Genomic DNA, 244,271 nt, shown 5'->3' on the forward strand with positions numbered 1-244,271 from the left:
GGAGATAGCGCCATCTATTGGAATTCCCAACCAACTGGATGACATTGAGGGGACCGGTGGAAGCGCGCCACTGACGTATAGGCATATGCTCCATGGTGTCATCATTACAAAGAAAATATGATCTGCATTTATATTTCAGGGGAAGGAATAGTCTATGAGAGACGTTTCGGGTAACTAAATTACGCATCACTGTGCTCATGAATGCATCTTACTTTAATTGTAAGCCTATTCAAGTGTTTTAAGAGAATTGGTTTGGAAAGTTCTTGAACCAGCAGCATATGAAGTGGCCCCCATGGGTGCCATTGCTCTCCGGTGACAAGTGGACTGTTTTTACACCTTCCTTCTAAATAAGGAAGCAGCCTGTCAGACATATGACCACCGACCCAATTTGGGAGCTGCCAAAGTGTCCATCATGTTCCGCAGTTGCTTAACGCCACCCAATGCGATCTCTCCCTTCCTCGGTTTCACGGGCGCTGTGGCAGTGTTCGGTTGAACTCTCCACAGACTTGGCACTGCAATTCAGCGCCTCTTTTCTTGCTTGCTTGCAACTTCACTCTCCCCATCCTCCGCCCTTGTATTATTCGAAGGGGCAGCAGTGAACTCAGCATGATGTAATCTAGAGATGAGATAGCCTGGCAAGGTGAAACAGGGTTTGGGTGAGTGTTCTCCACGGCCTGCGTTGCCCACAGAGAGAGGGAGGCGCGGGGCTGCAAAACATGGTAATCATCACCGCCACCATCTCAAGCACTGCCACGCGCACTCCCATTTCTACTCCTCTGCATTGGGGCTGTCGTCTCATGCCCAGACCCCTGATCAGCTTTCCAAAAATAATCCTCTGCCAGCATGCCGAAGGAAGAAAAACAAGAAGAGTGGTATTTTTAGGGCCATTCATTTTGACCACGTGCCCCGAAGGTAAACCGGATGGCCATTGCGCAAAGGTTCCTCATCAGTATGTCCTACGAGGCCAGCACGCACTGGACGTTGACTGCGATTGTTCTCTTGGGGTTCATAGTAGGGATTGTGTCATCATATCCTATTCCGAGCAGGACAAATGCAACGTTATTGGAGAAAAGATGGGAGACCCTCTTCTCCCGCTCCATTCTGGGCATCTCGGGGGAGAAATCGGACCTGAACTGGGAGAGTGACTATTTGCTAGGTATCAAAAGAGTCAGGAGGCTCTACTGCAACGCGGGTATCGGGTTTCACCTCCAGGTCCTCCCAGACGGGAGGATAAATGGTGTACATAATGAAAACCAGTACAGTGAGTTGCTTCCACAGATGTAACGCAATATACATCACATAAAGGGGCCGTCGTCGATAATTATGGATCTAACAGCATCTATAGCCCATTTTGCATGATATGTCATCAGCCGCAAAGGGAGCATTGAATGTCTTCTAGAGCAAAGACAAATCTATTAAAAACAGTATCCATCAGTGCTAACTGTCTCCTTAATCTCAAACATGACATGAATGTATGGACGTATTTAGACAACAACCTATTTTTACACTGGCTCCTACAGCGGCCCAGAAACTAACAGTCACCGTGTACGTTCAAAAGGGCAATTATTAAGTCCACATGATAGCCTAAACCTATACATTTCTGAGCATATGTCGAAAATTGAACGTGGGAATTTATATAGAACAAAGACTCAGCATCCTGCGTAGCAATCTGCAAGGTTACACCCACAGACGCACAGCATATGCTATAACCACTATGAACCATATGTTGTACCTATCTGATCGGATGTATTTTTCCAATATCTAATATCTGGTATTTTGTTCAATTAGGTCTAATAGAGATCTCAACGGTAGAGCGAGGAGTGGTTAGCTTGTATGGGGTAAGGAGTGAGCTGTTTGTCGCAATGAATAGCCGAGGAAGGTTATACGGAACGGTAGGTATGCACAGTTGGCTATTCCATTTATTTTCCTGCAATATTTGTTAATGGCTCCGAGAATAGTGGTCTTTGCTATTACGCTATGACTGGTCGGGTTTTATTTGCATGTCATATTAACTATTGGGTGTGCCTATCTTAACGTGTGCTGTGAATTATGTGAGAATAAATATGATAATGGAATGGTAGGCTATTTGGTATTGTTAACGATACGTCCCCCCAATCTTATTATGCATTATATTGAAATTATAAGCAGTAAATGAGCTAAGGGCCTGTTAATGGTCGAGTTGCCTTCGGCTATAATGATGAGGTTAACAGACGCATAATTGTGTCACGCGCTGTAATACGGCCCTGCGTGCGAGGGAAAGCCCCCCGATACTCCAGAACCTGTCATCGGGACCTGGGACTGTATGCAATATTAGGCCTATTTACATGTTAGGTTACACTCATAGGCTATGGCTATCACTGATCGAAGTGCATCCTTTGATTGTGGACATTGAACCAGGAGTCAGGAATGATGATTTCAAAAGTGATTCCATTAGGGTATCTCTGACGGACGTCATCAGGCAGTCTTGTTGGAAGTCCCAGCACATCCCGTCTTTTCACAACGTATTATTGCAGAACATTTTCAAAAATGTCTATCCAACAAATACTCTGAAAAATATTGTTAGACAATTGTTTAGACAATTAAACAAACACGATTAGCAATGAACAAAGTGCAAGGTGCGCACAAGAAGGCCCACAGCTCTCCAATTGCGCATGAATGAACAGTCCCCCCCAAAATACATTTACAAAGTGTATGCAATTAAAAACCTTTTGACATCGATAATTTCACAAATAACACATTGGTTAATATGCTAATTAATTACCCATATGGGTGAGAAATAAGTGTCACAGCAGTGCTACCTGTGCGTAATACCCCAGTTATTGATGTTTAAAGGGATGGTTCACATTGGCGTCATCTTATTAATACACAAAAATAAGTCAATAGACCCAGGGAGTAAGCAAACCAACATTTGTTTTTGTTCAGTAAGCTGCAGTTTAGCATTGTCTTTATCAAGCACAAAGTATGGGAGTGGTAGGGCCTCTGTTAGCATGCTCCCAATAGCACAAATTACTCCAAAACAGCAACATTCACATTGTAATTTCCTTTGAAATTGAATGAATATGATATGTCAAGATGATCTCAGTTGATTTAAAGTTTTGAGTTCCAGTTTTCAAAAAATATGTGGTAAATGTAATTTTCGTTAGATATCACCTCAAGGACATACGTTTACGGTTTTATAAACACTTTTATTTCTTATGAATTTTAGATTGAGCAAGAGATGTACTAGTCTTCAGAGACAAAGGTTTGCAGGTTCATGGCCTGCTATCAGCCCCAAATGTGCTCCAATATATTAGTGCATGGCTCCCCTACTTTACATGTGAACCAATCCTGGATGAGGATGAAATGATTGCATGGCAAGTATTTTTCTGTGCATCCTGTACAACCATATCAAACTGCTAGCTGTGAAACTAGACTTGGCCACGCATTTTCTTAGGCTTTTTCTCCTTTGCTATTTTCAGACAGTCTTCCATGATGAGTGCAAGTTCAGAGAGAGCATGCTGCCAAACAACTACAACGCCTATGAGTCTTCCGTTTACAGAGGCTCCTACATTGCTCTCAACAAGCATGGCCGTCTGAAGAGAGGCAAAAAGGCCACCACTGCCATGACTGTCACACACTTCCTCCCCAGAATATGAGCAAAACTGGCAATAACTCACTTATTTGCACATGTGGATTGTTTTCCAGGTAACATTATACTGTATACACGCATACACCAATACAAATGGACTGCAAAAGAAAGAAATACCACTATATATGATGGTATTTATTCAGTCTTTTATATGTACATTTCGGTAGCTTACTTTGTTTTACAACTTATGGATGTGCCATTATTTGCTGCTTGTGATTTTAATGAGTATTATATTAGGGGTGGAGAAGCTTCGTCTGTCCCCTCCGCTTGATATGGGTGCTTGCCATATCTGGTGGAGACCTTGCCCTGTCAGTGGATGACAGCTCAGCCTCTAGAAGTGAAATGGATACTTTTCATTACCTCAAAGCGCCACGTCACCGAATGGAAAAAAATGTGTGCATGAAATTTCTACTGAGAAGAATGCCTGTTTACTTTGAACTTTTGTCGTTATCAATCAAGGACTAGACATTTTCCATCCTCTGTGTCAACATTATGCCATTGTATAGTAAGGGTAACTAGAGCACTTGTTTGTTTCCTTGCTTTGTGATGAGATGGTGTGTGCCTTTGATTCCCACTTGAGAGCCCCTTCCCTTGCATGCGAGAAATGCGCCCCTCAGTCAGAAATAGGGATGACACGCAGGTCATCACTAACCTCATACACTCCAGGGGGCTTTAGCCCGATTCCTAAAGGCCCACATGTATCTTCAGTTTCTTTTCTTTTCAGAATAACGTCAATCAAGTAATTGAGACTCTAATTGAGACTGTGTCCGAGCTCATAGCCATTGATGTGGCAAGCTAGAGCTGGAGACCCACCATCCTAGGGGGCTTGATAATCCTGGCTTTTATGAGACTAGATGGTTTTATGAGGCTAAGTGTATGATGGCTAGATGGTCAGACCAGATTTAAATGTGTGTATGTGCCTGGTCTTGGACTAAAGGGAGCCTGCTGTACAAATCAAACAGTTTGATTCCGTTTGAAACTGATGAGGGTTGAAACCTTAACTTGTGCGCTGGTTCGATGTCTGTTGTTGCACTTACAGTATCTCCATTTCTGCAGTAAATGTTGAGCTGCAGAAATGGTGCTTGTTTTCACATTCACTCTGGAAATGAGGGTCAGCTACATTCATTTGAAGTAATGTCAATATTACATTGACATTTTTTTGAGAGATGTTGCTTATTTCACGCAACTGAGATTTGCTAACAATATTTCAGGTAGCTAGTGCAATCTGTATTTTACATATACTATCTGATAGTTAGATCATAAGGATTGTACTCATAGGTACCTGTTTCTCTCTTTCATTGCTTATAGCAGTTATTAAGTTGTAAGGTCTTGTGTGAAAGAAAAACAGAAGCAATGTCTCAAAGCATTTCCCCAAAGGCTTACAGTAGTGATGTTTGGGCTTTGTGCATTGAAGTCAATGCTTTCTTGCTCTCCTCCTCGAATACTGTACGTTTCCATAGTGGAGCGATAAACCCATACAGTGCTGTACTGACATGAAGAAGAGTACTTATATGGGACTGTGCATGTGGTACCCATTGTTCTTTTAACCTGCTAAGGATGCAGATCATTTTGGACAAGCTACTCCCCAAATACCCAAGCAGACCCCCCTTGTCCAGTTGACGCTGTAAAAGCCTTTGTTCAACAATGGCCATGAGATTCCAGAAGTATCCTTCCTCTCCCATCCGGAGCCATGTTAGTCCAAGGTCAGAGTCATAGACTTATTTCACTGTGTCTAGGCACGTGATGTTCAGGTTGACCCGGGGTTGACCCGGATCTCTTTTCCCCTTTGACCTACATTCACTCTGTTATTCCTTTATTTATTCATGGTTGATATGTAGCTCGAAGAAAACCTTGCATGAATGACATACAGGGATTTTTAGGTGTAAGTGGTTTGATGATTCTGTACCTCTCTTTGACTGGTGGGCAATGAGCATGGACTTATTGGGAATGGAGTGGCATAATCTGATTTAAAGACGGTTTATCTTTGGTTATTACAGTGCAATAGGTATGTTTGGTGCGTCAGAGTAAAATCCATAAGATGTTGTCATCGTTTACCTCTTTTACATTTACACCTGTTCAATTCTTATTCCAACACAGCATTCATCGGTAGCCAACTGTCAAATGGATTTGAGCTGGTACTTACCTCCCCCCCCCCCCAAGTACTTGTAGTAGGAAGAGACAGGCTGCAGGCTTGATGCAGTGTCTAGTTGAGATGGAACACAGAAAGCATCCATGTGTACACCCATCATACTCTGTATCTGCCACAGCAAAAGAGAAAGCAGAGGTGTTATCAGATCAATTTACCTTGAGTCAGGAATAAGATGGAATTGTCCTGCTGTGCAGTGCTAGCAAAGCACTACTTCCAAGGAAGATGGTATACAAGGAGGATGGCAAACAAAGAGGATGGCAGACAATGAAAATATGTAACAGAAAGGCTGTTTTGGATGTGGGCCGTTATGAAGTTTTGTTCAGTCTTCCAAGTAGAGTTATCGCTACAGATAGCACCAGATCAAGCCTACCTATATTGTCACAATGTAACGGAAAAATGTCTTGAGAATGATCTATTCAGGATTGTGGAATGAATGAAAACTAGTTTTTCTACCGTTTTGCATGTGTCTTTCTGGGATGACGTAGCAGGATTCATGGTTTCATTTAATCTGGGTGGTGCAACAACATCCTATTGTATTTATCATTCATATTTTTTGGTCCGGTCCATATGGACAACCTTGAGATTTTGTATGAAAAGCGCTATATAAAATAAATCTATTATTATTATTATTATTAACAAGCAAATACATGAACTGAAATAGAGATATTTGGAAGTGTGAGAAATGTGCCTCAGTCAAAATGGTTTCTTATGTCATAAAGAGCACCTAGTTTAGTGTACACCTGTTAGACCTTCACACAAGTCTTTGTACTAAATGCATTGAAGCTGCTCAAAGAGTGTTAGATACGCAAATGGTGTTCAAGCCTACAGTAGCTTACAATGCAATCCATTGTGGGCTCTCCAACGTGTGCAAAGGTGGCGGTAGCGAGTCTGTGTGTGCCCTGTGTGTCTGCAGCCTTAGTTTGTGTTCTCACTCAGTTTTATATTCCTGTACTGAGGGGAGTGTGCATCCTCTAAATCCCCCTCGTCTTTTTTAACATATACCTTACCTTCTGCCTTAGTTCCGATGTATTGCAATGATTGTAAATTAGTTTGAAAAACAGACTTCTCCAATCATTTGTTTCTGGGGGGAAAAAATACGTTGACGAGTAAGAATACTAATATATAAAAAATGGTTTTCCTTTTATTTTTGTACGTATGTGCTGTGCACAACAGTCAACTGTGTTCCTGCAATAATAATAAAACATGTTTTATATGGGTTGTTGTTATGCCTATGGTTCATGTCAATTGTGAACTGGATTTATATGATAGAACCTCCTATGTATTGATTTTGTCAAGGCCACCCTGAGTATTTTAGATTCAGAAGTGTATTATACACTATTCAAAATAAAATAAGCCAGCGAGTGTTTCTTTGTGGCAATTGATAAGTAAACTGAACTATTTGAAGGATTATACTGCACTTTTTAAGCACACTCATATTACTATGATGTGTGTGTGCAGCTGGGGCTCCCCCCTCTGGCAAAAATAAATATAGCCACGTTTTGGGAAGAATATGGTTCCATTTGGTCCCCTACACTCCAGATGTGTTCAGGGATAAACCAAGGAACAAAAACTGGACAGAAGTAAGTGTGTGTGTGTGTGTGTGTGTGTGTGTGTGTGTGTGTGTGTGTGTGTGTGTGTGTGTGTGTGTGTGTGTGAGCAAGCACGAGAGAGATTTAACATGTCCAGTATTTATAAAGAAGAGAAGAGGCTAGGGGGAATAAACAAGAGAGCCCAGACCCTCAGGTAGGCAACCTCTACATGCAGGTAAAATGCAAATAAACTGTACCAACCAATAGAAATGTAGACCCCTGTAAAGGCGATTGCTCAAGCAGAGAGCAGGAATGGCACATGGGCCAATTACCTTTGAGGTGAGGGTGGTGAAGTTCCCTACTAATGTAGGATTTAAACGATTCCATACATAATTTCCCGCACATATAAACTACATCATTCTTTTGACTTTGGGAGTTTTTAACACGTTTTTTTTTAGGTAGAAGCGAGCATAGTGTACTGTTAGCCGTGTTATATAATGAGTTTTTGAAACTCAAAGTAACCTCCGGTCAGACAAAAAACCATCGACTGGATTGGGCCAGTCATAGAGCTGTCAATCTTCAAATATAACTTTTGGCCTCTTTTCCCGTCAATTGTTGTCAACACTGCAGCTAGAGCACCTTGCGGATTAGCGTGTGAACCCGCACATTTCCCCAACATGCACCCGGCTTTCTTCGCGATTTGGCTGGCTGCTCTACACCAATCAATGCCGGTAAATTGTTTCCCTGTGCACATAGACCCATCGCAGCCGTGCAAAACAATTAAAGGAACGAGCAAGCGCTCAGAGTCTGTCGATTTAGGAGATGATTTATTGAAGGTGAATTTGAATGGACATGTAAATAAAGCCATCGCCATAAACTCTCTGGGTAAGTTTAGTTTTCTGTAATAAACTATTTTCACACTATGCTTTATTTTAAAGTTATCTAGTTATGAAATGTAAGTTTTCACTCGTTTTTATTTTTCACATACAAACTAAAAGCGAGTGTTCAATTTACACTGCCAACTTATAAACGAGGACATGTTCTTTTTCTGGAGTTGAACAGCTGTGTAGGCATTGCTTAGGACATCTGAGCTGAAGTTTTGTGGTCAAGGATTTACAGAACCTGTCCCAGTGCAGATTTGTAAATATGTCCATCATTTTTCTTGTTTTTTTGTACTTGTCTATTGAATGTATTTTACAGGTGTTTCCGTTTCTCAGTAGTTTGTCATTCTGTTTGCAGCGTTTGTATCAGGAGTTATCAAAATTGCTGTTGACGATCCACAGCGTTATGCAGGCTTGTCTGTTCTACTCAGCGGTTCATCAAGACCATGAATAGCAGAATCAGGTGTAATATGGAGTTTTCCCACCTTTGCTGCTATAACAGCCTCCATTCTTCTGGGAAGGCTTTCCACTAGATGTTGGAACATTGCTGCTGGGACTTACTTCCATTCAGCCGCAAGCACTGATGTTCGGCTATTAGGCCTGGCTCGCAGTCAGTGTTCCAATTCATCCCAAAGATGCTCGAGGGGGTTGAGATCAGGGCTTTATGCAGGCCAGTCAAGTTCATCCACACTGATCTCAACAAACCATATCTGTATTTGTTTACCTTTATTTAACTAGGCAAGTCAGTTAAGAACAAATTCTTGTTTTCAATGATGGCCTAGGAACAGTGGGTTAACTGCCTGTTCAGGGGCAGAATGACAGATTTGTACCCTGTCAGCTCGGGGATTTGACCACTAGTCCAACACTCGAATCACTAACCACCTGCCGCATATGGACCTCACTTTGTGTACGGGGTCATTGTCCAAACTGTTGCCACAAAGTTGGAAGCACAGAATCGTCTAGAATGTCATTGTATGCTGTAGCGTTAAGATGTCTCTACACTGGAACTAAGGGGCCTAGCCCGAACAATGAAAAACAGCCCCAGACCATTATTCCTCCTCCACCAAATTGTACAGTTGGCACTATGCATTGGAGGCAGGTAGCGTTCTCCTGGCATCCACAAAACCCAGATCCGTCTGTCGGACTGCCAGATGGTGAAACGGGATTTATCACTCCAGAGAACGCGTTTCCACTGCTCCCGTGTCCAATGGCGGCGAGCTTTACACCACTCCAGCCAATGCTTGGCATTATGCATGGAGATCTTAGGCTTGTGTGCGTGCGGCTGCTCTGCCGTGGAAACCCATTTCATGAAGCTCCCAACAAACATTTTTTGGGGGGTATTTTATTAGGATCTCCATTAGCTGTTACAAAAGCAGCAGCTACTCTTCCTGGGGTCCACACAAAACATGAAACATAATACAGAATGGCATAATACAGAACATCAATAGACAAGAACAGCTCAAGTACAGAACTACATACATTTAAAAAAAGTACACATAGCCTACATATCAATGTATACACAAACTATCTAGGTCAAATAGGGGAGAGGCGTTGTGCCGCGAGGTGTTGCTTTATCTGTTTTTTTAAACCAGGTTTGCTGTTTATTTGATCAATATGAGATGGAAGGAAGTTCCATGCAATAAGGGCTCTATATAATACTGCACGCTTTCTTGAATTTGTTCTGAATTTGGGGACTGTGAAAAGACGCCTGGTGGAATGTCTGGTGGGTTAAGTGTGTGTGTAAGTTGACTATGCAAACAACTTGGGATTTTCAACACATTAATGTTTCTTATAAAAATAAGTGATGTGCTGATTTTGCTTCCAGAGGCAGTTTGGAACTCGGTAGTGAGTGTTGCAACCTTCAGCAATTGGCAGTCCCTTTCTGTGAGCTTGTGTGGTCTACCACTTCGTGGCTGAGACGTTGTTGCTCCTAGACGTTTCCACTTCACAATAACAACACTTACAGTTGGACCGGGGCAAATGTGAACTATTGTTGCATCACCATCTTTATCGCAAAAAAAGAAAAACAAGTACAAACCTAACTTTAAGCTACACATTATTTTAACAGAAATAATGAACTGTATATTGATCAGCACAGCGATTGATAAAACAGGACCATGTTTGAAACACAAGTGGTTCTGAGCTTAATTCAATGTTACACGGGTGAGCTAATAGTTACAGAAATCAGGAATGCAGGCAGGCTATATCTATCTGAGCTACTGTGTCTAACACACAAAAAAAATGTTAAATGACATGTATTGCTAAAATAAAGGTTTAAGGAAATACAGGCATGACCCACATTACTACAAGACAAAACCGCTTAAACAAGCCTGATGTTCTTGTACATATAAAAGCAAAGTTAGCTTTCATTTAGCTTGAAAAAGTAGCATAATGGGATAATGTCTTACTGTGGTGTGTGAATAATCCAATGCTTTATCTTCTATGCGGTACAAATCACATTATTGTGGAAGCACCTCCTCTAAGAGCCTGAATTAGGCTGTTTGAGAAGGTTTGAATCCTAAGCAGCCTGCCTACACATAGTTTGAAGTACAATAACAACATAGCTACTGTAGTAGGTCAAAGCTGTGTGCTGGAAAACCTTGGTAGAGCATGGGTGAAATAGGCATTGTGGTGCTCATGTGAATTTCCTTTGTTTTTTGGCTTCAGACCAATGCCTAGTCTCACTTAGTTTTTAATAGATGATTTTGACATGCATTGATTGCCCCAAACATACTCACTTGAAATGTTACTACTTAACTAATTAAAAATGTTCTCTCTGACCAAGTGGATTATTTATCTTTAGGCTCCCCTACTGGTTTATATATGTAAAAAAGTGTATACATCTAATTTCATTACATTATTTATATATACAGTGCATTCGGAAAGTATTCAGACCCCTTGACTTTTCCCACATTTTGTTACGTTACAGCCTTATTCTAAAACTGATGAGGAAAAAAATGTATTTAATCAATCTACACACAATACCCACTAATGATGAAGTGAAAACAGGTTTTTAGACATTTTTGCAAATGTATTTAAAAAAACAACAGAAATACCTTATTTACATAGGTATTCAGCTATGACACTCAATTGAGCTCAGGTGCATCCTGTTTCCATCATCCTTGACATGTTTCTACAACTTGATTGGAGTCCACCTGTGGTAAATTTAAATTGATTGGACATGATTTGAAAGGCCTGTCTATGTAGGGTCTCACAGTTGACAGTGCGTGTCAGAGCAAAAACCAAGCCATGAGGTCGAAGGAATTGTCCGTAGAGCCCCGAGACAGGATTGTGTCGAGGCACAGATCTGGGGAGGGTACCAAAACATGTCTGCAGCATTGATGGTCCCCAAGAACACAGTGGCCTCCATCATTCTTAAATGGAAGAAGTTTGGAACCACCAATACTCTTCCTAGAGAGTCCGACCGGCTAAACTGAGCAATCGGGGGAGAAGGGCCTTGGTCAGGGAGGTGACCAAGAACCCGATGGTCACTCTGACAGAGCTCCAGAGTGCCTCTGTGGAGATGGGAGAACCTTCCAGAAGGACAGCCATCTCTGCAGCACTTTATGGTAGAGTGGCCAGATGGAAGCCACTCCTCAGTAAAAGACGCATGACCGCACGCTTGGAGTTTGCCAAAAGGCCCCTAAAGGTCTCTCGGACTATGAGAAACAAGATTCTCTGGTCTGATGAAACCAAGATTGAACTCTTTGGCCTGAATGCCAAGCGTCATGTCTGGAGGAAATCTGGCACCATCCCCACGGTGAAGCATGGTGGTAGCAGCATCATGCTGTGGGGATGTTTTTCAGGGACTGGGAGACTAGTCGGGATCGAGGGAAAGATGAACAGAACAAAGTACAGCGAGATCCTTGACGAAACGCTGCTCCAGAGAGCTCAGGACCTCTGACTCGGGCGGCGGTTCACCTTCCAACAGGACAATGACCCTAAGCACACAACCAAGACAATGCTGGAGTGGCTTCAGGACAAGTCTCTGAATGTCCTTGACTGGCCCAGCCAGAAACAAATAGTGTTTTAAGTTTCTAAATAGGGCATTCACCAGCACAAAATGCACAGTCTTCCATGGGCACTGTGAGGCTGGATGGGCTGCGCTTCAGCTCTCAAAATCCATTCCAATATCAACTGCGCTATCGTTAACTAGCTTAACCTCCCATTAGCGCTGCATGAAATGGTCAGTTTTGCACTTGTTTTTAAGGACACGCCTCAACTATTACCACCCCTTCCACTCAGCACAAGCAAGCTGTTGTTAGACAGGTTGGCGTTAATGCCAGTGCGACAGTTTTTTTACATGAAGAAATTGCAAAAACAAATGCATTTGACACTTAATGCCAGCTGTAAATAGAGCCCAAGTGTCCTGACCATGTCCAAATTAACTAATTCAACAAAGTGCCTTATTTTGTAGGATTGTTAAATCATTTGCTTAAAGGAATAAATTGTCTGTCTCCATACTTAGTGTGAATGTTTTTTTTGTTTTTTTTTCCCGTAGTTGTCCTCCCAATAAGAACAGAAACAAGTGACTGTGTGCCAATATTGGACTTTAAAAGTAAACACTTATGTGTGGACATCGAGGGAAAGTTGTTCAGTTCTGTAAGTATTGCATGGCAAGGTCACCCATGGATGGCCACTCTGGGAACAGTCAAATCTGCTCTCCCAAATCACTATTCACATTCATTGTAACATATGACTTTGTAGATTTAATATGACCTATTAATGTCAAATTCAAGTTGTGTTTCTGTTGTCACTCCCCACCAGATGGACAGCAGGAAAGAGTGCCTATTCCAGCAGCTGCAGATGGAGAACCATGTTGACCTGTTCTATTCATCTAGCAACGGACTGTTGCTCCACCTGGAAGGGGCTAAGATCCATGTTAAAAGGCATAACTTGCTAAAGAGACACCTGGTTTACAGAAAGAAGAGGAGCCAACAGGTCAACGCAGAGAACCCAGAAGCAGAGCCCATCATGTCTGATCAGGATATGCAACAGGACCAAGAACGAGCTGGTGCTGTTTCCAAGGAGACCATCACTTCTTGTGACGACCCTTTGCGGGTGTTGCATTCCAATAGCCCAGGCAGTCCTATCAAAACGGCTGTGGAAAAGACAGCGAAAGAGTGAAGTACTGACCAAGAACTTGACTAGGCAGGCCAGAGAAATGGGCTTTGAGTTTGAAGCAACCTTTTGCGAGATAACATTAAGGGAGATATCTCCATGCACCAGTGCCTCAGTCCTAGTGAGTTTGTGATTTGGAATTGTCTGGATGGAGTGGTCACAAGACAATTTGAGTAAGAGCATGTTAGATTGAAACAAGGAGGTGAATTAGAAAGATGATCTGTGCCCATCACTAGAAAGAGTCTTACAGTATATGTCGAGGTAGTTCTTGCTAAAGTCAGGAATGAGTTGATGAGGATAGGTGGATGAGACCGTGTGTATAGCACAGTGAGATACCAACATTTTGCTTATGCAAGGGCATGATGCACTTTTAAATATTTACATTGCATAAGGCAGGGCACGGTGGGAGTACGTTGAACGTTTCAAACAGTTGGGTTTTCTATTGAGTCAGGGATGAAAGTCCGATTTTAAATCATGATGATTCAGGCCGATCCTGAAAATGTGCAGGCTCTTCTTGTTTTTGTTACGGCCTATAAACAATTCAGGCAGGTCACCCATCATTTCCTTATCTACATTCCAAAGTATCTTATTTTAATTAATACATTAATACAGAAATACATGTTTGAGTAGCAGTTCATGAGGAGCCGGCCAGTTTGGCAACATTCAAGGTAATTCTTCTCTCTAATGGTATGACAGGGTTGAAAGAGTGTCGATGTCCTTTCACAAAGTTAAATTTTAAACTGGTTTGGCATTGAGCCTGATGATGTTGCAATATTTTAGTTGCATGAGATTTTCCTATGTAGGCCTATGTCAAAATTGACCAAAATTGCTGTCTTAATTATTATTTTATACAAGATTGCATTGTAACTTCTATTAATTGCAGGCTGTTTTTCAATACATATGTTATGGAATTACTATATTTTGTCAATATAAAGGTTGTGGATGTTAACTATGTTTAAATATACTGTACATGTATCGAGGTTGTTTCACTGTTATTATACAGTACAGACATGTTACTTCAACACCCAGAACAAATTGTAGCTGGTGCTGGACACCATTAGGAAAAAGCAATGAGCCATAACAATATAATGTTTATTTATTCAAATGTATTCACATATTGTTATTTATAATGTTTGTTTTGTATGGATGCTTATTGTCTTAAAATATATTGAAACATTAATAAAATATAAGATTCTGACCGTAATCATTACTGTACATATCATTTGAAATAATGTTCATTTTATTAGGTTAATACCCTTGAATGTTTGTTAAATATATCAATAAAGTTCATTTTCTTCAGCATTTTAGAATAAAAACATGATGTCCTTTTCACACTCTAGGCCCAGGAATACACCTTGTTCACACTGTTTTCAATGCAGCTCTCCGTAACACTACATTAGTAGCCTGCTTTTAGATAGGTAGCCCAATTCTGTTATGTTTTTCACTAATTGGCTCTGAAAAAGATCTGATGTGATTAGTCAAAAGATCAATTAGTGGGGAAAAAAATATTTTTTTAATTTAGCCTTTATTTAACTAGGCAAGTCAGTTAACACCAAATTATTATTTACAATGATGGCCTACAATATCAGAATTGGGCTGCCTGTGTGAACGCAGCTGTAGAAATGCTGTAATTCAAATAAAATTTGATTTGTCACATGTTTCGTAAACAAGTGTAGACGTCTTCCTCCCAGACAAACTAAACAGCTCCTTTGCCCGCTTTGAGGATAATACAGTGTATACATCTGGCCCTTCTTTGGACACTGTTAACTAACCCCCAAACAAGCTTCAATACCATACAACACTCCTTCCGTGGCCTCCAACTGCTCTTAAACACTAGCAAAACCAAATGCATGCTTTTCAACCGTTCGCTGCCCGCCCCCGCCCGCCCGACTAGCATCACTACTCTGGACGGTTCTGACCTAGAATACGTGGACAACTACAAATACCTAGGTGTCTGGCTAGACTGTAAACTCTCCTTCCAGACTCATATCAAACATCTCCAATCCAAAATCAAATCTAGAATCGGCTTTCTATTTTGAAATGAACATTCTCGAGGCCATCAAACTACTACGCTCTGAGATAGTTGAAATTAAAACGGAGGTAGTTGCTATGATTGAGGCCTGAATACAGGATGTTTCTGATACTTTAAAAGCAGATCTAACCATCCTGTGGAACGAGACAGTGCCGGCAATCACATCATTAAAAACAACAGAGTTGCACACTACGACGATTGCAGGACTGGAGACCTCCGCTACCAGTGTCTCTGACCTAACTACCTCCCCCTGGAGGCTGACGTGAAACACCTGGCTGTGTATCTGAAAAAGGTACAGGAGAGTTGTGTGAGTTTAGAGGGATTCTCTTGCCGCAATAACCTGAGACTGGTATCGGTCCCAGAGTCAGCAGAAATGCCTCGCGTCACGGTTTTTGTTTCTGGGTTGCTGAAGGATGTTCTTACCATGGATGAGAAGCCCATGATTGATCGTGTCCACCGGCCACTGCGTCCAAAGCTGGTGGAAGGCCCCGTGACATCATTCTTCGAGTGCACCTTTTCCATGAGAAGATGGAGATTCACCGACGAGCCCGCAATACGCTGAGCTTTCAAGGACAGAGCTTCTCCATCTACCAGGACTACTCCCCCACTGTGTCCAGGCAGTCACAGCTTTGGGGCAGGCCAAATGACTACTACGGGACCATCCAGGTGTGAAGTATGGACTGCGATGTCCGGCCTATCTATGGCTTACTCTTGATGGTAAAGACGACACCTTTGATTCACCGGAGGAGGCTATCAGCAACTGCTCTGTTCTGATCTGTGGATAGTAAGTAACTAGCCCACATATGGTACATCTATGTTTAGTTATAACATACTATTATTGCATAGTTGGGGAGTTGGCGAACTCACTCAGGCTTATTTGATGTGATCTAATGTTGTGATCATTTAGTGTGCTTGCCTTACAAGCATTCAGTCATTTTAATTTAATTGTATTAAGTTTGTTTACACAGTGTCTCACTGACTCAAAATATTTTTGGTTATTTGTTTACTGCATCCGTTTGTACTGACCCAGTAAACTGTAAATGTTCAGAGTCTACACATTTCATTTGATCCATTTTACTCTCAGATAAGGAGTTTGTCAATTTCATTTCTTCTGAAATCACCTTATTCCTAGAAATGAATTCAACGCCAGGTATGTCCTGCTCTACCATATGGGAGTCTCTCAAAGCATACATACATGGCTAAATGATTTCTTATACCAGCCAACAAAAACAAAGCTCGCTCTCAGCGGCTTCGAGACCTGAGCAAAGCCATAGCCACATTGGATGAGAAGTATGCTACAGATCCTTCCTCTGATCTACATAAATAACATCAACTACTCCAATCTGAATTTAATGAGCTTTTCTACCAGACAAGCTGAACAATTACTCTTACGCGCTTGATACAGAGTGTACGAACAAGGCGACAAGGCCAGTAAACTCCTTGCACATCAGATCTGTAAATCTGCGGCCTCATGCCTTAATACATCAAAGCTACCGCCTAGCCTTTTATCAGGCCTCAATTTCATTACTATTAAAGAAAAACAAAGACCCCTGGAATGTGGATCCTATCGCCCAATCTCGCTTTTTAACTGTGATTACAAAATCCTAGCCAAGTTCTTAGCCATCCGTATGGAAGGCTCACTACACCAAGTAATACACTCTGACTAGACTGGCTTCATGAGAAATAGGCATTCGTTTTTCAATATTAGACGCCTTATGAATATACTGTACTCCCCAGCGCCGGGGGACCCGGAGGTGGTGGTCTCGCTCGATGCGGAAAAAGCTTTTGACCAGTGAGTGGGACTACCTAACAGCTGCCCTTTATAGATTTGGCTTTGGACCCAAATTCATTCCGTGAATAAAGATTCTTTATTTTTCTCCCATGGCTTCGGTACAGACTAACAACTTGTCCTCTGACTATTTTCCCTTGCACAGCGGATCCAAACAGGGTTGTCCACTCTCCCCCTTGTTGTTTGCTTTGGCAATCAAGCCCCTCGTCGTCGCACTGCACTCTAATGATGCCGTTCAAGGTATAATCAGGGCGAACTTAGAGCAGAAAGTCTCGCTATATGCTGACAACCTCCTTTTGTTTATCTCCAACCCTGATACCTCATATGTTCTATCTATAATATACATGATCTATTCTTAAAAAGTTTTGATCAATCTCGGGGGAAAAGGTGAATCTAGGCAAGAGTGAGCTTTTTCCTGTAAATAAGGCTGCTTTAAAGTGCTCTTTTACAAGCTTTCAGTTTAGGATTGTCCGGGATCAATTCACCTACTTGGGAGTTAAAGTGACAAGTAAATATTCAAATTTGTTTTAGGAAAACATTGTTGCTCTAGCAGACAGTTTGAAACAATCTTTTACTTTTTGGAAGTCTCTACCTCTTTCTCTTATTGGAAGGATTCATGTCATTAAAATGAATGTGTTGCCCAAATGTTTATATTTATTTCAATGTTTACCCATTTCTATCCCAAAATCTTTTTTTAATTCACTGGATCAAACATTCATGTATTTTGTTTGAGATGGCAAAGTACCACGGATTGGTAGAAAACATTTACAGAAGCCTAAGGCATTGGGTGGTTTAGCTCTACCAAATTTTCAGATATACTACTGAGCTGCAAATTTCAGAGCCCTTTTGTACTGGCTGCAGACTGATCCTACTGGCCCAAGACCACTCTGGGTCCAGATGGAGTCTGAATCATGTAAACCTGCTGCGCTTTCTTCTGTGTTGTGCTCGTCTCTCCCAGTGTCCCTAGGCAAAAGGTGTGTCAACCCAATTGTCTCTTAACATTTGGAATCAGTTCCGTTTAGCCTTTGAGGCTTTAAATGATGAGGCTTTTGGCATCTGGCACTCACTGGGCCCCTCCTCACTAACCCAATTATTCTTTGATTATACATGAAAAGTTCAACCTCCCCCAATCCCACTTCTTCCGCTATCTCCAGACTAGGAACTTTGTCAGAGCGAAAACACCTGAATTTCCCCATAGGCCTGCGAATACAGCTATAGAGAGCATCTTTGTGCCAAACTAGCTTCCTAGGGGTACAATTTCAGATGTATATGCCAAACTTGGAAGAATATTCTCTGAATTTGATCCTACCTGTGTCCGATGTAAAATGGAACCAGCCACACTGTATCATATGTTTTGGGGCTGTCACACACTGTCAGGTTTCTGGGAATTAACATGGAAATGTTTATCTGATATATATGACACTGATATAGATCCGTCTCCCCTTGCAGCCCTTTTTGGAGTACTGCCCATATGTACCCCCCAGTCATGAATCCAGTCGGACACTGTTGCTTTATACAGCTCTTTTAGCTAGACAGCTAATACTCCAGAACTGGAAGATAGCAGTTCCCCCATATTATAAATATTGAGTGGGAGATGTGTTCTGCTCTCTTAAATTAGAAAAAAATGTAATTAAATACACGTGGGAATCCCAAACTGTTTTATGAGGCTTGGGCTCCATTCCGGTCTTACTTTAAACAGTCCATCCTCTGATGGCATTCATATTAAAACTAAAATAAGTCTGTATTTGACTCCCCTGTGACTTAAGGGTTGGATGAGCATTTCTTTGTGGGTTTTTTGGGGGGACATTAAGGTTGATGATGTGCCTATTGATTCCTATTGAATGTGACTTGCAGATGCCTTGTTCATCTTGCCCTGTCAGAGGCTAAAATGTGAGCTTGTTTTGCCTTGTTTTTTATTTTGTTCACACTTACATCAAAAAAATAATTTTAAAAAAGCATTGTAAACTTTATCTTTGGATGGTTGGTCTGTGGCCATGACTTTCTGTGAGTGTGAGTGGTTGCATTTCTCCACCCGTCACTTGTCTGTTTACAGGAACAATGGTGAGGTGTATATACACTGTATTCTATACTATCTATTGCATCTTAGCCTATGCTGCTCTGTCATTGCACATCCATATATTTATATATTCTTATTCCTTTACTTTAGATTTGTGTGTATTACGTATCTGTTGCGGAATTGTTAGATATTACTTGTTAGATATTGCTGCACTGTTGGAAGTAGAAGCACAAGCATTTCATTACACTCGCAATAACATCTGCTAATCACGTGTATGTGACCAATACAATTTGATTTGATTTAGACTAACAGTGAAATGCTTACTTAAGGGTCCTTTTCCAACAATGCAGGGCTAAAGAAAAAGAATAGGAGTACCAGTACAGAGTAATGTAATGTAATTGAGATAGCTACGTACATATAGGTAGGGGTAAAGTAGGGGGTAAAGAGACTAGGCAGCAGGATAAATAATAGATAGTAGCAGCAGCGTGTGTGAAAATGTGAGTGTGTGTGTGGTGTCAGTATGCATGTGTGCACGTGTTGTGTGTGTGTGTGTGTGGGCGTATGTAGTGTGTGTGTGTGTGTGTGTTGGGGTGTCAGTGTAAGTATGTGTGAGTAGAGTCCAGTGTGTGTCCATAGAGGCAGTGCAAGAGAGTTAGTGCAAAAAAGGGTCAACGCAGGTAGTCTGGGTAACTAGCTATTTTGACTAGCTATTTAGCAAGTTTGTTTAGCAGTCTTATGGCTTGGGGGTAGAAGCTGTGCAGGGTCCTATTGTTTCCATACTTGGAGCACTGGTACCACTTGCCATGCGGTAGCAGAGAAAACAGTCTATGGCTTGGGTGGCTGGAGTATTTGACCATTTTTGGGGCCTTCTGCCGACACCGCCTAGCATATAGGTCCTGGATGGCAGGGAGATCAACCCCAGTGATGTACTGAGCCCTACTCACCACCCTCTGTAGCGCCTTGCGGTCGGATGCCTTGCATTGCCATACCAAGCTGTGATGCAGCCAGTCAAGATGTTCTAAATGGTGCAGCTGTAGAGCGAGATCAAACCAGCGTCCGGGAACAGCCGGGAACAGCTGGTGCTCTCATACATGGTCAAGTGTTGCTCTAAAAGTGATTTAGAGTTGCACAGGTGACATGCCAGTAAAAATGTGGTAAAACTGATTTCAGTTTCCCTGCATTAACATCACAGGCCATTGGAAACGCTGCCTCTGTATGTGCATTTTATTGTTTGTTTATGGCTCTATACAACTCGTTAAGTGCAGTCTTAGTGCCAGCATCAGTTTGTGGTGGTAAATACCCACTGGAGACAGATGTCAATTCAACGTCTATTCCACATTGGTTCAACTTAATTGTATGGAAATGACATGGAAACAACGTTGCTTCAACCAGTGTGTGCCCAGTTGTTAGACAGCTACAAAAAATATAGATAAACTCTCTTGGTAAATGGTATAGTCTGCAGCTTATCATGAGGTATTCTAACTCAGGCGAGCAACAATTCTAGACTTCCTTAACATTAGACATGGTGCACCAGATGTTAACAAAGAGATGTATATTATCCAAGTCATTCAGCCACGACACTGGGAAACAGCTTTTCAGGTCCCGTTGATAGGATAGTCTCGAACGGAGCTCATCCAGTTTGTTCTCCAGTGACTGCACGTTTGCCAATAGAACAGAGGGCAATGGCAGTCTATTTGCTCAATGACGTAGTCTCGTCAGGATGCCACCTTGCCTGCCTCTCTTTCGCTGTCACTTCCTCTCTCGAGTCCCAGGGATTAGGGCCTGGTCCGGAGTAAGCAGAACATCCAGAACTGCCAACTCGTTGAAGTAGAAATGTGCATCCAAATCGAGGTTAATGATCACTGTTCTGATGTCCAGAAGCTGTTTAGTGTGGCGGACATGATGATGGCGGAGACATTATGCGGAGACATTATGCACACAAAAAGTTAAGACCAGCGTAACACAAACAATAGCAGAATTAGTCAGGAACCCATAAGGCGGCTACTATCCACTGCAGCGCTATCTTGTTAAAGTTGTTACATAAGTATTTTCTAATAGCATAGAAATGGGGTTGAGTGGTTGAAGTTATTATGCTAGTGGAATAAGGAACAGTCCCTATTCCTCTTTTGTAAAGGCAAAAACTCCATTAATATGCAATTAAAATGCAATTAGCTACAGTGGTTCTTCCTTACAAGTTGCGGCGTATTGCAGCACAGCTTGCGGAGTGCCACAGAATTCTATGGCACATTATTTAAATATCTGCCATTGTTGCCAGTATGATGCAATTTACCACAATCTGCTACCATCTACTACAAACGGTTGCGTCATAAACTCAAAACCTTTAAAGGAAGAACCACTGTACAGTACTGAGTACTATGTATTACCGGCAGTAGCTATTTTAGCATGTAAATCTTGGTGGGGCAAATGCTTTTTTATTATTTTGTATTATGCATGCCAGCAAAACCACTACACAACACAACCCTAAACAATACATTAATTGCACTATAACGGTGACAAACGGTGCCCACAAACTGTTAGGGCCTACATAAAGCTGTCCCAACAGCAGAGTCCCAACACCTTACCACTGCTACACCTGGCTATCAGCGGAGCCTTGTCTGGCAGGGAAACAGTTCATTCAGCCTCATTTACTGCCTTTAAAAAAAACATAGCTGATATGGCTGACTTGCTTCAATAAATGTGGTTTTTACTGACAATTGAGATGTACAAACTATGACACAAGGGAATGACGAACGGATGAGAGGAAATCCGAGTTAGGACAGTTAGGACAGTCTAACTAACAGCCTTCTACACAACATACACTTAATATTACTTTCTTGGCTAGAGTATACATATCTCCCTGGCATACTACATAATTTATGCAGCAGCATACAAGACATTTTTGGACTCATCTTGTTCTGTTGTGGTCACTTGAACAAGTGGCGCGCCGGTCCTTCTTGTGAGCTCTAGAAAGAGGTCCGAGTCCCCGATTTGTAATTCCGAGTTGGATGAGCGTTCAAAATACATTTCTGTATTTTCCCAGTCGGAGCTAGTTTTTTTTTCCGATTTCCCAGTTGTCTTGAACTCACTGAAGTCTGAGATTTCCCAGTTCCAAGTTTCCAGTTGTTTTGAATGTGGCAGAAGTCATGGTGGATTGACAGCATGGCCAATGTATTCAAACTTTACTAATTGGATATCTTGAAATTTGGGAGAAAATTAAAAAATTTAAACATTCACGTGCAACGCCATGGGCCAGAATTTACGATCTTGTCTCATCGCTGCAACTCCCCTACAGACTCGGTGAAAGCCAAGAGCCAAGCCGCATTGCTTCTTGACACACTGCTAGCTTAACCCGGAATCCAGCCTCACCAATGTGTCGGAGGAAACAACCAAAGTAATTGACAACCAAAGTAAACTTGCAGATGCCCAGTCTGCCACAAGGAGTCGCTAAAGAACGATGAGACAAGGAAATCCTGGCCGGCCAAACCCTCCCCTAACCTGGACGACGCTGGGCCAATTGTGCGCCATCTCCCGGTCACGGCCAGCTGTGACACAGCCTGGGATGGAACCTGAGTTTGCTATCACGCCTCAGCACTTAGTGTTGAATTTGCGATTTCCAACTTGTTGTGTAATGTTCCAATGGCCGACAAGCACCGATACTTTTTATCTATAATTTCTCTTCATATGACAAGGTTTGAAAAAGGATTTGCCAGTAGATTGTCAACTTGATTCATGATGATGACTGCTTGTCTAGATTGCTAGTTAAGATTTTGAAAGTATGATGTTGACATGATCAGTCCAATCAAAGCTATGGTAGATATAACGTGATTTGACGTTATTTTATCTGTGGCCAATGACCTTGAGCCTTCTTGGATGGGCACTTCTAATGTAAGTCTATAGCAGCACCCAAGGGGCTTGAATTTTCGAGCTCTAACCATAGATTTTGCAGTGACGTAGTGTCCCCATGAGTGACAGAACACTAAGCCAATCACGGCGCAACTAGAGAACATTACAAACTCCTACTCTCCGTATTTTCCGCTGACTGCCCCACCACAGAAAGCACTGAGTTAGGCTGAAACACATGCATTTTGGAGTTGCCTTACTCAAGAAAGCAAAAAAGAGACCATGTTTGTATGTGGCTTTATTAACTCAATTACAATTTTTGTTCAAATTGTTTGCAAACTGATGTGACACATATTAATGCCAAAATAACATGCACAATTATTATTGTTATATTATATATGATATTATATATAATTATATTTTTTGCTCTGAATGACACGTCGCAACTGATTATAGGTGTAATTAATGTTACCCATGGTTCATTCATTGACTATGGAACAATAGGAGGTAAATTGACTCTGATAAACTAGTGGTAGTGGTCAATAAACTTGGATTCCAAGAGGTAAATCTGTGGTCAATCACGCATTACCTTTCAAAAGCATGAAGTTCTATTTTTCAGTCTGGTGACGAAAACATATAGAACGTGATGTGAGTAGTTTCAAAAAGGAGATGTGCTGTACAGTCTGATTAGATATATAAATAAACAAATTAACCCAGTCAAAAGTTGATGTAATACAAATAGACATTGTGCCTGGATAAACAAGTCTGGAACCTCCGTTCTTTCCTAAAGTGTGTTCTTTACTTAACAGCGATTTATTTGAACGTTTGTGCAATAAGCCACATTTCTACATTTCATTCACCAAATAAACAACCAGTAAAATAGCTATAGAAAATTACACCATTAATTGTCACAATCGGAAATTGGAGATAACCTGAAAGGTAAGAAAAAGGTACACTCAAATACTTATCAAGTATGAGCATACCGTTGCCTATTTAAGTGTCTCTTGTCTACACTAGTGGTAATTCACAACAATAAAACAATTACAAAATGTCCAGTCAACAACAGTAGTTTCACTTAGTGTCCCTCCACAGTTTTAACCATAACACAGGAGGATATATACTGAACAAAAAATATAAACGCAACATGCAACAATTTCTAGGATTTTACTGAGTTACAGTTCATATGAGGAAATGTGTCAATTTAAATAAATGCATTAGGCCTTAATTTATGGATTTCACATGTCTGGGAATACAGAATCTGGGAATCTGTTGGTCACAGATACCTTAAAACAATGGGCCTCACAATCGGCCTCAGGATCTCGTCACAGTATTCCTGTGCATTCAAATTGCCATCGATAAAATGATATTGTGTTTGTTGTCCGTAGCTTATGCCTGCTCATACCATAACCCCACTGCCACAATGGGGCACTCTGCTCACAACGTTGACTTCAGCAAATCGCTTGCCCACACAACGATCTGCGGTTGTGATGCCAGTTAGACCTCCGGACAAATTTTGTAAAACTACGTTGGAGGCAGCTAATGGTAGAGAAATTAACATTAAATTCTCTGGCAACAGCTCTGGTGAACATTCCTGCAGTCAGTATGCCAATTGCATGCTCCCTCAAAACTTGAGACATCTGTGGCAATGTGTTGTGTGACAAAACTGCACATTTTAGAGTGGTCTTTTATTGTCCCCAGCACAAGGTGCACCTGTGTAATGATCATGCTGTTTAATCAGCTTCTTTATATGCCACACCTGTCAGGTGGATGGATTATCTTGGCAAAGGAGAAATGCTAACTAACTGGGATGTAAACAAATGTGTGAATTTGAGAGAATGCATATGCGTATGGAACATTTCTGGTATCTTTAATTTCAGCTCATGAAACATGGGACCAAAACTATACATTTTGCATTTATATTTTTGTTCAGTGTACAATGAGTGTACAAAGCATTAGAAGCACCTTAATATTGCGTTGCGCTCCCGTTTTCCCTCAGAATAGCCTCAATTCGTCGGCCATGGACTCTACAAGGTGTCGAAAGCGTTCCACAGGGATCCTGGCCAATGTTGACTCCAATGCGTCCCACATTTGTGTCAAGTTGGCTGGATGTCCTTTGGGAGGTAGACCATTCTTGATACACACGGGAAACTGTTGAGCGTGAAATACCCAACAGCGTTGCAGTCTTTGACACACTCAAACAGGCCCGCCTGGCACCTACTACCATCCGCCGTTCAAAGGCACATAAATATTCACCCTCTGAATGCCACACATACACAATCCATGTCTACATTTTCTCAAGGCTTAAAAATCCTTCTTTAACCTGTCTCCTTCCCTTCATCTACACTGATTAAAGTGGATTTAACAAGTGACATCAATAAGGGATCACAGCTTTCACCTGGATTCACCTGGTCAGTCTAAGTCATGGAAAGCCCATGTTAATGTTTTGTACACTCCGTGTATATAGAAGCAGAGAGTGATAAGAGCAAAGAGCCGCACCGGTTAACAGTGAGTCAATATTTATCAGCAGCCTGAGAGGAACGCAGTGATGTCAGTACATTGCAACACAGAAATGGGAACTGAGGTTAAAATAAGGCATTCAACTCAAGTTATGAACGGCTGAATTTAGATGGTGTCAAAGAATCTGAAACTAGAATTTTAAGGACAGGTTTTTAACAAGTCAACTGGTTGAGTGTGATGAGATGGGAACGCTTCAAAATATGACTGTTTATTTCCTCAACCTTGATTGTTTTAAATAATGTACATTGACAAAGTACGAGACAAAACAAATACATATATGACTTTAAACGTTTTAAATAACTTCTCTCTTCTGTCTCTGTGTATATCTTAGTTAGCACTTAATAGCCTGATCCACACTATAGGGCCAAGCCGAGTGAAGCCAAGCTCCACTGGGCTGGCTTGGTTACGCATCCACCATAGTTGCTGAAGCCATGCTGGAAAGGACAATGTGAAAAGAACATTTCCTAAAGAGCACAATACGGTTTGTCTGCCCTAGTGTGAACAAACCAGGAGATGTGTTCCTCGCTTCAACCCCTTCCACTCTACCCCATTTACAGTTGAAGTCGGAAGTTTACATACACTTAGGTTGGAGTAATTTAAACTCGTTTTTCAACCACCCCACAAATGTCTTGTTAAAACTATAGTTTTGGCAAGTTGGTTAGGACATCTACTTTGTGCATGACACAAGTCATTTTTCCAACAATTGTTTAAAAACAGATTATTTCACTTAGAATTCACCTTTAAACTGCTTGGAAAATTCCATAAAATGATGTCATGGCTTTAGAAGCTTCTGATATTGTAATTGACATCAGTTGAGTCAATCGGATGTATTTCAAGGCCTACCTTCAAACTCAGTGCCTCTTTGCTTGACATCATGGGGAAATCAAAAGAAATCAGCCAAGACCTCAGAAAAAAAATTGTAGACCTCCACAAGTCTGGTTCATCCTAAGGAGCAATTTCCAAATGCCTGAAGGTACCATGGTTCATCTGTACAAACAATAGTACACAAGTATAAACACCATGGGACCACGCAGCCGTCATACAGCTCAGGAAAGAGACGTGTTCTGTCTCCTAGAGATGAACGTACTTTGGTGCGAAAAGTGCAAATCAATCCCAGAACAACAGCAAAGGACCTTGTGAAGATGCTGGAGGACACATGTACAAAAGTATCTATATCCAGAGTAAAACGAGTCCTATATGGACATAACCTGAAAGGCCGCTCAGCAAGGAAAAAGCCACTGCTCCAAAACTGCCATAAAAAAAGCCAGACTACGGTTTGAAACTGCACATGGGGACAAAGATCGTACTTTTTTGGAGAAATGTCCTCTGGTCTGATGAAACAAAAATTGAACTGTTTGGCCATAATGACCATCATTATGTTTGGGGGAAAAAGGGGGAGGCTTGCAAGCTGAAGAACACCATCATGTTGTGGGAGTGCTTTGCTGCAGGAGGGACTGGTGCACTTCACAAAATAGATGGCATCATGAGAGAGGGAAATTATGTGGATATATTGAAGCAACATCTCAAGACATCAGTCAGGAAGTTAAAGCTTGGTCGCAAATGGGTCTTCCAAATAGACAATGACCCCAAGCATACTTCCAAAGTTGTGGCAAAATGGCTTAAGGACAACAAAGTCGAGTGGCCCTCACAAAGCCCTGACCTCAAATCCTATAGAAAATTGGTGGGCAGAACTTAAAAAGCGTGTGCGAGCAAGGAGGCCTACAAACCTGACTCAGTTACACCAGCTTTGTCAGGAAGAATGGGACAAAATTCACCCAAATTATTGTGGGAAGCTTGTGGAAGGCTACCTGAAACATTTCACCAAATACTAATTAAGTGAATGTAAACATCTGACCCAATGGGAATGTGATGAAAGAAATAAAAGCTGAAATAAATAATTCTCTGTTCTATTATTCTGACATTTCCCATTCTTAAAATAAAGTGGTGATCCTAACTGACCTAAAACAGAGCGTTTTTACTCTGATTAAATGTCAGGAATTGTGAAACAACTGAGTTTAAATGTATTTGGCTAAGGTGTATGTAAACTTCCAACTTCAACTGTATGAGGGCCCCATGGCTGACCACCAGCGCATGGCAGGGATGTCTCTCGCAGGCTTGTCTGAGGAATCCCTGTCTCCTTCTGTCCTGGTCCGCAGTGGTCAGCCACCATGCGCTGGAACAGGTGCTCCAGAAACTCTTCGATCCGTGACTTTATCTAACACAGAACAAAGCACTCTTATTCACAACACAGACTCGTCCTTCCCGTTCTTCTCCTACACCCACACAACAGACTGGTTGACACCGGTTCCATCCTGATTGAGGGGCCTACAACATGTCCTGGGTGGTTAGAGAGATACTGAGGTCACATACCGTAGCAGATCTGCATCATCATCTGGACAACATGTCTCGTAAACTAGCTGTTGGATCACACTGACACTGGACGTATGACCTGCAAGCTAAGTCCTAATTGGTAAGTCTTAGCTAAATGTAAGTTATTGGTCTCATTAGAACACCCCCCCCCCCCCCCCCCCACACCCCCCCCCCCCCTCCACACTGTACATTTGTTTTCTCCGACTGAAGTACTGACTTTCTCATCGAGACAATAAGAGGTGTGCCACCAAATACCTATGTACTTTGATCCCTACTTCAAAAGCATCAAGGAGACAAACCTCAAGCAAATGTATTTGATGAAGGCACCTGTTATGGAAAACATTTATTTGGCATATTCATAGTCAAGAATGGATTACCCTGTAATGCATGCCAACGGTGCCATCTAGTGTTGATAAAATGTATTGCCTCTGGTCTCCAATCAGGAGAAGTATATAGAGAGGGAGAAAGAGGCAGACAGACACGCTCCCTTAGGATCCCCCAGAATGACTTACATGTTCTATAGTCTCTCTCCCTGGAGGACGGAAGTTCAGCCACAATAGACCAGCTGCTGTATCCATGTACTTCATGTCCACCACCAGCCCCCCCACACACTCTGATATATAGTTAATAAGAACAGCAGGAAATGAGATATTGACAACCTAGAGTCCAGAGAAAGGGTACTCACCCTCTCTTTAAGTGATGCGTCAAAATTTCTAGGCCAGAGCAACAACTGTTGTGCTTCAAAATCGCTTTGCAAGTCTGTAACAAAATGGATAAAACAACCATTCACATACATCTTTCTAAGGAGAGATTGTTTCATAATGGACCATCCCAACACATAGTACTGGTGTCAAAAGTGTATTATAAAAGATTACATGATCTCTGTGGCATCGTCGCCACTCACCTGGCGGGCACGGGCCATAATACTGGCAAACATGTTGGTGAACTCAACTTCTTTGAGGTACTTTCCTGTAGCGTCTGCCTGCTGCATCCCTAGTCTGAAAGACACGTCTATCACCTGGCGGGGGTGACTCCAGGATTGGAGTGACACTGCAAACCTCACAGTGTTAGTGATATGCCACTGAAACATGACATCTAGGAAATCTATTGGGATTATCTGTTCCTAAACTTCTACCTTGTGCTGTTTGACACATTTCATCCAAGGCTCTCTAATGTATCCAAAACGGTATGAAAACAGTAGCACCAGATGTACTTTTATAGTAAATTACACCTTGTAGAAGGTATTTTCTATTCCATTCTGTTTCACCACTGAGGAAAAACAAAAAGATATATAAGCATGAAATAAGACAATATACCATAGAATACAATACAATACAGAAGACGCCATCTAGTGAGAAACACATCAAAACGCATGGCTTAGTTTAGTAGGGTATTTCTCCAGGCATATTGTATAACTATTGAAGCAATGATCTTAGTTTACTCTATCCATAGTTTAGTTCTCTCTGTTTGTGCACGGCAAGCGGTACCAGTGCATCAAGTCTGACATCAACAGGCTCCCGAACAGCTTCTATCCCCAAGCCATAAGACTTGCTAAATAGCGAACTAAATCGATGACAAAATGGCTACAGACTATCTGATTTGACCCGTGTCTTTATTTTTTACACTGTCTCTATGCACTCACTGGAGAAATGCGACACCAGCTCAGTACAGAGCGTTTGTTGCGGTGGCGTGCACTGATTGTAGCATTTAAACCGTTCAAATTCTAAAATGTACAGCATTATGATAACCATTCACCCATTTTTGTCGACTTGACGTGTACCTTGCCAATACCCGAGGGCTACTTGCCATTCACTGTAGTCAAAAGTAGCAGCCTATGCAAACCTCAACTGACACTGAATAGTAATGAAGTGACCGAAGTATCTTCTGAATAATTCACATTTACTGTTGGACTATCGTTATGGCAAAGGTAAACTAAGCATTAAGGTAGTTGATGCACTTGAAATTACAGTTATTCAAGTGTAGTTAGCTCTCTTCCAAAACCACCCGCAAAACACAGCATACACGTGGTTAGTGTTATCTGGGATCCTTGGGACGACCCCACCCTTAACCTTAATCTACCCTAACCCCTTTAAAAATCAATTTCTATGGGACAGGGACGTCCCAATGATTCCGTATAGTAAGGACCCCACCCTCAGCGGGTTCGGGATTAGAAAAAAATGGTTTTCAGGGGAAATGGAAAGAGAGCCTGTGACGGGTCTTCCGCTTTTGGACATTAACAAGGTGACAGCGGAGAGTAAGAGGCGAAGAGAGAGGGTATACTCCGCCCAAAATCTGTCCACGAAAATAATATCACAAAGACAGGACTTTTTTGTATGGTCAATGATTGTCAAATTTGATCAACAACATTTTTTATTGCTAATTTGCTATGTGAGGCTTATTTGATCGAATTTAAGTTTTGTAATGATTTGGTTGTTACAAATGCACTGATATAAGCAGGGGTGAAAGTAGGTTTTATTTCTTCCAGGTATAGGACCTCAAGCACGTGCGCCACATTTTTTTATATGGACCTGATAATAGAATGACATACAGTACCAGTCAAAAGTTTGGACACGCCAACTCATTCAAGGGTTTTTCTTTATCTTTACTATTTACTACATCGTAGAATATTAGTGAAGAAAAAAAACGATGAAATAACAAATATGGAATTTGTTATTTGTTATTTTATTTAACTAGGCAAGTCAGTTAAGAACAAATTCTTATTTACAATGACCTACACCTGCCAAACCCTAACCAGGACGAAGTTGGGCCAATTGTGCTTCACCTATGGCACTCCTGATCAAGGCTGGATCATGTAGTAACCAAAAAAGTGTTGAACAAATCAAAATAGGTTTTATATTTGAGATTCTTCAAATAGCCACCCTTTGCCTCGATGACAGCTTTGCACACTCTTGGCATTCTCTCAACCAGCTTCATGGGGTAGTCACCTGGAATGTATTTCAATTAACAGGTGTGCCTTGGTAAAAAGTTCACTTGTGGAATTGCTGTCCTTCTTAATGCATTTGAGCCAATCAGTTATGTTGTGACAAGGTAGGAGGGGTATACAGAAGATAGCACTATCTGGTAAAAGACCAAGTCCATATTATGGCATGAACAGCTCAAATAAGCAATGAGAAATGACAGCCCATCATCACTTTAAGACATGAAGGTCAGTAAATCCAGAAAATGTCAAGAACTTTGAAAGTTTCTTCAAGTTGCAAAGACCATCAAGCGCTATGATAAAACTGGCTCTCATGATGACCGCCACAAGAAAGGATGACCCAGAGTTACCTCTGCTGCAGAGGATAAATTCATTAGATTTAACTGTACCATAGATTGCAGGTCAAAGAAATGCTTCACAGAATTCAAGTAACAGACACATCTCAACATCAACTGTTCAGAGGAGTCTGCATGAATTCCCAGTCATGTGAAATCCATAGATTAGGGCCTAATGAATTTATTTAAATTGACTGATTTTCTTTTATGAACTGTAACTCAGTAAAATCATAGAATTTTGTTGCATGTAGCGTTTATATCTTTTTTTCCAATGTAAAATCCCTATTAATTCAATAGCTACTGTGAGCCTAATCCTAAAGATTCGCCATTTACATTTTTAAATAAATGAGCTTTTATTGTGGCATTAACACAACCAATCATGATGTTGTCAAAAAATCACTTCAAAGGGCTCCTTTACTAGGCTTTCTGCTCAAGTTCATCCACTAGCAACATATTTCTAGCCTCCAAGCAGTGATGAATCGAAAGTGACATCTGTTACACAAAACACCTGTAAAGAGTAACGGCATTTGGCGATTGTCAGTTGGTCAAAATGTATGCGTCCACTGCTGTCCACGTGTGTCTCTGTGTCGGCCACTCATCTCTGCCATTGGCAAAAATGTTTTCCTCGAAACACATGGCATTTTGGAGTATAGGCTATACCATGCGTTCTCAAGTCCATTCCCTAATGTTTCATGCCTTGGACATACATAATGATAAATAATAGTGTAAAAGCCTACATTGTTCTTGACATTTATTTGTATTATTGTGATAGGCTCATGTATTTGTATTTATTTTTTAAATCCTTTTTATTTGTTGTTCTATTTGTTGTTGTTGTGTACTTTTAACACCTTTTCTCCCAATTTTTCATGATATCGAATTGGTAGTTACAGTCTTGTCACATCTAATTATTTTGTCCGGCTCTGTACCTAAGAGTACCGCTTTACTTTCACTGCTGGATATAAGTGGACACACGTGGCATTTCGTATCTTCCCTTTCATTGGCTAGAAGGGTCCCACCTGATCTCGCCTCCTCCCGCCTGCCTTCCATCTTTGAGGATATGCATTTCAATTGTTAGAGCGGACACTCGACTCTCTTGTCAATATAATAAAACATCTTTGTTAACATTCCATTTGAACTCCTCCTCCACATTTACTGGATTGGTTTAACAGCGTAGAAGAGAACCTCCTGAAAAGTTTTTTTTCTAGTCAGGACCAGAAAGAAAGGAACACAGCTCAGGCGTTTCTTTCACGCCTGCTACTTTAGGGTATTGTCTACGGGGAATGCACTCTGCAGTCGAGGAAATATATAAAAAGTGTGAGATAGCATTGTATAAATTGTATTTAATTTCAAATGAAGTCAAACTAATTTGTCTGTACATAATGTATATTATTTTTTTTAAATCCATGAGTAATGTAGCCTACATCATTTATTATTTTCTTTCTAACAGTTTGTAATATAAAGGTCCTCAGAGACTTTATGAGTGAGAGAAGATTTTCTAAGTGAAAGAGTAAAGCAATTTGTCATAACCATAAAAAGAGCAGAGACAATATATTGAATTCATGGTGAGTTTATTGATTGTACAGCATGCCTTGACCCTTAACACTTTAAGGGATCCTTTCAGACAGACCAATAAAGAGCTGATTAATCATAAACAGAAGTTATCAATACTGAATTCAACGCTAACTTCGAAACCAACTTATTCACTTACTAGGCCTACATGATCCAGTCCCCCTAAAAAACAGCCCAACAAGAAGCTGCATAAGAGTGCCTTAGGGCCCCAGAGTCAGAGGACAAACTCAGACAGACACCAATATCCCACTTGCTTGAAACCTGACTGATTAGTGTGTTAACACTTCAGAGGACGTCATACAGGGGAAGCAACAGAAATAAACACATTCTTAATAGCAAGTTTTGGTTGGTATTCAAGCAGGGGGTCCGTCTTCTTAACTTTTGTTTTAATTCGTTGTTGTTTTTTTGCCCTTAACCAGACTGCAGTATCCTCAGTTGCCCCACAATCTCAGCTCCACTCCACTCCACTTAACAGCTCTCCAGTCCTCTTGGTTTCATGACTACAGCAACCTCTAGTGTTCACCTCACTTTATGTACACAATCACATCCTACAATCTGCTCCACTAACCATAATAACATACAAAAAGAAAACAGAAATTAGAATAACATTGGACTGGTATGGTGTCAGACTCTTTAAAGCAGAAGTTTATTGAACAGAGGTTGTGCAACAGACATTTCTGAGGTACATTATGTAACTTCTAGTGGAAGGGGGACAACTTAAGGGAAATCCCCACTGTTGAAACACACTTCCTCATGTCAGATGCAGTATGTGGTGAGCTTTTTGATTGATTGGTTTAGCCATTTTGTATTGGTTTTCCAGACAATAGGACCACCTGGAACACACAGGTCAACTAAACTCATCAAATCAAGCTTAGGAACCAAAATCCATCGACATTAATTGGAACAAACCATGTAATTAATCATCAATGATATTTGAGACATTTTCACATTTGTCTTTGCAATGACTGTCACACGAGTCTCACAATTAGCACCACCATCAACTTAAACTGACCAAGGAAGTGTTGACTTGTTGTTGTGCACCCTCCACTAGGGTTTAAGTCCAGGCGGGAGCCTTGCATGCTTGCCACTCAACAAGGTCAGTACATTTCACAACAGACAAAACCACTGTGCTTTCTACTGTACTGTTACCCTTCCCAGGCTCCCTAAAAAACTGTAGAGTTGTGAGGTATTCAGATATTCTTTTTATGTCCAGTAAACCTGAGGTATAGAGATACCGCAATGTGACTGAGAAAGTAGAGCAAAATAGATCAAAAGGAAAAGAAACATGCTATCTAAGCAAACTGTACAAAGAACATTTCCAGTCGAATACTCATGTCATGTTCTTCTATTACCATCTACTTCAGTATTCTGAATGTATCTCTTAAGCAGTAAAATAATTATATTATAATACAAATGTTTATAAAATAGCAGCACACTCAAGTGACACATCACAACTAAGTAATGTCATTTTTTTTTTTTTGTATATAAGAATGAAACAAAATCATAGCTTTTAGCAGCGCGAAAAGACAATAATAATAATAATAACTCAATAAAAATATTGACACTTTGATGTCTTGACACCTCTATCTCTCTTCACTTTGGAATACAGTATCTAACCCCTTACAAACGCTCTACAAACTGTTTTGAGGGTCTGGACACCCCATAAAATAAAACAAAACACAAATTGAAGGTGGTCTAAATACAAATTCAAACCTAACACAGTCAACTACTTTGTAAAAACAAACAAATCATCATCTATGCTCAGAATAGAGCTTGCAGAGAAAAAAAAAAGGGCAGACATCCTTGACAATGATGAACAGGGGCTAGTTTTGGTGAGGTTGAAGATGGCCTTTGTTTATAAGATTGGTTTCTAGAAAACGTTTTCCTGAAAAACATTTATTTTGAGTAGCCTGCTAAAACACTGAATCCTCATTTTCCCCTCATACCTACCACACATGCAAACACAAACAAACGTACACACACACACACACACACGAAAAAAAACACACCAAAACCTCGATCCACCTTTAAATGTAGCAATGAGAATATTGCCTGATCAAGGCTGTCTTGTGCTGGCGATGTACCCTGTGTCAGTCTTGGAAGTGAATTAGTCTAAATCTGACGTCTGGGTGACTGATCAAACCCCATGCCAATGAAGTGACTGAAGCAGCAAATCTCACTGGACGAGAGGGGTACACGCAGAGATAGAACTTTCATAGAGTTTTATCACTACGGGTTCACAGACATCAGTCAGGCCTGCACAGCCTCGGGGACAGCACAGCCACACAGGGGCATCACCTGAAGACAACAGGCCAGGCTCTACTAGCAAAACCATCAATAAGGTAGAGTTGAACATAGAACAGCTCCATCTTTTTGAAAGAAAACCTCATTTGCCCTCAGAACACCAGATGTTCTATGATAACGTTTTCTGTATTGTTCCCACCCACTTTATGTTGTTGTGAAGCAGGTCAAATAGAAAATTCAAGTAGAACAAATATTTTATAATGTGATAACTTCTCAAATAAAAACTAAATCATTAACCTCGTCTGTAGCCTTTTCTTTTTTTTTTTTAAATTGGCATTAGTTATTTGTTAAAACACACGAAAAATGGTCAGACGCTCCTTTCACCTTGCACTTTTCTTTATTTCGGAATGTTTTCAGATCGGAATGTCCTCATGTCATAAGGTGTTAGGCATTATTTTGACACCTGCTTGCCAAGTGGGTACATCTGAATGTGGGAAACCAGCCCTACAAAGTAAAAGCTAAGGAGAAAACAGAAAGCATCCATAGATCCCCACACCGTAACCATTTCATTTGTCCATTGGGGAGTGTGTTTTCAAAGTGCTTTGCTGTTGAAATCACAGGCGCGTTGAAACAACTCTATGAGGGACTACAGATGCATTGATCACAAATCTTCCCCTGCTCCAATACATTTTCCTCTCTTCTAATGAACCCAGAAAGTTCATTCTCAAATAATGAGTCTGGTTTTGATCCTAATTTGCCACCCGTGGCCTCAGTCTGCCCAAAACGCAGAAATCAGATAGATGTCATATGAGGCCATTAGGCTCCTCTCCTGTATCTTTCAGCAACTCCACTACATCTCCTTCCTCTACACAGCAACATGCTTCTGCACTGCAACAAACCCTTTGTTTCTATCTATACCTGTCCACCCCCCAGACCCCATACAACCACCACAGACCACAGGCCTCCCCTCTCCTCTGAGATACTAATGTACCATCAAGAGGGGCACACACTCCTCCCTGCTGACGCTAAGCAGCCTGAAGCTCCTTCCGTAACAAAATAACAAAAAAACTCAACAACAACATAAAAATACAAACACTATTTGATTGGTATGTTGGCAGTGAAAAACACAAACACCTCGAATGAAACTTCTGAAAGCAGATGGTCCATTGCCAAACTCCTCTAGACAAAAATGAGGGAACACAGCCGCCCCTCTCTCTCTCTCTCACCCACTAAGTGGACTCAGACCCCCAGCTTTTTGTCGGCCGACAACGCATATTAACTTAAGGCAGTGATATAACATAGATGCCCTGCAGAGAATGAGTCTTCTGCCTGTTCCATAGTCTACCACTAGTCTAGTCTTTCCACTCAAGCGCCAAGCCATAACACTTCCATACACACACACACACACACACACACACACACACACACACACACACACACACACACACACACACACACACACACACACACACACACACACACACACACACACACACACACACACACACACACACACACACACACACACACACACACACACACACACACACACACACACACAGTTGAGCTGATACAAAACTCACATCATGGCAGTTACACCCACCCACCCACACACACACACCCACACACGAACAATCAGCCTGACAAAAAGAGCTTATTGACATCTATTACTCTGTATTCACAAATACGTTTCTTAATAATAATAATCATAATAATGTAATTCACTATTATATACTTGGCTGTTCCATGGACCCTACTTGTCTCTTTCTTAGCACAACACTCTGCAATTCCTGCAAAGTGCTCCCCTCGTCACCAACACACAGCCAAACTATGCCACGTTGAGACCTGCCATTCACGGTCAGCGGAGCCCTTACTGGGCTCCTATCTCTGGCAGACCAACATTAACCAAAAGAATGAACTAAACAACACAGAAAAACCTTGCCCCGATTGTGACCCCATATATGCAAGCCTGGAATGGTCTCCCCAAACATGTTTCAACTCCTCGTTAAGCTATTGTTGTCTTATTCGATATAACTTTATTATGGCTCTACGATCAAAAACAGAACGCAACATATAACTGGCTTGCCTTCTGTATATCTGAGGCACCATAGAGCGTCCATATATCAATTCATAGCTTTTAAAGTATATCTATTTTATATCTAAAAATAGCTTTCCTTTCATACAATACATGGGCGCATGTTTTTATATAACAAAATAAAAAAATCTCTAAAAAAAATTAGCAAGCATTTTTTTTCAAGGGGTAGTTTGTTTTTGTTGTTTTTGTTTTTTGTCGTTTTTTTATGTTGATTTGATGCGTATTCCGGATGCGCTGCTTCTCTTTTTGCAGGCTCACAAGTTGATGTCGCGAACATCCGTTGGGGTGCTGGACTGATCCAGCTCGTCCATGGTCTTACTGCTGGGGCCACGCTGGACCTGCTGCTGCTGCTGTTGCTGCTGCCGACCCTCTCGCAGGCTGCTCACCAAGACCCTCTCAATCTGCTCCTGACACTCCTTCAGACAGTCCTGCAACACACAACCAAACAGACATGTCCGTCAATATAGGAACCGTGCACAGTACACATGGATATGCAAATACCATACCAGATGAACATTATATATATATACGCATGCACGCACACACGCACACACACACACACACAAAAACCTCCCAAATTATAGCCAAAGCAAACATTGGAATATTTTGTAGATTACTTGATTAATATATAGGGTCACAGCCACTTATCTGCCTGTTATTTTACAAGGTAACTTATCCTTTCCATAATACATAGCCCCAGCCCTGACAGAACAGAAGTGACACAGACCTTCAGTCTCCTGACTGTAAGGAGCCCCTGGGAACCGGGTCCAAGCAGGGTTTGGATGACCGCTACCCTGCCTGCCGCCCCCACAGACAGCTAAGGCTGAGCGGAGAAGAGGACCAGGCCAAGCATTACCTCAGCCCACTATGGCCCAGCACTGAACGCCTCCCCCATCTCCCTATTCATCCCACGCACAACACACCAGTAGCCTTGACAACAGTGAAAACACAGGTATAGGCCCCAGTGCTGAAGCTCAGCTATGTTAATTACATCCACTATCCTGTGGGAACACAAAGGTGGTGCTTTTTTAACGAGAGCCAGTCTCTGCCTGCAGGGGGCCACCTGAGAGCCAGGCAGATTGTGTTTCAGCATCAAAGAGAGCCGACGGAACCTGAGAATCCTCCAGAGAAAGCACCCTCTCAACACTCCTGAGCCCCCCGTCAGCCTGCTGTGGCCTCAAGGTTCAGCTCTCAGGTTGGAAGTATTAAATAGGAAGACTTCTGATCTGACTATTAACATAAGATTGCCCTGTAATAACTATGCTTATGGCTTGCAGTGTATGACACTGCTGCCCTCTGGTGGTTTAAAATAGCAATGCACACAAAGCCTTCCCTCCCCCTGTCCTCTGTTGGTCTTAAAGGCCCAATATCAAATCATCGCTGGGTAATTAAGTACCTTACTATATTCGTTTTCCATTAAAATTATCAAAAGGAAAAAGTTGCTTTTTAGCAAAAAACTATTTCTCAAACTAACATTTTGCTAGGACTGTCTGGCAGAGAGATTTAGAACTCTCTTGGTTATTGGTTCATTAACTAATATAGCGCTTGGAGATGTCCCCAGGCAAACCAAAACCCCACCCACGTGAAACCTGCTGATTAAAAAGGTAATGTGTCGATTGTATTTTCAAACAGGAACTATCAGAAAAAACACACTGACCAAATGTTCTCACACTTTTACAGCGTTTAGTTTTATCAGCTGTTGTTCCGATATGATAGAAAACACAGGCAAAACTACATTTTGACTGCACTGGGCCTTTAAGCACATAGGGGTGGTTGTGGGAAATATGACTGAGAGAGCCCCATGGCCAGAAGCTTATGGAGAGGGGAACATTCCTTTGACATTTACAGGTAATTTAAACCTGATGGGCCACTGTTTGAACCTGGTTTATATGGCTTCTGGGCCTGGGCAAGTGTTGCCTGCTGCTTTGGTGAAATGAGAACAGAGGCCTATCACATGGGAATTGCTCCTCAGGAGTTGAACGCGGCTGAGTGACGAAAGGTCACCGTGTCAAAGGTCACAATGCCAAAATCTCCAGGAAAAGCCTTGAGCTAACGAACGCCACATCTATAATGCACTACTTAGGCTAGATTAACTGAGCATATTATTATGATTCTGTATTTGCGCCCAATTGAGGACAAGGCAAATGAATCAGATCAATGGCTCAATTCATACATAAATAACAGTTAAGACATTTCTTTGATTTTCTACCTGTAGTGACCCTGGATGGGGACAGATGTGAGAAGGCTGTGTGAGGGCTAGGGTTAGTGGGCCTAGGAGTGGGGCTGTAACATGTTGAGGGGGCCTCAGGCGTCTGGCCTGGAGGAAACCCGACCGTCACCCAGCTTCCCCATAATCTGCTCCAGGGGTCCCCAACTTCCCACCAACATGTGCTCCATTAGTTGTAAAAAAAGAAAAAAAAGCACAAAACATGTTTTGTGTTTTACCGCAAGAATGCAGGCGTTTACTTCTTAAAAGACATTCCCCTCTCTGCTGCTCTTTATAGCTGCAGATTGGACCTAATGCCAAGGCCCACAGGCTTCATTTGAGAACCTTTAATGGCTTCAATGTGTGACTACTGGAAACACCAATATTGTTTTCAGATAGGTTTTTAGGTATCTAGATACTAAGGAAGGCAGCGCTGGAAATACACTGGAAACAAAGTAGGAATTCTGTACCCAATCCTGAGTCCCCATTCCCCCACTGCCACCCTTTAATTCAAGTCCGACACCAACAGGCTCCTGAACAGCTTCTTCCCCAAGCCATAAGACTGTTAAATCACTAACAAAATGGCTAGTTGACCCTTGTATTTTATTTTTGCACTGTCTCTATGCCCACTCACATGGCCCTACACACACTGACGCACGCACGCACGCACGCACACACACACACCATACTGACGCTACACACACGCCCATCCACTCGCAATCATCATATACGCTGCTGCTACTCTGTTTATCTTATACCTGATGCCTAGTCACCTTACCCTTATACAGTACAGTATCTACCCCTACCACTCCAGTATCCATGCACATGGGGTAGCAGGTAGCCTAGTGGATAGAGCGTTGGACTAGTAACCGAAAGGTTGCAAGATCAAATCCCTGAGCTGACAAGGTAAAAATCTGTCGTTCTGCCCCTGAACAAGGCAGTTACCCACTGTTCCTAGGATGTCATTGAAAATAAGAATGTGTTCTTAACTGACTTGCCTAGTTAAATAAAGGTCAAATATATGTTTTTTAATTGTAAATATGGTCCTGGAACTGACTGACCCTGTATATAGCATTCTTACTTCTCATGTTCTTATTATTTTTATTCCTTGTGTGTTTTTGTTCTACCTTATGTTATTTTTAGTCCTACACTGATATTGTTTACGTTATTGTTGGGTTCAGAGCTAAAAAGGCATTTCACTGTACTTGTGCACGTTAAAACTTGAAACTGAAACGGAACTCCACCCAAAGACAGCCACATCTATAAAGATGATTTTGACAGTCTAATCAAACAGCCATGTGAGGAGGAACCACGCTGCTCGGATTATCCACGAGCATCCACCGTGACGTCACAGCGCCCAAAGGAGGAAGTCGAGCAGACCGGCAAAACCAGAGGGAAAAATGTGTGAAACCGTGGAATTTTTGAACTACTGTACCACACTAGGCAGTGCTACTCTGTGCTGAGACCGAGGCTGAGACAGCATGCTGTGTGTTTAGGAGGTGTGTCATGCCCTACCCTGGAGGGTATGCCCAACCCATGACCCGATGTAGAACCCATGACCCATGACCCCATGTTGAGCAATGTCATGTTTGAGCATCACAAGGTGCTATCCCATTCCCTTTGGCTATAGTTCTAAGAGTGACACCCACATTAATAGATACATCATTGTTCAATATACACAAATTCCAGATGGAATTAGAAATAACTGGCTAAGAGAAGATCGCAATGTGAGTCAGGAGGGCTGGATGATGAGCGGAGGGGCGCAGGAAGGGAAGAAAAGGGAGAGAGGGGGTCAGGGATAGAATGAAGGGGCTGTGGAGGACAGGGGTGTGTGTGTGTGTGTGTGTGTGTGCGTTTCCTGTGTCCTGGTGAGCTACTCTGAGAGAAAAGATGAATGGGAGAGAGGGAGAGGGGCAGCTTGCCAAGAAAAGCAGACAAAAACGAGGAAACAGTATTCTAGCCCCTCCGTCTCCCCCTTCCTCTCTTCCTGTCTCAGCCTGCTGTGTGCTAGAACAGAGAAGGACCTTCTGCGCATTGAGCTTCAATGGATGTTTCAGATTAATGGAGCTACAGTATGTCTTCTGTCAAACCACTTTCTATCGTCCTACCTTTCACTGGCAATGCTTCCGGCTTCTTGGATGTTGAGAATCAAAACAGACGCACCAAATGGCAGACGGTAGCACCGTAGATGTCAGCAAAGCAAAAAACCCAGCGACAGAGAATCCCTCAGGTCTTACAGGAAATCCCAACAAATCGAAACCTCCTAAAAACACAGTTTTCATTCTTCCCCCGTGCCAGCCTCTTGCCCATCATGACTTGGCGTGAAGCCTCACTAACTGGCTGCTGTGCCCGACTGGCTGCTCTCTGTGCCACACCAGGTGTATCTAAGGCTATACACAAATTCCTCTGGGCGGCGGCAGGCGGCGGGAGATGGTGACTTGGCCCCCTCGCATGTCCTCTCTGAAAACCTCCGGCTCTGGACACCACAGATGACAGTGGGGTGCCAAGGGGCGGTGGAGGCATCGGCAGCCAGACTTTACTTCATATTTTGCCTGGCCATCTCCGTCCCAGCTCCGTGCCATCTCCCCAGCCGGCGCGCCAAACCAAATGTGTGTGCACTTTCCTACTCCGTTTCGTACCACACTGATGACTGTGTTCAAATCGATCATTGAGGTGGCGGTAGCCATTAGGATCGGAGCATTAAGTCACGGAGCTTGGAAAAGGTGGGGTATGTGTGAAATGACACAGCCAGAAATCACCAACTCCTGTTTTTCTGTTATAGCGAGTCATTGTCAAGCATCTTCTTTCCAAAAATGCTGTTCTGGCTACTGTAGCAGCGTTGTACTAAAGCTCCTCGGACTCGTGGCATACGTTGCATCACAAGGGGCGTCCCTGCTCTGGTGTTTTCTGAATCCATGGCCTGTCTGCATCCAGGAATGTGAGGAACTGATCATGGAGCCAGCAGTCAACTCCCTTGCCTCAGACCTAACACCCCTGGGTCCCAACACACACACAGAGGGCCTGTGCTGCTTAGGCCAGCTACTTGTTTTTCCTCGGCTACGGAACAAGACTTCAGCAGAGATGCATTATTGGGCATGAGAGAGAGGGGGTAATCATCGCAAGTGAGGCGGGACACTGGCCATGCTTCCCTGGTGTCCCTTTTCACACTTCAACAGCTTTCTCCCCTCCTATCCTCCTCTCCCCACAGCGGGAAAGGCCTTGTGAGGCTCAGAGTCCGTCTCTTGCTCTGTCTGGCGTTAAGTTTAGCCAGAGAGGGCCAACCAGAACAGAGGCCCATGCAGCCTTGGCCTCCCACCCTCATGCCCCTAGGTCTCCTCTTCCCCAAGCCACAGCAGGGTGGACTGGCATTACAGGCCCCCATTCAGGACAGAGCAGGCAGCCCTCAGGTCACTCAGTCCGGCCTCCCAGGAGGAATGGCCACAACACACGATCCAGGAATGTTAGGATGCTACCGACAGACGAGGTTAGCGCCTGACATCAGGGAGTCTGTTTTAAATGACAGCACTGTTAACCACCCCCCGCACCCCCAGCCCGCCCTCCCTCACCAACCCCCATCCTGCAGACCCTTCCCCCACCCCCGCAGATAACCCAGCTAGCTCCGCCCGCTCCCCTTCTGACGAAAGCCAGGCACAGGAGCCAGCTGAGGCCCAGCCTGGATGTCTGTGTTTGGACTGAGCTGAGCGCCCCTCCACCACCACCCCGCCGCAGTGCTGCTCTCCCCCCAGAACCACACATAGGGCGGCCTGGCTCTGCTTCCCCAGTTTGCGTGGATTAACAGCTCTTTTATATCAGGCGTGGGCTGCTGCCTGGGCTGTCAGAAACTAACCTGGATTGAAGGGGGAAACCACAGGAGGTAATTTCACAACCTTTGCATAGCAACTCCATGCAGATGTGGCATGTGACCTTTTAGGATGAATTAGGTGAAACATGAGCTACGTTTCGATTGACAGACCCTGTCAAAGGCTGTCTATCAATCGTAAATCAGTGGTTGAGGTATTTCTGTATGGGCTGGCGCAGCGGTCTAAGGCACTGCATCTCAGTGCAAGAGGCGTCATAACAGTCCCTGGTTCAAAGCCAGGCTGTATCACATCCGGCCATGATTGGGAGCCCCATAGGGCGGCGCACAATTGGCCCAATAAAAAAAAAAATCATAATTTGCAGGAAATGCTGATTGGCTGAATGGATCAAAGACTTAGTTGTGGTTCAACTTTGACTCACATATTTCAAATGAACTTTACTGTAAGTGCAGGTACTCAGATATACCCAACTGAATAATGCTTCTGAGAAAGAGTCCGTGAATAGATGTCAACCTCTGCTCTTACTCTACTGATCAGGCTGAGAAAATATCCACAATTTTTTTTTTTTATCATTTGAAAGAGCATTCTCCTAAATCAGATTTGGATAGAAAGACAGGTCACTCACCACTTCAGTGTTGGTGATTTTGGCCAGTAGGTCTGTGAGACTGTCCCCCCACTGTGACTGGTCACCCGAGTCCAACTGGAGGCCACAGATAGCCGCTCCCACACTGCCTGTGGCGATCATGGACGGGGGGTACATTGCGAAGTTGAAGTCTGTTGGAGGACAAAAAAAACACGCTGATGAGTCATATGCAAATACACGCATGAAAAAGTTGTACTTTAAGGCTAAATGGCTGTAATGGAGGGAGCATTTGTCCATCTGCTCAAAAACAGTTCTATAGAGGTAAAACCGATTTCAAAAAGGTACCCAGCAGTAAAGCTTTAAAACATGTCCATTTTAGAGGAACATATCCCCAGTTCAAACACTTTTACACTGATTCACACTTCCAGAGATACACACCACACACACACACCACAGGTGAGCCATCAAATGCCACTACATTTAATGAGTGAGACGTGAATAGTTTTCTTCAAGGGACACAATAGGGGTACAGACAGTACGCTCCCCCTAGAGACAATCTGATTGGCTAATCTGGCGGTCATAAATAATCCACTTTAGCTCTGGCTCCCACTAATGACCAGGGCCCTGTGTAATGAGGGTTGTAAAAAGAGCTGAAAGGCAAAACCCCAAACCCCCCTGCTCCTCCACCCTTCTGCCCCAATCACCTTCCCTGGTCTGGCACCTTTTCTTCCAGCTCCTGAGTAAACCGTGCGCTGGCTGAAAAAAAGCCCCATAGCGCTTAGAAAGGGTGGGATAAAGATCCACAGTCCCTCTGCCAATGCTCACTGCTGTAGGTCCTTTTTCCACGTGTGGTCACAGGCGTGCGTCTCAAAGACCAATAACCTTGTTAGCTCCCCTCACTGTCATTCATAATGCAAATAAGACTTTGTGAACGGGCCAGGAGACCAGGAAGGGAGAGAAAAAAAATCCTTCTACTCCTTTAAGCCTGTCACCCCCCCCCCCCCCCCCCCCCCAATTTCTTCCCTCCATCACTCCACTGTCTATCTCTCTTCTCCTGTATTTTTGTCCCTTCTTTCCAGAAACAAGCTGGTTGAGGTGACATACATGCCCAGCTCCTTGTTACTACAACAGCCAGTGACCTGTGTTATCGGAGCTCCTATTTATTTGCATATTGATTGAGTGCAGCCAGCGGCAGGCCTGAGAGAGGAAAGGCAGAAGAGTGTGTGGCTCCATTGTTTGAAATCATCACCTCATCTCACCCAATTGAGAGACCAGGCAACAGACCCTCTCCACTGATACCAATTCTATCCGACGGCTGTACAAAGAGTAGTGGGGGACGGGGGGGACAACGCTCTGCTGCACATTGCTCTCTAGTCCGTGTCCGGACCCTTTTTGAGTTTTTGATAGAAGAAAAATGTCGCCCTCCCACCTCCCCCCACAGCTATTGCACTGTAGCCGGACCACCTATGGGCTTGAGGAGTGGACAGGGCCATAGAGAAACAGCCGGCACATTTACATACTGCCATACTCCACAGCAGAAGCAAACTGTGTGTGTGGCTCTGAAGGGGAGTGCTTCCTTTTCTCTTTATTCTCTCTCCAAATCAAAGAGGTAGGTCCTTTGATAGCAGCCTTTTAAACATGCGGAGCCAGGCGCTTTCTCATGTTGTGGCTCAGTGTTGACAAATAAATGAACTTATTGTACACCCCTGGGTTAGCTCCTGGGCCACTGCCACGGGCCGATTTATCAAAGACAACCTCCAGCCAACAGGAACGAGGGCAGAGAACCCAGAGCTTTACATCACGACTTTAACAGCAGAGCATTCTATAGTGAAAAAAAGGGACAAAGGCATACATGGACCTATTGTAAAGCCTATATGTGCGCACGCTCACGAACACACAAAATAAGCAAGGGGCCTAAGTGGAGCAGTGGGCAGCAAGCAGGACAAGACAGGTCTGTTGCAGAACAAGGGGCATACGCGTGCAGCTGACGGAGCCTGTCACTCTGGGGCTGGTGGGTCAGTGGTGACTGCTGCGTGTAGCGGGGGAAGAATGGCCGTATTTTAGGCTAGCCTCATTGATATTCATGCAGAAGATAAACAGTGTATGTAGCCTGAGTGGGGACGCCTGCGACGGAAAGCTCCCTGCGAGCAGCGGCTGGCTGACCCGGCCTTCAGATCTCTCACCCCCTCCACAGCATCCATCCCTAGGCCTCCTCTCCGTTCCACTCTGCTCACCCAGCCTGCCTGCCATGCTCACCAGGGCCAACTCCTGGGTGGGTGAGATGCACTGTTTACACATTTAAACTTGAGTAACAGCCAAAAAGTTTAAAAAAAAGAATGTCTAGCGCAACAAATCAAAAGCCTGTGTTCTATACAGATGTGTATTATTAAAGTGTATTATTATTTTCCTTACTAGGTACATTTTGAGGACCTGGGCTCTATTGATTCATTAAGGTCATAGACAAACATCATTTTGGGGCCTGGCATTATGCTGTTTCTCACCACTAATGGAGAGGGCCAGGTAGCCAACACAACGTTCACAGACGTTTAGTTAGACTGTAAACTAGCATGGGTTAGAGAGATGAGGCACTACAGGCTTCACAACTGTGAACTTTGACTTGTATTGCAGTATGCTTACTGTAGCATAGAAAGAGAAAGTTCCTTTCCTATGAAATATTCATCTGCCACTCTTATCTTCGCAGGTTTCATAACGTTGCCTATTCCATAATAGCAGATCGACTCCAACTGAAAAAAAGAAACCCTGAAAGACGAAAGGAGTTTTGGGTCACCACAGCACAGCCCCAAAGGCACAGTGATTTGCCAGAAACAAAAACAGGAATCCTCCTTAACGGTTGGATCCTGTAACAACTTGCTTCAGTGTTGCACCACCGCGACCCAGAGACTTGAGCAACAGCACTCTGGCTTAGCGTGGGAGGACGCAGACCCCTCCGAACTTGAAGAATATGAATTGGCAGCTTTTGTTTGGAGCCCAGTTAGAATCCCTCATCCCTGGCTTTCTGTTCTTGTGTTTTGTTTCTAGACAGGATTCAACCGATAAGATTGGATAAACAGCTGACCCGAGGCATCTTTACCCAGAAACCCCAGCTGTGCTCAGGGAGATTTCTCATGTCATGAGAACAACATTCAGGTCAAACTCAAAACCCACCAGCCACTAACATTTACTTTACTTCCAAACCTCAGATGTTATTCCTCGTGGATAATGTCCGCCCCCTTAGAAAAAAACTCCTAACATACACCTTAGCCAAGTACATCTAAACTCAGTTTTCACAATTCCGGACATTTAATCCTAGTACAAATCCCCCTCTTAGGTCAGTTAGGATCACCACTTTATTTTAAGAATGTGAAATGTCAGAAAAATAGCAGAGAGAATTATTTAATTCAGCTTTTATTTCTTTCATCACATTCCCAGTGGATCAGACGTTTACATACACTCAATTAGTATTTGGTAGCATTACTTTTAAATGGTTTAACTTGGGTCAAACGTTTTGGGTAGCCTTCCACAAGCTTCGCACAATAGGTTGGGTGAATTTTGGCCCATTCCTCCTGACAGAGCTGGTGTAACTGAGTCAGGTTTATAGGCCTCCTCGCTCGCACACGCTTTTTCAGTTCTGCCCACAAATTTTCTATAGGGTTGAGGTCAGGGCTTTGTGATGGCCACTCCAATACCTTGACTTTGTTGTCCTTAAGCCATTTTGCCACAACTTTGGAAGTATGCTTGGGGTCATTGTACATTTGACCCATTTGGAACCAAGCTTTAACTTCCTGGCTGATGTCTTGAGATGTTGCTTCAACATATCCACATACTTTTACGTCCTCATGATGCCATCTATTTTGTGAAGTGCACCAGTCCCTCCTGCAGCAAAGCACCCCCACAACATGATGCTGCCACCCCCGTGCTTCACGGTTGGGATGGTGTTCTTCGGCTTGCAAGCATCCCCCTTATTCCTCCAAACAAAACGATGGTCATTATGGCCAAACAGTTCAATTTTTGTTTCATCAGACCAGAGGACATTTCTCCAAAAAGTACAGTGCAGTTTCAAATTGTAGTCTGGCTTTTTTATGGCTGTTTTGGAGCAGTGCCTTCTTCCTTGCTGAGCGGCCTTTCAGGTTGTGTCGATATAGAACTGGTTTTACTGTGGATATAGATACGTTTGTCCCTGTTTCCTCCAGCATCTTCACAAAGTCCTTTGCTGTTGTTCTGGGATTGATTTGCACTTTTCACACCAAAGTACGTTCATCTCTAGGAGACAGAACGTGTCTCCTTCCTGAGCGGTATGCGTGGTCCCATGGTGTTTATACTTGCGTACTATTGTTTGTACAGATGATCGCGGTACCTTCAGGTGTTTGGAAATTGCTCCCAAGGATGAAACAGACTTCTGAATGTCTACAGTTTTTTCCTGATGTCCTGGCTGATTTCTTTTGATTTTCCCATGATGTCAAGCAGACACATTGAGTTTGAAGGTAGGCCAATTGACTCAAATTATGTCAATTAGCCTATCAGAAGCTTCTAAAGCCATGGCATCATTTTCTGGAATTTTCCAAGCTGTTTAAAGGCACAGTAAAATTAGTGGATGTAAACTTCTGACCCACTGGAATTGTGATACAGTGAATTATAAGTGAAATAATATGTCTGTAAACAATTATTTGAAAATTACTTCTGTTATGCACAAAGTAGATGTCCAAATCGACTTGCCAAAACTATAGAGACATTTTTGGAGTGGTTGTAAAAAAATTTTAAGGACTCCAACCTAAGTGTATGTAAACTGCTGACTTCAACTGTACAAGTACAACTTCCGACTACACCCGACACAGCCAGAAGAGGACTGGCCACCGCTCATAGCCTGGTTCCTCTCTAGGTTTCTTCCTAGGTTTTGGCCTTTCTAGGGAGTTTTTCCTAGCCACCGTGCTTCTACACCTGCATTGCTTGCTGTTTGGGGTTTTAGGCCGGGTTTCTGTACAGCACTTTGAGATATCAGCTGATGTACGAAGGGCCATATAAATTAATTTGAAGTGGGTAGAGGCTCAAATCAGAGACTTGCTAGGACAAGTGCAACGTCTACAAATGAATTCCTTGGCCTTATGGTGGATGTATGGGCGAACTGCTCCCAGTCTTTCAGATGAGGTGCTGATTACCACAGTAAAGTGAGGCTAGCTCAGGACATTCAATTCTATGACACACGGTGTATCACATTCCTGTGTGCATACTGTGAGAAAGCTTCCTCCGTTCCTCCATTGATGCTCAATGGAGTTGGAGCGGACGGAGACTGAGAGAGGATCGTTGGATGGAGGAGAAGGAGGAGGGCAAAATTATTGGATGATCTGACTAATCAAATCGGAAGCTTTTTCAGTTAACACACACTGGTAATAAAGATCAAGGACCTCTGCCATGCAGTCCAGTAGAGTCTGAATCGTATCTCACTAGAGAAGCTATGGGACTCTCCAACTCTCCATCCAACAGGCATTCAGGAAGAAAATGAGAGGGCATATTTGAGATACCTAACAACTGACTCTCCCTAAATACAGCAGGAAACCTATTTACACGGTATTCTACACTCTAATCAAGTGCTCGGGGAGCCCAAGAGTGTCCAAACAGGCTAACTGACAACCTGATGGGGTCTAACAGATCCATTGTGTTACTCCATCTTGCCTATTAACCCGGGTGGACTTCAGGGGTTCGTGACACACTAGTTTAGGTCACGGTCACACTAACTGCTGTCGAAGCCACATCTCCTTGCATGTTGCAGCAGGTCTCTTCGACCATGTTTGACCACACGGCGTGGTATCGCTCAGGATGACTCCAGTAGAGTAGGATAGATCTGATTATCATCAGACATGTTCAGGCCTATCTGTTTCGTTCCCCAACCCCGTCTTTAAGTCTATTGAAAGAGAATGGGACAAGAGACCAGGGGGAGGGGAGGGGCGACAAGCAGTGCTTGGTGTCTCTGTGGAAGAAGGAGGCCATAATCTCCCTTAATGAGCTTGTTTCTCCACCATTATCCTGTAGGCTGCCCTGGGGAGAAGCTGGTGTTTCCTATGGAGTGCCCCCGCTGTGCTGACCCTTACATGCTTCTGCATATGAAATGTAGGGCCGGATCTTTGTCTCCTTTCTCCTGGGCTCTAGCAGAGCCCTAGACTATTTGCATAGTGCTGAATGGACCCTCCCGCGTTATTAATTAATACTGAAACGGCCTGCGCCGCCTGGCCCGCCGTCGCCATCTGACCAGATCCCCACCGAGTGCCTCGAACTGAACTTTTCCATCAAAAGAGAGGAACCATTAAAAGGAGAGGCGTTTTTGTCTCTCCACCTCTCCTCTCTCTTTCTCTCACTCCCTTGAAAACAGAAGGCTTGGTTTATGCAAGTTTCCCAAGAAGAGGGGGTGGAGGTGGGGGATCTCTTCTATGCATGAAATACTGAAGCTCCAGGTGATCCTTTGTCAACTCTCTTGCAAATAGCAAAGCCTTAGAAACCTCCTCTTCCAGCGTCACCTTCTCAGCATGTTTGGAGGGGGATTCTCTGGAAGGATTCTCACCAGATAGTTGAGTTGATTTATGGCTGGGAACGTTGCACAAAATGGGTTTTGAATTCCCAGAGATCTTCGGATGCAACAAATTGTTCAACTCACTCTTTGCCTGGATACAGATCTGAGTTCTGAGGAGAGTATTCAGACAAAATGGCTTGCTGCTAATCCCAGTTATCTGCAGCAAGGCTCCCTTCTGCAAGACGTCGGGAAGACATCTTCCTCCACGAGACTCGTATGTGTATATCCACTGCCTCATTGAAGCAATTAAGGACAAAGTGCACTGGGAGCCTTGCACAATGTTGCTTTGGGAATAGGTCCGATCACTGACACAGTCGTTCCTCACAGTAATCTCTCCATTGGCACAGAAGAGAAAGAAGGAGAAAATGAGAAAGAGAGAGAGGTAGGAAGAGAGAGAGAGAGAGAGGGAGAGAAAGAGAGCGAGAGAAAGTGAGAGAGAGAAATGGAGAACAAGAGAGAGGCAGGAAAAGAGAGTGAAAGAGAGAGTGAGAGAGTAGAGTGAGAGAGAGTAGAGTGAGAGATGGAAAATTCCATGTCTTCAATGGGACTCTGGCCAGTTCCCATGGAGACCATCAATGTGCTCTCCGTCTTTCACAACATACACTATCAATTGCACAGTCAGAAAAGGGATTCCACATCAAAAGTGGCAATGTTTAGAGACCTGTCACCCTAGCTCCCTTCCATCCATCCATACACACACTCCTCTACAACCACATGGATCTCACCCATAAAGGAGTGTAGGGAGCATTCCTGTGGGGACAGAGGTGGAACACTGGGGTGGAGTCCGGGGGGGCCTGGGAGGGAGAGGGAAGCCTTGCTGCAGCTCTGGATCCCATTACCCCCCATAATGCTGGGGTGTGTGCTGGGAGAACCTGCCCCACAAACACTCCCTGAACATGGGAAAGTCATCATGCCCCCAAGCAGTAGGGAGGCGTGAGAAGATGGGGAGACGAAGAGAGCGATGACGACATGACGTGCCTCACTATCCGGCACTGCAGGAACAATATACTCCTCTTTCTCTTTTTTTTTGCTCTCGCCCTCCTCCTCCTCCTCTCCAGTTCTTCAGATCATATCTCCTGTCACTCCCACGGCTCGATGTTTGATCTTAAAGGAACAATCCAACCCGGAGAGCAGAGGAGACAATGTCCAGGCCCCACCCCCATCAGGTCGTCCCATGGTCGCGGAGCACACGGGAACACGCAAATGTCCCTTAATAAACCAGGCCCCTGCCCTTTGAAGTGTCACTCCATGCTCTATTAGCCACTGATATGCCTCGAGAACATGACCGTACCAGACGCCACAGCCGGGAGAGAGAAACATGACGGACGCGGACATGAGACCCTCACAGGTACACGTCCTCCACGACACTGCATGACGGGGCCCACAAAGCAACCTGAATGGGGCTCCTCCAGTCATTGTTGATCAGAATGGGATTTTGATTTTGCGTCGAGAGAAGGGGAGACGAGGATATTTTGCAACAGCTGCAACTATGTTGACGCAAGACATCAGCACCTAATTGACTTGGCAGCACATCCATTATCACTCTGACTTGCAAAACGTGGCTCGGGAGCCCAAAAAATAAACGCAAGACAAAAGTGATATCAGGTGGCAACCCACATCCCCATTGGCTCATCTGTTGAGAACGTAAATGTTTCGAATCAAATGCTATCATTGTCCCCCAGAGAGACTTTAGTAACAATACAGAATGCAACATTGTTTCCTGTCGTACCTGTAGCACAGAGGGCAATGAAGGTCTGCACGTGTTTGCGTATCAGCACTAACTTCTCCTCGGGCAATGGCAGCTTCCTCACAATGTGCTCTATGAAGTCATTTGGAGTGACAGCCGCCAGGTTCCACTTCAACTTCCCCAGCACCACCAGCTCCCACTCCTAAAACAGAAAGTGAGAGAGAGGAGAGACTGTGTTAGGATGAGAGAGGCTATTAGGCTAAACATTCTGTATATACACGGCACCACCCTGGCTGACACCGAGCCAGGCCCGAGGAGGCTGTACTGTGTGTGGCAGGCTGTCTCTTTGCCTGTGTGAGCCCCTAGCCTTGCCCTAGCCTTGCCCTACCCTGGCCTACCCAGCATAGAAGGTGGAGTGGTTGAGAAGAGAAAGATCATTATTATATTACTCTCCCTGGCTAGGAAAAAGAGCAAAGCAGGCGGGCTGAGGCAACAGCAGCTCTGACACCCGAACGCAGGTGACCTCACAACATTCGTCTAGTAGTTTGGCATCTGGGACTTTCCTCCGGAGAGACCTGTGAGGTCTGGGGATTGGATGGGGGTGGAGGGGGACTCTGAGACTAGCTCTTACTAACATGCTCAAGCCAACAGAGGCAATGAATGGGTTCCGAGCTATATGGCTGACCTTTTGGTCAACTGTCTATGCAGAATGAATGACACAGTATCAATTTGACATGTACAAATGCATGACAAAATGCACAGCAAATAGGTTAGCACAGGATAGCATGGTTTTACCTTCGTCATTAGCTGCTGGGAGCCATTCCATTTTCCACAGTTATGGCCTGCTTTGCTACTTTGGGCACCTAACAATTCATTCCACCCCATCTATATGAACATTGATACTGGCTCTGTATTCGATAATGTTAAACAAACGCCAAACAGAGCTAATTTACAACGATTTATAGCTCACCAGGAACACAGACAAAACAACTCTATACCTAATGTTGGACATTTAACAGCATAAAAGTAGATGCTTCAGATAAAACAAATGCAGCACTATAAGTGACAGATTCAGCAGACCTAATTAACTTTAACTTTCAACTGTGAGCTGTAGCCTCAACTGCCCTTTCCCAATGTCTAACAGTAATAGCCAATGACATTAAGGCCGAGCTTAATTTACATGGGGGGGGGGGGGGGGGGGGGGGGGGGGTTATGTTTGAGTTGTACGGTTGCCCTTGCTTTCTTAGAGAAGAAAGGGTGAGTAACGGAAGGAGCTGGTGACTAATTTTGGGGGAATTGTGTGGTTCGGACTGTCCTTGTGACTAGTAGCTAGTGATTTTCCCCTTCAGAGAGCCACATGGTTCTTAGTCATGAGATGACGCCGGTCCAATGTGGCAGCCATTAACTGCTCTCAGAGCTCCATGACACGGTAACTCTGGACCGATGACTAAATTCGATTCCCAATCTCAGGTGAACTGTATCTCTCCTCTCTTCTGAAAGGGGACCACACACTGGATGGCGCAAGCGGCACTTAACATCCAGACGATACTTCCCTATGATATCCCCACTTCAGTTTCACAGGGTGTTGTATTTCCCTATCAACTTACATAGAACGGTTGCAAACTGCTAAGGTTCAGTGTGTCACTTCTTAACAATACCACAGATACCGCTGTGAAAGAGGCCATTGACAAATTTGATTCTGCGGTTAGAATTCAAGGACTCAATTAGGAATTGTATGGATAGATGGCCCTGACTACGACCTAACTCTTGTCCGCACTCCGCAGTGCGGAGTGTCTCCCTCTCTCTCTCCCAGACAGAGACAGACAGAGAGACAGAGACAGACAGAGAGACAGAGAGAGAGAGAGACAGAGAGAGAGAGAGAGAGAGAGAGAGAGACAAACAGAGAGGAGACAGAGAGAGAGAGACAAACAGAGAGGGAGACAGAGAGACAGAGACAAACAGAGAGGGAGAGAGAGAGAGAGAGAGATAGAGAGAGAGAGAGAGAGAAGGAGAGAGAGAGAGAGAGAGAGAGAGAGAGAAGGAGAGAGAGAGAGAGAGAGAAGGAGAGAGAGAGAGAGAAGGAGAGAGAGAGAGAGAGAGAGAGAGAGAGAGAGAGAGAGAGAGAGAGAGAGCTTTGCAACACACCCTCCATGCAGTGCTTCCGGGTCACACCTTCTGGGTGACATTGTGGTTTCTTTTACAAGAAATTGTTACCAAAGATGGGGCCAAAAAACTATCACATGGGCTGAGCAGCTGATCTCCAGTTTCCTGTGCCTATTTGTGAGCCAAAAGACTGCCTTATAGAGAAGCTGGCTGTGAACACACCCAGGCAGCCCACATGAAACCATCTCAAGGACAGGGTTCACCACTTCTCCTCTCACCCAGGCCTAAACAACAGTACGGGTGGATACAACCCAGCCCAGCCCGGTTCCCAGCTAAAGGGAGTTCTTCACCTGATGTTAATCTTGCTTCTGTCAGCATGTAATATAATGACAAACAATGATAGATAGTTGCTGAGGTTGTCTCGCCTAGCCAATAAACTGGTCCAGGGCCTGTCATCACAGGGAATGGCTGGCATCTCCAGCCCATACCTACTTAGTAACAAAGAGTTGGGATCAGCAGCACCCCATCTTAATTAACACTGCCGCTGGCTGCAGGAATCAACTGAGGAGCCAGGCCAGGCCCAGGCAGGCCCTGAGCTCTCAGCCTCCACGGCTGAATCATATGTGACTTATTTCACATCACGAGTGGGATTCACTGTTGTTTATTAAATGATGTTTATAAAACGTTGCAGAGGAAATACTTTTCCGATGTGAAAAACAGACTATTTAAATGTTCACCTCCACCGCTTGGGGGTGAACTATCTAACAACTGGTACGTCTGGTCCACCATGACCCTATGACCTTGCCAAGGGCTCTAACTTTGGGGTACCAAGGACTGCAGAAATAACCATAACCAAGACAAGCAGGATGTGATCACACCAGGTCAAGTGAAACCTTGCCGTGAGCACCCACAGCCAAGTCATCCAACTAACAAATCTCATGCCGAATTGTAATGTCAAAAGTATTGTATGCATGTAATAAACATCTTTATTCTGCCACATTGGAAAAGGTGCTTTTTGAAGCAGGATCTACAAAAAACAGTAACAGTGTCCATTCTGTGAGGACAAACCTTGAGTGAAGCAAACTTTTGAGGTTAACGACAAAACTGTGTTTGCCAGGACCATCAAAATGTGAGACTTCCTCTCTGTAGACTACAGCCTCTGAAGATCACTCGCTCGATCCAAAACTTGGCTTCAATTCAACACTGACCTCGACCTACTGCAAATACTTGCCACTAGATGGCGATGGAGACCATTGTACAAAAACCTACTGTACAGTCCAATATTACAGAGCTCTTGGGGGACAAACACTCTGGATCCTACAGTGATGGGGCCAAAAATGGTCATATAAACAATTGATTTACATGGAATCTAGGTTTGCTGATAAATCTAGGATTGCTGATGATCTCAATGAATCTCCATGCATGTAAATAGGGCCAACATAGTTTTTTACAAGAAAATAATATGAATAAATATAAAAAAAAATATAGGTGGCTTTTGAGATATGGCTCATAGCATAAGCATTGATTACATTAACAATTAGCTATGAGTTTCATAGAAATGTTAACAAATGTCATAATAACAATCTGAAATGGAATCATTTTGTTGGCAGAAACCAACTGCTTACCAGCAACTCCTGTGGTCTGATGGAGTTATCTGTGTAGATGCAGAGTTTCTCTGCAGTTAATGGACGAGTTTCTTTCAGTTTGGATGCAAGGAACATGCAAACTGCTCCAAGAAGTTGCAGATTACACTTTCTGGTTGGAACCACGGCTAAAAATCTGTCCAAGTAGTTCATTGCCAAGGGAAAAACCTCTTCCTCACACTTCTGTTCTTCACAAACCTAGAGAGAGAGGCGACAATGTGACAATGTGCAGCATTTGGCGTCATCAAATTCCAGTTATTTCAATTAAAATTTAAATTGTTCAATTCATGTGAAACATAAAAATCATAACGAAATGATGGAAATAATGTAATAGCCAGATATGCATATCCATTCTTTGAAACGCTTTGGGACTTGGCCAAGAACTGAGCCCAGCCCAGAGTTGTTTGTTGCGACATCATCAATACATTCTAAATGGATTATTTTCTATGTTTGAAAAAGGTCTCCGGCACAGGCTGTCAATGCACTCGACTTCCTTCAGTTCATTCAGTAAGAAATGAATACAAGTCACAATCACCCCAGCCAAAAAACACCCAGGCACCAGTAGCCTATACGGAAACTCTTTTTTTTCCTTCGTCATATTTTCATAAAATATTTAAAAATATTAATAAATTGTCTACATCTATCGTTTTCACATCATAATGAACACCAATGTCTTTCACATCAGACCCGACAATTGATAAACATGACATTTGAAGTTCAATGCGAAATAATTGTCAAATTGAAAACGAAGTAGCATGCCGTTGCTCTCGAGTGCGTCACCGCCAGTTCGAAATATTTTTTCCTAAATTAATATAAAATCTTTAATGAATCCTAGTTAAATAACTCTTACATGAAAATAAAGCTCCGACGGTCGGGTTTCTTTTCAGACCATTCTCAACGGATTATGTCAAACAAAGTGTAAAAAATCTAACTTAATTCCTGGGTGACGGACTTCAATGCGTAGACCAGAGGAACAAATAGGCCCGCGCCCCTTCCGCGATCCGATATTTAAAAAATAAATAGAAAATGTTTGCTACATATTTCTGCATATTTTCAATTATGACTATGTAGTTTAGACACTGCTCTTTCACTCTGGACACGTTTCAACTGCTGTTATGGCGTTTATGACACTGTAAAATCGTCAGAAAAACTGCAACAGTTCCAATAGAAACCAATATGGCGTTAGAATATAGGCTAGAATAGGGCAAGGATTAACTGCATACGTGTGCATGGAAATATTTTGGCAATCTAAAACATAACAAAATAATCCAGGGCACATTTCATAGATCAGACATATGCAAAGAACAACTGTATCTGGTGATATACACCACTGTAACCACATGTCTATATATCTCTATCAAAATCGTCAGTGACTTGGTTGAAATATGCTACAGATAATAAAATCATATAAATACGAGTAGTTGATTATATGCTATCACGATTGTCTATTTGGCAATGTGATATGCAACCCTCTTTCTCACACCATGCAAACCTGACAAAATGACAGTGAAAAGTCCGATGTTAGTGTTTTGAGATGAGTCGAAGGCACGGAAATAGCCTAGAGTTGAAGTGTTTCGGTACAAACCTCCAGCATCCAAGTCGCAACCATCCTCCTCATAAATGGCTGAATATCTTTCTGAACGCACTTGAAATAAGAACATTGTGGAAGAAAACGTTCTTCAATGGTCAACAGGCTTTGTAATACCCTGTCATCACACAGAAGATTCGGATCAAGACTAGCTCTGACGATGGTGTCCACTTCGAGGCAAAGCAGCTCCATGGTCGTTTCAGTTTTGAAAAAGTTGGGTTATTCTTGTGAAAATACTATAGCAATATTACTAGATGCAAATAAACTGGAAAGAAAGTATTTTGGAGGCATAAAGTGAGACTGCAGGGCTCCCAAGAGTTGTCCTGCCTCTCCTTGCGAACTTTTTCCTCTCCCCCACAGTTCACTTCTACTTTCTTCTGGCTGGATACGTTTGAAGCCTGCCTTTACTGACCATGACGCAAGCCGCAAATCTCATTATGTAGAGCAGTTGCCCAGACGCAACATGCTCTCATCAAACATTTGTTACTCTTTTCTCTAGGCTACACTTTTACTTTACAACTATATACTTTATATTTATTTATTTTATCATGATAAAAATCTATATGACCACAAACAAAACCCCACCCCCACCCATGTGTCAAATGTACAAATAGAGACAATTCACTTGGATAAAAGTCTATATTTATATAAATTGATTAATTATACGATTTTCATGTATGCATAAATAAATCCAGCAAGTGCTTTGAGTTAAAACTCGTCGGGGGAACAGTTTCTCTGCATTCATAGGGGATGTTGCATGTAGGCTATGCATGTAGGAATAGTAATAGTTCCAATTGTACAACTTTATAAACATGCATTAGGATAATCTTATTTCTCTATTTCAGTTTATTAAAAGCAAAACTACTCCTTGTTCATTTGCTTTCTCTTTTATCTGATGAACTTAATGAATTTATAGTCGCCCCCTCCCTCGCAGACGTACACACGCCCGCGCAGACTCGCCGACAAACACACGCCCGCGCAGACTCGCCGACAAACACACGCCCGCGCGCGCACACACACACACACACACACATACACACAGGTGTACCATATACAGTATCTTTTATATAGCAGCAGAAGCCGTACGCATGTGGTTGAATGAGATAGCGTTCTAGGAAATGTATTGCAGCATAGAAAAGTTGTTGCGACAAACTTATTTTATAGATAACACCACGATGACAGCCTATGCTCTGTATTGGACAACAGTATGTATTAATATATACATATAATACCTATTTTTGAAGTTGTGATCATAACACTCATATGCAGAAAGTGATACATATAGGACCCATGTCAGAATTAATTATAGGCAACCATAATCTTGCTGTGATAGAGATCAGTTAAATAGGTCTATGTAATCTTGGAGGAGCACTAAACAGATCTGATATAGTTGGTCAAAAAAAAAGCTTAGGCTTGTCTCTAATAATAAACTACCCCCAAAGATGATTCAACTAGACTATCCTGCATTGATTGTGTTTCAAATGCAGAGGGGGCAGTCTCCCGGTGCGATCAAAGTTGTTAAATTCCATTCGAGTGGGTCTCTCTATCGGTCTGAATGGCAACACTTTTGTTCTTCTACTTGTAAGAGAACTAGGAAATGATTCTTTAGAGCATTTTTTGTCTCGAGATTGTTTCCTCCCCTTGTCACAATTTGCATATAGCCAATAGGTATTCTGCGTGCGACCGAGGCTTGCCGATTGTTACTGGGCAGACTTTTATTGCATTGGCTACCTTCGGAATACCAGGGCTGTCCAACTCCTGCAATGACCATTTATCAATTCACACGATTAGCGGATGTTATTGTACCCCTAGGATAGAGTGACATCGTCAAATTATATCCAACTATCAAGCAACAAAAACATTGGAAAGCAACACATTCCATATGGATGAAACCTCCACCTCACACACGTTTTAAAGTTTAAACTAAAAAACTATTTGACTTGGAAAAGTATAAAGCAGTTCTATAAGCTACTACAATATTGATCAAAATTGCTATAACATGTTTACTACGCAAAAATGAGAGAAATATAGCATCGGCTGCAAGTAGGCAACTGTTTCTTAATTAGTTCCATGATAAAATGTTACGTCACAGCAAAGGAGATCTGCGCTTATTGGATAAAGAAATGGATAAAGGATTAAAAGCTATACCAAACCACACACACGGAGAGAGGATAGGAGGGATATCTCGAGAGCTAGCTCCTGCAGAATATACACACCAGTAAAATGACATTCTTCATGCAACGATGGCCTGCCGCAAATTCTTTAAACGTGCTCTTATCTCATTAAGTCCCCAAAACAAGGGCAAGAGCAAAATAAGAAAGGTTCATTGTCATCTCCCGACGTCTTGTGGGCGAGGGGTGATGAGTCTGAAGGGGCAAGGTGAATACCATATACCCTCCATGTTAGGGAGATGAATCGATGCTGCAGACAGACGCACCTGCTTCAAACTTGTTCATGCTACGTGGGGATGGTTACAAGTTACAACCGGTTACAAAGTTGCATTAGTCTGGACCTACAATATTTGCAGTTGCCACAAAAAGCTTGGGAACAGACATGATCAAGATAAGGACAAAACGCAACGAACAACACAATATTATTGGTTGTCATGCAACAAATCTTCAAAACACCCAACTGTTTCTTAATTGGTTCCATGATAACCTTTTATGCTATTGTGACCATCAACAACAAGAACAACTAGCCTACATGAATGAGGCACTGAGTGATTAAAATCTTCCCTTTCTTTTGGAATGTTTTGGACTACAAAAATGACAACGTTTGAGTAGGCATCAAAGACAATACGGGACGTTTTTCAATTAAGAATAGTTTATGCGTTTAGCCTACCAGCCAACACATCCAGCAAGTTGCTCGTTGTGTGGAAGCAGTGTATAGGGGGTTCCCCCTGCTCCTCCAGTCCCTGACGCATCTCAACGAGTCACTCTGGTAAATTAATCTCCCCTAGGAGAAACAGAATAAGCAATCAAAATTCTACATCGTGCAAACCCATCCGCGCCATAATAACTGATCGTGAATGTTCACATAGGATGCATAAAACTATGCAGAAGCAGAGTAAAATTGAGCCAACAGGTCCACAATCATGTCCGATGGAAGTTTCCACCTCACCAGACCGGACAGATACTCTTTGATGGCCACGCGTCTCAACCAAATCCTCCGATGGCAAAGTACATTTGATTTGTTATAATGCCCAATAAAATGCAAATTTCAACTTATTTCTCATATTTCCGCCTTTCATAACGTAATGTTCTGAATGCCTGCATCTCATGACTTGCTCATGCACCTGTCACTGCCATCAGAAATTACTTTTTAATATCAATTACTTGGACAGCAGATGTCTAACAAAAGGTACAAATACAGACAGCAAAATGAGCCCATTTCCTATATTCCAACAAAGACAAAAGTTTTGCCGCAGCTTTATCGAGTTTGGAAGAAGTATGAAAGAACCATGCTGTATTTTCGCGGAGTAATGACGTCATCACAGGCGCTGAGCGTCAAACGAAGAATTGGGCCGAGGCGCATGTTATTTCCCGGATGCATGCAATTAACATTATATCCAAATGGGGGACACACGCACACACAAGGCAATGCAACGTTTGTTTTGAACTTTATTCGGAGTTAAAAAGGTTTAAAAAATATCTCACCTCATAGTGTGACTGCAATGGTTTGTCTCACTCAACGTTCACTCACTCAAAGGGGCATGATACAGCCCTACATAAGGTTTTGAAATAATGGGAAGATAATGCTAGCATTTGGGCTAGGCTAGGCTGCATACCAAAAGCACAAGTAGGTTGCTGACCAAAACAAGAATTAAGATGCTTTTAAACTCTGTCAAACAAACAGACAGGGGCATTTTTATCAGGAAGGAACTTCATGAGTTTAAGGTTTCAATGCTCCATAAATGACAGCAGTAGCCTAAACTATAGGTTGTGAGTCTCTGCCTCCTTTCAAACAAATTAGACTGAAAAAAGAGGATATTGAAATCAGAAGAAAAATAAACATTTTTAAGTTCACAATTCAGAAAATGAACATATTTGAAGTGAAAACCATGTAGAAGTTCTATACCATATGTTATCTTTTCAAATTCATAAAAAGCATATAATTTTACAACAACAGTTTATAACATTTCTGACATTGTTTATCTTCCCTGTGAGCATGTTTACAGATACATTATGCAGCAATGAAACAATCATAATGTGTTGATTGGGCTTTTACATGGAACTACATTTGAAACTACTACAAAATAATTATCAAAACAGGTTAAAAAATAGGTTCTAAAAAAAAGGCATTTCCACAATCTTACTAAACTAGGCTGTGTGAAAGTTGGCTGATTTATAGAGAATGTCAATTATGGCATGTGATAGAAGCATGTTTTGAAAAACATGTGAAATGTGGGATACCTAGAGATCATTCTAACACACCTGCAGCTATGTGCAACAGCGGCAAGCTGGAATTAGTGCAGTTCTGCCATGAAAATAACATCTTTCTAACCAGATAATTAACACGAATGAAAAAACTCATTTAGTTTTTCACTTTTAATTAAACAATCAAATAAATGATAAAACTCGTAACTAGATTTGTCTCCCATACCATATTAGAGGGCAAAAAGGCAGAAAGAGGCAAATCCACTCTGTAGGTTCTTGGTTTGAATGCCTTTATATCATTTCAGACTGTATGTACAAATCATATATATTATGTTTGTCCTTTTATTATGCTTTATCTTTGAAACTATTTTTAAAAGACTGTGGAAATGTTATTGATAACCTTGTTATAATAGTATTTAAATAATCGGTTGGTTGAATATAAAACAAATGAAACCATTTAATTATTTATAACATAATATATGAATAAAGTTCACTAATTCATTTCCTAAATTAAGATATATACTAATGTTATTTATAGAAGTAGATTTTGTTCTCTTATTCCACACTTTTGGCCTGGTGTGAACATGTTTACTGTTTATGTTATAAAAACAGCACAAATGATTTGTGTTACATGTGACAACTGAAAAGCGGAGAAAATATCCCCCAAAAAATGGCCTAATAAATCTAACACATTGTTGATGTAAAAAAGAGGACCCTAAATCAACCATGACAGGGTCAGAAATTCTGAATGACAAAAACCACCTGCATACACTGTTAATTCCAATTAATAGGAGGTTCAACCACTCTGCCCCACTCCATGTTTACATTTGTTCACTATTCAGTAACTGCCACACTGGCTGACTTGAAAAACAGTTAACAGCAAAATAATAGACCAGTGAAACAAACACACCATTTAAATAGTTCATTACAACGTTTTAACACTAGGAACACCCCTGACATTGTCATCTCAAAAATATCATCTGTGCACTATAAAGCAGAACCTTATCAGGCAAGTTATTTTTGTTTACACTTCCAAAGTAATGCAAACCATTTCCTGCACTAACCTGAGCTTGAACATCTGTTATAACTCCCAAGTCTCCTTAGCTTGTCGCATACAAGTAACAAAATAGACTAAATGACTACCACCATGTAGTAACAACCATGTAGTAACACTGCGTGTTAGGTGGTCATGAGACATTCACTTGCTACAAAATATGCATATTATTTATATTCGCTACATGTTTTTATTTCAAAACACCTTATGCATGCTTATCATTTTCTTACAACGCATCGGTCAGAGCTCACAACTGAGCTCGTCCTCTGGTTATTTTGTTGTGGTTGAACAACTGCAGATGTCTGAGTAAAGCAATAACAAAGGATCTATCCATACCATAATACCCGGCTGTATGCAATGCTCCAACGATCATTCATGTTATTGCTGATATCCACAAAGAAGTGCCAATACAACTGGGTGATAACAATGTCCTGTATCTCGTCTAAGCGTAGAATACAGACAGAGTACAGTTGTTAGGCTACCTGGACAATAACATACAGAATCAGAAAGCCAGGTAGGTTCAGCTCGCATGACCACCCAACACTGCACATTTCGCAAAAAAAAAATACACATATTCTACTTTTAACCTCACACACTAGATTAGGAACACATGCATCCATGTTTGATTCAATCAAACAGATTCGTTTGACTTGATTCTATTTTCGACTGCATTTCCCTAAGATGGAATGGCATAACGTCACAGCAAAGGAGACCTGCGTTTATATGTGAGAGCAATGAGGAGAGGATGGCAAGTTATTTCAAGCCATACAGATGGAGAGAGGACAGGAGGGATATCTAGAGAGCCAGCTCCTGCAGAATAAACACACCAGCCATAGGACTATTTAGTGGGAATAAGTACGTGCAATAATGGGATTGATAAGCAAACGCTACAGACTATATTCTCAACCCCTTTCCATACTCTGGACGTCTTTCAGAAACCAAGCTACTCAGTTCGTGAGGGTTGTCCCTGGAAGCTCAAGCACCTGTGGGATGGTCTCAGAATCGTGTTTTATTCTCACCATTCTATTACTGACGTTACACTGCAACGTTGGCACCAATGACCAGGGCTGTAGACTCCCTCAGACATTCTTTATGCAAAGATGTCCTCCCGAAAATGATTTCTTATCTCATTATGTCCAAAAACAAGGGCAAGAGCAAAAGAACAACGTTTATTTGTCATCTCTCCACGCCTTGGGGGCAAGGTGAATACCCTCCCTGTTAAAGAGATACATCGATGCTGAAGACAGAGGTACACGCTGCAGACCTTCTCATATGCTATGTGGGGGTGGTTACAACCGGTTCTAAAGTTGCATTAGTCTGGACCTTGTGTCAGAGTTGTGTGTATAGGTGGCAGGGAAGTCAGGCGCAGGAGAGTCAAACGGAGTATAAAATGGAGTCTTTTAATGAATGTCCACGTAACATGCTCCATAACACTAATAAGAACAGAATATAAACAAACATGGGTACGAGGACCCGTCGCGCACCTATACAACAAACACAACACTGACAATAAACAATCTCTGACAAAGACATGAGGGGAAACAGAGGGTTAAATACACAACAGGTAATGAATGGGATTGAAAACAGGTGTGTGGGAAGACAAAACCAATGGAAAATGAATCAATGATGGCTAGAAGACCGGTGACATCGACCGCTGAGCACCGCCCGAACAAAGAGAGGCAACAACTTCGGCAGAAGTCGTGACACCTTGTAACATATGACTGATATTACAATATTAGCAGGTGCCCCAAAAAGCTTTGGAAAAGACACAATCAAGATACGAACAAACAAAGAGAAAAAAACAAACGTGTAACTGTAGGCCTATTCTCGGTTGTCATACAACAAATCTTCAACATTTTCTTGCTTTAAAAACGTAAGGGAAGAAATGAGGCTGTCGTTTCTTCCCTTCCGTTTTCAAAGCAAGAAAATCAGTCAAAGAAACAGCTCTTGAAAAGTTTAGAAAACACAAGTTAAAACATCATTAATAACTCAAAGCAACCTTTTTACATTCAGCCAGAATCTATCAAAGGGGTAGATGACAGCGCGTTGAGGGACATATGGGTGTCTACACAGAGAGAACATAGTTGGTGTTGATCTACCTGCATGGGACAGACAATAAGGATGTCTGTACAGCACCAGCCAGCCAAACCCTCCCTCCGACAACAGAGAAGAGCCAGTCTGCTATTCATTTACCTTTCTTTACCCCCCCCCCCCTTCTACCCTCCTCTCTCACATGCTTGACCCTACCTTTTGAACTCCACCAACAACCTTTCAATGACTCATCAAAACTGGGGAGAGGAGAAGAGAGGAAGATCTGGGGTACAGTTTGACAAGGACAGTAAACATTCCCTTGGCCGTCCAGAGGATACTTAGTATAGATTTTCCTTTCTTTCTCACACTTGTAGAAGAACACAACAGCACATTTCTGAGTGGAGAGGCTCATCTGCTGCTTTGTCTTCACCCCCTGCTTCCCTAGGATTTTCCCATGTTCATATCGGTAGCCCTTGAGTTTGTCACTCATGCAACAGCTGCTTACTGATACTATACCAGAGCCCAAGCTTTTCCCTCCCTTCCTTTGCAACCCACACATAAGAACGAAGGCATTGTTGCTCCGAGGGGCCTTGAAACAGAATGCAAGGACTCTCTGAGGGCAGGTTGTGTCCCTCACGGTGTAGTTCTGCACAAGGCGGCCCTCCTGATTCCTGGCAATTTGGAATGTTGGTCCAGAGGGAGTAAAAACATCCTGAAGACGTTCAGCTCCATGTACAAACCAAATGTGCATCATCCCAAACATTTATTGTAATGCAGTACTGTCCAATGGGTAGTGTTCATTAGACACCAAATGGAAGAAAACAGACTCAAAAAGGGAGCGACTACCTGGACCTGTCCAATAAGAAACACACATTTTCCTTGTCTGTTGCAAAACTTTTAAAACATTTTCTGTTCTGTGCCCTAATGAACTGATTGTCCTGATGGCTACTTCACAAGGAATACTTACCCTTTATTGTCTGAGTGAAAACTTTGTATGGCCTTCAAACTTCATACTTCGATTGTGTCCTCAATATGTTCCCTCAGACAGATGTCTGTTTGAGACAGACAGAATGAGAGATTGAGAGACAGATGGAATGACTGGCAGCCAATCCCCTGGGAGGTAATGCCATTTTGTGTCTCTAAAGACCAATACGTATATTGAACTATGTGAATTGAAGTCAATGATTCATAAACACGTCAACTGTAATTATGATCATACAGCATACAGTAGAGAGAGATATTTGCATTCAAGTTGAGAGACACCCAGTTTTGACACTTGCTGCAAATTGCCCAGAAAGAAAGAGAACTGTTGTCTCTGAGTGAGGCATTCATGCGAATCATGTTTAATGTATGATTCATGCACCCCTCCCTGTTGGGAACAAAGAAAAACGCTGCCTATTGACATTATATTTGTCAAACGGACAAAAAGCATTGCAAACATGAAAAGTTTAACTATGTGTTCTCCACAAGTTGAGAAGGTGGGAATAAGGTAGCAGTCCTGTCTCACAGAAACCTTTCTGACTGCAGCTGTGTTTAAGAGGCTCTCCTATTGACTTTGAAACAGATAGTCTTGGGGTTTCAAGGGTTGATGGGCTCATTGTCATCAACTCATTGTTGATTCCCAATGCCAACACCTGCACACACACACACACACACACACACACACACACACACACACACACACACACACACACACACACACACACACACACACACACACACACACACACACACACACACACACACACACACACACACACACACACACGCACGCACACACACACATACACAGTGGGTAAGGGCACCATCTTCATGCAGTGTGTGTGGTTAGGTTAGGGCCCCGGAGGTCTCCAGCAGAAACAGATGGTACATGAGAGCAGGACCTGGGTATAGTAGAGAATAACTAGATTACTTAAACAATTATACCCCTCTCATTTTCCACCCATACCCATCAGGTGTTGACTCATCTGGTATATCTAATAATAACACGGAACAGTCTGGGAAGATTACAAAAGAACCATAACACACGTGCTGCTGGTTGAATACAGACACTGGCACAGATGTAGACATAAATGATGAGGCACACCCACGTTCACGCAAACGTTCACACACGCACACACTTTAATATACATAAAAAAACGATTCATAAGAACAATAAGAACACACCTTCTTATCTTCATTGTATCTGATAAAGACAAACAACAGCCCCGCCTGCCCGGCCTCCCTCCCAAAACTCTGGACCTCTGCAATGACAAATCCAACCCCTTTCATCATTATTACAGTACCACCCATGAATGCACTACACCGTACCACACTTGGACAGGCTGCAATAATCTGATCCTTTTGGGAAACTGGAGTGTCAGAAGATCAATTTATAGTCCATGTCTTTCAAGTCGTTCCTTTGCCCCGCTGGTGGCGTCAGCCCTGGGTGCTGCAGGGATGCTGTGTGTGTTTAATGGCAACATGTGTCACTCCTTATCTCGTTCTTCAAGTGGCACAAAGGTAAAGGGAAGCTTAACAGCCTGGGAAAATGTTGAACAGTGTGAAATTACCTTGATCCAAAGATTCCTGCCACATACCAGCCCAATGAACCCATAACAGCACAGGCACTAACTCAGTCAGCGTGGCCCTGCAAGGAACAGCTGAGAGGAGGGGGAGATAATTAAAGTAAAGAGGTCCCTCCAGTAATAGCCAGCAACAGATCAGAATTCCATTATCTAGTGTACAACCAATAATATAAACCTACATCCCAAAATATAGACTTACATCCCAAGCTATACAGTGCATTCAGAGAGCATTCAAACCACTTGACTTTTTCCACATTTTGTTACATTACAGCCTTATTCTAAAATTGATTAAATACATTTTTCTTCCTCATCAATCAACACACAATACCACATAATGACAAAGCGAAAACAGGTTTTTAGACATTTTAGCAGAAGTACCTTATTTACATAAGTACTTAGACCCTTTGCTATGAGACTCGAAATTGAGCTCAGGTGCATCCTGTTTCCATTGATCATCCTTGAGATGATTCTACAACATGATTGGAGTCCACCTGTAGTACATTCAATTGATTGGACATGATTTGGAAAGGCACACACCTGTCTATATAAGTTGACAGTGCATGTCAGAGCAAAACCAAGCCATGAGGTTGAAAGAATTGTCCTTAGAGCTCCAAGACAGGATTGTGTTGAGGCACAGATCTGGAGAAGGGTACCGAAACATTTCTGCAGTATTGAAGATGCCCAAGAACACAGTGGCCTCCATCATTCTTAAATGGAAGAAGTTTGGAACCACTAAGACTTCCTAGAGCAGGCTGCCCAACCAAACTGAGAAATCGTGGGAGAAGAGCCTTGGTCAGGGAGGTGACCAAGAACCCGATGGTCTCTCTGACAGAGCTCCAGAGTTCCTCTGTGGAGATGGGAGAACCTTCCAGAAGGACAAACATCTCTGCAGCACTCCACCAATCAGGCCTTTACGGTAGAGTGGCCAGACGGAAGCCACTCCTCAGTAAAAGGCACATGACAGCCGGCTTAGAGTTTGCCAAAAGACACCTAAAGGACTCTCAGACCATGATAAACAAGGTTCTCTGGTCTGATGAAACCAAGATTAAACTCTTTGGCCTGAATGCCAAACGTCACATCTGGAGGAAACCTGACACCATCCCTACGGTGAAGCATGGTGGTGGCAGCATCATGCTGTGGGGATGTCTTTTAGTGGCAGGGACTGGGAGACTAGTCAAGATTGAGAGAAAGATGAACGGAGCAAATTACAGAGAGATCCTTGATGAAAACCAGCTTCAGAGCGCTCAGGAACTCAGACTGGGGCAAAGGTTCACTTTCCGACAGGACAACAACCTTAAGCACACAGCCAAGATGCAGGAGTGACTTTGGAACAAGTCTCTGAATGTTCTTGAGTGGCCCAGCCAGAGCCCGGACTTGAACTCGATCGAACATCTCTGGAGAGACCTGAAAATAGCTGTGTAGCAACGCTCCCCATCCAACCTGACAGAGCTTGAGAGGATCTGCAAAGAAGAATGGGAGAAACTCCCCAACTACAGGTGTGCCAAGCTTGTAGCGTTATACCCAAGAACACTCAATGCTGTAATCGCTTCCAAAGGTGCTTCAACAAAGTACTGAGTAAAGGGTATTTTCTAAAACCCTGTTAATGCTTTGTCAATATGCGGTATTGTGATATCATTATGGGGTATTGTGTATAGATTGATGAGGGGAAAAAAAACAATGGAATCCATTTTAGAATAAAGTTGTAACGTAACAAAATCTGGAAAAAGTGAAGGGGTCTGAATACTTTCTGAACGTAGCGTAGATCTACATCCCACAATGAAGTTGTATCTTATAGGTCGCCATCCAATGATAAAGGGCTATTTATCTACTATCTACAAATAAAGTGGCAAGCGCCTCCGCAAAGTGACTGAATTGATTGGTTCGTGGCGTCCATCCAGAAAATGTCCTTGCCCCCCGCCAGGCCCATGACTGTGTTTGGGTTTATTTCCAAGAGAGGACAGGTCGTTATGGCTGGAATTCTGTTGTGTGAACAATGAAGAAAGCATTCGGGGTGTGTACGACTGCTGCCGGTACCTCAGTCACAACAGCAAGGGGCTAACAACAATAAAGGAGCAGCGTGGAGAGTCAAACACCCCTCCCTGCTGAATGCATTTCCTCTCCGCCACGTACTGTCTTCTTAGCTTCCTAAGACGCCATTTTGATAAGAACATCTTTAACCCTCACTTAAAACTGCTGTGTCTGTGTCTGCCTCAGTTTAGTTTTCCCACTTTATAAACACAAAGTCTTCAAGGATTCATTGTATGTTACGCTTTTATCTTATGTATGAGAATGTGGTTCTATTCAATAGATTTTTTATTAATAAGACAATTCTCTCCACCAAAGGAAAAGTGGAAATGAACAAATGCCTTGGAATTCAATGACTCCCACAATAAATGTACCTCTACATTTCTTGCCGCGCCCTATAAAAAACATCAAACATTGATCACATTAAGTTTGTGTCTATGATTGCAGTTGCACCTGTTCCACCTCTTAACCTCAGCCAACATGTTCTGCATCTCAATGTCTTCATGAGGCACATGTGTTTTTACCGGTTTGAGACAACTTCTAAAGATGCTTCATGAATTAGTGAGTCCTATTCCTCATACTCAACAAATTGCGAATGAAAAGCTTATACACACACACACACACAGGCTACTTCAATGTCCCATTATCACCCTGCGAGTTGGGCCTGAAGGATTTTCGTGGCCCAGAGGGATTTGTTGTCTTTGGTCCCATGCCAAGTCTCAGTAGATATTTATCAAAGGATACCTACAAGTAACTGCCAAAATAAAGGAAACACCAACATATAGCGTCTTAATAGGGTGTTCGAGCCACCACGAGTCAGAACAGCTTCAATATACCTTGGCATAGATTGTACAATTGTCTGGAACTCTATTGGAGGGATGCAAGACCATTCATCCACAAGAAGATTCCGTCATTTGGTGTTTTGATGGTGGTGGTGGAAAAAGCCGCTCCAGAATCTCCCATAAGTGTTCAATTGGGTTGAGATCTGATGACAGACGTCCATGGCATATGGTTTACATCGTTTTCATACTCATCTTAACCATTCAGTGACCTCTCATGCCCTTTGGATGGGGGCATTGTCATCTTATGGGGGCATAGCCATGCTAGCCAAAATAATGGCCTGCCCAGCATTTCTATACATGACCCTAAGCATGATGTGATGTTAAATGCTTAATTCAATCAGGAACCACACCTGTGTGGATGCACCTGCTATCAATATACTTTGTATCCCTCATTTACTCAAGTGTTTCCATTATTTTGGTAGTTACCTGTACATTCACAGGGAAACATTTACTTTTTCTCCCCCTATTTTTTCCTGGGAAAATTAACTTTGCATTGCTTCATCAAGATACAATAGAACCGGGGCTCTAGGGTGGCGCAGCAGTCTAAAGCACTGCATTGCAGTGCTAGCTGCATTACTACAGATCCTGGTTTGATACCGGGCTATGTTGCAGCCGGCCGTGACCGGGAGACCAATGAGGCGACGCACAATTATCCCAGCATCGTCCAGGTTAGGGGAGGGTTTGACAGGCCGGGATGTCCTTGTCCCATCGCGCTCTCGCGACTATAGTGGCGGGCCTGGCGCATGCGCGCTGACACGGTCGCCAGGTGTACGGTGTTTTCTCCGACACATTGGTGCGGCTGGCTTCTGGGTTAAGCGTACATTGTGTCAAGAAGCAGTGCGGCTTGGCGGGGTTATGTTTATGGAGGACGCACGGCTCTCGAACTTTGCCTCTTCCGAGTCCGTACGGGCGTTGCAGCGATGGGACAAGATTGTAACTACCAATTGGATATGACAAAATTGGGGAGAAAAATAAATAAAAATAAAGATACAATAGAATTTTCAAACTCAACTCTGGACCTCAAAGCCAGTTCCACTGCATTTGCTCATCGTTACCATTTAATCAGGAACTGATTTAGATATGGGACACCAGGTGTGTGCAATTAATTATTAGCTAGAACAGAAAACCAGCAGGCCCCGGACCTCATATGGTGTTGAATACCCCTGCTATAGAACATGGAGGCAGTGTAGGTAGGGGTGGATGGGCTCTCCTCACATCTGCCATAGCTTCACCGGACAACTGTCTCAGCATGACAAAAAGGCATTGAGCCCAGCTCGCAGGCTGGTTTTCACAAAGAGCCCAACAGAGCGTGTGCTATGGCATGTTGATAATGCCGAGCTCAAGCAGCCATGCAACAATTCCAGGGACAGAGTTCATCACGGTGCAGTATCAGTATCTCACACAAGAACAGGCATCAGAACCGCTGCCAATGTCGAAAAGGTTTTAAACGCAATACAATCTCTCAAGTAAAAAGCTACAGTAATGAACATCAACAAAAACATAGATTTTACCTGGAGAACAGATAAGGCACTAAAGGAGAATTGTAGAGATGACAGTTTACTGAATCAGATTTGTGAATGGGGGCTGATATGATCTCCTGCATGGCTCTGCTGGAAAACGACTCCGGTGTCATTGGGTCTGTGTTAATTGAGTTGGTAACCTGTCAAGCACCATCTGGATGCTTAACCATTTCTTCCCTCACCTTGTAAAAAAAACAATAATGACATTTACCCTTTACCAGAAATGGGCCAAATTGGTTTGATTGGCCCACTGTGATGACTCTATTCATGGGCAGGACGGAGATCAAAAGCCTGGGTCTTGAGCGCTGAGGGACAGGGACAAGCGGAATGATAACTGGTTCTGGGCAGCGTCCCATAATAACACTGAGAATGAGGTGAGGAGGGTGAAACTGTAGGTGACTCTGACTCCACCTAGCTCCTCCTGCCTTGCTCCTCCGCCTGTCTACATGTACTGAGGAGGCCTCCTTTCATGATCCATTACCTCTGGAATTCCAGCAGTGGAACAAGGGAGCAGGGTCACCTTTCAATCACTGGGCCACTGTAATCCCGTTAGCGCATACATAATTTCAATTACTGACAGGAGTGTGACCCTTGCCTTCCACAGGACTAATATAATACATGTGTTTCCTCAAAGACAGAGGGACACGTTGTTTTGGGGGACGGGGGAGGGGGGGGGGGCACACAGAGGAGAGATCTACCAAGCTGTGTCATGCCGTGGCTATGAAAAGGGAGGCTGGCGCTCTGGCTGATTCAACCTGTGAACCAAACAGCTGTTTTTAGCCTATATGAAGAGCCAGCAGTACTAAGTGTAAACAGTTCCCAGGGCTTGAGCGAGAGAGGGAGAGAGAGAGGGAGAGAGAGAGGGAGAGGGCTTGGATGACTTACAGGCCCTCCTGGCTGCTTGTCTGTCTGTCTGGGCGGAGCTGCTGCTGAGGGGCCTCTGGAATCTTGCCCTCACACCGGCTCCAGGGTCAGCAGAGTGGGGAGAAACCGCCAGCATCGCGCTCTCTCTGTTGTAAATCAATCTCTCTCCCCCTCCCTAACCTCTCTCCCTCCCTCCGGTAGGGTAATCCTCAGCTGTATGTCTACCTCTCGCTATTTAAATCTCTCTCTCTATAATTCTATCCATTTCTATTTGTTCTTAGCAGGCTAGGTTATATGCTTGGTTATAGGCCTGTCTGTCATTATTACGGGGCAATTTGTGTTCATGCTAGTGTCCCATTCATCATAGAGAAAGGCTTGGGCTGGGTCCCAGGGTCTTAAATGCCTGAGCCCTCACAGGTTCACCATGGTGGCATCCTGTTCTCTCACAGTAGGTCAGAGGTCAGAGCCCTAGACCTCCTGATTGATCACTAGCCCTCTTTTCCCTCTCCCCTCTCTGGCATCCTCTTTCCCGTCTCAAGCCTCCCCTTTTTAAGATTCTCTCTCTCCTCCTTCATCTCTTCTCCCCCATCTCCTCTCATCTTCCCTCCCCTTTCCAAGATTCCCTCAACCATGGCCGGCCATGAGCTGCTAGGGGGCCCCAAACCTTTTTTTGGAACTCAGTAGGGGTCTCTACTTATTGTTAAAGGGATACTTCGGGATTTTGGCCCTTTATCTACTTCCCCAGCGTCAGATGGACTTGTGGATACCATTTGTATGTCTCTGTGTCCAGTATGTAACACTTCCTTTGGCCACCTTTCCTTCCAGTTCTCTGCTGCCAATGACTGGAACGAATTGCAAAAATCACTGAAGCTGGAGTCTTATATCTCCTTCTCTAACTTTAAGCATCAGCTGTCAGAGCAGCTTACCGATCACTGTACCTGTACACAGCCAATCTGTAAATAGCACACCCAACTACCTCATCCCCATATTGTTATTTATCCTCTTGCTCTTTTGCACCCCAGTATCTCTACTTGTACTTCATAATCTGCACATCTATCACTCCAGAGTTAATGCTAAATTGTAATTATTTCGCTTCTATGGCCTATTTATTGCCTCACCTCCCTACTCTTCTACATTTGCACACACTGTACATAGATTTTTCTATTGTGTTATTGACTGTATGTTTGTTTATGTGTAACTCTGTGTAGTTATTTTGCTTTATCTTGACCAGGTCACAGTTGTAAATGAGGACTTGTTCTCAATTGGCCTACCTGGTTAATACATTTTCTTTTTTTTATGAAGGAAGTGAGGTGGTGTGAACCAATAGTAGCTAGCGCTAGTTAGCAACTTCCTTCAAACTGCACGCAGAGACATACAAATGGTATCCACTAGTTCATCTGACTCTGGGGAAGTAGATAAAGGGCCTCATTGCCAAAATCCTGAAGTATCCCTTTAAGAGTTAGTAATGTCAGTCACTGACAGTCATCAAATTAGCCCATGTCAGTTATTTAAAAAAAAAAATTGGTAAGTTAGTTTAGCCAGCTATCGACACCTTGTAGTAATCATAGCCAAATGACTGACCAGGCACGCAGGGCATGTGCCCAGGGGCCCTGACCTTGAGGGGGCCCCCATTGATTTTTCCCCTCGCACTCAGATATCATTTGAACATGGCAAAATATGTAGAATTGCAGGAAATATGCTTTAAAATGACAATATTTTCTCTATGCCCCATGGCAAAATGCATAGAATTGCAGGGAATTAACTTTATAGCTTTGTTTTTTTCTCTCCGCCGTCAAGAGGGGGACCACTAGAATGTTTTACTTGCGAGGTGTGGGTCCCCAAAATAAATATTGCTTAGGGCCAAGAAAAGCTAGAACCGGCACTGCACTCATCTCCCCTCCTCAGTCCCTGCTCACATCTCCTCATTTCCACACAGGAAGCCTGGCTTCCATTGTCCTGATAGGTGAGAAGGGAACAGATTAGGAGTCAGACAAGTAGAACGGGGCTGGTCTATAGACTAACTCAGACCTCTCTACTCTCTACCAATAATGCTTTAAGTAGGAGACCGTTGAGGAACATTTTTGCCACGCCCTGTGTACCCCCCCTCCCAACCCCCGTCTCCATCCCACATCACATCAATGGCCGACAGACAAACACGATTTACGGATTTCATTTTAGCCAATATTTTCGTAAGCCCTACCAACCTAAAGCTTAAGAATTCAGTATCTGAATGAATTCTTGTTGTCCTAAAGATTCCTCTGCTGCAGGCGAGGCGAGGGGAGTGTGGAAGCAGGCAGGCAGGAGGAACGAAGGCATGTGGAGCATGCAGGTCCTCCTATCTGCCAGCTCCTAATTACGCCCAATTACACCTTGAACACAAGTGGGCTGCTGTGGACGTTTCTCAGGGTGTGAGGTCAAGCATTTCCTGTATCTGTGAATGGCCCACGTCGGGGGAATTGTCTTGCCGGCTCCCTCCCTCCCTCTCCCCATCCCTCCCCCTCTTCCACCACCAAACTTCCACCATTCATTCCAGAGGCAGATAGGGCTTTTAACCCTTTGGACACTCTCCCTGGAATTCTGTCCCTGGCTGCGACACCAACAAAAAACAAACATGCAACACATACGAAAGCATGTTGACATGTATTAAATTATTCACATATGACTCTAATAGATTAAAGTATTGGGGTTGGAATCAAATATATATATTTTTTACTGTATTCTATTGTATCCCATCCAATAATCTTATTTGAACAACAGCCCACCTATTCAAACAAGGTAGTTCTGCCTGTGTCCTGTTTGTTAGGGATGCTGCTTTCTGTCTGCCAAGGAGACATTTTTTTCCCTTTATACGCATGACTTCCTCTTTACATCCAACACTCATCACAGCACACCTTGAGCTGGATCTAGAGCTGGATCTAAATCCTCTATTTGTTAATTGAAGATGTCATCTCCAGGTCTTGTGAGAGCAATGTGATTCACTACTTATCCCAGCATAGAATCACCCCTAGTCGGATGAACCAGACAGCAGCCTCAGTCACGATGGTAGTGTACCAACAGGTTTGGTTCCCACACCCAGTAGGAAAAATAAAATACTTCATAATCATTGCCTATCAAAACACGTAACACTGGCTGAACTGAAAGTGTGCATTCCATGGGAAATCCATAGCGAGCAAGTACATGCTCGCTCCTCCGCACTGACATTTCAGAGGCACAAGGGAGAGATTAGCTGCACATATGGGAGGGTCAGAAAGCAGGATGAAAGACGGTCTGGGGAGATGGGGGTTAGGCCCCTTTTAAGAGCTGAATAGATGGCCATCTTAGATGAGCTAATTTAAGTGAAGCGAGTATTTTAGTCAAAATATCATCTGCTGTGGAGGCACTTGCATGACGCAGTTTTGCTGGACTCCCGCATGGTCGAAGTTCGGGCCCCCCCTTCCCCCTCTCCCCCGCCCTGAAATATTTGAATGCATCAACTAAATAGCCACTCACAAAGAATAAGCTACCGATCACTGTCCATGGTGCTGAAATTGCGACATTGAATCGATGAAAGGCTTTCTGTGGTGGCAGGGCATGTAGCCTATAGCTTTGCTTTAGCTAATGGTTAAATGTTTATTGGTATTTGGTCGTCATGTCTCATGTTAAGCCTAACATTTCACAAAGCTATACACGGTGTCGCTGGCGTCAATAATGTAATTACTTGTTCAGTAATTAAAAGTTGGAAATTCATACGTTGCAGGTTGTAAAATGCATTTTCAATGCAACAGCAAACTAATCATCTACCAATAGATTTTTTTGAATATACAACTGTCATGTATAGCCTACCTGAACCTGTATGGTATGGGCTGTCCTGCGCTCTTTCTCAGCTTGGATAGAAAGTTGTGCGTAAAACCATTCTATGAATGCCAAATATTACAGTCAATCCACCCTCAAAACACTAGCTTGCTAGGGATTGTTTCATTATGCATTGTAGGGATGGTGCCATAGGGATGGTGCCAGGTTTCCTACAGATGTGACGTTTGGCATTCAGGCCAATGAGTTAAATCTTGGTTTCATCAGACCAGAGAATCTCGTTTCTCATGGTCTGCGAGTCCTTTAGGTGCCTTTTGGCAAACTCCAAGTGGGCTGTCATGTGCATTTTGCTGAGGAGTGACTCTAACATAAAGACCTGATTGGTGGAGTTCTGAAGAGATGGTCGTCCTTCTGGAAAGTTCTCCCATTTCCACAGAGGAACTCTGGAGTTATGTCAGAGTGACCATCGGGTTCTCGGTCACCTCCCTGACCAAGGCACTTCTTCCCTGATTACTCAGTTTGGCCGTGTAGCCAGTTCTAGGAAGAGTGTTGGTGGTTCCAAACTTCTTCCATTTAAGAATGATGGAGACCACTGTGTTCTTGGGGACCGTCAATGCTGCAGACATTGTTTGGTACCCTTCCCGAGATCTGTGCCTCAACACAATCCTGTCTCGGAGCTCTAAGTACAATTCTTTTGACCTCATGGCTTGGTTTTTGCTCTGACATACACTGTCAACTGTGGGACCTTAATATAGACAGGTGTGTGCCTTTCAAAATCATGTCCAATTATTTTAATTTACCACAGGTGGACTCCAATCAAGTTGTAGAAAGATCTCAAGGATGATCAATGGAAACAGGATGTATCTGAGCTCAATTTTGAGTCTCAAAGCAAAGGGTCTGAATACTTATGTAAATAAGGTATATCTGTTTTTTATTTTCAATACATTTGCAAAAATGTATAAAAACCTGTTTTCAGTTTGTCATTGTGGGGTATCTTGAGGAGATTGATAAAACAATTTTAGAATAAGGTTGCAACGTAACAAAATGTGGATAAAGTCAAGGGGTCTGAATACTCTCAGAATGCACTGTATACAGCCTACCATATTTAGCTGCTATTTATACATTTTTTAAACAAATTACACATCAAATAGCTTAACTTTGAGGAAAAAAATTGTCGGTTTAGAGTATAGATTCACCTATTATGAATGTTATTGTTTTTGTGCATCTCTGAGTGATGTTCTGTCGATTTCCTTGGGTCATTTCATTTTTTCATGTGTATCTGAGCTACTGCCATTCAAGCAGGCAGAAATTTGGCCGGTATGACGTAGCATTGTGATAAAGCAGCTCTCACTACACTGGAAGTTAACAGGAATATGATTTTTAGATTCGGAAAACATCTATCATAGATTTCAATATTGGCCGATGTCATAACGCGGTAGGCTGTCTTCTCTCAAATAAGCCATTGATTATATTTTTGCGATATTCTTACCTCGAGAAATGTGTAATTTAACAGGGGATCTAACATTTTTCTCCTATTTGTCTGCCTCTTCAGTCCAGGGTGCATTGCATGGTGCCGTTGCGATTGTCAGACTCCACCTTGAGACACATCGATATGCAGGTTGAAAATGGTGAGATTGTAGACTACTAAATTGATAGTGCAGTTTGTTTAGGCAAAGTCACTGACCTCCTCCTTATAGAATGTCTCATCGCCATTGGTGACCAGGTCAAACACCATCATGTCGTCTGCAAACTTAATGATGGTGTTGGAGTCGTGTGCAGCTAAGCAGTCGTGGGTGAGCAGGGAGTACAGGAGGGGACTAAGCGGTGTTGCTCTTGTCCAGGTAGGAGGGGGCAGTGTGGAGTTCGGTAGAGATTGTGTCATCTGTGGATCTGTTGGAGCGGTGACATTTGGAGTGGGTCCAGGGTGTCTGGGATGATGGCGTTGATGTGAGCCATGACCAGGCCTTTTAAAGCATTTCATGGCTGTAAATGTGAGTGCTACAGGGCAATAGTCATTTGACAGGTTACCTTGGCGTACACAGAGACTATGGTGGTGTGCTTGAAACATGTAGGTATTAAAGACTGGGTCAGGGAGAGGTTGCAAATGTCAGTGAAGACACTTGCCAGCTGGTCAGTGAATGCTCTGAGTACCCATCCTGGTAATCCATCTGGCCTTGTGAATGTTAACCTGTTTAAAGATCTTACTCACATTGGCTACAGAGAGCGAGATCACACAGGCACGCGGAACAGCTGGTGCTCTCATGGATGTTTCAGTGATGCTTCCCTCGAAATGAGCATAGATGGAATTTAGCTCGTATGGTAGGCTCTTGTCACTGGGCAGCTCCCGGCTGGATTTCCCTTTGTAATCTGTGATAGTTTGCAAGCCCTGCGACATCCGACGAGGCTAGAATCCTACTAGCCGGTGTAGTAGGATACTATCTTAGTCCTGTGTTGACGTTTAGACTGTTTGACGGCTCGTCGGAGGATTAGTGTCCCGCTCCTTGAAAGCGGAAGCTCTAGCTCAGTGCGGATGTTGCCTGTAATCCATGGCTTCTGGTTCTGGTTGGGATGTGTGGGGACGATGTCGTTGATGCACTTAATATCAGTACAGTAGAGAACATATTGATGCACATACTCAAGGGGGAAATGCAGGACTAATGGACTGGTTTCCATCAGGTCCGTTTTTTTTTAATTTTAATACATTTGGTGACTGATGTGGTAAACTCCTCTTGGTTATTGTATCATTATTGGATAGACCACTTCTGTATTGAGCGCATCATTGGTATTTCCTGTTTGAGATTTTGCTTGTATGCAGGAATTAGGAGGATAGGATTATGGTCAGATTTGCCAAATGGAGGACAAGGGAGAGCACTGTATGCGTTGCTGTGTGTGGAGTAAAGGTGAGTTTTTCGCCTCTAGTTGCACAAGTGACATGCTGGTAAAAATGAGGTAAGACAGATTTCAGTTTCCCTGTATTAAAACCACCGGCCACTAGGAGCACCTGCGCTGGATGTGTATTTTTTTGTGTGCTTATGGCCCTATACAGCTCATTGAGTGTGGTCTTAGTGCCAGCATAGGTCTGTGGTGGTAAATAAACAGCTAAGAAAAATACAGATGAAAGCGCTCTTGGGTAAATAGTATAGTCTGCAGTTTATCATGAGGTATTCTAACTCAGGCAAGCAAAACCTTGAGACTTCCAAGAGATACACACCTCTCCCCCTTAACCTTACCCGAAGCTCACGTTCGGTCTTGGCGATGTATAGAAAATCCAGCTAGATGCATATTATCCATGCTTTTGTTCTGCCACGACTCCGAGAAACATAGAATATTAAATCACATCAAATTTTATTTGTCACATGCGCCGAATACAACCTTACCGTTAGGGGGGGGGTCAATGTAAATAGTCCGGGTGGCCATTTGATTAATTATTCAGCAGTCTTATGGCTTGGGGGTAGAAGCTGTTAAGGAGCCTTTTGGTCCTAGACTTGGCGCTCTGGTACCGCTTGCCGTGCGGTAGCAGAGAGAACAGTCTATGACTTGGTTGACTGGAGTCTCTGACACTGCCTAGTATATAGGTATTTTGATGTCAGGAAGCTTGGCCCCAGTGATGTACTGGGTTGTATGCACTACCCTCTGTAGCGCCTTACGGTCAGATGCCGAGCAGTTGCCATACCAGGCGGTGATGCAACTGGTCAGGATGCTCTCAATGATGCAGCTGTAGAACTTTATGAGGATCTGGGGAGCCATGCCAAATCTTTTCAGTCTCCTAAGGGGGAAAAGGTGTTGTTGTGCCCTTTTCACAACAGTCTTGGTGTGTTTGGACCATCATAGTTTGTTGGTGGATAGCAAGGAACATGAAACTCTCGACCCGCTCCACTTCAGTCCCATTGATGTTAATGGGGGCCTGTTCAGCCCTCCTTTTCCTATAGTCCACGATCAGCTCCTTTATCTTGCTCACATTGAGGGAGAGGTTGTTGTCCTGGCATCTCTGACCTTCTCCCTATAGGCTGTCTCATCATTGTCGGTGATCAGGCCTGCTGTGTCATCAGCAAACTTAATGATGGTGTTGGAGTCGTGCTTGGCCACCCAGTCGTGGGTGAACAGGGAGTACAGGGAAAGGGCAGTGTGGAGTGCCAGTTCTTCAGGTGCCGTCTATAGGATAGTCTCGAACGGAACTCGTCCAGTTAGTTCCCTAATGATTGTACGTTCGTCAATGGAACAGAGGGTAGAGGTGGTTTATTTACTCATCGACTAGTCTTGTCGGGGAGCCCGCTGGTTTGCCTCTCTTGTGCCTCTTCCTCTTTCGAGTCCCGGAGATTAGTACCTGGTCCAGGAAGTACATCTACAGCTGCCGACTCGTTGGGGTAGAAGTCTTCATCCAAATTGAGATTATTGTCCAGAATATTTTTTCGGTCATAGGTAATAATAGATGAAATATTTTGTAAAATAAAAGTTGTGATCAGCGTAAAACCCCCCCACAAAATAGCAGAATTGGTCAGGAGCCGTAAGCCGGCAGCTATCTATCTCTTCAGCGCCATTTCTGCAGCTAATCCAGTATCCAGACGACCTGTCCCGAGAGCTTCATATACAGTTTATCTCTTTCCGTAACATGGTGAGGTCGGCAATTAAGGAGAACGAGAGGCTCAATTAAAGATGTTGCAGAACTGCTGCATTTGAATCACCACTCCTTTCTGCCAGGTTTCCCTGATGTTGCTACGGCAACCAAGATGTTTTTACCATCCCTGTAACTGTCACTTTCACTTTAGGCTCTCGGTCTGATATGCACCTTTGAACACCTGAGAAAGCGGCACTCATTACACTGGCGCTGTCATAGCCTTGGCCAAGGCATTTGTTCACTGATATCTCCTTACTTTCAATCAGTTCATTTTTTTGACATTTTATTCAAGGCCTGAGGCACTTTTTCAGTCACATTCCTGAAGCCCAAGGAAAAAAACACTTAGCTTCCTAGTACATATGGAAATGAAAAAGGTTTATAAATGACCTTTTGGAGGGTTACTGTCAAAATGATTTATTAAACAAACAAAACAATAGACATCGATGATAGCTGCATGGGCCCCCAGAGCTTGTCGGCCCCCGTGCCTTGCGGGCGGTGCAGGCGTGTCCAGTACGCCAGGGCAGTCAAAACGTGTAAAGTTGTTTTATGGTATGTATAATTGTGTTTTGTAGGTGTTATCATAGAGTTCATTCAATCATCTAGCTATTTTCAAATGTCCCGAGTAAGGTAACATGGATGATGCAGTGTACCTATTGGTCTCTTCTCTAATACTCACCTTTACTTCAAAAGAGAAATGTTTCCTAATGTAGATAAACAAAGGAAATCCTCAGAAAGGGAGTGCCATTGTCTTTTGGTGAACAGAGAAGCTCATTGGCTGAAAGGTGTGCTTTGAACACCCCTTTTTCTGCCTTCCAGACGCTGACCGCCCACCCACTCACCCACGCATGGTCTGCACTGGCCCCAGTGGCTGCCCGCCCACCCTCCCAGCCAGCAGATTGAGTTACAGTTATGAGCTTGCAGTCTGCCCTGCCAGAAAGACAGGAGTGGAAATAAATACAAGAAAAAAAGGAAAACCGAAAAACCAAAAGGGAAAAATGGGTGTTTTAAATGCTGAGTAGAGGAGTTGGGTTATTACTGGGAAAAAATGAAAGAGGTAATTCATGACAAAGAGCCAAGACATGAGGAAACTGCTCTTGCACGTCTGAAACAGTCCTGGACTTCGGGCCAAGTCCTGCCTCAGCTCAGCTGTTGTTCCAGGCCCTGCATTTATCATACATGCATTTCCCCAGCAACAGCAGACTTTGCACTACTTTTGACAAGAGCCCTATGGGAAGCCTTTGGGCCCTGGTCAAAAGTAGTGCACTATAAAGGGAACAGGAATAAGATGCAGCCATTCATAGTCACTCAGACGCAGCAGGTCCGTCAAGCGGGGCGTCCAGACGACCCAACTGCCGGGAGAGTGCAGGTCCAGGTCCCAGCCTGGAATGAAAGGGGACCTTGTCCAGGGGCTGTCTAAGTGTGGCTCTAAGTGGCATCCCAGTTCAGGTAGAGCGAGTCCTAAAGAGAGACAAACTACCTGGCAAATATTTGTGTATTGAATTCACATCCTGGGCCAAATCAAGGAGGAGAAGCTGAACTTGGATAGATTTAGGCCATATTCCACCAACACAATTTTCCTCCCTGGATTCTTCACCTTGAAAGAAAAGAACAAAATAGAGAGGGGGAGTGAGAGGGAGAGACCAAAATAAAGTATTGTGTTCAAAATGTCAGTTGCTAACGATTATAAGAAAGATTTTCCAGGTTTTCGCCATCTGTCACTTCTATGAACAGCAAGGTAGGAAATTGGGTGTTTTTGGTTGTTTGGCCCGAGAATAAGGAGCCTACTGAAAATTACTGTTATAGATGACCACTCAGCACCGTCCTCATATGGACCCAATTGAGCCGCACTCCGCCACTCTAGGATAAATCAATTTGATGATTTGGGAAAGGGGAGGGAGCACAGGAGTCTGGGATCAAGGTAACAACATCCGCTGTGCCCCGGCATGAAGGTGCTGGAACTCCTCTCAACCAATCAGAGTGCAGCTCAGGGTTGAGGGGGTGGGGGGCTGAGGGAGAGGGAGTCTCAGTCTGCAGCCTGTTATCAGCCCGTAACGCTCAGCCCCCTATTTCAGCAACATGGGATTCAAGGCATATGTAGGCTGTTTTGGAAGTGGGGGACTGGATGCCCCTCAGACAAAACACTAGATAAGACTGATCGTGAGACACATTCCTTCAATGGATGATGCATATCCAATGAAATGCCACTGAGCGCACTCTAACAGGCTGACATGAGGGTATTTTCATAGATATCGGGTGAACCGTTAACAAATTACAGTACTTTGTGTACATAGTCCCCCTATTTTAGGGGACAAAAAGTATTGGTACAAATTCACTTACATGTGTATTAAAGTAGTAAAAAAATAGGTATTTGGCCCAATATTCAGCACGCAATGGCTGCATCAAGCTTGTGACTACAAACTTGTTGGATGCATTTGCTGTTTGTTTTGGTTGTGTTTCAGAATTGTTTGTTCCCAACAGAAATTAATGGTAAATAATGTATTGTGTCATTTTAGAGTCACTTTTATTGTAAATAAGAATAGAATATGTTATTAAACACTTCTACATGAATGTGGATGTTACCATGATTACCATGTCATGGAAAGATAATGTTTTGCAAACTCAGTGTATATATCCTGAATGAATCGTGAATAATGATGAGCGAAAAAAAATTACGCACAAACATCATACCCCCAAGACATGCTAACCTATCACCATTACGATAACAGGGGAGTTTAGCATTTTTGGGGGAAAGGAAAGGGGGATACCTAGTCAGATGTACAATTGAATACATTCAACTGTAATGTGTCTTAACCCAACTCTGAATCAGAGAGGTGCAGGGGGCTGCCATAATCGACATCCATGTCATCGGCGCCCGGGGAACAGTGGGTTAACTGCCTTGCTCAGGGGCAGAACAACATATTTTTACCTTGTCAGGGTATGACATTTGTGCATCTGTAACTTTCTCACTAATCATTATTCAAGATTCATTCAGGATATATACACTGAGTTTGCAAAACATGATCTTTCCATGACATAGACTGACCAGGTGAATCCAGGTGAAAGCTACAGTATGACCCCTTACGTCTCCCGTTCAAACCACTTCAATCAGTGTAGATGAAGGGCAGGAGACAGGTTAAAGAAGGATTTTTAAGCCTTGAGACAAATTAGACATGGATTGTGTACAGTATGTGTGCAATTCAGAGGGAGAATGGGCAGGACAAAAATATTTAAGTGATTTGTACAGGGTATGGTTGTAGGTGCCAGGCGCACCGGTTTGAGTGTGTCAAGAACTGCAACACTGCAGGTTTTTCACACTCAACAAGAATGGTCCACCATCCAAATCACATCCAGAACAACTGTGGGAAGCATTGGAGTAAACATGGGCCAGCATCCCTGTGGAATGCTTTTGACACCTTGTAGAGTCCATGCCCTGACAAATTGAGGCTGTTCTGAGGGCAAAAGGGGATGCAACTCCATATTGGAAAGGTGTTCCTAATGTTTTACACACTCAGTGTATTTAAATGCTTTTTTTGTATATAAACTCATCAAAAAAAGAAACGGCCCTTTTTCAGGACCCTGTCTTTCAATGATAATTAGTAAAAATCCAAATAACTTCACAGATCTTCATTGTAAAGGGTTTAAACACTGTTTCCCATGCTTGTTACAGGGAAGACATCCTCCTCCCTCATGTGGTACCCTTCCTGCAGGCTCATCCTGACATGACCCTCCCAATGACAATGCCACCAGCCATACTGCTCGTTCTGTGCGTGATTTCCTGCAAGACAGGAATGTCAGTGTTCTGCCATGGCCAGCGAAGAGCCCGGATCTCAATCCCATTGAGCACGTCTGGGACCTGTTGGATCGGAGGGTGAGGGCTAGAGCCACTCCCCCCAGAAATGTCCGGGAACTTGCAGTTGCCTTGGTGGAAGAGTGGGGTAACATCTCACAGCAAGAACTGGCAAATCTGGTGCAGTCCATGAGGAGGAGACGCACTGGAGTACTTAGTGTAGCTTAAGGTGGCCACACCAGATACTGACTGTTACTTTTGATTTGGACACCCCCCCCCCCCCCCCCCCCCAGTTGTTGAATCTTGTTATGTTCATACAAATATTTACACATGTTAAGTTTGCTGAAAATAAATGCAGTTGACAGTGCTGAGTTTACTAGTAGGGTACGTAGTATAGTATAAGTATTGTGTGTTTCTAGTTTGGTAGTTACTTCAAATGTTGTATTTTCAAATCCAAGTGGCTGCATCTACTGCTAGCTAGCTAGCTAACGCTAGCCAATTAAGTGATAATGCCCGAGAAGCCAGCATTTGGAGGATATATTGGCATGGGTGTCACAAGGCCTGAGCCAATATATCCTCCAAATGCTGGTTTCGAGGGCATTATCACTTTTATACAACGCGTCAAATAATGATTGACATATTTTCATAAATAATGTTATTTTCATAAATATATTCGTACTATTTCATCCTTCCACGAGATATAGTCCTAACACGAATCTAAGGTTGCTACCCAAGCCGGCTGGATGTTCGTTCTATTGGTTTGGTTGCCAGAGACGTGACCTAGTCATTTCAATTTTGGAGAATCTCTTATACAGTGGGTTAAAGTTATGTATAGTAACCCTATGTGTAAAATAGTAAATAATGACTACTTCTCAGAAAGTATTCAACTGTCAAGAGGAGTAAAACAAGGTTGTTCACTATCGGCACATCTATTTATTATGGCCATCGAAATGTTAGCTGTTAAAATCACATCCAACAATAATATCAAGAAGCTAGAAACGGGGTATGGTTGTAGGTGGCATAAAAACAAAGGTGTCATTGTACGCTGATGATTCATGTTTTCTTTTAAATCCACAACTTGGATCTCTTCACAGCCTCATAGAGGATCTAGATACTTTTCCTACCGTCTCTGGATTACAACCACATGATGATAAGTATGATACAGTACGTATTGGATCTGTAAAAAAGACAACTTTTATATTACCAGGTAGTTAACCAATAAAATGGTCTGACGGTGATGTGGACATACTCTGTATTCATATTCCGAAAGAAATAAATGATCTCACTACAATACATTTTAAAGTTAGCAAAAATAGGTAATCTTTCTACCATGGAAAGGAAAATACCTGTCCATTTGTGAAAAAAATCACCCTGATTAACTCTTTAGTCATATCCCAGTTTACTTATTTGCTTATGGTCTTGCCAAGCAACCTAGCAACCTGTTTTTTAAAATTATATGAGCAAAATATATTACATTTTATTTGACACGGCAAGCCAGACAAAATTAAACTGGCCTATTTATATAATGAATATGAATTTGGAGGGCAGAAATGATTAAATATTAAAGCATTAGACCTCTCACTTAAGGCTTCAGTCATACAAAAGTTATACTTAAATTCGAACGGGTTCTCTAGCAGATTAGTAAAAATGTCTCACCCCATGTTCAAGAATGGCCTTTTTCCCTTCTTCAGATTACAACCTCTCATATTCGCTGATTTGAAAATGAAATTGCTATATTGCCATTTTTTAAAACAAGCCATAGAAAGTTGGTGACAATTTCAGTTTAATCCACCAGAAAAGACAAAAACAATACAACAAATAATATGGTTAAACTAAAATATACTAATTGATAAAAATCCATTATCTTTCAAAATTGTTAAAAAATAAATGTATAATCTTTGCAAATGATGGGTTAGGGTTAAATAGTACTTGTGGAGTTATGTCACACATGCAGCTAACAAAAATATATGGACATTTCTGCTCTACCCAAAATTGCAACCAACTTATTGCAGCATTATCACAAAAAAATGGAAGAGGCAAGTGGGAGGGGGAAGTAAGGAACTTGTCTGTCGTCCATGCATTAAAGACCAAACTTGGTTAAAGAAAATTGTGATAAATGAATAATTATACCAGTTTCATTTTCTTACCAAAGCATTATCAGCTGTGCCATATAGATTGCGAAATAGTTGGAAAGAGATTTTCGATGTACCGATTCCATGGCACATGGTTTATGAACTGATACGCAAAACAACGCCAGATTCAAAACGTAACATTTTCTATTTCAATTATTATACAAAATTCTTGCAACCAATAGAATGTTATATATATGGGGGATACAACCATCCCAGCTCTGCAGATTTTGCTGCGAAGAGACAGAATCACTAGATGATTTGTTTTGGCACTGTCTATATGTAGCTTGTTTTTGGTCACAGGTCCAGGAATGGCTGAAGAATTGCAACATTTAACTGGAGCTAACTCTGCAAATAGCACAGCTGAATGATTTGAAAAGTCAATGGTCAATCGATCAATAATATAATAATACTTTGAGCAAAAATGTCTATCTTTAATTTACAATCTGTGGAATCTATGAGAATAAAAAGGTTCAGAACTTTTGTGAAACATCACAGCACAGTCGGAAAATATATGGCAAATAGAAATCAAACTGGATGGTCTTCAGAGATAGATTGAAGGGGTTGAGGGTAGTTGAAGGATTGGATTTAAAACAAACAAAAGATAGCTATTGTAAAACAGATTGTGTCCGTAAAAAATGTATATAGGTTGTATAAGCTGGAAGTAGAAGCCTAAGTGTTGTTGTCCATTAGTTTACTCCAATTAGGGGAGGAGTGGCAGGGTTAGGGGAAAATATATATCTACATATTTCTTTAAAAATAATAATTGTATATATATATATATATATATATATATATATACACAGTACAGTACCAGTCAAAAGTTTGGACACACCTATTCATTCAAGGGTTTTTCTTTATTTTTACTATTTTCTACATTAAAGAACAATTAGTGAAGACATCAAAACTATGAAATAACACATATGGAATCATGTAGTACCCCAAAAAAGTGTTAAACAAATCAAAATATATTTTATATTTGAGATTCTTCAAAGTAGCCATCCTTTGCGTCGATGACAGCTTTGCTGGCTCAAAAGAGGTCTGATAAGGACTCAGCAAAAGCATACATTTCATCATTAACTACCTATTGATAACATACAATACAAGTTATGTGTTGGTTTAGAGTCATCAACCTACCTAGTGTAGAATTCTATGTCCTCATCTGATCCCGCAATTTGCTGCAGACCAAAACTACTTCTCTTCCAGCTTTCCCCTAAGCCTAGCTATCTCACTCTGTATCTCCTCCTTTCAGACCGGGCCAAGTCAACTGCTGCTGACGCAGGTACAGCACAGTAGTCGTGGTCCTGGGCAATCAATATCATCATCATTAACTTCATCTCCACAATCCTCTGCATGTTCAGTGCTCGGTCTCTCGCACATCTCGCCAAACATTCGGCCTTGAGGAAAGTGGCACTGCCCCCTCTTCAGATGCAGCCCTCCCGGTATTGGCTCAACTGCACCCCCAGAAAGGAATACCTGCCACAAACAGAGCTTTTCCCGAAGGTGAAATTGTCTCGCCGAATGCTAATCACCCACTTCTTTCGTAGCTCATCATCAGCAGGGAAAGAGTGGAATGACCGACTGGAGAATCTTGCAGAGGAGTTGCACAGCGGCACACAGCAATGTTCAGAGGAGCTGGCCTCTCTTCTCTGAAATGTTATCCTTTCTTTCTTCATGGTACATGTCTTGATGCCCTTCATGGTGATGTCCTTATGGTCCAACAGCTAGCTAGCACCTATCAGCTAACGTTAGCTAGATAGTAGTAGATGCTGCCACTTGAATTTGAAAATACAAAATTGGAAGAAACTAACAAACTACAAACACAATACTTATACTAACTGTACTACTTATACTACTATTATATACTAAGTGGTGTTAGTCTCGCAAGGGGAGGGTGCACAAAGTTTTGAAAACAGGGGGGCCAATAATTTTGACACCTATCTTTTGTGATTTTTTTTTTATTACTACTCAAACTAACAAAAAATGTCTGAGTAATTGTATTAGTTTAAAGGAATATAATTGTTCATATTTCTGTGCATACAATACAGCTCAGTATTTGTATAATTTATTTTATACAGTATTTTTTGCTCATCTTTATCAATGGCGCCAATAATTCTGGAATTGACTGTAAAGTCATTTTTACAGTGGGTATTTACCCTCGTTGCAGCCTGTAAGTAATGTTTCCACATACAATATAAACAAAGATGAAGCAATAAGATTGTCATGTCTCAGGGTGCACCATGCATGTTTTAGAGAATAACCCAAAACAGAGAGCCAATAGGTAGAAGCACGGGTAGGATAAAAACAGCCAGACTTCCTTGATATTTTTCCATAGGGCTGATCAGCTGGAAAGCACTGCAGATTGAGACACTTAGCCTCCCTGTTCTTCCAGGTAAAAAAGGAATGTATTTACATCTAAATAATACTGTATACAGTAAGGTCAGGTATGCTCCAGCACAGTAGTTCCCAACCAGTACCACCAACTGAATTTTGCTCTGCCCGAAGTACCCCTGAAGTACCCCCTCAAGTGCATTTTATCAGCGGGCCTAAGTTCTTATGCGTTTTTTTCAAGTACCCCCTGTGGATTGATCAAATACCCCCAGGGGTCCTAGTACCCCTGGTTGGGAACCACTGCTCTAGCAGAATCAGTGAGAGTGGGGCCTGGGGATATCCTCCTGTTAGAACATTTGACAGTTTACCCCTGTTGACCTGGTGCCAATTTAATGCCCTCAGAAGGCTTATCAACCTACAGGTTTATATTTGAAAAGTAATGACATCGGTATGTGTGTCGTATTTCACAGGCCCTGAGACTACAGAAATTCCCATGTCACTCACTTTTACTATCCCCATGTAGGTGTGGACTCTAGACACATGACTTGGGACTCGGGTCTGACTTGTGTCTCACATTTGATGACTTGAGACACGACTTCAAAGAGCATACAGCGCCTTCAGAAAGTAATCACACTGCTTGACTTTTCCCACATTTTGTTGTGTTACAGCCTGAATTTAAAATGGATTAAATTGAGATTTTGTGTCACTGGTCTACACACAATACCCCGTAATGTCAACGTGGAATTATGTTTTTAGACATTTTTACAAATTAATAGCAAAATGAAAAGCTGAAATATCTTGAGACCCCTTTGTTATGGAAAGCGTAAATAAGTTCAGGAGTACAAATGTGCTTAACAAGTCACATAAGTTGCATGGACTCACTCTGTGTGCAATAATACCCCACACATACAATTATCTGTAAGGTCCCTCAGTCGAGCAGTGAATTTCAAACACAGATTCAACCACAAAGACCAGGGAGGTACTTCAATGCCTCGCAAAGAAGGGAGCCTATTGCTAGATGGGTAAAAAATTAAATAAAATAGACATTGAATATCCCTTTGAGAATATTTTGTCATTATATTATTTTTATAATTATTTTATAAATCCTTAGCCCTTCTCTGAAAGCGTAGAAGGTCCATTGTTCCCCACTGTGTTTGGGTTAGTACTAATTTGTAGTGGCTCTATTTTACCTCAGCATGCATTTTTTACTTTTCTGAAGGTCTAAAGAATCCACATGTTGTTCTGAAATATGAACACAGAAATACTGGACATTTTGAACTCTAATTATGGTGGTGATTTGACAAAATTACAATCATGGTCTTGAATTAGACTCGCATTTTTCTGGTTTTGGTCTTGACTTGGTCTCAGATCCCTTGACCCCCTATAGTTCTAGGTCTTGACTTGGTCTCAGATCCCTTGTCCCCCTATAGTTCTAGGTCTTGGCTTGGTCTCAGATCCCTTTTCCCCCTATAGTTCTAGGTCTTGGCTTGGTCTCAGATCACTTTTCCCCCTATAGTTCTAGGTCTTGACTTGGTCTCAGATCCCTTGTCCCCCTATAGTTCTAGGTCTTGACTTGGTCTCAGATCCCTTGTCCCCTTATAGTTCTAGGTCTTGACTTGGTCTCAGATCCCTTGTCCCCCTCCCGTCTTCGTCTTGAATCGATCTTGTTTTAGGTGGTCTCAACCACAACACTGGTTACTCCACAATACTAACCTAATTGACAGGCTGAAAAGAAGGAAGCCTGTACAGAATACAAATATTCCAAAACATGCATCCTGTTTGCAACAAGGCACTAAAGTAATACTGCAAAAAATGTGGCAAAGCAATTAAATATTTGTCCTGAATACTAAATGTTATGTCTGGGGCAAATCCAATACAACACATTTCTGAGTACCACTCTCCAAATTTTCAAGCATAGTGGTAGCTGCAAAATGTTAAGGGTATGCTTGCAATCGTTTAGGACTGGGGAGTTTTTCAGGATAAAAAATAAACAGAATGGAGCTAAGCACAGGCAAAATCCTAGAGGAAAACCTGCTTTAGTCTGCTTTCCACCAGACACTGGGACATGAATTCACCTTTCAGCAGGACAATAACCTAAAACACAAGGCCAAATATACACTGGTGTTGCTTACCAAGAAGACAGTAAATGTTTCTGAGTGTTTTAAGCATTTGCCTTCGATTCCAAAGGTTGCAAGTTCGAATCCAGGCCGAGTTACAGTTTTGACTTAAATCTGCTTGAAAATCTATGGCAATACCTGAAAATGGTAGTCTAGCAATGATCAACAACCAATTTGACAGAGCTTGATGAATTTAGAAAATAATAATGGTCAAATGTTGCACAATCCAGGTGTGGAAAGCTCTTAGAGACTTACCCAGAAAGGTTACACTGCCAAAGGTGCTTCTACAAAGTATTGACTCAGGGTTGTTAATTCTTAAGAAAATTAGATATTTTTGTAAACATTTCTAAAAACATGTTTTCACTTTGTCATTATGGGGTATTGTGTGTAGATGGGTGAAACAAATATATTTTGAATACAGGCTGTAACACAAATGTGGAATAAATCAAGGGGTATGAATACTTTCTGTAGGCACTATAAAATAACTTGAGACTCGACTTTGACTTGACTGATGACTTGAAATTATCTGGCCAGGTTTAGTAACCTTTCGTCACAAATTTTGAGTCACAGAGTGTCCGTGGATTACTCTCCAAGCAGCCAGCTTCCTAGCCAGCAACCTAACGTAGAGTAACCTAACGTAACAGCCAGAGACAGCATCGCACTTCCCAAAAAACTGATTGGCTAGTGAAATGCACACTCGGCCCTCTGATTGGACCAGTAAACTGTCAATCAACACAGGTCGGGTGAGCTAACACAGTGAGAACGTTTTAGAGGTTCGCGAGTGTGAAACTAAATGGGATCTATTTTTTTTATACTTATTTGAATAGGCTACATATAGCCTACCATATGTATTCTGTATTTATACCTTTGCTTATTCGATCAGGTCCCTAACATAGGCCTACTACCAAATTTGTTTAAAAAACATGTGCTTAAGAACCAAAAAGTTGCGTCTCTTGACTTGACCAATGACCAGTCATCAGCATTGGTGCGCAAAGGCTGGCAATATGTCCAAATTAGTGACCAGAAAGCACTTGTTTATAAAAAAAATTTGAGCAGCCTACCTACATTAATATTATCCATATAAAATACAGTTTAGCAATCTGCTACAGACACATCTTTGCCTGAACAATAGGCTACCTATGTGATTTCCGTGATCATTTTCATATTTCAGATAGGCCAATTTTGGTGGGTTATAAGATAATTATATACCTCAGTGATGGTACTGGCTATATGTCTAAAGATAGCTGTAACATTAATTATATACCTCAGTGATGGTACTGGCTATATGTCTAAAGATAGCTGTAACATTAATTATATACCTCAGTGATGGTACTGGCTATATGTCTAAAGATAGCTGTAACATTAATTATATACCTCCGTGATGGTACTGGCTATATGTCTAAAGATATCTGTAACATTAATTATATACCTCAGTGATGGTACTGGCTATATGTCTAAAGATAGCTGTAACATTAATTATATACCTCCGTGATGGTACTGGCTATATGTCTAAAGATATCTGTAACATTAATTATATAGCTGTCCAGTAGCCTCAATAAATAGATTTGTAGTTGAACAAGTCGTTGCATGTATAGATTTCTTTTTACTTGACTTGACTCGCTCTTAGAAAGCACGACTTGGACCTGACTTGAGACTCAGACCTTGAGACATGCTTGTGACTCGAAAAATAGTAACTTGGTCCCACCTCTCATCTTTTGGTTTCTTTATCTTTACAACCTCCTCCTGATCCGTCTGCCCTCTTTAATCGCAACCTGCACCCTTCATCATTGTCTAGTAAAACTCTCACCCACGGGGGAGACCCTCTGGGCAGCAGACTACTGGTCTAGGGGGCACAGGTGTGTGTGTGTGTGGGGGGGAGTGCACGGCTGGTCTAGGGGGGACTGGAGATTAGAGTCGGTCCCCGTCACTGGTGGTGTTGTGCCTCAGCAGTGCAGTGTTTCTGTCTGGTGCATCTGCTGCCCCATATATCTGTGACCCAGGCTGACTGACAGAGTCCCTTTGCTCCTTAGCCAGGAAACACAAGCTGGCATACCCCATCCCAGCAGCGCTATCCCTCTCTTTTGTGGGCTTGAGTTATGACGTGCCACAATCATTTGCTGCTCGCAGACAGCTGCCCTGACAATTGGTGACAAGTAAGGCAGTGTATGAAGGGATGGCATAGCATGGCTGGTAGCTGGACCAGAGTGTGGGGGCACATAGGAGAGAGCCAACAGATAGAGAGACCGCCTGTTGATTAAGTCTGTAAAAAAATAACAGTTTTTAATAACAAAAAAAACGACTGAGTGTTGAACACTGGTCCTGTCAGCAGTCTTTAGTATTAAAGCTCAGGGCTGTCCCATATGTTCACATGTCGTTAGCTCGCACACACTGGTAGCTAATGCACCCTAGTGTAGCATTACTAGGCTAATAATGAATGAAAAGCATTAACAAACGTTCCTGTTTTTCAATGCCAAAAGGGACTTATTGCTCAGCCCACAACGACTCCACATCGTGCATAAGAGAGAACCAGTTAAAAACAATAACAGATGCTCTAATAATCCATTCAAGAGATTCGTTGGTTTTGGTAAGTTTGCGTCCCTAAAAAACTACTCGGTTTACCAAGTGTAATGAACAATGAACGGCATGCTGTCCAGTGTCATTTGGGGTCGTTAGTCAACCAGAGACACAGGGCCGTTACAACTTAGCCACTTACACTGTTGCAAAACACAGTTGGGATTGTGAAGGTCACAGAATAAGATTGAGATACAGTGCTGTATCTCAGTACAGTACAGTACAGTAGAGTACAGGACACTACAGTAGAGTACAAAACAGTACAGTAGAGTACAGGACACTACAGTAGAGTACAAAACAGTACAGTAGAGTACAGGACACTACAGTAGAGTACAAAACACTACAGTAGAGTACAGGACACTACAGTAGAGTACAAAACAGTATAGTAGAGTACAGGACACTACAGTATAGTACAAAACAGTACAGTAGAGTACAGGACACTACAGTAGAGTACAAAACACTACAGTAGAGTACAGGACACTACAGTAGAGTACAAAACAGTACAGGACACTACAGTAGAGTACAAAACACTACAGTAGAGTACAGGACACTACAGTAGAGTACAGGACACTACAGTAGAGTACAGGACACTACAGTAGAGTACAAAACACTACAGTAGAGTACAGGACACTACAGTAGAGTACAGGACACTACAGTAGAGTACAAAACACTACAGTAGAGTACAGGACACTACAGTAGAGTACAAAACAGTACAGTAGAGTACAGTAGAGTGCAGGACAGTAGAGTGAACAACACTATATAGCGGGGTCATTAAAATCATCAACAACAGTTTCCTCTGCACTACGGTAGCCTACATCCTCTGCACACCTACGGTAGCCTACATCCTCTGCACACCTACGGTAGCCTACATCCTCTGCCCACCTACGGTAGCCTACATCCTCTGCCCACCTACGGTAGCCTACATCCTCTGCACACCTACGGTAGCCTACATCCTCTGCCCACCTACGGTAGCCTACATCCTCTGCACACCTACGGTACCCTACATCCTCTGCACACCTACGGTAGCCTACATCCTCTGCACACCTACGGTAGCCTACATCCTCTGCACACCTACGGTAGCCTACATCCTCTGCACACCTACGGTAGCCTACATCCTCTGCACACCTACGGTAGCCTACATCCTCTGCCCACCTACGGTAGCCTACATCCTCTGCCCACCTACGGTAGCCTACATCCTCTGCACACCTACGGTAGCCTACATCCTCTGCACACCTACGGTAGCCTACATCCTCTGCACACCTACGGTAGCCTACATCCTCTGCACACCTACGGTAGCCTACATCCTCTGCCCACCAAAGCGTATCCTTAGACACACCAAGAACCACCAGCAAGGGACCCGTGCAACATTACTCTGCTCTATTTGTTACAGTACAGACAGGAACTAGGAAAAGAGGCAGCACGCGAGGGAAGGAGAGAGATAAAGAGAGAGAAGGGTTCTCTGCACAAAAGAGAAGACTGGATTAAGTCATGAGCAGCAAGCGACATAGGTTGGATTTTTAACGGATGAGATCACATCCTCTTCCCTAACAGTGAAGGAACTCATCCTCAGTCAGACAGCGGAGCGCCAAGCAACAAACGCTGTGGACATCCATTACAAGGAGAGTGGCATGCAGCCGTCCAGCACGCAGGCTGGTCAGAGCTGCCACACATTTCAGCAGTCTGGGGGGGGGGGGGGGGGGGGGGGTTGTGCATGCATGTGTGTAAGGGTTGACTCCATGGAGAGGGCAAAGTAGAATGAAAATGCAGCATGTTTCTTGTGCCAAGAAAGAAGTTGAAATCTGTCGCCTATTTTTTAATTTAAGGCTGAAAAGCACCGATTTGGATCAAGTGAATATAGCATTCCTTTATCACACTGTATGCAATGGATGAGCTATTGGTAATTGAATAAGGAAACAAATGTTACGTTTCAGGAACTGATGTTGAACGCAGTTCTAATCAAGATCTATGTCGAGCAGAATCGGTTGAAGCGTATTCCTGTACAAAAAAAGCAGCTTTGCATAACTATGATCATCCAATGTTGGTTAAATCTGGGCCTGGGAAACTGGCCCTTAAAGACTACAGCAATACCTTGAATTGTGTGGAGCAGAACTGTGTGGACCACTTTCTACCCCCCTCCCATCTCGTTCCCAGACACAGACATGACCCTACGTCTAGAGCCTAAAGGGTGGGGTAATGACATTCTGGACTGGTGAGCTGAGCGGAGATGGTGCACAGATGGAGATACCCTAGACTCAACACCATGAAGACGACGAAAAAACAAATCAAAAAACAAAGGAGGGGGGATACCAAAATAAAACGACAACCGTGTGTTGTGGGAATTTTCCTCCATTCCTCAAATATTTTCTGTATGGACCAGTTAGTTGCCTGTTATTCGTTCTCTCTCTCCCTCTCTCTCTCTCTCTCTCAGCCCCCCAGCCTCTCCTCTCCAGACTGGTTTTCACTTTGGGGGGCCCTCAGCCACCCTGGACTGACCAGAGAGCTTTTAAGGTACCCTGATGGATGCTAATGCCGGACTCTTTCAGATCATTTTAAAGGTAGGCCCTTTTAAAGGTAGGCCATTTGATCTGTCAGCATGCCTCTCTCTCTTTCGTCTCACTCCTCTCTCACTCTCTTGCTGTCCTAAAAACATGTAAATTCCCTCCTCACAGACACCTGGGACTAAACACCCAGAAAGAGTCAGCAAAGAACTTGCTCTCTGAGAAAAAATATGCAAGCTGATTCCAAACGTGGTATAACTTTAGATTGAGAGAAAGATTGAGACAGAGTGAACAACAAAGAGAGAAAGGCAGAGGTAGGCTGACAGAACAGAGACGGCGAGGAAATGCAGGAGAGAGGAGAAGGAGGTGGAGGAAAGGTTAAAAGGATAAAGAGAGAGAGAGAGAGACAAAGAGGAAATACAGACGGAAGGGAAAAAAACAAGAGGAGGCAGGGTAGAGCATTTTGGGGAGGAACAATGTCGGCGAGGCGGTTCGGTCACAGCCAGGGGCGGATGTGTCTGTGCAGTGGATCATTTAGGAAGGAAACACTGAAAAAGGAACAGTCAGCAGCAGCGGCCACAGCAGCACTCTGAATGGTGAGGGTGCCGGGTGGACAGCTGGAGGCAGCTGATTGGCTAAGAGGCTGTGGAACTCAGGACTGCTGCTGCTTCCTGCGGCCAGCTGCTGTGCCCAGGGCCCCCAATGACAAGGCTTATAATTGATTACTAGCTGGCAGTTCAATGGGGTGGCCAGAGAGCACAGCACAGAGACAGTAAAGTACTGTAGCTACATCGGGACTCACTGTATCCTCCTTCCAAGAAAAGGCCTCAGAGATAGAGAGAGAGAGAGAGATTCCTCTGCGGCCCTCGAAGCGATCACTCTCTCTGGCTGCTCCGGCAGCGCGGCCTTGCACGTGCTCAAACCACTCTCAGCCAGGCAGGCATTTTTTTCTTCCTACTTCCCTTCCTTCACCACACCAGCGTTTCTCTCCCTCGTTCTACAACCTCCAGAGAACGACGGAGGAAATGGATGCCTTTCTGTTGGAGATGAAAGTGCGTTGAAAAGTGCTCAACATCAAAGCGGCCCGGGGAAAGTATATGGATGGCTTGCTGGTATTGCTGCACAGAGTTAAACAGAGCTGGTTTGCATTGCTGGAGACTGTCGAGCTTCCTGTGTGCAGCCAGCAGCGCATGCTGCCAACCCTGGGCCCCATACTTACTGCAGATAGATATAAAGAGCTCTTGTGAGGCACATTCAGCCGAGGACTTAATTCACTTTATTACTTTCATTGCTTTATTAGATTGTGAAGGGGGAAAGAATCATCTATGTTTCTAAAATAAGATATTTCCCTGCCCTACTGGAGGCAGAGCAGAGGGCTGGGCTGATCAAAGCCTTCTGGAGGCCTGAGGCTGGCCTCACCAAGTGAACGCACCTCTGCTTTGGTAATGGTCCTGTCCGTCTCCCTCTCTTACCCTCTCTCCCTTCCAAACACACAGGCATGATGTAATCTCTGTGGTTCCAGGAGGAGAGCAGGAAGCAGAGCAGTCCTCCTCATTGTTGCTTTGGTACAGTAGCAGCATCCCCCTCTACAGGACACGACCGGCCCCCAGGGGCCTCTCTCTGTATCAGGGGGAAGGAAGCAGCATCTCCAGCCCATCCAGCTACCAGAGAGGAAGGGAAGTGTCAAAGAGTTATCTTAGCTGGAGCTGATCCCCTCCACTGGACCCTCTCACTATAGAGAGACTGGCTGTGTGAGAGGGGACACCGCCAAGCAGGAAGTAGCTGGAGCTGATCCCCTCCACTGGACCCTCTCACTATAGAGAAACTGGCTGTGTGAGAGGGGACACCGCCAAGCAGGAAGTAGCTGGAGCTGATCCCCTCCACTGGACCCTCTCACTATAGAGAGACTGGCTGTGTGAGAGGGGACACCGCCAAGCAGAAGGTGTGTGTAGCTCAAGACCAAACAACTGGAGGACAAATAGACAGGTTAGTGTAAGAAACAGTACTACTGCTCATTTCAAAACTGTCCAGTCCATCAAATGAAAAGTGTCATTTGGTACGGACTGACTCACTGTTTCTGTGGCTGAGAAATCGTAAGTCAAGTGTCAACCAGACAGTGGGACTTTCCCTGAGTCACCACTTTGAATGGCAGCGTTGAACTAGGACGCTTCACCACCGCGATTTTCTCCATCTCAAACAAAGGGCCCGTCTCCACCTCCACCGAGACAATGCAGCCATCTAAACCCAGGCCGTGGAACCCGCACCTCCTGAAACGGTGAGGTAAGCGCAAATACATAGTTTGCTTCTAAGAACCAGTCGTTCACCTAGATGACAACACAGGAAACAGTTCTAACACACTGGGCGGCGTTGTCGATTTGAAGTCACACCTGTAAAAGTCAAACGGACAAATGTAAAAGCTTGCTTCAGTCTCTCAGTCACAATCCTCTACTTCTGCAAAACGAGGAAGTCGGAGAGAGAGAGAAATAACGGTGGCCAAGAATTGATCTATTTTCTTTCCCTTGGCTTTGTCGTTGAGGTGCACAGATGAGAAAGTGGATCGGAGAATGAGCTGGAAAAAGGCCTTTCTTTGGTGAGAGCCAGCGGCCCAACCTCAGTGAGAGCAAAGAGGGTGGGGGGGGGGGGGGCTGTGTATTCACTGCCAGGTAGAGAGATGCCTAGCCTCAGTCCATGGTGTCTGCAGGGTGCAGGGCTGCAGCTGAAGGCAATCCTGCCGGAAGGAGACCAGGTAGGGAGACACCTCTAGCCTGCAGGACCTGGCCCTCCCCCTTCCATGGTCTTGGCCCCAGCCCAACTGCAAGGCAGCACAGATACTGTATCCTGCACGACATGGACCCATCTATGACAGAGAAGTCATATTGATCACACCCAACTACTCGTCCTATGTAACACCGCTTTCACACACTTCTAAAAACCTCTCTCTCTCTAGATGGGAATATCCCATAGTAAAGTTGACACGTAACATTGGTGCCATACCAAGAATACATGAGCATCTGTGACGTAAGAGAGAGAGAGAGCATTTTTCCCCCTCTGCTATAATTGGCCAGCTACAGTTACCCTGAGGCTACATCAGTGCATCACTTCCTATGTGAGGGCATTCATGTTTTGTTTGATTTATAATTGTATTTTTTGCTGTTGTGTGCGTTTTCTTTTTTGCTGATAAGACGTGGGCTTGCAGAGGCACATCCTTGACTGCTCTTGTTCTGCGACTAAAAATAAGCGGTGAAGTAATGTGAAAAACTCTGCTCTATTTACATTCTGGTGAGTTAGGGCTGCTGAGAAGTGGAATCTCTGCTAGATGACTTAGGGGGAATTTCACTCTGGCTGCACTGTGCAAGCAAGCAGACAAGAGACACAGAGAGAGAAAATAGAGAGAATACAGGGGAACACAGAGAGAAACAGAGAAAGAAAGAGAGAGAAACACTGAGGAAGAAAGATGGAGAGAAACAGAGAAACGAGAGAGAGCAAGATAGAGAGCGAATATAGAGAAAGAGAGCTGTCACCAGTACAAGGTGCTGTCCCAGAGGGGTGTGACAACAATTCCTGTGTAATAGCCAGAGACAGAGTGTGTGTGGAGTGGGGGCAGAGAGGGAGAGGCAGAGAAAGAGAGGCTGAGAGCGAGGCAGAGAGAAAGAGGCAGAGAGAGAAAGGCAGAGAGAGAGGCAGAGACGGAGAGATAGGCAAAGAGAGAGAAAGACTGAGAAAAAAATAGAGAGAGAGAGCAAGGAAGGGAGAGAGAGAATATAGAGAAAGATAGAGCTGTCACCAGAACAAGGTGCTGTCCCTGAGGGGTGTGACAACAATTCCTGTGTAATAGCCAGAGACAGAGAGTGTGTGGAGGGAGGGGGGGGGGGGCAGAGAGGGAGAGGCAGAGAAAGAGAGGCTGAGAGAGAGAGGCAGAGAAAGAGAGGCAGAGAGAGAGTCAGGGAGAGATAGAGATACGCAGAGAGATAGAGGCAGAGAGAGATAGAGATGGGCAGAGAGAGAGAGGCAGAGAGAGAGGCAGAGAGAGAGAGAGGCAGAGAGATAGAGATAGGCAGAGAGAAAGAGAGAGACCTGTTACTACAATAAAAGGGCAACCAGTGAAGAACAAACACCATTGTAAATACAACCTAGATTTATGTTTATTTTCCATTTTGTACTTTAACTATTTGACATTACTACAACACTGTATATAGACATACTATGTCATTTGAAATGTCTTTATTCTTTTGGAACGTTTGTAAGTGTAATGTTTACTGTTCATTTTTTATTGTTTATTTCATGTTGGAAATGTAAACATATGTTTCCCATGCCAATAAAGCCCCTTAAATTGAATTGAAAGAGAGAGGCAGAGAGAGAGAGAAGCAAAGAGAGAGAGAGAGAGAGGCAGAGAGAGAGAGACAAAGAGAGAGCGAGAGAGAGAGGCAGAGAGAGAGAGGCAAAGAGAGAGCGAGAGAGAGGCAGAGAGAGAGGCAAAAAGAGAGAGGCAAAAAGAGAGAGAGAGAGGGAGGCAAAGAGAGAGCGAGAGAGAGAGGCAGAGAGAGACAGGCAAAGAGAGGGCGAGAGAGAGAGGCAAAAAGAGAGAGAGAGAGGCAAAAAGAGAGAGAGAGACAGACATAGAGAGAGAGAGACAGACAGAGAGTGAGACAGAGAGCGAGACAGAGAGAGACAGAGCGAGACAGAGAAAGAGACAGATAATAGACGGATGGCGGGTCTGATGAGGATATGAATCTGGCCGGCTGGTGGATTTATGAATGATTGGGATCGCAGGGGCACGTGGACGGATGTGCCTGACCCGCTTCCCCTGCCCTCAGATATCCCCAGTTAGCAGAGAGACTGTTAGAGAGAGAGAGAGAGAGAGAGAGAGAGAGAGAGAGAGAGACAGAGAAAGAGACAGAGAAAGAGACATAGAGAGAGACAGAGAGAGAGACAGAGAGAGTGACAGAGAGAGAGAGAGAGACATAGAGAGAGACAGAGAGAGACAGAGAGAGAGACAGAGACAGTGACAGAGAGAGAGACAGAGAGAGAGACAGAGTGAGAGAGACAGAGAAAGAGAAAGAGAGAGAGTGACAGAGAGAGAGACAGAGACAGAGAGACAGAGAGAGAGAGAGCGACAGAGACAGAGAGAGACAGAGAGAGAGAGAGAAAGAGAGAGAGACAGAGAGAGTGACAGAGAGAGAGAGAGAGACATAGAGAGAGACAGAGAGAGACAGAGAGAGAGACAGAGAGAGTGACAGAGAGAGAGACAGAGAGAGAGACAGAGTGAGAGAGACAGAGAAAGAGAAAGAGAGAGAGTGACAGAGAGAGAGACAGAGACAGAGAGACAGAGAGAGAGAGAGCGACAGAGACAGAGAGAGACAGAGAGAGAGAGAAAGAGAGAGAGAGTGACAGAGAGAGAGACAGAGAGAGACATAGAGAGAGACAGAGAGAGAGAGACAGAGAGAGAGACAGAGAGAGTGACAGAGAGAGACATAGAGAGAGACAGAGAGAGAGACAGAGAGACAGAGAGAGTGACAGAGAGAGAGACAGAGAGAGACAGAGCGAGACAGAGACAGAGAAAGAGACCGAGAGCGACAGAGACAGAGAGACAGAGAGAGAGAGAGCGACAGAGACAGAGAGACAGAGAGAGACAGAGAGAGAGAGAGAGAAAGAGAGAGAGAGTGACAGAGAGAGAGACAGAGAGAGAGACAGAGAGAGACAGAGACAGAGAGAGACAGAGAGAGAGAGAGACAGAGAGAGAGAGAGACAGAGAGAGAGAGAGAGAGAGAGACAGAGAGAGAGACAGAGAGAGACAGAGACAGAGAGAGACAGAGAGAGAGAGGACATTAGCGCAACATTGTGGCGCAGCATTTTCACAAAGCTTGAACTCACTGCACTCAGTTAGCACGTCTGATGATGACACACACATTCTTGAACAAGGAAGTCATTTGCAGTCTTTCTATTTGTATTTATTTTTGGTGTTTGGTGCTTTCAATGAGGAGCGGACAAGAACATAATAAGGATGACCTGTATATAGGGTCATCATGTGGATCATAAAAAGCTTACGAAATATGTGTGCTGTGCTCTTCCCAGCTTCAACTTGAAAGGGAGGCCAAGCTACAGTGCTGTAGCAAACCAGAAGGCCCGTTCCCATCAAGCCTGCCGAATATCTCGACTGATCTCCCTCGAAGCTGGAAACAATTTTGGAGGTCTTGGGTGAGTAAAATAATAGTGTAATACAGGCTTGATTAAGCCACTTAACGGACAGAGCGATGAAGGTCCAACTGGGCAACAGGTTCTGGCTACTAACAGTGAAGCTCTTTGAGACAGACAGACAGGCATGTAGAGTACAGCGCAAGCTAGCCGTGGACACTTACAAAAACATCTCAGAAAGACTACGATCACTACTAGTGCAATAATGTCAAATCGAGTAATGAAGGAATCTCACAGGGAATCATGTATTCACTCCTGCTCCCCAACTACTCAATCACATATTTTCACCCCACCCCACCCCTCCCCTCCCAAAACCACAACAACAACAAAAAAAGAAACAGGAGAATGTTTGCACTTATCTACAGGAAATAGCATTAGCTGAAAGTGGACTCTGGGGTCGGGGCATGAAAGGGATGGCATGGCCGAGGCAATCATTAGCGCTGTCCCCCGACACATGGCCTGCCCTTGATCCTGAGCCGGGCCCTGATGGAACATGGAAGGTGGGCAGGGGAGGGCCCGCTGCCCTGGGTGGGCTCCCCGCTTGGCCCTCGCACTGGGACCGGCCCCCATCAGCCTGGTATGTCGGTATGCATGATGAGGGCGCCCGCTCCTATGCCCATGTCAGGGGACTCTGCCCATTGAGCCGGCTGAACGCAACCTTGCCCACCGCAGCACATCTCATCTCTGAAGGAAATCAAGCAAACATAACAAGACGGAAACTGAACTTAGATGGAATTGCAGCTGGTCATAGTTGGCCTGTGTTTCGCATCCATTCCTCCATGTTTTCTCTTCACCGGGTAGTCACTCACGCATGAGGACCAAAAACTCTCTCAGTCCGGTCCCACAATGCCCTGCCCCACTACCAACGGCAGTCCGTCTCTCAGTATTTTCCCAGCATTTCTCAACTCCAGCAATTTCTTTTCCCATGGTCCCTGTTCAGGGAACCTATTTGAGGCAGTCTATCAAACAACACTGGAAAAAGTACCTCAGAAAAATCTGCAATAAGAAGTCACTTTCCCTGGCATAAATCAGTTCCCCAGTAAGCCGACGCTGAGTGGGTCTGTTGTTGAGTTGACTCTAAATCTGCACAATCGTTCCCCACTCCCTCTGACAGCTTTCAGCAAGCATTATTATCCAACTAGTGTATTGTTGTGAATAGGATATTGAACCGACTCAACTCACATGATGAGTGGTCGGTTCAGCCAGAAGAGGACTGGTCCCCCTTCAGAGCCTGGCTCCTCTCTAGGTTTCTTCCTAGGTTCCTGCCTTCCTAGGGAGTTTTTCCTAGCCACCGTGCTTCTACACCTGCATTGCTTGCTGTTCGGGGTTTTAGGCCGGGTTTCTGTACAGCACTTTGTGACATCAGCTGATGTAAGAAGGGCTTTAGAAATACATTTGATTGATTGATTGCTACAGTATTTCCTGTGCATTCAGGGCCAATATGTCATTTGCACAGCAGAAAGCCTGTAACTATCCTTTTGTGACCTGTGTATGTGACAAAGGTAGATGCAAAGCCATGTCGGAGACAGGTTCCTCACCCTACCCTGGCTTCCGAGCATGTCACCAAGTGGCTAAAACAGTCCCAGAGCTCCGGGGCTCAATCTGTCACAGCCCAACAGAATACCCAGTGTCAGGTTGTCCCTGATATACCACTCATGTGTCTGTCACGCATTGTCAACGCAGACGCAGACATAGTATCGTGCGAGTGACGTGGTGAACAGCTCACCGGGCTGAACAAATGAAGGAAGGAGGCAGGGAAATGTATTCCCCAAGATCTCTTTGATTCTATATCAAGAGGTTCTCACAACAACTCAAGATGCTGTGACACCACTGGCTTATCAGAGGCACTATTAATACTATGGGACCTCAGGGAACAACGACCCTGTCCTCCGTCCCTGGAGAAAGAAGGAGGAAGTCATTGATTCTTCCCACCACAATCTCTGGGAAGAACAGATCTTGCTTTTCCCTTTCAGTTGATGGGGTTATTATTTTAAAGGCTGTGAGAGACAGAGAGAGTACTAGCCCACACTAGTTTATTTCTGTGTCCATCCGGGCGAGTGGACAGGATAGGACCCAATGGCTCCAAGACAGGCCTGTTTTACGGCCACTCCTTCCCAGGATCGTGACCTCCTCCCTGGGTATTATTCTCACAGTCGCAGCCTCTGTGCTCCATATCTCCATACCCCCAGGATGTAATGTATAGAACAGCCCAGTGGCCTAGATGTAGTGCATCACCCAGAAGACATGTTAGTCACATTCACGAGCTACACGTGCTTATTAGCAATGATTTGTTACAGATATCTAGGACAAGGATCTGTGAAAAAAATAGCCCTCGCTATGGTTAGGGATCTACCTGAAGTCACATCTTGACAGGTTTGAGTTACGGCTCTACGTTTAACATGCAATTAGCCTCCTGAAAGCTTGCTGAACTGTCTTTGAGTCTATTGACTCAGGAATGAAGAGACTTTTCTACTATGACACAAAACTGATCTCAATTCAGCTGTAGGTCCAAGGGACATTCTGCTGCTGCAGACGACCAGACATATTCTGTTATCCGGTTCAAATCTGCCAGTCTCTTCCCCCTCTGCCAGTCTCTTCCCCCTCTGCCAGTCTCTTCCCCCTCTGCCAGTCTCTTCCCCCTCTGCCAGTCTCTTCCCACTCTGCCAGTCCTATCCCCCTCTGCCAGTCTCTTCCCCATCTGCCAGTCTCTTCCCCCTCTGCCAGTCTCTTCCCCCTCTGCCAGTCTCTTCCCCCTCTGCCAGTCTCTTCCCACTCTGCCAGTCCTATCCCCCTCTGCCAGTCTCTTCCCCCTCTGCCAGTCTCTTCCCCCTCTGCCAGTCTCTTCCCACTCTGCCAGTCCTATCCCCCTCTGCCAGTCCTATCCCCCTCTGCCACTCTTCCCCCTCTGCCAGTCTCTTCCCCCTCTGCCAGTCTCTTCCCCCTCTGCCAGTCTCTTCCCCCTCTGCCAGTCTCTTCCCCCTCTGCCAGTCTCTTCCCCCTCTGCCAGTCTCTTCCCACTCTGCCAGTCTCTTCCCACTCTGCCAGTCTCTTCCTCCTCTGCCAGTCTCTTCCCACTCTGCCAGTCTCTGCCAGTCTCTTCCCACTCTGCCAGTCCTATTCCCCTCTGCCAGTCTCTTCCCCCTCTGCCAGCCTCTTCCCCCTCTGCCAGCCTCTTCCCCCTCTGCCAGTCTCTTCCCCCTCTGCCAGTCTCTCCCCCCTCTGCCAGTCTCTTCCCCCTCTGCCAGTCTCTTCCCACTCTGCCAGTCTCTTCCCCCTCTGCCAGTCTCTTCCCCCTCTGCCAGTCTCTTCCCCCTCTGCCAGTCTCTTCCCCCTCTGCCAGTCTCTTCCCCCTCTGCCAGTCTCTTCCCCCTCTGCCAGTCTGTTCCCCCTCTGCCAGTCTCTTCCCCCTCTGCCAGTCCTATCCCCCTCTGCCAGTCTCTTCCCCCTCTGCCAGTCTCTTCCCCCTCTGCCAGTCTCTTCCCACTCTGCCAGTCCTATCCCCCTCTGCCAGTCCTATCCCCCTCTGCCACTCTTCCCCCTCTGCCAGTCTCTTCCCCCTCTGCCAGTCTCTTCCCCCTCTGCCAGTCTCTTCCCCCTCTGCCAGTCTCTTCCCCCTCTGCCAGTCTCTTCCCCCTCTGCCAGTCTCTTCCCCCTCTGCCACTCTTCCCCCTCTGCCAGTCTCTTCCCCCTCTGCCAGTCTCTTCCCACTCTGCCAGTCTCTTCCCACTCTGCCAGTCTCTTCCTCCTCTGCCAGTCTCTTCCCACTCTGCCAGTCTCTTCCCACTCTGCCAGTCCTATTCCCCTCTGCCAGTCTCTTCCCCCTCTGCCAGTCTCTTCCCCCTCTGCCAGTCTCTTCCCCCTCTGCCAGTCTCTTCCCCCTCTGCCAGTCTCTTCCCACTCTGCCAGTAACTTCCCCCTCTGCCAGTCTCTTCCCACTCTGCCAGTCTCTTCCCACTCTGCCAGTCTCTTCCCCCTCTGCCAGTCTCTTCCCCCTCTGCCAGTCTCTTCCCCCTCTGCCAGTCTCTTCCCCCTCTGCCAGTCTCTTCCCACTCTGCCAGTCTGTTCCCCCTCTGCCAGTCTCTTCCCCCTCTGCCAGTCTCTTCCCACTCTGCCAGTCTCTTCCCCCTCTGCCAGTCTCTTCTGCCAGTCTCTTCCCCCTCTGCCAGTCTCTTCCCCCTCTGCCAGTCTCTTCCCACTCTGCCAGTCTCTTCCCCCTCTGCCAGTCTCTTCCCACTCTGCCAGTCTCTTCCCCCTCTGCCTCCCCTCTGTGTCTTAGCTCCCTGTCCAAGGTGGACCAACTACAATGGGATGAGTATCACCCCATTCTGCTCTCATTCTCTCCTCACACTCATTGAATGGGGGATTTCCATTGTGAGAACCGATGTTCAACGGGAGCCCACCTAACCATGTCAAGACACACAGCGAAAACCCGCACTCACTTGTAAGCGCGCACAGCTGAGTGAGCGCCACGTCTTGGGCTAGGGTTATATGCTGTATGCATGTGCAGAGGCATGTCTTTGCTGAGAGAGAGAGAGAAAGATGGTTGTCGCTACACTGATCCAGGGGCGGCAGCTGTTATGGTGGTGGCGGAGGGACTGAGGGGTTGGTGGTGGCTGAGGCGGGATGAGGGGAAGACGGCAGCAGTTGCTCCAGACCCGACTGACGTGCACAACGAGCTACTCTTCCTCCTCCCTGTCTGTCTGGATCTAGTGCAGCCAGCAGGGCTGCAGAGGAGCAGATGTTTCCTTTATTTAGCCACCGAGCTACAGACAAACCGGGGGCTAACCTGGCAGACTGTCTGTCATTGATGACGTGGTACCAGAGTGTAGCTCGCGACGAGCAGCTAACAGAGGGGCCTTTTCTTGGTGCCGCTCATCCTGATCTTTTCTGGAACTCTGACTTTAGCACTGGATCCCAGAGTCAGGACTGAGATAACCAGAGAAAGATAGACAGGAAGGGAGACAGTCTGGCACAGTGGACCAGAGAAAATGATTTTCAAAAATATATAACGTTATACTGTTTATATATATTTAAAAAAAGGCAAATATAAATGGGTCTATTTTTCAATATTCATGTTTATACGTTTCAATATTCATCAATGAATGTAAGACAATTGTTATTGAAATCAAAATACTACTCATATCACTACTCTTCACAGCTTCCTTTGACAGACATTTTTTGCTCCGTAGTATCTACAGATGAAGCATTATGGTGTCTTAGAGGAGGCTTGCGTATGTCCAAAATGGCACAAATCTTCCAACTTCAATTCATTAGTCCTCAATTGCTTTAAAATGCAAATGTAAAATATATGTCAACAATTCTTTCTCCAAAGGACCCTTCTATGGATTACATCTTGTGAAAATCCCCCCAAATCCTGAGCTTTTTTTGTTCTAGTTTTGGGAGGAATCACCCAGTAGCGACTGCCCAGGGTGGCTGGTGTGGAATAGATAAGGGGGGGGGGGTCCAGCACCCTGAGCTCAACCTCTGTTCTAGAGCCCTGGTCAGTCAGCTGTGGGGAGGCAGCTGCTGCAGAGACTAATCCGAAAACGAAACGTATCTGAGCACAAGTGTGCTAGCACATGTCCAAAGTGTCGAGTCACTCTGAGCAGAACCACTTCACTGAGGGATGACCTGACACACTGGGTGTCTGTCCTATGCCTCCATCCATAGACCCCTCATCTTAGGGTCCAAGAGAAATCCGGTTCCTCGCCAAGAGACTCAGGCAATGGTGTGATACTAGGAATGTGTCTGTTTGTCATGTTATGACCCAAAGACAAGCGGCAAATGTTTACTTAGGCCTATCAGCTTGATACCCGGGCGAATGATTTAGCGACAAATTATTTCAGGACACTTCTATTTAAAGTGGATGGTCCTTGATGTATTGAAAAAGACTGTATAACTGCTGTATAACATCAAATGTTTAAAAAAAAAAAAAGAGACATGAGAGTAGCGGATGGGACAGAAATCACCTGACCGCCATTTACAGGAAATAAAGCCTGTGGAGTTTCGGTGGTTTAGAAAGAAAGACACAGTGCTGGTATCAGATCATTTATGATAGTGAAAATGACAACAACATATGTGACCACTAATAGATTATCATATGACCTTTACCTTCAAAGTGGGCACTGGCTACCATGCAATCCAGCCTCCGTGAAGACATGAAAAAATACACCGGTTGGCGAATCGGACTACTGTCATTGATCAATTGACCACCGACTGTGGAGTATCTGAAATGTTCTGCGGAGTCAGGAATTAGATCTCAGCGGGTATATAGATTGTGTTGAAATTCCTTTCTCGATTCATTAACTGTGTATACTAAAATAATCTGCCGACAGCCACTATCGACCCGTGAACAAGTAGGCTTCGTGGAAATATGAAATAGTTATCTACTAACACTCGCGCGCGTGATGTAAAGTGACAATCGAAAATACAGACAGTTTCATTTCTTATAGACACACTCATTGTTATTTCCAACAACGTTGCACATGAACAGAACTTTCCATCCCTGTAGATAGAAGACTAGAATCATGCTAGATTTTAGTTTGAAACCACCATAAGTGATCACAGATATAAAGATCTATACGAAAGCTCTTGAACCTCATTCCTAAGGGCAAGACAGACAAGCAGGAGAGACTGGTTTCAATCAAAACAACAGTGCAGAAACAGCCTTCCCCAATCTATCTATAGTCAACGATACGAGGTGGTATCTAAGAATACTGAATACTCAGTGTATACTCTGGGAAGTAGAATGACACACGTGCACTAGAGTACGTGCACACAAAAACACACACAAAAACACACACACACACACACACACACACACACACACTTTATTATATCCTGTATCATCTACACCTCTCGTATACTACTACACTCTGGTGTTTAAGGATATTCTATTTCTCAGATGGTCATCAAATTGCCAGAGAGAATCCGCAGATACAGGGAATCTTTCTTATACTTCTTCCTTACAGCACAGCACAACACATGCATCATGCCCCCAAAAAGCCCAAGATCTTGCTGTGCTACAATGTCTTCATTGAAAACAGTAGCCTTCCCATGTGAAAGCAGCACCTCAAATGTACAACGTAAACCACAAGAGCTAAGAGTTAAGTCTTACCTGAGATGAGCCACACCCGACCAACCACCATTCCTGACTTGCTCCAACGCTCCTAGAACAACAAACACAAAGACACCATTAAATAAACTGAATGACTGACAGCCATCTTATAAACTCCAAGAAAGTACTGCTCAAACTTAGTTTACTATTCTCAAGACTTTGTATCTGAGGAATCAAATCAATCAGACTGATGACGTTGACTGCATGGAAAGTCCTATTCCTCTGGGGGAAAAAAAACTCAACATGCAACAGATTCAACGATTTTACTGAGTTACAGTTCATATAAGGAAATCAGTCAATTGGAATAAATTCATTAGGCCCTAATCTATGGATTTCACATGACTAGAGTGGACCTGGGAGGGCATAGGCCCACCCACTGGGGATCCAGGCCTAGCTAACCAGAAGGAGTTTTTCGCCACAAAAGTTTTTTTTATTTCAGACAGAAATACTCCTCAGTTATATCAGCTGTCCGGGTGGCTGGTCTCAGATGATCCCGCAGTTGAAGTGGAGGTCCTGGGCTTTATACACCGGGTACCAGTACCGAGTCGATGTGCAGGGGTACGAGGTAATGGAGGTAGATATGTACACATAGATAGGGATAAAGTGACTAGGCAACAGGATACATGTGTGCACAAACTTAGAGAGAAATAAGCTTTTTGTGCGTATGGAACATTTTTGGGGTCATTTATTTCAGCTCATGAAACATGGGACCAACACTTTACATGTTGCGTTTATATTTTTGTTCAGTATAATTGGAATTCCCCAGTAGTCTACTGACTTTTCAGAGTCATCATACCTGTAAATTCCCTGTGTGGGTGACTGGGAGCTCATGTGTTCACACAATTACACAATCTGGATCTGAAGAACAGTGTTTTAGCCTGTGTAACTGGGATATGGCTGAATGCTCAAACCCAACCCATCTAGTTTACTGTTTTTGAACGAGGCATCGACTTACGCAAGAACAGAGATGCATTCATTATGCACCAAACGGAAGAAAACGGACACAAACAGGGTGGCACTACCTGAACTTAACATTCGTTTTCATTTTACATTAGTCCCTATATGAATATGACCCTGATTAAGAAGGACAAGCCATCATTCTATACGTTTCAAACTGTCCAGATTCGACAATGTTTATTTTAAGACTCAAAAGACATTCAACTGATGTTACAAGAATGTTCCCAGAACACTTTTCCACTGCGGGGCCGTGCCGTGAATATCACAGTTCCTATTTCATTTCCACTTGATTCCTGGAACCGAGTGAGATATTCAGCCTCGTTTGATACCTGGTACTGACCTCTCGAACCAAGTAGTCCAGGTGGGTGGGGTTACAAATGGCCGTACTCAACGATTAGTCTCACGCAAATGACGTCACAGTGTCACGTATGTTAATCCTCATGCACTCGTCACTGGCGTATTTAATTTTTTACAAGAGAAGGCAAATCTGACATGATGACGCCCCATCAGCGAAGATCAGCACGGTAATACATTGTTTTTTTTGCCAAACTACTTTCTAACTAGTTACCAACGTCTTTAGCGAAGCTAGCTGTAGCAGGTGAGAGTGAACACTGTACAAGACATGAACCAGAGTCGACAAATTGTCATATAAACATCCATGGAAGGCCAATGCCGTGAACAAAGTTACCTGTTTGATGTTGGCCGGAGTATCTGACTTATACAAACAACTCAGAAAGGCTCTTCTGTCAACATTCTTGCAACATCAGAGGAATGCTTTTTGCACCCTGATACAATAAAATCTGAAAGTCAGTTTGAGTGTTTTAGGAACCAATCTCTTGTCATAATCCCACAATGTTCGCACAATTTAAAGAAATATTCTGGGAACCTTTAAAGAACCGATTAAATGTGTTCTGGGAACGTTCTTGCAATATCAGTTGGGTGTGTTTTGCATCCTGAATGGAACATTATGGAATCATCCGCACATCTGGACAGTTTTTGTGTTTTGGGAACAAATCTTTTTGTCCACACAATGTTCACACCATAGTGTTCTTCCCCACAGTGATCAGTTTATCTGGGCCGGCGATTTGATTTATATATTTTTATTTAAGTCAGTTAAGAACAAATTCTTATTTACAATGACGGCCTACCGGGTAACAGTGGGTTAACTGCCTTGTTCAGGGGCAGAACAGCAGATTTTTACCATGTCAGCTCGGGGTTTCGGTTACATTCGGGTTACTGGCCCAACGCTCTAACCACCAGGCTACCTACCGCGATGCCTCAGGTCCTCCAACCAAAACAGGTCAGCGAGCTAAGCTTACATCTGAAAGTTAATGCCCCCAATCCATCGCAGGAGGAGGAGAGAAGGAGGAAGAGGAGCTTAATTGAACAGTAAGACCAGGTTCACTTCACCTGGAAGGAATGCAAGGTGTGGGAGAGGGAAGGAGGGAAGGAGGGAAGGAGGGAAGGAGGGAAGGAGAGAGGGGTGATGTATCATGAAAGCCAGTGAGATGTGAAGTTGTCAAAACACATTTATTTTCAAACAAAGTGAATATAAAGTGTGAACACAAAGATCTTCAATAGGCAACGGGCACTAATAGATCCCACAACTTCAAGAGTCAGGAAATGGGATAAGATAAATGGTGAGGGGGAAATCTAGAATTTAAGTCCCTCCATTGTCCCAGCTCCCTTTTTAAAACGTCTTCTATTATTTAGAAATGTCTTTGAAATCTGAGCACTTGGCAAAGCATTATTGGTTATAAAGCAACTCTCTGTACTTTACAACTCTTTTCAGGGCCACAGGTTGGGGAACCCTGGCCTACAGGGAGGAGGTCAGAGACCTAGCAGTGTAGTGCCAGGACAACAACCTCTCCCTCAACGTCGGTAAGACAAAGCTGATCGTGGACTACAAGGAACACAGGTGGAGAGCATCAAGTTCCTTGGTGTTCACATCACTAAGGTACTATCATTGTCCACACACACCAATGGGCCCTCTGATCCTCAAAAAGTTCTACAGCTGCACCATAGAGTACCACAGTATCAGTCAAATTACCCATAAAACCTAGCGGTCAAACAGGGAAATGGTTCTAATCGCTTTTCCGCCATTCATTTTTCCCATAGGGTTTTTCAGAAGTTCCGTGTAGGCTTACCCCGGCGTGATGTTTTGATAATCATGTAAATCTCTATACCAGGCGGTGTCAGAGGAAAGCCCTAAAAATATTGTCTAAAGCTCCAGCCACCAAGTCATACAATGTTCTCTCTGCTACCACATGGTAAGCGGTACCAACATACCAAGTCTGGAACCAACAGGGCCCTTAACAGCTTCTACCCCCCAAGACATCAGACTGCTAAATAGTTAGTTAAGTAGTCCGGGTAGCTATTGGTTAACTATCTACAATGACCCTTTTTGCACTAACTCTTTAGACTCATCACATACGTTGCTGTTTACTATCTATTATGTATCCTGTTGCCTAGTCACTTTATCACTATCTATGTGTACATATCTACCTCAATTACCTCGTACCCCTGCACATCGACTCGGTACTAGTACCCGGTGTATAAAGCCAAGTTATCGTCACGCATTGTGCATTTATTACTTGAGTTATTATTTAACTTTTTTTCTCTCTGCATTGTTGGAAAGGGCCCGTAGGTAAGCATTTCATCGTTAGTCTACACCTGTTGTTCACGAAGCATGTGACAAATACAATTTCATTTTATTTGAACTTCGTTGTTGAGGAAAATGTTTTACTTACTACGACTGTGATATTTTAAGATGAATGCACACACTGTAAGTCACTCTGGACAAGAGTGCCTCCTAAATTACTAAAATGCTGTGAACAATGCTGTGAACAATGCTGTGAACGATGCTGTGAACAATGCTGTGAACAATGCTGTGAACAATGCTGTGAACAATGCTGTGAACGATGCTGTGAACAATGCTGTGAACAATGCTGTGAACAATGCTGTGAACAATGCTGTGAACGATGCTGTGAACAAGGCTGTGAACAATGCTGTGAACAATGCTGTGAACAATGCTGTGAACAATGCTGTGAACGATGCTGTGAACAATGCTGTGAACAATGCTGTGAACGATGCTGTGAACAATGCTGTGAACGATGCTGTGAACAAGGCTGTGAACAATGCTGTGAACAATGCTGTGAACAATGCTGTGAACAATGCTGTGAACAATGCTGTGAACAATGCTGTGAACTAATTTTCCCCAATCCTCATTCTCTGGGCCCCTCATCTCTAAACGAAGAGATCAAGACAGCTCTACTTTATCAGGGTGACTGGAATGTCGCTCTCTTCTGTTTTTGGTGTGTGTCTAACGCAATGCCATATGTCTAACGCAATATTATCCAGGTGGATATCAATAAAGACGGTGTGCTTCAGGTAGAATCCACCCACCGTTTCTGAAGCCTAATCTCTCTATTGAAGCAGCTGCATTGATTTGTGATTGGTACAAAGGCTGAGTAAACAGCTCGGCCAATGCCACCCAAGGAAGGACTGGAAGTGACTCTGCAGTCAAGTGCTTTAGTCTCCTTTAGGATTTGTTTGGAGAAGGGTTTGCTTATCCATTCTATCCATTCAGACCCTGCTAACTGGCTGCATCAGTGGATTAACAGAGTTCTGGATCTCCTCTGGATCTTTGTCTGGGCTTTTTGTTTGTGGCCCTGTTAGAATTCCCCCCCTGTTTTTGTCTCTCTCCGCTGTTGTCAAGCAGATGTTCTCTCTCTGTGGTCAAGAGACACACACTGAGACACGCAAGCTGAGACACACACACTAAGGCAGACACCCAGCCACGCACGCACCCACCCACACCCACCCACACACCGAGACTGCTTTGATGGCAAAGTTTCAGCTCATCAAGGAGGGTAGTGTAGGGGCAGTAAAAACAAATGGCAGGAGAAAGAGAAAGGTAGAGGAAAGTAGAGGTAGCCACTAAGGACATGCCACATTCCTCTCCTGTTTTTGCAGTCTCTTGTATCCTTTTGTTCTATGAGAGTGAGCGTTGAGCGTTGACATGGGGTGAGATGAGCCACATGTTCTGGTCAGTCAGAGAGAGAGAACGAGAGAGACAGAGAGAGAAAGACAGAGAGAGAGAGAGAGAGAGAGGGACAGACAGAGAGGGAGAGAGGGACAAAGACAGAGAGGGAGAGAGAGGGGGAGGGGGATAGAGAGAGAAAGAGGGTGAGAAAGAAAGTGAGAGAATGGAAAAGAGAGAGAGAGAGAGAGAGAGACCACTGAGCGGGACGAAAGAGTGGAGGTGTGGAGTTCCGATCCGTGGCCCCACAGAGTGCCTGGCCTCCACTAAACCATACAGCCATCAACATCCTTCACAGGCCACTTAGGCTGACACCTGCACTGACAGCTCCGTCAACTAACTACAGCCCGGAGGGTGGGAACACATGCCGAGACAGGAAGTGGACGGTCAGACAGGTCAGAGGGGGTCACCAGAGGTCAACAGAGGTCAGCAGATACAGTGTCTAAGAGCATGACACATAGGTGGCCAGGTATTGGAGATGTTTTTACAGGCATCGGGTAGTAACAGGTGGGTTGGGTTCATTTCTCACTCATTCTGTCCATGATTTCACGTACTGTCACACACACATCTATACAAGAGCAGGCAGGTGCAAGGTACCCAGGATGAAAACGCCTCACAGTTAATGAAACGTTCAATGTTTCAATAATGTTTTATTGCATAATGGGACATAGACACAAGAAGAAATTATACAACGAGCAAAGTGATGATGCTGTATGTGACTGCTTTGAAAGTATGTGCACGGGTGATCAGGGGTGTATTCATTCGGTCGATTCTGTTGCAAAACCTTTCTTAAACAGAAGCAAACGGAACATAAGAGGGAATTTGTGAATTTGTCCGATAGAAACTCATGTTTTTGTTGCAAAATGGAAAGTTTTGCAACTGTTTGGACAAATGATTACATCCCAGATCAGCTCGATGCAGGCAAGTGTGTGCAAGGCTCTATTGAACGTGTCACTGTCTGTCACCTTGATTACTTCAACTTGTCTCTCGACCTGTGCACCTACACTGGGCGAAAAGGGTAAATATCAGGGGATATCTTTATCTATATATTTCCCGGATATTTGACATTTGGAGTAGATATGCTCCAGATACGCATGTCCTTAATGTCATAGGGTATTATGCTGCATAATGGGAGTTTCTACATGTACCTCTGAAATCTTCCCGCTATTGTATGAGTCCAGGGAGATATATTCAGGACACGCACCCGAAGTGCGTGCACCCACTTACATTTTTGTTGAATATTCTAACTCCGGAAAGGGTATGTGTCAACATGCTGACATATCTAAGTCTTTACACTTATGCTTGAACGAATCCACATATTTTCAGAAATGTATCATATCTGTATTACCTGATAATTTACACATTTTAATAGATATCCTCACATGATATGTGAATTATAGATATTTTTCTATTCATCCCCGTATGTCTGATCAAAAATGGGCAAAGTCCGGCTAATGAAATGTCCAGCGGCCAAATTATTTGACCCGTTCAGCCGCCAAAACCCATTGTGCTTCTTCATTTGAAGGTGACATATCTGAGCAGACATTGCACCATATTCAGTAGTAGGCTATACAATGGACGGAAAGGTAAACATTGTCATATTTAATCCAAGTTGCTATTTCCAATCTCTGCTATTTCTGTTTAAAAAAATGCAGCATAGCAAATCCAGAGCTCCAATCAGAACACGTTTTCAGGAAATATGCAAAAAAAAAGTCTAATCTTTGCAAAAATGGTTCATTTATTTGACAGAAAATAAAAGTAGCACACCCCCAGTAACCCATCCCTAGGGCTGTGGCGGTAATGACAGTTTGTCCGCCGGTTAATGTCATGCAAATGACTGCCAGTCTCTCGCGGTAATTGACCGTTAATTAACAAAAACACGTTTAACATCTCCAGGCCTCCACGCGTACAAGCCGCTGATGTGTGCCTTTGGAACATCGACATTATAAAAAGTCTAATAAATCCATTTAATGTAGGGCATCACAATAAATCCATTGTTTTATTTAGGCAGGCCTAAATAAACATTATGATATGAATAAAATGTATTTCAGTAGAACAGAATATGAGTTGGCCTACTGTATGTTATCTGGCTATGCGCCAGGCTATAGGCTGTAGGCTAGGTCATTTAGCAGACAAGGTATGCTTATACAATGCATTCGGAAAGTATTCAGACCCTTTGTCTTTTTCTCCATTTTGTTACGTTACAGCCTTATTCTAAGATTGATTAAATAAATAAAAAATCCTAATCAATCTACACACAATACCCCACAATGACAAAGCAAAAACAGGTTTTTAGAATGTTTGCAAATTTATAAAATATAAAAACAGATATACCTTATTTACATAAGTATTCGGACCCTTTGCTATGACACTAGAAATTGAGCTCAGGTGCATCCTGTTTCCATTGATCATCCTTGAGATGTTTCTACAACTTGATTGGAGTCCACCTGTGGTAAATTCAATTGATTCGACATGATTTGGAAAGGCACACACCTGTCTATATAAGATCCAACAGTTGACAGTGCATGTCAGAGCAAAAACCAAGCCATGAGGTTGAAGGAATTGTTCGTAGAGCTCAGAGACAGAATTGTGTCTCTGAGTACAGACCTTTGGCAGGGCACCCAAAACTTTCTGCAGCATTGAAGGTCCCCAAGAACAAAGTGGACTCCATCATTCTTAAATGGAAGAAGTTTGGAATCCCCAAGACTCTTCCTAGAGCTGGCCGCCCAGCCAAACTGAGCAATCAGTGGAGAAGTGCCTTGGTCAGGGAGGTGACCAAGAACCCGATGGTCACTCTGACAGAGCTCCAGAGTTCCTCTGTGGAGATGAGAGAACCTTCCAGAAGGACGACCATCTCTGCAGCAAATGGGCAGGAACATGAAGAGGGGAAAAAAAGCATATTATTTGTATGTACTAGAAAAGCGAATGAAGGCCGCTTTCCCTCAGTTTGGGTAGGCTAGTCCAGTTTTAGGCTATAAAACTGGAGTAGAATAGAGTAGCAGCTGGGATCCTCCTCTTATTAGTGGCAACCATCAAAACTCTGCTTTCTCACTGGATTGTATATAGAAATCTCTGGGCTTGCAACAATAATTATTTACAATTTTTTAATGTGTTCAGAGTTTTTTTTAAATTATTATTATTGCTAGGTATTACTACACTGTTGGGAGCTAGAAACACAAGCATTTCCCTGCACCTGCGATAACATCTGCAAATCTGGGTACGTGACCAATAAACTTTGATTTGATTATTTCACCCCAAGCATCAACCACTGTTTGAGGTGCATGCAGCCTCTCGCTGGGTGACAGGTGATATTCCGTCCAAACTCTGTATGCCATGGGCTCTCCAACCCTGTTCCTGAAGCTACCCAGTGCTTCATTTGGGAAACCAAGTCAAATATTTTCGGGAACATCGATAGTAACATGTTTTCACAACAAAACATATTTCATTAAATTGTTGACAGTCCCGTCCTCTGCGCAATCCAGAAAGTAATGAAGGAGAGAGAGGAGTTGGAAACGCACATTGGTGACATGTTCTGTAGCTAAAGGTAATGTGTCAGCCTATTAATTATGAAAATATTTTTTTTTAAATCCCTATTATTAGGCTATTCAACATCAAAATACAAATTCACTATAAATGTAGGCTAACTCTGTAAGAAACCCTGCACAATCAATGAACCAAAGGCATTGCCTAGGCCTATACGTTCTCTCCCAGACTCATGGATAGAACGTTTGGAGCATAGCATACGGTAACAAGTCAATCCAGTATGCACAATAATACAGTCCACAATACAGTCTACACTCAAAGGCGATTACTAGAACTAGGCTAGAACAATTATGTACCAAAGGCATCTTAAATCCTTTTTAAAAAGGGTTTTCTGCCATGTGTAATATACGGTAGGCTATTAGGCTATGTATTGTAGAACAGCACAATCATTATTTTAAATATTTATTTTGGCATGGGCTCATATATAGGCGTAATCAAAAGCTCTAATATGCATATGGGGGTTTTGAATTATACATCACCATGGAAAGTGCTCTCCATTTCGTTGTGTTTGGCTTTGAAACAACATCCACAATGACCATGTTTCCACTCAGTATCAACCTGCTCTTGAACTTCTTTCTTCAAATTGATCATCACAGTTAAGTGAGTTATAAAAGCACATACTGTTTTGATGATAAGTGTTTGATGTGATTTTCTATTGCATTTGCATTGATGTCAGAGTGGTTAGAGGGACAATAGAGCCCTGACTACCAGAACATTAGGACCTGACGGAGGGACAACAGAGCCCTGAGTACCAGAACATTAGGACCTGACGGAGGGACAATAGAGCCCTGAGTACCAGACCATTAGGACCTGACGAAGGGACAACAGAGCCCTAAGTACCAGAACATTAGGACCTGACGGAGGGACAATAGAGCCCTAAGTACCAGAACATTAGGACCTGACGGAGGGACAATAGAGCCCTAAGTACCAGACCATTAGGACCTGACGAAGGGACAACAGAGCCCTAAGTACCAGAACATTAGGACCTGACGGAGGGACAATAGAGCCCTAAGTACCAGACCATTAGGACCTGACGAAGGGACAACAGAGCCCTAAGTACCAGAACATTAGGACCTGACGGAGGGACAATAGAGCCCTAAGTACCAGACCATTAGGACCTGACGAAGGGACAACAGAGCCCTAAGTACCAGAACATTAGGACCTGACGGAGGGACAATAGAGCCCTAAGTACCAGACCATTAGGACCTGACGGAGGGACAATAGAGCCCTGACTACCAGAACATTAGGACCTGACGGAGGGACGATAGAGCCCTGACTACCAGAACATTAGGACCTGACGGAGGGACAACAGAGCCCTAAGTACCAGACCATTAGGACCTGACGGAGGGACAATAGAGCCCTGAGTACGAGGCCATTAGTGACCCAACGGTCATTAGCCAGTTGGATACCAACAACGCATGTCCAGAGTGCATAAGAGGAGATTACAGTGAATCAACGATCACGTGGAATTGAACTACCACTCATGACTGCTGATGTGGTGGTAATACCATCACCGCAACAGCCCTATCCCTGCCTGCCCTGTTTGTTAACATGGACCATACGATGGGTGCAGATTGAGTCATCAGTGGCGATCCCTCGCAGTCCAGACCGAACGCGGTGGTAGCGTTGGTCTGTGATCCACTCCAAACTGTCTAAATTATTATTTTAGATATTGCAAGAAAATATAGTTATTTCACATAACCATACAACAAGGTAGCTACTATACCTGCTTCACTCATGACGAGAAAACAAACTGGAACTAGCTAGTACGACAAGTTGCTATTTCGTTAGCTAGCTAGTTAGCTAACGAATCCTCCTCTGTTCCTCTGGGATGTAGAGGTTAACCCAGGTCCTGCAGTCCCCAGCACCATTCCCAATCCCCAGGCGCTCTCATTTGTTGACTTCTGTAACCAAAAAAGCCTTAGTTTCATTCATGTTAACATTAGAAGCACACTCCGCCAACCCTCATGTCCTAACCGTGTCTGAATCATGGCTTAGGAAGGCCATCAAAAATCCTTAAATTTCCATCCCTAACTATAACATCTTCCGACAAGATAGAACTGCCAAAGGGGTGGAGTTGCAATCTACTGCAGAGAAAGCCTGCAGAGTTCTGTCATACTATCCAGGTCTGTGCCCAAACAATTCGAGCTTCTACTCTTAAAAATCCACCTTTCCAGAAACAAGTCTCGCACCGTTGCCGCTTGTTATAGACCCCCTTCAGCCCCCAGTTGTGCCCTGGACACCATATGTGAAATGATTGCCCCCCATCTATCTTCAGAGTTCGTACTGTTAGGTGAACTGGGACATGCTTAACACCCCGGCCGTCCTACAATCTAAGCTAGATGCTCTCAATCTCACACAAATTATTAAGGAACCTACCAGGTACAACTTGCCCTCTAAATACACTTCTGCTGTCTTCAACCTGGATCTCAGCAATCACTGCCTCATTACCTGCGTGCGTAATGGGTCCGCGGTCAACTAACACCCCTCATCACTGTCAAAAGCTCCCTAAAACACTTCAGAGAGCAGGCCTTTCTAATCGACCTGGCCCGGGTATCCTGGAAGGATAATGATCTCATCCCGTCAGTAGAGGATGCCTGGTTGCTGTTTAAAAGTGCTTTCCTCTTAAATAAGCATGCCCCAATTCAAAAAATGTAGAACTAAGAACAGATATAGCCCTTGGTTCACCCCAGACTTGACTGCCCTTGACCAGCACAAAAACAATCTGTGGCGTTCTGCATTAGCATCAAATAGCCCCTGCGATATGCAACTTTTCAGGGTCAGAAACCAATATACTCAGTCAGTTAGGAAAGCTAAATATATCTTTTTCAAACAGAAATTTGCATCTTGTAACACTAATTCCAAAAAGTCAGAAACCAATATACTCCGTCAGTTAGGAAAGCTAAAGATATCTTTTTCAAACAGAAATGTGCATCTTGTAACACTAATTCCAAAAAGTTTTTGGACACTGTAAAGTCCATGGAGAATAAGAGCACCTCCTCCCAGCTGCCCACTGCACTGGGGTTGACACTGTCACCACCGATAAATCTACGATAATCGATCATTTCAATAAGCATTTTCTACGGCTGGCCATGCTTTCCACCTGGCTGCCCCTACCCTGGCAAACAGCTCAGCAGCCCCCGCTTCTCCTTCACCCAAATCCAGAGAGCTGATGTTCTGAAAGAGCTGCAAAAATCTGGATCCCTACAAATCAGCTGGGCTAGACAATCTGGACCCGCTTTCTCTAAAATTATCCACCGAAATTGTTGCAACCCCTATTACTAGCCTGTTCAACCTCTCTTTTGTATCGTCTGAGATCCCGAAAGATTGGAAAGCTGCCGCGGTCATCCCCCTCTTCAAAGGGGGAGACACTCTAGACCCACACTGTTATAGACCTATATCCATCCTGCCCTGCCTTTCTAAAATCTTCGAAAGCCAAGTTAACAAACAGATCATCGACCATTTCGAATCCCACCGTACCTTCTCCACTATACAATCTGGTTTCCGAGCTGGTCATGGGTGCACCTCAGCCATGCTCAAGGTCCTAAACAATATCATAACCGCCATCGATAAAAGACAGTACTGTGCAGCCGTCTTCATCGACCTGGCCAAGGCTTTCGACTCGGTCAATCACCGCAATCTTATCGGCAGACTCAATAGCCTTGGTTTCTCAAATGACTGCCTCGCCTGGTTCACCAACTACTTCTCAGATAGAGTTCAGTGTGTCAATTCGGAGGGCCTGTTGTCCGGACCTCTGGCAGTCTCTATGGGGTTGCAACAGGGTTCAATTCTCGGGACAACTATTTTATCTGTATATATCAATGATGTCGCTCTTGCTGCTAGTGATTCTCTGATCCACCTCTACGCAGACGACACCATTCTGCGTACATCTGGCTCTTCTTTGGACACTATGTTAACAAACCTCCAAACGAGATTCAATGCCATACAACACTCTTTCCGTGGCCTCCAACTGTTTTTAAATGCTAGTAAAACTAAATAACGATTATCCTTCACTCATGCTGCCATACATAAGCTTGTAAAACTGACTATCCTACCGATCCTTGACTTCCGGCGATGTCATTTACAAAATAGCCTCCAACACTCTACTCAGCAAACTGGATGTAGTCTATCACAGTGCCATCCGTTTTGTCACCAAAGCCCCATATACTACCCACCACTGCGACCTGTATGCTCTCATGGGCTGGCCCTCAATACATATTCGTCGCCAAACCCACTGGCTCCAGGTCATCTATAGGTTTTTGCTATGTAAAGCCCCGCCTTATCGCAGCTCACTGGTCACCATAGAAACACCCACCCACCCGTAGCACACGCTCCAGCAGGTATATTTTACTGGTCATCCAGGGGCGGCAGGGTAGCCTAGTGGTTAGAGCGTTGGACTAGTAACCGGAAGGTTGCGAGTTCAAACCCCCGAGCTGACAAGGTACAAATCTGTCGTTCTGCCCCTGAACAGGCAGTTAACCCACTGTTCCCAGGCCGTCATTGAAAATAAGAATTTGTTCTTAACTGACTTGCCTGGTTAAATAAAGGTAAAATAAAAAAAAAATAAATAAAAAAAATCCCCAAAGCCAACACTTACTTTGGCCACCTTTCCTTCCAGTTCTCTAATGCAAATGACTGGAATGAATTGCAAAAAATCACTGAAGCTGGAGTCGTATAACTCGCTCTCTAACTTTAAGCATCAGCTGTCAGAGCAGCTTACCGATCACTGTACCTGTCCACAGCCAATCTGTAAATAGCACACCCAATTACCTCATCCCGATATTGTTATTTATCCTCTTGCTCTTTTGCACCCCAGTATCTCTACTTGCACATCATCTGCACATCTATCACACCAGTGTTAATGCTAAATTGTAATTATTTTTGCTTCTATGGCCTATTTATTGCCTCACCTCCCTACTCTTCTCCATTTGCACACACTGTACATAGATTTTTCTATTGTGTTCTTTAAAAAAAAATTATAATTTTAAACATTTTCTCCCCAATTTCATGGTATCCAATTGTTAGTAGTTACTATCTTGTCTCATCGCTACAACTCCCGTACGGGCTCGGGAGAGACGAAGGTCGAAAGCCATGCGTCCTCCGAAACACAACCCAACTGTGCTTCTTAACACAGCACGCATCCAACCCGGAAGCCAGCCGCACCAATGTGTCGGAGGAAACACCGTGCCCCTAGAGACCTGGTCAGCGTGCACTGCGCCCGACCCACCACAGGAGTCGCTAGTGCGCGATGAGACAAGGATATCCCTACCGGCCAAACCCTCCCTAACCCGGACGACGCTCGGCCAATTGTGCATCGCCCCATGGACCTCCCAGTCGCGGCCGGCTGCGCTCGAACCTAGAGTCTCTGGTGGCACAGCTAGCACTGCGATGCAGTGCCTTTGACCACTGCGCCACCCGGGAGGCCACCTCTATTGTGTTATTGACTGTACATTTGTTAATGTGTAACTCTGTGTTGTTGTTTTTGTCGCACTGTTTTGCTTTATCTTGGCCAGGTCACAATTGTAAATGAGAACTTGTTCTCAACTGGCCTACCTGGTTAATTAAAGGTAAAAAAAAAAAGAAGGTTAAAAAAAGGAAAAATCAACCAGTATTACGAAATACACCTGAAGGTTTTAAAACTTTATCTGTCACCTTGAGGCTTGATAGGGGGTAAAAATATTACAGGTGTGCAAAGCTGTCATCAAAGCAAACGGTGGCTACTTTGAAGAATCTAAAATAAAATAAAAATATTTTTTAACACTTTTTTGGTTACTACAGGATTCCATTTGTGTTATTTGTGTATATAGTCAGTTTTTGTCACGAGATAAAATAGGACGAGATAAAATAGGATGTCACATATCTCAGGATATCCATATCTGGCCATAGGAAATGTCCATGTGTGATATTCTGAATAATCCCAGTATCATATACTGAGTTACAGTTCATATATAGAAATCAGTCAATTACAGGCCCTAATCTATGGATTTCACATACCTGAGCAGGAGGTGCAGCCATGTGTGGGCCTGTGAGGGCATAGGTCCACCCACTTCGGAGCCGACCCACTGGGGAGTTAGGCCCAACCAATCAGAATGAGTTTTTCCCTACAAACAGGCTTTTTTACAGACAGAAATACTCCTGGAGGTCCTGGAGGTTGTAAAGCCGGTTGGACGTACTGCCAAATTCTCTAAAACGACATTGGAGGAGGCTAATGGTAGATAAATTAACATTACATTCTCTGGCAACAGTTCTGGTGGACATTCCTGCAGTCAGCATGCCAATTGTATGCTCCCTCAAAACTTGAGACACCTGTGGCATTGTGTTGTGTGACAAAACTGCACATTTTAGAGTGGCCTTTTATTGTCCCCGGCACAAGGTGCACCTGTGTAATGACCATGCTGTTTAATCAGCTTCTTGATATGCCACACCTGTCAGGGTGGATGGATTATCTTGGCAAAGGAGAAACAGGGATGTAAACTCATTTGTGCACAAACTTTGAGAGAAATAAGCTTTTTGTGCTTATGGAACATTTCTGAGATCTTTTATTTCAGCTCATGAAACATGGGACTTTACATTTATATTGATATTGTTGTTCAGTGTACATGTCTAAAACACACATCTGGATTCAGAATTGGTCAGGATATGGTGCATATCCACAAAACTCCAAATATGCATTGGAAATGGTCTGTATTCTCCAGAATATCAAAAACGTGTCATGTAAAGATACCTTTTCACCCAGTGCTACATTCTAAACTTTCATTGGTCGGCTAGGTTGTAGCAACCTCATGATAAGGCAAACTCAAGTATCATGTAGTAGCCTAAACCTATCTATATTACATTGAACTGGGTGAATGGAATATGAATGACAGTCATTCAGTATGCTGTAATAGAAATAAGGCCATGTTCATTAAAAAAAAGTGTCCTCCATAATCTTAAACGTCACCGACCGCCACTGCACACACAGGCATGCACCCACACATGTCCAATTTGTGTAGGCACTCTCACTGCCACAAAAACCCATACCTGCACACCCAAACACAGACACACACACATACACACAGGAGATACGCAAGCATGCACACATATAAGTTAAAACGCACGCACAAACACGCAGACAGACACATTACCAATTATAAGAACAAACGTGAGCCCACACACACACACACACACAATATTTATAGAGCATTCAAGCTCTCGCGCCGACAAGAGAAGTAAGCTACCTAGCCAAGACTAGGGGCACATTCTTGCTGTCTCCTCACTCAGTGCTAGCACAGCAAGTGGCTTTGTGCCTCCCTCGCCGACTGCTCCTTTTAAGAGTGCTTAATGGGTCAAACACAATGCACTTTGTGTTACAGAGCAGTGAACCTCCTGTGAGGGGAGCTGCCATGTCACCAGGGTTCAGGTGGAGGGGTCTGAAGGGAGACCCATGATGGGTTGGAGTAATTGGCGACAGGCAGGGTTGGGTAGGTTCCTTTCTAAATGTACTCCGATACAGTTACTAGTTACCTGTCCAAAATTGTAATCAGTAAGGTAACTTTTGGATTACCCAAACTCAGTAAAGTAATCCGATTAGTTACCATTATTCCACCCATATTTGGTATTTGTTTCATTCATCCATTGTTGACATAGTCCCAAAATGTTTTGCTTGTCAGCAATCAAGTTAAGATATGTAACTTTCAAAAATAAAACTACGGATGACACGTAACTGATTACTCCCCAACCCTGCCGAAAGGGCAGGTCTCCTCTGACTGGGGCCACACAGAGTCAGGGGCCACACAGAACCTCTAAGCCCCGGCTGCTATTCACTCAGAGCAAATGGAAGATGTGGCGGGAGAGTACAGGGCTCAATCACAAAGTCAAACACTCCACACACACATGAAAGAGGCATTGTAAGTTCAGGCCCCACCACCACCCCTGAGCCAACGCTCAGTCCAGTACCACGTAGCATGTCTTGGCCTCCCCTCCCCTTCTCTCCTCTGTCCCCCCTCCTCTCCACCCCCAACTGCATGCAGTCCAGGAGACTCTCTCCCCCGCTTTCTCTCCAGCCCTGAACCCTCTGAACAGCCCTGGACTCTGGGCCCCAGCACACAGGGCCCCAGGCAGCACACTGAGGGTCACCAAGTACGGAAATGTCCAACAGTGGGGAACAGCTGCATGGGCTGGCCTGGACTGGGCCCAGCCACCTCTCAGCCACAAAGGGCTGTTTGTGCCCCGACTGGGTGGAACATAAAACACAAGAGATAAGCTGAGTGACAGTGTTTGCCAGGGCCAGTGGGCCTCCACAAACAGGAACTGAGTGCAAGTGGCTGACACACACACATGGCAGGGTCACTGAGGGGTGCAAACAGGCTCCCAAAAAGGAGTTGCACTCCTGTCTTTGTCTGGGGATTCCAGTGGGAGTCCCCTGAAAGGGGTCAGAGGTGGTGGTGTGGAGTATGAGTTAGGGTATGATTTGGGGGGCATGGGGTGTGAGGAGGAGTATGAGTTAGGGTATGATTTGGGGGGCATGGGGTGTGAGGAGGAGTATGAGTTAGGGTATGATTTGGGGGGCATGGGGTGTGAGGAGGAGTATGAGTTGGGGTATGATTTGGGGGGGTAGGGGGGTGTGAGGAGGAGTATGAGTTAGGGTATGATTTGGGGGGCATGGAGTGTGAGGAGGAGTATGAGTTAGGGTATGATTAGGGGGAAGGGGGTGTGAGGAGGAGTATGAGTTAGGGTATGATTTGGGGGTAGGGGGTGTGAGGAGGAGTATGAGTTAGGGTATGATTTGGGGGGCATGGGGTGTGAGGAGGAGTATGAGTTAGGGTATGATTTGGGGGGCATGGTGTGTGAGGAGGACTATGAGTTGGGATATGATTTGGGGGGTAGGGGGGGTGTGAGGAGGAGTATGAGTTAGGGTATGATTTGGGGGGTGGGGGGGGTGTGAGGAGGAGTATGAGTTAGGGTATGATTTGGGGGGCATGGAGTGTGAGGAGGAGTATGAGTTAGGGTATGATTTGGGGGGCATGGAGTGTGAGGAGGAGTATGAGTTAGGGTATGATTAGGGGGAAGGGGGTGTGAGGAGGAGTATGAGTTAGGGTATGATTTGGGGGTAGGGGGTGTGAGGAGGAGTATGAGTTAGGGTATGATTTGGGGGGTAGGGGGTGTGAGGAGAAGTATGAGTTAGGGTATGATTTGGGGGTAGGGGGTGTGAGGAGGAGTATGAGTTAGGGTATGATTTGGGGGGGTAGGGGGTGTGAGGAGGAGTATGAGTTAGGGTATGATTTGGGGGGTAGGGGGGGTGTGAGGAGGAGTATGAGTTAGGGTATGATTTGGGGGGTAGGGGTGTGTGTGAGGAGGAGGAGTATGAGTCAGGGTATGATTTGGGGGGTAGGAGGTGTGTGTGTGAGGAGGAGTATGAGTCAGGGTATGATTTGGGGGGTAGGGGGGGTGTGTGAGGAGGAGTATGAGTCAGGGTATGATTTGGGGGGTAGGAGGTGTGTGAAGGGGAGTATGAGTCATGGTCTGATTTGGGGGGTAGGGAGGGTGTGAGGAGGAGTATGTGTTAGGGTATGATTTGGGGGGTGGGGGGTGTGAGGAGGAGTATGAGTTAGGGTATGATTTGGGGGGTGGGGGGGTGTGAGGAGGAGTATGAGTTAGGGTATGATTTGGGGGGCATGGAGTGTGAGGAGGAGTATGAGTTAGGGTATGATTAGGGGGAAGGGGGTGTGAGGAGGAGTATGAGTTAGGGTATGATTTGGGGGTAGGGGGTGTGAGGAGGAGTATGAGTTAGGGTATGATTTGGGGGGTAGGGAGTGTGAGGAGAAGTATGAGTTAGGGTATGATTTGGGGGGCATGGGGTGTGAGGAGGAGTATGAGTCAGGGTATGATTTGGGGGGTAGGGGGGTGTGTGTGAGGAGGAGTATGAGTCAGGGTATGATTTGGGGGGTAGGAGGTGTGTGAAGGGGAGTATGAGTTATGGTATGATGTGGGGGGTAGGGGTGTGTGAGGAGGAGTATGAGTTAGGGTATGATTTGGGGGGTAGGGGGGGTGTGAGGAGGAATATGAGTTAGGGTATGATTTGGGGGGTAGGGGGTGTGTGAAGAGGAGTATGAGTTAGGGTATGATTTGGGGGGTAGGAGGTGTGTGAAGAGGAGTATGAGTTAGGGTATGATTTGGGGGGTAGGGGGGGGGTGTGAAGAGGAGTATGAGTTAGGGTATGATTTGGGGGTAGGGGGTGTGAGGAGGAGTATGAGTTAGGGTATGATTTGGGGGGTAGGGGGGGTGTGAAGAGGAGTATGAGTTAGGGCATGATTTGGGGGTATGGGGGGGTATGAAGAGGAGTTCGAGTTAGGACAAAGGAGGTGAGAAAAGCTGTCCTTTAAGTTCCTAAAAAGTCACTAATTCTACCACAAGACTAAATGAGTTAGTGTCACTCTCTGGCAGCCATGTTTGTCACTCTTCATAGTGCTGAGTCATGCTCAGTCGCTCATCACACACAACCATGACACAGCACTGGCTGTGTATCCAGGCAGCCCTGGCTCAAGGTCCAACCAGGGGGGATAGGGGGGGGGGGATCTCCCCAGAACGTGACTGCTCACTTTATCCTTATCTCTGCCCTTCTTTCCCACCCTATCTATCTCACTATCCCCCTCTCGCTCCACCTTTGGTTCAATCTTTTTCTTGCTCTCTGTAAATACCACATTGTGTGCATGACACATTCATAAAAGTCGGATCCTTCATATTCTTCCGGGGCTGATTGAGTGAATCAACTCTGCAACCTTTTCTGTTTTCAATATTTATGTCCATTACGTCAACAGGGTGTGCGTCTCTGAGGCCCGACTAGAGTCCTGCAGATTAAATGGAGCATCACATGCAGTTTATTTGAATAATTTCAGCTGCCTGTGCAGCTGTGGGCCATTGATAACCCTAACCCCCCTCTGCTCACCCCCACCGACCCGGAACTGGCCCCCTCTGCAGGGCGCCACACACAACCCTACCGCTAGATAGATACAGAGCTCCAACATGACTGAAGGCGCTCACCAAACAAACAAAGGGACACACACACACACACACACACACACACACACACACACACACACACACACACACACACACACACACACAAATTCCAATATGAGGGCCAAAGTGTCAAGCAGATGTGACAACCGGACCTTTAAACATCGGTCTATGCAAATGAGAGGAGAACACTATGTTATGAAACACCTGGCACCTGTTCCCTAGTGGGGACACTTCCACAGCATGGTCCTGCAGCATTACAAATGTACATTGTCTTGAATGTCTACTTCCACAATCAGACATATCAGTCAGCAGACCATACACAGTTCTGAGGCTTCTCAAAACACAGTGTTCTTATTTGTCTGTATCTATTCTAATGCTCCAATAAAGGGTCAACATGACTAGGGCAACCATGCGTAAACTATTATGGAAGAAATCCTACCATCATAAGTTTGTTATATTAATCAGCATCGGCTGTCAGTAACCGAAATTGTCAACCGAAGATATGGATCCACGAATTGCAATATGTATAATTCTATAAGTGACCTATTATAAGGGGTTATATATGGAAGCAAAGGCAGTCTCCAGTCCGGATGTTGAAATCATGTGATACACCGTAGGCCTGTACAAACAATGAGATTGAGTGAAATTGCTTTTGTATAGGACTCTAAGCAGAGAAATGGGTCTGTGACACTAATGAATGGAATTGAGGTTGGGTCATACTTGTACTTTCAGATTCCACTCATTCATGTTCGGTAGAAAGTAGAACTTTAAAATAGGGGAAGTTGAACAAAAAAAATGGAATGCACCACTGATCTGTTCCCTAAAGTCCACTTTTAGAACACAGACCTTAATGTTTGAGCCTAAATGTCATCACTAATGTAGAGATTCTGGGCTGGAGGGGTAGTTGAATAAAAAACGAGTTTCCCTTATAATACCAAGGCGGATTAACAGACTGGGACAAAGCAACATTCTCCAAATGACTTTCTGATTAAAGCCAATTCAGACGTCACCTATCTGTGTCTTAAAATTCCACTGGTTCCCTGGTTTTATTTTTCTCGCAGTTTAGCCCCAAAAAAAGCCTGTGATTAGTCTGAGTGGAATGTCCTTGCAAAAGAACTCAGCTCCACTCCAGCCATGCTGCCTTCACTCAGGGAGATCTGACTAAACTTTAACTGTTGTCAGGCAAAACAAACTAGCGCAAATGACAGTAGGAGTCATTCCCATGTGATTGGTTGATCATTTCCATGTTAGGGAAATTTGTTGGGATCAGTGCCACTCACAGCTGATGGACAATTTATAGTAATCGAGAAAGGAAAGGTAAATTATATTATTGATTGATTGAACTCTGTCCAGTTTTGGGCTTGTTTGTGGATTATGATACAGTAATGAGGGACATCCCCCAGTAATGAAGGCGATGCTGGAATAGTGTGCTGGTTCAGTGGCTATCACTGAGGAAGTTGGGAAGTAATGAATACTGTAGGTACTGTAGCTACTGTACTCTGTCTGATTCCATTGCAACACAGTCAACAAAAAACTGATGTACAGTTATGATCGTGGTGCACTATTCTGATTCAAAAACAATGTGTGGGCTATGGGTGAACCAGACCTGGGCTTGAGACGAGATCTCCTCTGGCACCCAGGATCCTTGAATTCAAAGTCCCATTAACCAGCTCTGCAAACTTTATCATGTCAAAATCCGTTCGGTACTCACCAAAATATGGAGTTTTGCAGAGCAACTATCATAATTACTGCCATTCCGCACGGTATGAACTTGAAAAAAGGTCTAAATATAAATGAAATCAATGACCTTTCGGGATACTGTACTGCTGCTGGATCAGCCGACCTGAATGTGGCAGTAATGAGGGATTTTGTTGAAAAATGCCCGAAGGTGGATTTGGCACACACGCATTAGGTCAAAAACAATACTTCTAAATTCAACTTTTTCTGGAAGTACATATCGTGCATAACGGCAGTAATGATAACAGCTGCTCTGCGAAACTCCATATTTTGACTATATAACGTTTGCAGAGCTGGTTAATGGGATTTTGAATTGAAGGATCAATAGCTGAAAAACAATGATGTTGTTATAGTTACGATACATCATGCCACTCCCCTGTTCTAGCAAACAGGATGTCTTCAGTGACACTGACTCAGATTAGAAGGAAATTAAAAAGGTGAGGACTCTGTCATGAGGAGAAGTGTGAGCTACACCGTTGCCCCACGCCCTGCCCCTCCCCTGTCCCTGCCCCTGCACAGGTCTGTGTATCTGAGCTGTAGTACAGTATCTACTTCCTAACTCAGCAAACAAGAGCAGCTCTGCTCCTCTGTCTATCTGTGTCTGTCCAGGCAACCCTGGTAGCGTTCAATAGAGTCTGCAGTCAGGTTACAGCTCATTGGACAGGGCTCTCCCCTGCATCTGCCTTGCTTGCGCCCTCTATGGGAAACTGGGGTTAGAGGAGGCTGCTGTTGGACACTGCTTTACCACCAGTGGCAGCAGCTGCAGCAGAAGTGCTGGTTCTTCAAACAGCTGCTCTGCTATAGTACTCCTATACCTCTTGACATAATCACACAGGAGTTCAGTTACATTCCTATTCATGAATTCAGTCATATAAAGTGTAGATTTAGGGGTGTTTATGATATAGCCTAGATATCATTCATGATATACAGCAGATACATGCACTTCTATCACGTGTAAAATGATTGTAAATGGTTTGTGATCAATGCCACTTTATTTACTCATATGTCAAATAAGCAGACCATGGGGTTTACTGACACGATTCAAACCATAACTTCTCTTTTTTTTTTTTTTTACAAATGTCATCTTCCTCGTCATAACCATTGAACACAAGAGTATGCGGTATAGAGCTTGCTGAGTGCGTGTCTGTGCATGTGCCACTTCTGAGCTATGCTTCACCACAGAGCCACCGATAAACAAGGCTTAGAATAAAAACAAAAAGCAGTGTGTCCCGGATGTTCTCATGTTAAGAGTGCGAGTAGTAATGTGCTCAGTAAATGAGACATATAATGATTCTATATGGCAGAAGGAAAAGGGAACGGGGTTGTTAGGCATTAAATATTAAATACGTAGGCCACCAAATGAAACACTAGGGTTCGCAACAGCGATTTTATTAAAACGACTTAATAGGCAAACACGTTTAGGCGGGGGACAGCAGTCCTTGGTGGGGCGCTTTCTAGGTTTGACTAGAGGAAACACTTTCATTCAAGTGTTTCCACTATTCATCCATTTCAGTGAAAAATATGTTTGCCTCACCATTTTTATACTGTAGGCTCCACATATCTATCTCATCTCTCCAGAAGTACAGCGACACGCAAATACTGCCTCTACTTCATTCAAATAGCAAACAGTGAATTTAAAACGATTTTAAAAACATGAAAATTACATTCCATGTCATAACACCTTTCTGATCTAAATGAATTGACAACTAACCTTATGAGGAGATAAATACAGCCCCATAGGTGGGGAAAGTCACAAAATGACTCTCTTCACATGAAATAGCTCATAATGAAACCTGATCTTTCTGGTAATGTCATTTTATAAGCATAATGTACATTCAATGGAAAATAAGAAGAACAGTCTTTCAGCATGCAGACAGTGTAGGTTCAAAATCAGAGTGTTGGATCAATCATGGTATTTAGGCAAGTATTTATAGCTTGGTGAGAGATAGATCTGGAGAGAGTCTAAAATGGTTTTTAACATTCCCTTGTTATTACCAGTAATAACCTTGAAGATGAACTATGAGTCCTGACAAAAAGAGAAATAAAACAAAATAAAGGTTTTACAATATGATAAATAACAGAATATGATAAAATACAGAGTACACAATCTGGCTTTCATACAGTAGCTGTCAATACTTCGATTACGATGGCAGACTGATCTTTGAGATGACAGAAATCACACAATTGAGTCTTCAATATAGGACATGGAAATCACAAGGCTCGTATCAACATGACTGTCTGAGAGCCTGTCACGTAATCACCGCTCATATCTCAATCTCTTTTATCGCTCTCCGTTGCATGAAAACCAGGTCACTTGGTCTGTCATCCCAACCTCTCTAACTGTCTGATATAGCCCTCACTGCCAGTATCCCCTTTAAATCCCCCCCATGCTCTCCACCGCTAATAATAATTCTCACATGACAGGCAGAGCAGTGTGCTAGTATGGTGGAGAGATGGATGGTGGTGGTGGGGCTGGAGGAGGTTGGGGCTGTGTCCTCTCTCTCCTCTGCCCCCCGGACAGGGCTCAGCGTTTGGCCGGTGCCAGCTAGGCCAGATAAAGATGACGGCCAGTCTAATCTTATCAGCGGCAGCGTTGGTGTTATTTCCGCTGGCACCCTGTAACACTGCTGTTTGCTCAGGAATGGCCACTCCACTACTGACACGGCTGGGGGGCCACTTATCAGTGTGAATGAAGTGCTTCAAACGAGAACGTGACCACCCGGCTGGCCGGTTTCCTCCATGAAAAACATGACAAGTCCTTGCCAGGGTGGCAGCCTGGAATGCATCACTAGAGTTTGACGTTTCTGTAAAACAGTACAGTACATAGATTACACACAGGTAAAGAACAGAAGTGTAGATAGAGGGACTGCTTATAGTTTATAGTCATTTACTTTCTGTCTCAGAACTACTGGGTCCAAGACCCAGCAACTATGATCCAAATGTGTCTGTGCCAATGCTTGTGTTGATTCACAGTCCCCGCTGTTCCATAAGGTTTTTTTAAATCTCTGTTTTTTTAAATATAATTTTACTGCTTGCATCAGATACTTGATGTGGAATAAAGTTCCATGTAGTCATGCCTCTATATAGTATTGTGTGCCTCCCATAGCCTGTTCTGGACTTGGGGACTGTGAAGAGACCTCTTGTGGCATGTCTTGTGGGGTATGCATGGGTGTAGGAGCTGTACAGACAGCTGTACAGACAAAACAGACAGCTCGGTGTATTCAACCACTCACAAATACAAGTAGTGATGAAGTCAATCTCTCCTCAACTTTGAGCCAGGAGAGATTCTCTCCTCCACTTTGAGTCAGGAGAGACTGACATGCATATTATTAATATTAGCTCTCTGTGTGCATCCAAGGGCCAGCCATGCTGCCCTATTCTAAGCCAATTGCAATTTTCTAAAGTCACTTTTTGTGGCACCTGACCAGTAGTCCAGGTGCAACAAAACTAGGGCCTGTAGGACCTGCCTTGTTGATTGTGCTGTTAAGAAGGTAGAGCAGCACTTTATAATGGACAGACTTCTCCCCATCTTAGCTACTGTTGTATCAATATGTTTTGACCATAACACCTCAACTTGCTCAATTTCAACATTATTTATTACAAGATTTAGTTGAGGTTTAGTGAATGATTTGTCCCAAATACAATGCTTTTAGTTTTAGAAATATTTAGGAATAACTTGTTCCTTGCCACCCACTGTGAAACTAACTGCAACTCTTTGTTAAGTGTTCCAGTAATTTCAGTTGCTGTAGAAGCTGACGTATATAGTGTTATGTCATCTGCATACGTAGACATAAAGCCAGTGGCATGTCGTTAGTAAAGATTTTAAAAAGTAAGGGGCCTATACAGCTGCCTTGGGGAATTCATAATTGTACCTGGATTATGTTGGAGAGGCTTCTATTAAAGAACACCCTCTGTGTTCTGTTAGACAAGTAACTCTTTATCCACAATATAGCAGGGGGTGTAAAGACATAACACATAAGTTTTGCCAGCAGCAGACTATGATCGATAATGTCAAACGTCACACTGAAGTCTAACAAAACAGCCCCCACAATCTTTGTATCATCAATTTCTCTCAGCCAATCATCAGTCATTTGTTCTGTGCTTGTTGAATGTCCTTCCCTTTAAGTGTTCTGAAAGTCATTTGTCAATTTGTTTACTGTAAAATAGCATTTTGTTTTTAGCAGTGGCACAGTTTATGCGCTGTAGTGCTTGCCAATGGCGCCAATGGTGTTCAATGCATAGGGAACACCAGGGCTAAATGTAACAGTGTCAGGTGTAACAGCCTACATTATATTATACATCAGGTAGGCCTACATCATCCTATACATCATCCTTAGTTGGCTGAGTGTCAGTGCAATGTTTTTTGGGGACATTCAAGTCATCAATATGTTGCTAACTAGCATCACGGTAGCTCAATGTTTAGACTTTAAAGTTTGTGATCAAGCGAATGATTAGCCCAATGGGGTAAATGCAGATGGGCAACCCTCAGACTATTTATTCATATGCTGCATCAATTGGGCTACATTAAGTGATGATGCATATTTCTAAATGGCACACATGCCTGATAATATGGATCAATATGTTATTGGGCTCATTACTGGAGGGGAATTATATTTGAGATGTCAGCATCATTTTAGTTGCAGGTTGATATTTATTGCCATGAATCTTGCCCTGGAGGCAGAACTGTGTGATTTCAGCTACTGTAGATGGGCCAGCTGCAAAGTAAAAATTGTCTATATCTTAAAAACTAATGAAAACATATATTTTCGTTTTGTTCTTAATTTAAGGTTAGGGTTAACAGTGTGGTTAAGGTTAGGTTTAAAATCAGATTTTATGACTTTGTGGCTGTGCCAGCTAATGACCTATTGGCGAATGTACAATCACTGAATAAAAAACTGGATGAGCTCCATCCTATCAATGAGACTTGAAAAACTGTAACATGCTATAATTTTCGGAGTTGTGGCTGAACAATGACATGAATAATATATATTTAGCAGATTTTTCTATGCATCGTCAAGACAGTATGGCAGCATCGGGTAAGGTTAAGGGGGAGGGGTGTGTCTCTTTGTTAACAACAGCTGGTGCGCAATCTCTAATATTAAGGAAGTCTCAAGGTTCTGCACACCTGAGTTAGAATACCTCATGATAAGCAGTAGATCATACTATTTACCAAGAGAGTTTTCATCTCTATTTTTTGTCAACGCAAACCGATGCTGGCACTAAGATCGCACTCAATGAGCTGAATAGGGCCATAAGCAAACAAGAAAATGCTCATCCAGAGGCGGCGCTCCTAGTGGCCGGTGATTTTAATGCAGGGAACTGAAATCTGTTTTACCTCATTTCTACCAGCATGTCACTTGTGCAACTAGAGGAGACAAAACTCTAGATTACCTTAGTCCACACACAGAAACGCATACAAAGTTCTCCCTCGCCCTCCATTTAGCAAATATAACCATAACTCTATCCTCCTGATTCCTGCTTACAAGAAAAAACTCAAACAGGAAGTACCAGCGATGTGCTCAATACGGATGTGGCAGATGCTACAGGACTGTTTCGCTAGCACAGACTGGAATATGTTCTGCGATTCATCCGTTGGCATTAAGGAGTTTTCCACATCAGTTACCGGCTTCATTAATAAGTACATTGACAACGTCATCCCCACAGTGACCGTACGTAGATATCCCAACCAGAAGCCATGGATTACAAGCAACATCCATACTGTGCTGAAGGCTAGAGCTGCCGCTTTCAAGGAATGGGACACTGATCCGGATGCTTATAAGAAATCCTGCTACGACCTCAGATGAGCCATAAAACAGACAAAGCATCAATACAGGACCAAGATCGAATCCTACTACGCTGGCTCTGACACTCATCTGCTGTGGCAGGGCTCGCAAACTATCACTGACTACAAAGGGAGACCCGGCCGCGAGCTGCACAGTGACGCATAACTACCAGATGCTCAATTCGAGGCAAGCAACACTGAACTATACACCAGCCGTTCCGGATGACTGTGTGATCACGCTCTCCGTAGCTGATGTGAGTAAGACCTTTAAACAGGTTAACATTCATAAGGCCGCAGGGCGGATTACCAGGACACATACTCAGAGTATGTGCCGACCAGCTGGCAAGTGTCTTCACTGACATTTTCAACCTCTTCCTGACCCAGTCTGTAATATCTACATGTTTCAAGCAGACTACCATTTCCCATGTGCCCAAGAACGCCAAGGTAACCTGTGTAAATGACTATCGCCACATAGCACTCACATCTGTAGCCATGAAACCACATCATTCCAGACACCCTGGACCCACTTCAATTCGCATACTGCCCCAACAGATGCACAGATGACGCAATCTCCCTTGCACTCCACGCTGCCGTCTTCCACCTGGACAAGAGAAACACCTATGTGAGAATGCTGTTAATGAATCCTGGACATCCTGACGGGCTGCCCCCAGGTGGTGAGGGTAGGCAACACATCCGCCACGCTCACCCTCAGGAGTGCGTGCTTAGTCCCCTCCTATACTCCCTGTTCACCCATGACTGCGTGGCCACACACTACTCCTGACGAAACGACGGTGGAAGGCCAGCCTATAGGGAGGTCAGAGGCCTGGCAGTGTGGTGCCAGGACAACAATCTCTCCCTCAATGTCAGCAAGACAAAGGAGCTGATCGCGGACTACAGGAAACGAAGGAACCGGAGGAACGAGCACACCCACATTCACATCGACGGGGCGGTAGTGGAGCGGGTAGAGAGCTTCAAGTTCCTTGGTGTCCACATCACTATGGAATTATCCTGATCCACACACACCAACACTGTCGTGCAGAGGGCACGGCAATGACTCTCCCCCTTCAAGGAGGCTGTGGAGTGGTTGAAAAACAGGTTTTAATGACTCCAACCTACAGTAAGTGTATGTAAACGTCCGACTTCAACTGTATAATCATACATTACATAGTTTTCCTTCAAAAGTCTGAGATCTTGTGAAAACTGCCCGAGCCACTGTTTTAATATAGAGAGGGTATCGAGAGAGGCAGAACAGTGGGGTTTCGTATCGTATGTCTTACGTTTCCATGTCTCTGACATTCCTGCTTCCCTGAGCTGAACATTCCCATCCATCGTCACGCACAGGCCATACATTACAACAGTTCCACCAAGAGTCCCTGCCAACGCCACCCACCCAATGAATGACCATACAATACCAGGATTATTACTCCCTCTCATGAAGAGTGAAGTATTCAATCTTTCCTGAAAAATAACACTAAAACCCAACTCCCAGGTAACTCAACAGTATCGTTGGCCAAGCAGGATATTGGAGCAGCTGAGCCTAACAGCTGATAAGCTGACTGCGGTGTTCTCCTGATGTGAGCCACCCTTCATGAATGTCTCAATAGCCTCTACAGAACCCCAGTGCAGGCCCAGACCCAAACCTCTGCTCTGGGCTTCCTATCCTCTCGCAACCTACCTACCGGCAGACAGGGTTCAACTGAAACAAAGGAAAACAAGCCGGCCTGTGTCTGTAACCGGTACCATCTGCTTCTGGTTATTCAGCAGTGGGGTCTGTGGGGTCTGTGCAGTGGAACAGGGGTGCAGACTGACCTCCAAACCTGGGGGCCGGAAGAGCCGCCCTGAGCTGAGAGCCCAACACATATGTATGCATGCACACGCATGCACACACACACACACAAGCGCAGTCTGGAAGTGTTAGAGTGATTCCTCATGGAACTAGAACCAAAAAAAGCTGTTTTGTATTTATGAAATGTAATCCACAAAAGGGTCCTTTGGAGGAAGGCTTTTGTATAATTTGTATCTTCAAGCATAATTAAGAAATAATTCAAATGTGACATTTTGTCCTTATCGGTAGGTGCAACAAAGCCAATATGTGTGTCATACAGTACCTCTTGCTGTGTAATGAGTAGTAATCTGATTTCAATTACAATTTTATTTTGTAAAATATAAAAGTTTTGATGTGGCAAAATGTTGAACATAATACTCTAGGGGCATGTCAAAGTTCCAGAGTGGGATCTCCACTAGTTTTAAAGTTATGACTCATTTAATACGTATAAATTGAGATAGTGTGCAATGTAACTAAGCCCTCCATTTACTTATATCACTGCACATCCTATAAATCACCAACAGAGGGTGACCATTTTGAATCCATTTTCACATTCACTCTGTTGGTAATGTTGACAAATTGGATCATATCTTTAAAAGTAGCAGAGATCCCACTCTGGAACTTTGATATGCACATAGAATACATTATGATCAACCCAAAACAGTTGAAGTCGGAAGTTTACATACACTTTAGCCAAATACATTTAAACTCAGTTTGTCACAATTCATGACATTTAATCCTAGTAAAAATTCCCTGTCTTAGGTCAGTTAGGATCACCACTTTATTTTAAGAATGTGAAATGTCAGAATAATAGTAGAGAGAATAATTTATTTCAGCTTTGATTTCTTTCATCACATTCCCAGTGGGTCAGACGTTTACATACACTCAATTAGTATTTGGTAGCATTGTATTTAAAATGTTTAACTTGGGTCAAACATTTTGGGTAGCCTTCCACAAGCTTCCCACAATAAGTTGGGTGAATTTTGGCCCATTCCTCCTGACAGAGCTGGTGTAACTGAGTCAGGTTTGTAGGCCCCCTTGCTCGCACACTCTTTTTCAGTTCTGCCCACAAATGTTCTATAGAATTGAGGTCAGGGCTTTGTGACGGCCACTCCAATACCTTGACTTTGTTGTCCTTAAGCCATTATGCCACAACTTTGGAAGTATGCTTGGGGTCATTGTCTATTTGGAAGACCCATTTGCGACCAAGCATTAACTTCCTGACTGATGTCTTCAATATATTCACATAATTTTAATTCCTCATGATGCCATATATTTTGTGAAGTGCACCAGTCCCTCCTGCAGCAAAGCACCTCCACAACATGATGCTGCCACCCCTGTGCTTCATGGTTGGGATGGTGTTCTTCGGCTTGCAATCCTCCCCCTTTCTCCTCCAAACATAACAATGGTCATTATGGCCAAACAGTTGTATATTTGTTTCATCAGACCAAGGGACATTTCTCCCAAAATTATGATCTTTGTCCGCATGTGCAGTTGCAAACCGTAGTCTTGCTTTTTTATGGCGGTTTTGGAGCAGTGGCTGCTTCCTTGCTGAGCAGCCTTTCATGTTATGTCGATATAGGACTCATTTTACTGTGGATATAGATACTTTTGTACCTGTTTCCTCCAGCATCTTCACAAGGTCCTTTGCTGTTGTTCTGGGATTGATTTGCACTTTTCGCACCAAAGTACATTCATCTCTAGGAGACAGAACGCGTTTCCTTCTTGAGCGGTATGACGGCTGCGTGGTCCCATGGTGTTTATAATTGCGTACTATTGTTTGTACAGATGAACGTGGTACCTTCAGGCGTATGGAAATTGCTCCCAAGGATGAACCAGACTTGTGGAGGTCTACAATTGTTTTTCTGAGGTCTTGTGATTTTGACTGTATGTCCAGCAAAGAGGCACTGCATTTGAAGGTGGTCCTTGAAATACATCCACAGGTACACCTCCAATTGACTCAAATAATGTCAATTAGCCTATCAGAAGCTGTGAAGACTTACAGAACACGTTTGACCTCTGTCATTGCCAACAAAGGGTATATAACAAAGTATTGAGATAAACTTTTGTTATTGACCAAATACTTATTTTTCACTATAATTTGCAAATAAATTCATTAAAAATCCTACAATGTGATTTTCTGGATTTTTTTTCTCATTTTGTCTGTCATAGTTGAAGTGTACCTATGATGAAAATTACAGGCCTCTCTCATCTTTTTAAGTGGGAGAACTTGCACAATTGGTGGCTGACTAAATATTTTTTTGCCCCACTGTATATATATTAGCCAAATCAAAAAATATTTTATTTTCAATATTGATGTTTATATTTTTTTTATATGAATAGAATGTATGTAAGAAAATTGTTATTGAAATCAAAATACTACTCATATTACAGAGCATGCGGTAAAGCTTCATGTGACACCGATTTATGCTTTGTAACACCTACAGATGAAACATTATGGAGTCTTAAAAGAGTCCTGGTAAGGCCAAAATGTCACAAATAATCCAACTTCAATGAATTCTTTCTCAATTATGGTTTAAAAGCATACTTCAGCAATTAAGCCCTTGATCTACTTCCCCAGAGTCAGATGAAATCATGGATGCCATTTGTGACTCTTTTCAGGAAACGAGGCATATGTCGCACGTCACTACTTCCGAGTGGCGCAGCAGTCTAAGGCATTGCATCTCAGTGCTAGAGGCGTCACTAAAGACCCTGGTTCAATCCTGGGCTGTATCACAACCAGCTGTGATTGGGAGTCCAATAAAGAGGAGCGCAATTGCCCCAGCGTCGTCAGGGTTAGGGTTTGGCCAGGGTAGGCCGTCATTGTAAATAAGAATTTGTTCTAATCTGACTTGCCCAGTTAGATAAATGTTAAATGAAACAAAAATACAATTTACAATGCGGCATTTGAACATAAACATCAAAATGCTTTTTTTTGCAGAAATGCCTTCTGGAACATATTAACTTTAATGTGCCTTAATAACAAACTTGTATCCTATCCATAAATCAAATAAAATGGTTAAATTACGAGCCTAGTTGGTTTAGCCACGGAAAAAGGCAGGAACCTTGCCGCTAGCCATGATTGGCTGAGCTAATGGATGGGCTGGACATGCCAGGAGATGAGTTTGGATTGGTCTGCCATGTAGCATGCTTCTGTCTATAACGTGAGCTGTTCAGTATGTGTGGACAGTCCTGTCTATAGCGCCGTTTTTGATTAGCCATCGAGAACTACAAAAATGTTCCTACTTTTCTCAACAATATTGATGCCCTGGATTTAGGAGGCACTATCAACAGGTCAGTTGGAAAAAGTGAGTTTCTTTTATTTATTTTTTACCCCTTTTTCTCCCCAATTTCGTGGTATCCAATTGTTGTAGTAGCTACTATCTTGTCTCATCGCTACAACTCCCGTACGGGCTCGGGAGAGACGAAGGTTGAAAGTCATGCGTCCTCCGATACACAACCCAACCAAGCCGCACTGCTTCTTAACACAGCGCACATCCAACCCGGAAGCTAGCCACACCAATGCGCCGGAGGAAACACCGTGCACCTGGCCACCTTGGTTAGCGTACACTGCGCCCAGCCCGCCACAGGAGTCGCTGGTGCGCGATGAGACAAGGACACCCCTACCGACCAAGCCCTCCCTAACCCGGGCGACGCTAGGCCAATTGTGCGTCGCCCCACGGACCTCCCGGTCGCGGCCGGTTACGACAGAGCCTGGGCGCGAACCCAGGGACTCTGATGGCACAGCTGGCGCTGCAGTACAGCGCCCTTAACCACTGCGCCACCCGGGAGGCCCTTATGGGCTACTTTCTGCACACGCCACGGTTAGTGTGAACCGGAGTGACTTGACACAACGCTGGCCAAACAAGATGTAGCTACAAACAGAACAGAGTTAAATGGTTCCAGTCTGCCGTGAAGCATTCATCTGTGTATACGGGTAAGAGTGTAGCTACATTTTCAGATATACGTTTCTAATTTTGAAAAAAAGTGATAACACATTTCTTGCCCAGTTCAGGGTTTGAAACATACCGTTACGGTAACATAATTACAGTCAAGACCAAATATCGTACAGAATGATACTCTCTAGAAAGGAACTGGGCCATGGATCTTTTCACATGACCTTAACACACACTTACAATAGCTGAGACATACTTCCCAATTGACTGATGTGGGGATTTTACACAGTCTGATATACAAAATGATACGGAAAAGAAATCAAAAGAAGAGGTGGTACTGTAGGAGTAGAGGTTCAGAGGGGAAAGGAAGTTAGTTATTTCCATTCTCTTATAACAATGAGGTGGGAGATTCTCCATCCAAGGCTGAAGATTGAAAACCCAATGCAAATGACAACCACAAAATAAATACTGTAAGAAGCCCATCAAATGAAATTGTGAGAAAATCTCCCTATAAGCACAATAAGTAACATATTTGACTTTGGCTCTCTCTTCACTTACGTAACGGCAAGGGAACACAGTATTGTTGATATTTAGTTTAGGCAAGGGACGCTATCAATCATGGTGAATTGACTTGTTGTATAGCAACAGCAAGTGTTTTGAATTTGACAGAAATTGGGCAACTGGATTTATATTCATTATTCAGGAATGTGACGGAGAGAAAAGGGAGAATAATAACCCAACATTGCTTGGGAATCGTCAAACAGTGTGAACTCTCTCAGTGTTCCTCCAGCAGAGATTCTGAGGGGGTAGCTGAAATGTCAGAGAGGAATCAAAATAGAAACTATGAATTATGGATTGTGCTATCATTTACATGCATGATTCTGAAAGTCTACAGAAAGTCTAGGACAAAAATACACTGGCTCCACATAGCTAGTGCCGGATCAATAGTTACAATTTTGATATAACTTCAGACACTTATAAACAAGCACCTTCACACTCATAGCATCATTGTTTCCATATTTTTAAAGGGAGTGTAGCCTAGCTGTCCCTTGCCCAAGGCTGATGACTTGCAGTTTGCCTCTGGCAAGGACTACAAACAGATTCCTGCTTCCAGAACTCTCCTTTGACCCTCATTCAACCGTGGGGGCAGGTTCAACATGTGGGTCAGTGTTTTCAGGGAGAGGAGAGAGGGCCTGCTCCTGGCTAAGCTCGGGCACACAGGCACAAACCAACTGGACCGCACTTCCTGACACGGCCCTGCCTCTTCTCTCTGACCATGATACGGTGTTGCGTCACACGCCGCGCCACGCAACACACACGTCAACAGCCTCCACTGTCACCACAGATCACAGGGCTCAAAGGGCTTGTACAAGCCCCAAGAAAAACAATAATAACACGCCAATAATAACACTGGTTACCCATGTGCAGAAAGCATAAGGCAGTCAGAAGGGTGGCAATTAGTTGATGTTAAAAATATGGAGCCTTGTGAGGAATTTGAGTCATTACTCATGCTGAGCTAAGCAGACTGGAGGCCTGGACTGGAGGCCTGGCACCTTTTCAGACGGGACCTTTGATTTAAGAGATTGGACTCACATGATGACTGGACTCACATTCTTTTCCATCCCAGCAATACCATCTTTGATTGATTTTGATTAGGCCTATTGCATTTTTTCTCTCTTGATCCCCTAAATATGTACCATTTAAGTTCTATTGCTGAGCTCCCACAGAGAATTACATGTTCATTTATCCACTAAAAGTTGTTTTAGAGAATTTAGTAGTCCAACCGGCCTCACAACCACAGACCATGTGTAACCATGCCACCTGCGGAATTGTCTGAGACCAGCCACCCGGACAGCCGATTAAACTATGGGTTTGCACAACTGAAGAATCTCTGCACAAACTGTCAGAAACCGTCTCAGGGAAGCTCATCTGTGTACCCGTCATCCTCACCAGGGTCTTGACCTGACTGCAGTTCAGCGTCGTAACAGACTTCAGTGGGCAAATACTCACCTTTGATGGCCACTGGCACGCTGGAGAAGTGTGCTCTTCACAGATGAATCCCAGTTTCAACTGTACCGGGCAGATGGCAGACAGAGTGTATAGGGTTGTGTGGGCGAGGGGTTTGCTGATGTCAACGTTATGAACAGAGTGCAACATTGCTGGTGGAGGTGGGGTTATGGTATGGGCAGGCATAAGCTACTGACAATGAAAACACAATTGCATTTTATCAATGGCAATTTGAATGCACAGAGATACCCTGACGAGATCCTGAGGCCCATTGTCGTGCCATTCATGCCCAGCCCTATGTCACAAGGAGCTGTACACAATTCCTGGAAGCTAAAAATGTCCCAGTTTTTCCATGGCCTGCATACTCACCAGACATGTCACCCATTGAGCATGTTTGGGATGCTCTGGATTGACGTGTACAACAGCGTGTTCCAGTTCCCACCAATATCCAGCAACTTCGCACAGCCATTGAAGAGTGGAACAACATTCCACAGGCCACAATCAACATCCTTATCAACTCTATGCATAGGAGACATGTTGCACTGCATGAGGCAAATTGTGGTAACACTAGATACTGACACATTTTTTTGTCCACCCCCTACTTTTTAAAGGTATCTGTGACCAATACATATATGTATTCCCAGAAATCCATAGAATAGGGCCTAATTTATTTATTTCAATTCACTGATTTCCTTATACGAACTGCAAAATCCTTGAAATTGCTTTATGTGGGTTTTATATTTTTGTTCAGTGTAGTTAGATGTTGTACCTATGAAAAAGGGACACTGTTACGTTAAGCAACAACAGGGTGAGACATCCAATGTTCAGACATGGATGGCCATGATTGGCCTCAAAGAGACAAAGTTACTCATGAGGATGATTCCTCTTTTGTTCCGTCTCTGTCACCTAATCAATTTTCTTTGGCATGTGCTAAATAAAGTCATAAAGTGGTACTAATGTTTTAATACAGTGCCATGTGTCTGTGGCACGATTATGTCCCCCTGTCCCTGGTGTCCCCCACTGGCGCCCCTCATCAGCCAGGCAGAGGACCAACAGTTGCCCCATGGCTGGACAAGAAAGAGCAGAGAAGAGAGGAGCAAAAGAAGAGACCAAAAAGCGGAGGTGGGAAGGAGGAGGATAGGGCAGGTGGCGGCGGCAGAGAAGAAGAAGGAGTGACAAGGAAGGAGGACAGCGAGGCAGAAAGACCCTTCAGTCAAACAGTCCTCCCACGGCGCCTCTCTGACAGCAACACTTTCCCTTTTCAAATCCCCAAAAACCACAAGAAAAGCATCCTGGAGGAAAGAAGAAGAAACAGAAGGAGAAGGGGTGTAAAAAAGTCTGCCCATCTGAAGGACTGCTGGGCTCAGCAAGTTAGCGATTACTGATTAGCCAGTTTGGTCCTGCAGTGTGGGGAGGCCTGCCTGTCTGTCCTTGGCTTGGGAAAACAACATCAAAGGGAGCCGGCTGTTTTGTGAAGGGGACTTGAAAGCGCGCTAGCTATCGGAGACATAAGCCTTATCAATGGCTGGTGCACTAGAGTCGAGCTATATGAAGCAACAAGGGCACAGCGTTTCCAGCAGAGAGATAACCGGGTGCATACCTTGGTCCCCATTTGCATGTACCACGGCAACGGGGGGAAACAATATAAGGTCAGGAGGAGGGGAAAATTGAATCCTAATTTTTTTTCTCCCAAAGATGGCAGGGTGGGTAGTGGTGCCAGGCGAGCTCCAAATGCCAGTCAGTCACTATGGCCTGCCTGCCTGCCAGGTGGGACTGGCACAGGACTGCTGTGACCGGCGCTACAGATCTGTCACATCTGCTGAGCCGTGCTGTCCTGTCCTTGGGCGACACATATCAGATCCTCTCCAGGAAAAACAACTCGCTAACTCTGACTGGGGTCAGTCAGTATAGAGCCTGGAGAGAAGAGCTTTCTCTCACTCTTAAGCTTTCTATCAGAAACGTGTCGCATCTGGCTTTTACAGTTTGTAGCTCACTGCTGATCTGGATAGGGGCTCAGGTCAATAAGTGCAAATAGATCTTTCAATCATTTAAGAGGCCACCGTGGCACTGTGGGAGAAATCCTATGTTGGGGAGTTAAGGGAGATTTTTCCATTGGGCTCAAACCACCCGGCTAATCTGTTTAACTTGAGTCAGTGGAAAAAGTCAGGTCTAAAGGGGAGAGCGAATGATAGTGCATTTTGATAGCGACAGAGTGAGACATGCGATAACATTCGGAAAAGCCCTGTTGTTACTTCAAAGCCACTGGACCAGACCCCAACCCCACCCTTCCACCTCTCTGTATTTGTGCCCATTGATTTTTGGTGCTAAGGTCATAATGAACAGCTGCAGATAGACCTGATCATTCAGTGCAGAGGGTCATTCCCATGTGTATTGTACAGCCGGGAGAGGCAACATCAGCTACATGATAGCCTGTAAACTAGGTCCATGTGCTAATACCCTATGACACTGTATCACGGTCACCTGGCCGTGACGTAACTTACCGTACAGTCATTTCTCTGTTGCGATCACTCAACATCTAAGCAGTCAATGCTGTGGCTTGCTGCTTGTACATGTACACAAAATGAGCTCATGACAAGCAAGGTGAAACGGCCTAAAACTGACAGTGATTGGAACAACAGACTTCATTCACGTGCGGGTTTTGAACGCTGTTACACATCCAGTGCCACTATTTTTTCCTACGCTAGCCAACATGTCTTCATGTTGCAATAAATGTAAAGGTCAAACTTGTTTTCCATATACTTCAATTTATCTTTCTCAAAACATGAATTTGAAATGTCACGTTGACATCCAGAGGTTGCCGGTGATGTTTGCTGTATTTGCGGTGCACAAACATCCAGATCAAAGTGCAACAAATGAGCACGATCCCAAACAAACACAACCCACTCTCCTCTACGGACCAAAAGGAGCAACATCACCACCTTCAGTGCTTTTCCCCTCACTCAGCTGACTGGCTGGCACACATTAGAGGGGCCAAAGTCTAGACGGGGGGGAGGAAGGAAAAAACACATCGAAGGTCCCTCACTGCAATACCCTCCCACTGTACACCTGATAAAGCCCTCTGAGCATGAGAAAGCAGGAGAGGGCCTTTGATCGCTATGGTTGCATAGTAGACCATATCCACATTCTTCAGGTGGCTCAGTAGAAATACAGTATTGGCAGTAGGAGTCAGATCTATTGTTGTTCTATTTGTATCAAAGGGCTAGAGGCTATATAAAAAAGAAAAACTAACTGCCTGGCCACCCCAGAGCTCAAACCTCTCCTAGTGTACTCTGAGGCCCTCTTTCACCCATTTGCACATGATTTGGATTGGTCTTTTTAATTTCTTAGGGCTGCAATCCCGTTAACGTGATCGATATGACAACAGCCAGTAAAAGTGCAGGGCGCCAAATTCAAAACAACAGAAATCTCATAATTAAAATTCCTCAAACATACATGTATCTTATACCGTTTTAAAGGTAATCTTGTTGTTAATCCCACCACAGTGACCGATTTCAAATAGGCTTTACAGAGAAAGCACCACAAACGATTATGTTAGGTCACCACCAACTCACAGAATAATTCAGCCATTTTTCCAGCCAAAGAGAGGAGTCACAAAAAGCACAAATAGAGATAAAATGAATCACTAACCTTTGATGATCTTCATCAGATGACACTCATAGGACTTCATGTTACACAATACATGTATGTTTTGTTTGATAAAGTTCATATTAATATCAAAAGCTCTCAGTATACATTGGCGCGTTACGTTCACTAGTTCACTAGATATTGCAGAGAGCCACATGATTTTACAGAAATACTCATTATAAATGTCGATAAATACAATTGTTAGACATTGAAATATAGATGTACCTCTCCTTAATGCAACCACTGTGTCAGATTTCAAAAAAACTTTACGGAAAAATCAAACCATGCAATAATCTGAGACGGCGCTCAGAAAATAAATTAACTTATCTGCCATGTTGGAGTCAACAGAAATCAGAAATAACATTATAAATATTCCCCTACCTTTGACAATCTTCATCAGAATGCACTCCCAGGAATCCTAGTTCCACAATAAATGCTTGATTTGTTCGATAATGTCCATTATTTATGTCCAAGTAGCTACTTTTGTTAGCGCGTTTAGTACACAAATTCAAACGCTCCCGCAGGTCCATCCGAACATCGGACGAAAACTTTAAAAAGTTATATTGCAGGTCGAAGAAACTTGTCAAACTAAGTATAGAATCACTCTTTAGGATGTTGTTATCATAACTCTTCAATAAAGTTCCAACCGGAGACTTCCTATGTCTGTAGAGAAGCCATGGGACGCAGGTCGCTATCATGTGAAATGCGTATGACCAGGACCTGGCTCTCTGCCAGATCACTGACTCAAAGAGCTCCCATCCGGCTCCACAACACAGTAGAAGCCTCATTCAAGTTTCTAAAGACAGTTGACATCTAGTGGAAGCCCTAGGAAGTGTAAATATATCCATATCCCACTGTGTATTCAATAGGGGCTGGGTTGAAAATCGACCAACCTCAGATTTCTCACTTCCTGTTTGGATTTCTTCTCAGGTTTTTGCCTGCCATATGAGTTATGTTATACTCACAGACATTATTCAAACAGTTTTAGAAGCTTCAGAGAGTTTTCTATCCAACACTAATAATAATATGCTTCTTTTAGCAACTGGGACTGAGGAGCAGGCCGTTGACTCTGGGCACCTCTGAGCACCTTTCATCCAAGCTACTCAATACTGCCCCTGCAGCCATAAGAAGTTTTAAAAAACCATTCACACTCCATTACATCATGCAATGCAAAACAGAGAGAAATAGCTCCACATCATGTGGTCCTGTTTCTCTTGTACACCAGTCAGTTGAGTTAGACAGTATGGTAAGTCCAGCTATACCACGAGTGCTGAGTGTGGTGTTGGGAGCGACCGGGGCAGAGGCATATTGGACCGTGTAGGGAAAGAGGAGGATCAGTGAGGAGTTCAGACATCTCCGTCCCTCCATCCCTGAAGGGGGGAACCAGAGTGCTTTGTTTTGTTACCGCACTTAACTTCTAGTCAGTGGAGAAGCGCTCCACTGTGCCTTATTCGATCAAGCCGCGTAGCCTGTGTGTGCCTCTCCTCCGACCATCGCGCTGCGCTAATGGCTCCCACATCAAGCACCCAGTCGCCTCGGTCGCATATGACTGCCATGCTTCCCCATCCACAGGGCCAGTCAATTAGTAACAAGTAGGGGAAAGGAGTACTGGCTACTGAGGGCCTCCCAGCAGGGTGCCTCTAACAGATTGGCCAGGGAAACAGATCTGTATTTACTAAAAGGCACATTCGGCAAGCACTGATAGTAATCTTACTTTAATTGAAGTGGTAAAGTGGGGATGTAAGGGCTGGTTGGTGTGTGTGGAGAGAGCAGGGTTGGGGGGGGGGGGGGGGGGGGGGGGGGGGGGCAGATCTTGACTCAATCACATCATTAGCCCCATAGAGTAGATCAGGGTCCAGATCATTGTTTCACTACACGTGTTCGGTACAGCATTATGTTCTAGTTCCTCTGTTCCAGAGGAGGAGGCATACACACGGATGTGAGAGGAAAGAAAGTTTATTAGAGGGAAAAATAAACTGTTGGACCAGGCATTGTGTATGGCTGTGAATCGTCAGTACACTGGTGAGATGCCATCCTCCTCATTCCTCCACCATTCTCTAGTTGCAGATTGAAATGTTTGATAAGCAATTATCTAGCCATATATGTATATACCAGATTCATTGATAGATGGATGTGTTGCTACCCCACACCAAAAGGATTAAGTTGTATGTCATGATGTCTCCCTGTGATTTGGGCTGTATCTGATCCTCCCACAGATCTAATCTGAGTAACACACTGCAGTCCTGCAAAAGCACAGTACCTCTATGGTTTCTAGAGACAATGTGCAATGAGCAGCATATGGATTTGAGATACGGGCCTTTGGAAAGGCACAGCAGGAAATGTGATGCGGAGGTATTCTATTGAGCCCAATTCTCCGCCGTGGGGGGGGGGGGGGGACATGGAGGCGGATATCAATGGTGGCCCGCTCAGTTCAGCTTCAGTCTGGAGCACAGTTGTTTGGCTGCCTTCATCCCTCAGGGAAACAAACGGCAAATTGTACTTGGCCCAGTCCAACCGCTAATAACACAGAATGTATTTTTATGATTATTTTCTCTTAATGTAAAACAGCCCGTTGACTTCATTGTCTTCCTGCGCATTGAGGTCTGTTTACGTTTCCTATAGCATACTTGCGAAGTGACATGATTGCTTTATTTGTCTTTTTGACATGGTTTAAATACAAAGACCCCCCCCCCACCCAAACTTCTCGGGTCCAGACATATTCTCCAATAGCGATGAAATGAACATGTTCAAATGGACTTTAGGCGACATGCTTTATGACTTGTTATAAGCCTGTATGAGTCTTTATAATGTCTTATATGTCTTGCCGGGAATGTGCAAATACTGTAGGACACTTAAAGTGTGTAGCCTATGAATGTACACCCTCTGGTAACAGCTACACCTGTGTCTATCCACAGGAGAAGCCCTACCACAGGTGGAAAAAATAAAACACATATTGTATTTCAAAAGCCAAATACTTGAGTCTTTTTTAATACTCTACTTGGTCTAAGATGTCCTCACATGTTTCTAAATCTGTGATAGTAATGTGCATGTTCTTGCTCATCTTGATTCCAAGAGACCCGTAATTTGGAACGCTTTTACAATCCATCCGCTACCAGAAACATCCGGGAGGGGGGAGGAAGGCCATAAGACGAGCTCAAAAAAAGATAGCCAAGTACTACATGCTCTAAATGTTTGGATTGACGTTCATCCTCATAGCAAGTACCTTTACCAGTACAGTCCCTACTGACTTGTGTTGAGTCAATCCATACAACGACCCAGTCATCATTTCATTCCCATCCAGAGTCCCCACGGGAGCACACATTGACAGTGGAGTTCACACATGCCACAGTATAGTGTGCTAAGTATAGGAGGCGTGGTGGGGGATACGATTAGAGCCAGGGAGCTTCAAAGGACCTTTCCAAAGGCAGGAAACGAACATGTCCGCCATTCGCCAATCATTAAAGTGCAGATGCTGAAGCTACTGTTCAAGTCTCCCCGACAACGATCAACACTCGAGCAGTAAAGCATGCCATGTTCTCTTGCTGCCATACTTGTGTGTGTCTAGTTAGTCTGTAGAATACTGCTGCCTGAAAATGGCTAAGAAACCCAAAAAAAAGTGGGGGAGAAACTAAAGCGCAAATCAACTCAAACTCATCCCGAAAACCTACTTGCTGGTTTAAATTGAACAGGGCCCCCCGGCCCTAAACATTTTACAGGATATCCAAAAAAGCCTAGGCCTACAGAAAGACATGAATTTACGACCAATAGTTTTCATAATGTCAATGAACACACGGAAATACTATATTGGCCATGACGTCAAATTATAAGTTAAAATACCATAACCTCCTAGATATGCTATGCTCTTTTCACTCTTTCAAGACTTGTTACGCTGAGGTGCAGATCAAACGCGGTGGCTGGGGTGGATTATATCAGATTCCACGTTGTTACGAAGGCCTGCATTCATTTTCTGACATTTACAGTCCAAGCCCGGCCCTTGTGGGGGCCCCTCAGTGTCAGGCCGACAAAAAAATTAAAGAAAACCAAGAGCATCTGACTTCTATTGCTGAGTTTGCCGCACGTTCCGCTTAACCTCTGGTATTTTGACGAGGCGCACGGCGCCGTTACCAGAGCCTGTGCTGAAACGCACATGATGTCATTGAGGTTCCATCATTACAGAATACAGACGATTCAGCTCTGAATGGGCCGGGTCAGTTCCCACGCTAGTTTGGCAAAGTGCACTATGGAGCAATAATGCAAAGAAACTCCTGGACAAGATTAAAGATTGGAGAGGCAGAAGAGAGGAAGAAACCAAAGAGAGGGAGAGAGGGAGAGAGAGAGACCAGAGAGAGGGAGAGAGAGACTTAAAAAAAAAAAAAATTCAATGGCTCTCATGTTACATTCTATATTGAAGCATCTGTCCATGAGGCCCTCTGCTCTCTCAGTCCTCGGAGGAGTCCCAAAGGCAGAAGGCAAACAAAGAGCAAATTAACTACTTCCTGTGGAGACTCTGCCAAAAGAGTGAGTTCTTTGGTGACAGCCTACATTTCCTTATACTTCAACATTTGCTGCCGTAATGAAAGGTGATGGACACGTTGACACACGTTGTGTTTTAAGTTGACTAAAATAGCTAGTGAAGTACTGAGATATCGAAAGCAAATGTTTAACTCTGTTCGCGCTGGTAATCTGACAAATTGTTTATTGTCATCAACGCTGCTGGTTTTTACAGCATGGCATTCCCTCTATGACAGGTTTACAGTGTGTGGGTATTACTGTATATCCAGATACTGTACTGCCATCCAACGTGGACGCGCCATATCACAGAGCTTGTCTGAAAGGAATTCTTCACTTTAGACAAGGTGCACAGGTGATCTTACCAATCCGCTACCATATACCCGTTCCCACCGCCACTCACATGGTGAGTTATAAATATGAAGCTTCCAATCAGATTGTACAAAGTCAGGGGAGATATAAGGGCAGCAATACAATTAAACTATCGAGAGCTTTGACACTGCAAGTGCTGCCCGGCAGAGGCAGGAATGTGCTTTTTGAACTATCTTTGTTTAACAGTGGAGCAGCATGCATGCGCTCAGCACGCCCTGCCTCTGCCTAATAACAGACCCGCAGACCCATTCGCCCCCGGCACGTCAGACTCGGGCCACCGGGTCAGGGAGCTGGCATCTCACCCCTGGCACAAGTTGTTACCCTCGGTGGCGAGACGCTGACACTGGGCTCATGGGGAGCACCAGACAGACAGGGGCCTACCAAACAGCTTGTGACCATAACCAACAGTGGCAGGAACAATGAATGCAATTATTTACCAGAACACAGTCCAAGTCTCAGAGTCCTCCCCAGTCCCATCAAAGTCTGTTTACTTTGAGTCTTTTATGGGGGTGCATGGCGGGGCACTGACCTCTCCAGAGTCGGCAGGCTTTTTCAACTCCTCACTCGTCATGTTTTATCACCGTCACCCATGACAAGTGTCCAGCTGGACTCTTCATTAACCAAAAGTGCACTTTTTTCAAGAACTCAAAATAAATCAAACCGAGTATAAGGCCAATTGCGTGAAAATAAACCCCAGTCAGTGTGAAATGAATAGGGGTTTCTTAAGCACAATGCTGAGGTAATGCGGAAAGATTCGCCACAGTTCAAACAATAATATGTGGTGAATCACTGCTTTCATGGGCTATTAGGAAGGAATTTATTTTTACTGCTGAGGACCCAGGATGAGCCAATGAGAAGCTGATAACGGTGGGGTTTTAGAGTTTGGGTCGAGCTCAGAGTTGAGTGTTTGAGTAGGCACTCACCACTACCTGTATAGCCAGGGACAGGCCCACCAGACTCACCTACAGGTGCGTTTCCACTGTGACACTCCTCCCCTGGGGAAAGACACTGCTCAGACCCCTCCTTCCCGTGCACTCCAGCTGAGCAAATAACATGCACAACGTGGAAGTTACTTTGGACCAGTGGATAGAATATAAAATAAACACCACCACAGGCCTAACATGCTCCTCCACCTCCACTCAATGGATAGGCAAGACAGCACTCATTGCTCCTAATATCCGGAGCCTCAAAGCCCTTGACTGTTCCCCTTTCAGGCAGATGAAGAGAGCATAAAGTGTAGTCAGGAGGCTTGTCATAAACAATAAACAACAGATATCTTGTGCACGACCGTCTGTGTCAAGTGGCACACAAAGCCAAGCCGAGCATCTGAGAGGCGTCTGCTACTTTCTTCCGCCTTTGGTCTCCTCTTTGAATTGCATTTGAAAAAATGTGTGTGTGTGTGTGTGTGTGTGTCTGTGTGTGTGTGTGTGTGTGTGTGTGTGTGTGTGTGTGTGTGTGTGTGTGTGTGTGTGTGTGTGTGTGTGTGTGTGTGTGTGTGCAGCAGCACAGGGCTCCTCTGTATTGTGTTCTGGAGCTGGCTGGAAGTAAAAGGCAGAATTATGAGTGGTGGGGGGCTGCCAGCACACTGTAGAACTGCAGGGAGCTCTCCCAGATCCCAGCTGCTCAAGCCTGGCTGAGAGCTGCAGGCGAGTGCCAGGCTTCCACGGCCCTCATGGTGTATGGCCAACAAGAGTGGGAGGAGTGGGAGGTAAACTGCAGAAAGAAATCCCCAAATAATGTCTGGGCCTATATAAAGCAAACCTCATGAGTCGTACAAGGCTGAGTCATACAAAAATAAAATATAAAATATATGCAGGGAAACTTTTATAGGGCAAAATGTTGAAATGTTCATAAAGCAAGTGTTCAAATACCAATTATTTAACTAAGGTGTTTCTTTTCTGATTAACTAGCAAGACTCCCTGCATCTAGTGAAGTGGTCCCTACAGTAGCAAATGTAGGCCAATGGCCTCTCTAGTCTATAGGGGCCAGCAGCACTGAGTAGAATCCAGTTTATCTGAAACTGTTTAATGCATTATTTGTCTAACAATCAAGAGGGAGAGTTTATTTTGCAGATAATTATAGCTTTTGTTGAGTTCGATGGCCTAGATAAGCCAGAGTTCCGAACCATTAACTAGTGTGCTTATTCTGGCAGGGTGTAGCTCAGAGCGTACCCAAAATGCTGGCAGACAGCTAGAGATCCCTGACACGAGGGGGTAAGATTTCATACAGTGCCTTTCAATACCTGGTTAAAGTACAGTTTGGAGATGCAAACGGATCTACACTCATATTCGTGGCTAGTCGCATTCCATTCATACAGTACTCCTCCTTTCACGCTATGCAACAATGCAACAATTCGATTACATATACAGAATTGCGAATGGTGACATTGCCATCCTACTGTATACCTGTGTACAGTATGTGTGCAGCCTACAGTGAATGAGGATGATACAGTTTTAATGATGTTTGTAATAATAGCCCTACCTGGCTGATGCCTGTGGAATTCCCCCTACTGTCCTGCGTGTTGACCCAGGAATGGGCTGGTGATTATCATGGCCACTTGGCAGAGCGCAGTGCATTTCCAGAGGTCCAGGGAGAATGGCTTGCCTTTGGAGCCAGGTAATCACAACAAGAACAGATCCCGCAGCAGCCAGTGCTTCTTTGTCCACTTCAGAGAGAGAAACTATTTCGGGCCTTGTGCACCGGCAGTAACCAGTGACCCACGGGTCACCCTGCGCTGCACTAATGTGTGCCGTGTTAGTCATTGTTCCCACCCAGGTCCCAGGGACAGGAAAGTAGTCTCATTATGACGAGGGACCAACTAATTTAAATGCACAGGCTGTTTCGCCCCCTGGGCCAAAGGAAACACTGGACATACCATTAATGCATCATTACTATAATATCATCAGAGTACAATGCAGCCCAAAAATGCATCAAGAGCCAGGTAGGTGGGTTTTAAATATTTTCACATAATTATATAGTGCGTCCAATGAAAAAGTGTTCCTAGATGACACTTTCTCAAACTGAAGGTCAGCATTTCTGCTACAGGCCGTGTTCTTCTTTAATGGGGCCCAAAGGAGCTGGCCTTGGTACAAATACGTGTGCTTGAATGACTGCCCGCCTGTCCAGCCTGCAGGGCTCTACCTCTCCCAGAGGGCCCCAGGTGATGTCGTGCCTGCTCCTCTCCACCCTTCATATATCCTTAAATTCTTGGCCCTCATATTCACAACTGTACCTTTGGCAAGCAGATCGCCACGCTCACTTCCTGTGTCAGAGTTATGACGTATTCCGCCCCTGTGTTTTCCGTGATTGGATCTTTCCTTTGGACACCTGGACTCTATTTGTAAAGCCAGCATGTGTCCGTGGAGAGCCATTTGGATTGCATTCATTACAACTGATGACACTGTTCCTATCACCCTATTATTAAAACTACTAGCTACACTAGAGACTGGTGCAGTTGGATGTCTAGTGAAGTAACATGTGAAATATGTGAAATAACACATAGGGAATCATAAAACAAATCAAAAATATATTTTATATCTGAAATTCTTCAAATAGCAACCCTTTGCCTTGATGACATCTTTGCACACTCTTGGCATTCTCTCAACCAGCTTCACCTGGTATGCTTTTCCAACAGTCTTGAAGGAGTTCCCACATATGCTGAGCACTTGTGGGCTGCTTTTCCTTCACTCTGCGGTGCAATTCATCCCAAACCATCTCAATTTGGTTGAGGTCGGGTGATTGTGGAGGCTAGGTCATCTGATGCAGCACTCCATCACTCTACTTGGTCAAATGGCCCCTATACAGCCTGGAGGTGTGTTTTGGGTCATTGTCCTGTTGAAAAACAAATGATAGTCCCACTAAGCCGAAACCAGATGGGATGGCTTAACGCTGCAGAATGCTGTGGTAGCCATGCTGGTGAAGTGTGCCTTGAATTCAAAATAAATCACAGACAGTGTCACCAGCAAAGCACCCCCACATCATAACATCTCCTCCTCCATAATTTACGGTGGGAACCACACATGCGAAGATCATCCCTTCACCCACACAGTCTCATAAAGACACGGTGGTTGGAACCAAAAATCTCTAATTTGGACTCTGGACCAAAGGACATATTTCCACCGGTCTAATGTCCATTGCTCATGTTTCTTGGCCCAAGCAAGTCTCTTCTTATTATTGGTGTCCTTTAGTAGTGGTTTCTTTGCAGCAATTCAACCATGAAGGCCTGATTCACACAGTCTCCTCTGAACAGTTGATGTTGAAATGTGTCTGCTACATAAACTCTGTGAATAATTTATTTGCGCTGCAATTTCTGAGGCTGGTAACTAATGAACTTATCCTCTGCAGCAGAGGTAACTCTGGGTCTTCTATTCCTGTGGCAGTCCTCATGAGAGCCAGTTCATGTCTTAAAGTAATGATGAACTGTAGCTTGGTCTTTTACTAAATAGTGCTATCTTCTGTATACCCCCTACCTTGTCACAACACAACTGATAAGCACAAATGCATTAAGAAGGAAAGAAATTCCACAAATTAACTTTTAAGAAGGTACACCTGTTAATTGAAATGCATTCCAGGTAACTACCTCATTAAGCTGGTTGAGAGAATGCCAAGAGTGTGCAAAGCTGTCATCACCAAGGCAAAGTGTGGCTATTTGAAGAATCTCAAATATAAAATATATTTTGATTTGTTTAACACTTTTTTGGTTACTACATGATTCCATGTGTGTTATTTCCTAGTTTTGATGTCTTCACTATTATTCTACAATATAGAAAATAGTTTTTTTTTTAAACAAAAAAACAACAACCTTTGAATGAGTAGGTGTTCTGAAATGTTTGACCGGTAGTGTAGCTATACTGAAGAACAGAAGCAGCTCAATATTTCCCTACCAAAACACTGGAGTGTATAATCATAATGATGACTGCATTTCTGGCCCAGAAGGAATGGAGCGATTTCCCTGTACTCTCCACATCAGATAAGGTGAAACTGCCTGTGACTATGAACCATTAACTTCATTGATTTGCAAATTGAACCAGGGAGCCACTTCAGTGCATCTCTAGCTGTTGTAGTGGGATGTGGGTATCCTTGCCTCCAAGGTAGGGTACTGGTGATTTTTGTTGTTGTAATTTTCATCTCAGACCAATCATTGGGGCAGAGATAGCTGACCTAGCAGACCTATTATCACTTTCACCTTAATAATCATCTTATCGTTCCAATTCGTCAACAAAGGGGAGGATGCTAAGATGACAATTACAGGTGAATGAACTCCAGATGATTTCTCGACATGCTGCATGTCGGTTCCCGCAGTCAAAACAGAACGTCCCCCATTTCAGTGGCAGAGCTGAATAGTTCAGTGACATATGTGTTGAGGCTCTGGTGACAGATCCCACGCCAAGCCACTTTTTCCTCCCTCTCTGCAGTTCCTAGTGATCTGGGTGATAAATGTCCCAACGCACAGGAGCATGGGAAAAACTCATTTCCTTCTTCCTTTGAAAAAACGCCCCTAGAGCCTCATTCAGTAGGCGTTGGGCAGTGGGTACAGACACAGAGACCAGAGGGGAAACAGGAAAGATAACCTTACCATAACGCCCACCCGACATGGCGCCAACCCAGATACTCACCTATTTGACAATGATTCTCTATAACGTTAAAGATATAGACCAGACAGATGCGTTTGAATGTTAAGTTTGAGTGGTCTGACATTTGAGAGATGCTCGTGTCCACATAAAACAACACGGAACACTCTTGTGTATCAAATCAAACCACACGGAACACTCTTGTGTATCACATCAAACCACACTGAACACTCTTGTGTATCACATCAAACCACACGGAACACTCTTGTGTATCACATCGACCCACACTGAACACATTATAATGAACAACATGATAACGGAGTTTAGAAACACTCATCCGCATACACAACGGATGTTCGTTGACTGCCATAGCGGTGGGTATACTTTAAGTAGCAGTTGTTGTACCTACTTCACTGGGCGATGCAGCACTGTTGATGACATCATTCAGGTTGGCCAGACCTTTCGTCTGCACCGTCGGTCAAGGGACTAGCGTCACGGTAGGAGTGACCTCACCTGCTGGAAGACAATGGCCTGACCGAGGCCAGAGGGCTGACCATCTCTTCTGATGCTCTCCTCCTCCCTTTGGAGAGATAGGTAGACCTTGGCACCATGGCCTGGTCTGTGTTGCGTATTTGAGCATCTCTCTCATTGAATGATCTCTGCAAGATAAGAACATGAAAAACACATTTAGGGAAATTGAAGAGAACATTGTTTGGATAGAAAAGTGAACAGTTTTTGCCTAGCGTAACAATTTCCCGTTAGAAGAGATGAGAAAAAAGAAGAAAGGCTCTGACGAAAGCCTTGAGGCCGATACGTAAGGCTTAATAAAGAGCAGTGATACCAGCAAGAGCAGTGTACTGGGTTTTTCTTATTCAACTGTTACCAGGCACCTGCGACTGAAATGACTGCAACACTCAACAAAGGGCTGCAGTTAGTTTCAGAGTGGGTGGCAAGGAAGAAGCTAGCCCAACATTTTTCTAAAACTAAAAGCACTGTATTTGGAACAAAACACCCACTAAACCCTAAGCTTCAACTATATATTGTAATAAATAATGTGGACATTGAGCAAGTTAAGATGACTAAACTGCTTGGAGTAACACTAGATTGTAAACTGTCATGGTCAAAACATATTGATGCAATAGTAGCTAAGATTGGGAGAAGTCTGTCTATAATAAAGCGATGCTCTGCCTTCTTAACAGCAGTATCAACAGGGCAGGTCCTACAGGCCCTAGTTTTGTCGCATCTTGACTGCTGTTCAGTCGTGTGGTCAGGTGCCACAAAAAAAGACTTGCAATTGGCTCCGAACAGGACAGCACGGCTGGCCCTTGGATGTACACAGAGAGCTAATATTAATAATATGCATGTCAATCTCTCCTGGCTGAAAATGGAGGAGAGATTGACTTCATGACTACTTTTATTTATGAGAGGAATTGACATGTTGAATGCACCGAGCTGTCTGTCTAAATTACTGGCACACAGCTAGGACACCCCACAAGACATGCCACGAGAGGTCTCTTCACAGTCCCCAAGTCCAGAACAGACTATGGGAGGCACACAGTACTACATGGAACTCAATTCCACATCAAGTAACTGACGCAAGCAGTAAAATTAGATTTAAAAAACAGATTAAATAAAACACCCTATGGAACAGAGGGGACTGTGAAGCAACACAAACATTGGCACAGACACATGCATACACACACACACACACACACACACACACACACACACACACACACACACACACACACACACACACACACACACACACACACACACACACACACACACACACACACACACACACACACACACGCTCGCTAACATACACACTATACATACACATGGATTTATTAATGTAGATATGTGGTAGTGGTGGAGTAGGGGCCTGAGGGCATACAGTGTGTTATGAAATCTGTGAGTGTATTGTAATGTTTTAAAATGGTATAAACTGCCTTCATTTTGATGGACCACAGGAAGAGTAGGGGGATCCATAATAAATAGAAATACCTGCAACAAAGATGTGCGAGTGTCATTTGAATTTTGAATCCCAGCTAGAAGAGATCAAATCCAACATACCGTGCATTCAGAAAGTACTCAGACCCCTTGACGTTTGTTACAGCCTTATTGTAAAATGGATTAGATTCGGGTTTTTTCTCATCAATCTACACACAACCCCCCATAATGACAAAGCAAAAACTGTTTTTCGAAATGTATAAAAATGTACTAAAATACAAAAAACTGAACTATCACATTTACATTAGAATTCAGACCCTTTACTCAGTACGTTGTTGAAGCACCTTTAGAAGCAATTACAGCCTTGAGTCTTCTTGGGTATGACGCTACAAGCTTGGCACACATGTATTGGGAGTTTCTCTCATTCTTCTCTGCAGATCCTCTCAAGCTCTGTTAGGTTGGGGAGCGTTGCTACACAGCTATTTTCAGGTCTCTCCAGAGATGTTCGATCCGGGCTCTGGCTGGGCCACTCAAGGACATTTAGAGACGTGTCCAGAAGCCACTCGTGCTTTGTCTTTTCTGTGTGTTTAGGGATGTTGTCCTGTTGGAAAGTGAACCTTCGCCCCAGTCTGAGGTCCTGAGCACTCCGGAGCAGGTTTTCATCAAGAATCTGTGTACTTTGCTCCATTCATCTTTCCCTCGATCCTGACTAGTCTCCCAGTCCCTGCCATTGACAAACATCCTCACATCATGATACTGCCACCACCATGCTTCACCGTAGGGATGGTGCCAGGTTTCCTCCAGACAAGACGCTTGGCATGCAGGCCATAGAGTTCAATCTTGGTTTCATCAGACCAGAGAATCTTGTTTCTCATGGTCTGAGAGTCCTTTAGGGGCCTTTTGGCTACCTCCAAGCGGGCTGTCATGTGCCTTTTACTGAGGAGTGGCTTCCTTCTGGCCACTCGACCATAAAGACCTGATTGGTGGAGTACTGCAGAGATGGTTGTTCTTCTGGAAGGTTCTCCCATCTCCACAGATGAATTCTGGAGCTCTGTTAGACTGACCATCGGGCTCTTGGTCACCTCCCTGACCAAGGCCCTTCTCCCCCGATTGATCAGTTTGGACGAGCAGCCAGCTCTAGGAAGAGTCTTGATGGTTCCAAACTTTCTCAAATTAAGAATGATGGAGGCCACTGTGTTCTTGGGGACCTTCAATGCTGCAGAAATATTTTGGTACCCTTCCCCAGATCTGTGCCTCGACACAATCCTGTCTCGAAGCTCTACGGACAATTCCTTCGACCTCATGGCTTAGTTTTAGTTCTGACATGCACTGCCAACTCTGAGACCTTATATAGGACAGGTGTCCAATCAATTGAATTTACCACAGGTGGACTCCAATAAAGTTGTAGAAACATCTCAAGGAAGATCAATGGAAACAGGTCACCTGAGCTAAATTTCGAGTCTTATAGCAAAGAGTCTAAATACTTATGTAAATAAGGTATCTGTTTTTAACATTTTAAAACATTTGCAAAAATGTTTAAAAAAAATGTTTTTTGCATTGTCATTATGGGGAATTGTGTGTAGATTGATGAGGATAAAAAAATATATATTTTAGAATAAAGCTGTAATGTAACTTAACAAAATGTGGCAAACGGGAAGGGGTCTGAAAACTTTCTGAATGCACTGTATTTCCAATTTTCTTTCTGTGAATGTAGTTTTAACATCATCTGCACTGATCTATACTAACACATCCATTATGCCAGGTACTAGGGCTGGGCGATATGACGATATATATCGTGTGACGATTTAAAACGTCTATCGTTTTATATTATGCTCAATCGGTTATTTAGTTTATGGTCGCAAATCACACTCTTTACGGCAAAAAAAAATTGGCAATTGGGCAACGCTTTGTGTGGAAGGAAATTTGCAACACAAATAAACATGGAAGAGAGTGAACGTGACACAGAGCACTGAGACATGAAGCTCGTACCTAAAAGAGGGGCAACTTCAGTCGCATGGACGTTGTTTGGGTATGAAAAGTCTGACACGTACCAGAAAACCGTCCTCTGAAAAATATGCCGCAGGCCGGTCCCGACAACAGGCTGGATGAGACCCAAAAAAGTACAGTCGAGTGATCAAAACAAACCCCCCCCCAACTCAAACGTTGCAAGAGGCTTTTGCCCGAGGCACACAATATGGCGAAGAATCACGAAGATGGAAGTGGATAACAGCTGCCATTACAACTTACATCTGCAAAGACATGGCCCCAATTTACACGGTCGAGAAACGGGGGTTTCGTGAGTTGGTGCTAACACTCGACCCAAGGTACCAAATGCAAATTGATATGTGACAAGTATTAATGCCAAAATAACATGCAAAACAGGCAAGCCTCAAAAAATATACATATACAGTTGATGTCGGAAGTTTACATACACCTTAGCCAAATACATTTAAACTCAGTTTTTCACAATTCCTGACATTTAATCCTAGTAAAAATTCCCTGTCTTAGGTCAGTTAGGATCACCACTTTATTTTAAGAATGTGAAATGTCAGAATAATAGTAGAGAATGATTTATTCCAGCTTTGATTTCTTTCATCACATTCCCAGTGGGTCAGAAGTTTACATTACACTCAATTCGAATTTGGTAGCATTGCCTTTAAATGGTTTAACTTGGGTCAAATGTTTCCGGTAGCCTTCCACAAGCTTCCCACAATAAGTTGGGTGAATTTTGTCGCATTCCTCCTGACAGAGCTGGTGTAACCGAGTCAGGTTTGTAGGTCTCCTTGCTCGCACACACTTTTTCAGTTCTGCCCACAAATGTTCTATGGGATTGAGGTCAGGGCTTTGTGATGGCCACTTCAATACATTGACTTTGTTGTCCTTAAGCCATTTTGCCACAAGTTTGGAAGTATGCTTGGGGTCATTGTCCATTTGGAAGACCCATTTGCGACCAAGCTTTAACTTCCTGACTTATGTATTGAGATGTTGCTTCAATATATCCACATAATTGTACTTCCTCAAGGATGCCATCTATTTTGTGAAGTGCACCAGTCCCTCCTGCAGCAAAGCACAACCACAACATGATGCTACCACCTCCGTGCTTCACGGTTGGAATGGTGTTCTTCGGCTTGCAAGTCTCCCCCTTTTTCCTCCAAACATAACGATGGTCATTATGGCCAAACAGTTCAATTTTTGTTTCATCAGACCAGAGGACATTTCTCTAAAAAGTACGATCTTTGTCCCCATGTGCAGTTGCAAACCGTAGTCTAGCTTTTTTATGGCGGTTTTGGAGCAGTGGCTTCTTCCTTGCTGAGCGGCCTTTCAGGTTATGTCGATATAGGACTTGTTTTACTGTGGATATAGATACTTTTGTACCTGTTTCCTCCAGCATCTTCACAAGGTATTTTGCTGTTGTTCTGGGATTGATTTGTACTTTTTTAGGAGACAGAATGCGTCTCCTTCCTGAGCGGTATGATGGCTGCGTGGTCCCATGGTGTTTATACTTGTGTACTATTGTTTGTACAGATGAACGTGGTACCTTCAGGCGTTTGGAAATTGCTCCCAAGGATGAACCAGACTTGTGGAGGTCTACAAAAAAATTCTGAGGTCTTGGCTGATTTCTTTTGATTTTCCCATGATGTCAAGCAAAGAGGCACTGAGTTTGAAGGTAGGCCTTGAAATACATTCACAGGTACACCTCCAACTGACTCAAATAATGTCCATTAGCCTATCAGAAGCTTCTAAAGCCATTACATCATTTTCTGGAATTTTCCAAGCCGTTTAAATGCACAGTCAAATTACTGTATGTTAACTTCTGACCCTAAGGAATTGTGATAAGTGAAATAATCGGTCTGTAAACAATTGTTGGTAACATTAATTGTGTCATGCACAAACTAGATGTCCCAACCAACTTGCCAAAACTATAGTTTGTTAACAAGAAATTTGTGGAGTGGTTGAAAAATTAGTTTTAAATGACTCCATCCTAAGTGCATGCAAACTTTCGACTTCAACTGTATATATTTTAGGCCTATATTTATTTTGTTTGCAACTATAGTTGAAGTGTTTTCTATTTACCTTTTTAGATTTGCTACATTCATATTTTATATTTTGTTACATGCTTAATTGAAAATGTGCACAGGTTCTAAATAAAATAAATAATCAAATATGAGTAAGTACCGTTTTATTTGTTGAGTATAATTCAAAATGTAATAAGAAATAGGTCTTTACATGTGGTCATTTTATATAAACTATTTATTCATTGAGTACATTGCCCCTTCCTGTACCGAAGGATACTCCGGGTAGCCTGCATGGCCACAGCCGAATGTGGCCTAAATCATTAGGCCGGGCAAGGCATTCAATGGAATATGTTATACGTAGTCTCTCAAACAGATATTTACAGTATTTTTCATTGTACATTTCACTTTCCTTTAGGAATAGATTGAGGTTGACATTACTTATTTGAATAATTAGAAGACTATACATGACTAACAAAATACTTTTGATTCTTTCAAAGTCTCTGTAATCAGAACTTACGCCATATCATTGCAACAACAGTAATGGGAACCTCTTCACACCATCACTGTCTCAAGTTACAAATTGTGAAATACAATGTTAATAACATGTCAATGTTGCTGTGTGTGTGTGTGTGTGTGTGTGTGTGTGTGTGTGTGTGTGTGTGTGTGTGTGTGTGTGTGTGTCTGTGTGTGTGTGTGTGTGTGTGTGTGTGTGTGTGTGTGTGTGTGTGTGTGTGTGTGTGTGTGTGTGAGTGAGTGAGTGAGTGAGTACTTGGAGGCCCTCTCTTTCTGTGTTTCGGACTCCCACCATGTTGAATGGTCTCTAAGCCAGACCCACAAAGTCCTGCCCACCCTGCTGCAGGCACTAGCACAGCAAAGCTGACAATTATTATTTACCTCAGTGCCCTTGCTAGCAAGCTGACAGGATGGGCAGCATTTGTCTGGCTAATTTGCTTACTGAAGAGAAAGATGCATCCTGTATACCTCCAGATGACAGTCTTTCTGCAAAAGTTTATTAAAAAAATATATAAAAACTCATACTAACAATGCATTGCGTCTCTGACATCAAGAGATGGTGTTGGTGTTGGCAGTGGACTCTTTCCTGACATTCATGTTTGGTCGAAATGGGGATCAAACGAGTTAACAACAAAACAAAAAACATTTCCAATCAGTACATCTCCAGAGCAGAGAAGTGATGACACTGCCCCCGGTTTGGGGCAAGCCCCTCACTGACTGTGTCTCTGACTCATCCCAGGATCTTCTCATGATGTGGTCTCCTCATATACCTCCATCCTCAACACAGACTGTTATTCACCCACTGGGTGAAAGGCTGTGTCTGCACCATCCTTTTGAGACTCATCTCAGATTGATGTTGTGGATAGGCAAAGGACGGACCCGTGGGGGGGCTGTAAATGGCTTCTGAACGCTACAACATGCCGATAATGAGGGATATCACCCTGTAACACAGATGGCTCTGTCACGTTAACCTCTTGGGGTTGTTTTGGATAACATCCTCATTTGAATGCTCCCTCTTCTGACAATTGAGTGTTTTGCCCTCAACAACTTCATCATCTGTTGTACAGCAGCAGTTGAGCAGAGACCAACTGAACCGGAATAGCTTGTACTGTACTCAAATACCACTAGTTGTACACAAACGTTTAAAACCGGCAAAATGTTCTTTGAAAGACCTGTCAATTAGTCTAGTTAACAGTTTTACTTCTCTTGTGAGAACTGAGTGAACCTTCATTCATTTCTAGTCCAATAACTCAAGGGAGGATGTTCAAAGTGACAACATCCCACACAGACGAAGGTCAGGCCAGCCGACACAGACCAATGGAACTGTAGCAAAACCAGCTCAGCGGCCATCCATCCACAGGCAAGACAGCATTCTGGGTGAGGACAGAGGGACATGCATGGTGTGGAATGGAGCAACAGCGCTGGGGACGAGAGGAGCAGCTGGAGAATTGTAGAAGGACTCAAAGAAAAGAAGCTCTAGTACACAGTGTAGGACAGAGAGGCACCAACAGACCCTTTAGTATCCATCCAAAAATAATGCGGCCATTCTGACTTTGTGCACAGTTAGGTCAGGTCTGGGCTGGGAAAACTCTGGAAGACCTTCTGTCTCGATGGCGTCATGGAACACATTCCAGTGAGTAGTATCCATTGATCCAACAAACGACCCTTAGGGATGGACCAATGTAGCCCACTGCACCAGCTTTGCCAATGCTATGGAATGGTCAATAAAAAAAATACCCACAATTCATAAAGAGGCCAGAGGATTTGATAGCCCATGTAATCTCCAGTAAGAATCTCATATCTTAGACATTGAAGCTTATGGAACTGGAGCATTCAAAGTCCAAGCGACCACTTGCCTCAGCTTGGACCAGATCCTAGAACCTTTTGACATTGATGTCAACAAGACAGGCTGCTCATTGAAACAAACTCTTTCCCCTCTGTGGCTTGAGTCATGTTCTCACAATAACCAATACATGTGTAGCAAAACAGTGGTCAGCATTTAAGAGGCTCAGACAAATGAAAGGGGATCATTCATGAATATTATCAAAGGGGTTCCATGATGTAAAACATCCAAATGCAATAACAAGTTCGATACTGAAATATTAGGGAGTATTGTTCTCTTCCATTTATGCCCTTGTGAACCTAAATCACAATGTAAACAAGAGAAGCAACAAAATACGCAACTGAGAACACCTGATGACACGAAAAGCATGTATTAAAAAAAAAACCTGTGGCTGAGTTGGGGTGTTTATTGATAGGTTGTAGCCAAGGTTTCCTGCTGTGGGGTGTCAGTACACGGGCCTTTCTACCCTGACTCGCAGCAGCACCAGCCATGGCTTAGGCCTGTTGGGCACCTCAGCCCCACTGACCATGTCTAACCCCATCCCATTGCCAGAACACCTGAGGTTATCAGCCTGGCTAGCTACCTCCCACACAGCATATTAAAATAAGCCCTATTCCTCTCCCCAATGGCAGGGCGCTCGGCTGTTGTCACGACAATCCTCAACCACTGCTTCTTCCCCTCGGAGGCAAAGCAGAGTAATCCCATTTACTCTCTCTCATCGCTCTTTCTATCATTTTCTCTCTATCACTCTCTCTTTCTATTGCTCTCGCTCTCTCTTACTATTTCTCTTGTTGTTTTTCATATTGCTCATTTTATTTCAATCTTTCTAATCTCTCTCTCTCTCTCGCTCTCTCCTTGGCCCAAATCACCATTTTGAATATTAATAAGGCCTTTCTGATGAGCATGCTAAATGGGTGTCATGATGATTTGGCTGGATTGTCTCTGATAAACTAGGAGTACAAGGGGACATGGAGGAAAAGCGGCGATGTAGTGTCCACAACTAAATAATCATTGTGGAATCTGAAAAGACACATATCCCGAAAGCATTATGGTGGACTTACTCCGTGCACATGCTAAAAGAAAGGAATGAGGAGGGTAGATAACTACGTGTGTCATTATAGAAAAGTATTTCTAAACTAAAAAAAAATGTGTTCTATTATCTATAGAATAGGACACAATTGATTTTGGCCCAATAGGCCTGGCATATTCCCACGTTCAAGGAGCTTTCCTAAAATTCTTAAAATGAATTCAAAAGGAACTAATAAGTCATTTTCATTTAATTTGTATTTAATTCCAAGTAAGTCACAGCCTATATGTGCAATTTATAGACTAATGATTAAATACAACAAAGTGTTGTTTAAAAGATGAGTGCTTTATGTCCCTACCAGCCTATTGTGTCACACTTGCAAATGCTTCACAATGTATTTCTTTGTAAGCTATAGCCTTGAAATAATTGAAATAATATAGCCTAAATAATTCATTTGAGGCTTCCTGTCTGGCTCCTGACCTATTTAGAGTGTTTATATGCTGTTTAATATGACATGTGGCCTATTTGAAATGATGTGCGCTTCTTACATTCACCTTTTCATGTTTATTCAAATACTTTTCATTCAAATCATCTGGTTTGGTTTCAATACTTCAAACCCAAATGGTAGGTCCAGGTACTCACAGAAACAGAGAGTGCTGGTTAAATAGTGGTTTTAACGAATGGAGTGAATTTGGAGCGGTAGTGTTTTTCCCTGGGAGCTTGGAGACGTTTTTGGTCCCCAATTACCAAAACTGACATAACCCGAGAACGATTGGGAAATAATGTCATTTGTAACTCAACATGGGGGCAATGGGGCTGAAGCATCCCATTCAGTCCTGACAGATTCTTCCGTTTACATGCAGAATCTGTCCATGAGAAATTAGATTCAGGCTAAAAGCTTCCCCTGAAATAGATGTATAAGACAACCTGTAACTTTTACATTTTATATCGCAAAATTGTGTGATTTGCATAAAAGTATGCCATTTTCAATCTGTCTTCACTTTACAAATAGATTATGTTTCTGTTTGGACGTTCTTTAGAGCACATTTTCCCTTGCAGTTAAAACTGTGGTGGGAAAGGACGCACAGTAAATTGATTTAGTGTCTGTCTCCTCTCCATGGATTCCTTCTTAAACAGTCAAAATGCAATTCCAATCCCAGTCAATAAGACTAAATCATAAACAACGTTAGTTCATTTGTCAGGAAGCGCCGTTGTTTTCTATAATCACATAATGGGTTACCCAGTACGAAATGTGAAGATAATTTTCCTTTGTTTGTTTTTCTTCTCATATTATTTTGGCTCGGTCTACACATGCTGCCTCACTGCATCGCACATGAAACACAGGATAATAGGAAACAGTGACTTCTTTATTTGATAGTCCTCCTTTTCGATTTCTGCAACTTTCCTACAAGCAAGTGAGACAAAGCCTAGTGCATAAGCCAAAGTCATTGTGTATTTGCTTGTAATAATATGCAATGGACAAGATGTCCAGGCCTAAATGTGAACCATTTTTAGCTCTCTTTTAAAAATGTCAAAGAAGACATTACACCTGCGAGTTCACAAGCTATCCTGAGCACATCAGTAGTTGAATTAACCGAGCTTCCATGTTGGTGTGTTGCAGTAAAAAGCTGCTTGTCAAAGTGTCAATAGATAAATGACGGGAGGATAAAATGCCTGCGACAATTAATTGATCATAGCAGGTTTAGCCCCCCCCAAAAAAAAATCACACATTCACTGTCTCCGGAGGGGTTTGTGAGCTTGGCTCATTCTAGGCCAAGTGTCCACAGCACATCTGAGCTCTGACAGGCACAGCCTCTGTCCCCGCAGTCCAGACACTGTGAGGCCTGCAGGGTTGGCATAGCAGGCATTGTTCCCCGTGTCAGCCCCAGAGCACCAACTCATCTGGCTCTGCTGTCAGCCTTGCCCACAGATAAAGACCACCACCCGCACTCTGCTGCTGTCCAAGCTCCCAGCCCCTGCTTACGCCCCACACACGGGAGTCAAAGGAGGGAAACGACGGTCCACCCAGCTCACACAGCCTAGAGACGGGTGAGACTTGTGGAAATCAGGGACCAGCTCTATAATCTGCACTAAATCTGCCCGGCCAGCTTTATCTGTCTTTTGTTATTAGCGTTGGGACTGTTGAATGGCGAGGGGTCATGAGGGTAAGACTTATTTTCCTGCATTTGCTCAAAGGGGGGGGTGAGAGCAGAGTGCGGCCCGGGGGCACACCCCCACTCTGATATTTTTGGAAGATCTTTTTTTTTCTCCAACTTTTCCTTTCTCCTGAACCCAAATAAAGTATGTGATGGATGAGCGAGCAGCGGCAACACCTCCCCCATCAATCGAAGAGAGCAAGAGTTCTGTGCGGAGGGAGGCCGATCCCCTCCAGAGTACCCCCCCCCCCCCCCCCCCCCCCCCCCCCCCCCCATCTCAGCAACACATACACACAGCTCCCCCATAGTCCCGCCAACCTCCAGCCCACAGAGAGCTGATTCCAAACATCATGTAAAATGGCCATAACCCAGACAGGAAGGGGAGTGAATATAAAAAAGAGTGAAAGCTGGGAAAGAAAAAGGGGTAAAGAAGGAGAATGCAGAAACAAGACACCAAATGGTCCTGGTTAGCAGCGGCAGAACAGAGAGATCCACAGAGTCCCCGGCTGTGGTAGGTTCTCTCTCTCTCTCCTTTGTGCACACCAGTACAAGCAGCGAATTCCAAGAGGATGCCATCATCAGGAGCAACGAAAAGACAGGGAGGTAGTTTAGTAACAACCCACTTTTCACAGGGGACCAAGAAACGCACAGACACACGTGCACAAACACGCAAACACGCACGTGCACACATACAGAAGGAACAGAAAGAGAGCAATCCTGACATGATACCATAGTGGGGGGGGGGGGGGGGGTTCTCTCCTGGTTCAGACCAATCTGGAGTGATGACCAGTTAATTCAGCCCTTGCATTGTTCTATTGAATTAGTGACCATGACTAGACACACTGTACACCAGGGATGGGCAACTGGCGGCCGGATCAATCCCCCCCCTCCAAATAAAAAGAAAGTATATATCTTCTCTGATAGTTACTCAGGTCTCAACTTACTGTTGGTGCAAATTCTGAATTTGGTTGTGCATCAGTTTTTCTCTTGTTATGTCAGTCACTGAAAGTCACTCAGTTAGCCCATGTCAGCTACATTTTTTCCGATTGGTAAGTTTGTCTAGCGACCAGCTACCTAAACATCAAATTAGAGCCCGGGGGGCCCACATTGATTTTGTTAGTCAGTCTCACTCAAATATATTAAAAACTGCAAACATTTCTCTCTACCCTATGGCAAAATGAGTAGAATTGCAGCAAACTAACTTTAAAACAGCAACATTTTCTTCTCCGCCCCATGGCAAAATTAGTAGAATTACACTAAATTTACTCTGAAACTTGATGAGTTTAGATATTTGTGGACCCCACCCCCATCAAAGTTGCCCATCCCTGCTGTAGACAATAAACAATGAAAAGCACATGTAAAAACAAACAGCATTGGGATGTCCTTTCATGGCCACCATCAAAACAGCAAGACAAAACACAACAGATAACCACAACAAAACAGCTGTGAAATGAGACAGTTCTACAGCAGTGGTGCCCAACCAAGGGTACTAGGACCCCTGGGGGTACTTGGCCTAACCACAGGGGGAAATTGAGGACACTCATGAGACCATAGGCCTACTGGGCGGAGGCACAGAATGATCTACACGGAACAAAAATATAAACGCAACATGTAAAGTATTGGTCCCATGTTTCATGAGCTGAAATAAAAGATGGCAGACATTTTCCATTTGCAGATTTTGTACACAAATTTGTTTGCATCCCTGTTATTGAGCATTTCTCTTTTGCCAAGATAGTCCATCCACCTGACAGGTGTGGCATATCAAGAAGCTGATTAAACAACATGACCAATACACAGGTGCACCTTGGGCTGGTGACAATAAAAGTCCACTCTAAAATGTGCAGTTTTGTCACACAACACATTGCCACAGATGTCTCAAGTTTTGAGGGAGTGTGTAATTGGCATGCTGACTGCGGGAATGTCCACCAGAGCTGTTGCCAGAGAATTGAATGTTCATTTCTCTACCATAAGCCGCCTCCAACATAATTTTAGAGAATTTGGCAATATGAACAACCGGCCTCACAACAGCAGATCACGTGTATGGCGTCATGGGGGCGAGCAGTTTGTTGATGTCAACATTGTGAACAGAGTGCCCCATGGTGGCGGAGGTTGGGTTATGGTATGGGAAGACATAACCTACGGACAATGGACACAATTGTATTTTATCAATGGCAATTTGAATGCACAGAAATACCGTAACTGTCACGTTCTGACCTTAGTTTCTTTTTATGTCTTTGTGTTAGGTTGGTCAGGGCGTGAGTTGGGGTGGGTTGTCTATGTTCTTTTTTCTAGGTTATATTTTCTACGTGTTTGGCCTAGTATGGTTCTCAATCAGAGGCAGGTGTCGTTTGTTGTCTCTGATTGAGAATCATACTTAGGTAGCCTTTTCCCACCTGTGTTTTGTGGGTGATTGCTTTCTGTTTAGGTTGTTTCCCTGACAGAGCTGTGCGCGTTCGGTTTGTCATTTTGTTTGAGTGTTTTTTGTGTGAACATTAAATATGAACAATTTCCACGCTGCGCTTTGGTCTCATTCCAACGACGATCGTTACAGTAACGAGTACCCGAGGCCCATTGTGAGGCCCATTTCTTTTAAGGTATCTGTGACCAACAGATGCATATCTGTATTCCTAGTCATGTGAAATCCATAGATCAATGACTAATTCATTTATTTCAATTGACTGATTTCCCCCATATGAACTGTAACTCACTAAAATCTTAGAAATGGTTGCATGTTGCGTTTATATTTTGGTTCAGCATATTTTGGTCCATTTAGGCAGCGCAGTGAATTTTTCAGAACTCTGACTACAATCTGGTGATGCTGAATAAGTTCTTTGAGAAGTCCTCTGGAGAACTCAGCCAGTCCAAGACTGGAGAGAGATGTGGGCTGGATAACATGCACAGTTGGGCCTGCCCATTAATTGGGAGTTCAAAACGGAGCTGAGGCTCAGGCTGGTCAGAGGCCCAGAGGGAAACCTGCCACTGGCACTGGGTGACTGGCTGTGTGATCTGCAGATGGCTGAGGTTTCGATGCAATCTGGACACAGACGTAGAGTCACTAGAGTGGGACTCTCTTACTGACTCAGAACCCTTCCAACCCACAGGCTCATTAGAGAGTGCTCATTTGCAACCTGTGTCTGTAGCCGTTTGCTCTGGAGGTTTATTTGAACTTTGGCCAAACCAGGGCAATCAGACTTCAGACGAGATGGGTGGATGATCTGAAGGTCTGGAGTTTTTTTGGATTGTTGACGTTGGGACATTGTTCTTGTGGGGGCAGACGGAAGCTTCCTGTATGACACTACGGATTAGTTTAGGGCTGAAGAAAGCTGACGACAGTCCTCGTCGGAAGCAGGACCAAGGCGGATTCATTCACAGGGTATCAGTCCACAGTAGAGTGAATGAAAGAAGCACTTGGGTTAAGAGAAAAGAAGAGAAATTAGCAAGCTCCCAACAGAAAGAGGCTAACAGCTGCGAACATTTTCCATTTGAAGTGAAACATTCCAGCGCTCGGCCCTCTCCACTCCAGCGGCCTTCCTCTCATTTCCCTGTGGTATTTGTACCCAGCTGAGATCCAGATACTGTGAGCAGAGCTGAACTTTCCCAAAGATACCATCCAACCACATGCCGCTGCGCTCCCTCGGCTGGCGGCTCTGCCCAGTCCCGCACCTCGTCGGCTGGAATACTCCCTCACCGACAACACATTTGTCTCCGAAATGTCAAACGACTGTTTGCATTTCCCTCAGGAAGACTTAGCCATTCCTGCCCCTTGTCCTTGTCCAAACGTGTAAACAAGCCACCTCCGCCCTGCAGCACCTCTTTATCACTCAGTAGGATAACTGCATACTGTATGTTGGTCTATTTTCAGTCATTGGTTGACATAGGTACAGCTCTTACATGTTACATAGTGGCTGCATCCTGAGTTAATCCATAAGTCATATGATGGTAACACAACAGATTACAATTCAGCAACAACTGACTACAGCACATTTCTGTGATACAAGTCTGCCTCTGATACTCTCTAGCCATGTATGTTAGCTGGATATTGGCTTTCCATTGTGAGTGTAACGTAATGCCCTTGCCTCAGCCAGTTGCTACAGACTGAACAGCACAATCACAGACACGAGAGGGGAGAGGAGGAAGTGCTTGCGCTATGGCTGGGCTAGAACGATCGGTGAGACAGGAACGCGTGGGTGTGCATGTGAGCCGGGGTGGCTGTGCTGTGCTCTGTGCTGAGGCCCATGCTGTGTGTGAGGCCTTTATTATACACCCAGACAGCACATGAACTACCTCCAAAGCTTCTTTTTTTTTTGGGGTGCTTTGGCGCACACGCCGCCAGAGGACAGCTCTATACTTGTTGTCGTGTTGTCTGTGCAAAGAAGTAAATACTTTGCTAAGCCGTGTCTCAAAACTACCTCCTCTTATTATTCTTGTCGTCTCTAGAGGATTTAGAGAACCTAGTGGGGGGCCTTTTCAGTTGAGAGGATACGAACATGAGAGAGACAGTACCAGTAAAACTCAAATGAGAGCACACATTTCCCGTAACATACCTGTACATGAATTCCCCCTCACAGTTGTTGCGTGAGGCCTTGTGGTGTTAGTGAGGTCACAGCTCACAAGTCTGCCTTAGGCATGTCAAATATAAACATTAAATGGTGAAAGAGATAGTAGAATATTACAAAACCTTGAAACGGTTTAAGGGCAGCACTTCTAAGAACTGCATGAACCATGTGTTAGAGAACACAATTTCCTGAGCTCTCCCTTTCAGATTCTTTTCTATGACATGAATCTGTATATTTTCTTCTGGGTCGATAAAAAGTAGAAGGCCTAACCTTCTCTCTAGCAACCCCCCCTCCCTTCCCTCTCCTGGCAGTAGGTATTGTTGTGTGGAAATAATGATTGTGACAAGGCAAACAAACAAAGGGCCAAGCTTTGAAATACCTGACATCAGCGCTTCCTCTCTTGTATTGATTGGCCTTTTGATCTTCAAGTTTGGTTGTGCCAAGCCACACTGCATCTTTAAGAGGGGGAAGCTCTCTCCAGCAGTCACTGAAGGCGAGTTATATAACACCCCCTCCTCTTTTGGGCACATGTCTCAGAGTGTGACTGCCATGAGGTAGTCACAAAAGAGGGGACAGAGGGACCATCTGAATGTGGAACACTGGAGGGGGTGGTAGGGCAGAGGAGACATGCTACCTCCCCAGAACATCACTCCCTCCCGCCCCCAGCCTCCCGTCCCTACGCCATGGACAATGGGACTGTTCAACCAAAATAGTACCTTCCTTCACTGAGGCTTCCTGCCCGTATCCTGGGGTTGCAATATTTCTTGCCTGGTATCAATAGCTGATTCCAGCGGATTTATATCTCCATATGGGGAACCTCCGCATCTGCCTTTGACCGAGTGGACAAGGAATGCTCAGTTGAGGATCTTCTCCAGGCACCTGCATGCGAGGCAAGCTGCTCAGTGGGGCTGTGGAGCTATGGGCCTAATTGTGACAAAGACAACTATCTGTGACTATCTGATCACAGCTACCAGAGCAGCATCTGCATCACCCAGCAGACCTCAGAGAGAGAGAAAGAGAGAGAGAACGATAGAGGGAGAGATGAACTGAGAGAACTGAGAGTCACAGACGGGCACAGCAGTTCTCTGTTCGCCTGCCCAGTCTGTGTGTCCGGGTGCACGTGAAAGCTGTATCTGAGGGACAGGCAGATGGACAAACTGACTTTGTTTTGCTCTGTCAATTCACACAGCTGGCCAACAGACAATATAAGATTAGTAGGGTCTGACAGAATTAGACGACATGGGCAGGCGTCTATGTGGCATGATAGCAAAACAACAATGAATACACATGCCGGTGAAAACACCCCAACACCCGCACAAACACAAATCTTTAAATAGGCTTAGTTTTCAGAATTCCCCTAAACTTTTGGCCTGAGGTGCATAAACAAAGTGAAAAGGAAGTAGAAGCTATATTCAAAAAGACAGAAAAAAATGTGCATTTGCATATGCCCTACAAGTCTGTTGAGGAGACATTGAAAACTGACTTAGAGAAACTAAACTGACATTAAGTGAATGTATTCAAATCATCACAAAACACCAGAAAATATAGCCTAGATATTGTTTGCGCTTTATGAAATGTGACATGACTGCAACAAATGTCGGCTACTACAAATGGTAAGGGCCAAAATGACTTTGAAAATACATTTTTACTGGCGCTTTGACATTTAGATCACTATTTTGCTATTGATATTTTTATATTGCCAAATGTTTATCAACCAGAGGAACTCCGCCACACATAAATCATTAACATGATAACCTTTATATCTCCTTGCTCTTTAATCCATTGAATAATTGAGTTATGGGAGCTGTTCATTTCAGGAAAACGTTCTAAGAAATACTAATTCTATGCACATGAATTCAATATCAAATAATTACCTCCATGTTGACTGGGGAAAAGAAAACAGGAAAAACAACTATCTAGTCCACATATCTGACCTATTTCTTTATTTAGTCGGGCTATACTAGCCTAATTGCAATGTCTGGAAATGTAATCGTATAAAGAAACAGTGTTTTTTTTTTTTACTCAATAGTCCTATTTGCGTCCATTGGCTCACAGCCAAAGGTTTATTGCAATCATAGAACAGCCCACATTTCCCCCAATTACTGTTCTGTATGGAGCTCTTATTATATGCACTCCGTTGTATTAGACATTTTCTGACATGGTCTGTATGATCGCCGTCCCAGCGCCAGTCAGCTGAAGTGTTCTGAGTGGACAATTGACCTTTTCAACCCTATTTAGAAGTAACTAATTGGAAGCCTTTCATTGGTCAACATCACTCTCGTCCACTCCCATCATGCAGTTATGGTCCTAACAAAGCAAATCCTGAATGTATATCTAAGGTTGGACATAAGCCGTCTGTTTTCAAACCTTCACAATCGTTTGCCGATTCCCATTCAAAATATGATGAAACAGTGGCATATAAAAAGGCAGTCAAGGGAGGCCTTTTCTGTTGCAAAAAATTGTGCAAACAATATATAAAAAGCTCAGAAAACCACATAAAGGGGAGCAGTATGGCATCTCTCGGAAGGATTCTCAGAAAAACAGCCCCTCTCCTGCCGCAACCTAAAGCCAGGACCTGTCCTCCACAAGATCGTTTCGTAGAAATACAAAAAGAAACCTATTTTGTCGACTATTGTATAGACAATGTTTGTAAGAGCTGTTTGGCTCTGTGTTACACTCAGTTCCTGCTTGAGGGCCTCATTCATGGGGCTGGAAATATGATGTGGTGAGGAGAGGCGAGCCAATACATATGGAGCTGTACGTACAGCCCTGTCCCCGTTGTCTGAAGTGCATTCAAACCACGTCCTACAGAGAGCCTCATTATGCTACACACACAGAGAACACACACACACACACACAGGCAGTGACTGTGGCTCCGACTACTACTTCAGTGACTGGGAATCCCTGTCCCTGGAGGACCACCGGGATACAGCAGCACACGCCTGGTCTGGCCTGCCTAGTGCTTAGTCTCCATGTCTGCTGGGAATGAACTCTCAGGAAATTGCATAGTTTTACATCTGTTTAGAACCCGTTTAGTATCACAGCAGTAGCTGTGTGTGGGTAAAAATCAGCCTACGTGTTGTGACAATTGCGTTGTTTGCTCTATAACCTGTTAGTTCATATGCCGTGACAGCGTGATATATGGGCCTAAAGGACGAGACAATAAGAAGACACAGTGGCAGAATACATTCAACCACACCTTTGTTTTATCGCAAACCCGCAGAGCAACCTCTGTCTACTGAAGTCCACGAAGCATATAGCATGTAACAGACAGTTACATGACCTACAGCATGGTCAAGCAAGTTAATGTTACCTACATTTTCGGTCGACTAAACAACTATTGATTTAGAACCACGGGGAGTTATCAGGGAGTTATCGGGGAGTTATCAGCATATCGATTGCGCAACCAGGGGAGGAAAGACCTTGGACCATTGTTACTCTAACTTCCGCGACGCATATAAGGCCCTGCCCCGCCCCCCTTTCGGAAAAGCTGACCACGACTCCATTTTGTTGATCCCTGCCTACAGACAGAAACTAAAACAAGAGGCTCCCACGCTGAGGTCTGTCCAACGCTGGTCCGACCAAGCTGACTCCACACTCCAAGACTGCTTCCATCACGTGGACTGGGAGATGTTTCGTATTGCGTCAGATAACAACATTGACGAATACGCTGATTCGGTGTGCGAGTTCATTAGAACGTGCGTTGAAGATGTCGTTCCCATAGCAACGATTAAAACATTCCCTAACCAGAAACCGTGGATTGATGGCAGCATTCGTGTGAAACTGAAAGCGCGAACCACTGCTTTTAATCAGGGCAAGGTGTCTGGTAACATGACCGAATACAAACAGTGCAGCTATTCCCTCCGCAAGGCTATCAAACAAGCTAAGTGCCAGTACAGAGACAAAGTAGAATCTCAATTCAACGGCTCAGACACAAGAGGCATGTGGCAGGGTCTACAGTCAATCACGGACTACAGGAAGAAATCCAGCCCAGTCACGGACCAGGATGTCCTGCTCCCAGGCAGACTAAATAACTTTTTTGCCCGCTTTGAGGACAATACAATGCCACTGACACGGCCTGCAACGAAAACATGCGGTCTCTCCTTCACTGCAGCCGAGGTGAGTAAGACATTTAAACGTGTTAACCCTCGCAAGGCTGCAGGCCCAGACGGCATCCCCAGCCGCACCCTCAGAGCATGCGCAGACCAGCTGGCCGGTGTGTTTACGGACATATTCAACCAATCCCTATACCAGTCTGCTGTTCCCACATGCTTCAAGAGGGCCACCATTGTTCCTGTTCCCAAGAAAGCTAAGGTAACTGAGCTAAACGACTACCGCCCCGTAGCACTCACATCCGTCATCATGAAGTGCTTTGAGAGACTAGTCAAGGACCATATCACCTCCACCCTACCTGACACCCTAGACCCACTCCAATTTGCTTACCGCCCAAATAGGTCCACAGACGATGCAATCTCAACCACACTGCACACTGCCCTAACCCATCTGGACAAGAGGAATACCTATGTGAGAATGCTGTTCATCGACTACAGCTCGGCATTCAACACCATAGTACCCTCCAAGCTCGTCATCAAGCTCGAGACCCTGGGTCTCGACCCCGCCCTGTGCAACTGGGTACTGGACTTCCTGACGGGCCGCCCCCAGGTGGTGAGGGTAGGCAACAACATCTCCTCCCCGCTGATCCTCAACACTGGGGCCCCACAAGGTTGCGTTCTGAGCCCTCTCCTGTACTCCCTGTTCACCCACGACTGCGTGGCCACGCACGCCTCCAACTCAATCATCAAGTTTGCGGACGACACAACAGTGGTAGGCTTGATTACCAACAACGATGAGACGGCCTACAGGGAGGAGGTGAGGGCCCTCGGAGTGTGGTGTCAGGAAAACAACCTCACACTCAACGTCAACAAAACTAAGGAGATGATTGTGGACTTCAGGAAACAGCAGAGGGAACACCCCCCTATCCACATCGATGGAACAGTAGTGGAGAGGGTAGCAAGTTTTAAGTTCCTCGGCATACACATCACAGACAAACTGAATTGGTCCACTCACACAGACAGCATCGTGAAGAAGGCGCAGCAGCGCCTCTTCAACCTCAGGAGGCTGAAGAAATTCGGCTTGTCACCAAAAGCACTCACAAACTTCTACAGATGCACAATCGAGAGCATCCTGGCGGGCTGTATCACCGCCTGGTATGGCAACTGCACCGCCCTCAACCGTAAGGCTCTCCAGAGGGTAGTGAGGTCTGCACAACGCATCACCGGGGGCAAACTACCTGCCCTCCAGGACACCTACACCACCCGATGTCACAGGAAGGCCATAAAGATCATCAAGGACATCAACCACCCGAGCCACTGCCTGTTCACCCCGCTATCATCCAGAAGGCGAGGTCAGTACAGGTGCATCAAAGCTGGGACCGAGAGACTGAAAAACAGCTTCTATCTCAAGGCCATCAGACTGTTAAACAGCCACCACTAACACTGAGTGGCTGCTGCCAACACACTGACACTGACTCAACTCCAGCCACTTTAATAATGGGAATTGATGGGAAATGATGTAAATATATCACTAGCCACTTTAAACAATGCTACCTTATATAAATGTTACTTACCCTACATTATTCATCTCATACGCATACGTATATACTGTACTCTATATCATCGACGGTATCCTTATGTAATACATGTATCACTAGCCACTTTATACTATACTATGCCACTTTGTTTACATACTCATCTCATTTGTACATACTGTACCCGATACCATCTACTGTATCTTGCCTATGCTGCTCTGTACCATCACTCATTCATATATCCTTATGTACATATTCTTTATCCCCTTACACTGTGTACAAGACAGTAGTTTTGGAATTGTTAGTTAGATTACTTGTTATTACTGCATTGTCGGAACTAGAAGCACAAGCATTTCGCTACACTCGCATTAACATCTGCTAACCATGTGTATGTGACAAATAAAATTTGATTTGATTTGATTTGATTTGATTTGAGTTACCACAAGTCACAAAGAAAACATGGGCTGCCTCCACCATTCCAGCACCATTTCAACTTCATCAAATCACCTCTGTCTAATTCGGTGACATCTAAAAGATACCAAAAACCATTTAGTCCAATCATCGTAAGTTAAATATGATGTGGCTGTCCATGGTTCTGATTTCTGTGTGCGTGTGCGCGCGTTCAAGTAGAACAACATGTTGACTCACCCTACTTGTCAAGAAACGCCAATGCATTCTCCTCTCTTTCATGTTGACTAAACGGTCTATCACTCTGTCATACAGTACACTATTTTATTTTTTGTTGTCCTAGGTTACCTGGCTAAAATGCTTGCTCGCTAGCCTAACTTCCCATTCATGGGCCACGTTAGCTATTTAACATTAACCTTCTGCATCTAGCTACATATTGAACTTCCATCCTCTCAGGCCAGGGGCACAACAAGCTGGCTTCACTTGACACTATTTTTGGAATGCGGCAGGATCCTTCACAATGCTACGGCCGGCAACAATGTCATACTCGTTTGGACCAGGCAGCATCAGATAGATGGCTTACACGAAGAGAGACAGAGGGGCGCTGCTTCGCTCGCTCGGATGCTTTCTCCTGTGAGATACATTCAGCCTCTTGCGAACTGAAGGACAATGATGTTTGTTTATTTTTTTCTTGGTACATTTTTTGGGGAAGACTGGCTTCCTTTGGCGTCCATGAATACACACCACTGTATTACAGTAGGCCTATGCTAAATGAATGTACAGTAGGTCATTAACTGTCATTAACATTATGTTGATATATGTAGCTTAAGAAACACGGTTCATGAAATGAATAACTTGCTAGTAACAGATGACAATCATATTCTGACTATCTCTGAAACTCATTTAGATAATACATTTGATGATACAGTGGTAGCAATACATGGTTATAACATTTATAGAAAAGACAGAAATGCCAATGGTGGAGGTGTTGCTGTTTGTAGTCAGAACCTGTAAAGCTTAGAGAAGAGATCACGTTAGACCGCCAATTGCTAACAGTCAATATCTGGATAACATGTGTGAAATGCTTGATAATGTATGTGATATCAACAGAGAGGTATATTTTCTGGGTGATTTAAATATCGACTGGCTTTCATCAAGCTGCCCACTCAAGAAAAAGCTTCAAACTGTAACCAGTGCCTGCAACCTGGCTCAGGTTATCAGTCAACCTACCAGGGTATTTACAAACAGCACAGGAATGAAATCATACACATTTATTGATCACATCTTTACTAATGCTGCAGAAATGTGCTTGAAAGCAGTATCCAGATCCATCGGATGTAGTGATCACAATATAGTAACCATATCTAGGAAAAACAAAGTTCGAAAGCCTGGGCCTAATATAGTGTATAAGAGGTCATACAAGAAGTTTTGTAGTGATTCCTATGTTGTTGATGTAAAGAATATCTGTTGGTCCGTGGTGTGCAATGAGGAGCAAACAGACGACACTGCACTTCCAACTTTTATGAAATTGTTTATTCCAGTTACTAATAAACATGCACCCATTAAGAAAATGACTGTAAAAACTGTTAAATCCCTGTGGATTGATGAGGAATTGAAAAATGATATGGTTGTGAGGGATGAGGCAAAAGGGAATGGCAAATAAGTCTGGCTGCACAACTGATTGGCAAACTTATTGCAAATTGAGAAATCATGTGACTAAACTGAATTAAAAAGAAGAAGAAACTACACTATGAAACCAAGATAAATCAAATAAGGAATGATAGTAAAAAGCTATGCAGCACCTTCAATGAAAAACCTGGGAAAAAAGGCCAACTCGGCTCCATCATTCATTGAAACAGATGGCTCATTCATCACAAAACCAACTGATATTTCCAACAACATTCATTATTTTTGGCAAGATTAGCAAACTTAGGCATAACATGCCAGCAACAAATGCTGACACTACACATCCAAGTATATCTAACATGAATAATATGCATGTCAATCTCTCCTGGCTGAAAATGGAGGAGAGATTGACTTCATTACTACTTTTATTTATGAGAGGAATTGACATGTTGAATGCACCGAGCTGTCTGTCTAAATTACTGGCACACAGCTAGGACACCCATGCATACCCCACAAGAGGTCTCTTCATAGTTCCCAAGTCCAGAACAGACTATGGGAGGCACACAGTACTAAATAGAGCCATGACTACATAGAACTCTATTCTACATCAAGTAACTGACGCAAGCAGTAAAATTAGATTTTAAAAAACAGATTAAAAAAACTTCTTATGGAACAGCGGGGACTGTGAAGAAACACAAACATTGGCGCATACACACACACATGCGATAGCATACGCACTATACACACACGTACACATGGATTTTGTACTGTATATATGTGGTAGTGGTGGAGTAGGGGCCTGAGGGCACAGTCAGAATGTATTGTAATGTTTTTAAAATTGTATAAACTTCCTTCATTTTGCCGGACCCCAGGAAGAGTAGCTGCTGCCTTGGCATCAGCTAATGGGGATCCATAATAAATACAAATACAGTGGGTCATTATGTACAGTAGGTCTACTTTCATCCCTCAGAAGGGATAATGTCTTGAGAAAGGTGAAAGGTGACTGTGGCAAGCAGAGGCATCATTATGCCCATTTACTTGCCCCTCAAATTTGATCAACTTTTAGGGTAAAAGATATACAAGTTACTTGCAAAGATTCTGAATTTGGCCATCAATGCCCTTCAATAAAAGGCTGCATGATCCCACCGGTGGCAAGGCAATGATGTAGCATTGTTGAATACAGAAACAGTCAGGTTACACAGACTACTCGGCCTATAGCCAGTAACCGAAAGGTTGCTGGATCGAATCCCCGAGCTGACAAAAATCTGTCGTTCTGCCCCTGAGCAAGGCAGTTAACCCACTGTTCCCCGGGCGCCGAAGACGTGGATGTGGAATAAGGCAGCCCTCCGCACCTCTCTGATTCAGAGGGGTTGGGTTACATGCAGAAGTCACATTTCAGTTGAATGCATTCAGTTGTGCAACTGACTATATATCCCAATTTCCCTATACTGAAGAACAGTACCTGCAGACCATATTCAAATAGCACCAATTTTGACATTGAGGCTGAAAAAACATGTTAACATCAGCTGACAGAGCTTCTTACAAGTTCCCAAAGATTAAAAGGGCCTGGAAAAGCCATTCATAAAGCTCAAGATGAAAAACAACAAAGAAGAGCATCTGTGTAAGTGTAGGCTTCTCTCCAATCCATAACAAGTATCACATAGTTCGCTACCTGCTGCACTTGGATATAATGCAGGGCCATACAACCGCAAAACACTTGGGTGCATTCCCCAAAGGATTCACAGACAAAAATGCCTCCCGTATCAATATTGTCCTGTGAATACCTCCTGAATACCTCCTGAATACCTCCCCCGCCTGCAGTGGTGCAGTATTATACTTGTCTCTTTGTGCGGTGGGGGATTTCCAGGCGGTGAAACAGTGAGCTGGTTAGGAAGCCTGGGAATGGGCACCTTTCCTCTGGGCAGTGTTAACATGGCAGTGTGGGAACCAGGGGAGAGTAGGCCCAGTGTAGGAGGGTACAGTGGGTGACACGTCGGACGAGTCGGACACAGCTGGGTGATCGTGTGAAGGGGAAAGTAGATTCTTCCTCAGTGACATCGGGGCACGATGGCTCCTGTTGCTCCAGTGCCCTTGTCCCTGTTCTAGCTGTCAGTCATGGGACACTGTCTCTCTTTTGGGGGTGACAGGCCGAACAGAAATGCGAGACGTAGTCCTATTCTGTGTAAAATATGAGTACAGCGAGCTTAAAGACAAGGGCTGGCTCTCCAAAAAGTGTGATCAAAATAGCTTCTTGTCAAACAGCACCTTACAGATAGAAAAGCCACTGTCACAGTCAGAATCCACTGAGGAGGATTCTAGATAAAGCAGCGAGCACCCTTTATGAGGTGTATAAATTCCCTCTTAACAGTGGGAGAATGTGGTAGTTACTATTGGCAACAAATAAATATAGTCTTCTCTTCTGTGTATGTGTGTGTGCGTGTGTGTGTGTCCGTATGTGTCTATGTACACAGAGTGTACAAAACATTAGGAACACCATCCTAATATTGAGTGGCAACCGCTTTTGCCATCACAACAGCCACAATTCGTCGGGGTATGGACTCTACAAGGTGTCGAAAGCATTCCACAGGGATGCTGGCCCAGGGATTGTGTCAAGTTGGCTGGGTGTCCTTTGGTTGGTAGACCATTCTTGATACACACGGGAAACTGTTCAGAGTGAAAAACCCAGCAGCGTTGCAATTCTTGACACTCAAACTGGTGCTCCTGGCACCTACTACCATACCCCGTTCAAAGGCACTTAAATATTTTGTCTTGCCCATTTACCCTCTGAATGGCACACAAACACAATCCATGACTGAATTGTCTCAAGGCTTAAAAATCCTTTTTTAACCTCCCCTTCATCTACACTGAATGAAGTGGATTTAACAAGTGGCATCAATAAGGGATCATAGCTTTCACCTGGATTCACCTGATTTGTCCATGTCATGGAAAGGCAGGTTTTCCTAATGTTTTGTACACTCAGTGTATGTGTGAGATTGTGGACATGTTTAACTATACAAAAATAGTAAACAAACAAACATTTGACCAACTGGGGACATTTTGTTGGTCCCCACAAGGCAAGGTCAAATGCTATTCCTGGGGGGTTTAGGGTTAAGATTAGAACTAGTGTTAGAATTCGGGTTAGTTTCAGGGTTACGGTTAAGGTTAAGTTATTGGGTTAAGGTTAGGGTAAGGGTATGGGTTAGGTTTATGTTTAGGGGTTAGGGAAAATAGGATTTTGAATGGGACTGAATTGTGTGTCCCCACAAGGTTAGTTTGTGTGTGTGTGTGTGTGTGTGTGTGTGTGTGTGTGTGTGTGCATGCAAGCTTGTGTTTGTGTTTTTTTCAATGTACTGCCATTACAACACAGAGCATCTTTCACATATGTGTATCCTTTCAACACTGGCCTTAATACATGGCTGATTTATGTGCTGCGTCTATAAACAGGGCTCTTCACAAACACCACACAAAGAAACAGGGAGGCTTTGTAGTGTCTGGAGCTCAGGGAGAATGACAGAGGGTCATGCTCTGCCTGGTGAATCTTGTCTGTATGTGTGGCTCTTCATGAACACGCACAACACCACTGACAGCGGCGGCACCACCCAGTCAGAACTGCATCCACATCACAGAATAGTTCCAGACATACAGATTGCCCCAAGGGTGTCGAGGAGCCAAAGGCAGAACACTGACAAATAATATAATATATCAGGATGTTCTACATTACTAACTGTGTTTGACATTACTAACATGTTTGACTGATTCCAGAAGCTTGACTGAGACTGACATGCCCTTATCACCATCTCAAAAAAACAGACCCCCAGGCCAAAGCCCTAGGCCGTGTCCAAAATCTTAGTAGTAGAAGTAGTCTTGCCTACTACTTACTTAAACTGCACACTGTGTACTAATCAAAAAACATACTATTTTGAACTGTTTAGTGAAAATGAATGCAGTAAGCAACAAATATCAGCATACTAGGCTCCCCCTACTGAGAATGTGTCATCTAATATCAGCATACTAGGCTCCTCCTACTGAGAATGTGTAATCAAATATCAGCATACTAGGCTCCTCCCACTGAGATGAGCTTTGTGATTTACATAGATTCCCTGAAAACCCCACTCTAACTCAGTTATATTAACAGTATTACACTTTTTGAAGACTTTTGACCAGCTAATAGCCTAACCACTGCTCAAGCAACATCATGGACTAAAACGTTCAACTACTGTTGTTGCTGCAGGGTTATTTTGCTGTGACAATATAGGTCAGAAACACAACCCCCATGAACACACACATAGGAGGTGAATAGCAAACTCAAGTTAACTGGCCTTCCTGTGTCCGTCTGATGCAGATCACAGAGTATCCGATGTTCACAGGAATATCCATGTTACACTGTCGCAGTTCCTCACAGTTGAAAAGAAAACACGAGCTTTGTTTCAGATAGGAGATCTTGAAAGCCTAAAAAGATATCGATGATGAATTACTACAATGTAACATATTCTTCACATTCTTTAAGAAAGGTGGAAATCAGGATAGATTTGCTTGCGATAATTCAACGTTTTATACAGAGAGTGATACATCATAAGGTAATGGGTCTTAGAATCATGGTTTGAGATTCAGATTTGGGAATATATACCCTCCCATTTGATATGGAAATAATTATATATATATATTTATATATATGACCGTGTGAAAGCACTCCGTCATATTGACTGGGCCACACATACAGATAACTTTTTCACATCATTCAAGCAGAGAGAGATGGGGACCATTCTGACAAACAAAAAAATCCATGGTTGTGCCATACTTAGGCTGTAACACAAACTTTACTTGTAATCTCAATTCAAAAAAAGTAACTTGTAAGCAGACATGATGTTAATTAGATCTCCCCCGTAAACGTAAGGATTCGGAACCCAGTGAAATAGACCCATTCTTTTTTAACTGACTTTTCATTGAACTCAGAAAGAATGCATGTTGGTGTGTACAGCACTGTGGATGAATGTCTTTTGTTCAGGTTGCGTGGAGTCTAGTTCAGAGTCAATGCTACTCAGACAGGACAAAGAGAGGCCAGTGTCCCCTACATGCTTTTCAAACCAACTCCACTGGGCTGTGAGGACTTAGTAGGAGAGGTCAGTAATGCCCCTGTATCGCTATGGAGCCTGTGGTCTTTAGCAGCACCATACAGCATTCTCTAGCCAGATAAAAGGCCAGACTGTGCCCTCTGAAGTCTCTACTGTTGTGTTGATCCCAGACAACATCCCTTGGGGCTGTACTACAGCTCATTGGATTGGCTTTGACAGGTAAGCCTGCTGCAATCTGCCCTGGACTGTCACCCTGCAGCCAGACTTGTCATGAGATCAAGACCGGCCTCCCTCCTCCTGGTCCCACTGTGTGTCAGCCGCCGGGGCTCGTGGATGTCCAATCACCTCAGCCCTTTTTAGAGCAGCCGCCGAATCAAAAGCTCTCGAAATATGTCACATTCCACATAACACCCATCTCGGTGGCGGCTGACTTTCTCACAGAACTTAAACCCTATTTTCTTTGAATGAGAGTCCTCCTTTGTTATGCGAATTGTCCATCCAGACCCTAGCAACTTCCCTAAATCGGAATGCCGCTGGAATTCCAGGCTCCGCTGCCAACTCTGGCTACCTGGTAAAAGGGATTAGAGCAGCTTTATCCCTTAGTCAGGAATGTGGAATGGCTGAACTTCTGACCAAGTCAGTTTGACATTTAATGCGTCTGTTCTAGGGTGATGCTCTGGCTTGTCGTTCTTAACCGCCGGCAATTTCATAATATTCAAATGACCAAGGCATTTGTCACCTGACAACACAAACAGCCATTGGCAAATAATGTAGTGGTAAATTCCAATGCAAATGCCGTCTTAACGCGGCAATGTTTTGGAAATGGGCCCTGGCCTTTTGTGGAAACAAAAGCAATTCCAGTGAATAAATAATTAAAAAGGGAAATGGGGAAAAATGACATGAATATAAAATATTCTGTTTGTAGGCCTATGTTACTGCTTTATGACAATTGTCACATTGACACATTAAATACGCTTTACATGAATTCCTGTATGAATGCAGCTTTTCACTGCAACTGACATTTGTAGAGGGGAAAGTAAGGGGGGGGGGGGAATAAGCAAAAGTGGCAGCGTGAGCGAGTCATGGGAACTGGCACGTTCGGTGCATGCCAGAGCAGGAGTGGACACGGGCTGTGCTGCAGCTTGTACCAGGGCCCTTTTCTCACCCCGTAACCCGAGTACTTATGGAAATGAGACTGAGGCCCTGCAGCTTGTACCAGGGCCCTTTTCTCACCCCGTAACCCGAGTACTTATGGAAATGAGACTGAGGCCCTGCAGCTTGTACCAGGGCCCTTTTCTCACCCCGTAACCCGAGTACTTATGGAAATGAGACTGAGGCCCTGCAGCTTGTACCAGGGCCCTTTTCTCACCCCGTAACCCGAGTACTTATGGAAATGAGACTGAGGCCATGCAGCTTGTACCAGGGCCCTTTTCTCACCCCGTAACCCGAGTACTTATGGAAATGAGACTGAGGCCCTGCAGCTTGTACCAGGGCCATTTTCTCACCCCGTAACCCGAGTACTTATGGAAATGAGACTGAGGCCCTGCAGCTTGTACCAGGGCCCTTTTCTCACCCCGTAACCCGAGTACTTATGGAAATGAGACTGAGGCCCTGCAGCTTGTACCAGGGCCCTTTTCTCACCCTGTAACCCGAGTACTTATGGAAATGAGACTGAGGCCCTGCAGCTTCAACTGACTCTCAAAGCGGACACTGTTACGGCCTATGATGCAAAGCTCTGGGATGGTACAGGACAGGTTAGTCTGGACTTCCTGCTCTTCTGTAATGTGCTGTACGTGTTCAAACTCAAAAGCAAAAACTGTCTTTGTCAAACCCCCGATACAAGTGGCATGGCTGAGCTCTCAGAAGTTATTAAATGTCTATGAGACATTTGGGACAAGGTAAAGCAAAAGTGATACCACATACCCTTTTCTTAGCTTAAGTCAGAGTTGAGTCAAAGTTATTGATATATCTTTCAAACAGAGGAAGTCAATGTCAAAGGAAAGTCAAGTGAAATTCTAAGAAATTCTTGTAAGGCCACAGCCCAAAATAAGAATAGCAAAACCATCATGGGTGTATACACAGTTTGTGTTTATATCTGAACTAAAAGCCGTACCGTTTGTCTCAAGCCACATGAGAAAGTGAAGAAATCTCAGAAAAAAAAGGTGTGACTGCAACAAAGTGTTTAAGCACCCGAAAATGCACCTGTTACATTTCTCTTGTACACAAATGTTAACAATGAAATACAGCACTTCCTTCTTCCAACAGTGCTCATACTTTGAACTACAGTCTAAAAATTTTTTTTTAAATTCTTATTGTCTTCCAGTAGAACAAACATACCAACATAATTCACATACTTCACTGTGAGAGAGGAGATAGCTGGTCCTGTCCCACTGCTGTAAGGCCAGCCAGAGCAGAGCAGAGCAGAGCAGGGCTGGGGAGCTGGTACTGTTATGTCCTTCACTGGGGGATGAGAGGCACCTGTGAGGGGGATGCTGCTGTCGGCCTTGCTCTCAGCTCTGGAACGCAGCTGACACTTCTCACAGGGCCAAGCTAGCAAGGTTAATAACGGCCAGGCATGCCAAAGTGGAGCATGGATTTCAACCTCCTCTGTCCAAGTACTTTGCAACACATACTGTATCCTGTAGTCTCCTGGGCTCTATGGCTGCTTCCTAACATGGCACTGCCTTCTCTGCCAAAGGAATATTTTCGAGTGGCACACGAGTCAGTTTTGTCCTGCTGCCATCCACTCTTGATTCAGTACAGGAAGTCTCACTTGCGTGCTCATTCCTAGAAGAACCAGCGGCAGCCAACTGGGGAGAGGGATCAAGCTCGGAGTCCCATCTGATGCCCTCCTCCTGACTCCAAGAGCCACGAAGGATTCCTCAGGACTCTCTGAAAGCAGCCAGCTGTGCGGAGAGTTCAAATATTCCGGAATTCCAGACCAGCTCTCAAAGGAGGTTAATTTCATGGAATACCATACAGGGCCAACAAAAACGAAAGGTCTAAAGTTTAATATTGATGAAGATATTTTTGATTCTAATTAAGCCAAAACAGTATGAATGTAAAACCAACTGATGCATCTTTAATCTTGCAAAGTTTTTAATTACACCAAAGTCAAATGTGGGAGCAAAGAAAGTGAAAGGTAGCCTAAAGTAAAGGAGACAAGGGAGTGAGAGAAAACTAAGACCCAGACAAAGTTTGTGAGGCAGCTTAGTTTGGGTAGCAGGGCAGGGGGGGTTACTGCAGCCTGGTGTGGGGCCTATCCAGATGGACCCAGGTTTGGGGAGGACAGAGCAGGGTCATAACAGAAACCAGAGTATCAAAGGAGCGAGGGCTGCTTTCCGAATCTTGGCACTTTCAAGTAGCACTTATCCGGGGGTATCATATAAACTTAACCCTGCTGTCAAAATGGCTGAATGGAAATTAGGTTAAGGTCACGACCTGGAAAGCACAGGTCAAACGTCGCCAGGCCGCTACTCACACAGAGTCACAAGGCAAAGCCGTGCTGCCTCTGCAATGGGCGACCAGATGGCCATAAAATCTGAGTCGACGGCTGATGGAAAAATAGGCAAATCTCTGAAGACCCATATCTCGGCCGTCTGCAGCAGACGGATACATAAGTAACTGGGCAACTGTCACAGTGGGACCACACAACGCTAAGGCCCAATTTTACCCCGTTTATCTTCTACTAAATCCCAAAACTCATAAATGTCCAAATTAAAAGTGAGAAGAGAACAAAAGTTTGTTAACAGAGACATTAAGCCATATGTTTTCTTACAGCTGAGAAGGGCTTTTTAACAGTAGCTTTGCTTTGCTTTTTTATCCTCTATTGGTTTTGGGGGTCTTGTAAAAAATAATTATTGGTGACACACACTGTTCATAAAAATGGAACCAGAAGCTTTGTAGATATTTGCATTGTGTTGATTCTATTTGGTAGAAAATCCCTGTACAGCACCTGGATACATGGTGTTTCATTATAATATAAATACCATAAATTACATTTCAGAATACACTGAAAAGATCAGTAGATTTCATTCCCATATCAGAGATGAAACTGCATATGTTTTAGGGCTGTGACAATACCAGTATCGCAATATTTTTTCCATAGCAAAAAGGAAAACACGAAGCAGACCATGTTCTTTCGTCCTTTAAAAACCTTCTGAATGAAAAATAGTGTGCTATAGCTTGGAAAATAAATAATTGTGACTGGATGACAACATAATGGTCTGTGTTCCTAAAGAAGTTAAATCTCCCACTCCTCTTCCTATTCTGGTTAGAGCCAGTTTGCGCTATTTTGTGAAGGGAGTAGTACACAGCATTGTACGACATCTTAAGTTTCTTGGCAATTTCTCACATGGAATAGCCTTCATTTCTCAGAACAAGAATAGACTGACGAGTTTCAGAAGAAAGTTGTTCGCTTCTGGCCATTTTGAGCCTGTAATCGAACCCAAAAATGCTGATGCTCCAGGTCCTCATCTAGTCTAAAGAAGGCCAGTTTTATTGATTCTTTAATCAGGACAACAATTTTCAGCTGGGCTAACATAATTACAAAAAGGGTTTCAAATGATCAAATAGCCTTTTAAAATGATCAACTTGAATTACCTAACACAACGTTCCATTGGAACACAGGAGTGATGGTTGCTGATAATGGGCATCGGTACGACCATGTAGATATGTGCTTTTCTTTCAAAAACAAGGACATTTCTATGTGACCCTAACTTTTGAACGGTGGTGTATATTTTACATTTTTATATATATTTTTCCTTGTTGGACATAAAAGACTGCAAAATCACCAGGAAATCAGCTCAAAGTGATATTCATTTAGGAAATCTGTTCCCAAGTATTCCCATACATAAATAGAGGCATATGTGCTCATATCCCAATGTAATCAAGGTGTGAAATTATTCTGTTTTTGTCAAATACTATATATGTCCAGTATTCTTGCTGTAAATTTGCAGTGTAAAAATGATTTATATGAATGTTCCGACCATCCTCTCAATAAAAATGTTGTTACGCGGCTGAATAGAATTGGGGACCTTTGACATATTTTCCAAATGCCAATAGGGTAAATCCATTTGAATTCAAACAGTTTTTGACAGCACCCCTTACGATTTGAACAAAACCTTCTATACATATTTGCCCATTGTAGTTCCCCCGAAAGTGACTTTTTGGACATTCAAGAAATAAAGGTGCTCAAAGTTGACCTATTTTGCATACCCCACCATATCATGAGACATCCATGTCTTCATCACTGGAAAACATAAACTGTTGAGATTGATATCATTTAAAAGCTTACAAACAGGGTTGTCAAACTATTTGATCATTTCTTGTTTTGCTTTTTTAAACAAATGTCTTTAAAAAAAATGTTTTAACCTTAAATGACTATAATAAAATAATATTCAAATATGTTGTAGCTGAGACATATGAGGCTTTTGGGTTGTGCCAGCCATCTTTTGAGATACAACATGTACTTGAAAACAGGGTGGGTGTCATGTTTTGCCTAATACATGTACAACAAAGGGAATAACATTTAAAGTTCAACTTTCAAATGGTACCACAAAGATGGTGGAATTCCACACATCAGAGACTTGAATGGGAATATTTGTTGTTTAAAATGATACTGTCATTCAATAGGACACCTATTGAACCATAGAAATATAGATTAGACGTTGCCATTTAAGATGATATTCGACGGTGGGAGGACCAGTGGCCATCTTTGTGGTAGTAATTAGAAGTTAAACTTTCAATTCAATTACAATTTCAATGGTGTACCAGCTAAATTGCAGCAGCCTGAATAGATAGAAATAGAATTCATAGAATGGACCTATGATTTAAATTACACCCACCCTGTATTCAAGAGCATGTTGTTTCTCAACTGATGGTGGGCACAACACCCTCAGATGATCTAAAATAGGATCGAAGCTACAACATATGTGAATATGAAAAATAATCAGCGATTACCCGTTTTTAGATAATTGACGTTAAAATGTCACAATTTTAATTAAACATTTTGTTCAAGAAAATATGAAATAGTTTGTAAGATTTTAAATGATATAAAAGTCAACCGATTATGGTTTCCAGTAATGAAGACATGGATGTCCCAAGGTGTGTGGGTGATGCAAAATGGGTCAAGTTTGAGCACCTTTGTATCCTGAATGTTTTGGCATTCAGGTCCGAAAACTCACTTTCTGACCACTTCTTCCATGGGAAAAAATGTACAGTATGGAAGAAAAAAAATACTGAAAAGGGATGCTGTCAAAAAGTGATTTAACCAACAGCTAAATACAGCAGGCCTGAAACAAACAGTTGAAGTCGGAAGTTTACATACACCTTAGCGAAATACATTTAAACTCAGTTTTTCCACAATTCCTGACATTTAATCCTAGTAAAAAATTCCCTGTCTTAGGTCAGTTAGGATCACCACTTTATTTCAAGAATGTGAAATGTCAGAATAATAGTAGAGAGAATGATTTATTTCATATTTTATTTCTTTCATCGCATTCCCCAGTGGGTCAGATGTTTACATACACTCAATTCGAATTTGGTAGCATTGCCTTTAAATTGTTTAACTTGGGTCAAACGTTTTGGATAGCCTTCCACAAGCTTCCCACAATAAGTTGGGTGACTTTGGCCCATTCCTCCTGACAGAGCTGGTGTAACTGAGTCAGGTTTGTAGGCCTCCTTGCTCGCACACGCTTTTTCAGTTCTGCCCACAGATTTTCTATGGGATTGAGGTCAGGGTCTTGTGATGGCCACTCCTATACCTTGACTTTGTTGTCCTTAAGCCATTATGCCACAACTTTGGAAGTATGCTTGGGGTCATTGTCTATTTGGAAGACCCATTTGCGACCAAGCTTTAACTTCCTGACTGATGAATTGAGATGTTGCTTCAATATATCCACATAATTTTAATTCCTCATGATGCCATCTATTTTGTGAAGTGCACCAGTCCCTCCTGCAGCAAAGCACCCCCACAACATGATGCTGCCACACCCGTGCGTCACGGTTGGGATGGTGTTCTTTGGCTTGCAAGCCTCCCCCTTTTTCCTCCAAACATAACAATGGTCATTATGGCCAAACAATTCTATTTTTGTTTCATCAGACCAGAGGACATTTCTCTAAAAAGTAGGATCTTTGTCCCCATGTGCAGTTTCAAACTGTAGTCTGGCTTTTTATGGTGGTTTTGGAGCAGTGGCTTCTTCCTTGATGATTGGTCTTTCAGGTTATGTCGATATAGGACTCGTTTTACTGTGGATATAGATACTTTTGTACCTGTTTCCTCCAGCATCTTCACAAGGTCCTTTGCTGTTGTTCTGGGATTGATTTGCACTTTTTGCCCCAAAGTACGTTCATCTCTAGGAGACAGAACGTGTCTCCTTCCTGAGCGGTATGACGGCTGCGTGGTCCTATGGTGTTTATACTTGCGTTCTATTGTTTGTACAGATGAACGTGGTACCTTCAGGCGTTTGGAAATTGCTACCAAGGATGAACCAGACTTGTGGAGGTCTAAAAAAAAAATTCAGAGGGCTGATTTCTTTTGATTTTCTCATGATGTCAAGCAAAGAGGCACTGAGTTTGAAGGTAGGCCTTGTAATACATCCACAAGTACACCTCTAATTGACTGAAATTATGTCAATTAGCCTGTCAGAAGCTTCTAAAGCCATTACATCATTTTCTGGAATGTTCCAAGCTGTTTAAAAGGCACAGTCAACTTAGTGTATGTAAACTTCTGACCCACTGGAATTGTGATACAGTAAATTCTAAGTGAAATAATCTGTCTGTAAACAATTGTTGGAAAAACTACTTGTGTCATGCACAAAGTAGATGTCCTAATCAACTTGCCAAAACTATAGTTTGTCAACAAGAAATTTGTGGAGTGGTTGAAAAACCTAAGTGTATGTAAACTTCCGACTTCAACTGTAGCCTCCAATAAAAATAGCAGTTGAGTCTTTTTCTTGATTAAATCCCACAATATGTTTAAATCTTTCTTTATTACAAATTACTACATCATTTATCTTCTGTAGATCAGGTGTGGTTGCTGCACGCAATTTACATTTTTACTGTGAGCTTTCACAATTGAGAGTAAAATACTTCTAATGACTGTTTTTGGTCGGGTTCCCTGAGTGACATGTTAGGATTACAGTGTCTGTTTGGGGTGCTCTGACATCATCTGCTCTAACTCTCGGCTGGGATGGGAATGCGTGAGACTGTCTTAAGGATGGAGCAATAATGTTGTCAGAGAGGAATCCCCCTTTCCCCTCTAATCCCTGACTGATCCACCTGGTCTGTGTGGCTCTGTAGACATCAGACACCCCCCCCCCCCCCCCCCCCCCCCCGACTGTTCAACCTGATTCCCCCTCCTGGCTCCCATTAGCTCAACACAGTCTTGTTCTGTTCACCATGATAACGTATACCTGAGTCGTTTCACCGCATTTTTGGACAAATGCTCTCGCCAATGTAAAGTGAAAGGAATGGAAAGACAATAGGTGGTCCAACAGTCAGAGGCAGACCTGAACACACACAGGCGCATGCACACACATATATATGCATCCACGCAGGTGCACTCGCACACACACACACATATATGCATCCACGCAGGTGCACTCGCACACACACACAATCTGTAATCACACACACAATCTGTACAGTGCCTTGCGAAAGTATTCGGCCCCCTTGAACTTTGCGACCTTTTGCCATATTTCAGGCTTCAAACATAAAGATATAAAACTGTATTTTTTTGTGAAGAATCAACAAGAAGTGGGACACAATCATGAAGTGGAACGACATTTATTGGATATTTCAAACTTTTTTTAAAAATCAAAAACTGAAAAATTGGGCGTGCAAAATTATTCAGCCCCTTTACTTTTAGTGCAGCAAACTCTCTCCAGAAGTTCATTGAGGATCTCTGAATGATCCAATGTTGACCTAAATGACTAATGATGATAAATACAATCCACCTGTGTGTAATCAAGTCTCCGTATAAATGCACCTGCACTGTGATAGTCTCAGAGGTCCGTTAAAAGTGCAGAGAGCATCATGAAGAACAAGGAACACACCAGGCAGGTCCGAGATACTGTTGTGAAGAAGTTTAAAGCCGGATTTGGATACAAAAAGATTTCCCAAGCTTTAAACATCCCAAGGAGCACTGTGCAAGCGATAATATTGAAATGGAAGGAGTATCAGACCACTGCAAATCTACCAAGACCTGGCCGTCCCTCTAAACTTTCAGCTCATACAAGGAGAAGACTGATCAGAGATGCAGCCAAGAGGCCCATGATCACTCTGGATGAACTGCAGAGATCTACAGCTGAGGTGGGAGACTCTGTCCATAGGACAACAATCAGTTGTATATTGCACAAATCTGGCCTTTATGGAAGAGTGGCAAGAAGAAAGCCATTTCTTAAAGATATCCTTAAAAAGTGTTGTTTAAAGTTTGCCACAAGCCACCTGGGAGACACACCAAACATGTGGAAGAAGGTGCTCTGGTCAGATGAAACCAAAATTGAACTTTTTGGCAACAATGCAAAACGTTATGTTTGGCGTAAAAGCAACACAGCTCATCACCCTGAACACACCATACCCACTGTCAAACATGGTGGTGGCAGCATCATGGTTTGGGCCTGCTTTTCTTCAGCAGGGACAGGGAAGATGGTTAAAATTGATGGGAAGATGGATGGAGCCAAATACAGGACCATTCTGGAAGAAAACCTGATGGAGTCTGCAAAAGACCTGAGACTGGGACGGATATTTGTCTTCCAACAAGACAATGATCCAAAACATAAAGCAAAATCTACAATGGAATGGTTCAAAAATAAACATATCCAGGTGTTAGAATAGGCCAAGTCAAAGTCCAGACCTGAATCCAATCGAGAATCTGTGGAAAGAACTGAAAACTGCTGTTCACAAATGCTCTCCATCCAACCTCACTGAGCTCGAGCTGTTTTGCAAGGAGGAATGGGGAAAAAATGTCAGTCTCTCAATGTGCAAAACTGATAGAGACATACCCCAAGCGACTTACAGCTGTAATCGCAGCAAAAGGTGGCGCTACAAAGTATTAACTTAAGGGGGCTGAATAATTTTGCACGCCCAATTTTTCAGTTTTTGATTTGTTAAAAAAGTTTGTGTCCCACTTGTTGTTGATTCTTCACAAACAAATACAGTTTTATATCTTTATGTTTGAAGCCTGAAATGTGGCAAAAGGTTGCAAAGTTCAAGGGGGCCGAATACTTTCGCAAGGCACTGTAAGTATATAACTACAAAATAGACTTGGTCTGATGGCCAAAATAGCTCAATCTTTGTGCTTGTGTCACAGCTTCCTATCTGATTCAAGGACGATTTGTGTAAAATGGACAGAGAAGGTTGAAGGATAAGGACACTAGGACAGGCTTTCCCTAGTTGGATTACTTTGGGATTGAGGTTGAATAACAAGAATTGATCAACTCCTGTGTTTATGCCCTCCAGGTTATAGTGTAAGAAAAAATATAATGTAGGAAAATCACAAATAGGCTACTTTACAGGTAATTTTAACTTTATTTTTTATTTTGAACCCTTCCTTAGATGTTTTATTTAAGATGCAAAAGGACTAACAAAGTTACCAGAACACAAGGTTATCACATTTGTCAACAACTATCATGAACAGGAACTATAATTGAAAACATTCTGTTTTTAATCTATTTCCTGTGCAATGTATTTTTGTGTCCTCTGTTTTGATTATAACAGACTATAATAAAAGCAAATGCTATCCTGTCAAACTATTACCTCCAACAGTCAACAGACACTCATTTGCTGTTTTCTATTCAGAAAAATCCCGTTACTAGATTTCTTTCAAAACCTGAAACCAGTGAGGGTGCTCCACTCCCAAAGAGCCGGTCTGCTTCCTGTACCTTTATGCAGAACCAAGGCGGGGGGCGGAGCGTTCTCTATTAAAGCCCCTCAGTTGTGGAACATCTTGTCTTGACACTTTTAAAACCCACCTTTTTAGCCAGTCCTTTAATAACTGGTTGTTTTACATATCTTTTGTGTGCTTATATTATTTTATTTATCATCTTTACTGCTTCTTGTTTGCTTTCACTTTTTTAATGTATTGTTTTAATGTAAAGTGTTTTTCTATTTTAAATAGCGACTAACTTTAAAAATAAACAAATCCATTTGAAAACAGCCTATGTGGCATTGATATGAGTCAGAAACAGTTATTCTAGTGTAAATTGACTATAAAGTGTAATGGGATCGTTTTGGTCATAAACTCTCATCCAAAACGGAGTTTGGTACATCCGTGTGTCACAACAGGTAAATTAAGGTTGGTTTTTGATTTGACGATGTTCATTTGCCGACTAACAGGCTCCCGAGGCGTCACAGCAGTACCTGGTTTGAATCCGGGCTGCATCACATCCGGCCGTGATTGGGAGTCCCATAGGGCGACGGACAATTGGCCCAGCGTCGTCCGGGTTTGGCCGCGGTAGGTTGTCATTGTAAATAAGAATTTGTTCTTAACTGACTTGCCTAGTTAAATAAATAAAAACATGGGGTGAACAGCTGCGGTGATCGCTCTCTATCAAATAGCATAGACAGCGAGACAGACCTGCCCAGCAGCCCGACTTGTTTACATATGACAATGCGTCACACAATTTTTTTACTTGAGAAATACTGCACCGAACGCTTTAGTTAGATGTAAAATTGCGCAACCAAAACATCCTCAGCAAAAACGGCAAAATGAATTACCAATATCTTAAGTTTCCTAAATTCATTCAGGGGATTTTTAGGAAGTGAAATAGGCTACATTGTCTCATGGGTACAAACATTAACCGGAATCGGTCAGGAAACACACCTCCAAGCCTGAAATATAATTTTTCTAATGAGCAACAGACAAACAAGTACTAATTGGTGTGTTCAGTGGCTCTTTAAATGCACTCTTTAAATAGTTTGATTTGAGACTGTTAATATTGACTGACATTGCCAACACAAACATTCTGAAATCTGAGTAATAAAATGCACATTATTTCATCCTTCCAGAGTAGGGATAAATATTTCATCCTTCAAATGAGATATAAACAGAATTCCGCACCTGCTCTGCTACTCTGGTTTAACATCCGATCTCAGCCTGAAGAAGTGGGCTAGCTAACTCCTGGCCTGTATCATTTGCCATTAACAAAGACCAGTTAGGGACACACTGTCACATAACAGGTTTGTGCAGGACAGAGTGTGACATTGACAGAGTATGTAGTATGGTGGTAAAGACAGAAAAAGGGTTTAGCAGCAATTTTTTGTATTTTTATGATAACAATCTGAACATCAATTGCTTCACATTCCTAGAAATCGTCTTAAGAAAGAAACATTAGAATACCGAGAACCGGACGTGCATGCTACATTTGGTAAACACCGTGCGTCACTTTAAAAGAGGTCGACACCCAAAGCTTTGTTGTCTCACCGTCAGGCCACAAACTGCAGCTACAAGATGTTATTTTAAGACTACAGTTGAGGAATGTAAATGACACACAGGTATGGCACTAGAGGATGAGGTGCAAAGGATTGTGGGTAGCAACCTGTGGTCAAATAATAGTTCATAATAATGATGATAGATTATGCCCTGAGAAGGCTGTGTATGGTCTGTAGACATTATCTGAAATATTAAAAAGATGGAGCAGAATCCTATTGGCTGGTTGGTGAAGACATACGATCATCCTTAGTGTTACTCTAGAGGTGACAAAATATCTGTAGCTTTTAAGGCTAGGCCAATTTACCTTGACAAATGGTACAAATGAGGTTAACACTTGATAGGGCTGACCGATAAACTGAAAGGTATTCAGACCCCTTGACTTTATCCACAAAAACATAAAGGATACGTTACAGCCTTATTCTAAAATGTATATATTTTTAATTCCCTCATCAATCTACACACAATATCCCATAATGACAAAGGAAAAACATTTAGCAAAATGTAAATAAAAAAAATAAAAAAACGGAAATAATACATTTACATAAGTTTTCAGACCCTTTACTACTTTGTTGAAGCGCCTTTGGCACCGATTACAGCCTTGAGTCTTCTTGGGTATGACGCTACAAGCTTGGCATACCTGCATTTTGGGAGTTTCTCCCATTCTTCTCTGCAGATCCTCTCAAGCTCTGTCAGGTTGGATGGGGAGCGTCGCTGCATAGCTATTTTCAGGTCTCTCCAGAGGTGTTCCATTTGGTTCAGGTCTGGGCTCTGGCTGGACCACTCAAGGACATTCAGAGACTTGTCCCGAAGCCACTCCAGCATTGTCTTGGCTGTGTGCTTAGGATCGTTGTCCTGTTGGAAAGTGAACCTTCGCCTTAGTCTGAGGTCCTAAGCAGATTTTCATCAAGGATCTCTCTGTACTTTACTCCATTCATCTTTCCCTCGGTCCTGACTAGTCTCCCAGTCCCTGCCACTGAAAAGACATCCCCACAGCATGATGCTGCCAGCACCCTGCTTCACCATATGGATGGTGCCAGGTTTCCTCCATCGTGACTCTTATCATTCAGGCCAGAGTTCAATCTTGGTTTCATCAGACCAGAGAATCTCATTTCTCATGGTTTGGAGAGTCCTTTAGGTGCCTGCCTTTTGGCAAACTCCAAGGGGGCTGTCATGTGCCTTTTACTGAAGAGTGGCTTCCGTATGGTCACTCTACCATAAAGGCCTAATTGGTGGAGTGCTGCAGAGATGGTTGTCCTTCTGGAAGGTTCTCCCATCTCCACAGAGGAACTCTGGAGCTCTGTCAGAGTGACCATCGGGTTCTTGGTCACCTCCCTGACCAAGGCCCTTCTCCCCCGATTGCTCAGTTTAGCCGGGCAGCCAGCTCTAGGAAGAGTCTTGGTGGTTCCAAATTTCTTCCATTTAAGAATTATGGAGGCCACTGTGTTTTTGGGGACCTTCAATGCTGCAGACATTTTTTGGTACCCTTCCCCAGATCTGTGCCTCGACACAATCCTGTCTCTGAGCTCTAAGGACAAGTCCATCGACCTCATGTCTTGGTTTTTGCTCTGACATGCACTGTCAACTGTGGGACCTTATATAGACAGGTGTGTATTTCCAAATCATGTCCAATCAAAATTAAATTTACCACAGTTGGACTCCAATCAAGTTGTAGAAACCTCTCAAGGATGATCAATGGAAACAGGATGCACCTGAGCTCAATTTCTAGTGTCATAGCAAAGGGTTTGAACACTAATGTTAATAAGGTGTTTCTGTTTTTTTTTTTTTTTTTTTTTTTTACAAAAATGTCTAAAAACCTGTTTTCGCTTTGTCATTGTGTGGTATTGTGTGTAGATTGATGAGGAAACATTTGTATTTAATCCATTTTAGAATAAGGCTGTAACTTAACAAAAGGAAAAAGCCAAGGGGTGTGAATACTTTTCGAATGCACTGTATTAAACAACTAATTGACCGATGTCGGTTCAATTACTTGAATCCATTAAGTTGTTTTTTTGTGTGAGCCCAACACACCATTTCTCTAGAAAGACATCAAATCATTCACAAGAGAAATCAAGTATGTGGGAAGCTGGGCTGAAGGGAGTAGTTTTCATTGAGCAAATATTCAACCTAGTTCAGTGCAGAATGTGGTAATTAACTACAATCAAATCAAACTTTATCTGTCACATGCGTCGAATAGACCTTACCGTGAAATGCTTACTTACAAGACCTTAACCAACAGTGCAGTTCAATAAGAAGACAATATTTTCTAAGTAGACTAAAATAAAAAGACCACATCCATTGTGCCTCTTTTCTTGTTGTTGTCTCGGACAAAGATGGATACACTTTTACGCCTAGTACGTTAGGTTAGATACAATGAGAGAGGGGTAGAGACCGCTCGTGAAAGTATGCCTTATCTACTTTGAAGAACTAGTCAAATGATTTTGCCAGACAGCTCTGCAGCATGCTTAGGCAGGCAAGCCCAACTCGATAGGATGACTAAAAGACAGTACAGTATAGGGAGAGCAGAGATAACATTGTCTGGCTGGCTGCTACTGACTGAGCAGAGATGAGATGATGACTTTAAGGAATGAAAAATAACAAATTCATCAAATAAAAACATGTTATGACACCGGACGGTATTGAAACCTGACATGTATGAGACGTTTTCGTGATCTAAAAGTAATATTCCTATTAACTTCCAGTGTAGTGAGAGCAACTTTATCACTATGTTACATCATACCGGCTCCGATACACATGAAATGACCCTGGGAACAGACAGAACATCGCTCAGAGATGCACAAAAACAATAGCATTCAAAATGGGTGAATATTTCCATTAATAGCAGGATTTGTAGGAAATGATGACATACAGTAGCTAGCTACAATGATTCCAATCTCAGTGGCTTGCCATTCTCCATGTTTACTGTCAGTAGCCTTCAAATTACACAAGTAAAACACACAAACACAGGCACACACACACCCACACACACACACACATTATTCTTTACCCACATCTCCATACCTGTGGAACAGCAATGCTAACAAAGTCTCACAGACATTGTCAACTGTCACCACTTCCAAAGAAAGGCAGAGCGAAAGAGAGAAGAAGAGCTAGAGGTGCGACCAGATCAAAGTGTGTGATTGGGTTTGTTGACAGGGTGGGAGCTGGGTGGAGCCTGTCATCCAGGAAGTTGGTTCAACGGTTGGGACCCCAGATGGCTCCACACCTGCAGGGCTCAGCTCAGACTGACAACCCTCCAGGGCCTCCTCAAGCGTCCAAATCTCCCTGCCTCTCTCCCTGACTGGCGTCCCCTCTAACAATGCCTCCAACTGCTCAGACAGCTTCCTCTCAAATCCCACAGACAGACAAATGTGCCATTACCAACTTCATTCAATCTGTTCTTTATTATTAGTTTGGCCATAGGGGGAATTCAAAATGTCTGCCATGTTTTGCTTTGGACAGATCAAAGAAAACAGTCCAATTAATTCATATAAAATTATGCTTTCAAATTAAATTGTCACGCCTTTTCATGACCTCACTCTGCAAGGAAAACATGATTGTGTGTTTACACCTGCCATTGTGATAGACTAATAGGTCTCACTGGAACAGGCCAAATGAATACTAAGAACTTCCCAGTATTTCCCCCCACTTATTGAATTGAAGGAAACAGAGAAAGTAACTCATTTAAAGCAATTATCTCTCAGCAGCAGCAGTGCTTTACTGCTGAGGCATGAGTGTACAGTAAAGTGTCATAGTGTTCTAGTGATAGTCATCATGTCTATCCGCCAAGTCCAGAGGCCTCCACTCAGATTCTGGCCCCTCAGTCAATGTATGACTTCCTCTGCCATGTGATAGTCTGCCAGTCTTGGAGGAACTAATGCTGTCATTGTAGCGTGATCCAAATGATGACCATTAGACCATGCTACTAAGTTAACACCAGATCATGCATATCTCACTAGTGTTGGTGCCTTGAAGTGACTGGCATTTCTTATTCTATCTGGTATTATTTGTATGGCTTCTCTGCTCTAATACCAGTAAACAGTGTGTGTGTCCACCACCATCTGGATATACCGCCACAGAGAGCTGCAGCAGCCAGAGGGAGATTCCTCCCACAGCTCAGTTTCCATTCTACAGAAAGAGCCGCATAACGAATGCGTCAGCGCCATCTGAAGGTCACGTAGGGTACTGCACATCCAACACATTTCGCACAGACTTCTCTCTTCGTCATTGTGTGGACATACTCCTTTGTTGCTTAACATTTTCCAACAAGAGGATATTCATTAAGTGTTGCACTGTATCCCCAGTGGAATGATAGAGAAGTATGTGTTTATACGTAGGAAATCCCCATCAATGACTGAGGCCATTCAGAGACTTGTTCTCGGAGGAATTTAAAAGGGCTGCATGTCATTGACCAGAGGTCCTCCGTGCTACCAATCCAGTTTGTTTGTTGTGAATGGATTTTTGGGGTTTGAGAACCAGCTTTGTCTGTCATTGGCAGGCACGTCTTTCATGCACACACACATGCTACACCAGTTGGGGTGGATGATCCAAGTGCCTGATCAGACTGATTTTCTCATGAAGGAAAAGTGACTAACTGATTGTGGGGTGATAAGTGTCGTAAGCAAATAGATGTTTCACTTTAACAAGGGAATGAGAACCATTAGAACAGACTGGAGGTCTTGCAATACCATAACCCCTGATAAACCATGTTGATAAGAGCTGAATACAGGCCTTTCCTGAATGACATGCCATTCTAGAGAAATGGGGCTGGGTAAAGTGCAAAGCTGGCAAATGTCCTGAAGTCAAACTCCAGCTCCATGGGAAACTATGACAATGACCCACATGTCTCCTTCAGAGATATCACTGGGAAACGACATGGGAAATTGTAGGCGGATCAAAGAGTAGGCTACAAGATGGCTACTAACTGTTGGGAGGTCTATACATGGCCCTACAGATTGCAGGAATGACAGTCATTTATATAGGTGTAACTGAGTGTACCAAACATTCACCGCTCTTTCCATTTATGTAACCTTTATTTTACCAGGTAAGTTGACTGAGAACACATTCTCATTTACAGCAACAACCTGGGGAATAGTTACAGGGGAGAGGAGAGGGGGGGGGGGGGGGGGTGAATGAGCCAGTTGGAAGCATTCCATGACATAGACTATCCAGGTGAATCCAGGTGAAAGCTATTATCCTTTATTGATGTAATCCGTGTAGATAAAGGGGAGGAGACAGGTTGAAGTAGGATTTTTATACCTTGAGGCAATTGAGACATGGATTGTGTATGGCTTGTGTATGTGTGCCATTCAGAGGGTGAATGGGCAAGACAAAAGATTTAAGTGCCTTTGTACAGGGTATGGTAGTAGGTGCCAGGCGCACCGGTTTGAATGTGTCAAGAACTGCAACGCGGCTGGGTTTTTCACACTCAACAGTTTCCCTGTGTATCAAGAATGGTCCACCACCCAAAGGACATCCAGCCAACTTGACTGTGGGAAGCATTGGAGCCAACATGGGCCCGCATCCCTGTGGAACGCTTTCGACACCTCGTAGAGTCCATTCCCCAATGAATTGAGGCTGTTCTAAGGGCAAAAGGGGGTGCAACTCAATATTAGGAAGTTCCTATTGTTTCGTACACTCAGTGTATATGCCCATTAGTGTGGCTACCGATTGGTCCAATAGGACACACACCCCAAAGAGGAGAGTGGTTATGGTCCAGTCACAAGCCTAGCCACAGAGGGAGGAGACAGTCCCCCCGGTGTACTGCTGCTCTGACAGAATACAATAGGGTCAACTGAACATTCACTAACCTAAACAGTAGCAACACATCCTGGTACACGTCATGGACAATGGACTTAGTTCAATCCTCAATTTGGTTTCTGAGCCAGACCGTCTGGTTCTTCCCCTGAATATTAAAAAAACATTTTTCTTTTAACTCACTTCTTCCAGGGAACTCACATTCCGCCAACTGAGAGCACAATAGGTGCGAACAATATCAATGACAGTCACATTGACTACAATAACTGTACAATTCCCTGTAGTGTTATCAGTACTGTCATGTTTTGGAAGCTGGTCTCCTTTATAAACTAACCCTTGGTGTTAGCTGCTTTAATACTGAGTGATGTCGCTATAACAGACCCAACCACCTACTATCACTCTGCAAGCCATTACAAGAAGACTGAGCATGCAATGATTGATATACGGAACAACAAACAGTGAAACTCACTGTCTAAAGTGTTCTCTAATGTATGTTTACAGAGTTAGGCAGGAGAACTACTTCATCTTCCGCTAGTTCACTTCACACTCTTGAGGTAAAGTGCTTTATGGTGTCGTTAACAGCTTTATGTGTCATCCTGATCCTTCCCTGCGGACATATAGGCCAGATGTCCTACTGACCTTTTGTTCAATAGGAAAGTGCTCAGATGGAAAAACAGAGGGACCCTCATGTCTTGGTTCAACTATGAATCATTGTCAATTGAGGTTGCATTTTTAATATGTACTCTCATTGCAATTGCATAGGCCTTGGCTTAGTGGCTTTAGGTCCTTTGCATCTTGTTTATCCCCCTTTTAAGCCCCTCTATACATTTATTTGACCATGTTCTGAAATACTTTATCCCCGATCAATCAAAGAATATTGAGCAAAGATTGTCATATCCCTACCCCTCTATATCCTTGGTGCAATCAATGACTACACTGAACGGTGACTGCAATAAGCGAAACGACAGATCAACCTCAGTGCCTATTTTCTGTGAAAACCGTGAGGCATTCTGAGAGAGAGAGTTTGCTGTGCAATCCACAGGCATTTCTTCCAGTTGAAATTGGCAGCAGGAGAGTGTAGTTGGGGAGGGAGAGGTGAAGTACAGTACATCCCAATGTTCCAACAGCTGACAGCTTTACAGTTCACAATGCACAGTATGTAAAACAGCCTTCCGCACCAGTTAATGGAGGATGCCTGGGACGCCACTGCCAGCAAACAGCCACCTCTCCACACAGGCTGCCGTGAGACACTGGACCATCGTGTGTACAGTAACAGGGTTCAAGAGAGGGGAGAGATTGAGCACAGCCCAACAAGCGTGTCCTTTTTTTCACCATTACAGGAGCATTAGAGGTTTCAGCTCAACTGTTCCAAGATATCAGAACTACAAAGCTCCCTTGAATGAGGGAATGTGAGGCCCTAAGGGCTGCGAGTGACTCTGGAACAGCTGGCCTGGTGATGGGGCCTCCTGTTCCCTCGCTCTGAGGAGCTAGTAGGGACAAGACAGCTATCTGGCTGCAGGGAAATGGCTGGGGGGGAGAAGTGTGTGTGTGATGGCTGGCTGGCTGGAGGTTCTCGGCTCTGGGAAGCCCAGCTCTGGGAATCCCAGCTCTGGGAAGCAGCAGGTTCACTCTTCATTGATGACAGTCCCGAAGCTTCTGGTTTTCTTGGATGATGGCTGAGCGTTGCACAACATCTCCAACAGGGAAGTGAGCAGGGCCCGAGCCCATACAGGAAATAGAAAGTGAAGTCAAAATTCATAATGCTATGGATTATGTAACCTAACAGTCATATCTCCATCTGCTTGAGTTGTGCCCTTGGAGACGTGGAAAAACATTTGCGGCTTCTATCCAGACTTTGGTTTCAAAGAACCGGGACTTTAAAGGAAGAGGAAGAAAGGAACTATTTTTGCAAACTGTCAACAGCCCTGAAAAAGGTAGAGATAATATGGAACGTAACCATGAATGATGCCTGTGTGAATCCCACATGTTTTATTGGATCTACCTTTTGGCCATATAGACCTAACCTGCCACTGTTTCCTCATCATGTACACAAAAGATGACACACCACGCCTCACAGTTTCCACACGAACATTCAATGGCAGGCATCTAGGAAGAAATATGAGTAATATATAAGAAAACATTTAAAATATGTGAGTAATGTATAAGAAAACATTTCAAATACATGAGTAATATTTCCTTGTCTGTAAATCTATTCATTAAAAGAGCCACACACGTGGTGATAGGAATGAGAGCTTGGTTCTCCTTGCCAACGCCATGCAGTACCCTTGCACAAGACAGCCGATTGTAACGGACATTAAACGGCTACATATGTACTCGTGGATATAGAAGTACCCAAATGACAAGCTGCAATGGAAATCTAACAGAATTCAAAGAGCAAAATGAAGGCTCACATTCAACATAAACCACCATACAGTAAACGTCACCAAATAACGCAGAGGGTCCCTTGAAGGGTTCTGTTGTTCATTTAGATATGGCACTGTTCGAGAATCTCAGTGTAATTGTATTGTTACCCTTTTATTGGTGTTTGTTCTTTCCTCGCTTTTGGGGGGGGGGGGGTGTTGTCATCGGCATTAAATCGGACACATATGAACTGCAAAACCCTTTACAGACACACAGGCAGCATTCCTCCTGGGTGTGTGAGCCTTTTGGGGATAGGAGTGTGCAAACACCAAGTCAACTCCCAAACACCAAGTCAACTCCCAAACATCATAGTCAAGGTAAAGCATCCCCTTTAAGGAGAGACTGTTTTACAGGAGTTTTCCAACGACTGCCGTCTTGAGCACCCACCCAGTCTGTGTGCTTTGAGATCAACATACGGCTCATTCTTTGGCTGGTCTAAAAAGGCTTCCAACTAAGATTAGAGGGGGGATTGTGTCGAGTTGTAATTCTTCAAAGGCTGCATGGCCCTCTTCTCTTATACTAGGCATCTGCTTGTCAAAGCCGTGGTTAAACATGACATACGGCACGGCTGCAAGGGAACAGCATAGGCCTGTTGAAGAGGAAAGTGGAGCAGTCCGTAATGTTAACATATCCTTCACATTTTCCGACTGGGGTAAAGGGTGACTATGGTCACACTATTCAATGGCTGTACTCGATGACCTGCAGAGCCCGTGCCAGACCGTCAGGAGGCCCTGCAGTGGGGATGCAGGGGCAAGAATTTGGGTTTTGGGCTTCCACATACGTAGAAGGAAGCATGTGAAGTATGTGCTGGATAATAGGCAGAGGACGATTCCTTGAGTTCCTCCTCTGCTTGAGCAGCTATCTGCTCCTGACGTGCCTCAGCAGCTGCCTGGCGGCCACTCAATACACACATCTATCTGTTTACCGCCAACCAGTCCAAATGTTTAGAATAGCTTTTCACCCTGCCTTCTCTTCTGCACCCTGATGTTGTGGATCTGGGAGAGGAGGAGAGGACAGGGGCCGTTGTGGAGGAGATCCCCTGGTAAGGAGCCACCTGCAGGTAGGAACACATTCACATGAAGCCCCCCCCCCCCCCCCCCCCTGGGCACAAACACCTCCAGAGCACTTCAACACCCTCCGAATGCATGCTGTACAACAGTACCGTGTGAACATTCGTCAACATGCGACACCGTCTGTCCTGGAATTCCAAACTGTGCAATATGACGAGGTTTGAAGGATGCGTCAGAGTCAGATCTGTACTCTCACATGAAAGCGACATTCTAAAGAGCTTGGAAAGAACGGAAGTTCCTTATGGGATAACCCTTGGTGGTTACATTTAATGTGCACTGTAAATGTGCTCATTCTAATCCAATTGGATTATAGGCTACAGTTCTAATACAACTCCATTACATCATAAATACACATACCTATGTCATACATCATGTTACAGATAAATTATAATGATATGATAAAAAAAGACACTAAAAAAGGTCAAATTCCACATTTAGATCACACATGGGCCTACTGTAGATCACCTCATTTCTGTAATTCTTTGTTAACACCATGTGTATTTGTAATTAGGCTGCTAGTATTTTTCTGCAAAGGTAAATATGTCTATCCTTGTATGTATTCAAAGTCAACCAGCAAGTCACAAAGGCAATTTCTATTAGGGGAATGAAAAGACATTCATTTTATGGGTGGGTCGGTCGACTGTTGTCGTGATTGACATAATGGTATGGAAACACCTCAATCATCTCTCCTGCGGATACGCATCGATACGGTCCCTTTAAAACTCAAGCAATAATTACTGTACCCGCCGATAAGCATAACGTTAACATTAGGTGAGGCAAAAAGGACTCATTTTCAATGTTTATTATTACACACAAAGTTACACAAAGAGAGCAACCTTCCACCATTTAGTTCTGCGGGAAAAAGAGAGAAACGGACCCTCAGAACGGAAAAGGACATTAGAAAAATCACAGGAGTAGTGTGGTGGTTGCTAATGGAAGCCCTCTCTGTAATAGCCAATGTCACTTTTCATTAGGTTTCTAGTTGGAAAGTCAGGTTGAAAAGTAAAGACTCCACAGTTGACGTTTCCGGCTTGAAGAGATCTATGGGCATGAAAGGGGAATGAGAAAGGGAAGGAAGACTCTTCCGTGATCTTACTGGGGCTTATGGGAACGAAAAGTGCCATTCAGGACTTCAGTCTCAACATCTCCATGGATGGAGGACTGAACCATGTCTTCATGTGGATTGAGGTAAGAGGCTTTCATCTGGTGGACAACCACAATGACCTCCTCCCTGCTCTCATCTGCTGATGCTTATAGATCAACTATTCTGAACAGAAGAATAAGGTCTCAGAGGATTCCGCCTAACGATGGCAAACTGCTTTCAACATACAGTTTAATCCAAGAGTCATATCTAGTCCTACCTGTGCCTAGTGACTGGCATTACAGAGAAATGTGGCAACCCCAAAATCCACTCCAGAGAAAACAGGAACAACATGACAATCCAAGACTAAACACAAGGTCTGTTAAACATTATCCTTTAAAAGAGGCTCCTTGATATTCTCTCTAATTATCCAAAATGACAATCTTTTGGACTTGTCTTCTCAGCAGACAATTACTCATCACAGAACAAGCTGAATGCATGGACATTCTATGTATAGATACAAATGAACTACAAGTAACTACCAAAATAAAATGAACACCAACATAAAGTGTCTTAGTAGGGCACTGGGCCACCACGAGCCATCAGAACAGCTTCAATGCGCCTGGCATAGATTCTACACGTGTCTGGAACTCTATTAGAGGGATTCGACAACATTCATGAGAAATTAAATCATGTTTTTATTTTTAGAAATGTCACCTTTATTTAACCAGGTAGGCAAGTTGAGAACAAGTTCTCATTTACAATTGCGACATGGCCAAGATAAAGCAAAGCAGTTCGACACATATAACAACACAGTTACACATGGAATAAACAAGCGTACAGTCAATAATACAGTAGAAAAATACATCTATATACAATGTGAGCAAATGAGGTGAGATAAGGGAGGTAAGGCAATAAATAGGCCATGGTGGTGAAGTAAATACAATATAGCAAGTAAAACACTGGAATGGTAGATTTGACAGTAGATGAGTGTGCAAAGTAGAAATACTGGGGTGAAAAGGAGCTAAATAAATAAATAAATACAGTAGGGGAAGAGGTAGTTGTTTGGGCTATTTATAGATGGGCTATGTACAGGTGCAGTGATCTGTGAGCTGCTCTGACAGCTGGTGCTTAAAGCTAGTGAGGGAGATAAGTGTTTCCAGTTTCAGGGATTTTTGTAGTTCGTTCCAGTCATTGGCAGCAGAGAACTGGAAGGAGAGGCGGCCAAAGGAGGAATTGGCTTTGGGGGTGACAAGTGAGATATACCTGCTGGAACGCGTGCTACGGGTGGGTGCAGCTATGGTGACCAGCGAGCAGAGATAAGGCGGGACTTTACCTAGCAGGGTCTTGTAGATTACCGACGAGTATGGAGCGAGGGCCAGCCAACGAGAGCATACAGGTCGCAGTGGTGGGTAGTATATGGGGCTTTGGTGACAAAACGGATGGCACTGTGATAGACAGCATCCAATTTGTTGAGTAAGGTGTTGGAGGCTATTTTGTAAATTACATTTCCAAAGTCGAGGATCAGGAAGATGGTCAGTTTTACGAGGCTATGTTTGGCAGCATGAGTGAAGGATGCTTTGTTGCGTTTGGTGTTTTGTTGATGGAAAAAGCTCTCTCAGGTGCCGCTCCAGAATCTCCCATAAGTGTTCAATGGAGAAGGTGCAGAAAGATGGAGGAATTCAGATATGAAGTCATTGTTTTTAGCACTACGGACAGTTTTTAAACTACGGCGCGCAACATGGTTCAATGTGCCAATAAATCAGCAAATGAGTTTTTTCAAATTGCCGCCGTCTTGGAGCTAGAATTGGGATCATATATAGTGCGCTAACGCCGATACAAAACAAGGGTAACGGAAAGCAATGTACAATATAAGGAACTTACCAAACGAGGAATTTGTTTTCCTATTTCAATCATAAAGAAATACATTTCATGTTCAATCTATTGAGTTCCATTTTGCTTCATGAAGGCTACTGTCTGTAACTGATCAAATCAAATGTATTTATATAGCCCTTCTTACATCAGCTGATGTCTCAAAGTGCTGTACAGAAAACCAGCCTAAAACCCCAAACAGCAAGCAATGCAGGTGTAGAAGCACAGTGTAGAACTGGTCTCAATTAATTTCATGAAGTGTAGACTAATATGTGCACAATGATGTGTCAAAGGATTAGCCGCCTCAATATTTGCATCTGTCGCTGGTAATATCTCTCTAGGAGGTGATCCATCTTCAGCATGTTGAAATAATTACAACGACACACACCAACGAAGCACACCAACGACACACTTAGCAACCATTCTCGCTATGTGGTGTTTTGGGAAACACATGTTTACATCTTCGGCCATTGTAGGAAAGATGTATCGTTAAAACACTCCTAAGCCTGAGTTCCATCACTATCGGGAAACTGGGCCCAGATGACATACTTATAAGTGCATTTCTCTTTAAGATAGATAGGTAAGTCAACTCTGTGCAGACTAGTCAAGTTCTTCCACATCAATCTCGACAAACCACTTCTCGCTTCTCGTACCTCGCTTTGTGCACGGGGGCATTGTCATGCTGAAAAAGGAAAGGAAAGGAAACTGTTGCCACAAAGATAGTGTGTTGCCACACAGTGTTGTCTAGAAAAACAGCCCCAGACCATTATTACTCCACCAAACCTTACAGTTGGCACTACGCATTCAGGCAGGTAGCGTTCTCCTGGCATCCGCCAAACCCAGATTCGTCTGTGGGACTGCCAGAAGGTGAAGCGTGATTCATCACTCCAGAGAACATGTTTCCACTGCTTCAGAGTCCAATGGCAGCGAGCATTACACCACTCCAGTCGACACTTGGCATTGCACATGGTGATTTTAGGCTTGTGTGCGGCTGCTCGGCCTTTGAAACCCAATTTCATGAAGCTCCCAACGATTAGTTCTCGTTCTTTTATACGCTACGCGCTTTAGCACTTGGGGTTCCCATTCTGTGAGCTTATATGGCCTACCACTTTGCGGCCGGGCCGATGTTGCTCCTAGACGCTTCCACTTCACAATAACAACACTTACAGTTGGCCGAGGCGGCTGTAGCAGGGCAGAAATTTTTATGAACGGACTTGTTGGAAAGGTGGCAATTCTATGACGGGGCCACGTTGAACGTCCCTGAGTTCTTCAGTAAAGCCATTCTACTGCCAATGTTTGTCTCTGGAGATTGCATGGCTGTGTGCTCGGTTTTATACACTGGTCAGCAACGGGTGTGGCTGAAATTGCCAAATCCACTCATTTGAAGGGGTGTCCACATACGTTTGTATACAGTTGTAGTCGGAAGTTTAAATACACTTAGGTTGGAGTCATTAAAACTTGTTTTTCAACCACTCCACAAATTTCTTGTTAACAAACTATAGTTTTGGCAAGTCGGTTAGGACATCTACTTTATGCATGACACAAGTAATTTTTCCAACAATTATTTACAGACAGATTATTTCACTTATAATTCACTGTATCACAATTCCAGTGGGTCAGAAGTTGGCATACACTAAGTTGACTGTGCCTTTAAACAGTTTGGAAAATTTCAGAAAATTATGTCATGACTTTAGAAGCTTCTGATAGGCTAATTGACATAATTTGAGTCAATTGGAGGTGTACTTGTGGATGTATTTCAAGGCCTACCTTCAAACTCAGTGCCTCTTTGCATGACATCATGGGAAAATCAAAAGAAATCAGCCAACACATCAGGAAAAAAATTGTAGACCTCCACAACTCTGGTTCATCCTTGGGAGCAATTTCCAAACACCTGAAGGTACCACGTTCATCTGTACAAGTAATAGTGCGCAAGTATAAACACAATGGGAACACACAGCTGTCATACCGGGGCGGCAGGGTAGCGTAGTGGTTAGAGCGTTGGACTAGTAACCGAAAGGTTGCAAGTTCAAATCCCCAAGGTAGAAATCTGTCGTTCTGCCCCTGAACAAGCAGTTAACCCACTGTTCCTAGGCCATCATTGAAAATAAGAATTGGTTCTTAACTGACTTGCCTAGTTAAATAAAGGTAAAAAAAATAGGAAGGAGATGCGTTCTGTCTCCTAGAAATGAATGTACTTTGGTGCAAATCAATCCCAGAACAACAGCAAAAGGACCTTGTGAAGATGCTGGAGGAAACAGGTACAAAAGTATCTATATCCACAGTAAAACGAGTCCTATATTGACATAACCTGAAAGGCCGCTCAGCAAGGAAGAAGCCACTGACTACGATTTGCAACTTTTTGGAGAAATGTTCTCTAGTCTGATGAAACAAAAACAGAACTGTTTGACCATAATTACTATTGTTATGTTTGGAGGGAAAAGGGGGAGGCTTGCAAGCCGAAGAACTGCCACCCAACCGTGAAGCACGGGGGTGGCAGCATCATGTTGTGGGGGTGCTTTGCTGCAGGAGGGACTGGTGCACTTCACAAAATATATGGCATCATGAGGAATTAAAATTATGTGGATATATTGAAGCAACATCTCAAGACATCAGTCAGGAAGTTAAAGCTTGGTTGCAAATGGGTCTTCCAAATGGACAATGACCCCAAGCATACTTCCAAAGTTGTGGCAAAATGGCTTAAGGACAACAAAGTCAATGTATTGGAATGGCCAACACAAAGCCCTGACCTCAATCCTATAGAACATTTGTGGCCAGAACTGAAAAAGCGTGTGTGAGCAAGGAGGCCTATAAACCTGACTCAGTTACACCAGCTCTGTCAGGAGGAATGGGCCAAATTTCACCCAACTTATTGTGGGAAGGCTACCCGAAATGTTTGACCCAAGTTAAACAATTTAAAGACAATGCTACCAAATACTAATTGAGTGTATGTAAACTTCTGACCCACTGGGAATGTGATGAAATAAATAAAAGCTTAAATAAATCATTCTCTCTACTATTATTCTGACATTTCACATTCTTAAAATAAAGTGGTGATCCTAACTGACCTAAGACAGGGACTTTTTACTAGGATTAAATGTCAGGAATTGTGAAAAACTGAGTTTAAATGTATTTGGCTAAGGTGTATGTAAACTTCCGACTCAAACTGTATATAGTGTACTTTGTATCCCTAATTTACTCAAGTGTTTTCTTTATTTTGTATATAATCCTTCTAGTAGAGGTGCGTATGAGTGTGTACGTGTACTTGCAAGTGTACATCCAGCCCATGTGTGTGTTTCCTTCGGCCAGTGGGTGTCTGCCAGACTGACTGTAACCTGTGGCACACGCTAGCCATTCTTGGTCAGATGACTCACATGACATGACATCTGCTTAGTGTTTGCCACATTGTTACTGAGCAGCGGTGACCTAACAGCTACCATAATGGAAGGAAAAGCGACAAGAGAGAAAACCATGGAAAACAATACCATAACATTCGGCGTGTGTGCATACTCTGCGTTTTTCCTCTCTACACAATGGAACACCAGCTAAAGACAACTGTGACAAGTTCCTGGGCTGCTTCACCTGAGGAGTTTGCTAGTAGGAACGTCATATACCAAATATAGAAACAAAATGTGTTCTCCATATGCGTGATGGAGGCCATTACTACAGCCTGTCTTGTCTGCAGTGGTGCATTCATCACAGACAGAGACAGAGACAGAGACAGAGAGAGAGAGAGAGAGAGAGAGAGAGGCTCTTGAAGGGTTCCACCTCCCAGCCCAGAACAGCCTAAGGAATGCTTTTCTTCGGCCCATAGCGTACTATAGACACCCTCTCTGCGGGGTGTGTTTAGCATGCAAAGCAGGGCGCAGATGCTGTCCGCGGCTGGAGGCAGTGATGAGGACACAAGGAGGCCCACTGCCCGGCCGCCCCGTCTCGATGACCCTTGGACGCCCCTCCATCGCCACCACTCCATCCTCGCCTGCCCCTCCACCCTCACGCAGGGAAACCAGCACTAGCCAAAGAGCAAGGCAGAGGACCTGCTGCTGCCCTCACAAGACCCCCCCCCCCCCCCCCCCTCCCCTCGCACCCTTGCAGCGCCTCCAGCACTGTCTGTCAGTCGTCTTTTACAAAAAACCCCACAGAGGAAAGAGGCCAGGGATGGAGAGCTTTTGTACTGTCTATACGGTAGTGTGCATTTGTTTCAGTAGGAGAGCCAAAGCTCCCATTGGACAAAAATGTATACATTTGACAAGAAGAATAATGATGAACAAGTCTAAAAGATGTGATTATGTAGGAGGCTGGGACAGGCGAGAGAGAACGAGAAAGGAGTGATGAACAATAAACAAACAACATGATACGTGAACGCATCAGGCAGCCTGAGCCATTCTCTTACAGTAACGTCTTCTTATTCTCCGCAGACAATGCACCCCATGTGGCTGATCGGAGAGAGTGCAACTGACATAATGCCCTTTTCCATTCTAGCCGCTGGGCCAGGCTGAGTGTGGTTGGGTGGGGCCCTGCAAAGTGGTGTTGTTGCTTTTATAAAGGTCTGGCAAAGAGAAATGGGCCCTCTTTGGATTCAGATCTGTTCCATTTTGTGCTGTTGTCCCACAGAGAGGTCGCCAGGCCGGTTTTGTGTGAAGGTCATTGATAAACGCTTATAATGGCCTTTAAGTATACGCTGACACCTCGGTCTGCCTGCCAGAAGTTATTCATATCTCAGGGATTACAAAAATTAAAAGTACAGCTGCAAGCCCTGGAGTATTCCAAACATAGCCAGCAGCACTATCCTCATGTAATAGCTGTTGAAGTATTTAAAAAGGTGCCATGTTCAAAAGCGACCAAAACAGAAGGCCTATTCAGTTTGAAGTGGTCTATCTGTATATGATACGCTGTGGAAGCTGTATCACACACACAAAGCACCTGCAGACTAAATAAGGTTGGGCTCTCCTTGCTACAGCCAGTTCATAATTCCTTCAGGTTTAAAACTGCTGCTTACTTCTGATGTTTCTCAGCCAGAGGACTTTAGTGGACCTCACATGGCCTGCATTATTTCATGAGGTATGGGGGACTGGGGAGGTAGGGGTAGTGGATTTAACATGGTGACAGTGTGTGGTAGTGATGGGGAAAACATTGATACAGTTACATATCGGGATATTATTTTTGACAATATATCGTATCGTTTTGATAATATAGCAATCTTATTTTAGCGCTAGTTGGCTGTACCTGCACCAAAACTCGAAGTATTTTTCCTTCATAGCGTGTTCGCCATCTTCTTTTTAAATAGGGAGCCAATTTGTTTTCAGCACTTTTATTTACATGGGTCGGCGGGTAGCCTAGTGGTTAGAGTGTTCTGCCAGTAACCCGAAGTGTTGCTGGATCGAATCCCCGAACTGACAAGGTAAAAAAACTGTCGTTCTGCCCCTGAACAAGGCAGTTAACCTGCTGTTCCCCGGTAGGCTGTCATGGTAAATAAGAATTTGTTCTTAACTGACTTCCTGTGTTAAATAAAGGATACATTTACAAAATACTAGACTGATCAAAACTCTGTCTCTCCGCTGCAGACATATGGTGAACAATTGATGCTTGGAAAATCCCAGCATTGAATCGCAATACATATAGAATCGTGAGAATCGCAATACATTTCGTCCTCATAAGTATTGTGATACGGTTATCTCATGTTTTGCTCACAAATTTGAAAGAGGGAAAATATAATAAGATTCATAAACCTGCATTTCCCTGTGGAAGGAAACAGAAGCCTTAAACAAATTTTAGCCTGATGCTTTCAGTGTGAACCCACAGCTCCGAGACCAACAGACAGAGATTGATGTGTGGTCAATGCAAGAGTCTGTGTGGGCCTCCCTGTCTCCCATCTCATGATGTAAACAGAGCCGCTGTGCGGAGCTGTGTTGTGCCTGCTTTGCTCTGTGTGGCTAGCAGGGCCTGCTGCAAACACACGGGTCGGGAGGCATTAAGCGCTGGGAGACTCCACGCTCCGCTCCGACATTTGGAACCACTCTGAACCTATCACAAATTCCTCACTCTTGGCAGCCATTCAGTTTTCCCCCTCTCTTTCCCTCTTTCTCCGTCTCGCTCCCTCTCCCTTTTCATCAGAGCTGGCAGTAGAACTGTAGTCTGCATTCTGCACTAATTAACGACCTTCAGAAGAAGACCACCAAACTGGTGAACTGGCACACTCTAAGCACACTTAGATTTTTTTCTACCTCCCTCCGCCCTCTCCCAAGCCCCTTATAAAGTGTGTATCAGACAGACAGGACAGCCTCTGAGAGGAGACAGAGTTTCACACACACACTAAAGCCCCATACACACACAGCTCTCTATGCTTTCCAGAGTCACCCACCGCTGTTTTGGTTCTGTTCTGTTTTGGACGAGACTGACTTTATGACCGAAATTATCCTTTTTACACTTTGTAGTCAATTTTGACACTAGAATACATGTTTCTGACTAACATCGATGCCCCATAGGCTGTTTTCTATCAGATAAGTTGTTTATTGCCTTGTCTGGAAAAGCCAGACATCGGAGAGGAAGCCAGCACATCAGAAGTACGGAGTGTGTGTCAGCCAATCAGGAGCGCTCATCTTGTAAGGGCGCTAGCTAGCATCTCCCCTGACGAGCCATTAGGTCTGTGACCCAAAATGGAGTCCCAGTCCCAGTCCGATGCCACCTGAGAGAAGAGCAGAATGTGACTGTGGGAATAAACGTGGACCAGGGAGAACCTGTTGCTCATAAAAATAATGAATCTCTCATTCTCGGGCCGTTGACAATCAGCTTCTTTTCACATCAATGACATGCGAGGCCCTATAGGGTCATCCCTCTGAATGGATCCATCACCCTTTCCATGTTTGCCCCAGTCAGACACATGTGTGTCCCCCTGCAGGACACGTCCGTCTCTCTGCACCATCCATCACCCCAGACAGACGACCAGACACCGGGGCTCACCCAACAGACCCCTGGTCTCCACGGTGACACCTTCCAGGAACACGCACATATTCATTAGCATAATGATTTTGTCTAATCGTGCGGGTTGCCATGCAGCCACCATCAAAGCAGACATCTGAGAGGTAGAAAGACTCTGGGGAGGATGATGAGTGATGGAGTTTGTATTTTCCATTACGCATTGTACCATGCCGACCACAGTCTCGTACATGCACACACCACGTGACATGCACTGACCCTTACACGGAAGCTCTGAGGTCTATGGGATCAATCAAGGCTCTGTTCGCTCACCCCATCCACGCTGCCTCCCATCCTAAACTACCAGCATCCACACCACATCATGTGTAATACAAGAACCGAATTCAGACCAGAGCTCTTCAAAGAACCAGGCATTAAAATTAGGAGCATATCACACTCATAGTGGGAACGCATTTCTATCACCAACCAACCCAGCATACTTCTCTCCCTCTCAGGGAGCCAGTGGGCACAGAGAGGGCATTTCATATGCTCTCTGTGACTCCTTTAATAAAACTTATGTATCAGACTCCCAGGCTGGAGTGGACACGTACAGTATCACTAATTCATGCTCTGTGCTTGTGTTTGTTCAGGATCTCAGTCAAAGTGAAGGGCATGGATGGGCGTGAAAACAGGCATGGAATGTACAGAAGGAATTATCACAAGTGTATCAGTCAGAAAATACATCCACATTTGGTAGGTAACATCTCTAGCTGAAACTATTCCCTTTAAAGAAGCTGAAACGTATTCTAAAAGGGAGTATGAAGGAATGCCAAGCAGACAATCGGTAAGTGCTGTTCGCCTTGTATCCCTTTCAGATGATACAGGGAGCATTGGCAACTAGCCACGATAAATTCACTCTGAACAGCCTCGAAGGGGGAGAATGGGGAAGGACGGGACAACAAAAAAAAGTGTTTTGGAGCGGAGCTGGGTGAGTAGGCCGGGACAGCGCATCGTTGTGGAGGCTGTCTGGAGCTGGGTGAGTAGGCCGGGACGGCGCATCGTTGTGGAGGCTGTCTGGAGCTGGGTGAGTGGGCCGGGACAGCGCATCGTTGTGGAGGCTGTCTGGAGCTGGGTGAGTAGGCCGGGACGGCGCATCGTTGTGGAGGCTGTCTGGAGCTGGGTGAGTAGGCCGGGACAGCGCATCGTTGTGGAGGCTGTCTGGAGCTAGGTGAGTGGGCCGGGACAGCGCATCGTTGTGGAGGCTGTCTGGAGCTGGGTGAGTAGGCCGGGACAGCGCATCGTTGTGGAGGCTGTCTGGAGCTAGGTGAGTGGGCCGGGACAGCGCATCGTTGTGGAGGCTGTCTGGAGCTGGGTGAGTAGGCCGGGACGGCGCATCGTTGTGGAGGCTGTCTGGAGCTAGGTGAGTGGGCCGGGAGAGCGCATCGTTGTGGAGGCTATCTGGAGCTAGGTGAGTGGGCCGGGACAGCGCATCGTTGTGGAGGCTGTCTGGAGCTGGGTGAGTAGGCCGGGACGGCGCATCGTTGTGGAGGCTGTCTGGAGCTAGGTGAGTGGGCCGGGAGGGCGCATCGTTGTGGAGGCTATCTGGAGCTGGGTGAGTGGGCCGGGAGGGTGCATCGTTGTGGAGGCTGTCTGGAGCTAGGTGAGTGGGCCGGGAGGGTGCATCGTTGTGGAGGCTATCTGGAGCTGGGTGAGTGGGCCGGGAGGGTGCATCGTTGTGGAGGCTATCTGGAGCTGGATGAGTGGGCTGGGACGGTGCATTGTTGTGGAGGCTATCTGGAGCTGGGTGAGTGGGCCGGGAGGGTGCATCGTTGTGGAGGCTGTCTGGAGCTGGGTGAGTGGGCTGGGACGGTGCATTGTTGTGGAGGCTATCTGGAGCTGGGTGAGTGGGCCGGGAGGGTGCATCGTTGTGGAGGCTATCTGGAGCTGGGTGAGTGGGCCGGGACCGTGCATTGTTGTGGAGGCTATCTGGAGCTGGGTGAGTGTGCCGGGACGGTGCATTGTTGTGGAGGCTATCTGGAGCTGCTGGGCGCGAGGCGAACCGCTGGCCACGTGCTTCTTGCTGAGGACGCCATGAATTATTACGTTTCATTCTATTATCATGGGCATGCTTCATTAGGCCCAGACAAACGGCCCCACAGAGCCACTGTGCTCCAGGGGCCGCCTCTCCTCACACAGAGAGGAGAGAGAGAGAGAGAGAGAGGGGGACACCCGGCTCCCGCGCTCTCCACTGAAAAGGAGGACGATGGACAAAAACGCATTGTGCGTGGATTTAAAAAGGAGCTTACGGCTGCCATGGAAGAAGAAAAAAAAGTGCTTTTGGAGAAGAGAATAATGAATCCGCCTGCTGATACACCCTCAATGAGATGAAGAAGAGCACTGTACGCCGGCGCACCAATAGAAAGAGGAGGAAAATAAAGGGATGAAATTGGAGGCAAATGACACTTGAATGTTTGAAATAACTGACAGCTGCACAATAGGACAGCAAGACAGACTGCAATCTGCACACGGACAGATGAATGGATAGAGGCTTGAAAAGGACAGACTAAATACATACACACAGATAGTCAGTTCAAACGGAGAAATGGATAAATAGACAGCCATGAAAATGGACATGAAAGGTAAAGCTGTGCACAGATAAACAACCTAAACAAAGAGAGTGATAAGAAGACCGAATCACCATTTACAATATTTGCCTATAAGTACCATGACTGAAAAGAAACATAACTTGACAACTTGTTGACAACTGTCAACAAAGCCCCCCCAAAAAAAATCTAAACTTGAGGCATTCTTTGAAACTTCACCATCATTTAAAGTGAAGCTGTTCAGTTATATTCTTCAGTGTTCAGGTTGTGGGCCCAGGTTTGGAGCCAATCTTCAGCTCTGATGGAGGGCTTACTGTGCCAGTCACTGTGTCCCTGAGAGCATTCCACAGTACAGTACGGGATAACCACCTAGCCTCAGGTCTGTGTGTCTGTGTGTGTGTGTGTGTGTGTGTGTGTGTGTGTGTGTGTGTGTGTGTGTGTGTGTGTGTGGTGTACACGCCTACATGTGTGCGCGAGTGTGCCTGTGCATATCGCTGCAGCTCCATCCAGTACAGGCCGTGAGCTGTAGGTGGCTGGGGAGCAGAGGCTCTTTGGGATGAATGCGTTTCTTGTGCTCGGCAGTGTGGAGGTGACTGGGTATCAGGTCACACTCCTCCTGCTTCTTACTGCATAGCACAGACATTTTCCATTCTGTCAGCGCGAGCACACTGGCTCCTTCCAAACTCAGCGCCACTTCATTAAATGACTTTAGACTCTTGGCAGAGGCAGTGGGAAAAGTCTATATTAACTGTGTGTGAGATGCACTGGGCGGCCAACAAAGGCCATAGTTGTTCGTCTGCAGTGGGTGCTGCTGAGGGGGATTTCTAAGACTAGAGGGGTACCCCTGGCCCTTACACCACGGACGACTCTGCATCCCCACACCCCCCTCAGGGGGTCTGACCCCTATCCCACCTCAGCGGAAGTGTGGTCAGAGAAGTGACTGAAACACCTGGCCCAGCTACGTATTGGGGGAGGGGGGGGGGCGACGTCACCCTGAAGGGTCCAGCATGTTTCCTCATGTGTTTACAGGAGGTTGGTATGTTGTGCAGTAGGCAATGGCCATGTGGGGAACCTGGCAGATAAACTGGACCGTTTACTCAGCTCATTTAGAGGATTAGGTCATTTAAGAGCACAGTTCTGCAGAAAACATGCTGTAGTTACACCGGAAAGTCAGCATCGTCTGTTCTAGTGTTCTTTCTATGTCCAGTTAACATACATCTGCAACCGCATCATAGCTTTTTAATCAAAGGGGAAACTATGTGAACATATTAGTGCATAAGCCAGATAATCGTAAACACACACTTCCAGCTCAGTGTATTACCATGCGGATGTACTGTAAGGAAGCATTTCACGGTAAGGTCTACACTTGTTGCATTCGGCGCATGTGACAAATAAAGTTGGATTTGATGTAAGCAGTGTACACTTGGTGGTGATAGATCTAGGAGCCTTACTGACCTAAAACGAAATCCCGCTGCAACATTCAAAGTTAGTATTAAAATTACTATTCTTTGAAGGCGTACTTCTGACCCTCTCTGCCATACACCCGTAGTGCTGGGCCATATGGCCAAAGATTATATCTGGATTTTTTCAAAGTTATGGGCAATTCACAATATATATATATATATATATATATATATATATATATATATATATATACACACTGCTCAAAAAAATAAAGGGAACACTTAAACAACACAATGTAACTCCAAGTCAATCACACTTCTGTGAAATCAAACTGTCCACTTAGGAAGCAACACTGATTGACAATAAATTTCACATGCTGTTGTGCAAATGGAATAGACAACAGGTGGAAATTATAGGCAATTAGCAAGACACCCCCAATAAAGGAGTGGTTCTGCAGGTGGTGACCACAGACCACTTCTCAGTTCCTATGCTTCCTGGCTGATGTTTTGGTCACTTTTGAATGCTGGCAGTGCTTTCACTCTAGTGGTAGCATGAGACGGAGTCTACAACCCACACAAGTGGCTCAGGTAGTGCAGCTCATCCAGGATGGCACATCAATGCGAGCTGTGGCAAGAAGTTTTGCTGTGTCTGTCAGCGTAGTGTCCAGAGCATGGAGGCGCTACCAGGAGACAGGCCAGTACATCAGGAGACGTGGAGGAGGCCGTAGGAGGGCAACAACCCAGCAGCAGGATCGCTACCTCCGCCTAAGAATATTTCATTCATTCAGATCTAGGATGTGTTATTTTAGTGTTCCCTTTATTTTTTTGAGCAGTGTGTATATATATATTGTGAATTGCCCATAACTTTGAAAAAAATCCATATATATAAATATATATATTTAAGTTTTATAAATAAGCTTTGCTGTTAAAAGTCAATACATTGCATGTCAAACAGTCAGGCAATAATCTAATGAATTCAGGGCTTGTAAAATTATACCTAGGGTAAATATAAGCCTTCCACAACCATAAGACCCACTAATAATGTAAGTATTTTGTTCTCTCTGCTACAAGCGGTACCAGGCCGCCAAGTCTGGGACCAAAAAGGCTCCTGAACAGCTTCTACCTCCAAGCCATAAGACTGCTGAACACTTAATCAAATGGCCACCCAGACTATTTGCATTGACCTCGTTTATTTATCATTTCTTTGCACTGACATCCTTACGTTGGATCTATTCACACTCACTGGACTCTACCCACACACTAATCACACTAACACACGCTCACATACACACGCATATTGACACCACACACATACTTTCACACTCTTCACATACGCTGCTGCTACTCTGTTTATTATATATCCTGATTGCCTAGTCACTTTTACCCCTACCTACATGTACATGCTGAATTACCTCAACTACCTCGTACCCCTGCACATCGACTCAGTACTGGTAGTCCTTATGTTACCATTTCCTTTTTTTTTATAATCTTTTCTTACTTTTTAACTCTGCATTGTCGGGAGAGGGCTCGTAAATAAGGATTTCACGGTAAAGTCTACACCTGTAATAAAATTTGATTCGATTCATCATTTGCCCCACAGCCAGAGATAAAGACAGGGAAGAAACCACAATTTAGCTACCTATAGGTCGCTATAGCCTTCGTATTTATTTTGTCATTATATTGTTTTCATAGAACTTTAGCAATTAAATTATTAATTTTGAAATTATCTGAATAAATGTTCCATAAATATTTTTACCAAATAGTGCTATCTTCTGTATACCACCCCTATCTTGTCACAACACAACTGATTGGTTCAAACACATTAAGGAAAGAAATTCCACAAAATAACCTTTAACAAGGCACACCAGTTAATTGAAATGCATTCCAGGTGACTACCTCATGAAGCAGGTTGAGAGAATGCCAAGAGTGTGCAAAGCTGTCATCAAGGCAAAGGGTGGCTAATTTTAAGAATCTCAAATATACAACACCTTTTTGGTTACTACATGATTTCAAATGTGTTATTTAATAGTTTTGATGTCTTCCTTATTATTCTACAATGTAGATAATAGTAAAAAAAAAATAGAATGAGTAGGTGTATCCACACTTTTGACTGGTACTGTATTTTTATATAAGATCATCTTTGAGAATTAACCATCACCAAAATTATAACTAGACAGTCAGGGAGAATCTACTATTTAAAAATATGTCATGGCATAGGGCCCCCATTGATTTTGTTATAATGTTTGGGTTTCTCAGATGGCATAATAACACGGCATAAGCCATGGCCAAATGTGTAGAATTGCAGGAAACTAGCTTTAAAACTGTAAAATTCTATGATTGGTTACGGTTTGGTCCGTTCATGGCGTAACGACCAATATTTCTACGTCCATGGACGTCTGGTGTCGGTCGGTGCTCAGTGGGTGAGGATGCTGGTTACAGTAAACGTAAAGAGGGTAGGTGTCACGGTAGGTGTCAGTCAGAGTTGGGAGAGGTGACATTAAATGGAGAGAGAGAAGAGAGAGCAGCAGAGAAAGAGAGAGAGAGAGAGAGGGGGGAGTGAGAGTGAAGGGTTGTCCAGACTGTTTTCACAGTCTTGCTTTGACCACCAGACGACAGAAAGAGAAAAAACAGTTATGAGCTGAACATAACAGTATGTCAGTGGAAGGGTGGACAGTAGCAGGTGACCAAACTGTGGTTTGTGACTACTATGATTTCTCATTGTAGCCAATTCAATTGTAGTAATTCCGTTACTGATTATTCAGCAAGATCGTTACCGATTTGGTAGCAGACTTACGAGTTTTAATCACTTAATCATTCATTTAAAAAACTTTATATCAGTAAAAACACTATAACTAAATTGGTAGGTCTCCCTTTACTTGTTACTTCTGTGAACTTTCATTATCCTCCCTCCTTATAAGGGAGAAAATATCTTAAAGATATGTGGGGTTTTGATAACGGAATTACAAGGCAATGTTTCTTAAACTTACAGAAGGCAAATCATTTCTCCAAAACTAAATATAAAAGTGTCGATATTAGCTGGCGGGGGTATTTATTTCAACGTTGTGTTTTCATGTTTTAAGACTGTTTCTGGAAGACGTTGTCTAAGACCCCTTTACATCTGCTTGGCCAAAAATCAAAGCCTTTGCTTATTCCTAATTTTTGGGATGGAAAATGGTTGAAAAATGTATATTTGTGCCTTCCTTTCCCAAAAAAATATAGACTTTTAGCTTTAATTTGGCACCCAATTTGACATGCCCCTGTGAGCTTCACATGTTGGTGCTCATGGGTCATTTTAGGACCCAAGCTAGACTAAGCTACCTCACCAAACCCCAGCTACTCAATGGTCACCTTTTATTGCAAACCCAACATCAAGGGCATTTCATATTCTTTTTCACCGCAGAAAAGCAGAGGTGATGTCAAGATTTACTGCTTGTTCAAGAGAGGTACAGTAAAACTGAAGTGTTGCCTGTGTCCAAGCACGGTGCAAGGCTGCCAGGGAGCAGACAGGCCGGGGGCAGCAGGGAGAGGGCGAGAGAGTTCTCCTGGGTCAGGAATCCATCACTGTCCACAGGTTCCCAGTCTGCCCAAATGCCTTCCCTAATTAAGATTTTAATCTTGCCGTGTCAAGACAAAAAGGAAAGGCCAATTACCCACAGGAAGGTTACTGATCCCCTCAATGCAGGAAGATGATTGGTCTGTCAGAAAGGGTTAACACAGAGGCACGCACGCACACACATACATACACACTCACAGAGGGCCAGTGTGTGGGATTATGGGGGAGAAACAATCAGAGTTCTCTGCTCTGCTTATCCAGACTGGCGGAGGAGCCCTTTCAATGAGCTGGTTCAGCTCAGACGAGCTCCCGCCGGCTCCAGCGCCTGTTTATGTAGACATTGTGGACTAATTTCAAGCCTTGAGCAGTATTTTGTTGGGCCTTTTTTTTTTTACCGGGAATGTGTACATCGTCGTGCTGCAGACCTGAGTTCCACACTATAGGGTTGTTTCAGCCAGGAAGCAAAGCGGGCCAGTGAGTTGCACAGGGGGATTAGGAGCAAATAATGAAGAATAACAACACAACAATATAGCACAGTTCTTCTCACAGTATGGTTTTCGCACTGAAAGTCAAAAGCAGTAGCCTACTGTATATCCTATCCTTCGCATGAAATGTCAAGATGTGAATGGAGCTCTGTGCTGAGTGCTGACCATCTCTCTGCTTTATCAGCACTACCCACACAACCACCTACAGGATCAGTCCTCCCACATTCCCAGGTAATCCACAGGCACACTATATTGGTTTTCCTTCCAGTGTAAGCTTCCAGGCGGGGGTCATCCGGCAGGTCAAGGAGACTTTAGTAGGCCACGTAGGTTCAACTTCAAAGGAGGTCAACAGGCCTGGAACAACTGAGCCCTCAATTGTGGCTTATCCCAACACAACACACGCCACATGTTCCTGGAGGCACACTGTCAATAGACTTCAACATGTCGCATGGTTGAAAATAGTAAAGAGGCGACAAACGACTGACCGGCAATTATAACGCATTATGGGTCAAATGGTACTCAAATGGTCCTCGCAACACTTCTTCGCAATTTGAAAACAATGTAGAAAGAGGGTAGCATTGACATTGAAGTCACATTACTTTTGCTGTATCAGAGCCGATCAAACTGCCCGATAATATACATTTATAAAGTTGCAAAGGTGACAAACATGCTTGATGTTGTTTATGTTTTCACAGCCAGCAACTCACTTAGACTGCATTATGTTGGGTAATGGTAGAACTTCACTGCCCCCCAGTGGTTATGAGTAGGCCAATGCATGGCTGGAAGAAAAAAAAGGCCTTAACTGAATACAGTTGATTTAATGTCCTTTAAAGAAGGCAACAACAACAAAAAAAGCTGAGGCAAGATAAGTGAAACATCCCATTGTTACTGTCTGCTGTGTCACCTGCATTACCAATAAATTAAAAAAATCACCTACCCTCCAATTGTCCATGGACATTAAACATCATTAAAGCATTTCTATATGATTTACCTTACAGAAAGATATATATTGAATTATTGTTTTCTTCAATCATAAATCATAATTGAGTTATGTCAAGATATTGAACATGTCCCAAAAGCATCGTAGCACTAAAATAATCTTTCATCCATTTAGTTTCAATAGAATTAAGAAGATCTCAGTGCCACGATGCTTTTGGGAACCGAGCCCAGGTAATCTAAATTGTCTGTCCTGTATTTTACAGTTGTTTTGGGAGTTCAGCGCCCTATAGATGTCAGTGTTTCCTTTTCTATGAAATTACATATAATCACTCATCATATGGGCATTTCCATGTAAAAGAACCTATGAGAGACAAAGTGAAGTTTATAGGAGCAGTGTTTTCCATAAGCAGCGGCTGTTGACGAAATAGCCGATAACAGACTCGTTGTAAGCTGGCTACTTTTCCACGTCAGAAAATACCTAGGCTTGTTTTAAGTTAAAAGTTTCAATGCGATGGTCAGAAAAGTATGTACAGCTTTCTCCCGTTAGATTGAGCATAGGCATCTTCTAGTAATCTATTGATAGGACAGGCGCCTGTCAGTCACAAAGCGAGCGATGACAGGGAAATTGCTGGTCTGTCCCATCTCTCTGTACCTGTGTTATTTTTGTACCCTCTGGTGAGTTGTAGTCGAATTTCTTTTCATGGAGGAGGGAGAGTATGATGCTTCTTCGTCATCTCCTGATTGTGATTTACACAACCCATGTCATGTAAGTGGTAATGATGAGTTGAAAACCACTTAAGTGTTGTTTTGTAGCACAGTCATTTATTTTATTTTGCGTGTTTCATAGGCCTATACAGCCACAGTCGGGCGCATAGGCTATTTACTGTGCTTTGACTGAAGACGGAACAGCAAGTGTTGACTACTTTATAAAAGGTGTCGAACTGACTGAATAAAGTCAATCTCTCTTTGACATTCATAAATCATGCAGCATATTTTATATGTCCATGGTATCGCATCGCAACAAGTAAACCAAAATCTTGTTTGTACATTCCTGGCCAGGGCAAGAAATTGCAATGTCTGTACTGTGAGATGCCTAAGACAGCGCTACAGGGAGACAGGTCGGACAGCTGATCGTCCTCGCAGTGGCAGACCACGTGTAACAACACCTGCATAGGACCGGTACATCCGAACATCACACCTGCGGGACAGGTACAAGATGGCAACAAAAACTGCCTGAGTTACACCAGGAACGCACAATCCCTCCATCAGTGCTCAGACTGTCCGCAATAGGCTGAGAGAGGCTGGACTGAGGGCTTGTAGGCCTGTTGTAAGGCAGGTCCTCACCAGACATCACCAGCAACAACGTCGCCTATGGGCACAAACCCACCGTCACTGGATCAGACAGGACTGGCAAAAAGTGCTCTTCACTGACGAGTCGCGGTTTTGTCTCACCAGGGGTGATGGTCAGATTCGCGTTTATCGTTGAAGGAATGAGCATTACACCGAGGCCTGTACTCTGGAGCGGGATCGATTTGGAGGTGGAAGGTCTGTCATGGTCTGGGGCGGTGTGTCACAGCATCCTTGGACTGAGCTTGTTGTCATTGCAGGCAATCTCAACTCTGTGTGTTACAGGGAATACATCCTCCTCCCTCATGTGGTACCCTTCCTGCAGGCTCATCCTGACATGACCTTCCAGCATGACAATGCTACCAGCCATACTGCTCGTTCTGTGCATGATTTCCTGCAAAACAGGAATGTCAGTGTTCTGCCATGGCCAGCGAAGGGCCCGGATCGCAATCCCATTGAGCACGTCTGGGACCTGTTGGATCGGAGGGTGAGGGCTAGGGCCATTCCCCTCAGAAATGTCCGGGAACTTGCAGGTGCCTTGGTGGAAGAGTGGGGTAACATCTCACAGCAAAAACTGGCAAATCTGGTACAGTCCATGAGGAGGAGATGCACTGCAATACTTAATGCAGCTGGTGGCCACACCAGATACTGACTGTTCGTATTGATTTTGACCCCCTCCCTTTGTTCAGGGACACATTATTCAATTTTTGTTAGTCACTGAACTTGTTCAGTTTATGTCAGTTTATGTCTGAGTTGTTGAACCTTATGTTCTTACAAATATTTACACATGTTAAGCTTGCTGAAAATAAACGCAGTTGACAGTGAAAGGACGTTTTTTGCTGAGTTTAGTTGCATCAGAGTTGTTGACTCTAAGAAGGCTATAGGATCCGTCCCACTGTTTTTCATTTTGATTTATATAACTGTTAATAGAAAAGTAAAACAATTGTCATTATTTGTAATTAAGTAGAATGCTTCATTTGAGTTTCACCTGTAGTTGTTGGCTCTTTTCGGAAGGAAAATATCATATTCCTGCTTAAGTTCAGAAATGTTATTTTCTTTACCTTTTTCTAAGATATTGAATAATTTTTCTTACTTTTGATTTCTAAATCAGATTTAACTTTTGCAGAGTATGATTATCATTCCCCTAATGTACACTTTAAAGAGATCACACATTGTACAGGGGACCAGCTTTCCTCTGTCTACATTTGTAATGGTAAAAGTTGTTTTTTTCATTTACATATTTAATCGAATTCGGGTCCAGAAGATGCGCTCTGTTCATTCTCCAAATTCTATTGTTCTATTATTATTTATTGTTATATATTGTAATTAAGCATGATCCGGTATCACTACAGTATATCATGAATTTGAGCCAATTCTTGAATAGCTTTTCTTACTTTTAGAAAAAAAGGAAGTCTTTTGTCGGTGGGAATAGTAATTTCCAGGTATCCTATAAATTATTTGTAATGTTGAAATTTTTCAGCCTCTATCGAGGCTCCCTAAATTTGCCATTTCTATTACTATGTCTGTCAATCTTATCAAACGTGTGATTTAGGTCACCTGCTAAAATAATATCTTGAATGCTATCTATTTATTTATTTATTTATATAGGACTTCGTACATCACCTGATATCTCAAAGTGCTGTACAGAAACCCAGCCTAAAACCCCAAACAGCAAGCAATGCAGGTGTAGAAGCATGGTGGCTAGGAAAAACTCCCTAGAAAGGCCAAAACCTAGGAAGAAACCTAGAGAGGAACCAGGCTATGAGAGGTGGCCAGTCCTCTTCTGGCTGTGCCGGGTGGAGATTATAACAGAACATGGCCAAGATGTTCAAATGTTCATAAATAAAAACTCAACATTAGAAAATGTCATTCTTGGTCCATATGCTTGGATATAAGGGGAAATTGTGTATTCTTATTTATCAAGATGGCTACACCTCTGCTGTTACTACAGTATGTGGCAGCATAGGTCTCTATAACTCAGCTCCTCTTCAAATGTAAAATGTCTCTTTTTTTATACCACCTGCTTTCTTTATTATTCATAATGGAGCCCGTGGACATTCCTTGTATACGTTTTTTATCTGTTCCGTCTATCATTAAAGAAGAAAGATAAACATTTTAACAGACATGACATATGAGGGCTGTGGGCATTCCATAAAATGGGAGGATCATCGTATAAATACATAGTTATTGTATTTAACAAACAAAAAAACACAAAAACAAAGCAAAGTACATCTGTACTTGAGGCGCTATGCCTTTTTAGTACTTTTTAGCTCTGACTCCTCTCCTAATGTACCCCCTAAAAATAGTCTGGATGCATACATTGTACATACTTTATTTTTTTAACCCCAATTTCACGGTATCCAATTGGTAGTAGTTACAGTCTTGTCTCATCGCTGCAACTCCCGTACGGATTTGGGAGAGGCGAAGGTCAAGAGCCATGCATCCTCCGAAACACAACTCAACCAGGCCACACTGCTTCTTGACACAATGCCCATCCAACCCGGAAGCCAGCTGCACCGGCGGAAGGAGGAAACACCGTACACCTGGCGACCGTGTCAGCGTGCACAAAAAAAAAACTTGTGAAACAGACGTCAATGATTGTTTCAGATTTATTCTGGTCCGGACCAACCAAATGTGGTCTTGTTTGGGGCGGAGCTCATTACAATAATAGCCTGTGTGTAAAATAATATCCAAATATGCAAAAGAAGGATATTTCATATTAGAGTGAAAAATCTGAGTCAAAGCGTAATTCCATTACTGTGAAATTGCCCATATGGGAGATTTTCCCGGTCAGGTCTAGCCTCGCAAGCCGCCTGATCTTGCAAGTTTACATGGACATTCGCAACACAGATGTCAAGTCATGTGGTCAGGAACAAAAAAAAGTTTACACGCTAACAACTGAAGGACAATTTGACCATAACCATTTGAGCATTCAAAAGGCTGTTATCCAATTTCTACTGAATTAAATCAGTTTTAGCACTGCTTCACAAGGTAGATGAAGACATTGGTTGCGATATCTCCTAACTAAACAAAATAATCAAGGCTACTGTTACATTAAAAAAAAACTCAGCAGAGGACAGAGGATGTATATGAGTTTTACAGAATCACCAAGACTCTCTCTAGAGATTGTTAGGGGAATTGGCTGGGTTTACACCACATAGATATAGTGGCTTTTGAAAGTATTCACACCCCTTGACTTTTTCCAAATTTTGAGGTGTTGCAAGGTGGGATTAAAAATTGATTTAATTGTCATTTGTTTGTCAATGATTTACACAAAATACTCTAATGTCAAAGTGGAAGAAGAATTGTATCATTTGTAGAAGATTAATAAAACTAGAATACTAATATATACTGTTTTGCAAAAGTATGTGGAGACCCCTTCAAATTTGTGGATTCATCTATTTCAGCCACACCCGTGGCTGACAAGTGTATATAATCGAGCACACAGCCATGCGATCTCCATAGACAAACATTGGCAGTAGAATGGCCTTACTGAAGAGCTCAGTGACTTTCAACGTGGCACTGTCATAGGATGCCACCTTTCCAACAAGTCAGTTAGTAAAATTTATGCCCTGCTAGAGCTGCCCCGGTCAACTGTATGTACTGTAATTGTGAAGGAGCAACAACGGCTCGCAGAAGGAGACCGCCAAGTGCTGAAGCGCGTACAAATTGTCTGTCCTCGTTTGCAACACTCACTATAGATTTCCAAACTGCCTCTGGAAGCAACGTCAGCACAATAACTGTTCGTCGGGAGCTTCATGAAATGGGTTGTCATGGCCGAGCCGTCGCACACAAGCCTAATATAACCATGCGCAATGCCAAGCGTCGGCTGGAGTGGTATAAAGTTTGCCGCAATTGGACTGGAGCAGTGGAAACACGTTCTCTGCAGTGATGAATCACACTTCACCATCTGGCAGTCCAACAGATTAATCTGGGTTTGGCAGATAACAGGAGAACGCTTGTGGCTGAATGGAAGCAAGTCCTCGCATCAATGTTTCACCATCTAGTGGAAAGCCTTCCCAGAAGAGTTGAGGCTGTTGTGGCAGCAAAGGGGGGGACCAACTCCGAATTAATCCCTATGATTTTGGAATTAGATGTTCGACGAGCAGGTGTCCACATACCTTTGGTCATGTAGTGTATCTTGATTACATAAGTATTTTACCCCATGAGTCAATAAATGTTAGAATCATCTTTGGTAGCGGTTACAGCTGTGAGTCTTTCTAAGTAAGTCTCTAAGAGCTTTGCACACCTGGATTGTACAATATTTGCACATTATTCTTTTAAAAAATGATCTTGGCTCTGTCAAGTTGGTGGTTGATCTTTGCTAGACAGCCATTTTCAAGTCTTGCATAGATTTTCAAGCCAATTTAAGTCAAAACTGTAACTAGACCACTTGGTAAGCAACTAGTGTATATTTGGCCTTGTGTTTTAGGTTATTGTCCTGCTAAACGGTGAATTTGACTCCCAGTGTCTGTTGGAATGCAGACTGAACCAGGTTTTCTTCTAGGATTTTGCCTATACTTAGCTCTATAGCGTTTTTAAAAACTTTTTAGTTATTGCTGATGACAAGCATATGTACCCATAACATGATGCAGCCACCACCATACTTAGAAATATGAAGAGTGGTACTCTTCATATTGTATGTGTTGTGTTGCATTTACTTCAAACATAATGTATTCAGGCCATGAAGTCAATTTCTTTGCCACATTTCTTTTCACATGTTCCACTACAAATTGTCATAAACAAATCACACAAATATGAAACCGCAAGCTCCCAGCTACTATCTAATCAATGCAACATTGGCATTATCCCCCTCTTCAGTTTTAATTAATTTGTAAACATTTCAAAAACATTATTCCACTTTGACATTATGGGGTAGTGTGTGTAGGACAGTGACACAAAATCTAAATTTAATCAATTTTAAATTCAAGCTGTAACACAAAATGCGGAAAAAGTCAAGGGGTGTGAATACTTTCTGAAGGCACTGTATAGGGGAATTCTCAACACTACCATATACACATCAATAGCATTTACCAGAAGACTGAGAATTAAACATGAGTCACTCCTTAGAACAGCTGTGATGACTGCCACACAAACAAACATTTTCACTTCACTGATCACTTCACAATCTACTCTGTCAAAAAGATGTCTCTTATTGCTGTCAATAAATGAAACAATTTGTATTTTACCATAGGCTTTAGGCTATAATGTATAATTTAAAGTTGTCACAAGACCATGTAATGTTTGTTTACTTATTTCCATGTCACTGCGGTGATATTTCTTTGTATTTGAGATACGACAGGAAATGGTGACGTCAATCTGTTTCTACTAAAGCTGTTTGATATCTGAAGGACAGTGACTTATGAAAGCGAGAAAATGTGTAATTTCCTTCTTGAAAATTCACAAAATATTCCAGATAATACCTTTTCTGTTTTCAAGTCACTGCAAAGTGTGATTTATTCATAAACAAATACAAACAATTCTTGTCAATAAGACCATTTGCACATTGCAGTGTGCAAATGAGAAAATGCATAGGGGAATAAAGGGAATTCGTTAGTGTGTGCTCTTGAAAAAATACTACCAATGCATTCTAATGGAAATTATTTTGGTGATTGATTTTAATATAGAAACATGTATTCTCCATGACACCAGCTACAGTTGAAGTCGGAAGTTTATATACACCTTAGCCAAAAACATTTAAACTCAGTTTTTCACAATTCCTTACATTTAATCTGAGTAAAAATTCCCTGTTTTAGGTCAGTTAGGATCACCACTTTATTTTGAGAATGTTAAATGTCAGAATAATAGTAGATAGATGTCACGTTCTGACCTTTATTTCCTTTGTCTTGTCATTATTTAGTATGGTCACGGCGTGAGTTGGGGTGGGCAGTCTATGTTTGTTTTTCTATGATTTGGGGATTTCTATGTTTCGGCCTAGTATGGTTCTCAGAGGCAGGTATCATTAGTTGTCTCTGATTGAGAATCATACTTAGGTAGCCTGGGTTTCACTGTGTGTTTGTGGGTGTTTGTTTCCGTGTCTTTCACCACACGGTACTGTTTTGGGTTTCGTTCATTCCACGTTTATTGTTTTTGTATTCAGTTGTTCATGTGTACTATTTCTTATTAAAAGAACCATGGACACTTACCACGCCGCATATTGGTCCTCCGATCCTTTTCGCCTCTCCTCTTCGGAAGAAGAGGAGGAAATCCCTTACAATATAATTATTTCTTTCAGCTTTTATTTTTCATCACATTCTCAGTGGGTCAGACATTTACATACACTCAATTAGTATTTGGTAGCAATTCCTTCAAATGGTTTAACTTGGGTCAAATGTTTTGGGAAGCCTTCCACAAGCTTCCCACAATAAGCTGGGTGAATTTTGGTCCATTCCTCCTGACAGAGCTGGTGTAACTGAGTCAGGTTTGTAGGCCTCCTTGCTCGCACACACTTTTTCAGTTCTGCCCACAAACGTTCTATAGGATTGAGGTCAGGGCCTTGTGATGGCCACTCCAATACATTGACTTTGTTGTCCGTAAGCCATTTTGCCACAACTTTAGAAGTATGCTTTTGGTCATTCTACATTTGGAAGACTCATTTGCAACCAAGCTTTAACTTCCTGACTGATGTCTTGAGATGTTTCTTCAATATATCCACATAATTTGAATTCCTCATGATGCCATCTATTTTGTGAAGTGCACCAGTCCCTCCTGCAGCAAAGCACCCCCACAACATGATGCTGCCACCCCCGTGCTTCACAGTTGGGATGGTGTTCTTCGGCTTGCAAGCCTCCCCCTTTTTCCTCCAAATATAACAATGGTCATTATGGCCAAACAGTTCTATGTTTGTTTCATCAGACCAGAGAACATTTCTCCAAAAAGTACGATCTTTGTTTCCATATGCAGTTGCAAACTGTAGTCTGGCTTTTTTATGGCGGTTTTCGAGCAGTGGCTTCTTCCTTGCTGAGCGGCCTTTCAGGTTATGTCGATATAGGACTCGTTTTACTGTGGATATAGATACTTTTGTACCTGTTTCCTCCATCTTCACAAGGTCCTTTGCTGTTGTTCTGGGATTGATTTGCACTTTTTGCACCAAAGTACGTTCATCTCTAGGAGACAGAACGCGTCCCGTTCCTGAGCTGTATGACGGCTGCGTGGTCCCATGGTGTTTATACTTGCATACTATTGTTTGTGCAGATGAACGTGGTACCTTCAGGCATTTGGAAATTGCTCCCAAGGATGAACCAAACTTGTGGAGGTCTACAATTTTTTTTCTGAGGTCATGGCTGATTTCTTTTGTATTTTCCCATGATGTCAATCAAAGAGACACTGAGTTTGAAGGTAGGCCTTGAAATACATCCACAGGTACACCTCAAATTGACTCAAATTATGTAAATTAGCCTATCCGAAGCTTCTAAAGCCATTACATCATTTTCTGGATTTTTCCAAGCTGTTTAAAGGCACAGTCAACTTAGTGTATGTAAACTTCTGACCCTCTGGAATTGTGATACAGTGAATTATTGTCACGAGGGACTAGGTGGGTGCAGGAATCAGACGCAGAGAGAGTTCCACTGAGGTTAAGTGCTTTACTCAGGCACAACAAAATAATAAGCCCAACAAATACAGGGCGCGGGACACACAACGAGACAACCCAAAAACCACAGGGTGCCAAGTTAAAGAAAATAAAATCCACCACTACCTAAAATGCACACACGTAACATAAAGACAATCCCGCACAAAACAAGGGCGGGTCTACGTACTAAATATAGGGAAGCTAATTAAACCAAACAACAGAAACACAGGTGAAACTAATAAGACAAAACAAACAGACAAACGAAAAAGGGATCGGTGGCGGCTAGATGGACGGTGACGACGACCGCCGAGCACCGCCCGAACAGGCAGGGGAGCCAACTTCGGCGGAAGTCGTGACAATTATAAGTGAAATAATCGGTCTGTAAACAATTGTTGGAAAAATTACTTGTGTCATGCACAAAGTAGATGTCCTAACTGACTTGCCAAAATGATAGTTTGTTAACAAGAAATTTGTGAAGTGGTTGAAAAATGAGTTTTAATGACTCCAACCTAAGTGTATGTCAATTTCCGACTTCAACTGAATATACCCAACCTCCATTTGGCAATTCCTGGGCGAAACAATTGCTTCTGAAAGGGACAGTCGTTCTTGCAAGCTCAAGGTCAACCATAAATCTACAGTCGTGGCCAAAGGTTTTGAGAATGACACAAATATTCATTTTCACAAAGTCTGCTGCCTCAGTTTGTATGATGGCAATTTGAATATACTCCAGAATGTTATGAAGAGTAATCAGATGAATTGCAATGAATTGCCATGCAAATGAACTGAATCCCCAAAAAACATTTCCACTGCATTTCTGCCCTGCCACAAAAGGACCAGCTGACATCATGTCAGTGATTCTCTCGTTAGCACAGGTGTGAGTGTTGACGAGGACAAGGCTGGAGATCACTCTGTCATGCTGATTGAGTTCGAATAACAGACTGGAAGCTTCAAAAGGAGGGTGGTGCTTGGAATCATTGTTCTTCCTCTGTCAACCATGGTTACCTGCAAGGAAACACGTGCCGTCATCATTGCTTTCCACAAAAAGGGATTCACAGGCAAGGATATTGCTGCCAGTAAGATTGCACCTAAATCAACCATCATCAAGAACTTCAAGGAGAGTGGTTCAATTGTTGTGAAGAAGGCTTCAGGGCGCCCAAGAAAGTCCAGCAAGCGCCAGGACCGTCTCCTAAAGTTGATTCAGCTGCAGGATCAGGGCACCACCAGCACAGAACTTACTCAGGAATGGCAGCAGGCAGGTGTGAGTGCATCTGCACGCACAATGAGGCAAAGACTTTTGGAGGATGGCCTGGTGTCAAGAAGGGCAGCAAAGAAGTCACTTTCCAATTGTTTGGGGCATCCGGAAAAAAAGCTTGTCAGGAGAAGACAATGTGAGCGCTACCATCAGTCCTGTGTCATGCTAACAGGCAGGCATCCTGAGACCATTCATGTGTGGGGTTGCTACTTCCCTACTCACTAATGCTCTTGTGGCTGAATGGAAGCAAGTCCCCACAGCAATGTTCCAACATCTAGTGGAAAGCCTTCCCAGAAGAGTTGAGGCTGTTATAGCAGCAAAGGGGGGACCAACTCCGAATTAATGCCCATGATTTTGGAATTAGATGTTCGACGAGCAGGTGTCCACATACACTACATGACCAAAAGTATCTTGATTACATAAGTATTTTACCCCATGAGTCAATAAATGTTAGAATCATCTTTGGTAGCGGTTACAGCTGTGAGTCTTTCTAAGTAAGTCTCTAAGAGCTTTGCACACCTGGATTGTACAATATTTGCACATTATTCTTTTAAAAAATTATCCAAGCTCTGTCAAGTTGGTTGTTGATCTTTGCTAGACAGCCATTTTCAAGTCTTGCATAGATTTTCAAGCCAATTTAAGTCAAAACTGTAACTATGCCACTTGGTAAGCGACTCCAGTGTATATTTGGCCTTGTGTTTTAGGTTATTGTTCTGATGAAAGGTGAATTTGACTCCCAGTGTCTGTTGGAATGTAGACTGAACAAGGTTTTCCTCTAGGATTTTGCCTATGCTTAGCTCTATTGCAGTTTTTTAAATTTATTTTTTATAGTCATTGCTGATGACAAGCACATAACATGATGCAGCCACCACCATTCTTGGAAATATGAAGAGTGGTACTCTTCATATTTAATGTGTTGTGTTGGATTGCCCAAAACATAACATATTCAGGACATAAGGTTAATTTCTTTGCCACTTTTTTTGCAGCTTTACTTTAGTGCCTTGTTGCAAACAGGATGCATGTTTTGGAATATTTGTTTATCTTGTGCAGGCTTCCTTCTTTTCACTCTGTCATTTAGGTTAGTATTATGGAGTAACTACAATGTTGTTGTAACTACAATCCATCCTCAGTTTTATCCTATCGCAGCCACTAAACTCCAAATCAGGGTTCTCCAACAGGTTGAAAGTACATGCGTGTTCCACCGCAAACAAATCACACAAGTATGACATTGCAAGCTCCCAGCTACTATCTCATCAATGCAACATTATCCCCCCCCCCCCCCCCATACTTATTGACTCAAGACATTTCAGCTTGTAATTTTTAATTAATTTGTAAACACTTCTTAAAACATTATTCCACTTTGACATTATGGGGTAGTGTGTGTAGGCCAGTGACACAATCTCAATTGAATCCGTTTTAAATGCAGGCTGTAACACAAAATGTGGAAAAAGTCAAGGGGTGTGAATACTTTCTGAAGGCACTGTATAGGGGAATTCTCAACACTACCATATACGCATCAATAGCATTTACAAGAAGACAGAGAAAAACATGAGCCACTCCTTAGAACAGCTGTGGTGACTGCCACACAAACAAAAACATTTTCACTTCACAATCTACTCTTTCAAAAAGCTGCCTGTCTTATTGCTGTCAATAAATGAAACAATTTGTATTTTACCATAGTCTTTAGACTATAACGTATCATTTCAAGTTGTCATAAGTTCAACATGTACAAAACAAGACCATGTAATGTTTGTTTACTTATTTTTGTGTCACTGCGGTGATGTCTCTTTGTATTTGAGATATGACAGGAAATGGTGACGTCAATCTGTTTCTACTAAAGCTGTTTGATATCTGAAGGACAGTGACTTATGAAAGTGAGAAAATTTGTAATTTCCTTCTTGAAAATTCACAAAATATTCCAGATAATACCTTTTCTGTTTTCAAGTCACTGCATCACACTGCAAAGTGTGATTTATTCATAAACAAATAAAAACGATTCTTGTCAATAAGACCATTTGCATAGGGGAATGGTCTTAAGAAAATGCATAGGGGAATAAAGGGAATTCGTTAGTGTGTGCTCTTGAACAAGTATTACAACTGCATTCTAATGTGAATTATTTTGGTGATTGATTGTAATATAGAAACATGTATTCTCCATGACACCATCTATATACCCAACCTCCATTTGGCACTCCCTGGGCAAAACGATGGGTTCTGAAGAGGACAGTTGTTCTTGCAAACTCAGGGTCAACCATAAATCAATATCTAGAATCACAGACACGCCTCACTGTATTCTGGCTCAAATATGATATGGGTACACAGATGTGAGCAACTGACGCCCTTCATGATGATTTCAGATTTTTTTGTGTCCCCCAACCCCATCAAAGTTTACAATCCCTGATCTAGAGGGAGTAGCTTATGGTAGGGGTTTTCAAACCTCTCCTCTGGGGACCCCCAGCCGTTCCATGTATTTTAATTATTCCACAGCTAGCACAGGGGATTGTAAAATGTTCACCTAATCATCAAGCCCTTGAATAGGTGAATCAGGTGAGCTCAGGGCTACAACGAAATTGTGAATCGTTTTGGGTCCTAGAGGTTTGAAAACCACCGGCCTGTGTAATAGCCTATAGGTCCCAATTGTTCATTATTTTATAATGTGTAAACTATTCCAGACAGTTGGTATCCACTCATCATTTAGCCTACGCAGGCTCGTTCACACAATCGGAACACATCAGGAGCAAACCCCCGATCTCTCAATTTCGAAAAGCATTTAAAACTGAACTGAGCAGGATTAATGGTTAGTTCACTTTTCTATTGTTACAAAAGGAAGACTATTGGGGCGTGACTGAGGTGCTTCAATGAATGTGTGTGCCAGAGTTGTAGCCGACAGCTACAGGCTACAGCCACTGTCATTTAACAGCCGTTACGTTACATAGTAGCGAGAAGCAGACAATTGCGCAATAGTGGGCTGGCGATTATCACGACAGTTTAGTTGGTTATTATTGAAAAATAACAATTGCCAATCAAAACTCAAGTTTGTGTTTTATTATTTGTGTAGGCTGTTAACTGAGATGTGTTTAACTATTAAGGTAGCTATGCTATCTCACCGGATGTCTGCCAACGTTTCACTTGCGCTCGAGCTCAATGCAACAGCATAAAAGATGAGCAGCAAAATATTTTGTTACAAAATATAACCACATTTTCCATTACCTTAGTGAAGTCTTCCAGTCCTGCGGGTTTCCCAACGATACAGCTCACTGAAATGATCAAATCAAATATATTTCCCACAACGTGTAAGACTTGTTTACAAAGTTTCTGCCAGATCTCTGATTGGTCCCAGTAACATAAAGGCGACGCCCCAAACTCCAGTCTGTCGGAGAATTACTATAAACTGTTTTATCAAAACTCCGCTGGGTGGTGGTCGTTATCCACGATTGAAGGATTTAGACCATGTCATCTGACCATAACACCGGTTCCAATCCAAGTCCACTTCTATTGTAACTCTATGTCAACACCCAAGGTGCTAGAATTCTATAGATAAAACGTATCGGTGCTCATCGGCCATTGGACAGAAACATTACAAAACAAGTTGGAAATCGCAAATTTAACAATGAGTGGTTTGGAAGGAATCAGTGGCTAACTGCAAGCATTGTAAAGCAATCACTAGCCTGCTATTCAGTGGAGTAGATGTGTGGTCCAAGTCTAGGTTTAACACTCCTTAAGGATCGGTGTCCGGCTAGCGGGACAACTTCCAGTGAAACGGGAGGGCGCGCAATTCAAATAAATAATGATAAATATGATGGATTTTAAACATTAAAGTACATAGAAGTGTCTTATATCAGCTGAAAGCTTAAATTCTTGTTACTGCACTGTCCGATTTACAGTAGCTATTACAGCAAAAACATGCCATTCGATTGTTTGAGGACAGCGCCCCACATCAAAATATTTTTCCACCTGCACAGGTTTCATACATTCACATAAAAATATTAAATATTCACTTACTTTTTTGAAAATCTTCCTCTGATTTGTCATCCAAAGGGTCCCAGCTATAACATATAGTGTTGTTTTGATAGATAAAAATCCTTCTTAATATCCCAAAAAGTCAGTTTAGTTGGCACCATCGATTTGAGTAATCCACTCGTTCAATTTGCAGACAAAGGAATCTGAAAATCTACCCATAAACTTTGTTTCAACAAGTCAAAATACATTTATATTTATTCCTTTACTAAAATGTAATCAAACTAATATTTATTTCAGAAAGAAGTATGTTCAATAGGAAACTGTGTAATTTGTAGAGATAGAGGTGCTCGAAGTTGACCATGACACATCCATGACTTCATCACTGAAAAATATAAATTGTAGAGTATGATATCATTTGAAAGCTTACAAACAGGGTTGTCAAACTTGTATAATTTACTGAAATATATATATATTTTTTAAACAACACTTTTTTCATGTTCATATATTGTATGTTGTAGCTTAGACCGTATTTTACATCAGAGGTGTTGTGCCCACCATCGATTATGGTGGACACCACCGTGTGCTCTTCAATCACGGCTGGGTGTCATATTTTGGCTGATAAATTAACAAAAATCTGGATAATATTCAAATGTCATCTTTTAAATGGTACCACAATTAACAGGATTATGGTTGGTCTTCACATCAGAGAATGTTGACTTGAGTGGGAATATCCATTGTCTTATATTAAACTGTCAATCTTCCATAGAAAACCTATTGAAATCATAGAAATATAGATAATAGAATAGACATTCGCATTCAAGTTGACATTCGGCGGACTGGCGAGCCATCTTTCTGGTAGTAATTGAAACCAGAGAGAATGCGCAAGAGAGGCCCAACTCCACGGAAAACCTGTCTCCCTCCAGCAGGTGGCATTTTTTTTGTCGTTTTGCCCACCAAGCAAGGAATTTTTGTATGGAGGTCAATGAGTGTCAAATTTGGTCAACAACAACATGTATGGCTTATTTGCTCCATGAGGTTTATTTGACCGAATAGAAGTTTTGTAATGCTTACATTGTTGCGAGTACACTGATGTAAGTAGGACACGTGAAATCCCGGCAACTTTGAGAAAAAACACTGAGATGGCTATCCATATTGATGGCATGAGGCTAGTAGCATAGCATTTCTCTCCATTGAATACAGGCGGTTGACGTCAACAACCCTCATTGAATATTCAAAAAAGGATTACAATAATGAGATGCATCCACCAATCCAAAGAAAGGATAGGCAGGAGCTAGACAGCCCACAATGACGCTTTGTGGACAACGACTCCCATTGTTAGGTTGTAGAGACATCTATCTTGTCAGTATATCCATAACTTTGTTGAAACTTAAAAATTCTATGTACCAGCTAAATTGTAGTGGTCTGAAGTATTCTATGATTTTAGGCTATGCTTCTGTCTAGCACTTTGTGACATCTGCCTATGTAAAAATGGCTTCATAAATACATTTGATTGATGGATATGATTTGTTTCTATGATTGAAATGACACCCACCCTCTCTGTATTTAAGAGAATGCTGTGTCTCAACCAATGGCGGGCATAACACAAAACCTCAGATGATCTAAAATAGGATCTAAGTCTCAATATACGTGAACATGAGAAAATTCAGGGTTTACAATTTTAGATAATTGACTTTAAAGAAAAAAAGTACATGTTTTATTTTTGCTTTCAAAAATATCAAACTCGACATGGATGTCTCATGGTAGGGTATGCAAAATGGGTTAGCTACAGATTTTACGCAAGATAATGTGATATAATCAAATATTTTTTAAGTCCATTACTGGGCGTTACAGGAACACCTCACACCAACCGCCACCATAGATTTGTCAATGGACACCAAACATTTTTGATTATACTTTGGTGTACAATCTGTAGCTACAAAATGAGTCAACTTTAAGCAACTCTGTCTCCTAAATGTTTTGGCATCCATGTCCAAATTGTCACTTTCTGACCACCTACCATGGGCAAACATGTTTGGAAGGTTTCGTTCAAATATAAAGGAGTATAGTCAGAAAGATATTGAACTTATATGGAACAACCATATACATTAAAACTGCAATATGTGAATTCTAGAAGAAAGGATTCAGTAACTTTTTAACTAAAGCCTGTTCATGCCAATACTTTCTCTCTTCTCGATTCAGAAGAAAAGTGTATGTTATAAATGTACAGCTACAACGCCTACAAACACTACCAGTTGCAATGTTGTTCCTAGTGTGAGGACGTGGGTTGAAGGTCTTGTAATTGAAGAA

At 43.5% G+C, this 244,271-nt stretch overlaps 3 protein-coding genes and 1 pseudogene across 5 annotated transcripts; 2 read left to right on the forward strand and 2 right to left on the reverse strand.

The window, feature by feature from the left end:
• The first annotated feature begins 451 nt into the window (after window positions 1–451).
• LOC139407415 (fibroblast growth factor 6-like) lies at window positions 452–6,993 on the forward strand. Its single transcript, XM_071151182.1, has 3 exons — window positions 452–1,261; window positions 1,789–1,892; window positions 3,459–6,993. Exons 1-3 carry the CDS (start codon window positions 922–924, stop codon window positions 3,633–3,635), a joined length of 621 nt encoding a protein of 206 aa, XP_071007283.1. The 5' UTR covers window positions 452–921; the 3' UTR covers window positions 3,636–6,993.
• Window positions 6,994–7,623: 630 nt separating this feature from the next.
• On the forward strand, window positions 7,624–14,610 carry LOC139407406 (fibroblast growth factor 23-like). Its single transcript, XM_071151169.1, has 3 exons — window positions 7,624–8,191; window positions 12,689–12,789; window positions 12,955–14,610. The coding sequence occupies exons 1-3, from the start codon at window positions 7,984–7,986 to the stop codon at window positions 13,312–13,314; spliced, it is 669 nt and encodes a 222-aa protein (XP_071007270.1). The 5' UTR covers window positions 7,624–7,983; the 3' UTR covers window positions 13,315–14,610.
• A 12,922-nt stretch (window positions 14,611–27,532) lies between these two features.
• Window positions 27,533–32,209, reverse strand: LOC139398528 (probable fructose-2,6-bisphosphatase TIGAR A; annotated as a pseudogene).
• A 488-nt stretch (window positions 32,210–32,697) lies between these two features.
• Window positions 32,698–241,322, reverse strand: LOC139407422 (cyclin D2, a). 3 transcript variants are annotated; one of them, XM_071151193.1, is made up of 7 exons: window positions 241,215–241,322; window positions 158,959–159,208; window positions 109,667–109,718; window positions 55,636–55,851; window positions 51,950–52,109; window positions 43,704–43,852; window positions 32,698–37,482 (listed from the first exon to the last, which is right to left on the reverse strand). In XM_071151193.1, exons 2-7 carry the CDS (start codon window positions 158,991–158,993, stop codon window positions 37,309–37,311), a joined length of 786 nt encoding a protein of 261 aa, XP_071007294.1. In that variant the 5' UTR covers window positions 158,994–159,208; window positions 241,215–241,322; the 3' UTR covers window positions 32,698–37,308. The 3 variants fall into 3 exon arrangements, with proteins under 3 accessions (XP_071007294.1, XP_071007313.1, XP_071007302.1); XM_071151212.1 differs by lacking the exons at window positions 109,667–109,718; window positions 158,959–159,208; window positions 241,215–241,322 and adding an exon at window positions 57,239–57,650; XM_071151201.1 differs by lacking the exons at window positions 109,667–109,718; window positions 158,959–159,208; window positions 241,215–241,322 and adding an exon at window positions 57,239–57,595 and having other exon boundaries at window positions 55,636–55,841.
• Between the last annotated feature and the right edge of the window lie 2,949 nt (window positions 241,323–244,271).

This window comes from Oncorhynchus clarkii, chromosome 1, assembly GCF_045791955.1.
Source record: "Oncorhynchus clarkii lewisi isolate Uvic-CL-2024 chromosome 1, UVic_Ocla_1.0, whole genome shotgun sequence".
Taxonomy (NCBI): domain Eukaryota; kingdom Metazoa; phylum Chordata; class Actinopteri; order Salmoniformes; family Salmonidae; genus Oncorhynchus; species Oncorhynchus clarkii.

Bases quoted from the DNA above. Each gene is read 5' to 3' on its own strand.
- LOC139407415 (XM_071151182.1), top strand. From the start codon at position 922: ATGGCCATTGCGCAAAGGTTCCTCATCAGTATGTCCTACGAGGCCAGC. The intron at 1,262-1,788 runs GTGAGTTGCTTC...TTGTTCAATTAG, and splicing joins ACATAATGAAAACCAGTACA to GTCTAATAGAGATCTCAACG. The intron at 1,893-3,458 runs GTAGGTATGCAC...TGCTATTTTCAG, and splicing joins GAGGAAGGTTATACGGAACG to ACAGTCTTCCATGATGAGTG.
- LOC139407406 (XM_071151169.1), top strand. From the start codon at position 7,984: ATGCACCCGGCTTTCTTCGCGATTTGGCTGGCTGCTCTACACCAATCA. The intron at 8,192-12,688 runs GTAAGTTTAGTT...TTTTTCCCGTAG, and splicing joins CATCGCCATAAACTCTCTGG to TTGTCCTCCCAATAAGAACA. The intron at 12,790-12,954 runs GTAAGTATTGCA...ACTCCCCACCAG, and splicing joins AGGGAAAGTTGTTCAGTTCT to ATGGACAGCAGGAAAGAGTG.
- LOC139407422 (XM_071151212.1), bottom strand. From the start codon at position 57,433: ATGGAGCTGCTTTGCCTCGAAGTGGACACCATCGTCAGAGCTAGTCTT. The intron at 43,853-51,949 runs GTACGACAGGAA...GTCCTCCAACAG, and splicing joins CATTGCCCTCTGTGCTACAG to ACTTCAACTTCGCAATGTAC. The intron at 37,483-43,703 runs GTGAGTGACCTG...TGTGTGTTGCAG, and splicing joins AAATCACCAACACTGAAGTG to GACTGTCTGAAGGAGTGTCA.